This window comes from Podarcis erhardii (assembly GCF_964252035.2).
Source record: "Podarcis erhardii genome assembly, chromosome: 5".
In the NCBI taxonomy this organism is placed as follows: domain Eukaryota; kingdom Metazoa; phylum Chordata; class Lepidosauria; order Squamata; family Lacertidae; genus Podarcis; species Podarcis erhardii.
Genome location: NC_138509.1, coordinates 101596371 through 101838803, shown reverse-complemented (window position 1 = coordinate 101838803; position 242433 = coordinate 101596371). Strand labels below are relative to the sequence as shown.

The following is a 242433-nucleotide window of genomic DNA, read 5'->3' as shown; positions in this document are numbered from 1 at the left end:
CTTCTTTTAAAGGCATTTATTCTCTTGTTGCCCTGTGTCTTCCTTGAGCTATTTTAAGTCCCCTTCATAATATCTGCCTCCTATCTCCTGACAAGGTTCCAGCTGCTAGTTTGCTGTTTTTGTTGTTTAGTTGTGTCCGCCTCTTTGTGACCCCTTGGACCAGAGCATGCCAGGCACTCCTGTCTTCCACTGCCTCCCTCATGCTGGTAGCTTCCAGGACACTGTCCCACCATCTCGTCCTCTGGCGTCCCCTTCTCCTTGTGCCCTCCATCTTCCCCAACATCAGGGTCTTTTCCAGGGAGTCTTCTCTTCTCAGGAGGTGGCCAAAGTATTGGAGCCTCAACTTAACGATCTGTCCTTAGTCTTCCTAAAATAGTACTCATTATAAGCAGTTTTCCAAGACTTTTCTATATTTATAGATAATATTGGGGTACACAACAGCCTTCTGTTCAGAGAGACTCTCTACTCAGCTTTTAGGGTGTCCATGTAAATAGTACTCTTTGAGGACAGACAGTCTCTTATATGGATTTTGATCACCTTTTAAAATCAATAAACTGTACTGTTTTGCTTTCATAAAATTCCATTGTACGCATTCCCTGTACAGTACAATTTGCCCCTTGGGAGACCAGAGTTCGAATCCCCACTTGGCCATGGGGTGGGGGGTCAGTCAATGCCTGGCAGCCTGGTCTACCTCACAGGGCTGTTGTGGGGATTGAATGAGGAGGGAGAGAACCACCTTGAAGGAAATGGTGGGATAAAAATGCAATAAAAAATTAGCCCTGGAGCATTTTTGTTCATTACATTTATATCCCACCTTTGCTCTGACAAGCCCAAGATGGGGCACGTCATTAACTTCTCCCACATTTTGTCATCACAACGACCCTGCAGGCAGGTTAGGCTGGGAGGAAATAACTGGCTGCGGAGATTCTCAAGCCCGGAAGGAAGCTAGGCTGATAGCAGAGAGCCACTTTAGGAGGGAGTCCTACTGCAAGACGCCCCACTGCCCCCACAAAACAGGAAAGGGTTGCCAAGGGAAAACCAGAAGGAAAGGAGGTGGGGGAAGAATGCGTGCCAGAGAGAAACTGCGGCTCATTTGCATCAACTATTTCTTGTGACTTGCAAATTCATCTAATGTTAGCAAGAGCTAATGGAAAGTGTCAGGGAGCTAGCAGTGCCTTTTACCAGCTTTGTCAGGTTCGCTAGCTGCAGTAGGGCCATTCCTGGACGACGGATTGCCCCATTCCCCACTCCCTATAGGTCTTCAGCCCCTCTTATTTCTCTGAGTCCCCGTCATGGAATAGGGCAGGACTACTGTTCCTTGAACCATACAGTTGTGCTGGCTGAGACTGATGGGCTTTGGACGGATAGTCTAAAACATCTGGAGGGCACCAGGTTGACAAAGGCTGTTCTCTATCATGGCCTGTGATGAAGTCTTCCTGAAGCAAGCTATGCCTGGTTTTCATCTTTCCCCATTATTATTATTATCTTCATCCACAAATCTCAGGGCGGTTTACCACCTAAAACTGCAATATAAAAAGCACAAAATGCATAATAAAAATAAGAAGAAAAACAAGCATCCCCCCACGCAACACATTTAGAAAGCTGTCAGATGTCAATCAGCCAAAGGCTGGGTTGAAGAGGAACATTTTCGCCTGACGCCTACAGATAGGTCGCAAAGGTGCCAGGCGAGCCTCCCTGGAGAGAGCCTTCCACAAACAGGGAGCCACTGCAGAAAAGGCCTGTTCTTGTGTAGCCACCCTCCTCTTGGGGAGGAGGCACCCGAAGAAGGGCCTCAGAGGATGAATTTCCCTTGGAAACGCCTTTATCCTTTGTAGAAAGCACCGAGGCCCACTTCGTCATCCCTAGGCCCCCTTGAAAGGTGGTGTGGTCTGTTCTTCTCATCCTGCGGTCTCTCTTCTCTCTTCCAGTTGTCACCCCGCATTCTGAGATCTGGTTTCTGGACCGAGCTCTCTACTGGCATTTCCTCACCACAACCTTCACCGCTTACTGCCGGCTCCTGATCACCCACCTGGGGCTGCTGCATTGCCAGTATGCCTTCACCAGCTACGGCATCAGCCCCCGGGCTAAAGTGAGAGAACTACAGACGGCCCGTCCCTTTTCCTAGGCTCTGCCACTCCTGCTCATTCTGTCTTCACAAAAGCCCTGTGAGGGAGGTCAGGCTGAGAGTGAGTGACTGGCCTGAGGTCACCCAGTGAGCTTCATGGCCAGACAGGAATTTGAACCCCGGCCTCCTGGGCCCTAGACCGACATTCTGATCCACTGTTTCTTCCCAGCTGTTGTCTGGACCCAAGTTTGAGAAACACTGCTCTTACCACTATGCCACACCACCTCTACACTGACTGGCTGCTGCTCTCCAGGGCTTCAGGTGGCATGGTGGCGGTCTCTCCCAGCCTTCCTTTGCAGATACCAGTGAGGATTTGCCTGCAACATAAATGCTCTTGCCTCTGAACTTGAACACTGACTCTCCAGGATTTGGGCCCTGGATCTGCACACTAGACTTCTGTGGAGGCAGCCGAGAAGAGCATTCGCCTTTTTTGCTGCTGCTGCTGCTGCTGCATCACAGCGTTCAGCTTCTGGTCTCCGCTCGCCCCCCTCCCCAGCCTAGCCCATTCCCTGCTAGGTTGCATCTGTCCATGGAGGTCCCCCTGCAAGAGCTATGCTTCTCAGCCATACTGGCATCCTGTCCTGCATTTACTCAAGTGAGAATCCTACGTTGCCCCCTGCCCCCCCCCCCATGCTCACTGCCAAGGATTTTGCTGCGCTTGCCTGTGCTTTTGCTGGTTTTGTAAACTGCTTTGAGGTTTTTTGTTCTACAATCAAGCAACACATACTTTTCATGAAATAGTGAAATGGAAACATGGCCACCTGCCCAACCTGAGGAGGTGTGTGAAGATCTCCAAAAACAGATTGGGTTTTCGTTGGAAGGGGACAACACCTGCTTCTGGTGCTCATGAGCAACAGTGAGTGAGTGTCAGTTGCAATCAAAGTGTACTTCCTGCATTGCAGGGGGTGGGCTGGAATGACCCTTGGGGATCTCTGAAGCCTACAATTCTCTAGAATCTGAGGCAAACTGACAGAGTGTTTAGCTTGGGTGTTGGTGCCAAATGAAGGCCTTTCTGTGGCAAATAGCCTGGATTGGCATAGATTTTTTCTTTGGGCCTTTCCCTGAACCCATAAATTTGGGACTTGCTTCCAGAAAAATGTGCAGGACAGACCTGCAGCCATTCCATGTAAAGACAAAAGACAAAAGACAAAAAAAAGACCTCTATGCTGACTTGCCCGTATCAGGGTAGTTTCACCCAGGTTCCAAAATGTCACATTGATCTCAACAAAATTCATTTCAAGTTAGTGTGCATATAGCCATAGCCTTGTATTATTGTTAAGTTTGCTTTAGATGATTCAATTGGTTTCACTTCTGCCCTGTGTGTTTGCCAAAGGACTGGCAGTGGACTTTTTTGCCTGTTCTTAAAGACCACAAAGACCACAGAGAGAGCGACCTGCGTAGGGGAAACTTCTGCACCAAATGCATCAGCGAACCCAATGCACCCAGGTATCTCTCCTCGTGTGAGATAGAGAGTGGTTGCCAGTCAGTGCAGAGCAGCCTTTCTCCACCTTGGGTCACCCAATGTTGTGGGAATACAAGGCCCATCATCCCTGACCACTGGTCCTGCTAATGAGGTCCTGACCACTGGTGGTTTGGGCATGCTGCAGGCCTCGTGGTGAGTGCCACCCAGCATTTTGTCACCCTCCTCAGTGGTGACGCCCAGGGTGACACCCACCCACAGCACCTCCTTCCTCCGCCCTTGCCTGCAGAGACAATGGAATGCATCCCTCCTGTCATAGCCCTGTTTTTATCAAGGGACAGAGTTAAGAGCTTTCAGCAGCAGTAGCAACCTCCAAGGATGCTGTGTTTTGATAATCAGTTGGTGTTTGTTTCAGGCTGCTTTGGGCACCATTCAGTGCAGTGACAGACTTCCAGGTTGGCGCCTCCGGCAATGGCGGAATTCCTCTGATCGGAAGGAATTTGCTCCGTGGAAATCAGGGTCTGGCCACCACGGCGAAGGCGGAGACCCACTAAAAATCACAGGCGGGAGAAGCCTGTGAACGTGGGATTCGGCTGGCACCTTTTGCACCTCCCCTACTCGTGGGGAGACCCAGTTTCGGGGATCCAGAGCAACATGAGGTGAGCGGCGCGGTGCTTCGAATTGACTGCTTCTTTCACGGAGTGATGCCGCACTGCTGTTGCCGGAGAGTGCTGACTTTTTCCTGTGGACAATTTGATCCTAAACAACTACCCATGAGTAGAACAGAAAATTGGATTTTTAAACATCTTAATTTGGCACCGAAATGGGGAGGTTTCAAACAGGAAGTCCGCCTTCCCCTTTTGTAAATAGATTGAAGCAAAGAGCTTTCAAGCTAAAATCTTGGAAAGTCCTCTGTAAAGGATTAGACTTCCATCGGCTAAAATCATCAAACCCCCCTTGGAAGCAGGAGAAGAGGGGGGAAATTTTGGATCGCGTAAGCCTGCAGGAGAGAGTGAAGAAAGTTAAATTACCACCGCTCTGAACCTGGAAACGGGCTGCTAGTAAGACTGACTGTGAATAAAACGTTTGTTGACAGCTAGTTAAATAAGAGAAATACATTGTTTCCATTGTCTCCTGCGTTTAAAAAGGAGTAAAAGTAACTGAAAATTGAAACTAATTTTATTGCTTGAACTGTGCTTAAAAGGACTGATACAAATAGAAATTGTTTCCCTCTAGAGGGAGCCTTTGAAACTGTTACAAGAGTTGAGCTGGTGGAATCTCCAGCTACAAGATAAAAAACCATGAGAACCAGGGATAGACCTTGGATTGGTTAAGAATGTCGACAGAAGAAGCCTTAGTGATTGCATTATGTAAGATAAGTGATTCATTGGAACAGCTCCACAAGAAGATGGATCTGATGACTATCAAAATTGATAACTTGGGAGAAAAAGTGACTAATTTGGGACAAAAAGTGAACATCTATACAGAAACTATTCAGGAATCGATACAGGAATCTACTTTGCCACGGCAAACTGGGGAGAAGACGAGGGAGAAAGTTGTTGTTGTTGAAGCTAAAGTAATACAAGTGGAGAGGGAGAGAGCCCCAGCCTTACAGAGGCAATCTGATGACTATAAGTTGTTGCCTTCTATGATTGAATTCAGAGAAAGTCAGATTCTGAGGATTGTAGCCCTGCTTGGACTGGAGAAGGAAAGTTGGATAGATCACCTCATGCAGGCATTTACTGACCTTTGGGACCTGGACCTGGGTCAGGAGGAGATTGGAGCTGTGGGGACTTTCAGATTTGGAGGGATTTTGAAACACGTCCTGAAATATCTTTTGGATTTTAGTTTTAACTACGGAGATTTGGCTGACCTGTCGAGAAGGAATAAAAACATTGCTAGGTCGGAGCTTCCCCGAGATCTACTCTTCAGTATCAAAGGAAGGAAATTAAGAACAAGATCAGCAGAAGACAAAGTAAAGTGCATGTATAAATATGAAGAAGACCTGCAGAAGGGACTTGGAAAAGAGTTAAGAGCCTCAGACAGAAGATCACCAGGTTGATGGACTATATGGAATTGATGGAAATGACTGGCAGAATCCGAGACCAGGGAGAAGAGACGGTGGAAGAAGAAAAAGTTTTGGAAAAAGTTTAAAGTCTATTTATAGAAATACTGTAAAATTAATGAGTGTCAGAAAAATGTTGGAATGAAATTATATGGCTTTAGTAGAAATGTTATAAGGAGTTAAACATAAATAAGTATTATAGTATTAATGGAAAATAAGGTTAAAATAAGTTAAGATAATTATATGACAGAAAACAGAGAAAGATGGAAAGGAATTGCTGAAACAATTAATAGAAGTGGAATACAAAAAGGGAGGTGAGAGGAGGTCGATGAAACAAGGGAATGGAAGATAAGGCTTTGAAATGGTATGATGTATGTTTTTAAATTGTTTTTGCTCTGTTTTGTTTTGTTTAGTCTAATGTGTTAATGTTGCATTGTGCATTGTTTATATATTGTATTGTATTGTGTTTTCTTTCTTTTGCTTCTTCTTTCTTTCTTTTCTTTTTCTTCTTTTTTGTAAGGTTTAAAAGTAATAAATATTATTTTAAAAAAAACATTCAGTGCAATGACATAGCGTATGAGCACAGTCAACTAAACTTGCCATTTGTGGGCACTCTCAGTTGGCATCTCTGTGGTTGGCAATGATGGGGAAACAGAACTGAGATCTCTGTAAGAAGCTGGTGAGGTGGGCAAGGGGGTTTGGCTTAGCTCAGGCAAGGGACTGTTGGGTGGCCTCCTTAAGTACAACTGATAGCCAGTTTGGATGAAGAGCAAAGAACTGAAGAGGTTGTGCCTCTACCTACCAGGCACTTTCTTGGCAGAAACAGTAAAGTCGCAGAGGGGTGTGTGAGATGGGTACCTTAGGGGTTATGGAAATCAGCAGCTCTGCAACTTACATCCGTTGGAGGGGTCGGGCCTCTGAGCACCCCAAGTGCCTCACTTCACAAACAAGCAGACTTCAGAGCCAGCTCTAGGTGGGTGCTGGTGTGGTAGGTTCTTTCATGGAGCTTTGACTGTGTTAGGCCATGGAAGGCTGGGATGCTAACGAAACTGCTCTATAGAGTGAATATTGTGGGAGTTTAGAAATCAAATCTAAAAATGCATATTCTTACTCGTAAGCATGTGTGGGGATTAAAAATCACAGAGCAGTATTGCTGTTAGATGGACTCAGACCAATGCAATTTGTAGAGAAGGCTCTGTGTTATTTCATTTCCCCTCCTCTCTTGGGAGGGAAGAAGCAAAGAAGTATTTTCTGTTCCTTCTCTCTCTCTCTCTCTTCAACCAGCCACTGGGAGAAGACTTGTATCTGCTTGCTCCAGCATCAGGCTCATGCCTGAGGCTGCTTTCACTGTAAATACAAGTATTTTACCTGCATTTATTTTTACTGCTGTTGTTGGTAAGGACAGGTGCTTGACTGTGAGTAAACTATATGTTTTAGCCATACTTTTCAGTCGGTAGCCTGTTTCTATAATAAACAGGGTAACAGAAGGGGGAGATCAGCCTAAAGGCTTTTGTTTTTACTGTTTAAGATGCTCAGCACTGTGCTTCTAAACACAAGCGATAAGCTGATGTTTTGTCTGTTGGCCAGGTTTGTGGAGGAATAAAATATAGTTAATATATTCCCTCACCTACATGCTAAAACCTAACCAACATCTACCATAATGTGAAATCAAGCCATTCCAGGAGGTGTGCCGGAAGCTGAGGAGTGAGGGAGCAAATCATTCGATTCTGCTCCCTTGCCTCAGCCATGACCCCTCTGGTGGTGGGCAGACTGGGGGGTGGACTTCCTAGAAGCCTTCTCTTCCACAGTAACCAGGCCTGTATAGTCATTGCATTGCTGGTGGTGCCAGATCACAGGGTCTTTCTCAGAGCAGCGAGATACCAGGTCAGAGCTCAATCTGGCTTTATTGCTCTTCAGTTGTTGGCAATTGTGTAGTGGATCCAGTCTTCAAAGATGCAGACCTTGGTGTACAGCCCCAGCCGGTTCTCTTCACTGCAGCTTTTCTTCCAGGACAGCAGTCCTTGGAGGGCTTCTTCACACACAAGGGGGCTGCCCACATCTCCCTAAGACACAGACAACAGCTTTGGGACTCTCCAGGGGACAGGATCAAATCATGGCAATTTCTCACTGTCGTTATTTGAACTCTCAGGCCCTGGAGCACTGCCTGCAGCAGGAGAGAGGGAGCTGTGTGAGGCTTTCCCCAGCCACAAGTACCTCCCAAGAGGTTGGCTCTTGCAGCTGGAGAATTTCCCTTCCCCTGTTGGGGTGGGTGTGCGCTTGCGCTTACAGCCCCTCTGGCCCTCTCAAGAATGTAGGAATGACATAAATGCTATTTAACTTTGATATGGGGAGGATTTGGCACGGTGCCTTTTCATTGTACTTTTCAAATATATTATGCTTTGTTGTTTAGTTGTGGTTAATGTTCGGCCAGTAGCTACTAGCCTGCCTACGGAGCGTGCTTGTGCTTGTGAGTGAATTGGTTGGAGACAGCTCTAGTCTGAAGGGAAGCATTCATCTATATGGTGTGTGTGGATGCACATAATTAGACCATGTTACTGAACTCAAAGTCAGGGACACCTATACAACCTTACCTCCCACCAAAAAGTGCAGGCTCAGGGGGCCACCAAAACCGCACCTCTCACCCATGTCTTGGAGTGGCTAGGAGCACACATGCCCATCTGGGAGGCCAGGCAAGGCATGAAGGCTCCTCTAGGCACCCATCTCATCAGCCCTGCAGGACCATCTCCCAGGTTGGCCAGTGGTGCTATTGGAACTGTGAGTGGAGTGCCAAGCGGCGCTTGGATAGAAGAAAGATAGAGACAGCAGGTGAGAGTTGCAGGAAGAGAGGGAGGGAGAGAGGAAGAAGAGCAGTCCTGATGGTCATAGAGAAAATCACAGGCAGAGCATGAAAGGTGACAAAAAGCAAACTTTTGGAGTTTCTGGTCCATGGTCTCTCCCAGCTTCACATGTACTGATACAGCTTCTGGCCAAGATCGCAAGGGAGTCAAGGTATGCCTCTGCTTGTCTGCTCCCCACCCCCACCCCCAATCACTGGACTTGCCAGTAAAAAGAGAAGAGCCTCACCTTGCAGGCATCTTGGCTGCTGCCCAGCTGTCCAGCACAAAGCATCCTGTCAGTGAACCGTCCTGGGTAGACATTGTTGCACGTGGCATCAGATGTGACTGGAAGGTAGGAGCACTGCAGAAGGTTGTCTGTTCCATCAGCTGTAAGCCCAAAATATGTTGATCCTGAGCAGCTGCCTGGGGCAAGGCAGGAGGGAGACTCTTATGCTCAGGCCTCACCCCTCTCTCCTTGAGCTCTTTCTGCTTCAAGGGGGCACTGCCACCTGCCATGAATCTATCATAGAACAATGAATTGTTGGTGCCTCCCTCCCACCATTTGCCGTTCATCTACCCTTCCCTTTTTTGCACGGTGTCATTTATCCCATGCACCACTAAGGAACTTCAGTGCCCCCTTGCGTGTCCCCACCACAATCCCCCAAGACCACAAAGAGGGGCATCTTCCAGCAGCCCCCTGCTCCAGTCTGTCACAGTTGTTGCTGGTCCTGGTTAGTCTCTCAGCACCACCCTCTCTGTACTCACAGTTGCTGCTGATCCATTCTGAAGCCAGGCACTGGGTCCCAGCTATGGCACATTGGCTGGGCAAACTGATGGGCTGCACTAGCTCACCCAGGACAGCTGGTTGTGCAAGCTTGATGAGCATGATGTCATAGTCCAGTGTGTAGTTGTTGAACTGCTTATGAGGGACCAGCTTGGCAGCAGCAATGACCTGTTGCTTCTCCTTAGGAAGAGTCTCAGGGACTTGTAGGCCAAGCCAGACCTCCATGTGGTCTGGGCTGCTGGAAGAAGAGCAGGAGGGTCAATAGTGTTCTCCCTAGAGTTTTTCTGCCTCAGCCTGGGTTGAAAGATTCCTTGCTCACCCTCAAGGATTCTTGTGGGCAGGCAGTCAAATGCACAAGTTGCCCTCCTATTTCAAATGAGAACAGAGCAGCCAACAGCAGAGAATGGACTTTATTCCCTGTGGGAGACAGATTGTGTGCAAAGGGTGTGAAGCAGGCTTATACCCACCTCCTGCTGCACTGAGCTGAGGACAACACCCATTCTTGGCTGATGAGGGCCCCACTGCAGACATGGTGCACTGACTGGAGGGAGACTTGCCACGGCACAGAATCTTGTTGGCACTTGGCACTACCAACCAACTTCTCAGCAGCTGCAACAGCTCAATATATAATTGGTAGAGAGAAAAATCAAGACCTTTTCACTGGTTAGGAACATGCTAAAATGCAATGTGGCCTCGTGAACTCAGGAAATGGCATCCAGCCTATCCCATGGCATCTGTCAGCCAGACTACGGTAGCTAGATGAGGGCGCTGCATGCAATCTCTTCCTGCTAGTAAACAAAGGCTCAACTTTTTGCCACCATATCCTGCTTTCCACCTCCATCTCCCTGCATAGGAATCCTTTGAATTATTGGTCTTATATTGCAAGTAAGTGTGGCTGGCAACTGTTCCTGATTAATTTCTGCCAGAGTTCTACATACTCATACTGCTAAAATAAAAGCCACGATATTAAATCACAGGAAAGATAATAATGTATTATTGTAGACTATTCCAAAACAGTAACTATAGTACACTGCTGGTTTGCCCCATATAATAGTGACATTTCCTCTTTGTACAATCAACCCAAATAATTGACTGCTTTTAATTATTCTGATATGAGCTGTTAATTTATTTTCTTACAACCTGCACATATATATGTACTGTATATGTGTATTATTATATATGAGAATAAAATCAGCATGAAAACATCATTAAAATGCCAATAAATACTAATTAGTTAACAGAGTTGAGATTCCTGCATTGCAGGGGATTGAACTAGATGACCCTAGGGGTCCCTTCCAACTCTGCAATACTATGAAATAAGATTCATGTTACAAAGGCTTCTCTAAACATTAAAGTTTTCAAAAGATGTCTGAAGGGAGGGATGGCTTTTGGTGGCAGGGACTTCCACAGGGCAGTGGCTGCCACACCAAAGGCTCAATCCCTAATGACGTCCAGCTATACCTCAGGGTTCATTGGGGTGAGGAGACCAGCAGAAGTGCCCCATCAACAGATCTTGGTGGTCACGTTGGAAAGTAAGTACTTTGGGGTCTCATGGTACTTTGGGACCAAGTTGCTTAGGGATATGTCAGTTTCACACACTGTTACAGAACAAATTCAGTGATGGACAGCACAGATTGACCAAATGCTGCTATGGTAAGTCTAACACCACTGAGCTTTTTTAATAAAGTGGGACTGGGTGAATAGTCTGAATGGTCAGTGTAGAGAGTGGGTTTTTGGGTTGTATCCAACTAAGTAATACTCGGAGTAGTCCCACTGAAATCAGTGGACTTAAGTTAGGCATGCCCATTAATATCAGTGGGTTAAATCTGAGTATGACTGACAACGGTGATAGCCCTCCTGCATTTCTGTTTCCTGGCTTAACTGCCTGGTTCTCCTTCCCCTCCTCTGTTGGCAGGACACCTCTACTTGCACACTGAAATCTTAGCCCTCTTCTGGATTGATGGCCGTGGATTTGCATTCCAGCTTCTGTACTGCAGTTTTGTTCATCCTCACCCAACATTTCATGTCTATTCTTGGGCAGATAAACTGTCCAGATTTGGGGGGGGGGGATTGTACCTGCAAGAGCCGCCAGCAGTAAACTGCAACCCAGCCACAGCATGTTCTCTTCTCTCAAGCTGGCCTCACTGAGAATGCGGAGTCCTGTGTGCACCTGGAAGTCATCTAATCTCCCAGAATGGAGAGAAGAGAAGAAAGAATGTTTGCACAGCTTTCACATTGACTCTTGTCCATGCAGTTAGGCTATTTTTAGTAACATTTCTGAAGGAGATAAGATTGCTGCTCCTTTGGGTTTGTAGGAGGTCTGGGCTGCAGGTTCCCCAAGTTTTCAGAGTGTTTTGTATTCAGACCCAGCACTGGGGCATTGAGCAGCTCTTTCAGCCTAACAAATCATCAGTAAAAACAATTACAGCCTAGAAAACACAACAGTGGTACCTGAGGCGTGCTTTCCGTTCTCAGCCTGGGGCTAAGTTCTCAACCCAAGGTACTACTTCCAGGTTAGTGGAGTTTGTAACCCAAAGTGTTTGTAACCTGAGGTACCAGTGTATTAACAAAGTGGCAACAAAAATATGCTAAACATTACAATTACAGCAAAAATCATATTATATGATTAACAAAGCATTTATAATCTATAAAACAGTATTAGCAACTAAAAAAATAAACCAAGCGCTGTTAATACACGCACTCTCCATGCCCCCATGACTCATAATCTTTCATTCTATTCAGTTCATTGAAATAAACATAATGTCCATTGCTTAGCCAGCCTAGCCAGATGCTGCAGCAGCTGGTATCCTTAGGTGGCGGGCCAGGGCGGAGACGGTGGGACATAGACCAACATCTACCTTTGGGTAGCTCTTCCAGATGTTGTTGATGAGGAACATGTTCATGTCACCCTCAGGAGGTCAATTCCCACTCAAGGAAGCCCAAGATGAGCCTGTCCCTCAAGAGCAGCAATCCTGCTGACATGTGCTTGAACAAATTCTTCTAGCGGCAATATAGGTGTTCTATGAATTTGGGAGGGGAACCCCCCCAACCCCAAGAAAATAATAAATGATAGGGTTTTGATTCATAGGGTTATTGTCCAACCCCTTGCAATGCAGGAATCTCAAATAAAGCATCCATTTGGAATATGAAGGGAAAATACAAGCTGCAGACGAATTATGGGCAAGCTTATGCAAAACAACCTGGCTACGCTAGGGCTACTAAGAAGTGATGCAGGGTCACTGAGGGCCATTGGTAATGCAAGAGAACTGTCCTTCCCCCCTGCCCAGATGTACAAACAGAGACAGGAGATTTGGAAGGTTACTGGGGTAGCAGAGCATGATGTCATATGTAGAGTTGGGGGCTGAGAACAAAGGAGAGAACCATTTTGGCAGGATGGCTGAAGGGAGGCTGGGAGAGATGCCTTGGACTCCACTGCTGCACTGCTGTGGGGAACAAACCCCTCTTGGATGACCACTTTGTTAGATCTGGACTCCTTCCATCCAAATTCAGGTGTAGATATGTCAATATATCATATTTCTTAAAGCTACAACAGCCTCCTCCATGCCTTCATTCTCAAGGGAACACAGACCCTGGGTAAGTGCCTGGGACTCCCCTGGAATCTTGCCAAACCTCAGCAGAGATTGTGGGTGGCGTCCAACCAACAGGTGATATATAGATGTATTTATTTTGTGGAAAGATAACAAAGCAGTTCTGGTATGTTTCAGGGACTTTCCTCTCTCAGTTATTAAGCTGACATTTGGAAATGCTACAGGCAAGGTTTTCCAGGCCCCCATATGCATCAGGCATCTTCCATATAAAAAACTGAGAGCCAGTGTGGTGTAGTGGTTAAGAGCGGTGGACTCGTAATCTGGGGAACCGGGTTCGCATCTCCGCTCCTCCACATGCAGCTGCTGGGTGACCTTGGGCTAGTCACACTTCTTGAGTGAGTCTCTCACCCTCACTCACCTCACAGAAAATTTGCTGTGGGGGGGGGAGGGAAAGGAGATTGTACGCCACTTTGAGGCTCCTTACGTAAAGGTAAAGGAACCCCTGGCCATTAGGTCCAGTTGTGACCGACTCTGGGGTTGCAGCACTAATCTCACTTTATTGGCCAAGGGAGCCGGCGTACAGCTTCTGGGTCATGTGGCCAGCATGACTAAGGCGCTTCTGGTGAACCAAAGCAGCACACGGAAATGCTGTTACCTTCCTGCCGGAGTGGTACCCTACCTAGGAGGAACTGCGGTACCCTACCTAGGAGGAACTGCATTTCCATGACAAGGAGATTTTAGTTCCTTTAAATTTTAAAGGGCGGGGGCATTTAAATTTTAAAAGGCTGCTATTAGCCGCTATCACTTTTGGAGCTATGTTTGTGCATTGTGAGAAGGCACATATCTACATGGATTGTATCTCTAACACCAAGAAGCGTTTATTTATTAATATTTATTTATTTATTAGATTTATATTCCGCCCTTCATCACAAGACCTCAGGCACTTCACAAGTTTAGAAATCGGGTGAGAAATCCAGGATTGTACAATAAGTGCATCTGGGCACCAGTGGATCCCCACCACCACCACACCGACGGGCTCAGAGGAGGCCAGTCTTCCGAACTCACATGGCATTACATGGTGGGGCAAACACACACACACACACACATATCATATATGCAATATATATATAGGTGATATATATCTCACCTTTTCCCCATCCCAACACAACTTGTTACCAGAGCCTGGGCTGGAAGGGAGCAGCTTACAGCAGCCCAGCAATGCAGCTCACTCCGACTTTGAGAGACGGATTCCCGCCGCCACAAACCAGGCCAGCCTTATGAGACCCCATTGCAGCTGGAGGTTGGGCTGTGGAGAGGAATGCACACAACAACCTCTGCCGTGGCTGCTGCTGCTGCGAGAGAAAGCACTGAGGTGACCTTAGCTGTTTTGTTTTTAATAGGGTTTTTTTAATTAAGAAAAAAATATTTCATACAGCAACTTCATAATAAAGTCCAAAAGCTTTTTACAACTATTATAAATGTAGTTTTTTTAAGTCTATTTTTATTAAATATTTATTGATTTACAAAAGTATGTACAATGTCTCTTTTTTCATGTTACATTTTCTACAGATCAGTTTCATTTTTTGAGACAGTAGTGTTACGTTAGAAAGAAAAGGGGGAAAGAGGTGGAGGGGGCCATGGTGGGTGGGGTTAGGGTCAGGTGGCGATGTTTCTGTTTTACATTTGTGGGGTTTTGCATCAGCATCGTTTGAGCAGGTTCTCTTTACTATTCACTTGTGTTCCTTTGGTGGTGAGACAGGTTGGGGTTGGCCATGGGTGGGGTTAGCTGTGGTGAGCTTTCTTTTTGTGTGTGAGTGGGGGCTGGGGCTGTTTTTGAATCAGGTTAGCCAGAGGGATTCCTTTGCTGTTGGTGGATTCTTGTCATTGTCTTCTTGGGCTGTGAATGTGATAGAAGGGAGCCAACAACAGGCGTCTTCTTCTATTTGTCCCCATATCAGTTCCAGTTTGTCGGTTAGTTTTCCAAGAAGGTGGTTTCCCATACTACCGGGTACCATTGGCCCATGCTTACTCCTGACAGCTCTCTCTCCAGTGACCTCAGCTGTCTTGGCTTCTTTGTTGTTGTTGTTGAGTCGTTTAGTGGTGTCCGCCTCTTCGTGACCCCCTGGATCAGAGCACGCCAGGCCCTCCTGTCTTCCACTGCCTCCCGCAATTTGGTCAGACTCATGCTGGTCTCTTCCAGAACACTGTCCCACCATCTCATCCTCCATTGTCCCCTTCTCCTTGTGCCCTCCAGCTTTCCAGGGAGTCTTCTCTTCTCCTGAGGTGGCCAAAGTCTTGGAGCCTCAGCTTCAGGATCTGTCCTTCCAGTGAGCACTCAGGGCTGGTTTCCTTCAGAATGGAGAGGTTGGATCTTCTTGCAGTCCATGGGACTCTCGAGTCTCCTCCAGCACCAGAATTCAAAAGCATCCATTCTTCGGCGATCAGCCTTCTTGATGGTCCAGCTCGCACTTCCATACATCACTACTGGGAATACCATGGCTTTTACTAGACGGACCTTTGTTGGCAAGGGGATGTCTCTGCTTTTTAAGATGGTGTCCAGGTTTGTCTTGACTTCTAGCTGCCCTTCAGCCAAAGGCCCGGAAGCTGCGTTCACTTCCGCCCACAGGACCCGCTACTCTATGGTCAGGCGGACCAACTCCCGCCAGTCGCGGCGCATGCGCGGCCTTCCGCTCCCGCGGCCAATCCCGACGCCAGGCCAGCACGTGACCTGCCCGGCGCCCGCTCCGCCCACTCGCGACGCGGCTCCTTCTCCCGCCTGGAGTTTTCGGTCGGCGGCGAGGATGGTCCTGCGCCGGCTGCTGCTCGCCCTGCTGAACGACCACCGGCTCCTGGAGCGGCTGGCGGAGGCGAGGCCTATCCGGGCGGCGGCGCGCCTCACGGCCTCGGCCCTGACGCGCGGACTGCGCCTGCGCGACAATTTCCTGCGCGAGCTGAAGGAGGAGGCCAAGGCCAGCGGCTGGTCCAATGAGGGTCGCGGAAAGGACAAGGGGCGGGATCCCTGAGGAGGGCCATTCAGGAAGGACGGAGCCCAAGACGGACGCTGAGGGCGGCCAGTAGCGGACTCGGGCCCGCCGGCCAATGGGCGAGGCTGCGAGCGCCCCCTGGAGGAGCAAGCGGCGAATAAAAGGGGCGGCCCGCTTTGCCCCGCCCGCTCCGCCTTCCTTCGTCCGCCTTTGTCTTGCGTGCGGTCGCCATGGCAGCGGCCGGGTGGAGGCTTGGCCCCGACCCCATTTTAGGGCTGTGGAAACTGAGGCGGGGAGGTCGCTGAGCTGGAGTCCCAGGCCGAGCCCTCCAGAGACGCAGTACCCTCCGCCCCGGACAGCCTCCGCGGCCGCCCTCCCCGCGCCCACTGCAAAACTTGGGGGGGGGGGGCAGGAGCAGTTGATTCCCCCCGAGATTCTCTTGGGGCTCTGCTTGGAAGCAGAAGCAGGCCCCGCCCTCTGGTCCCGCTCCTGTTCCAGCAGCCGCTTCGCCTTCCTGTAGCAGGGAGTTCCACAGGACTGGGCCAGTGACACCAAAGGCGCGACTCCTTCTTGTCAGACGAGCCTCACCAACTCAGGGAATGACCAACGATGGTTCTGCAGATGACCTCTGTGATTGAACTGGGGTATGATGGGGTATGCTGGACCCAAGTTGTTTGGGGCTTTGTCAAGCAATGCAAGGACCTTGAACCTGACTCAGTAGCAAGTGGACAGCCAGTGCAGCTGTTTGAACAATGGCCAGATGCCCACCGCCACCACTGCAGTCCGGTCGCTGCGTTCTCCCATCAGCTGGTGCTTCTGAACCAAACCCAGAGGCGGCTCCACACAACAGTGTTGTGTTTCCTTAGAAAAGTTTGAGATGGCTCACAACTTAAAAAACATAAAATACAATAAAACAATTGCAAAACTAAACAGAATTGCAGAGCAAGAAATAAAAGCAGTTAAGACAGCGGCAATGCGGTGTTTAAAAACACCCGTAAAAAAGAAATGTAGGTCATTGCTAAAGTCTGATCTTTAATGTAAAATGCAGCATCTTGAATTGGGCTCAAAGAATGAGGAAGTCAGTGCAGTTGCTTTTGCTCTGGAGTAACATGTTCCCTCCCAATGCCTGGTTTTTGTCAACATCTTAAGCTGTAAATTTTGGGCAAACTGCATCTGCTGTCCCAATGTAATAGCCAGCTCTGCATCCCCCAGTTTGTGGCACAGTTGGCACACCAGCCCCTGTGTGGTGCCACTTTGGCATCCAAGTCCAGAAACAGCTCTGAGGCTATGGACCTATCCGGGAGAGGCCAAACCTGTTTCTAGATGGGTTGTTTTCTTCTTGTGATTTGGAAGTTGTACTGTTTGGAACTGTCTTTGCCTGTTTAGCCCTGCGAGGAAAACCTCCCTGCATAATCGAAGGAGCAGAGAGACCAGGAGGACTTTGACTTGTGCCTGGAAATGGAATAAGAGCTAGTGGAGCTCCCAGTATGCGCATCCATCCAGACTTTTAATGATCAGGCCAAAGTCACCATGTTTTGCAGTAGAACTGTGGGATAGGGGGCCTTGAAACAAAATGCTGCAATTGCCACCAGGGATGCTTTTGTTATGGGCTGCTCCAGCCAGCCTGGAACAAGGAAAAGAAAAGGCAGTTTTCTTAAAACAACAAAAACCCTTACCTTCTTGAAATCTTCACAAGCTTGGCTATATATGTAGCCTAAAAGGCTTCAGTTGAGGGCTGACTGCCAGTTCCAACCTGAAGTACTTTGAACATAATAGAAAGCTACTTTGTACCAGGTCAGGCAAGACCATTACCTATTCTGACTGACACCAGTTCTCTAAGGTGGAGATTTTATCCTGGAAGTTTCTTTGTTTACAACATACAAACCATGTGCTCTACCAATAAACTGTGATTCCTCCACCTATTATTATGGTTGTTATTATTAATGTTATTTATATTTATCATTATAGTTCAGTTTTAAAAACCAGTCCAATCCAATATACTTTATTGAAGATTTTGGATTTGATATCCCGCCTTTCTTTTTTTAAAAAATAATTTTTATTAATTTTACAACATAAACAAAAAACAAACAAACATAACACGACTTCCCCAAACCTCCCCTTCACTGCATCCTTATTTTAAATTTTTTTTAGCAATCCTTCATCCCTTTTTATATTTAATTCTCTTTAAAACTTTTTTTTTTCTAAATTTCAATTTTTACAGCTGTAATTCTTTATATCCAATCCCTTGACATCTTAACATTCCGAAATTTTGCAACAATTTTTAAGATAGATTTTGAATTTTTTCCAGTCTTCTTCCACTGTCTCTCTCTTCTGGTCACGGATTCTGCCGGTCATCTCTGCCAGTCCCATGAATTCAGTCACCTTGGTCTGCCATTCTTCCAGAGTAGGTACTTCTTTAGTCTTCCAATACTTCGCCAAAAGAATTCTTGCTGCTGTTGTTGCGTACATAAAGAATGTTCTATCTTTCTTTGGAACCGTTTGGCCCACCATGCCCAAGAGAAAAGCCTCTGGTTTCTTTATAAATGTCCACTTAAGGATTTTCTTAATTTCATTATAGATCATTTCCCAGTAGGCCTTAATCTTCGGGCAGGTCCACCAAAGATGATAAAAAGTTCCTTCGCATTCATTACACTTCCAGCAATTGTTATTGGGCAAATGATATATCTTTGCAAGCTTGACTGGGGTCATGTACCACCTATAGATCATTTTCATTATATTCTCTTTCAAGGCACTACATGCCGTAAATTTAATACCTGTGGTCCATAACTGCTCCCAGTCAGCAAACATAATATCATGACCAACATCTTGTGCCCACTGATATCCCGCCTTTCACCTCCCCTTCAGGAGTCTCAAAGCGGCTAACATTCTCCTTTCCCTTCCTCCCCCACAACAAACACTCTGTGAGGTGAGTGAGGCTGAGAGACCTCAGAGAAGTGGGACTGGCCCAAGGTCACCCAGCAGCTGCATGTGGAGGAGCAGAGATGCGAACCCGGTTCCCCAGATTACGAGTCCACCGCTCTTAACCACTACACCACACTGGCTCTCTATTGCTCTGAGGAAGGGAAGGATATGTTCTTTGCCCCACTTCTTCCCTCCTGAAGCCTTGCATACAGCAGCAGCCTGGGGGGGGGCAGCGCTGCCCTCCAAACACCAGTGTCACTCCTACTACCTGGATAGGACCGGCATGAACCTGTGGGGGCAGGCTTCGGGGCATTGATTTTATTATATATATACATATGTGTGTGTGTGTATCATAAAAAAGTATCACAGCGCTTTACAACATAAACACACAAAACCCAACAATAAAATAGCAACAAGTTAAAAGCAAAAAGAAATGTAAAACACTTTCACAGGTCCAGCCGCACTACTGCCCTTCCCCATGCCAGCCCATCCAGGGAAGCTGCAGCAACAATGGTCAGGAGGACAGCTCCACATGGGCTACTGCTGGGGCAACAACAGGGTTTTTCTGGGGCCAGTACACTAGACGGATTGGGCCCTCTAACCCACTTGCAATAGAGGACACTGATTTGCATAATAATTGCAAATGCTTTGAGTCATGCAAAATTATGTGATTTCTTGCAGGTGGTGCGGAGGACCCAAAAATAAATTGGTGGTGACACAAGTAATAAAACAGACAGAATGTGAATAGATGAAGCTTTCCCCATAATTGTATTTCTATTCTGCAAAAGGCTGACCTGTTGAATTTCTACACAGCTACACAGCTGGTAAAGGCAGTAGAGCCAGCGGCATGCTTTGTGAAGATATTATTTATTATTATTAATTTTATTACCCATCCTTCACCAGTGGGCTACAGCACTCTAAACCTCAAAACTGAGAACAGTTACAATCACAGGAATAGGGTGGGCTCTGAAAATGCAGGTGACAAAGGCTATGGTAAATGTATGTAGAGCTTGTTTTTAGGAAGAATAGACTAAGTACTTGTTCATTTATTGTATTCCACCACGTGTCCTAAAACACCTTCAGGGTAGTTTACAAAACAAAAAAACAGCAATTACATTTTTTTAAAAACCAGCATTTAAAATTACCGGTATTATTAAACCAAAACTATCCTAAATCACAACAACGGGCAACAGTATCATAACAGCAGAATCACAGAATCGTAGGCTTGGAAAGGACCCACAAGGATTATCTAGTCCAACCCCTTGCAATACACAGATATACACAGCTATCAAAATTCCCAGTACAGATTCCACAATAGGGGAACAACCACTTGTATCTAATCTAACCTCAGAGGACCGCTTACTTATGCAGGGCTTAGGACCAGGGGAGGCTTACACCAGGGTGCTCAAACCTTTGCGATCGTCAGACCCAGCATTTAAAATTATGCCCAGAAACCAAGGGAAAGCCACTGCCAGGGCTGGCCCAATACATTTTGTCACCTGAGGCAAACCGTAAAATTCCCCCACACCTGAGAAGAAGGCGGTGGCAGAGTTTTATGTCAGGGATAAGGGTGGAAGGAGACCAGAAGCGCTTTCTGTTCCACAAGAGGCTGCCAGGGGGCGGGGGGCAGATCTAAAGCACTCTGCAGCTGTCACTGCCAGCACAGCAGCGGGCAATGCATTCTTTGGAGGCTGGATTTGCTGCTCTTGTGGCTTCTGCCAGCCGAGGCAGCCAATTTCTGTATCTTCTAGTGGAGAATTCACATTGCCATTTGGGTTATGGGTAGAAAGGATGCCAGAAGTGTTTGCACATTGTTGCAGGGGGAGTGGCGGAGTTGCTCCAGAAGGAAGCCACGAGGGTTGCTGTGGCAGAGACTGACCCAAGGCATTTCATCTGGAGGATTTGAGGGTGCTAAATAGCAGCTCCCCACCTCAGTACAGTCTTAGGCAAATCTTGATTTTGGACACTTTCATTTTCTAGCAGATAATGTTCCATGCCATCAATACTGATGCAATCATGTGCCCTTTGGTCCCTTACTAACAAAGGAGGAGTTTGGCAGTGGCAACTGCGGTGCATAAAGCAAACTTTTTGCAAGGGCCTCTTTCTGGCTTCCAAGTGCAAAGAGCACCTTTCAAAGGCAGTTGCCACAAGTGCCCTGGTCAAAGTTTTCTTAAACCGAGCTTAATTTATATTATTGTTTATAATTATTATCCGGTCTTTGCACAAAGTTTTCTCAAGGCAGCTTAGAATCAATTTTAGAACACATTTTTATAAACAACACTATAAAACAATTTCTTCAAAAGAAACAAGCAAACAACAATAATGACAGATTGAGGTGCTTTTGAAAATGATGGTGCTCATGAAACTCAAGTCAGAAGAACAGGTGTCAGGCAAATATTCAGTCTGGTTTCTCTCCAGGAAAGGCCTTGTCCCTGGGTGCCACCCACTCAATTGGCTCTGGTAGAGGTATCGGGTTCAAGTGGCAACAGAGTTTCTGAAGGTGATCTCAATGAACTGGCAGCTTCCTAGAGGGGTAGGCAGGCAGCCCTTCAAGATCCTCTGATACACCTCAGACTTTTAAAGCCCCAAACAAAATCAGTTTCTTGACTCGCGCCCAGAAACAGAGTGTGTGTTGGTGGATGCTGCTGCTCATCTTGGTAGCAGTTTTTGTCTCCATGCCAATTCTAGAGCGGTCCACCAGGTCTAGCTGGTTCTCGCCATTACACCAGGCTGTTTCCACCAGGGTGTCTGTAAACATGTCAGCTGGCCCATCTTGGCTTGGAGGTTTCTCACATTAGCATATAAACACATATTTCCACGTCCGTCTCCAAATGTCTTGGGCGCGAGCATTTTAGCCCAAGGAGCTTTGGCCTCTCTGAATTGCTATCAGTGTCCCTGCACTCTAAATGCCTCATTCTACCCCTCCCCTATTTAAATCATCATGGATCCTTTCTCGCCTTCATCCTTATTACAGGAGAGGGGGAGATATGTTCTGAACCAGATCCTCCTTAGTTTCTTTTGGCTTTCCCTGCAAAAAATTGCTCTGCCACCTTTTAAGTGCCAGCAGTCTGGTTCCACACTGGTTCAAGTGAAGCCCATCCTGCTTGTTCCAAAATGTTCCCTGGTGCCTAGAGTTAATCCAGACCTTTCCTCTCCACACCCATGTCTCATCCACGCATTGAAGCTCCACAGATGTGTCTTTCTAGCTGGCCTTGTACATGGACCTGGTAGCATTTCAGAGAAAAGTCACACATAAAGCCAAAGTGCCTGTGGTCAGTGGCGTATTGGGGTCCCTAGAAGGCAGAGGCAGACAGAGGCCCTAGGACACACAGCTATGAGACAAGATGGCTCTATTTTTGGCTGGAACAGAACAGAAGATGCTGGAAACTGAGAAGCGGAAACTGGGATGGATGGCATTTGGGGCACTTGGAAGATGAAGAAAGTAAATGGGTTGCTTGGGGGGACACAGGACTGTGACACAGTGTTTAGTGGGCAAGGTGTATTGTGAGATTTCTACCAGCAAATGGGAGCTACAAAATGCACCTGGTATATATAGGGCTGAGAATAACTAGGGCTGTTGTGGACTGCATGTTTGTGCGCCAAATGTTCTTTAGTTCTTTGCTTAGCTCACCTTGATGCTAGATGCTCTTTTTATTTCTCTCCAGATACAGGATATACAGTCCTAACTGGCTTCTCCACTTTTCACTAAGGAGAAAGGACATTTGTGGTGGGTCTTCCATCGTCAGATGTGGAAATATTACTGTCTCCTTCTTGACCAGTAACGGACATTGCTCTATTATGGTTCTGACGGTGCCTGGGATGATAACCAGCACCTGGCAAGTCATTTCCTTGCCCAGCTCTCTATTGACACAGGCCGGACCATTCACTATGGATCCCAGGATCTGGCAAAGGAAGCTTTTCTCGGCCCCAGCCATGTCGACAAGCTCCACCAGCGTGTTGCTCTTGTTAACGTTAAGGAGAAACCTGGGAGGCATGTAAGTCCGAGCAAAGAGTAGTGTGTAGTGTGTGCGATGGCTCAGGGACTCTGGGGAATGGGTGAGCTGCTCCAAGTGGAAGAGGCAAGGGACTATGCCTCCCTGGTGGAAGCAGCCAAAGAAAAGGGCACCACAGAGATTGAACACAAGGTTGATGGATTTCCACTGCTGGGCCTGTCTATGCTGCGTGACCAAAAGGACCAGAGGCAAGATGAGAGGGATGAGGAAGCGAGGTTCTTGATGGCTGAATAAAGAAAGAAGTGCCAGAGGGATAAAATAGAAAGCCAGCAGTGCCAGTCTGCCTTCTGGGCATGTGATAGCTGAATGTGAGCTCCTCTTCAAGGCCTTCAACCACATAAATTGGCTGATGTGCACTTTCAGGAGCTTGATGCCATTGCTAACAGCTTCTACATGAAGGATCCCAAAAAGCAGGACCCCGTTAACTGCAAAATGTGTAAGATGTGGGTGAGTCCCGTGTTGTGCAAGGTTATCAGGGTTGAGGTTATAGGTGAGGAAGTTCAAGGGGGTCACAACGACACTCTGGCGCAGCCTGGCAAGGATGCTCAGTGGGCTGGCCTCATAAAAGCTATGCAGGCTAAGTCCTGACAGGGGAGAAGTGAAATACCAGGTGTCAGCAGCTATGAAGAAAACAGCAGTGAAGGCGGCACTTGGGGCAAGACAGAGAACATGGTATATTGTTCTTCTAACGCTCTGCTGGCAGGTAGCACCTGCACATACCCAATGCAACAGCGGCACCAAAGCAAATGCCAGAAACGTTGGCCTGTTGAAAAATCCAGCAACTATGATCATCCCAATAAGTCTGTGATTTAGAGGATTCTGCCACCGATAGGCTGAGGCCGAGGTTTTGCTGGCTGCTTTGGAAGACACTAGTAGAAGCAGCAGGGCAAAGAGAAGTCCTTCGACAGTGTTAGCAAAAGTCCTTGTGTAAAACACAAGTGTGACGTAGGAGCCAGCAAGCAGAGCCAGAGAGTTCCACGGATCCGCTCCCCACAGAGGGGCCAGCTGGTAAACACTGTAGTCAAGGATGAATGAAAAGATGGTGAGGAGGAGGCGGGGTGAGACGAGGAGGGTGTAGCTGGTGATGCAGCTGGTCGAGAGGCCCAGGTGCTGAAGGGCTTTGATGGCCCAGAAAGCAACTCCAGATGTGATCAAGGGAAACACTACTGTCCTGCAAGGAGACTTGGGGAGGAATTCCCAGGGGTGGTAAACCTTTAAGTCCAATATGCTGCCTGAGGAGGAGTGGGGAAAGGTTAACACAGTTAGCAGCTGGAGCCCTGTCAGCTAGAAACCTGCCCCCCACCCCAGTGACTTGCAACGTAAGATTAGAAAAGTTAAAAATAACTGAAGTCTTTGACTCACTAAAATAAAAACAAAGAAAGAATCTAATTAAAAGCAGAACCAACTGCAGAAGATCAATAATTCAGCAGCCTCAGAATTGCTCTTGTTGCTCTTTATAAACCAGGCTGCCTATATGTGGCCTGTTTGGAACAATGGAGGAAATGGAAAGCAGCTCACCTGCCATATGGTGGGGGCCCTAGAATTTAACTCGTCACCGACCCCGCACCCCCCCAAGACCTTTTTGAAACCACGTACAAAGCACTGTCCACACTGGAGCTATCACAAAGACTAGGTTTTGTAAAAACACAAAACCTTTTCATACCACATACATAAGATGTCAACGTTACCTGCCATGACCTCTGGAGACTGGAAAAACTCATCTGGGTGCAGGTAGCCAGTCTGAGGAAGAAGACACCAGCCAACTCTAAGCATGCAAAGAACTCTCCAAAAGGTTTTGGGTGAAGCCATCACAGTTTCACCAGACCTGCCTGGATTGGAAGGTTGTCCACTGGAAACAGCAGCAGCAGTCCTAGTTGTCAGAAGCCAGCCCTGAAAAGGACAAAATACTTAAAGCACAAAACCCGATTGAGCATTGTTGGTGACAGAAATAATGCCTAGTTAGACAGACATTGACACCTTTTTCAAGCCTCACCCCTTAAGTTAAAAAGTAAAGGTCCAACAATAATTTACAGTCTTTCCTTTTCCCTCCCCTCTCAAGAGCAAAGAAGAAAAAAGCGAGTTATAACTGTGTATCCTTTAAAATATAGAAGAAGTGGCTACAGAAAGTAAATCACCGGGGGGGGGGGCGCATCTTAAAGATCAGTCACTTAAGCTTCTCAGTTTGACACCCCTATCCCCTTCCTTTATTTCTATGGCAGACTTTTTATTTGTTACCTTTATTTTTTCCAACAGCTTATTCCCATGCAAGGCAGCAACCATTCCAGAGTAGACTCCCTTTTCATTTTCCAGTCAATACAACAAATAGTTCCAATAGGTTAAATAATTCACAATTAATCCTTTTGTTCCTTTGGTTAAAATTTTGGAAACTGACCACTCCTGAGACGGGGCAGCCTGCTGCTGGACTGTGTCAGAGCCCAGCGACCACGGCTCCACCACCGGGACGACCTGGCTCCTCGTGGAAGCAAGCAGGCCCATTGGGAGCTTGTTTGGTCACCACAGGGCCCCTCAATGCCCTGGTCTTCCCTGGACCTTCTTCAGGGTTCTTGTTGCCTCCGGGCTACTCCAAAACTCCAAAAAAGCAGCAGCTTCTTTAAAAGAGGCCTTACCATCTGAAATAACTCTGCTGGTTGGCTCCTAGAGGATGCCACGCAAGCTGCAAACTGAGCCTTCTTCACAGGCCACACCTGCTTATGTGCTTTGTTCAGTTGGCTTCAGAGCACGACTTGAATCATTTGCACACTAATCTTTGTCCAGCTTGCTTCACAGGCCAGAGTTCCCCAGGATGCCAAGGGGCCACATGAGTTTTACTAAGCTGGACAGGATACTTGGGGGTAATTGTGTCACCGCATTGCATAGTGAGACCGGGGCTTTGACATGATCACAGCTTTATCCACTAGAAAATCCCCAGAGCTTTCAAAAACATATCAGTTCCATTAGCCTCTGAGGGCAGGCCATCTAAACAGGCCCACCAACCTTTCAGCAGGAAGTTGCCACTGCCATTCCAAGCTTTATTGGGCAATGATCCAACCATGAAAAGGGAGTGCATTTCACCCCAGCCTATCCTTTATCCATTCCACATATCACTTTGGGCAAAGACTACATCTCCTTGATGTAGACCAATGGCCACTTGAGAGTCGCATGAGCTGGCCTAGTGAGAGCCAGCATAAGAATATTGAAGTCACCCAGAACTATCATCCTAGAGTCATCCATCAGTACCTCAGATATTACCTTGGCCAGCTCCATCAGAGAAGCTGCTGGGCAACAAGGTGGTCAACAGACCATCAGCATTCCCAGTCTGTCAATGCCAGGCGGAGATTCTCTGAACCTGTCCAAAATCACGAGTGGCTTTTTGGTAAAGGAGATGGTGCTTTATGCACAATAGCTACACACCCACCCCTCAACCCTCCCCCATTGAGCCTTGTGCTGTACCAAGTACCCATACGGTCACAGCTGGGTATGGTCAAGCCCTCCCAGCTCACTCACCTAAGTCTCAGTAATGCAAGCCATGCCAGTCTCTTCATCCATGATAAAGTTGTAGATGATCATGGCCTTACTTTGCACCACTCTGAACAAGAAGAAGAAACACGTTGGCTAATAATATACCAACAATATATTTATGACACTATACTGTTTCAAAGTCTACCCATGGTGACAATTCCCCCTCCTTTATCAGCTGGTTTTATGATAATGTTAGTATCATTTGATAAGTCATTAAGGCAGGCATGTTGGGACTTGGCTAAATTGTCCTGGGTCCTAGGGCTCCTCTTTTCAAGTTTATCCAAATCACAGATCACCAATTGATGAAACAAAGTGATGGAAGGATTAAAACTGGGCAGGATAAAATATGATCTGGGTCTAAATTGCTGTGGCTGTTGATCTCTGATACCAAACATGTCACATAACTTAATATTACACACAAATTTATGTAAATCTACCCTGGTGCGAAAAGCATTATAGTGAGGCTTAGGAACAAAATCGAGTCCCAATTATAGGACCTGCTTTTCTTCTGTTGTTAAGGAATGTGAAGAATTGCTTACTATTAGTATTTTGTTTCATCAATTGGTGATCCAACCTCCAATGACAATGGGTAGATCACTGCCAGGTGTTTTTTTTTTTTTACTGTGAGTAGATTGCAGTCTCTTGGAAGTTGGACGTGCCTGACATATCCCATATATATTTCATGCATTCACCTGTGGAGCCAAGTTGAGGAGCTTCATAGTCACATACATAGTAGAATTATATAGCTGATAAATCTCTTACTGATAAATTGTAGGGAAAACTAAGGGCACTCAAAATTAAAATCATTGAATCGTAGAGTTGGAAGGGTTCCCAAGGATCATTCAAGGATCATCCCAGGAAATTCAACTAAAGCATCCATGACAGATGGTTAAAAACTTCCAAGAAAGGAAAGTCCACCACCTCCCATTTCACTGTTGATCAGCTCTCACTATCAGAAAATTCTTCCCCTTGTTTAGTTGGAATCTCCTTTCCTGTAACTTGAAGTCACTGGTACCACTATTCCCCTCTGGAGTAGGAGAAATCAAGCTTGCTCCATCTTCCATGTGACAGCCCATTAGATATTATCATATCTCCTCTCATTCCCATCTTTTCCAGGCCAAACATACCCTGTTAACATATTCAACCATTTCTCATACGGCTTGGTTTCCAGACTCTTGACCATCTTGGTTGTCCTCATCTGCACACATTCCAGCTTGTCAATATCCTCCTTAAACTGTGGAGCCCAGATCCAGACATAAGATTCCAGGTTTGGTCTGAACAAGGCAGACCACTTACTTCCTCACTCTGGATACTACTGTTGATACAGGAATATGGGTGGTGCTGTGGTCTAAACCACTGAGCCTCTTGGGCTTGCCAATCAGAAGATTGGTGGTTCAAATCCGTGCAACAGGGTGAGCTCCCGTTGCTCTGTCCTAGCTCCTGCCAACCTAGCAGTTCGAAAGCACACCAGTGCAAGTAGATGAATAGGTACTGCTGCAGTGGAAAGGTAAACGGCATTTCCATGCGCTCTGGCTTCCATCACAGTGTCCTGTTGTGCCAGAAGCAGTTTAGTCATGCTCGCCACATGACTTGGAAAGCTGTCTGTGGACAAATACTGGCTCTCTCGGCCTCAAGCAAGATGAGCGCCGCAGCCCCATAGTCGTCTTTGACTGAACTTAATCATCCCAAGATCTTTTACCTTTACCTTTTTTTACTTCTGTTGATGCAGCCTAGAATAGTAGTACCTTTTCTTGCTGCTGCATCACACTGTTGACTTATCATCATCATCATAATTTATTTCTATCCCGCCCGTCTGGCGGCTCCCAAGATAATATTATTATTATTATTATTATTATTATTATTATTAATAATAATAATAATAATAATAATAATAATAAAGCGACAAAACATCAAACGTGAAAAACTTCCCTAAACAGGGCTGCCTTCAGATGTCTTCTAAAAGTCAGATAGTGGTTTATTTCTTGACATCTGGTGGGAGGGCGTTCCACAGGGTGGGCGCCACTACCGAGAAAGCTCTCTGACTGGTTCCCTATTAAGCTAGTGGTCTACTAATATCCCTAGATCCTATTCACATGCATTACTGGTAAGCCCGGTGTCCCCCATTTTATATTTGTGCAGCTGGTTCTTCCTGCCTAAATGCGGAACCATACATTTGTCCCTATTGAAATTCACTTTGTTAGCTTGGACCCAGCTCTCAAATCTGTTAAAGTCATTAATGAACACTCTTGGTGTTGTCAGTCAACTAGATACAATCTACCTAAACGTTACGTCATCCAGCCCCCACTTTACCAGCTTCTCCTCAAGAATACCATGGTGGCCTTTGTCAAAAACCTTACTGAAATCAAGATACACTATATCCACAGCTTTCCCCTGATCCACCAAGCTTGTAACTCATTTTTTTTTTAAATGAGATTTATCTGGCACCACTTTTTTTAAAAAAAAACCATGCTGGGTCTTAGTATTCACAGCATCCTTTCCTAATTGCTCACAGACCGACTGTTGAATTATCTGTTCTACAAGCTTTTCTGGTATCGATGTCAACCTCACTGGGCGGTAGTTACCTGGCTCTTCTTTTTTCCTCTTTTTGAAGATGGGGACAACATTTGCCCTCCTCCAGCCTGCAGGGACCTCACCTATTCCCCAAGAATTCTCAAAGATTTTAGACAGAGATTGCATCCGCAAGCTCCTTTAGTACCCTTTAGTACCAAGCTTGTTTCATGCTGCTCCTTATCATAAGACTCAAACCAATGGAAGAGTCCCACTAAACATGTGAAGAACTTTCTAACAGTGAGAACAGTGGAATGGACTCCCTTGGAAGGTGCTGGTCTCTCCTTCCTTGAGGATTTTTCAACAGAGGTTGGGTGGCCATCTATCAGGGATTCTTCAGCTGTGATTCCAGCATTGCAGGGAGTTGAATTACATTGGTGGGTCTTTTCCAACTCTTCTATTTTAAGAGTTTGTTGGTCTATGATGAAGGCTTTATACATCCAGCATCTTTAAGTGGGTATGATGCATCCCACACATGCATGTCTTCCGCCTTGGTGGTACCTGCATCCAACTGTCATTTAATCGAGATTTCCCTGATCCACAGATACCGCAGTAAGGTGGGGGAAATCTAACATGAAACCAAATGTTACCAAATGGTGAGTATACTGAAGTGCATTGTGTGGGCATGTATTTTTACCCCTGTGATGTGATGGTTTGCTAGGTGCCATTTGTCCCCACACCCCCTCTTTCTGTGGGTGAGATGCTTTAGGTGAGTTGCTGGCGGCAGCAGTCATGACACACACTTAAAAAAACCCAGTCTACTGTTTTGTGCATATTGGAAAACTATGTATTTCCAAAATAAAGTTTTTAAAATGGCTGCCAGCACAGGTAGTCAAATGCCCTCTCAGCAAAGCTCAGGGAGGGTGGGCTGGAACCCACACTTTTTACAGAAAATATGTTCAACACACTGTTCTGTCAGAAAACTCACATCTATTTTTTAAAAGAAATTGGCCACGTACAAAGGCAAACAAATACCTCCATGTGTGCCCACAATAGACCTCAGATTTCTGGCACTCAGGGAGTGTGGGAAGTCCTAAGTGAGGGGACAATAGCCTCCAGGCAAGCACAACCTACTAGTGTGCTGGGAAACATTGAGGAGTTCAAGTGAAAGTGCTCATGTCAACAAATGTGAACAAAAGCCCACATGGAAAACATGGGATCTGTGTGACCCATGTGCATGTTATCACTCTGGTGTATCCACAGCCTAACCCAAACTCCTGGATAGAGTTCTTCTGGGGCAGAGCAGGAGGGAATGAAGCAAGACCCACAGAGATGTCTGGGAGAGGGTTTTACACAGGAAGCCGATGGATGCAGGGATTTTCATAAGGACAGTTCTCAATGAAGAATCTCGGGGTGCAAGATGTGATACTGCATCAAAAGATTAGATTTCCTTATCTGGTCTGGAACAGCAAGGCAAGGAACTGGGTGAGTCACCACTGGGAAGCAGAGCCAGGACCCAATCACAAAAACACACCCTATGTTGGAAGAAGAGAGGGGGGAAGGCAAAGGTGGAGCAGAAAGGAAGAGAAGCTGGAGGAAGGAGTTGTGGAAGTACAGGAGTGTGTGGTGGAACAGCGTGGGATAACCAAGGGAGCATAGAAGAGGTGCAAGAGATCACTCCATCCATCTGCTGTGACAGGACCATCTCATCAGACCTCTTCTTCCTCCATTGTCCATTGTCACTTGGGGGCAGCCATTCCAGCAAACAGTCTTCATGGGAGACATGGGAAACACAAGGCTCCTTGAATCCACTTGGCTGGTGGTCCAGTGCCATTAGGCACTTACTGCCTCTGAGCTGTGCCACTGGCCAATAGAAATTGGTGCCCCAGTTCTGATTTTCCTCTTTCCTCCTTGTCCCTTTGTGTGTTGTTTTTCTTCAATTGTAAGCCTGAGTGGGGAGCATCTTCTGTGATTTTATGTAAGCTGCTCTGAGATAATTTATAATCTGTTCTTCAATTCTCTAAATAAATAAATAAATACATTAATAAAGCACCTGGGTTTAGACACAGGAGACACTCCGAATGCTTTATTCTTTTGTGTTTGTTACTCTATTAATCCTGTTACACCTACAGCTGAATAAAACTTTTAAACTATTGGACTTGGACTGATCTATCACCACTGCCTGTTCAGATGGTGGGGAGGCATCAATGGACTCCAGGTTCAACCTTCAAGCAGGGCAGCCAACCGTTGGAGGGGGTTGGGGTCACATTATAATATATCTCACTGGAAGTTCTACTCTTCTGGAGGCTGCCTAAGGGGATCCAAACATCCATGTTACTTTGGTCACTGGGACACATGTAAGGTTTTACACTTAGGCAGAAATAACCAGCTGCACAAATATAAAATGGGGGACACCTGGGTGGTCAGTAGTACATGTGAAGAGGATCTAGAGATCTTAGCAGACCACAAGTTTAGCATGAGTCAACAATGTGATGCAGCTGCAGCAGCAAAAAGAGGGGGGGGGATAATGCTATTCTAGGCTGCATCAACAGTAGTATCCAGATTGAGGGAAGTACTGCTCTATTCTGCCTTGCTCAGACTACACCTGAAGTCTTGTGTCTGGTTCTGGGTGCCACAATTTAAGGAGGATACTGACAAGCTGGAATGTGTGCAGATGAGGGCAACCAAGATGGTCAAGGGTCTGGAAACCAAGCCATATGAGAAATGGTTAAGGGACTTGGATATATTTAGCCTGGAGAAAAGGAGACTAAGAGAAATGCTAGCCACCTTCAAACATCTAAAGGGTGTCACATGGAAGATGGAACAAGTTTGTTTTCTCCTGGTCCAGAGGGTAGGGATCAAACCAATGGCTTCAAGTTACAAGAAAGGAGATTCCGACTCAATATCAGGAAGAACTTTCTGACAGTAAGAGCTGTTTGACAGTGGAACAAACTCCTTTGAAAGGTGGTGGACTCTCCTTCCTTGGAGGTTTGAAAGCAGAGATTGAGCGGTCATCTGTCCTGGCTGCTTTAATTGAGATTCCTGCATTGCAGGGGGTGGGATTAAATGATCCTTGGCATTCCTTCCAACTCTAGACATTTCTTCCAACCTCTGGGCATTTTTTTTACCTGAGAACCTGGGCACCAATTGTGAACCCCCCTGGAAAGAGGAAAGAAGGTGACCAGATGAGAGCTGAGCAGTGGACTATCCCCTGGTGGAGACAGTGTTGGGGCCAGAGGACTGACAGTTGAGGTGAGGATCCCTGCAAGCGGGAGGATGAGGCAGCACAGCGCCGTCACTTTCTTTCGCTCTAACCCAGTGCTTGCTGCTCTGCAGTCCTGTCTGTGTTATATTGCTCCATTATAGCAGATACAATATAGCCATTAGGCATATTTAATATTAGAAGGGATAATCAGGGAAGGGAAGAGGGTACTCCAATTGCCAGCCCTGGCCATGATGATTTGGTGGGCAGGCCAAGAAAGTTCGCAGACCTGTAATACAGTCCCCCCCCCCCCTTTTAGCTTCTCTCCATTTTAAAGACCTCATTGCCACATGAACGTACCCGTGAGCATTGAAGCACTGCTGTTAAATGCCAGTCCTGTGCGGCTGCTGAGGACGTGGAGGAGGTCGCTGACTTGTCTTGCACTGACAAGATCTGGCTGGACCAGGCAAGCTGGATTCTTGGGACAGCATCTTCCACCTAGACTCCCTGACCAGGAAGCCATTTTTCCTGGAAGAGGCTATTGTAATGCCAATCTCCTTTGCATCTCTGCCAATGTATTGCCCATGCCGCTGCCAAGTTAGGAGTCTGCCTGAATTGGCAGAGGTGGCTTCAGATTTGGTGTTTCAGGCTGTCGGGCATTTGGCTCTTGGGGGCCTTCAGCAACACCAAGCAGCCCCACACCCCCGGCATTGCTCTAACAACCACGAGGCGATCCCAAAGCATTGTGATCCCTATGCGTGTGGCAGATCCCATTGGACTTGGGGTTCTCTGCTGGGCAAAATGATGGCAATCCGAGAATGGGTGAAGCAGCTGTCTGTGACTGGGCGAGGTCTGGGCATCCCGAGATTCCGAGGAGCCCCGCCTGCAGGTCCAGCTGCTTGGCTTGGCGAGGCTGTCCGATCCTGGCTCTCCAGGGCACCGGTGGTCTTTGGCTTTCCTGCCGGCACGAAGCTCTGCTCCGGCTCTGGAACACAGAGGTTTCCCGGGCAGTCGGGGGCTGGGACTAGTCCGAGACCCCCACCCTCCCTGCCAAGCGGCGCATGGAGCCTCCCAGCTTAGGAACAGACTTGGGGCCCGGCAGCAGCAGCAGCAGCAGCAGCAGCAGATCCCGGAGGGTCCTTCGGGTCGGGCCTCCTGCTCGCACAGGGGCCAACCGGGCGCCCCCAGGGGAAGCCCCCCAGCAGCACAGCAGCTCTCCCCGCTCGCCGCTCATTCGGCCGGAGCGAGCGCGACCCCCTCCCGAGGCCCGGCCCTCCCCGCCCCCGCTTCCCAGGCCGCGCTTTCTCTCCCGGCCCCGGCCCCCATTCCCACGTGCTGGAGAGGGACGCGCATCTCCCGGGAGACGAGCCCAGCCTCCGGCCGGCCGCGCAGCCTCCCTCCCTCCCTCTCTCTCTCCCGGGGCCCGGGCGAGGGGCGGGGCCGGGCAGGGGGCGGGGCGGAGGCTTACCTGGGCGCCAATGGGCGGGCGCCATGCAAATAGCCTGCTCTCCGGGACGCCCGCCGGAGCGCGCCCAGCCGGGAGGTCCCCCAGGGCAGGCGAGAAGGGCGCGCTAGAGCGGCGGCAGAGCTCCGGAAAGCCTAGAGGGGACCGCTCGCTGCTCTGGCCGGGCCACTTCCGGAGGGTCGGGAGAGACGGCGCGGCCTCGGGCGGCAGGGGCGGGCCGGGGAGCCCGGGCGCGGGAGGGGCCAGGCGGAGCCGGACTTCCTCTGTCATTCCCTGTGCTTCGCGCCCCGGCGGTCCCCAACCCAGAATTACCAAGAGCCTGAAGCCTTGCCAGTCCCAGCAAGAGGGCACTGCTCCCAGCGCGCCAGGGCCAGAGGGGGCCGGGGAGGGGTCGAGGCCTCCAGGCAAGCGGGGCTTTCTCTGCTGCCCATCGCTCTTGGCCCAGAATTCACCAGCTCAGAGGAAAAGGCCGCTGCAGAATGCCACCTGCTCCGGTGGTGCTTCAGTACTTACACCGTGTTGGGCAGATTACACAATTCGCAAAGCAGCCAAGACCCCCCTCTGCCAAGATGGAAAAGTTCCCGCAGAGCAGCTCAGGGAATTGCATGAATGCTGGGGGAAAGTCAGCCATTCCTCAACTGTAAGGTGCTGAGATACTGACCTGCACTGGTCTCCTCTCTCAGTAACCCCTAGACACTTGATGTGACATCAGATGATGCCATCCATTTCCTTTGCACTGAATGATGTGTCCAGTGAGGAGGCCAAGCCTTCCATTTCCACCCCTCAAAACATGCAATGGAGGCCTGTGCTGATCAGTAGAGAGAAGAAATTGCGATAGAGGTGCCTATTCCCATCACACGGAGATGTTGGGTTGTGCAATTAGAGTCTGTGGCAGAAGGACAACCCTCTTTGATCCAGATTATCTGCACCTGCCCCAGACTGGAGATTATGCTTTATTTCGACCTTTTCAGAGCTGGCTTTTGACAACTAGGGATTGTCGTCGTTTCCAGTGGACAGCTGCCCAATCGAGGCAGGTCTGGTGAAGCTGAGATGGCTTCATCCAAAGCATTGGGGAGGGTTCTCTGCATGCTTAGTGTTGGCTGGTATATTCTTTCTCAGACTGTTCATCTGCACCCAGGTGAGTTTTTCCAGCCCCAGAAACCATGGCAGGTATGGCTGACATCTCATGTTACTAAGGTTTGCTGTTATTGTTGTGGCAAAATCCTGGAAACTGCAGTTACTTAACTTTGTCTCCCTTCCCAATAGCTACTGCAGGCATTTACAGTGGTACCTCGCAAGACGAATGCCTCAAAAGACGAAAAACTCGCAAAACGAAAAAGTTTTTCGTTTTTTGAGTTGCTTCACAAGACGGATTTCCCTATGGGCTTGCTTCGCAAGAAGGAAACGTCTTGCAAGTTTGTTTCCTTTGTCTTGCAAGTTTCCTTTTTCTTAAAACCGTGCATTCACTTTGAGGAGCAACTCATAGCACGCGGTGTGGTAGCCTTTTTTGAGGTTTTTGAAGACTTTGGTGATTTTTGAAGCTTTTCCAAAGTCCGTGCTTCGCAAGACGAAAAAATCGCAGGACGAAAAAACTCGCGGAACGAATTAATTTAGTCTTGCGAGGCACCACTGTACTAAGAGGTTTTGCCCTTTTGTTGCTTATGGGAGGGCTCTTTGGCGTTGGATTTCTAGGTGCTGCAACATATAGCCAAGATAGGCAGGGCTGGAAAATGCCTTCCTTGCCATCACCTCTGTCTCCTGTTTATTCTGTTTATAGCCTGCTTTTTTATTCATAGCGGGACTCTCAAGGGAGTTAATAAATACAGTAATTGTGTTAGTCTAGTTAGTATAAAAAGATGGACACAGTGACGCTCTTCAAGCAATCACCAGGCAGACATGCAGCTCCTTGCCTCCTCCCAGCATCACTTCGAGCCCAGGGCCATAACTGCAGGCAGACAAGGGGAGGGGAGCCATTTCTCGATCTCTGGATGCAGAGCCAAGTCTCCCAAAAGGGGCTGCAGTCAGACATCACAAGGAAGCCTGGCTAGTCTTGGAGGGGAGGAGACAAGTCCCCCCCCCCAGCTCACCTACTCCAAGCTTGTGAGGAGCAAACTGGAAGCTTTTGCTCCTTTTACTTAAGCACAGTTAAGGATGTGGCTATTTTAAAATTTGCTTTGTTGAAACAAGTCTGCTTCATAAGCCATCACTTGGAGTTAACTTGTTTCAAACAAATCTCGGTTATGAATAACCAGTTTGTCAGTTCTGAACGACATGATAATTAACCAAAATGGTAAACAAAAGCTTCTGAGCCCCCCTCCCCCCCCCCCTCAGGACTGTGCCAGAGAAGCAGAAAGGAAGGCTAGTGCAGGAGCCCTGGAGAGGCCAGGCTTGTTCCCACCACAATGGAAATGCTTTAGCAACCATCGTTTGTGGTCTGAGGAAAAAGGAAGGCCCAGCATGCTCCACTTCTTCCAGGTGGATCAGGCCAGCTGATTTGATTGGCGTGTTGACTTTGTGGTGGTGGTCCATGTTGCAGCTGCCTTTTGCCTCATGGCATGTTGGCATTCAGCCAATGGATCACGGACAGCAGAATCCAGCAAGACCAAGACTTGTCAGCAGCAGGAGGAAGACATTCACTGACAAAGCTGGAATGTAACATATGGACATAAGGATATTAGAAGGGCCTGCAGGACCAACAACCTGCTCTCACACTGGCCAACTGGAAGCTGGTAGGAAGCCCAGAAGCAGGACCTGCATGTAACAGCACTAGTCGCATTTGGGATTCCCGACAGCTGAGATTCAGAGGCAAACTGCTTCCCACAGTGGAGGTAGAGCAGAGCCATCAGGGCAAGGAGCCACTGACCCTCCAGGAATTCATCGAATCCTCTTTTAAAGCCATCCAGGTTGGTGGCCATCACTGCCTCCAGTGGGAGGGAGTTCCAGAGTTTAACTAAGCTGTGTGAAGAAGGATTTTCTTTTCTTTGTCCTGAATCTTCCAACACTCACTTCCAACACTCAGTGGGAGGGAGTTCCAGAGTTTAACTAAGCTGTGTGAAGAAGGATTTTCTTTTCTTTGTCCTGAATCTTCCAACACTCAGTTTCATTAGATGTCCACAAGTTTCAGTGTTGGGAGAGAGGGGAAAAAGCTTCATGGATCATAAAATGGACTTCATGGATCATAAAATTGTGATGATGGGATATATGAATGGAGTTGTCTCCACAAATATGGATAAAGCACAAAGACTTGTAATATCCAAGGATGGGAGACTACCAAAGACCTTTTTTGAAATGACTGACACCATGGACCTTATAGACATTTGGAGAACAAGGAACCCTCTAGAAAGAGAGGGAACCTTTTTCTCCGAAGCAAAAATGACATGGACTAGAATTGACCAAATTTGGATTTCTAGCAATTTGGCACCAAGAGTTAAAAAAACAGAAATCTGCCCAAAAACCTGCTCCGACCATAATGCTGTAAAGATGGAGATGAAACTAACAACAGCTGGAACCTTCAGGTGGAGAATGAATGACACCCTCTTAAGAGATAAAGAAATTTATAAGAAGGCCCAAAAAGTACTAAAAGACTATTTTGAAATCAACATAAGAACAGAAGTTGAGAAAAGAATAATATGGGACGCAAGCAAGGCCGTGATGCGTGGTTTCCTAATTCAGCAGAATTCTATAAAGAGGAAAGGACAAAAGGAGAGGGAAGAAAATTTTTTGGAAAAAATGAAGGAGAGAAGAAATTGAGATCTAAACCAAAGTCTCAAGAGATATTGAGAGAAATAAAATATTATCAGATGCAATATATGGAACTGATGAACCAAGAAATAGAATGGAAAATAAAGCAAATGAGACAAAAGACATTTGATTCGGCAGACAAATGTGGGAAACTGCTATCATGGCAACTGAAAAAAAGACAAAAACTGAACACTGTAACATCTCTTGAAGTAGATGGGAGAATTATTACTAGACCGAATGAAATAAGTAACTGTTTTCAAAGCTTCTTCAAGAAACTATATGCACAAGGGCCAGTAAACGAACAAGAAATAAAAGAATTTGTTGGAAAATATGGATTACCAAAGATTTCTGAACAGAACAGAATGATCTTAAATGAGAAAATTACAGAACAAGAAATAGAGGGTGCCATTCAGAATATGCAATTGGGGAAATCACCAGGACCAGATGGTTTGACTGCAAGATACTACAAAGAACTGAAGGAATGGTTAATACAACCACTGAAGGAAGTCTGCAACCAAATTTTAGAGGGGAAAAAAGCTCCCGAATTGTGGAAAGAGGCATTCATCTCACTTATACCAAAGACAGAGACGGGGGAAAAACCAGGTTAAGAACTACCGCCCTATATCATTATTGAATGTGGATTACAAAATTTTTGCAGACATTTTAGCAAAAAGATTTAAGAGAGTGTTATCAGGGGAGATTCATAAGGACCAAACAGGCTTTCTCCCAGGGAGACACATGTCAAGTAATGTGAGGAACATTATAGATATTTTGGAATTATTGGAGGTGGACATTAATAGGAAAGCAGTACTGATCTTTGTGGATGCGGAGAAAGCCTTTGACAACATCTGTTGGAGTTTTATGAAGAAGAATCTCCAAGGGATGGGGGTAGGCCAAGGTTTTGAAAATGGTATAAGTGCGATATACTCTGAACAGAAAGCTAAATTAATTGTAAACAGTGTTGTGATGGATGAAATCCCCATAGAAAAAGGTACACGACAGGGATGCCCAATATCCCCTCTACTTTTTATATCTGTCCTGGAGGTTTTATTAAACATGATTAGAAGGGACCAGCTGGTTAAAGGAATACAGGTCGGAGCAAAACATTACAAATTAAGGGCATTTGCAGATGACTTAGTGTTAACATTGCAACAGCCAGAGGCTAGCACCAAAAGAGTGTTAGAGTTAATTGAGATATTTGGTCAAGTGGCAGGATTTAAATTGAATAAACAAAAAACAAAAGTGCTGGAAAAAAATTTAACAGTGGAAGAAAAAGATAGATTTCAGAGTGAAACTGGTCTGGAAATAACGAAAAAAGTGAAATACCTGGGGGTGAATCTAACATCTAAGAATGTTAATCTATTTAAAGATAACTATGAAAAATGTTGGACAGAAGTGAAGAAAGATCTAGATATATGGTCTAGGCTGAGACTTTCCTTGTTAGGCCGAATTGCTGTTATCAAGATGAACGTATTGCCGAGGATGTTGTTTTTATTTCAGACACTACAGATTTTGGACAAGATGGAGTGTTTCAAGAGGTGGCAGAAAGATATCTCCAAATTTGTCTGGCAGGGCAAAAAGCCCAGAATAAAGTTTAAGATTTTAACAGATGCGAAAGATAGAGGGGGGTTTGCCCTGCCAGACTTAAAACTTTATTATGAAGCAGCAGCTTTCTGCTGGCTGAAGCAATGGCTACTTCTTGAGGACACAGACATTTTGGATCTGGAAGGGTATGACAATAACTTTGGTTGGCATGCGTATTTATGGTATGACAAGGTAAAGGTTCATAAGGGTTTCAAAAATCATATTGTCAGGAAGGCATTGTATAATGTTTGGATTCGATATAAAGATTTGTTGGAAAGTAAAACCCCCAGGTGGTTGTCACCAATGGAAGCCAAGGCAGTGAAAAAGCTTAATATGGACACCAATTGGCCAAAATATTGTGAAATTTTAGAACAAGATGGTGAAAAGTTTAAACTTAAGAGTTATGATAAGCTGAAGCATAAAGTTCGAGATTGGTTACATTACCATCAGATAAATGAAGTATTTAAGCTAGACAGGAAGGTAGGATTCCAGAAGGAGAGGTCGAAGCTAGAAACAGAACTGTTAGAACCCAATACTAAGAATTTGTCTAGAATGTATAACTTGTTGCTGAAATGGAACACTCAGGATGAAACGGTGAAATCAGCTATGATTAAATGGGCACAAGATATTGGTCATGATATTATGTTTGCTGACTGGGAACAGTTTTGGACCACCGGTATTAAATTTACGGCATGTAGTGCCTTGAAAGAAAACATAATGAAAATGATCTATAGGTGGTACATGACCCCAGTCAAGCTTGCAAAGATCTACCATCTGCCCAATAACAATTGTTGGAAATGTAATGAGTCTGAAGGAACCTTCTATCACCTTTGGTGGACCTGCCCAAAGATCAAGGCCTACTGGGAAATGATCTATAATGAAATTAAGAAAATCCTTAAGTTGACATTTGTAAAGAAACTGGAGGCTTTCCTCCTGGGCATGGTCGGCCAATTGGTACCAAAGAAGGATAGAATATTCTTTATGTATGCAACTACAGCAGCAAGAATTCTTTTGGCAAAGTATTGGAAGATGCAAGAACTACCCACTCTGGAAGAATGGCAGATGAAGGTGACCGAATTTATGGGACTGGCAGAGATGACCGGCAGAATCCGAGACCAGAGGAAGGAGGCAGTGGAGGAGGATTGGAAAAAGTTTAAAGTATATCTTAAGAACTGTTGTAAAATTTCGGACTGTTAAGATGTCAAGGGGTAAGAAACAGAGAATTACAGCTGTAATCGTTTAAGTTGAGAAAACCCAAAAAAGTTAAATGAAAAAATTGACTGAAGGGTTGCTAAAAAATTGCAAAACAAGGATGCAGTGAAGGGGAGGTATGGGGAAGTCACATTTTATTTATTTCTCTGTGTTTTTTTTTTTTTCTTTTCTTGTTTTCTGTTTTCTGTTTTGGAAATTAATAAAAATTATCTAAAAAAAAAGAAAAAGCTTTCCTCTATCTACCTTCCCCATGCCATGCATAAGTTTATAAACTTCCAAGTCAATTGATAAAGTAAGTTATGGTTTATGGTAAAATTTGTAAAGTTTTTTTTCTTTGTGAAAAATTAATTAAAAATATTTTAAAAGCAAACCAACTTCTATGCTACACGGAAGGCGTGAGGATCACTGTTTTCCACAGAACCTTTGAGGCCCAGATATATGCAGGGACAAGGATGCCTATCCTCCCCTCACTCCTTCCCCAGATTGGTGAGGGGGGGGGAGCAGTCTCTTTCCTCTCAGCTCAGTGCTAGGACTGGGATATGGATTGCTCCCTCTCCCCTCACAGCCCAGGATCAGGGATCCCTCCCCTCCAGGGACCCTCAGGAGTAGCCAGACACATTCATTAACAAAAAATCACATAGGCTTTTAAAAGGACATTGTTTCAATGGTGTTTTTGCACCCCAGGCTCCTTTGGGAGAAAGGGTGGGATACAAGTTGAATGAAAGTAATGATACTATACTTAGAAATGGCAGAAATGGACAAATCAACTGAACTGATTCAGTGGAGAGCAGGGAGGCTGTGACATATTCACGGTGTTGAGAGAGACAGGCCTGTTTTGTCAATTATTGGGATGACAGAAATGGAACTGCCATATAATAAACTAGTATGCTGATGTCGGGGGGACCCACACAAAGACACTGGGCATGCTGGATATACTCCATGGGTCACTTCTCTGCTGCAGGGACAGGAGAGGGGGGGGGAGTCCATGGGGCTTCTCAGACTCACCTGCACCAGAGCACTGGGAAGCCCTCAGGCCCTGCAGGGCCTCCACAAATGGCTCCCCCAGCCAGGAGATGGCCGTCCTCCTCGCCCCAACTGGCACAATGGCAACGGTGGAGTCCCTGAAGATCAAATCTTTCCCTTTGAAGGCTGTAGAGTTGAACATTTGGAATCCATTTTCATTGTGGTCGCCAAAGAAGTCCTGAAAGCCAAGCAGAGGTCCCTGGTTACACCCAGGAGCACCTCTTCTTTTGGAGCGGGGGGGGGGGGGCTGAGGAGCTGCTGCCTGCCAGAGTTTGCAGAGAGCAGGCAGGGGGGTTCCCAGCACCTTGTGATTCCCCAGCATCAGAGCGGGGAGAAGCAAGAAGTTCGCTACACTGGGTTGCCTTGTTTGGCTCACTATTAACTTAATTCCAAAAGGTGAATATGCTTAGAAATTATGCTTCACAACTAGATGGACTAGAAGAAATTGGGGGAGCTCTGACCTTAAGCAAACACTGGCTGATTGCTCTGTCACTGCCATTGTAGTGCTAGGCTTACACCATTTTAAAATGATACTGTTCTAAAAAATACTATGCTGCATTCCTTTAAGTTGTTTTGTTTTCCTCTAACTTCAAAATACCATTATCTTCTGAGAAGATAACATGCTTTCAGTGAAGCTTTGTACACCAATAAATCACTTTCTATTATCATCTTGAGTGTGGTTTTTATCACTGGCCGTTTAGGGAACTTTTTAATGTTTGATTTTTTTTCTGTTTTTAATCTGTTTGGAGCCACCCAGAGTGGCTGGGGAAACCCAGCTGGGTGGGCGGGGCATAAATTCTTCTTCTTCTTCTTCTTCTTCTTCTTCTTCTTCTTCTTCTTCTTCTTGGGCGGGGCATAAATTCTTCTTCTTCTTCTTCTTCTTCTTCTTCTTCTTCTTCTTCCTCCTCCTCCTCCTCCTCCTCCTCCTCCTTCTCCTCCTCCTGAACCTCTACTGGAGGACCCAGTGAAAATTTGTGCACCAACAGGAACTGCTCAGGTAAGCAACTAACACTTTTAGTGGGTTACAGATAGGTAGCCGTGTTGGTCTGCCATAGTCAAAACAAAATAAAAAAAATTTCCTTCCAGTAGCACCTTAGAGACCAACTAAGTGTTATTGGTATGGCTTTCATGTGCATGCGAAGTGTATCTGAAGAAGTGTGCATGCATACGAAAGCCATACCAATAACAAACTAGTTGGTCTCTAAGGTGCTACTGGAAGGAAATTTTATTTTGTTTCGACTTTTAGTGGGATTCCTTTTTGTGATCTTATCAAGTGTTGTGTTCATTCCTTTTTGTTGTCTGCATTTTAAACTCTTTTGAAATTAATTTCATGTAAAAACCCAGAGAGATTCAGATCATATTCTTGGGATCATATTTTTGAATGAGACAATTTATACTTTTCAAACATTCCATAAATGCTAGAAATATAAATGGATAGTTTTGCTAGCGTTTTGCTTTGTAGCATCACAGATGAACCTAATCTGTACTCCTGAATCACAGATTATTCCTCACTCGCCTGGAGGCTCCTGGGCCACCTCCAGACCAAGAATCCTTCCCACTCACAGCCTGCAATGCTGCTATAAATATTTACCCAAGGAGGGGGCTGAGTCTGCTGGGCTGCCAGGGATGGGTGACGCTGCAGTGCTCTGATTCCTTGGATTTTTCCATGAAAGTTTAAACATAACCAGCAACTCCGCTCTACACCTTTCTGTAACAAACTTTGCATTGTTCATCCCCCCCCCCCAGTCATTCATCTGCCCCTTCTCCATTACTGAAACCTTTTCCTGATTTTATTTTATTTTCATTTCATGCTGACGGCACCTAGATGCCCATTTACTATTTCCACGCTTGAAGCTTATAAAAAAAATCTTAGCAAAAGCCAAGCCTGGCTACTGAGAAATGCTGCTGCTCGGCTGTTCCACAATCCTGCTGTGACCATGTTGATCCTATTCTAATTTCTTGTTCACTTGCATCCAGAAGTTAAGCACAGCCTGGGATGGCCTACCTAGCAGGGATGATGTGGTCTTGGATTTCCTGCACTGCCAGGTGGTTGGACTAGATAACCCTTGAGGTCCCTTTCAACTCTATGGTGCCAAGTGGGGTGGGAGGGGTGGAGAGTTTCCTATGAGGGTACATTGTTGGAAACGGTTGAGAAAGTGCATCAAAACCAAGCCCACAAATCTCAGGAGCAGGAAGTGTGGATGGTAGAAGAGGGCTTCATTTACACCCTGCCTTTTTGTTTGATCCAGACCCACAAGGGGAGTGAGCAGAAACAAAGCAGCTCAACACAGCGACAACAGTAAGGGCTTTAACACTCTGTGTTGGAGCATTTATTTTGCCTCAGAACTTTCCCCATGAAAACCCACTCTTTAGTGCTCAGTCAGAGCAAATGTCAGTTGGGGTTTCCTTTGGATTGCCATTTGCTCCAATTGAGCTTTAAAGAGTGCGGTTGGAGGGGGGAGGCTGTACAGCAAAAAGGGTGGGTGTGTTTGGACACAGAGCATTAAATTGTGGGCCATGCCTGCAAAGAGCGGAGGAAAGGGAAGTGTGGATAAGCCCCAAGTTCAAATAAACCAGCAGCAGAATAAACTACCTAAACCATGTGAAAACCAAGCAGGGATCTTGCATCCCCACCAGGGGTCAGAGTGCCAAGGGGTGTCAGGGCCCCTCCTGAGAGCACCAGCCTGACCTCTGAGGGCAGAATCACCAGAGCACATGCAGACAGAAGGAGTGCCCGGCAGTGCTGGATCAGGCCAAGGGGGCCCACCTCCCACTGGCCACCCTGGTGCCCAACAGGAAGCAGTGAGAGAAAAGAGCACCCTCAGGAGGATGAAGATGGCGATGGTGCCCTCTTGTGTTGTCTCTCTTCTAAGCCATAAACCGGTACCTGTGCAATGTTCAGAAGTCCAAAAACAGCCAAAGCATTTGTGTCTGGGTGGACCATGATGGCGTGGGCGGGCACCTGTCCCCAATGACAGTGGGCAAACTGGCTAACTTCTGCACGGGCACCATTTGGGCACAAGAGCTGGAAATCCCCCGAGCGCAGCTGGGAGGCCCAGGAGCCCATGTTGTTCCCTGGAAGGACAAAAGTGCTCAGAGAGTGGTTTCAAGGAGAGGGAGGGAGGGATCATAAAAGACAGGAGTGGGCAACATACCATCTGTGTTTTCAAAGACTGTGGAGTGCTTGACAAAGGCCACATCGCCTTTACCCTCAGCTAAACACCTGCAAAGAACACCAAGAGTTTGACGGCAAGTGGGAAGCAGGTGGCAGAAGGACCTCCAGCAGCAGCAAAGCAAGGCATGGGGACCCCCCCCCCCCCGGTGGAATGGCCAGTGGCAGCCAGGAGCTTTGGCTGATGTGAACAACATCCATGGTTGGTTTTGTGGTTGTGGGCTGAGAGGAACCAAGTACATCCCCCCTTTTTCTGTTCTGAAAACACCCTTCCCTGCTGCAATCAGTGCCATCTGATTTGGACAACACATGTGTCAGGGGTTCAGGAGCAGAGACACAGGAGAAGGAGCAAATGGAGAGTGAGGAGGAGGAATACGAGGGGGGGGGACAATGACAGTGGTCAGAGAGAGTCTCTCCAGCGAATCTTCACAGAGAGGAGCGCCGATGGCCAGGGCAAGGGGGAAACCCCAGAAGGAAGGGGCCAGCGGGGACTCCCTGAGCAGCAGTTGGAAATCAGGACCAGCGTCCCCACCAGAGCGTAGTGGGGGGGAGGAATCCCAGGCATCGGGACCAGTCTTCCCACCACCAGAGGGAGGAGATGAGTCAGGATTGGCCACACCTCCATCGGAGAGCGGGGAAACAGTCAGGAGGAAAGTCACCGGCTGGGCGCGCGCGCCAAGTTCAAATGTACAGGCGAGCGGCACAGCAGGTAGCCCGGATAGGGAGCCAGGTCCTAAAGCCCGCCGGAAGGAAGGGCAAGACCCAGGGGGGTCAGCGTCAGAAGAGTCCAGGAGGGAGGAAACCCCAGGGGGCAGAAGGACCCAGAGGAGGAAGGAACAGCGCAGGAGGTGGAGCCGGGCTAGGATCTTAAACTGGTGCGGAAGGGGGAGTGACTCAGAGGGGACTTCGCCTGTCTAGAGTCTAGACGTAGGGTTGCACGCTCTGGCTTTAAAATGGAAATTATACTTCAATAAAGACTTTTGTACATAATATCAGCCTGGCGTTGGTCCTCTGTGAGCTGGGACCTAGAGGGAGCCCTGACAACATGTCTCAGGGAATGCCCCATGCTCACACCCCAAGAGTCTCTCCCCAGAGCCTTCTGGGTGGCAAGCAAGAGGAAAGACCCCCTCCTCTCTCACTTGAGGCTCAGGCCAGCTGGCACCCCCCTGCCAGTCCCTGTTACCTGAAAGCTCCAGCGTGGCCATAGTAACGTTCTTGGCTGCTGGCATTGCACTTGTATTTGCCACTGAGGTCCCCAATGCAGAGCTCACACAGGCCGTCTCCCGGGGCCCCAGGAACGCAGCTGCCAGAGAAGAAGGTGCTCACCGCTGGAACGAGAGGAAGAGGGCGAAGCCGGGCATGAGCCCATGAGGGGGTGGTTCAGCAAGGCCAGGAGGAGCCCCAAGAACAGCTCGGAACAAGGGACTTGGAAGGGGCCCGGCCCTGCCTGGATGCATGAGGCTTCTTCAGGTCCCGGATGAACCAGGATGAGGGTAGAGCTTTGGGCCAAACTCTGACTCACCAGAGAGGCTGGTGGGCCACGGCTCAAGGGCGGAGTCCCTGCTAGGCATGCAGAAGGTCCCCGGCGCAACCCCAGCAGCGCCAGAGAAGACTCCCTGCCTGAGACCAGGAGTGGACTAGATGACCCCAGGGCTCCCTTCCAACTCTACAATTCTACGATGCTGTGAGACTCCAGAGGGCGAGTTCTGTTCAGCACAGGCAAGACTGAGGGGGTGGAGATCACTGGCCGGCTTCAGTATCAGGCGGCTTCCTCTGTTGGGCCAGAGGGTGCCTCAGCACCTGCCTTACCTGGCCTGGTGGTGGTGATCCCATGACCCCCTGGGGGGGCAGCCACATGCAGGAGCTGGGAGAAAGGCAGGGGGAGAAGGGGGGTCAAGGGCCCCTCCACCCATTGCTCCCCCTTCTCTCTCTCTCTCCAGCAGAGGTCTGTGTATGCCCTCCATGTCTCCTTTGGCCCCAAAGGGTCAACCCAGAGTCCCAAACAGCAGCCCCCTCTTGCCCCCTACCTTTGGGGATGTTGCAGTCCTGAGGACGGATGAACCCCTTCTTCAGCAAGAGGCCAATGGGCATCTTCCACCCAGCCATTGTCCCATAACCTGCGTGGCAGGACTTCCTTCCTTGCAGCTCGTAGATGGTGAAGGCGTCATCAGCCACCCGCCTCACAAGGGCCACTGCGTAGTAGGTGCTGGTGGTGTCCTCATCTGGGGGGGGGGGGCAGGAAGCACAAAAGAAACCCTGAGCCCCCTCTGCCCCCTCCTTTAGCTGTTTAAAGGGGGATCTCTAAAAAAGAGCAGCATTTTGGACAAGAGCTTGAAATGAAGGGGTCAGGAAAGACAAGGGGCACCATAGAGGCACAGGGATCATTTCTGTTTACACAGTGGAGGGTCGCCCCCCCCCCCGAGACACACATGCTTCCCTCCTTGGGTCCTCCTTGTTCAGTGACTGTTGTCTTAGAGGAAAGAGGAAGAGCTGGGCAAAGACTGGCAGCCAAAGTGCCCCTCCAAGGCACAGTACAAGACTGGCAAGGCAAGCCCCTGCCCCAGTCGGGGTTACAGTTGGGCAACGTGTGCCCCCCCCCCAGCTCTTGAAGGACTCCTTTCTTGTCCTCCCTGGCCAAACCTTCTGGGGCCAGCGTGACCCAGGAACCTGACAGGTTGCCCACAACTGTCCTCGGGAGCCCAGCCTCAGCACGAAGGCCAGAAGGAAGCCCTCGGCTTGTGAGCCCCACGGGGCAAGAGAGCAAGGGGGAAAGGAGTGCGGTGGGTCTCCTGTCTCCTTGAAGATCAGCACCTGAGCGCAGTCTGAGCCAGAAATCTGAGGTCTCCAGGTTCTTTGCATCTTTGCTGCCAATTACCAATTGCCCCACGGACCTTTGCGCTTGGGGGCTCCTCCTGGAGGCCTGGAAAGGTCCTTAGAGAATCCCTTGGTTCAGCTCTGTGGTGCCCAGCTGGGCGGTGTCCACGTTTGTGGGCACTGAGTCGCCAGCCGGCCGGCCACAAAGCAGCTTGCACACAAGAGGCCTTCAGTCCTGCCAGCCTCCTCACCTGCGTAATGCTCGCCAGCAGCTGGCACCAGGCCATATGTCTCCCCGGCCGTGTAAATATCCTCTCCGGCCAGAGACACAACGTCAATGTCTCTGTTCTGAAAGGAAATCAAAACATCCTTTTAAGACCCGGCTGAGTCACATGGGGGGGGGGCGAGTGGAGGTGCCTGCCTGCCCCAATGCCTGTCCCCAAATGGCCCCCTTCTGCACTGTCCTGTCTTGCTCACAGGTCACAGAAGGAAATGGATGCAGAGGGGCAGGCTGAGACCCAAAGGGAATGGCCAGCAGGAGGTGGCAAGGAGAAGCCAGTGCAGCCAGCCCTCCTGTGGCCTGGTGGTCGGTTCCCCACCAGATCCGTAACACCCATCCTGCCCTCTAAGCCATCTGGGCATGGCTGCCTGATAGCTTTGCTTCGGCTTAGTCCATGCCCAGATGCTCACATCCCTCTGCTTCACTCCATCTCCACTGCCCTTGGGCTAAGGAGGGCTCCCTGAGCGCAAGCCATGAATTCCAGAGTCCCAGTCTGACATCACATGGCACATGCTGGGAAGAGCTTCAGGAGGGTAAAGAGCCATTCAACGGTGGACAGTGGACTTCCTCAGAAGGTGGTGTTTGGAGCAGAGGTTGGAAGGCCATCACTTGTGGATGCTTTGAGCTGAGATTCCTGCACTGAAGCGGGGGGGACTAGAGGTCCCTCAGGGGTCCCTACAATTCTAGGATTCTCAGTGCCCAAAGGACCACCTCAGTGCCCATGCAACTCTGCCAGGCTGTGAAGGCAAGACTAGCCAAAGGCTCTTCTCTGGACACCAATGACCCCCCCCCCCAGACCTCCACCCTGGGATTCATTGATGGTGATGCTCTGGGCTTCACCTGCTGTTTTGACCCAGCGTCTTTTATTGGTTCTGACAGGTGCAGGTTTGGTGATTTTTTTTAACGTTGTTATTTGGCTGCTTCTCATTATTTTGAATGAATAAGGCAAAGGGCCAGCATGGCTTCCTTTAGTAGCTCTGGTGCTCCTGGTGAGGTGAGAGGCATTTGCACCTGGAGGGATGTGCTTGGGAGGCTGTGCATCCAAATGGTGCCAAACCCCCAATGGAAGAGGAGTGGGGAGAAGAAGAAAGGCCCCCACTGCCCCAACGGGCGCCCGGTGCTTCAGGGCCGCTGCACTGATTCTGCTGTGTCCAGGCGCCAATTTGGATGTGGAGAACAGGAAGGAGCAGCTGCCAGGAGCTGGCTCCCCCTGCCTGCCCCCCACGGCCAGAACAAACCCTTGGGCTCCCATGGCCAGTTGCCCCAGTCCTGGGGGGGGGGAGTTAAGCCCCATCCATCACCAAGGGCAGGAAGAGGGGGCCGTTGCAGCTCCCCTGCCCAGCCAGGGCCACAGGGAGGGAAGATGAGAAGGATCCTGGCAGAGGATCCTGGGCAGCTGCCTCCCGTTCCCAGCACTGTCTGCCCTGAGACACGGCTCTCCCGGGATTTGGGGCGAGGCCCTCCCACAGCCCCACCTGGAGTTGCCCTCCGGGATGGAAGCTGCATGCAGAGCCCTGAGCTGCTCCCCTTCCGACCATTTCCCAGCCCCCTGCACCCCCACTTCTCCCTCCTGCCTTTTCTCTCCTTGGGGCAGTGCCTCTCTCTTTTATTCCATCTGTCTGTCTCTCCACCCCACTTTCAGTTGCCCTGAGCTGCTTTGGGAGACAATATTTGCCTGGAAAGCAGAATGAAAATAGAAAAAAGAGATACAATAGAAGACTACCACCCCATGCCAGGTATTCTCATGCAGCCTAGTCAAACAGCCTGCTGCCTGCCTGGCAAGGACCCTGGGATGAGACCCCTCCCCATCTTCCTGATGGCCACCTGAGGTCTGCCCAGGAGAGGGCAGCAGCAGCAGCAGCCCCCAGGCTAACCCATCACGCTGGGCACCACACCTGGATGCGCTCCATGCACTGCTCGGGACTCTCTGCCGAAACACACTGCAGCTCCGGCTTCAGCTGCTTGTCCTTGAAGGCCGTGGCCATCTGGCTGCATTTCCAGGTCTCCTCTGTAGACAAGACACACCAGCGCAGGAAGGGAGGCAGCCCTGCAGCCCCAGAAAAAAGCGCAGCTGAGAACATGGCAGGCCCACAGCAGGCCCAGCTCCCAGGCAAGCAAGCAATGGGTCAGCAAATCCCACGCTGAGGGTGGCATGACTGAGATCCTGGGGGTCCTTGTGCAAAGACACTGAGAAGAAACTCGGTGCCTGCCATGAGGGGGAAAAGAACACCAAGCTGCAAGTGCACTCTTCTCAGAAAGGCTGCCATCAGGCAGGTGAGATGTTGTGGGACTAACACTCATCAGAAACACCTGGAGGGCCACAGGTTAAGGAGAGCAGTATGTGGGGGGTGAGAGCATCTGGAAACAGATCAAGGCCCTGGAGCACATGGACCTTGGGCGGGAAGGTTCAGGAGAGCACCCCCAAAACGGTCAGAGGGGTGTCGCCGCTCCCTTACGAGGGAAGATTGCGGTGCTGGGGACTTCTCTTTAAACTAAAAAGTCCCAGAGGCAAGGAAGAGGCAGCATGATAGAAGTTTATAAAATTCTGCCTGGCATTGAGCAAGTGGAGAGAGAGAAAGTTTCCTCCCTCTCTTCTAACTCTACAACTGGTGGACCCCGCCTGAAGCTGAGCATTGGAAGGCTCCAGACAGATAAGAGGAAGCCCTTCTTCACGCAGCACAGAATTCCCCTGTGGAACTCCCTCCCACAGGAGGCAGCTCTCACCACGAAGCCTCCTTGACCAGGCTAGTTTGCCTGCCCCACCCCATTGCTGACCCTCTGCCCAGCCCTCGTGGCTCTTTCTCTCCCCCCCAACTCCCAGGGCCTCGCCTCCACCCAGGGGCTGATTCTGAGATCAGAAGAGCCACCACTCTTCCCCAGAGAGACAACCCCCAGATGCCCCATACTTGTAGGGTCACAGTCCAGTCCCCGCACGACATGCATGTACTCTTCCCCCAGCCAGGCCTGGTAGGACTGGCCCACAATAGGAACCAGCTCCATGGTGGAGTCTTTGAAGAGAAGATTCTTTCCATCATAGGCTGAAGAGTCAAACATCTGGAAATCAGCACCTTCGGTGTTAAACCTTTGCTGCAACAATGACAGAAAAGGAAGTTCCGGTTAGGAAACTTTGCTCTTCTTAACACCACAATCCCCCCAAGTCTGCAATTGAGGGAGAAGGGCCCAGAGAAGCTCAGCACCCCACCCTCCTTTCCATCTCTGCAGAGCAGGTGACATTGGGGAGATGCAGCAGGCCGTGGGGGTGGGGTGGGCACCCCTCATCTCCAGTCAGGCCAGCAGCTGAAGCAGAGGCCGGGGAGGGGGCCGGGGAGCCAGAGGGACCCACCTGCCCCTGGTTGAGCAGCTGGAAGATGAGGCTGGCATTCGCGTCCTCCCTGGCCACCACGGCGTGTGCAGGGACACGGGCCAAGTGGCAGGACCTCCACTCCGTCACGGCCGCTCTGCTGCCATCCCGGCAAAGGAGCTGGAAGTCCATGGCCTGAAGCCCCGTCGGGATCCACGAGGGGGGAGCTTGGCCTGGAAGGCAGAGCAGAGCACAGGCAGTGACCCACGTAGGCCGGGGACAGCTCCCCTTCCTGCAAACCAGGACTCCCATGGGCACCACTGAAAAGGAGACCACAGGGAACTGTGCCAAGCTGAGCAGTTTTGTCACTGTTCTTGCTTCATGCCTCTGCGTTCCATTTATTTCAAAAACTGCCCCAGGAGAACCATTAGCAGACAGGCCCTTGTGCCTTCCCCAGGTGAGGTTTCCCTTCTCACCTAGAGAAGCAGAGGGAATAACTCCCTCCTGACCCATAAATCCAATGTTGTTGCATGAAGAATTCAACTCCTGGAAAAGGAGTTAGTGCCCCCTCTTCAGTCCCTCTCCCAGCACCTGCACATGCCTAAATCTTCACCCAAGAGGCCACCGGCTCCCCCTGGCAGAAACTGACTCACCCTCGGTGGCTTCGGCGACTGTGCTGTGCTTCACAAAGGCCACCTCCCCTGCTCCGTCCACCAGGCACCTGAGGGGAAACCAAGGCACAGTCAAGGCCCCACAATGACTGCAGAAGCACAGCGTGGTGAGAAGCTTTTGGCCGCTGCTCCCAGAGAAGGCTCCCACTACCAAGAAGGCCCTCTGCCTGGTCCCCGGTAACTTGGCTTCTCGCAATGAGGGAACCGCCAGAAGGCCCTCAGAGCTGGACCTCAGTGTCCGGGCAGGATGGGGGTGGAGACGCTCCTTAGGGTTCAAATTTCCTCTTTCAACCTACAGTGGTACCTGGGGTTACATACGCTTCAGGTTACAGACTCCGCTAACCTAGAAATAGTGCTTCAGGTTAAGAACTTTGCTTCAGGATGAGAACAGAAATTGTGCTCTGGAGGCGCAGCAGCAGGAGGAGGCCCTATAAGCTAAAGTGGTGCTTCAGGTTAAGAACAGTTTCAGGTTAAGTACGGACCTCCGGAATGAATTAAGCACTTAACCCGAAGTATCACTGTATTGCGCTATAAACTTTGGTCTACAGCTATTTGCTCTGGTTGGTGGCTGGAATCCTTCCTTTATCCCACAGGGACCTGCGAGCTCTGCCCGACCAGCTGGGGGACTGAGCAGCCTCACATCTAGATTTTTCCGTAACAACCTGAATGATTGCCACTTTAGCACAGGGTGTTGTAGGGTTTGCTGCCTGCTTCAATTGTAGTGTTGCTGCCTGAAGAAGCAGCATTGATATATTCTGTTACTTTCATGTCATATAATAAGCCAAGCTTTCTTTATATCTCAGCATTCATAGATTTCCAGGGGAATGGGCCCCACTCTCTTGTCCCCCAAAGGTACCTGAAGGCGCCCATATAGTCGTAATATTCCTCGTTGGGGCTCAGCTCACATTTCCCCCGGCCGGCCCCGTCTCCTCTGCAGAGCTCACAGAGGTTAGCTGGGTAGCCATTTCCACTGGCTCCAGGGACACAGCTGGCACTGAAATAGTTGCCCACGGCTGGAAGAGAAGGAGGAGTGAGGGGCTGGACCCACAAGCCAGGCCAGAGCAGCCCCCGCTGCCACCCCTGGCCTCAGGGGAGAAAGCAGTTGAAGAAGCAGCCTTGCTGGGCTCCGGTCAAGGCTGGAAGGAGATCTGAACACAAGGAGGGACAGCCCTCCCTCTGGCCAAGAGAGCCCCCCTGGCCCAGCTCAAGGGACACACCTGTGCAGCTCACAGCCAGCCAAGGAGCCACAAAGCCCCACATGCACACACAACCCCCGTTTCCCTCTGTGCTGAGCACAAACCAATGCTGGGGAGTGAGAGTCTTCTTCTGTGTGTGCAACTGAGTACATCAGGACCCAGCATGTTCAGGGTTCTGCAGGTGATGCTGTGCGCCTTCCCCAACCCCAACACACACACACACACACACACACACACACACACACACACACACAAACTCTCTCTGGGACTTTTGCAAAGCAAAGCAAGGCTCTGGACTTGGCAATTGCAGAGAACATGGTCAAATTCTGCACACAAAAACCTCCTTTGGCAGGACATGGGGGTGTTTCTATGCCAGCTGCAGCCCAACCACAATCCCAGTCCAGAATATTACATAAATGTATGGACATCTGTGCAACTGATCAGAGGAGCAGTTTGACTCTCTGCAACTCAGAAGCTGGTGGCACGTCCTCAACCAGCCCTTTGCAGGCAGGCCTCACCTGCAGCTACCTCGCAGCCCATCACTGGCATCCGGCCGCTGTCACGAAGAAAGCCAATGGGGACGTTCCAACCGGCTGTCCTGTTGATGCCCGTGTGGCACGACTTGGTCCTCAGCAAGCTGTCGATAGTCAAGCTGGAGTTTGCTCTCACAACAGCCACTGCGTAGTAGGACGTGCCAACATCTGCACAGGGATAGTGGGAAGGGAGCCTGTCAGTCTGAGGAAGACCTTGCGCCTCCAGGGCCTCAGCAGGATGGCACCGTGGATGCCACTGGAGCCCTGTCCAGTCAGCATGGGTTTTCATGCACACAGTCACTTGGCTGTTCTGCACATTTGAACCGTGCTCAGTGCTTGACTTGGCCTGCTGGAATCAATTGCTGCTGCAACTGGGAAGAGCCGTTGCGCAGGTGGGCAGTGAGTGAACTGGATTTGGCTCAGAGAGATTCTGCCTCCCAGTGCTGGCCTTGCTGGACTGAACTGTCCAAGTCACTTTCTCCACTGAGTTCCTCCACACAAAATGAAAACACCAGTGCTTCTCTTTCCACGTGGGCGTTGTGAGGCTGGATGCAAGGAAGATGGCTGTGCATACAGATTATGTGGCACTGATCTTCCCCCCAGCACCCATGTGTTATCAGCAGAAAAGGCATTCGTGGCACACAAGTGGAGCAGCTGCTGGGTCCTGCCTGAACAGAGGGACGGATGCTGGCAACAACTCACTTACCTTGGCCATAGGCTTCTCCCACCACTGGCTTCAGGTTGTATTCCTTCCCAGCCTGATAAATGGTGCCGCCATCCACGGCTGCCACATCTGCCACACTTGCCTGTCAAGGAAACGGGAGGGCATTTTAGGTACCTGCTTGGCAGCCCCTTAGGAGGGAAGGGAGTTGCAGGCTCATGCCAAGAGACCCCTCTGCCCAGCCCAGCCTCCCTCCTTCAAGATTTTGGTAAGCGGGTCGCCATTTCCACCAGGCTTCCTCAAAGCCCCCAGCCCCCAAGTTTCCCTGGGGTCTCACTGAAGCCTCTGAAGGTAATGTGAAGGTAGAGAGAGTGTTAGAAATAAGCTGAGACCACACAGTGGTCATGAAACAAGGAAAGAGTTTACTAAAGTGGAAAAAATATGGATTTTTAAGAAAAAGAGGTGCAGCGTGTTTCCCTTTGGAGACAAATAGCAAAAGAGAACCAATGAAAATGCCCCCCCCCACACTTTCCCGGGGCTAAACATTCCCTCAACTCAGCAGGCTCTCTGGGGAATCCTGTTCTCGAGTAGCAACACTTGGTTTGCCAATCCTGCAGCTCACTAAGGTTTTCCTTCTCTCTCATGGGGCGTTCCACCTTGAACTGCCCAACTGCCAGGATGACGACATCTGGATGCAACCCCCCACCCCCGTAATAATGCTGTCAGTCACAGGCTCAGCCCAGTGGGATACAGAAAGCTATAGAGCCTCTCAAACAGGAGACTGACCTTTCCCACATCCACAATGGGGTTTCACCGCCTTGACCTATAATCCCCAAGGAACCACCAAGGAAGGTACGTCACAGGCAGCAAGATATGTCTGCCCATATCTCACCCATCTGCACAACAGCCCTGGCTAGCGAAGTTCAGTTCCTGGCCAGAAGGAGCTGCCTTCCTCCTGGTGGCTGATCCCAGATCCTGCCCACCTCATAGCCATTTAACAACAGGGTGAATAGCACAGGCAAAGTTGCAGCACAGCCAAGCCACCAGCCTGGCCTGGCCTTGCTGATGTGCCTGAGGGAGGGAAGGAGGTGACCAAGGGGGAGCAGAAGAAACAAGGATTCAAAACATGAGACTGGAGGAAGCAACAGAGGCAAAGGCATCACCCTGTGCTCTGCACACCTGCCTGCCTGGCAATTAAGGGAAGCAGCAGGGAGGAAGAAGCCTGCCGCTTGCCACTTTCTCTTTCACAACGGCTGGGCAAGCCGATCTCCCAACCTCCCTGTCTCTCTGACAGCATCAGCAAAGTGCAGCCCAGCTGGCATCAGGTTGTCGGAAGGGGAAGCAGGGGCAGCCGCTGAGTGCTCAGGACACAAGCCCAGCAACACCTCTTGCTGTGGTCCCCAGCAATTCCTAACACATCCATAGGATGGTACTGCCTGAGACGCGGGTGGCGCTATGGTCTAAACCACTGAGCCTCTTGGGCTTGCCGATCGGAAGGTCGGCAGTTTGAATCCCCGTGATGGGGTGAGCTCCCGTTGCTCTGTCCCACCTCCTGCCAACCTAGCAGTTCGAAAGCACGCCAGTGCAAGTAGATAAATAGGTACTGCTGTGGTGGGAAGGTAAATGGCATTTCTGTGTGCTCTGGTTTCCATCATGGTGTCCCGTTGTGCCAGAAGTGGTATAGTTCGGCTGGCCACATGACCTGGAAAGCTGTCTGTGGACAAACACCGGCTCCCTTGGCCTGAAAGTAAGATGAGTGCCACAACCCCAGTCACCTTTGACTGGACTTAACCGTCCAGGGGTCCTTTACCTTTTTACTGCCTGAGAAAGAAGACTCTACACCCAAGGAGACAGGCAGGGCCAGAACTTCCATCCAGTCATAGCCAGAAATGTTGCCTCCCCTCCCCAAACCCAGACCCAAGCAAGTTAGACTTACATTGATCATCGATATGCAGTCGCTGGCTGAGACACCTCTCACACAAGTCAGCAGGGGTCGAATGTTGGCCCTGAAGAAGGCTTTGCTCATGTCGCTGCACTTGGCAAGCTCTTTGTCAGAGACTGTGCACCAATTCAGCTGGTCCAAGGCAAAGACTGAAAAGCACACACGTGCCAAGTGAGACAGGGAGGAACTGCTGGGGATGAGCATCTGATCAGGGCCTGTTTGTTTCCCTGGGGAGGGTCCCAAAGTCCTGTAGGACCTGAGCGAAAGGGCAGTGCTCCAATAAATAATAATAATAATAATAATAATAATAATAATAATAATAATAATAATAATAATAATAATTTACTCCGCCCGTCTTGCTGGGTTTCCCCAGCCACTCTGGGTGGCTTCCAACAGAATATTAAAACAGGATAAAACATCAAACGTTAAAAACTTCCCTAAACAGGGCTGCCCTCCCCTTGCTGTCTTCAGCAGCTGACATCCCATGGCACAAGGCCTCCCACAGGGAAGAGAGAACACAGCCATGGGGGTCAGAAGCCACGGACAGCCTTCTCCTCCAGGAATGCGCTTCTCTGTCTCAAAAGGTGTCATTTCCACTTGTCCATCTAGCCACGAGGGGCTGTGCTGGGCCTCCCCAGAAGGGATCTTTTATCCCAGACACAGGGACCCCGTGAGACAGGAGCCAAGCAGGGCCTATTGTTCAGCTTGGCCTGTGTCACCTGGGGGCAGAGGGGTGGAGCAGGACCCTTGGGGCTGTATCCTCTGGAGGGCTTTGCTGCTGCCGCCCAGGGGCACAGACCCACTCCCACCCTTTGCTTCTGAAATGGCTTCCTCAGTCAATTTCATGTGGTGAATATGGGTGGCAATTTACCACCCAAGGTCACTTGTTAAGCCTCCAACTTTCCTCCTGATTTGGCAAATCCCAGGTGCCATCATGTGAGGTCGTATTCAGTTGTCCATCAAGAGAAAATGACCAGCAACATTTCTTCAGGTTCTCTTGATTATGGTAAAAATGATGATAGGAACTCGGCCAAAGTGGTGTTTGCAGGTCACTCTGTTTCTGTATCTTTCTGTCCCATCTTTGCAGAGAAGACAAAAGCTGAGGCCACCAGGTCCTTGCACAAATGGACCAAAGCTGAGCAAAGCCAAATCATTTAGTTTCTACATACATAATATCTCCTGGCTTTTTCCCTAGCAAGATTCAAAGTGGCTCATTTCTCCCAACTCAGCATTGTGTGGAACTACAGCTCAGACTGCCACCATATTTCCACAAACAACATTCCCATCAGCAGTATTAAAACTGGGGCCCCAGAGTTGCTGGAGAAGAGCTGGGTGGCCTGGGCCTTTCTGCCCTGGATGGGCAAAGAGGGGACAGACCTGCTTGCCTTTTCCCCTCCTGAAATATCAGTTTTTGCTGCTGCCTTCAGCAGGATGGCTGAACCCATGGCACCTCCTGGTCTCTGTCTATGGCCCAACAGCCTCAAGTGCTTCTGAAACTCAAAGCATGTAGCAGAATCTTGTAGTTCAGTACAATTCCCCAAACCTACAATTTGCTCTTGTAAGACTCTGCTGAATGAGGGGATGGTCAATACGGGTGGCTTTATGGAGGACTGGAACAGAGAACTGCACACAAGGCAATAGCAATCCACCCTCCTTGGACCTCAGCCTGCGTCTTACCCTCCCTAAGCTTGTTTTCCAGGCATCCTGGACACCAGCTGCCTCTGTCCAAAGTGCATGGCAGCTGCCCAGAGCGATCAGTAGGATCAGCACTAAACGCCCTGCCTTGCCCCGCAGGCGCCCTGCCCCATATTAGCCTGATCCTAGAAACATTTCTGAAGTCTTCAGGGGTCCACGCTGTGCCCATTGTACGCCACTGTCCTGCTAGAGGGACAGCGGAGCCGCACCTGCGTGGCTGGTTGGAGGTCAAGTGGCTGCCCCAATCACTCTTCTTGGCCAGAGGGCCTCTCTTCCCTGAACACCTAGGGAAGGGCTCCTTTTGTCCAGCAGCATACAAAAAACAAAATGTCTCAGATCTGGGACTCCTCTTTGGGACGGTTTGCGTGAACCGTCCATGTGGGCTCTGCCAGAATCCACATCCCCTTTGGACGCCTTCTCTCTTCTTCTTCACTCCTTTTTCACTCTTTCCTTTGATTACATGTCTGATCTCCTTAATGGTATTATGAATTCAGCTGCTGCTATTTTGTTTCTTAGCTCTTAGTGTTTGGGTTCATTATATGTATTGTTACAAAAATTATTTAAAGATCAACCAACTGTGCATAAAGCAACAAGAACAGGTTCCTGTCAGCGGCTTTGCAACTGTAGGACTGGCTGGAACTGCAAAGGGCCTGGGGGGGGGGGTTCTGGCCATCTCTGCCCCCCCCCCGGCCTGCCAAGAAAACGGGTGATGTGGGACGACCATTTCCTCATTTCCTGAGAGAGCTGGTTTTAAACGGACAAGCTCCTGGAAGCCAAAGTCTACCCCAAAGCAGGAAGAACAGCAGCCACTGCCCTAGCGGGTCCTTTGCTCTTTGGACAGGCTCCGCTCCGAGACTCCCACGGCTGAGCCAGAAGGGGAAAGTAAGGCTCTTGACCCTGACAGGGTGCTCTGCCAAGGAAGAGTGGGATCGGGCCCTTGCTCACAACAGAGTGCATGAGTTGGTATTCCTATTGGTATCCCTGCCAAATGAACACTTGGGTCATCCTGTTTGGATCTGTGCTTCAGCCAGAAGGGCCTGTTCCCTCGCTGGGGTCTGATCCTGCTGGGCCAGAATCTCTGGGGCTGCTCCCTCCCAACTGCCCTGTCGTGGCTAGGAATTGGGCCATGCTTAAGCTAGAGAGAGGCTGTAGAAACCCCAGGAGTGGCAACTAGCCTTAAAAAGCCACGGGGTGCCTAAACCCACCATGAAAGGGGGGGGGGTCTTCTGGCCCAGGCCCTACCCCCCACCTCCAGAATTCCCAAGAAGAAACTTTCTTCTCCATGGAATCTGACCCTCATCAGAGAAGAGAGTTTCAGCCTACCAGCTTGAAAGCAGAGCAGAAGGGCAGAAGGACGGGCGACGCTCTTCATGGTGGAGGGAGGGGGCTCTCTGGAAGCTGCTGCTCAGCCTTCTCTCTTGGATTCCTCCTCTGGAAAAGGAGGCAGGCGATGCCACCCTGCATGTCCCCACCTCCAGGGGGAGGGGGGGAAGACTTTGGATCTGGCAAGGTGAATGACTGCCTTCAAGGAACGCTGCCCCCCCCCCCCCCGGCAGTCAGGGGACAACAGAGCTTACCACTGCTTCACTACCACCTAGTGGCTTAGCCGATTAACAGCCCGTGCAAAGGCATATCCTGGAAGCTGCTGCAGCCTAATGGACCAGCAAGGGCAGGAGGGGCTCCTGGGACCCCAGGGCAGATGCAGACAGAAAAGCAGCCGGCGGAAGAGGCAGCAGCAGCAGCTACCACCCACCAGATGAGCACTGGGGGTCCCAGATGGAAAGCCAGCCTCTGCTGGGAGGAAATTAAGGCAGGTACAGCAGGCGGGAAAGTGCGCAGAACAAGAGAAGAGGAAGGAAGTTCAACAGATGGTAGCAGGGATCTCCTCTACCACAAGATCCCAGATAGGTGGGGGATCCCCCTCCCACCCCGCCTCTGCTGCTTAAAAGCCTCCAGTGAAGAAGTCCATCACCTTCTGAGACAGAGTCTGCCTCACCGCTGGCACCAGCATGAAGGTCTTTGTGATGCCTATTCTGTTCCTTGTGGTGTGTACCTGATGGCCCATATCCTGCCCTCGGCAAAAGGAAACAAGCCCTTTGGGTGGCTCTCCTGGTGCTCTTAACCATCTGCCCCCCCCCCAATTCATCATAGGACATTCTTCAGAGGACACTTCTTGCCACACCTTCCAGACTGTTGATACTCTTCTTAAACTTCTGTGTTCAGAATTAGACAATCTAGGTGAGGTCTAATCAAAATGAACAAATGGCACCGTATGCCTTCTTACAGTCAGGAGACTACACATCCATTAATGCAACCTGGAACTGCATCAGACTTTTTTGCTGCTGCATCGCACTTCTGGCTCTACTCCTGGGTTGCTCATGCTGGGTTTGTGAATCTCACTCTTCCCACCTAAAAAGTAGAACTTTGACTTTCATCCTTGCTTTTAGTATTTTACTCTGAATTTGAACTGCTTTTAATTTTGGGTGGTTGGCAACCTTGGGGGTTATTCTGAAAACTGGAATGTGTATGGGATATTCTTAAAAGGTAAATACAATAGCAGCAGTCAGGGTGGCAGGGACAGGATGTGTCCTGGCGAGCGACACATTCTTCAACAGGTTTCGGGTGGGGATGAGACAAGGGGGTTGAGCCAAAAGAGTGTGTGTGTGTTACAGAAGGGGGTGCAGATGGAGCTCCTGGGGGGAGCACTAGGCATGAAGGCAACAGGCAGAGGGAGGGGGGTCAGAGGGCACACACTGGCTATGCTGGGATACAGGGGCAGGGAGATAAAAGAGTAAGTAGCTCAAAAGTCCTCTGGGCAAGATGTAACTTCTGGACTTTCAGAATCCTGCCTGAGGGAGCAGTTGCTGAAGGCCAGCAGGGACCCTGGTCTACACTCTGGCACTGGGACCAAGTCGCATGGGCCTTTGTTTTTGGGGAAAAGTTGTGTGGGCCACTGTGCCCTGTTGAAGGGAGCAACAGAAGCAGGAGAGGACTGTTGTCCTCATGCGCTGCTTTGGGGCTTCCAGAAAGTGCGATGGTGGCCTGGAGGGGCCCCTTTGGGCGGATCAGGCTACAGAGATCTTCTCTTCACACAAATTTGCAAGTGCAATCTTGAGGCTGGAAGGGATGGCGTCTCCAAATCACCCAAGGGGAAAAGAGCGACTGAAAGGTTCACTTACTCCTTCTTTTTCAAAACCAAGCAGGTGCTGTGCCCAATCTCCAGTTAAAGGCATGGTTTTGACATCACGGAAGCAATTTGCCCGATGGGTTTGGAGATCCAATTGGGACATTCTGCAGATGCGATGGGTGAGGAAACAGGAGGGGAGCTTCTTCCTCTTGACTGCACTGCACTGATGAAGTCCTGCTCTAACAGGAACTCCCGTGACTTAAAATTAATTTCAATAGGGACAAGTGTAAGGCACTGCACTTAGGCAGGAAGAACCAGGTGCACAAATATAAGATGGTGGCCCCTGGCTTACTTGCAGTACATGCGAAAAGGATCTAGGGGTCTTGGTGGACCCCAAGCTTCACGTGAGTTAACAATCTGATGCAGCAGCAAAAAAGTGATGCTATTCTAGGCTGCATCCACAGAAGTCTAGTGTCCCGGCCAAGGGAACTCATAGTCCCGTTCTCTATTCTGCCTTGGTCAGACCACACCTGGAAGACTGTGTCCACTTCTGGGCACCACAATTTAAGAAGGGTACTGACAAGCTGAAAATGTGCAGAGGAGGGAGACGATGATGATCAAGAGTCAAGAAGCCAAGCCTTATGAAGAGTGGTTGAAGGAGCTGGGTATGTTTAGCCTGGAAAAAAGGAGACTGAGAGGAGATATGATAGCCATCTTCAAATATCTCAAGAACTGTCACTTGGAAGAGGGAACTAGCTTGCTTCCTCCTGCTCTGGAGTGGAGGACTCAAACCAACGGCTTCAAGTTACAAGAAAGGAGATTCCGATTAAACACGAGGAAAAACTTTCTGACAGTAAGAGGTGTTTTGACAGTGGAACAGTCTCCCTCGGAAGGTGGTGGATTCTCCTTCCTTGGAGGTTTTTAAGCAGAGGTTGGGTGGCCAAATGTCAGGGATGATCTAGTTGGGATTCCTTCATTGCCGGGGGTTGGACTAGATGACCCTTGGTGTCCCTTCCAACTCTATGATTCTATGACTCGGGCAACTTATGCTGACCTTTGGAATATGCATGTCTCCTGCTGCCTTTTTAAAGGTTTATTAAGAAAATTTATGTTCTGCTTTAGTGTTCAATCGGTCAACAGAGAAAATTTAAAACCAAACTGAGAGATTACAGAATCACAGAACTGTAGCACTGGGAGCGACTCCATAGGTCAGTATCATTCAGTATCATTCCTAGTTTGTTGCTATCTCCAACCATCCACTAAAAAGCTCAGCTCCCTCATTCTCTCTCTCTTGGAGGATTTGAGCAGCAGCAGCAGATGGAAGCTCTTTACGAAGGACTCAGACTGCCGGCTGGGGCAACGGAAGGAAGGGTGCCAGAGCTGTGCCTGGCAAGGGGGAGAGGAAAGCTCCTCTTGCTCCCACTTCCACTGAGGAGCGGAGGGCCAGTACAGGGGAACTGCCAGCTCTTCCGGGGCGCAAAGAGGAAACTTGAGAGTCGGGAGCTCCTGGTCCACAAGTGGGGAGGGGAGGGAGCTGGGCAGCTCACAGGGCCGCCATCACGTTGGGCACTGCAAACCCCCTCAAATGCGACGATAAAGCAGTTCTCTCAGGGATCCTGCAACCAGCTGCAAGCAAAGGAGTTCTGTGTACAGCAACATAAAGAAATTCCCACAGTACAACTTTAGTTAAAGAAAGTTTAATATATATATATATATATTTGTATGTATATAATATGTTTTATTATAACAAAATAGGCAGTTATTGTGGGTAAAATATTCATTAAAATCTGACTTCTAAGAACATATTTATATTTCAGACTCTGAATCGTCTCTTATGATAATCTTTCAGAATATTTTCAGAACAAAATTAATCATTCCTATATGAAGTACAAGCTTTTAAAGCACCTAAACTGTATTTGGATTCAAAAATGTAATGACCGTTACCCATTGATGATATCGGTAAGACACTCCAAATAGTCTTGTGTGTGCTAGTTATAAAACAGGAGATATTCTTGCCCCCAACAACGGCATCAGCAAAAAATGAAAAAATAGACTATAAAGAATATTCTTATGAAATTATGAAAATGGGTTTTCCCTTGTGAAATAATGGCAACTCCATTTACATTATCTTGGACATTTGAACAAAAATCTCCTATTTAACTGCCTGTAAAATAAATGTGTTGCCAACAACAGAAAACTACAGAACTACGGCCTGCAGCCACCCGTGAATCAAATCATGCAGGTCAAGTCACGCGTGCAAAACTGCTCACCATTTACATCATTAAGACCACTTTTCTTTTGTTAGGAAATATTTAAAAGGGTGTATATAAAGATTTGTTTTCTCAAAATCTCTGAAGGATACTTTCCCTTAAACATTAAGGAGTTTTACCACAAAATTCTCCGTTTCGTATCCACACAAGCGGATCGAGCCACTGCCCTTTGACCCTTGAGAAAATGGCCGCCCGCCAGCAGCTTGTGAGAATCCACACCATTGGAACAAAAGGGGGCACTGGGAAAATGCTACGGGAGCCACGGGGGCCCATGCAGGACAAGGGCTGCCCCCAGGTGGGAAGCACGGGAGGGGGGAGGCACAGCGGCCCCCACTGGGCGGCCTTCAAAGCTTCTCCTTGGCGGGGACCCAGATGTAGGGGCTGGAGTGCTCTTCAATGACTTGCTTGACTTGGTTGTAGATTTCTTCCAATGTGTCTCCTTGCACAATAGCTGTAGAGGAGAGAAGGAGGAGGAGGAGGAGGAGGCGGCTCTTGAGGGCCTGGAATGGCACAGCTCTTGCACCACTCCCCCCAGCACTGAAACCCCCCCAGCCGCTGTCTCGAAAGGAACACAGCTGAGCAACCAACCTGTGAAATGTTCGGTGAATTCTTGCTCCAGCTTCATGGCTCTCTCAAAGGTCTTCCGAGCTTGCTCATCCGTCAGCCGCTTATTCATTTCCCTGAAATTGCAGCACAAATCAAACCAAGATACTGATGACGAGGCTCAGCCATTCGGATGTGATGTTTAAAATGAAGCACCTTCCTGCAGCCCCTGGAGGGCACCACGTTGGCGACTCCTGAGCTACCCTCAAGCAGCAGAGTCGCTCTGCTCTTCTCCAGAAGGCAGAGCTAAAAACCAGAAGAAGGAAGGACAGACATTTTGCTTTTAAAGTTTGGCCCTGACTTCTTCCTGCAGAGGACTGAACCTTTGCTGGCTGCTTTTATCCTCCTGCTGAAAACAGCGGGATATTATGGGTTGTGGAATACACCCAGCCCCCAGGGAAAGCTCCCTTCCCGGAGACTGTGATTGATGACCTTCCTGGAAGAGGAGGCCACATGCCGCAAGGAGGGTCACCAGAACATGCGCAGAGAGGAAAAGGTCGGAGTGGGTAGGACAAGGCCAGCTTTCACTCACATGATGTTCTCCACTGATTTGGGTTTGATGAAAACGGAGATTGGGTGCAACTGGGCGATTTGGAGCCTCTTGATTGCGTTTCCGGAGACATCGAGAATGCAGTGCTTCCCCTGAGACACGGAGGGAAGAGGCATCTTAGAGCAGAACATCCAAGGCATCGCTGCTGGCAGACAGCTCAGCCAAGCCTGGCTGCATTTTAAAGCCTGGCGGCTGAGACTGAGCACCCTTCCCCCTTAGTTTAGCTATTTGCAGACATTCCCTGGAAAGCCATTTTCTTGGGGTTGAGAGGAGGCCTGTTTGGCATACCTATGGGGACCTGGCATTGTCTTAGGCAGCAACTCTAGGCCCACTTCCTCTACAGTGTAGCAGCAAATTCAGAAACGAAGGGTCCCATCCTGGCAGCCACACCCCTTCCAGATGAGCCAATAAAAAAGAGCTCTCCCTGGCCTTGCCCCCAAGCTCCTCCCCGTCAGAATCACCCAGGCGCACACAGAGCGGGAGACCCTGGCCAGCTTTCTCTTTGGTTCCCTTTGGTGGAATGCAGCAAAGCTGCCTTGCTTGCGCTGCAGGGCCCCTTGGGACCCCCAAACCTTTCTTTGCTGAGCTTCCCTTTGTGACTGCCATCCTAAGACTCACAGTAACTGCATCTGGGCAGAGTTGAGTTGGAGGAGGAAACCTAAGCAGGGGAACTCCTGATCCAACCTCTGGTATTGTCCCCGTCCCGTCCCCCCCGCATATCTCGGCCAACATGCTTCAAAGGGAAATGCAAAAGCAACACAGATCTCTTTTGCATGTGCCGACCTGCCTCTTTCTCAGAGGGACCTACAAGGCAATCCTCAGTGGCCAGTTCTGCTCCTTTCACTTGGAGGGACTCCAGGCAGCACAAAGGGCATGGAAACATTTTCCCAGGGGCTTAAAAGCTCTGCTTCGAGGCTGACGGGAGGCTGGGGCCAGGAGGGACTTTGGACCAACTTCTTCTGAGTTATGGTGTGATGGGAGCAGACTCAAAAACCATACATATCCCTTTTAAAAATCACAATATTTTGGGATTTCTAAAAATACCCAGGCAGTGCTGGGCACTAGCTTTGCTGTATAAGATCTTCAGATATTTTCCATGGCACAACTGAGGCAATGGACTGAGGGCACTGACTTCATGACTTTTAGTTAATAGAGATCTCTGGGCTCAGGAGGCTCCTGAGGCGCTGAAGGCTTAGCGGGGGTCCCACAGCAAGAAGCCCTTTCCTCCTTGTGAGGCTGCGTCCTGACTGATTGGGGAAGGAGACCCTGGGGAAGGAGACCGGGACCACCCCTCATCTCTCCCAAGCAGACTCTGGAAAGAGAAAGGGCTCCTTTACCTTCTCTGCCACCTCCCGCACGGACTGGACACTCGTTCCATACAGATGGTTGTTGTACTGGCCGGCTTCAATGAACCTGTGATCCTGGATATCTTTCTCCATTTGTTCTCTGGACGTAACAAAGTGGTAATCCCGACCGTCCACCTCGTAGTCTCGCTTTGGCCGGGTCGTATCTTTGCGGAAAGAGACAGGCAGCTTTCAGGCAGGCAGGCACAACACACAGAAACCTCAACATTGACGCCAAATATTGGCACCAAGCACCTTCCACTTACTGCGCACAACAGTGGGAGGAAGCAGATCCAAGGTGGGATCCTGGCACCCTACAAGTGCGTTGACCTTCAAGTGCTAGACCAGAGTCTGACCTTCACATCTAGGGCTGACTGAAGCTTCCAGACGGCCTTCAAAGGCAGCCCCATGTGGAACACAGGGCAGCAGTCCTGTCTGGATACAGGAATGAACCCGGCCTGCCTTCTCTAGATTGGCCAAGGTGGAGAGAGGGCACTGCGTCAGCTGCCTCCAGAACAGGCTGAGCCCCCCTCACCCAGCAGCCAACTACCTGCCTTGTGTGGACCAAGCCCTAGCTTGCAAAGCCCTATCTCCTCCTGCACCGAGTCCATTCCATTGCCTTCCTGGATTGACAGGAGCGAGAAGCAATGCTGGGTGTCGTCTGCACACTGGTGATGCTCCAGCAGGTTTGGAAAGGAAGAACCCGGGAATGCCAGCAGGCAGGGGGAATGAGGGGACAAACGGGGCCAGGGCTAAACGGGGCCAGGGCTGGGGAATCTCATGGCCTCCATGGGCCAGATCCTTATCAAGATGGGCCACATGGGCCAGATCTGACAGGCAGGCAGTGGGGTGTGTGGGTGTGCACAGCTAGCAGTCAAACGCCTTTGAGGCAGCCTCTCCCTTCCATTCACACGGCACTTGGCACCAAGAGCCTGAAGCCCATCTCCATGACTGAAGAGGCAAAGTGCCCTTTGAGCCAGCTCCCAACCCCCACCCCAATTAAAGGACAGCCCTTTGCTCTGTTGCACCCTTAAAAGGGAAGGGAAAGGGCTACAATCTTTGCTTATCAGCTGGTGAGCAGATTAAATCCTGTTGCCGAGGCTGCATGATCCCGTTCCCTGTGCAGAATCAAAATCCTGCCCTCAGAAGGTGCCAGGCTGGTGTGGTTTGGGCAAGGGTCTAAGGCAGTGGCTTTCAACCCTGGGGAGCCTCTGTTCCTCTTTCTTTCCCCCCTTCCTCAGATGCCCTCTTGTGTCTCTGCTTCCCAAAGGCTGGTGCAGCTGTTTATTGCAGCAGCCCTGGCTCTAAGCTCCCCGGGCAAATGGTGCCTCTGGGTGGGGCAGCCCAGAGACCAGGGGCCCAAGGAGAGGGGAGAGGAGGCTGAGGGTGTTCGAAAAAGGGTGAGAGGCTGCCAGCTCTGCAGGCAAGGGGGGACCTAATTGAGCCCCTGAGCCCCCAGGGGAGCTGCAGAAAGAAGAGAGTTGGTCAAGGGAGCCGTGGACTCAAAAAGGTTGAAAGTCTCTGGTCTAAGGAGCCAAAGTGGGACAGGGGCCAGAGGTGCCCCCCCCTCCCCACAATGAACGTGTGCTTGGACAGGTTGGCCAGCCCATGAGGCCAAGGGGAAAGCATGTCCAATGCCAAAGATAATAATAATAATAATAATAATATTTTTTTATTTATATCCCGCCCTCCCCAGCCGAAGCCGGGCTCAGAGCGGCTAACAACAGTAAAAGATAATACAACATTCTAAAATCATTTCATTATAAAATGAGTTCTAATCAAATTAATGGCAAGCTGCTAGGAGGATGCTGTGCCCAGGAGCTCCTCATGGCTCCTGACTGAGAAAGGGTCTTCTCTCCCGGCTTGTGCTTGGCTGGGGACTGCATGAAAGGGCTCTTGAGGGCAAGAGGCACCTCTGCTTGCAGCCAGGCAATGCCCAGAGCTGCCCAAGGGAGGCCCTGGGTGTCTCCATGCCAAGCAGGAGGACTCTGGCCCCCGCAAGGGCTCTGCACTCACTGCGGGCTCCAAGCCCAACCACATGCAACTGCAGCTCCTCGCACCCATGCACTGCTCTTTCCCAAGCTGACAACACACTTCCCTGGTAGGCCCTTGCCATACATACGTGGAACGCAGGATCCGAACTCGTCAGGGAATTCGGAGATGAGGTCGTCATTGATCCGGTCTTTCATCGGTCCCAGAACAATCACAGGCCGCGTGTAGTTGACTGAAGGGGGAACAGAGCCAGGAGTCAGAGAGGAAGGAAAACAACCAACAACCTCCTGTCCCTTCCCCAAGTTCCTGGGGGTCAAAGGCTCACCTAAGCCAGCCCCCCCCCCCGTCCACCTGCCAGCAGGAGCCCCTGTTGGGCATGCTGATCATTCCAGAGCTTTGCTCGGCAAGAACGCAGGTGAAGGCCTTTCCTGTGGCCATGGCCAAGTTACGGGAGACATTGATCTGATGGCTTCCCTTCCGACGGCAGGGGCGAGGAACCTCCAGCCCACAGCCCTCGTTGGGACAGCACGTGCCCCCATTTCCAAAGGAAGCAACTCCAGAGCAACAACTGGGAGCTTGAAGGGAGCCCTCGGTACTTCCTTGGCAGAAGGTCCTAGTGCAGCCAAGGGCACTGGGTGCTGAAAGCGAGCCCTTGGGAGGTGTGCTTGCAAAGGAGAGCCAAAGGCCTCTGTGGCCTTCAGGGCTTTTTGTTTTATATGCAACACGCTACAAACCTTCCTGCTGAGTCACAGGCTCGTAAGACAGGACGTATTCCTCTTGGCCACCTGCAAATTCAGATACACCAGTTTAGAGCTGGAATGTAGTGTCTGCGTAAAATAATACAGATGTACACACGTATCTCTCTCATATATATAAGACTTTTCAGGATAAAAAAACTGGTATAGAAGCCAGTTAGGAAATTAATAAGCACCACTCTCTGTAATATACGTGGTGAGCCACAATCTACTCTTAATTATATTTCGATTAAGGTGAGTTTATTGTGGTGATCTTAATAGGTATGCCTCAGTTTTAGGTAACATATAGCTAAAGAAGAAACTGGGGGACGCTGCTTGTCACGCACTCAACATTTCACATGTGGCCACAGGCCCAGAAATTATGAGTGACCCCTCCTGCCACATTTCTAGAATCTTATTGAGGCTAGAAGACACAGGACTCTATGGTCAGGTGGCTTGAGAGTGCTCAGGGAGTGGAAGATTTTGGATATGATGCCTTAAGCCAAAAACTACATAAGAGAAAAATAAAAAAACAAAAGAACAAGGGATACATTAACAGACTGTCACTGAAATTAAACAACAAACAACAGAGTAAATTAAACACAAGTTTAGGCCAACAGTGCGGCAATACGGCTAAAAGAGAACCGGTCTCTTGCCTGGAGTGGAGCTTCCTGAGAGCCGAGGGGTCTGTGAGGATCAGCTGCTGATCCGACACTCTCACACTCCCAGCAATCTATCCAGCGGAGAGGAGGCACCACGGAAGGAGGGGGTCCATTGCTCAGGTGCCCTGCCCAGGTAAGCTGGACTGGGGAAGAGCCCCATCGCAAGAGCCAAAGCTTGACCCCCCAGCAGAGTTCAGGTACGCTCTGCTGCTGAATGGGCGCCTTGAGAGATGCTTCTAGCTGCAAACACAGGGGAAGCCAAGCAAGCCTTCCTAGCCTGCCCCAAAGGGAGATGTGGGGAAGGGCCCCAAGACACTCACGGTAGCTGCTTTCGCTGTCGCTGGCGTTGGACGTCACGTGCTCTGAAACGGGAACAGGAAGGAGAAAATGAGGAGCTGCACCAGACCAGAAAGAATTCCCAAAGAAAAGCAAGACAAGGACAAGTGCCAGACGGGGCTGCCATGACTTGCACTCTGCAGGGAAGAAGGCTCTCTCTCCACATTCAGTGAATGTGACAGGGCTGGGGCTGGGCTGAGTGCACTCTACCCAAAGGCAAGAGGACGTCTGGATGCAGACACAGAACAAGGTGGCCCAAACCCCAGAGGAGTTTCTGCGACTTCCCAACTCCGCCTGGAGCTCAGAGGCAGTGGGAGAAGCACAGGGCACAGAGGGAGCCTCTGTTCACATCCAGGCCATTGGTGCCTCCTTGGGGATCTGCCAAACCTGCAGCATGTGTCATGGCCAGAGGGGTTGCCACCACGAGGGCCAGATGGAGCCGGGAAAACTGGTGGAGCTCAGTGGGTCAAGCCAGAAAGGCCACTGGGAGGCTGAAAGCGCTGCTCTGCCTCTCCCCACTGATGGTCTAAACTGCTCACACACCACCTGCAGCCATGCACCAGATCACCTGGCGAAGGCACACAGCAGGAGCTGGGAGGGGGCAAGAGGGGTTAGAAAGGGGTTCAGCGGTCTATAGCTGCGGAAGAACCTGCTGAAGCCCAGGTCTTCTGAATGCAGCTTTGGCGAAGGCACAAGCATTTAACTTGTCAGGAACTATAAACGTATTTGAAGAAGACCTGGTCTAGCAAATCTCCATCTTGGAAGCATCCCTAGGGAAGGCTGCCAAGTCACTGGGCAGGAGGCAGGTGACTCTTCGCTTCATGGGCTAGAAAGCTGTGAGCTGCCAGCAATTACAAGCATGCAAACATCTTTTTGAGCTTTCAGAGCACTCCTGCCACACCAAGAGGTATTCCAAAGAAGGATAGATAAGGATACTCTGGAGGCACAAGGACCCACCAGGAACCCTCTTGTGTGGAGACGAGGCCAAATGGCAACAGTCAGAACTGGAAGTGGTTTCGGCTGTAGGGGAACCTCAGGACCTCTCTGTGCTGAAGGTGATTCGGTATGTGGAGGTAAGCCTCTTCTAGGTCTACTGAGGCATGAAAATTCAGACTGCAGAGCGCCCTGCCAATAAAAAGTGACTCTATCCTTGATGGTGGATGAATTGTTTGAGGAATTTCAGGTATAAGACCATTAAAAAAGATAAAGTCAGTCCCCAAGAAACAGTCTTTGGGTGTCACTACCTCAACAACCTGAACTCTGAGAAGATGAAGAATGGTCTCCTGCATTCTTTGTTGCTTCAAGGGAGACTTGGACATGGGGCGGAAGCACTTCTGTCCTGTAGCCAAACCCTAATGACTTGTGTGTTGCAGGTCATGGAGAACTGCAGGAGGAGTCCCACCCCCACCCCCGGGGCATAAGAGGATCTGAAAAAAGAGCTGCTGAACTTGTCACCAGGACGAGCCCATGACAGACCCTGGAAACAGGGCTTCCTCCAGTTCTGGCAGCTGAGCAAAAATATTGCCCCTGCCCCCTAGGGCTTTCTCCATCTGAAAGGCCGATAAGAGGAATATGGCCCTTGAGAGGAAAAATATCTGTGAAAGGAGCACCCATCATCCCACGACGGGAACCCTGACAGGTTTATGGTTTTATGCCTATGCTCTGGGAACCGCTAGGTTAGATTACTGCAACACGTTATCAATAGGGCTTTCTCTGAAGGCAGTTCGGAAACTTCAGCTGGTGCAGAATTTGGTGGCCAAGCTGCTCAAAGGGACAAGACCCATCTGTGCATATTGCACCTATCCTGGCCTGACTGCACTGGTGGAGCGCCTTCTGTCAGCTTCAGTTGGGGCTCAGGACCTCAACACCTTAAGAACCGCCTCTCCCCAGATCCACACTTGTCATCTGAGGCCCTTCCCTATGTCCCCATTACCTGAGAGGTTTGGAGGGTGACAGCATGAGAACAGGACTTTTCTGTGGTGACTCCCGGAACGCTCTCACCAGAGAAGCTCGCCTGGTACCATCATTACATGGCTTTAGTCGCCAGGCCAAAACATTCCTTTTTACCCAAGCCTCTGGCCATTAAATAATGTATGGTCTGTTAAAGGGGGGAAGTTATTATGCTTATTTTATCATTATGATTTTTATTATGTGTTCTTAGCGTTGTACATCACCCTGGAATCTTTTGATAAAGGGCAGCAAAATAATAATAATAATAATAATAATAATAATAATAATAATAATAATAATAAAAAAAAAATTAGGCACCTTGTGAAAACATTTCTCTATAACCAGGCTGATTAACATTCTATAGCCTTTTAAATTGTGGGGGGATGGTTATTGGTCTATTTTTGTTTGATCATGTATTTTGTGTTCTCATTTTGCATTTTTATGTTGTGAACTTCCATGTGATCTTTGGATGAAGAATAGCATACAAATTTATTAAATAATAGTAAAATAATGATGATGATGATGATGATGATGTTTTCTTCAGGATCAGTAAGCACTTCTTTTAAAACATCCCCACCAAAAAGCTCAAGTCCCTCATAAAGACTTGTTGAAAGGGTCCCTCTGGCCATTGTATCTGCTGAGCCAACACCAAACACCAGGGGACCCGTGGAGAATGGGAGAGGCTCTAGCCAGAGAGGACACAGATCACGCCGGCTGTTTGACAGAGGCATAGACTCCCTCGGAAGGTGGTGGCCTCTCCTTCCTTGGAGGTTTCCAAGCAGAGGTTGGCAGGCCAAGTGTCTAGTTGGGATTCCTGCACTGCAGGGGGTTGGACGAGATGACCCTTGGGGTCCCTTCCGACTCTACGATTCCATGACTTTCATGCTTGCAAAACAGGGAAAGGTTTCCCAGCCTCCCAACCAAAAAGTAAATGGAAGTGGCGTGACTTGGAGGAGGAGATGGCAAACAAGGGTGGAGGAAAGAGCCTGGGCCCCTGGAGGCGGCGGCCTTTCTTTCTGTCTTGGTGAGAGGAGGGGCTCGGGGGCCTCTGGGAAGAGGGTCACTTACTCAGGCCTTTTGATCCCATGTCTTCAGGGATCTCCTGCAGAGAAGTTCCCAGAGGGCAAGCAATAAAGAGACAATCACAAAGAAAATAACCGTCAGTAGCATATCAATGAGGGGCTACGGCAAGGTGGTCCCAAGAGCGTCCACGGGGGTCCAGGGAGTTGCCCAAAGCTCAGCCAGAAACCCATTTAAGGGCAGCACTTAAACCTCCTGTCCCTCAAACCCACCTCTGAAAGCCAGAGGCCGCCTGGCTTTTACCAGCAGCCAACAGAACTCGCTGCCCCCGCCCAATCAGCTGCGGAAGGAGAACTGGGCCGCTCGCCAGCCCCTTCCTGAGGATGGCGGCATCTCTGCCCCTGTGGCAGCTCTTGGGACCCCTTCAAGGCAAGGCCACGTCTGGCACGCAAGGCAGGCCCCCCGGCACATCCACAGCTGGCGCTTGCCCTGCCCCCACCCACATACTTACGGTCCACATCACTCGTTTCTTGCTCACTCTGGTCCTTGTTCTTGTAGAAGGGAAATTTTCGGGAAAAGAGGTTCTTTTTACGCTTGTCATTGAATGACTGCTGAAGAAGAGAAGGAAGGAGGGGCAAAACAAAGGAGGTCGAATGTCCAGTGTGTCACAGAGGCCCAGTCCAGCAGCTTGGCAGAGGCCGACTTCTAGGACCACAACATGCAGCAGTTTGAGGCTGGCTGGATCCACAGCCCTTCCTTAGTAGGGGAGGCGGCAGCTCCCAGGTGGCGGCTGGAGCCAGGGCTGGGGCACGGAGGGAGAAGGGCCTGGGGAGCACTGGCTGCGGGGAGGGGCTCTGCCTCTGCAGGCTCCCCACACTAGCCCAGGCACTGGCTGCGGGGAGGGGCTCTGCCTCTGCAGGCTCCCCACACTAGCCCAGGCACCAGCCCAGGCAGGTTGCCAGGCAGGTTGCCAGATGCTGCTGGCAGGAGTGGGAAACAGCCCCCCTTCAACTGCTCCTTGGGAAGAAGCAGGAAGCAGCTACAGGGACCTCTTGCAACACAGACTTTCTCAGAGCAAGTTGTAGGGTGGCCCTCCTCTCCGCGGTAGAGCATCTGCTCTGAATGCAGAAGGGCCCAGGTGCTCCCCCAGGATTTCCAGGTAGGGCAGGAAAAGGATCCCTGCCTAGTACCCTGGAGATCCTCTGTCAGTCAGTGCAGACAATACTGAGCTGGGTGGACCGCTGGTCTGACTGGGCATAAGGCCGTCTGGTGTGCTCTTCTCCCTGTACTCTCTGAAACTCTGGCTGAAAGGCAGTCTATGCAACGGAGACAAACAAAAGGGAGCCAATGCAGCCTTCTTCATCTTCTCCGGAAGGATTCCTGGGCATTTTCAAGGTCAGATGAAGCCACAGCCAGGGGCACAAAGCAGCCTGAGTCGTGATATCTGAGCCGGAGAGAAGTGCCTGGAGGGAACATCCACGGGGCTCATAATCCAAGCACCACAAGCACAAGGGGGCACTGAGTCCCCCCTCAGCCACCTGACCCCACACAATGCATGAATGTCCAGAGGGACCAGGGACCCTCAGGGGCCACAGCACAAAGAGGATGTCAGAAGCAGGCCGGCCATCTGGATCCCAACCGCTGGCAGCTCACGCCAGCATGGTCTCTTAGCTGCCACTGAAGTCCACAGACCCAAATGCCGTGGGACCTGCCTGGCCGCGTCTGATCTCCTCTTCCTGCTGCAGCCACCTGCTGCGTGTCCGAGGTGGCAGCAGAGGAATGGGCAGGGGCAGGGCAGAAGAGCCACAGCTGAAACTCGGGGTTCTTCCACTGCAGCCCCCCTTGGGAAGAAGCTGCTCAGCCTCAAAGCGAGCCAAGCCCTCTCCCCAACACCTAGAGAATCATGGAACTGTCAAGTTGGAAGGGACCCGAGGGTCATCTAGTCCAACCCCCGGCAATGACAGCAAACTGCTGCAGGAGCTCAGTTTAGTCAAGCAGAGCACACCATGAACAACGTGCGCCTTTGCCTGCTCTGTTTTTAAACCATTTGGACTGGAAGGCCCAGGGCGCAGCTCCCCACGCAAATTCACCTCCCTGGTAGGAGCTGCCCAAGCCTCAACCTCTGGGAGATCACGGTGCTGCAAGGCTCCTTCTGGCTAAGAGGGACACATTGGAGCTCTCCTGTCTCCCAGACAACAGCCATTTCCTGTTGTGCAGAGTCTGGAGAGCAACAGCCTCACCTACTGCATGCTGAGTGGTTAGAAGTCGGCTCCAATAGCAAAAAAACAAAACATGGTTAGAAGTAATTATGTTTTGATTTGCAGAAAATATCAGCCATGTGTTTTTAAGGCTCTTACAGGCAGGAGAGTCTTGTTTTTAGTACTAAGAGTGTATTAACTTTATTAAGCTCTCACAGCCTCTTTGCAGAATTGCATCATTAGTACAAATGGGTTAGAAAAGGAAGCAGAAAAAAACCCACAGGGTAGCGGCCACTCGACATTCTCCTCTTACGCCGGGTGCTCAACGCGGCATAAGCTGATTTTGCCCAGGCAAAAGGACAAGCAGGTCAGTGGCTGATGCCTGGCATAAAAGGGGGGGTGGTCCTTGGCAGGACTGTTTGAAAGAAGAAGAGATGGAGGGGGGAACAAGCACAGCAGCTTTAGTTTTCAACACCATCAATTTTGCCTCCTTCCGCTTTGCCATGTTAGGTGTTAGAATTAAGACCAGGCTGCCACATTCCCAAGGCAAAGTACCCCTGCCAACAGCAAGCATGCACAGAGTTCCCAGGAAGGTACCAACAACGAGGAGGGGAGGGGAGGGGAGAGACAGAAAAAGAGAAAGAGACCTGGCAGGACAAGAGGAAGGCCACCCTCTCAAGAGGGCCAAAGACAGACAAAACGGGCAGTTCTCTCTCAATGGCAAGCGTAGTTTGGTTTCCACTCAGGGGCTCATGCATGGGTCTGGTGCAGTGTTAGGACATGGGAGCCGTGTGCAAACTTGGCAACAGTCAACATACAAGGCTGTGACTCCAACACAACCAGTTTTCAAAACGGCACGGGACCAGGGCTGTGTGTGCAGGCTGCACGGAAACAAATGCAACACCCAAACTCTGTGAGCTGCCCCAAAGGCCCATTTGCACAAAGCGGTATTTGGCTGCACCAGGTGACTAAATGTGTTCTGCTCTTTCTTGCCAGAGGGTTAGGGCATCCCCCCCCCCCCAGGGCCTGAGGCTTCCCCAGGCACAAGGGCTGAAATGTGGCTCTGGAAAGGAGACCAGGGAGACCCCTCGGCTCCAGCCCCACATCCTGCAGCTTCCCTGCCCTCCTGCACACACAGCCCAGCCTGGGACCAGCCCCGTTCCAGCACCAGTCTGCTTAAACCCATCCCAGTGCATTCCCAACAGTTCCTTTTCACACAAAGTGTTCAGTGCATACATTTCATGGGGGCGTCTGTAACAGATGTCTGTTAGCACAAGTCACGGAAATATTTTTTTAAAAATAAGATTGCTGGTGTGTTAATTTGGAGTCTACTGTAACAATCTGTTCTACTCTTAAGATTATGGTATTTCACACAGCTTTGTGAAAAGATAAACATGACTGATGGTCCACCGAGTCTCCTCCCCTCAGCTGCTCTTCCTCTCTGGTCGGCTGGCCTGCTCCACCCTCTCCTGACTCTGCTCTCCCCTTCCCTGCTGCCTCCCAGCTGCCCACAAGCATGTGGTTACGTACCTTCAGGGCTGTCTCTGGGCCCCCAGGGGCGACAAGGAGGGAGCCAGGAAGCCACAGCCCTCACCTTTCCTCATGATACCCCTTCAAGGGACAGAAGCCAGGTGGTCCCACAAAGGAAACAAAACAGCCAAGGGCACAACATTCCATGGACCATCCACCCACCCACCCATCCATCTCATGCGCTTTCACTCCTAAAGTCTTTTGACTTGAGTTTTCTTGGGTGGCCCCTGGGTGACCAGACTCTCCTGCTTCTAAATCTGTTTTTAAAGGAGGATTTTCCAGAGAGGAACAGACCAGGAATCCTGACCAAGTCCCTTATTCTCTTGTTCCCCAGCAGCCAGTCCTGTACCCTGACAGGAGGCCTGCAAGCGGGGGCTGAACGCAACAGCCCCACCTGCAGAAGCAGGTCCTAGTGGTTCCCTTGTTCCCACTGCCAGCCACCGAGAGGCCTCTCCTGCTCTACCCTGGATTTCTCTAGTCCTGTCTCCACCTAAGAGATGCCAGACTCACAGGGCGCTGAATCGCTTTCCTGGCCAGTCACCCCACCAGCCTGTAGGTGCAGGGAGCATGAAGGCTTTCATTATGACAGAGTTTACAGTAGCAACAGCGTAAAGAGTCCAAACTCACCCCTTTGTCACCTCTTGCTTTAGAGTTGAATTTCACTGTCTTTAAACGAGCTCGTTCCTTCTTCTCAACCCTGCCAGAAAAGCACAAAAAGATTAGTGCATCTGCAGCACCTGTGCTCAATCCCGCTGAACCCCGTGGCAGAAGCTGGAGTGGGGGCAATCTGGAAAACACATGGGCCTTGGAAGGAGGCCACGGGAGGCATTGGCCAGCTTTAGCCTGAGTGTCGGGGCAAAGGGGCCTAGAGTCGATGGCCTTCTTTGGATAGCAGAACTGAATGGCTGCTGGAGGGGTCAAGCCACCTGTTGGGGGGAGAGCCCTAGCCCTCCTGCAAAAGGCGGCTGCAGCAGGGAAGCAGCAGCAGGGAATCGTTTCTGCAACCTTTGTTGTCTTCTCCAAGTCTCATCAGGGACGGGAAGGCCTTGGTGGCAAGCGCCAAGAGTGGCAGCCTCAGACACCAGGCCAATATAGGCTGGCTGCTGGAGTCAAGGAACACGGCCAGTTCCAACCAAGCAGCGGTGCTCCTGGTGACCTCTGCTCTTCCTGCCAGGGGGCGGTGGGGGTTTCTTCCCAGCGCACACTGCAGCTTTAGAGGAGAGGCTTTGCTCAGGACAGTGAGAGGGGAGGAAAATGCTGGTTTGGTTTTGTTTTAAACCTACATGTTAAAGGCTAAGACCCACTTGGCCCTAATGCACGCTAACCTAGAGTGAGTATTTTGGCTGCTGGAGGCCCATGTGAGTTACCGTGGTGGTCCCTGGAGCAAACCAAACATGCCCTCTTGCTGGCAAATACACTGCAAGTTATCAGGGGCACAAGCCCAACTGCCGAATTATGCAGCCGCCAGAATGTGGAGCTGGGAGGGGGTGCACCTCTGTGCTACACCTGGGAAGCATTTTAAAACACTTAAACATGCCTGCAATAGGGAATTTGGTTTGGATACATAGGACAGAAATTAAGAGTCTTCAAGGCCAGAATCACAGGAAATGGTTTCTTGACATCTTATGTCATATTTGTCAACTGTAGGTAGAACTGTTTGATTATAGGGGCCTGACAAGGTAGCTATGGGAGTTGCAGTGAAGAACAATTCCTGCTACTCCCCAGAGGAGGAAGAGGAGTGTGGTGGTGACACAGGACTCCTTACGAGGGGGGGGGGGCAGAGGCAACAGGTTGCCCAGGGAGGTGTGCTGTCTTCCAAGATTCACAACAGAGAAGTTGCCGTGTCTCAAAAGGCCCGCTGACCACAACCCCTTCCTTCTGATTCAGTGAGGTACAAAAAATACTGCCAGATACCGCCTTCGACATCTAGCAAGGCTCTATGAGACTGTGGGCAGGAAGGGGGAGGGTCTTGGGGCACAGGTGGTCTTCTCAACACTCCCTCTTGTTGAAGGTTGTGGCCCAGGAAGAGAGGAAAACCCCAGCAGGAAAGAGAGAGCTACCTGCGCTTGCTGGGGATGACGCCAACCTCGTCCCTCTCGCCATCTGGCATCACCGGCCGTGCCTGCCACCACTCATCATCAGAAGCGTTGATGACATGGAGGATGTCGCCAAATCGGAAATTCAGTCCCTGGCTTGGGAGGCCACTGTCTTTTGTCTTGTCGTAGTCAAAGAGGGCTCTGGAGGGACAAGGGGAGCGCATTTGATGAGTAAGAAAACAAAGGCCCCACTGGCAAGCTGTCATCACTTGCCTCCCTTGGAACTGCCTTGCAGTCAAACTGGGCGGTGGCAGAAGAGGAGCCCAGTCCTTCTCCTCCAGCAGCTCCGCCTTGATGCCGGCTGCGTGTGAGCAAGCAGCACCCTCTCCCCAGGCACAAGGTCTCTGGTGCTGAGCCCCCTTGTGCTCCTGGCTCTCTCTCTGCTCTGTCGGAAGGGGTCTATGAGTCGCCCAGGAAATAACTTACAATTCTCCTCCTAATGCACTCAAGTGTTTAACAAGCCTCGTGGCTCCTCCTAGACCAACACACTCACTGCAGCATCAGTGCTCATAGACTGGACTGATACATTTGCTCAGGACCCTTTGTTATTGCTGCAAAGGACAAACCTGGCTATTCCACCTTAGTCATGAGACCTTGTTGTGGTTTGACATTGCTACTTTTAAGTCTATTAACAGCTGAAAAGATGGAAAACCCAAGAGAGAAGAAACCCGTTTATTCAAAAGCCCAAGGAGTTTCAGAGAAATTTCTCAAGGCATCATTATGAATTAACATGGTCTAGTCCTCCTCTTGCTGATCAAAACCTCAGTCTTATGGACATGAAGCACAGGGTTTAATTTGCACCCTACCAGCACCAGCAGGACAAATAGGCCTGTCCACAAAGATTTGACTTGGGCCTCCTGTCCTTGCCTGGAGACTTTCACCCCGTCACCCATGGAGGGAAGGACACTCAAGACCCAGCAGACCAAACAAAGGAAGGAACCAGCAGTCAAGGCAACTGTTCAGCCACTCTGAGAACCAGGGTGCTGGACTAGATGGGCCAGATTCAGCAGGCTCTTCTGGTGTTCCGGGTGTCAGCATTTTCATTCTCCCGTTGCTGGATATGTGATTGTTACATCACATGTCTGTGTTTATTTTCCAGGCTTGGAAAGTGTACTTTTGTACTTACTTACTTACTTACTTTCTCTCTCTCTCTTGGAGAAGATGTGTGAGGACACCATGGTTGCTTTGTTCTGTATATACTGCTTAACAAATTACTTAGAATGCCACACCTAAGCTCCACGTTGTTTCTGCTCTACTCTGATCTTTGGATATGTGTCGCTGGTGCACACTGGGACTGAAGATTTATAGACGTCCTGGGCTGCGCTTCATCAGAAAGACGCCTGGAGAGGTTTGTCTTGGTCCGTGGGCTGCGAGTGCCCCCCAGGCGTGTTCCGAACCCAAGTCCCCAGGCAATGAGAGAATGGAGCTGTTGAGCTTACAGAGGTTTCTGGCAGGCAGGTGGCCTCCCGCATCTGCAGCTACTCTGACTGTTCAACAACACCAGCTGCCGACCACCGCCTCTCCTTCTCCCCAAGAGAAAGGCAGACCGACCCCCCTCACCCTCTTGCAGTCAGCTGCCCTTTTGACAAGCCTCCCGACTTCAGCAATGGAGGCACAGGCTGCCTGCCAGTGGCCCCTCCTCAGCAAGCGCTCTGCCCCGGAACCGCTAAGCTGCAAGGCAACTAAGCAGCAAGCCCTCCAGTCGGTCAGCTCACCCTCCTCCACCTCCGTCCATCATGGTATCCCTTTGGCCACTGCTAGCTCTCCATAAGCCAGCTTGCCATTCTGGGTGACAGACAAAGGTGCAACCCTGGTCAGCAATTCTGCCCCTTGGGGAGGTCACAGTGGAACACATGCCTGCAGAACCAGAATTCTGGGAGACACCTGCTGCCCTTCTAGGTGCATGCCAGCAAACCATGGCAACTCCCTCTGGGATATTCTTGATCTTGAAAAGTGCATTCAAGCAAGGAAGCCAATTTTCCCAAGACCATTTGATTGCTCCAAGGTGACTGAGCCAACCACAAAGAAAGCGCCAGCAAAGCTGCATCCTGTGCAGCCGCCACAGTCTCCGCATCCTCTGAGGAACAAGCCCAGTCACCAAAGAGCAGCTCCTGGGCAAGTCCCACCAGGCACTGGGTGGTCCTCCTCCTCCTGCTGCACCTCCTGCAAATCCAAGCCAACTGGCTCAGAAGGGAACTTACCTGACATAGAGAGACCGTTTCTGGCTTGTCCGCAGGGACCCCGACCCTGAACTGATGCTGCTGCTCATCATCTGCTCTCGCAAGTCGTGTATTTTAGCTTCAAAACGGCTGTATTCTGACAAACAGAAATGAAAAGGGAGAATGCTGCTAGCTCAAAACAAGACAGCATCTTGGAACCCCACAACAACAACAACAACAACAGCTGCTGCTGCTGCTGCTGCAAAGTGTGCTCCCTCCAAAGGCTTCAAGCTCTGCTGTGTTTTCCACAGTCTAGATTTTGTGACAAACGGTGAAGTGTCTCCAGCACTCTTTCTCTCCCTGACATAAAACCAGAATTTTAACTCTCTGAAAATGTGCACACCACATTTCAATTGAAGTGGCTCAAAACAAAATGGTTTAAACCCACAAACAAAATATTAAAAATAAGCACACACCCAAGTCCCCAGAGCCATGCAGAATTACAATATGGAATTCCAAGACAGGACCCAGCACTGCCCAGAACGGGCAGACTTCAGGCTTGCTGGATCTACTCTGCCCTTTGCCAGAAGAGCCGTCTGCACAAGGCAGGACAACTAGAGCACAAAAGGGCATTTTGAGCCTAGGACAGAACTGAGCACATCACCACAGTCCGTTCTGGGTTGGCTTTATTCATTTCAGTAGCTTAACGTAGCTTGAGAAAGTTGTTTGTTGTTGCTACTGGTTAACCAGCTGGGAGTCAGAAACCCTCCTTGCCGATCAGAGATCTACTGGCAGATCCCAATTACCTTCTGCCGACCACCAGCTCAACAAGCCATCCCTACCCCCCAGGTATGCCTGCAGGGAACATGCCTGGCAAACGTCCGGGGGAGAAAATTCCCCTCTCTGGATACCAACTGCCAGACCACTGTCTGTGGCAACAAGACAACACCAGAAGCACCATGGCTGCTTCTAAGCAAGGAGAATCCTTTGCAAGCGTAGCACCAGGGGTTCTGTGAACACTTCCTGGCCAGCCAGCCAGAGCAAAGAGCCGGCAAAGGGCCCTTGCAGGGGCAATTCTGGTGGAGATTTTTTGCAACGACTTGGTTGCCACCTGCAAGAAAACACTCCAGCTGCATCTCCCTCCTTCTTCCCACTCTAATCTGCACTAACTGGATTGCCTTCTCCAGCAAGACCAAGCCCCGACCAGGGGCCCCTGCTAACCCTGGCAGAGCTGCGTTTGCTCATCTGATCTCATGGCGCTCTCTACTCACATGCCTCTCTCCAGCTGACGGGTCCAGCCAAAGAAGCCAAGCACCTTTCACTAAAGCAGCCAGGAAGCAACAGAACTCACGGCAGCTCTGCTTCTCAGTCCTCCTGGGCAGAAGCCACACCTCCGCCGTCTCTGCCTGCTGCCCACGTGACTCGGATTAAAGCCATGCAGAGCAAGGGAAGGGGAGCCCATCAGGACCATCACCTGCTCCGGAAGGTGCAGAGAGGGTTGTGCCAATGGCAGCCTTGGCTATCCTGACTTCCTCCCCCACCCTCCACACAATTGGCTGCAGAGTCCAGATCACGATCCCATCAAAGAGAAACTGGACATCTCTTGAAAGGACACAGTGGTCTCTTTCATACCACGGCCAGAAGGAAAAATCAGCAGTGAAGGTCGTAGGCTTGGATGAAGAAACACAAAGCACCTCTGGGAAAAAGGCAGCCTGGTGCCGGGAGGGGCGTCCATGCCCAACGCACCCAGCCGCCTGCCTGCTGCTTCTGCCCTGTCACTCCACGGCCATTATGGAAATGGCACGCATCCAACTTGGGCGCATGGCGACAAGCAGCTCCTTCCTTCGCCAGCAGCGCCACCTGCTCTGCTGACAGCGGCTGGACTCCCAGCAGCGCCAGACCAAGGGGCCAGGGGCTTGGCAGCCTCCTGCAGGGCGGAGCTTTGGAGATCAGCAAGTGGTGGGAACCTGGCTGGCTCAGACGCTCCTTTCTATTTCTCAGGCTCCTGCCGGAAGTGCTATTTGAAAGCAACACTATAAGTAACTTAACTTAGTGCACAGAAAGTTGAATTTTACCTGGGAACTAAAGCTTCCCACCTCCAACTGGCACAGATAACCAGAGCAGACGATTGTGATCGGAGAGCTGGTGCTGTGATGTTTTCACTGTAATTATCAGTATGTTCTTAATAGACCTTTTATATTTGTATCAATATATAGTTTTAATTCTATGTTTGTTTTCCAATGATAGTTTCATTCTCTCTATGTGTTTTTAGCCGCTCCTATTTTATCTGTAAGCTGCCTTGAGCCCATCAGGGAAAAAAGGCAGGGTATAAATAAATTAATCATTGTCATCATCTAAGCCAGCACAGGGAGGGAAAGGGGAGGGGGGAGATCCCAGCTCCCCTCACCCACAGGCTTTTTGCTTTTGTTTTGAACAGGCTTTATTATTGTTATTGTTGTTGTTGTTGTTTAAAAAGTTCTTTATTACCAAACAATTTACATAAAAGAGAAACAAAACAGAAAACACCATAAACAAGCCATAGACACTAACAACATATCATCTAACATTACACATATAGTGGTACCTCGGGTTAAGAACTTAATTCGTTCTGGAGGTCCGTTCTTAACCTGAAACTGTTCTTAACCTGAGGTACCACTTTAGCTAATGAGGCCTCCAGCCGCCACCACACAATTTCTGTTCTCCTCCTGAAGCAAAATTCTTAACCTGAGGTACTATTTCTGGGTTAGCGGAGTCTGTAACCTGAAGCCTCTGTAACCCAAGGTACCACTGTACCTTAACTTCTGATTCACCTCATTGTACCTCTTACACCTTATTAATCTATATGCACTTTCTTATTTTTTCTGTTACTTATCAAGAGTAATTTTTACTTTTATGGTTTCCTTGTAATTCAAGATTCAATCTAAATCTGTCAGGAGATTTGCATTATCACAGTACTTTTTGAGATATTCTTGGAATATTGTCCAATCTTTACTTGTTTTGAACAGTCAACTTTCTGTCCCGGAAGAGAAGATGTTGGGAGCAAAGGTGTTTCTGTCCCTCTTCAAACGTAGCTCAGTGCAGATTCTGGGAGCTCGTGACCAGAGCCTGCAAACTGGCCTTGCAAAGAGGGGGAAGGATTGCTGGAGGAGACTGAAGAGAGTGAAGCCTGTGTCTTTGGGAGGTGTGGCTGATTGCTCTGCTGGAGCACAAGATCAGATGGGGAGGAGTGACAGCTGAGAGGAAGCCAGCCTGAGGGAGCAGCTAGCAGCCAGCAGCAGGCAGCCTTAACGCAGTGCAGATGCTGGGAGCTTGCCAACAGGGATGTTTGCAAGGGTGTTTAATGGGAGAGTTCAAGGGGGAGGCCCAGAGCGCTGTCTCTCGGTGTGCATAGGACCAAGAGACATGGAGGGTGAGGGAGCTGCTGCAGTGACCTGCAACACCTGTGCTATGTTTGTCTTTAAACCAGATCTTGAGCCGGAGGGAGAAAACACAAGACAAACGTCAAAAGGACACCTGACACTGGGATAAGAGCTTCACTGATGCACAGGAGACTGAGGTGGTGCTCTAGAAACCTGCTAAAGGGCAGGAAGGAAACAGCTGCAGGGAATGTCTCATGGTTTCAGTTGTCTCTACACAAATGCACAGAATATGGGAAACAAGCAAGATGAACGGGAGCTTTTAATACAGGATGGCAAATATGACCTGGTAGGCATTACTGAAACCTGGTGGGATGAGACTCATGACTAGAATGTAGGAATTGAGGGGTATAACCTGTTCAAAAGGAAGACTGAACAGGAAGGGAGGAGGAGGAGCATTATATATAAAGGATGCGTACATTTGAAGAAATCCATGACCTGGAGCATGAAAAACAGAGTGAGAGTATATGGGTAAAAATTGTAGAAGAAACAGTGACCTTACTGTCGGTGTCTGCTATAGACCGCTAAGCCAGACTGAAGACTTGGATGGTGCCGTATTAGAGCAGATTAGTATATCTCTTCTTTTTGAATGTTTGGTAATCCTGGGGGACTTCAACATCCCCAATAACTGTTGGGACTCACAACTCTGCCAAGAATGACAAATTCCTCTGTTGCCTCACGGACAATTTTATTTCCCAGTAGGTGGAAGAAGCAACAAGAGGATTATCTATCTTGGTCCTCACCAATGGGGAGGAACTGATCAACAAAGTGGAAGTACTTGGAAACTTGGGAGAAAGTGATCATGTTCTCCTGGGTTTCAGGATACAGAGGTAAGGGGGGAAAACTGAGTGCACTATAGTCAGACACACACTCTGGACTTTAAGAATTTCAAAAAGCTGAAGGAGCTCCTGGATGAGATCCCAGGGTCAGAAATACTCAAAGAGAAGGGAGTCCAAGAAGGATGCGAGTTTCTAAAAGGAGAAATATTGAAGGCCCAAATGCAGAAAATACCAACAAGAAAGAAAAGTGGGGGGCATCTAAGGAAACCAATGTGGTTGCATAAGGAGCTTACAGATGAGCTGTGAGTTAAAAAGGGCATGTATAAGAAGTGGAAGAAAGGGAGTATACATGAGGAGGAGTGTACATGAGTAGCCAACAGCTGCAGGGGGGAAGTCAGGCTGGCGAAACTCTTTAGGCTAGTCATTGGCACAGGAACAGGATTCCGCTGCCGATTCCAGGAGCAGGACACATCCCTTGGCCACTTGCAATGTCGACCTCACCTGCCCTGAGCAACTGGCATTGTTCCAGCACGTGGGGGGGGGGTGTTGCAGTGTCCTTCTCTGAAACACTAACCCATGGTGGGAAACCAACCAACTCGGGGCTTCATGTGGGCACATTCTGCTCACGTTCAGAGATGTTCTTTCTGCCTGCTGTTGCCAGTACCCTAACCCCCTTCCCCTCCCCCCACGCCTTAATCAACGCAGCTTTCCCCTGCAGGACAGGTGGATTAACTCAGTAATTCACTTGCCTTCTGGACGGTATTGAGCCACTATGGTGACAGCTTGGCCTGCATTTTTCAAGGCAGCAGCTGCTTCTTCGTGAGTTGCAGCTTTGAGGTCTACACCATTTACCTGCAAAACAAATGTAAAGACAGAGTATTTAGGAAAGCAAGGAGGGACACTGCGCAGAACGACGTGAAGGCTGGGATCTTTGAGCAGGGGCAGGATGCTGCAGACTCCGGCACCTTCTGCTGACCTACCCTAGACCCTCAAAATTATGTAAACTGCACAGAGAACTTGGTTGGTGGGTGGTTTATAAATATCACAGATAAATACATAAGTAATAAAAAGGCAGTGTGGTGTAGATTGTAGAGTCCTGGATTCTAGGACTTGGGAGACCAGGCTCAAATCCCCACCTGGCCATGAAGCTCATTGGGTGACCTTTGGCCCATCACTGCCTCTCAGGCTAACCTACCTCACAGGGTTGTTGTGGGGAATAAATGAGCTCCTTGGATACAATGCAATGAATAAATAAAGCAAGACCTTCCAAGGGACAACCTGTGGACTGAGATGCTGGTGAGACCCAGAACTGTCCCCCTGGTTGTTCCAAGAAGCACACTGCCCCACACTCAGTGCCCCACATGGGCTGGCTACATGCTGCCCACCTTCCTCAAGGGTCAAAAAAACAAGCAGAGTCAGAAAAAGGGAGAGTCCTGCTCTTCCCCTTTCAGTCATCTTACTGAAATTATACGGTCTCCTTTCCTGAGCTCGCCACTTAGATCTGCAGGTCCCCCTGCAAGGATGAAGGAGACAAAGATGCCTTCGCCGTCTTCTCCTCCCACGATGTTGAAGCCAAGCCCTGTGGATCCTCGATGGAGCACCAGCTTCCGTGGCTCCCTGAAAGATGGAGAGAATTCCCGCCATTAACTCAAAACACCTTTTTGTCAATTAGATTTCAGTCAGTTAACAACAACAACAACAATAATGGTAATACAGTAGTAGTAATAATTGTTGTTTTATTTGTACCCCGTCCATCAGACTGGGTTGCCTCAGCCACTCTGGGCGGCTTCCAACATATATAAAAACATAATAAAGACAAGAATAAAGAATAAAGAAACTGCCAGTCATGAAACTGCGAGGCTGGTCAGAGTCAGAAGCCAAGGCTGTCTTGGCCAGACAGGGCCTATGAGCAATACGGTTACCCTTCCTTCTTCCACCTGCCTGATCCGCCTCCACCAGGTGGACTAGGTCCCTGAGCGGTTCTGCCTGGTGAAGCCTTGTAAGCAAAGAGTAGGGTGTTGAATGGTCACTTTAAACTGTGAAGGTTCATTATTGTTTCACAAGTTGTGTATGTCTTTAAGAGCCAGGGCAAATAACGAGACCCAGTCTTACAGCTGTGAAACATAGCAGGTGCTGCTGAGTTGTGTTAATCAAGCTGTGTCAGCAATTGGGTGTAGTATATAAGGAGCAGCACCTAGCTGTCCCATTACCCTGGGGAATGGGTTGGTAGTTAGGTCATGTTTGCTGTTATCTTTAGTGTAAAAGGAGTTTTTGTTTTTGTTATTAAAACCTTGTTTAAGTACTTTTTGAGTCCCTTTTTAATGCATGGTCTCCCCAGCAAGCTCTCTGAAGCTACTAAACTGCAAATAGCCAACATAGGGTTCCCACAACTTCCACCATAGAGGTTCAATATGCTGATAACAACATAGTGTGTGTGCACTTTGGTTTTTGGTATACTGAGCAATAGGCCAAGTTTCCTGTAAGCTGCTGTGAATACATTTAGGATGGCCTACCGCTCAATATCCCAAAAACCAAAGTGAAACACCAACAAGCACAAAACAACCCTTCCACAGTGCCACAAATCCAACTTAATGGTGTAACGTTTCTTCTCCTGCCTGTGCAGTTATATTTCCACACATTGATGCCGAAATCCAGCATCGCCTGAGCTCTGCAAGTGCAGCTTTCTCCCAATTGAAGCACAGAGTGTTTGAGGACCAGGACATTTGCAGGGAAACCTAAATGCTCGTTTACAAAGCTATTCTACTACCAACTTTACTACATGCTTGTGAAACATGGACCACTTATAACATGGACCACCATCTCCAACTCCTCAAAAGATTCGATCAATGGTGTCTCTGAAAAATTTTACATATCACTTGGGAAGACAGGTGAACTAATGTCAGTGTAGTGGAAGGAGCAAAGATCACCCATGTCAAAGCAATTGGACTGGTTGTGTTGAACCATCGGTGAGTTGTTCCAGGAGCTCTGCTAGAACCAGCTGAATACTCAAAATAAACTCACAATTGGTGGCAGCTGTAACACTAAGCTTTCATGCAACACACTTGGGAAGCAGGTCAATTGACCAGCTCAAGCAAGGGAGTTGTTGTCATCCATGGGAATGGGATACTAGGCTCCAGGCCTAATTAGAGCAATATCAGCCACCTGTGGGGAACCTTGGCTGTGGTGAAGATCATGGCCACCTGTGGGCTGCTCTACTGTATCAAGTACATTTGCTCCAGTGCCTGGGGGCAGACAAGCCATCTTCTTGCTGGGGAGTCTGCCCCACAGAGTCCTGGAAACAGGGGCAAGGAGGGAGCCTTCAGAGCTTTCCTGGTGATTTTGTTTTTTCCTTTAAATAATAATAATAATAATAATAATAATAATAATAATAATAATAATATTTATACCCCGCCCATCTGGCTGGGTTTCCCCAGCCACTCTGGCCAGCTTCCAACAAAATGTTAAAATACAATAGTCCTACAGATATTAAAAGCTTCCCTAAACAGGGCTGCCTTCAGATGTCTCCTAAAAGTCTGGTAGTTGTTTTTTTCCTTTGACATCTGGTGGGAGGGTGTTCCACAGGGCGGGCGCCACTACCAAGAAGGCCCTGATCTGTAATAAACCACCAATCAACCTGGTAGTGTGGGAAGCCTTCTTTGGGAATCAGAGTTTCTGGATTCCTGTGAGCCCACCTATGGCTCTGCGGGATAGAACAACTGGTCATGTTTTTCGGATGCCTGATTATCATCTTCCAAAGCAACTACTCCATTCGCCACTTAAGAATGGAAAATTAAATACCAGTGGACAACAAAAGATGTTTAAAGACGCTCTCAAGGCAAATCTAAAAAAAAGTAGTATAAACACTGACAACTGGGAATCATTGGCCTGCAAGTGCTCCAACTGGAGAACAGCCTTTACCAAAGGTGTCATAAAGGCGTCATGGACTTTGAAGAAGCACAAACTCAGGATGAAAGGGAGATACAGTGGTGCCTCGCAAGACGAAATTAATTCGTTCCGCAAGTCTCTTCGTCTTGCGAGTTTTTCGTCTTGCGATGCACGGTTTTCCATAGGAATGCATTGAAAATCAATTAATGCGTTCCTATGGAAACCGCCTTCCCCCGACTTCTTCTGGCGGGCGGCATTTTAAAATCGCCCGGGACAGCGGAGGACTTCTCCGCTGTCCGGGCGATTTAAAAGCCCCTGGGAAGGCAAGCAGGGGGGACAAAGACTTTTCCCCCCGCCTGCCTTCAGAAGAGGTCCAGGACAGGCTTCGCGGACCTCTCCGCAAGCAGCGGGAGCGCTCCTTGCGGAGAGTTGCCAGCGCGCCCAGGCTTCGCGGCCCGCCGCCCGGCTTCGGGACATCGTTCCGATGCCAGGCGGCGGGGGGAGGCTTTCTCGCCCCGCCGCCCGGCATCGGGACGATGCCCCGAAGCCGGGCGGCGGGGGGAGGCTTTCCCGCCCCGCCGCCCGGCATCGGGACGATGCCCCGAAGCCGGGCGGCGGGGGGAGGCGTTCCCGCCCCGCCGCCCGGCATCGGGACGATGCCCCGAAGCCGGGCGGCGGGGGGAGGCGTTCCCGCCCCGCCGCCCGGCTTCGGGACATTGTTCCGATGCCAGGCGGCGGGGGGAGACTTTCCCGCCCCGCCGCTCGGCTTCGGGACATCGTTCCGATGCCGGGCGGCGGGGGGAGGCGTTCCCGCCCCGAAGCCGGGCGGCGGGGGGAGGCTTTCCCGCCCCGAAGCCGGGCGGCGGGGGGAGGCGTTCCCGCCCCGCCACTCGGCTTCGGGACATCGTTCCGATGCCGGGCGGCGGGGGGAGACTTTCCCGCCCCGCCGCCCGGCTTCGGGACATCGTTCCGATGCAGGGCGGCGGGGGGAGACTTTCCCGCCCCGCCGCTCGGCTTCGGGACATCGTTCCGATGCCGGGCGGCGGGGGGAGACTTTCCCGCCCCGCCGCCCGGCTTCGGGACATCGTTCCGATGCCGGGCGGCGGGGGGAGACTTTCCCGCCTCGCCGCCCGGCATCGGGGCATCCTTCCGAAGCCCGGCGGCGGGAGGAGGTGTCCCCGCCCCGCCGCCAGGCTTCGGAGGAGGTCCGAGGACAGCGGGGAAGACGAGCTGCGCTTCCCCACTGTCCCGGAGATTTCCCTATGGGCTGTCGTCTTGCGAAGCAAGCCCATAGGGAAATTCGTCTTGCGAAGCGCCTCCAAAACGGAAAACCCTTTCGTCTAGCGGGTTTTCCGTCTTGCGAGGCGTTCGTCTTGCGGGGCACCACTGTACGTGCTAAGAGGAAGGCATATTTGGCAAATCCACACCGTGATCAACTCCTGCCTGGAAACCTATGTCCCCACTGTGGCAGGACGTGTGGGTCCAGAAGAGGAAGAGGAGGCGCAGGAGCCTTGAGGGACATTCTGCAAGGGACGACCCAGCAGCTCCCTACCTGGTGATCTCATCGTCTCCGAGCATCCCTTTGGGGATAGGGGAGTATCTCCCTGGCGACGCTGGCGGAAGGGTCTGCCCCAAGTAGGTTGATGGGCTGATGTGGTTGTCGGCAGGCTGAGAATAAGCTGGGAAGGAGAGAAATGTTGATGGTGAACTCTGTGCAAGTCTCATATGTGGGAACTTAACTTATTGGCACATCAGAAAAAACTGTGCAAACCATTTGCGCTGAAGCCAAATCTTTTGCTTTCAACTCTGCCAGTGCCTCCTTCCCCCACAAGCTGCTTCCTAATGTCTGGGCCAAGCCGCCTCCTGCGGAGAGAGGGAAACTGACCTCCCAACAGCTGGCCGGGGGGAGGGCTTCTTTGGATGGCTAAAGTTGTGCACAGGATCCAGCATTCCTTCAGCTTCCTTGGAAATGCCTGCTGAGTTTTAAGTTATAGCATGCCTCAGTGTGTGCCTCCAGATGCATCTGTCTTAACTTCAAGGAGACGGCAGCCTGGGATGCTGCCACTGGGTGGGGCCTGGGATTCTCCTGCATGCGAAGCTACAGCCCTCCTGGCCCCATCCTAAGAAAAACAACTCTCTGCACAGATACAAGGAACTTGGGAGTTGTATCCTATTAAGTCCTTCCTACCCAGAGTAGGCCCATTGAAAATAATAGCCCTAAGTTAGTCATAGCCACTGTTTCAGCAGACTGAAGCCTTGTTTTCTCTTAAAAACTAATGAGATGAACACATTTTCCCATATACAGGCCACCTTGAGATTTTGTAATAATTAAGTTACTATTTCTTGAAAATTATTGCTTACATCATCTTTTACATAACCGAAAAAAAGGAAACGGACCAACAGGCATAGAATCTGAAAATCTCCTTTTACAAGCACACCGTACAAGGTATGAATGGCTCCATCATAGGAAGGAGCCAAAGTGCAGTAATCGCTGGTTGCCAGAGAACAACTCACCGTTGGTGATGTCTGGCGGGGCGTAGCTGTCGTTCATGAACATGCTGGTGGGTTTTGCCACTTTCAGGTAAACAAAGTCGGAGGTGTTTTTTAAGGCAGTCACTGCTTCTTCATGTGTCACTTCCTCTAAGCAAACGCTGTTGACCTAGGGGGGGGGGAGAGAGATGAACTCATCCCTAAGAAGTCTCTGGCCCCACACGTACAACAGTAAGGAAGGAGCCTGCACTTTGCTCAGAATTCAACCTCCTTGTGTCTAGAAGGGCCTCAGCTGTCCACTCCGACTGGAAACAGCTTTCACTGGCCTCAACTGACATGGTCTTAAAAAAAAAAGCCAATTTGGGACGTCCAGGAGCAGTGCGTTCTAGGCTGGTCCTCTGTTCCAACAAGCTCCCACTCTGGATGACTGTCGGATGAGGGACCCTTCCTCCTCCAAAGGTCTCTCAGAGGAAGACAGGGCATTTATTTTGCAGGACCTTGTGCAGGTGGAGTCCCGTGGGGTGCCCCCTCACAAAATCCTCCTGAAATGGTTACCCACTAACAGTTTCTCAGACTTCCTTCCTGTGGAAGTGAGTTCTGGCACTGGGATCCGCCCTGTTTCTTCTGCTGTGAAGACAGGCACAAGAGGTTCGCTCCTTATCCTCCTCTGACTTGCTTGCCATTCAACTTTAATAATTATACTACAATCTATGGCCTTTTAAACTATGGTGGGGTATTGTTTTCTTTTGTTATTATGATGCTATTTTTCTGTTATTATATTGCACAGTGCCCTGTGATCTTCAGATAAAAGGTGGTATAGAAATTTAATACCAACCATCCTAATCTGAGGGTCCAACTGCCGCCCCAACAGTATCCTGCTACTAACACCTTTAAAGGGCTTCTTGTTGGTCTTAATGCTTTTAGCAATGTGCTCCTTAAATTCTTTTTTTTTTAAGCACCTTACTGTCCACTTGCACTTTTTTGGCAAAAGCTTGTGTTCCTTCTTGTTGCAGGATGTGCCTACAAAGTCCAGCAGGGAGCTCAACGTGAGTCCCCAATTCTATTCTCTGCCCACTACCTGCAGGAAACCACCATTGGGTGGAATCCTGCTTCTAAGCTGCCTGGCTGACCACAGCAGGATGCTGGCCCAGATGGCTCTCCTTTGGCCTGATCCAGCACAGAGCAGCTCTGCTCTTGTTCTCACTGTACTTTTTCATAAAGGCATTTCAATGGGGGCAGCTTTATTTTATTGGCTGAAGGGCTTCCTTTGGGGTTTGGCTTCATTTTCATGATTCCTTATCAAGAGCTGTCTTCTTAGCTGTCTTTAACTATGCTGCTATATTATGTAATCCTAATCTCTTAAATCTCCTGTCATTTAATTATCAGGACTGCTTCCATTTCCACATTTCCTCTCAGTTATGATGCTCAAAACCATAATCCAAAACAAAGTCCCTTGTTTACAAGCCCAGTTCCAGGCCAGGCCCTGGACAGCCTGATTAAATGGCACTGGCTGGATTCTCCCAGGAATGGCTGAGAGCAGCACAAGGGGCCAGCACATGAGCCCTAGTGCACAGACCTCGGGGTTTTCTATCGTCAAGCATATCTTGTTTTCAGTTCTCTACTGCTGTCTTTGTACATTAGAGCCTCTTCTGTGGACGGACAGTGGCCTCTTAAGGACTGTCCAGCCCTCCCATGTTTGACTTCCCATATTACAGAGCCATTTAGAGGATTTTCTTAGCTGTGCAAGGTGTTCTGAGTCCAGGGCTCGTTTCCCAGCAAAGAAAACTGGATACATCTGGCGCTGATAAGCCAGAGGCAGTCAAGTGAGCTTTGCAGTCTTCTCCATGATAAACCACTGACCTGCCAAGATGCAGCTGGCAACACTGCAGAGACTCAGGGAGACCCCCAAGGCGGCTTTGTAGCTTAGAAATGACTCATTGGCTCCCAACAAAGAGTCCTGCATGAAAGGAGGGCAACCCCTGGCTTTGAGAACAGCCTCTGTGGAGCTGTGCCAAAAACAGAGGGATCCTGCAACTTCAACTCACAGCCATCAGTTTGTCTCCAATCTGGAGCTTGCCATCCTTGTGTGCTGCACCTCCTTCAATGATCTTGGTGACATAGATGCTGTTGTCTCCAGGAATGTGCTGGTTTCCAACACCCCCAGCGATGCTAAACCCAAGACCTGCTTCAAGAGAGCAAAGACTGTCGTCAGCACAACGTCCGCAGACTGTCTGCAACTCTACAACCAGCTTGCATGTCAAAGTATCTGACCACAGTCCAGAGGAATGGTAGAATGGTAGAGCTGGAAGGGACCCCGTGGGTCATCTAGTCCAACCCCCTGCAATGCAGGAATCTTGGCTAAAGCACTCATGACAGGGGGCCATTCAACTTCTGCTTAGAAACCTCCAAGGAAGGAGAATCCCCAGCCTCCTGAGGGAGACCGTTCCACTGTTGAGCCGGGGACTCTGGAGCAGGGAATGGTCTGGTGAGAATCAGGCAAGGGCAGGGACACCCCCACCCCCCCCAGTCCATGTGCTGGAAGGCTCACAGTCGTCCACCAGTGGTAACTTGGGGGGGAAGGCTGCCCACAGGAAGGCATGGGCTCTCTTCCAGCTTCCACAGGAGCGGCTGGAATTTCCAACCAAAACCACGGACTGCTGTGTGCAGTCCAAATGCTCAGGCCTTTGAGAACTGCAGGCAGGCTAACCACCACAAAGAGGAGCTGCAGCCACCCCCATCCCACCCCTAAACTAAGCATGGCTTGCTCCCTTCCGCCACAAACCTTTGGGGCCTTTCACAAGCTTGATCTCCATGATTTTTTCCGTTACTTGCTTTCTTCTCTTGACATGCAGCCGGACTACGGAGCCTGCCTCCTTCAAGGCTTCTACGGCTTTGCTATGCGTCACATCACGGACGTCCACCTCGTTGACACGCAAAATGCAGTCGTTCACCCTGAAGGTGGAGAGCAAAGATGGCCCTGAATGGCATCCAGGTGTACACACACACACACACACACACACACACGTGCTTTTGTCCTCTCAGAATGCTAAATCCATTCCAAAGAGGCACGAAACAAGGATGCCCATTGTCTCCCTTCTTATTTATCCTGGCTCTGGAACCCTTAGCAATCCGCATCCGAGCAGCCACAGACATCAAGGGAGTGGAAATAAAAGGCAGAACCTATAAATTAGGGCTCTTTGCAGATGACCTAATGGTCACAACACCAGACCCCATAAGCACAGCAACCTCCCTAATCAGAGAACTCAACACATTTGCAATGGTGTCGGGCCTACAGGTAAACTTCACAAAGTCAGAAGCTATGTGCTTCAACACCCCTCCTCACACCCAAAAAGAACTCACGAAGAATGCTAAATCCATGGGCTCATTGAATGGAACTCAATGATGGTAGATGGAAGGTAGGACGAAAGTACTTCTTACACAGCACACACACACACACACACAAACTAAGATTCAGTGCCATAGGATGGTCACCAACATGGATGGCTTCAAAAGAGGAAGAGACAAATTCATGAAGGAGAGGGTTATCAATGGTTATCCTCTTTCTCCACCGTCAGAGGCATTAATGCTTCCAAAAACCAGTTCCTGGAAACCACAAGCAGAGAGGAGCTGTTGCTGCACTCAGGTCTTGCTTTTGGGCTGCCCATAATGGGCACCTGGATGGCCACTGGTAACAAGATGCTGGGCTAGAAGGGCGCCCTTTGGTCTCGGAAGGCCTCCAGTGCCACTGGCCTAGAGCCCCCCCCCCCTTGGGGCCTGCTGTCTGCAGCTGATGGGAACACCTGGAGGGGCACAGGTTCCCCAGTTCTGCCTTATGGCCAACCCTGGAGAGACGGCTAATGCTGAAGGCTGCAGGCTGCTGCAAGCATCCTCCTAAGAGCCAGGAATCAGGACTGGATGAATCCCACACCAGCTCAGCTTGCTCTCTGCAGGAACAGCAGCCATGCTGTCTCTTTTCCCGGACTGTTGAGAAGATGGACATTAGATGGAGCCAAAGGCTGGAACACAGAAGGAACTGACGTACCGCAATCTTCCATCTTGCGCAGCAGCTCCTCCCGGGATGATCTTTGTAATGAAGATACTCGAGTCGTCCCCAATGTGGGGGTTGTCCGTACCTCCTGCAATGCTGAAGCCAAGTCCTGAATTGCCCTGGGGGAAGACAACCAAAGCACCTGTGATCGGCCAAGAGGGACACCGACTTCAAAGTATACTTTGGGATGAGCTAAGAGGGGTTGTCAGCGTGTGGAAGGAAGCAGGAAATGCTGCATGGTGCCAACATTTCCATTTGACGGGGGAAACTGTCAGCTCCACAGGAAAATTAACAGTAAAAGGAATGAATTTAAACTTATTTCATTATGATTGTTGAAACCGCACATGAAGGTCTTGGCACTAGCCAACTCTCCCCCCATCACCTTCCTGATGCTAGATGATAGCCCAGGAATCTGGCTGGCAGAAAAGCTTGCAGCTGGAACTTTCCATCTCGTACATTTGCCACAAGGATCAGTACCTGGCTTATAGCCCCCACCCAGAGCAAGAATTTGAGCTGTGGCCCTTCCAACAGGCTCTACTCCAGGAGCCACGTGTGTGAGGAACGGCAGCTCCAAAAAGCCACGGCAGCAGCAGGATGGGTGCCATGAGGCCAGGCAGACCTGCCTCTCCTGCCTGCTTTGGCCAGAGCATCATGAACCACGCCAGGCAACAGAGCTCCTCTGGCAAATGGGCATTAAGAAGCCATAAGAGCAGGGCAGCAGCCAAGAGAGGGAAGCAGAAGCAACCCTCCCAAATAGAGAGAAAAAACAAAGCCCTTGGGAAATCAAAGGTTGTAGGAGCTCCTCCTTACCCTTTCCAGTGTAATTTCTTCATATTCAAAATCTGCATCTGTGCCATTGACCTACATGAAGACAAAAGCATGGAATGTTTGTGGATTCTTCAGAGGAAGCGTGTGCAGCATGGCCCCGGCTGATGGCTGCTGACACCATGTTTGATGGTTCACTCTGCTTGGTGCAACTGCCGCGGGGACCATGCAAGGGGAGGAGAGATTGCAAAAATATTAAGAACTCCCATTTCCTGCTGGTGTGTGCATGCACACTAGAGACAGAAATAAATACAAGAAGCCCCCTCCCCCCATTCCAGAAAGAGAACATTTTGTTGCTCAAGGAACAGAAAAACACAGCAGAGCAACAGGTGCTGACAGACCCAGGGACTGACTGGCTAACTTGGAAAACACCAAATAGTTTGCCATCTGACTTGACCACCTTCTTCAGAGACTGACTCTTCCTAACACTCCCTTTGGGTAGATGAGGAAAGGAAGCAGTCACCTGCTTAAGACTAGTGGTGTGGGTTTTCTGGGGAAATGTGATTGGATAAACTGTGAAGAAAACTTTCTGCTGCCTAAATTGGACTTATTTAATAAACAAAACTTGAAAAGTTTGCCATGCTAGTTCTATGTGCTACCGAAATATCTGGATAGTTTGTTTTAACAATAGCTGCAAAGTAGCTGAGGACTTCAATAAAAGTGCTGTTCAAATGGAATTCAAACAAATCCAAAGTTTTACACAATTGGGTTCCTTCATTACAAATCTTTAGGCACCAGGCAAAAACTTCCCTCTTCTCCCAGGCCTTGGGTTGATTCAATACTCTATGGCCTTATAAACTGGGGGGGGGGGGGTTTGCTTGCTATTATGGTGTGTAGTTTTGTGTTTTTATACTGTAAACTGCCCTGTGATCCTCTGATGGCTTATCAATCTCCTTGTTCTGGAGGGAAAACCAATGCAAAAGAGATCCATCTGAAGACGCAATCCTGAGCTCCTTGGAGAAAGGGAGGCATGACTAGATTCAATCAAAGTCTTCACACAGCCCTCAGCAGCCAGTCCTGGGCATCCCTGCAGCTTGCTCAAAATGCAGCTGCTCAGACCTTTAGGTGCCTGAACAGCTGCTTGTAGGACCACTCCTGTTCAAGCCACCAGTCAAGCAAAATGCCACGTTTTGCTCCTTCCCGCTGGAAGCAGACTCTGCGTTCAACATGTGATCCTGCTTCCAGGGCAAGAGGCTGCCAGCCCAAAGTCATTAACATGTGGAACCTGATCTCCTCCAGGCTGGCTCCAGACAAAGCAAAGGCTCTCAAAGGAGTCCTTGGTGTTGCATTACTCCGCTGGCGAGGGCGACAGGTCGGGAACAAACAGCCCTCCGCCGAAGGGGCTGCTGCTGTGCTTCTGCACTATCTGAACACAGGAAGCAGAAAGAGCTGGCCAGAAAATGGGTCAGGTGACTGAGGGGTGGGGAGGCCACTTTTAAGCGCACCTGAGGCTTCTGGAGTGTGGCAGCTGCAAAGACCGCTGTGCATTGCACTGGGGTCTGGCCCTGCCGGCAAAGGAGGGCTGGAAATGGCCCTGTACCAAAACAGAGAACACCTCCGTCATGTGAGAAGCCACCCTGGGACTTGTGAGGAACGATTCTCCTCCACTGTCTCAAGGTGAGCGTAAGAATGGAAGAGAGTGGGGTCCTCCAGGGATTTGGAATGTGCCGTTATCAACGTGCAGATGGCACGTAACTCTGCTTCTCATTCACACAGGCATCAACAGGCCCCACATTCATCACCTGAGGCCCTTCTTTGTGTGCCTCCTTTGAGTGGTGGATGGCAGCATGGGATCAGGCCTTCTCAGTGGTGGCTACCCAACTGTGGGATGCTTTCCCTAGACAGATGCGCCTTTAGGCACAGTGAAGATGTGCTTCTTTACCCCAGGCTCATCTTTCAGATGAGTGGAATGGGAGCTGTGCTATGTTATTGCAGGATGGGCACTTTATTAAAAAAATATTAATTCTTTGAAATCATTTGGTGTGTTTTACATTTGGTATGCTTTTTTTAAAAAAAAACTGTAAGTCACTTTGAGACATTTTTTCCTGTGGTAAGCAATTAATTTTATTTTATTTTTAAATAGTTATTAGCCAGCATGTCTTGCTTGTGAGTTTCCAAAGACATCTGTCCAGCTACTGTTGCCAACAGAATGTTGGTCTAGGGCAGGTGTGGGGAACTGTCCTCTCCCGGTGTTGCTAAACTACAACTCCCATCATGCCTGGCAATTGGCTATGCTTGCTAAGCCAATGGTAGTTGTAAGTTCAGCAACCTCTCAAAAGCTCCCCAGTTCTAATCTAGTGTAAACTTTGGGTTGAACCAGCAAGACACTTTGTATGCTGCCTTTGAGCCTGGAGTTCCATTTGGCTTCCACCCACAAAACTCCGTTGCAGAGCCCCCTTCCCCTTACACCCCGGTCTGGGCATCTATCTCAGCTGAGCTAGGAGCTGATGGCAGATGCCACCCCATCATGGGGCAACCAATGCCCAGTGCTAGCTCTGCATTGCAGATGCCTCAAACCTATCAAGTGTAACTGGTTCACCCCCAACTTCTAACATGGCAAGAGATTTTCTCTCTTTCCCCACCAGAAAGAGCTTTCTTATTTCCCTGCAGATAGATAGATAGATAGCCCAGGTGATATGGGAAGCTAAAGCATAACTGCCTAAATGTGGATTCACCACTTTTTTAAATAAAAAAAATTAGAAACAGCACAGAGCATATGTTTTCACTGAGCTTCATTGGAAAGACATACAAGGCAATTAAATATCAATAGACACTTACGTAGGTTGGGGTCTCCGAAGTTTCGGTGTTCACCACCACTGGAGGAGGATTTGCCTTAGGATTAAAAAGATAACAGCCGTGCATGAGAAGGAATGCCCAAAGGGAAGCCACAGAGCCTTGTTTCTTTCTGGGCAGATGACTGCCGCTCCCTTGGGTTGCCCACTCTGCAGTGCAACAGGGTCAAGCTGCTTGCTCCTGACAGCAAATACCAGGGAACACCCAGAGGAAGAGGCCAGTTGCAGCTGAAAGAGCAAAACGGATCCCTACCAAAGCGGTTAATAAACTGCAGCCCATTTTGAAGCCAGAGTGCAACAGGCATGCTTTGCTGACGCAATCCCATAAACCTCCCCAACCCATATATTTCTCTGCTCTTGTGAGAAGACAAATGTTATGTGCTAGAGCAAGAGCTGGGCGTCCCTTACTGCCTGCTTGCACTCCCCAACCCACCTTTTAGTTCTCTTCATTTGGACATGATTTCTTCTTTGACTCTCCTCAAAAACTACTAATGTTAGACTGTAAGCTCCTTGGGACAGGGACCTGTCATCTTATTCACTATAAAGCACCAGGACACTGGTGGTGCCATACAATAAACATTAACAATTATTTTTCCAAGCTGTTCACCTTCACATTCCAGAACAGGAAGCAGTTCCTTATGCAACTGCTCCAGACCAGCAACTTAGAGAGTGCTTTGCTGAGCCAAATATAAGGAGGCATCTTTTATGTATGTGGAGAATGACTCAGCTGAGAAAAGAATTAGCCTGGATTAGCCAGCCTACCCATCTGCCTTTTACAGCAAGGCGCGCCGTGAGTGCCAAGGCCCGCTTCCCCTCCTCTCAGTCGGACCATGAAGTCAGCGGGCATCTTCCTAGAAGAGCCTGGCCTCTGAGCAGATTCAGCAGTGGGAGCAGGTCCCCCAGCACCGCTGTGCAGCAGGAGTCCTGAGAGGTCAACAGGCCAGCGTCTTCATGGCAGGGGCCACAGCAGTTGAGCCAGGCTCCTGGGCAGCGGCTCTCCTGCCTGGCCTGGGGCCTTCTGCAGGAAAAGCCTTCCCCTGCCACTGAGATGCACATGCAGCCAACCCAAGGAGGCAATGCAACCACTCCATTCTGCAGCATGCCCAAAGGGGAAGAAAAAGCTACGCTGAGTTCCAAGGACCCCCAGGACCAAACGGGCATGCAATCACAGAGACAGCCATAGCAAGACAGGCCCTGGCATGCCAGGGGGTGGGGTGAGGAATAAAAACCTGTGAGATGGAAGATGGGATGAGTGTGGTCTCAGCAGGGACTGGCAGGACAGAGACAACGGGAAGAGAAAGAGGAACAGCTTCTGGTATCTAAAAGCATGAATGGAGAGAAGTCAGGAGATGAATCTAAAGGCTGCGGGTGGAAGAGGCACTCCCCCCCCCCCCGGCTTTCGCGGATGGAACTGGCTGCAGCGCAGACATTCCCCAAATGCTGAAGGATCGCCTAAGACCCCAGCGCATGTGGCTGACATTTGGGGCCGTTGTAGGCAAAGGTCCAGCAGGGGCTGCTCCGAAGACAAACTTGCAACCCCAGCATCTTTTGGAAAACACAAACATACACACACATTCCCCTTTTCTTCTCACCAGCAAGGCACAACACAACGACTCATCAAGTGATTCTGAGGGTCAAGGCTTCCTCATAAAAGGGGCTGGACTAGCTGACCCCTGGGGTCCCTCCCAACTCTACAATTCTAAGTTGGCTCAAGCTCCACAAAACACAAAGCTCCAGGAAACTGGAAGCGAAGGCTGATGCTGTGACATTTGTGCCCCTTTACCAATGAAGATGCTGTGCAGTGTTGAAAGTCACAACGGCTTGTCAGTTACTTTCCATGTGCCCCTTCCTTGGGCTTTCAGACCCCAATCCATAGGAGGAGGCTGGAGTACCTTTTCCTGTGTGGAGTCCTCCTGGGAGAGGGCCCAGGCCAGTATGCAGACTGCGCTAGACCGTGGGGCAGAGGGAGGTCTCCCTCGGAGAGGCACTGCTGCAAAGGACCCCAGGAGTCGGATCTGCAGCTGTGTTTCAGAGACCCAGGACAACATGGAGCATTTTTGCCAGTCCCAGGCTCTCCTGGATTTGGCACTGGAAGGCGTTAGCAAGCACAACTTGTGGCACATCTGTTCTAGTCTCCTTGGCTTCCAATCAGCTGGATTTGTAGAGCTGAGGCCAAGATGAGGTAGACTTAACTGTGGCCTTAAACCAGCAGGCCTTTCCCCCTCCCCCTCTGCACAGTCCCCAGCCCCCTTGGCACTGGGGGGGAGCTGGAGTCCAGCAACCATTGGAGAGTCACAGGTTCCCAATCCCTGTGCACCCCCAGTATTTTTTTTTACTTTTGGGGGGTTTTTTGTTAAAAGGAAAAGAAAAAATACAGATACAATCAGTGATTTTCCTATCAGATAATATCTTATAACCTAGCTCATATGTTAACATATATATATGTGTGTGTCCATGGCTGTACAGAGGCTATATGAACTGACATCTTTTTTATCACTGAATTTTTCTGGTTTTGAAAAGGGAAATTGTCATTACAATGCTAGCAACTGCCGCTGCCGGATCCCTGGCAGGTGGCCATCCAGCTGCTACTTCAAAACTTCCACGGAAGGAAAGGCCACCCCCTGGAGAGGCTGTCCGTTCTGCTGCTGAACAGCTCTCGCTGTCAGAAAGCTCTTCACCTGCTTAGTGGGACTCTGCCACTGGTTCGAGTCCTACCTTCAGGAGCACAGGAGGCAAGCTGGCTCTTACTGTGTGCTTGCCTGGAAAAGCCTCACGGGGCCAAAGGTGGGCCAGGCAGACATCACTATCCTGCTTGCTCAGAAGAGCTCAGCACTCACCACTCTAAATTCTGACTTTCCTGGAAACCTTCTGGTGCCAACGGGTCCAGGCCTAGTTTAAAATGTCAAGTAGCCTGTCATTCTAATGAATGCTTCATGCTGCTTTTAAATGTTTTTATGGTGTTATGCTATGCACTGCCCTGAGGATTTGCAATAGGGTGGTATATAAACCCTTGAATAAATATAAAATAAATGCCCCCCTCCAAAAAATGGGAGGGGGAGTTATCAGGATGCTCCCTCACCCCTGAGTCTTCACATCCTTAATTCCACCCCTTGACAGGATCACTGGCCACTAAAAGTAATTTTTGCACAGTCAGCCGTCTGTAAAGCCTGGCTGCACAGGCATCTATCAGCAGCAACAAAGCAGCACTTGAAGAAGCATTCGAGTATCTCTTCTTCCTGCTCCCCACACCCCTAATCACCAGAGCCCATAAGCTGCTCACGCGGCACACTCTAAACCGGGAAGACAACAGATACCAAGCAGGCTGACAAAAGCGGAGCAGGAGGTCATATTTTTGCATCCGCAAAGTCAAACCCTCAGACGTTGGGGGCGCCCTGGGCTTGCTGGGAGCCAGAGCAGAACTGCAGCTGAGTGCCCCTTCCTCCCCTTGCGTCCCCCTGCCAGGGGGGGAATCAGGGGGTGGGGGGGGGGACCACAATGCTATTAAGACATCTCCACCTACCCAGAGGCATCCAGCACACACAAGGCTGAATCCACAATCACTCAAAAGAATAATGCTCCTGCCATTTTTACTTCACTGGTCCTATTAGGCACTTCCACCGAGCAAGGAAGATTGAGCAGCAAGTACTGTAACAGAAGGAGGGGAGACCTTTGGGTGCCTTCCTCCCACAATGGGCAGTCCAGGTAGGCCTCTCAAGGGGCTGCCACCCCCTGAGGTCCCCTCTAGCCACAGGCAGGGGAGGCTCTGTCTGGGAATACAAGGCAAACCTTTAGGAGGAGGAAAGCAGAGAGACCACCCAACTTACCTAGCTTTCCACTGCCCAAGCCCTCTCACACTCTCCTTTTGAGTCTTGCAGAAATGCACCCAACCCCAACATCAATTTCAGGGAGTTTATTAAGACTAAAGACCAAAGGAGAAAGGAGCAGGACAGACAGCCGTCACAGAACGTTGAAGGCCGAGTCCATCTATCCTATCCATCCAGGGAGACTCACCTGGAGCCTTCATTATACACCTTTGGGTGCCAGGAGAAAATGTTCCTCTATAACCAGGCCTTTTGCTGATTACACACTCAAATGGCCTTGGAAATGTGTTTGTGGGACGGAGATTATTAGTTTACTTTTGTTTTTCCCTATGTTCTTTGTGTTCTTCTTTCGTAAGCTTATGTTGTGAACTGCCCTGTGATCTTCAGATGAAGAGCAGTATAAAAAAGTTAATAAATAAATGGTTGTTGCTGGCATCCATCTGCCTCGAGAGACAATGGAGTGTCCCTCTGGGAGTCAAGTCAAACCGCTGCCAAAGTGACTCCCCAGGGCACAAGCGTGGCCAGGGTGCGAAGCAGAAACAGCTCCCTTGGGCATTATGTAAATGTTCAGCACATGCAAATTAATACTACTAAAGATGCAAGCAAGTGCCCTAAAGACCTCTCAGGCCCAGCCACCCTTTAGAAGCAAAGGACAAGCAAGCCAGCCTCTAAATTGGGGCCACAGGCAAATTATTTGGCCTATTTTTACGGAGCCCTCAACCAAATGCCAATGGCCCCCTAGTGAGGCAGAGTGACCTGGGCCAAAAGGGAGAGAAGAGGGGGTCAGAGAAAGAGGGGCAGGATCCTGGCCAGCACCCACTCTGTTCCTTCTCCCGGTCAGCAGATAAGCGTGAGAGAAAAGGCCGCCAAGCCCTGGTCCAACTGAATCCTCTACAAGCACACAGCATGTGACCTGCTTTATAAATAGGTTATTGGAATTGGACAGAATCAATATGGTCAGTGGAGAGCCCTGCTCATCATGTGCTGCCCCCACAAACACGCAGCCACCAAAGAATCAGGCACCCCCCTCAGAGCCCCCCACTCATCCAAATACCTTTTAAAGTGTTTAAAAAACCACTCCTGCTGCTGAAGCCCCCCCCCTCCAAAGGGTGGGCTCTGGGGGTTGCACAATTTTACAGTTCCATTCACAGAAAACCAAATCCTCACAAAACCAACCTGAGGTTTCCCGCACACTCACTCACTCACAACCAACATGTGGGGAAACCGCCTTCCTTGGCCTGACATCGTGGCAACTCAAGGGAGCAGGAAAGCACTTCAAGAGCACGCCAGCCCCCTTCCAGCTGACGCCTTGCGCTGGAGTCCTGCACGGAGGAAGAAGGAGCTGGGGCGGAGCCGGGGGGGGGGCCTTACCTTCTCTGAGGAGCAATTGGACCACGAGCTGTCGGAGCCCCACCCGCTGGCGGCCCTCACCTTGGCGGTGCTCTTGGTGGGGCTCTTCTTCACACTGTCGCGCAGGTTGGTGAACCTGCCCCTGTGTTTGGATGCCACAGGCAACGTGGCTGAAGCACAAGGCGGCTGCCCGGCTGCATCCTGGGGCTGGAGCCCCGGAGGTGCGTCTGCCCAGGCCTTGGCGGCAGAGCCAGCATGCCTCAGAGGCCCCACTTCACAGCCGTCAGGAGCCCCACAGCAGCACTTGCGTGGGGGGGGACAGGCGGCCATCTGGGAGCCCAGTTAAGCTGCTCGGCCAGCTAAAAGGGAGCCCAGGCAGAAGCGGAGAGGCAGTGGCACATTTCCTTCGGACAGCCGAGCAAAATGCTCTCCTGGCCAGTCCAGCAGAAGCCCGGCTTTGCACGCCCTCTCCAGAGACAGAAGGCGTCCCATTGGGCAACACGCTGTCGGCCCCTTTGCCAGGCAAACAGAATCAATGCTCTGCAGAGGGAAGAGAAGCTGCGCCAAAGGTCACCTGGCACGTCCACAGTGCCTTTATGCTGCAAACTCCAACACGGCAAGGAAGCCTGAGACCCTGCGCCACGACTGAGCATGAGGGCAAATGCTCAGCAGTACATCGCATGGCTGCAGGTGTGCTGGGGAGGGCCAGGTCTGCTTGCCAAGGCCAGGCCAGCCCTTCTGCACTCAAATGGAATGCTGCCTCCAGGCCCTGCAAAGGAGGCAACCAAGATACCCAAAAGCTGTAACCCCCCCCCCCCAGGACTGCTGGAAACACACTGCCTCTCTCCAAAGCAAAGGAAAAGCCCCCCTCAGAGAGGGTGAAGGAGGCGGAGGAGGAAGCGTCCCCGCTGGAGGAGCTACCAAGTGAGGGAGTGTGTGGTGTGGTAGGCTCCAGTTGCTAGGTGAGGAGGACTCCAGAGACCTCCCAAACCATCCTGCCCCCAAGCTAATCTTGTGGATTGCAGCTGCTGAAGACAAAGAGTGGTAGAGTACGAGAAGGCCACAACTCTGATCCCCTACCTCCAAAGGCTGCTGTGCTTCTGTCTTGGAGGTGCAAGGGGCTGCCGGGTGGGAACTAGTCCTTAGAGATGGGCTCTGTGGATTAACCAGAGGGTCTGCATCCACCTCACTCGACAGCTCAGAATTCAGGGGGCAGTGGATGCAGCAGAGAGGCGCAGGGGCCCACCGTTGAGACACTCTGGGGCCTCTTTCCCTGGGTTTACCAGCTCTTGGACTCCCTGGGGAGGAGACCATTTCTTCAGCCCCTTCCTGGGAAGCAGGGGTCATGTGTGACTTCCAAGACCTCCTCGGAGGCAAGCCAGAGCCACCACTGTGAGGGAACAGGAGAAAGAAAACTGGACACCAACGTCTGCGGAACAGCTCAATCCAAGGTGGCTCCTGACCTGAAGACTTTCCTTCCCCAAAGTTTTTAGGTCGCTGTTTCCTCCTGGCATTCTTAGGACACAGAATTCTTTTGGTCTGACCATTCTGGTGAATCTTAATGGAACTTTCCTCATCATGGTACAGCCTGTTCAACTTCTGAAAACGTTTGACAACCAAGGCACACCCAATTCCTGCACCCAATTGGAAGCCGCGTCGAACGTTCGGGATCCAAAAAACATTTGCAAACCAGAACACTCACTTCCGGGTTTGCTGCATTCGGGAGCTGAAATGTTTGAGTTGCAAGGCGTTTGGGATCCAAGGTACGACTGTATATGATCTTGTAAGGGCTATGCCCTAAAAGGGGACATATAAATCCTTGAGATACATGAATAAAAAGCTGGCAAAGCTCAGGTGCATCAAACACCTGGGCAGAACACAGCAAGGAGCACACGATTAGCTGCCTCTGGATTCATCACATGGCCCCAGGACAAGGGACCTGTCCCAAGTATCCCCTGCATGGGCCAAGCTGCTCACAGACATAACATGCGCCTTACAGTGGAGGGAAGACAGAGCAGGACATGATTTCACTCTGCCTCTTACTAGGGAGAAGAGGAAGGTCATCAACTGGCCCCAAATAAGGCACTTTCCCCCTTGCTGAAACCTTAACTTAAGAGACAAGAGGAAAGTGAGCGCAGGAGGGTCTGATTCCAGCTGGTTTCACGTCAGCAGGAGCTAAAAGGAATTACTGGAGGTGGGGACCTAGGTGGGATATCACACAGTTGCTAGGTAACCAAGGAAGCATCTCCTATTGCTTCTTTTAAAACTGGAAGTAAAATATGATGCACCATCTCACCTAAAAACATGAAGTGGCAACCTATATTATTATTATTCATCCAACATTACGGGGGAAGAAAAAAAAGAAGAAGAAGTCGTCTGGAGAAAGGGAAAGGGGCAATTTGGTGGCTCAGGATGACATCTGTGATATACCGTAAAAATGTGAAGGGAAACATCTGCTGGTGCTTCTGCATTTGGTTGTGTGTCTGTATGACAACGAATCCATCACTGGAGAATCCCCAAGCCATTTCCGTACACAACTGCACACAAGAGGGCAGGATGCGACCCTCTCCAGACTCCTTGGCCTAAGTGTGGGGAGCAGAGGGCTGTCCTTTTGGCCTCACCTGGCACCGTAGAGCTGCCTCCACATACACACCACCAAGAACTACATGCTGCACACAGCTGTGTGAGAAAGGAGCCCCGTTTGCCAGTGCCTGCTCGTGAGTAGGGGCTCCACATGGCGGAGGCCTCAACTGTGCAGGTGTCCCAGCAGCATGGAGCCTTTCCACACACAGGCAGGCGCTCGCTCGCCCACAGGGCTTTCTCTTCACACAACCATCCTGCTTGGCAGGGGCTTGGACTCGATGGCCCTTGGGGTCTCTTCCAACTCTTCTAGGATTCTAGGATTCTATGATCTGCAAGAAGCACTGGCTTGGGGAAAGCACATGACCTCAGAGAGAGGGATAGAACTGCAGCCCCACTCCTGGCCCTGGGAAATGGCCGGCGAATTGAGGCACAATCTGGGCTCTTCAAATCTACTGACAGCTCACACCATCCCTGCCAAACAGACACCACTGGCAAGAAGCACTGCTCTAGTTCCCAGCAGCGAGTGGGAAGGCAGAAAAAATCTGAGAGATGCATAATAAAAACAACAGCCGTGTCTTTAAATACATCAGAAGCAAGAGACCAGCCGGGGAGAGGATGGAGCATTACACAAGGGAGCAAACAGAGTACTTGGGAAGGAGAGAAGCGGAATTTAATCTCTCTCTCTCTCTCTCTCTCTGTGTGTGTGTGTGTGAGAGAGAGAGAGAGAGAGAGACCCAAAAAATTGAGCCACATGCCAACAAGGGCTTATTGACATTAAAAGTTAACCAGTCACCAGGTCCCCACAGCATCCACCTGTGAGTTAACGAATGTAAATGGGAATGCTGGTCTTCTAAGGAAATTACATAACTTGTCCCTAAAATCAGCCTACATTCTAGAGAACTGGAAAGTAGCCAAAGTAAGACTTGAGACTGAAGAAATTATAGGCAGGTCAGCTTCAGGCCTGGCAATATATTGATATATCGCCCAGGACCGGTATGAGGGGCTCACCACAATGGGGGTTTCATTCAGCGCTATATCACGGGTGAAACCTCTGCCGCTCCTCAGTCCCCCCCCCCAGCACTCAGCATGCCTAGGGAGAAACAAGCTGCAGCCGGGGGCTGGAGGCAGAGGGACTCAGAAGCCACGGTGGTTTTACTAGCAATATACCACTGAGTGAAGACGCCATCGTGGTCAGTCCGTCCCCCGTCCCCCCCGACCAGTGCAGGAGTGCCACCAGCTCACACAAGTCATCGGGGGGGGGCGTAAATCTGCTTCTGCTCCCAAACTGAGGAAGCCCCCAATAATTTTCCTGCTTGCACAAGAGCACTCAGCTGGGGGGAGAGAGCCAGTGGCCTCTTTCTCCCAGGAGAAGGGATTTCTAAGCCACTGAGCATGTTCAATCCTCAGTAGGATGTGATGACACAGGTGACACCAGCCCTCAGTTTGTGCTCCCCCCCCCCCACTTTGGCAAACCTTTGTTTGCGGGGAGGAGGGATGCTGCACAGTCCAATACACCCCCCTCTTGTTTCTCCGTCATCTTGTTTGGGCTACACAGCTGCCAGAACTCGGCACCTAATGTGATATGATAGCAGAGTAGCTCTCACAATGAAGACAGATAAGAACGGGCGCTTTTCAAAGTTTTCACAAACAATATGGAGTTATGGGTGAGCTGAGAGGTGACCAAATTTGCAGGTGATACCAAATTATTCACAATACAGTATTGAAAATCCAAGTGGCTTTCAGCGTTCTAAATAGATCTCTGCTTACTAAGAAAATGTGATGCACACAGGAATAATCTCAATCCCTCTCCTCCTCCAGCCACCCCTTCTAGGGACGTTCAGGGTTGGCGAGTTGAAATTAAACACACAGCAAGCCTTCCTGATTGCAATTTAGAAGCATTTAAGCTCAAGCAACACCTTGGAGAAAAATGCCAGACCAAATTGAGATTTAACTGCTCCACGTGCATAGATAAAGAGTTACCTAAGCTTTTTGCAATAGCATGTTTGTTTGTCATTCACCAAAATTTTGCATCTCTGCCTGTGGGACAGCAAGACACCTGCTGGCTCCTAACCATCCACCCCAGCTAACTCTGCCCCACCCAGCTAATCCTCCCCATTCATCCCTGGCTCAGCCTTTCCGTGGTGGGTCATTGCCAAAAACCTTCTCCTGAAAGCCACTGGAGTGCTTAAAGGCTTTCATACTCTGCAGTGGCAACCGCAGCTACTGGGCTGCAACTGCCCACAATGGATGCTGCAGGATCCCTGCCACAAATAATGGCATCAAGCTGCTGGGGGGCGTTTTTGTCCCTCGGTGTTTGGGCGCCTCTGAGACGGGCGCTACTGGCGCCAGCAGGGTGACTCCAGAGCAGCACCTGGCAGAACTCCTCAGCAGCAGCCACCAGTGCCCAGAGTACAGGGATTCCCGTGATCCCTGAACAGTGGCCGAGCGGCTAGGGGCGATGCAAGTTCTTGCCCACAGTATCTGGAGGGCACCGGGGGGGGGGCTGCCCCCTGCACTGAAGCATCCAGACAGGCCTGTTCTTTCCATGTTTCATACACTAACCACCTTGTTTTACTAATTCAGACCTGGCTGCCAATTCATTTGCAAGCCCAGCCCCACAGGCTGGTTTCAACCTACACCTCTTGGAAACCTCCTGCATCACCTCTCCCCCCACAAGCCCCCCTGGGAACCTCAGACCTTTGTCTGAGCACTCAGCCACCCCCGCCCCCAGAAGAGGACCAAATGCCAACCCCAAGACCTCTTCCACAGGAGAGGGGCAGCTTTATCTCCCCTGGCATTTGGGCATGGTTCTGAGGCTTTGGGGTTGCGTCTGGTCATACTTAATTATTCTGGAGGAACACATTTAACGAGTCCCATTGTTTTAGCTGATAAACTTTTGATGAATTACATTATTATATATTTTATTGCTGGGAGCCAAACAAATAGAATCAATAACAAAAATTCACCACCCGACCCCACCTCCACTCACCTTTCCCCCCTCCACCTCTTCCCCCCTTTTCTTCCTAATGTCTCAACAAATGAAACTGATCTGTAAAAAATGTTACTTGAAACAAAAAGAGACATTGCACATACTTTTGTAAACCAAGAAAATCTTTAGTAAAAATAAATAAATAACAAAAAAATCCATTTCTATGGGTTTGTGGGTGTGGGTCTATGCTGTGGGAGCTGTGTACTTGCTAACAATGTAAAATAAATGGATTTTTAAAAATAAATAGGTGACTCCATTTATGCAATCCATTGGTACTAAAAAGTTGAACAGACAAGTCTGGGGGGGGGGGAGAGCAGAAAGGAGCGCATGAGCCTTCGGTCCAGGATAAAGCCTCCCTCAGGGATAGGAGTGAAAATGGTGTGCCTTGGGATGCCAGGGCAGGTTACAACAAACAAGCAAGCAAGCCATCACAATTGACTTGGAAGGAGGACTCAAATGAGGGGACTGGGAAAAAGGAAGGTGAAAAGTTGTCAAGAGGGTCAAATCTCTCCACAATGCCTGGGGGTTATTCAAAGCCCCCATCATAGGAGCTCAGCCAGGACCATCTGAGGGAGGTCCACAGGGTGGCCATAAGAAGAGAGGCCTTGACACTGGTGGTTCCCCAACTCTGCAACGCTCCTGTCACCCAAGCGTCGGATCGCAAGTATGACCATATCCAAGTCTTCATAGGTGTTCAAGAAGCATCTGTTCTTTTTACGTTTTTGCAAGATTTTGACTAATTAATGTTCCTGTATACATATACATGTGTGTGTGTGTCTGTGTGTATGTGTGTCTTACATTTTATATTAGGAATGCCTTTATAATTAGACGTTGTTTTGAGCCAATTTTGTAGCAAGTGACAAATCAATGTAAAAAACAGTAATGATGATTATGTATACTATAGATGAGGGAAAGTGTCACCAAGGTCAAGAGGATACCTGTGGGGTCAGCAAGCAGTCAGGGAAGCTGTGAGGAGGCCAGGAGGCTCCCTTTAAAAACCAGAAGGGCTGCTCACATGAGGGGAACAAAAAGGAACACAAACTTTGGCAAAAGGAAGACAAGCAGACAGTAAGGGGTACAAAAAAGGAATTCAAGCAGCAGATAGCCAGGACCATTAGAATCCACAATAAAAAATATTTCAATGAATCAGGGGAAGCAACTGGACCATTTGAGAACAAGGGAGTTAGTTAAAGGTGTGCTAAAGAGGTTGGAGCAATTCCCCTATGAGAAAAGGCTGTGAGGGGCTTTTTAGTTTTGAAAAAAACACTATAAACTATTTTTAAAAACTAGGTGTGGCATGATAGAAGTCTATGAAATCATGCCGGGTGTGGTAGAAATAAAGACAACTGTGTCTTCCTCTTACATAATACTAGAAGAATCCAGAGGTATCCAACAAAGCTAAATATTGGAGCATTAAGGATGGGCAAGTATTTCCTCACACAGCACAGACTTACAACTATAGAATTTACTCCCAGGGGTTGCAGCGATGGCCACCATCTTGAATGGATAGCTTTGAAAGGGTTTAGCCAAATTAGTGGAGGATAAAGCTCAACAGCTTCCAGCTATGAGGTCTCGGAATAACAGCTGTTGGGGAACAACAGTGGGGAGAGCACTGATGTCCTGCTTGCAGGCTCCCCATAGGAGCATTGGGTTGGCCACTGTGAGAACAGGAACGTGGACAGACAGGCACCAGCTGCCATCTGGACCCACCTAAAGGCCAGCCCCACGTAGAGCCGACTGCAGTAATCCAAGCTTGAGGACAACTGTGGTTGAGGGATCCGAACTCAGGAGCAGCTATATTTGTCTTACCAGAGTAGATGAAAGCACCAAAAGATACCAAACCTACTGAATAATATGCCAAGATCAAACTAAAGCAGATCGGCATCAGATGGAGAAGAGAAATTCAGCTGGTTCAAGGATTGGCAGCATCTTTGGAACAGTTTGGCAGGAAGTCTAAGTCCACACTCTTGCAGGAGCATCAGAATGGGATGCTTGGGCAGCAAAGAGCAATAGAACGCTAGCCAAAAAGTGGTATGGACATCAAGGGCCTGAACACGTGCAAAGAAGGATGAGGCCAGAGAGCTCATGAGGTGCTGCTGCAGCAGCACTAAGATTTAGCTGGCAACTAGAGGCCTGGAGGACACTGGGCCTCCACTGGGCTGCAGAGAAAAGAGAGACAGAGGGAGAGCTGGAAGCCAGGAAGCACCCAGGCTCAGCCCCAAAGTCACTAGGACATTGCAACCCACCTGCCCCCTTCCCTCTCTGCCTATATCTGCAATGCAGGCCTGCCTTGTGGGATTGTGGCTGGTATAAACCATGGAGGTGGGAGAACTCAAGTCGAAAAGGCAAGTCCTAAGTAAAGGCTGAGAAAAGGCCACAAGGGAGCATGTGGGTGTCAGATATTGACAAAGGTGCCAAAAAGGAGGAGAAAACTTGCCCTATCTATATCCACCCAGGAAGGAACATGAAAGTAACGTGCTTGAGTTACAGGAAGGAAGCAGCCCAACATTTTTTCATAGCTCTCAGAGCAGCCCAGCAGGAGCCAAGGCCGCCTTGCAAAGCTGTGGAAATTCACCCCTTGGAAACTTTTCAAACAAAGTTGGGCAAGTTACAATCCCCGGGATGCTCTGGGAATAAGAGTGCTCTCCTTTCCTGCACTCAGGGTGGGAAACTGAACTCACTGCCCTCCCGGCCTGGTTGTTTCTTGGGGCTCTGCAGAGACAAGCCTCCCGGTCTCGGCTGCCAGCTCCTGTCAAGAGGCACTTCCAACTCTGTTCTCTTCCTTTATCTCACCAGGCCTACCAAGACCTCTCAGCCATGGCGACCCAGAGCCCTCGGAACAGAGTCAGGACTCTTCACTCCAGGACAGCACTTGCCCACCCAACCAAACAAGGCCATGCAGCCTGCTCCTTGTGCCCTAGGTTGCCCTCTAGGTTGCCCTCCTAGCCTCTCCCTGGAATCCAGCTGTTTGACTAAGTCTAATTTTGCAGCCTCAATCGTGTCAGACATTTGTGCCAAAATCCCTATTTATGTGGCAGGTCAGAAGAAATGTTAAGCCACCAAGCTGGTGTTCATGCAAGTTTTTAATATGCTCAAAGCCAAACCCAGGCACCTATGAGCCTGACTGCAATATTCCTTCCTCTTCTAACCCTGCCCTAATCCTGGCAGCTGTGGAAGGAGATCTCATTGCCAGATCCAGCCCTTCTATCAATGGCTGCCCTCCCTCCCTCCCCCCCCCCCCCCGATTTCAACAAGTGACGCTTTACCTGGCTGGAGCTGGCAGCCACAGAGATGCAGTCAAAGAAGAAGAAGCGATGCCTGCGAGTGAAGAAGGCAGCAATCTGCTGCCAGCGCGAAGTCTCGGCCTCCTCGGAAGGCAGGGCATCCCCAGAGCCCTTCTTTGTCCACAGCTTCTGCTTGGGCCCTCCCGAGCTATGGCCGGATCCAGTGTTGCCGCCCCGACTGGTGCGCGAGTAGAGCAGAGTGTTGTTTCCAAAAATGTAATTCATCTCTGCAGCCCAGCAGGTGGCTGGCTGGCTGGCAGGCAGGCAGGCAGGCAGGCAGGCAGGCAGGCAGGCAGGCAGGCAGGCAGGCGTGGGTCCCCGTCAGCTGCTGAGCCACAGTGAGTGATCAGCCAAACGGCAGGCAGGATTAGAGCTGCATCACTCAGGGAAGGAGAGCAGCCAGCCTCACTCACTCAGGCTCCTCTCCAGGCCAGCTCCCATCCCTCGCGCCTGTGGCCAGGCTCTTGCCGCACCTGTTACTCCCCCGGAGGGCACTTCCATGGGTGGAAGGCAAAGGGGCAATCCTGCCACCTTCCAGGCTAGTATCTGCTTCTGTGGTCTGCCAAGATCAAAAACCTCCTCCTTTTGTCAGCAGTGAGGCAGGCGGAGTGGAACTCGGGGAGCGAGACCCATTAGCAGGTAGAGAGGGATGCTGCCGGCATCAGACAACAGATGCTCTCTGGGGACGCCTGACAAAGCACAGTGCTGGGCGGGTGGGAGGAACACCCGGAGCCAATCGCCACCAGCGCCTGTGCGAAAAAGCCAGAGGTGCCTTGCGGCTGCTTGCAGCCACTCCAGAAAAGGGGGAGCAGCACTGCCCACCCACCTCATGGCCAAACAGTTCTTAGTAGTATGGAAGCATCTTTAAACACACACAGACCAGAAGCCCCTTTTAAGCCTCAGAACAAACCTCTGAAACTACACAAGTGGTAGTTTCGGCAAGCCCACCAAGCAGGTTCCATTTCTCACCTATTAGAAACTAGCAGCAACAGTAATTGCTCATACTATTTCCTCCATCCCATAATAAACCAACAAGCAGCTGCTATATTGTGTATCGTTAGGTGTTCACAATCCCTGCCTGCAGGCTAACAAGGCAAGACTGAGACACCCGCAAAACAGGATGCATCTCACACAAAGGGGAGGAGGAAAACTGGAACCAGAGATGGAGATTGATGTCACTGGGGGAAAACACCACGTCCAAATAATTCTCTTGAAGCAAAAGCCCCTACGCAGAAGTGCTCCTGCATCCCCACCAGGCCACATCCCCTCTTTTTAAGGTGATGCAACAGCCCCGTGAATATCCAAAAATAAGGTGCCACAGCAGAAAATTAGAAAGACTGGGGTTCACAAACTGTACTTAATACAAAATACAGCTTCTAGGCTGCTCAGTGGGGTACCCAGCTTTGCACACACCAAGCTCTCTACTAACGGCCTCTCAGCTACTGAGCCAAGTTCAGGGTCCAAGCCCTAAGCAACTTGGAACCAGGGTACCCGGACACTGGTCACTTTGTGACCCAGAAGAGGGCTCTTGCTGTGGCAGCAGCACCCTTGTCTTGAGAGACGGAGACAACAAGCAACGTTAAATGCCTCTTATAGACGTTTGTGTTTACCCAAACTTCCCTGGACTCCGATTCCTGGTTCTTAAGCTTTCTTTTAGTGTTCTACTAAGTTTTATCTATGGTATATAGTTTTATTCTCTTCTTGAGCTTCCTAAAGGAAAATGTATTGTTTTTCTTTTGCTCCTGATCATATTTTAACTGCTTAAGAGATTTATGCTTATCTTAAGCAGCACATAAATTTCATACATAAATTAATGAATACAACCACCTAATGGAAAATCTGTATCTCCTTGAGCTGCTGACTCGCAAATAACAGAGGTTCTCCAGAGAGTCATTTTGCTTTGGCTGCTGCCCATCACTCCGAGTCCTAGCACTTTCCATTCTGTTGCAAGCTTCCCTCTCCAGAGAAGGGGCCCAGCTCAGTGATGGAGCACACGCAGCGGGTGCAAAAATCTCCAGGTAGGCAACTCCAGCCTGACATCACAACAGCCACTGCCAGTTGGTACAGAGACAGGACCAGGCCAGGTGGCCTAAAGGTCTGGCTAGGTAATAAGGCTGCTCATTGTGCTCCTCCTCCTCTTCGCTTATCTGATACTGCAAGCTGCCCCACAGACTGACTGCATAACAATACAGTCATACCTCATGTTACGGCCACTTCAGGTTATGTGTTTTCGGGTTGCGGACCGCAGGAAACCTGGAAGTACCGGAACAGGTTACTTCCGTGTTTTGCTGCTCGCACAGAAGCGCTAAATCATGCTTCACACATGTGCAGAAGCGCCAAATTGCACCAGCGCAGACGCGGCACTTCAGGATGCAAACTCTGCGGGTTGTGGACGTGCCTCCGTCATGGATTATGTCCGCAACCCAAGGTTCCACTGTATATACATGAATATTCAACAATGCTAGGTGAGTGGTTTCTGGAAGGAATTATTCAGATAATTTAGAATTATGGTACTGTATTCTGTAAGGCACTTGAAAAAGTTCTAGATGGACTTTTGATCACCTCCCCTAAGTCATTAATGAGATAAAAATGCAAAGAGCTCCTTGGGACACCAGAAGAGTCATCTGGATGAGGCCAGGGGCCCATTCGGCCCAACATTCGCTGCTCACCCTGGCCAACCAGATGCCACTATGGGAAAGTCCCCAAGCAGCTCCTCTCTTCTCCTGCAGTTCCTGGAACTGGTTTTCAGAAGCATGTGAGAGTGGGAGCCTTCGAGGACTCATGCTCAGTTCAGAGGTTACTCAACAGACAAGTAAACATGGAAAAACCTTCAATAGTAGGAAGCTGGAAAATTATCAGCTCAGAGCAGCAGCAAACCTCTAAAACCTCTTACTGACTAACAGCAACATACAGTGATTTAATATCCTCCCAACGTCTCAACAATATGCAATCAAAATTAATTTTAACTCTTAAAGTTTCTCCTTTAGCGACTGTCAGGAGAGAAAGGTGGAGCCCTGGGCATGTTTGTGTCTTCCTTACTTGAGACTGCGGCTGAGTCAGCATCAAAGATAAGAACCTCTGCTCTAATTTGGGCCTGGCTTAATGTGCAAGATTTAATTTATTTTAGTTTAAAATGACATCCAGTCTTCACAGAAGCCAATGACATGTGAGGCTCCTACAAGGAGCCTTGAGAGGGAATTTAAATAAATGACTTTTGCTGCAATCTGAGAGGTGGGGGATTTTGCTTTCTTTTTATAGAATTTATTTACATGCAAAAGCTATACGTAATAGGGACAATGTAATTAACAGATGATTAACATTACTACGTGAGCAATAATATCATGTTCCTCTTTGCAAAAGTATCAAGTTATTTCTCTCACGTATCACATGGGGACATCCCAAAGGAAACCAAGCTAAGATTACTTTAATCAACATTGTCAAAACAGAAACAGAAGCTATCACAGATAAAAGCTGTGGGGATTTTTTACTGGAATCCAAACCGGGGGCCGGGGGGGGGGAGAGACTTAGCCTACTTAGAGCAATCCTAAGAGGGATGGCTGAGGGGCCTGAGGGTGCTGTGGGCCTTCTCCACTGTGGTGGGGGGGGGGTCCCTGCAGGTGGAGCGGGGGGGGGCGCTGCCTTTGGAGGCCACAATACAGCAGTTGCAGGAGAAGCAAGTTTGGCTTTTGCCAGTGAGGTTACAGTGACAGAGCAAACAGATTCAAAGCTTTACTTGGAAACTATTTTTATTGGAATACTTACATGACAGCTTTGGGGGTTCGACTAGACGGCTCTTGGGGTCCCTTCCAGCCCTATGATTCAATGTCATACCCTTACCTTATTTTAAAGAAAATATATAGGCACTGAATACGGTCAACACACTAACTGTAGCATGCTGGACAGCTGGCATTATGTTCATTTATTTATGTTCCTAATTTATTTCAGGAAACAGTGCATTTCTAAAAATTCAAAAATTTCCACCCCACATAACTGATGTTCTCCAAATACTACTGAAATGGATGTGCGTTAAGCAAAGATGCTTTTGTTGGGCTAAACCAGTCAGGGAGCACAAGCACTTCAATGGGACTGGCAAGCAGCGTGACCCACCAGCCACTGAAGCCACACGCAAACTGGGATGATGCAGGGCTCACTCTTAACAGGGCTTTTAAATGGCCGGCACCTTATTCATAGCTGCAATGGGCACCATGGGTAGAAGGACAAAGACTTGAGACCAAGGAGGGGATGCAGTCCTGGGTGTGGTCTTTTCCAGTGCAACGTGAAGACCTTATTTCCCCAGGGCTTCTAGTTTTCAAAACAGTTGTTGACATTTTTAAGCCATTTTGGCAGTGCTGTTTTTTTCTGCTGTGGGTTTCACTTTGGATTTATCTCTTTGGAGTTGTCTTCTACATCTTGTCTGGAAGGGCTGGTTTTCTTTTTCTTTTTCTTTTTCTCCTGATCACAGCAAGGAGAATGTGGGAGGGAGAAAGAGAGTTGGAGACAAGGAAGCAGGCCCTTGGACGGAAGCACCACAACAGCAGGGAACTCACGGGGAGGGGAGGGGAGATCCCATTGCATATCCTGCGAGTTTTGTGTTGTGCTCAGATCAAGCAAGTTGCCTGCCAGTTGGCTTTGTCGGATGACCCCAATTCCTAGTAAAAGCTTCTATCTATCCCCTTGCCTGGGTCCACACTCAAATAAAGAGTGGAGGCATCAGGTATATGTACTCAAGAGGGGAGAGGATACAAAGGCTAATAAATCTTCCAATCCTTGAATGGCAGAGATGTGGAACATTAAGCATCATTCCTTCTTTTTCTTAAAAAAAACCACACACATTCAAAGCAAAAAAACAGCACCTCTGGGGGAAGATGTGGCTTGGTCCGAGGAACAAACAGATTGAGCTCTGGTAGATTTGGCCCCCCCACCAGAGAAGCCCAGCATCAGTCAAGCTCTGGATCCAGCTGCATCACCAAGCAATGAAGGGCACAAACATTACTGTACAAAAGCAAAGGACCATCTGAAGATGCCCGAAATCTTCCTGAATCTGACTCCAGGGATCTCCCCACCTCTGGTCTTGAAAACACCCCTATAATAAGCGTGGTTTAAATATTTGTAAATTGCAGAATGCCAAAGGAAGATGCATGTTTTCTATGTATCAGAAGTAAGAACCGGACCATCATTAGGCTATGTTAGTTCACCTACCAAAATATGAAGATTGAAGTGCCTGGACTCCCGGACACTCTTTAGGATCCTCCTGCTCATCTTCTGAGCATGCCACATTGAAATGAACATGATGGCCTTATTACAAATTGCTCCAAAAACGTCTTGCAGTGGAGAAGCAAACAGCCCAGCTCAAAGCAGAATCACAAGCAGAAGCTGTGATGGACAGACGGACGGGCACTGCCTCCCCCCTCCCAACTGCCTTAGTGCCTCTTGATTAATCCAACTTCCGTCTGTTACACGTTCTGCCCACGTCAGATCTTCAGATTATGCTGCTCCCAAGTGAAGAGTCTTTCTTGCCCAGTTATCCAGGTCCAGGAGCCGCCCACTGAGCACCCTTCTGCTCCCACCTAAAGAGGAAAGATGCCTCACCTCCAGCCAACAAAAACACCTGGAACCTGTTCTTCATCAGTGCTTTGCAAACAGATCCCAAGCTGACCCTGGGCTTACATTGGGGAACATTTGCTACCCAAAACAATGCTTGTAGCGCACACCCTTCATACCAGGGGGGCTCATCATCATAGACATGACAGATCACCATAGATCAGCTGGTTCCCAATTAGCTAAGTATTGTAGACTCTCTGTTTTTCAAAAGTCAAGCCATGGACCCCCTACTTTTCAAAATTGTGGTCTCTCTATGGTAGTTTTCGTTATGTGTATGGTACCACCACCCCCCCCCCTGGGTGGGTTACGCGGACCCCTTGGGGTCCACGGACCAACAATTGGGAAGCACTGCCATAGATCATAGTCTGCTTCTGGATCAGTTGTCTGTGTGGCTTGGGAGGCGCAGGGCAGCTGGAGCTCCCACCTTCCTGCAGACCTGGTCTCAGAGAGTGGCGCTGGGGGACATGTCTCCACAGTCTCTGCCTCGCCGGGACGGCCTGACGTGCGCTAGACCTCCTCTGCCTACCCATTCATCTGTTACTAGCTCCAGGCATAGGAATGGCTGCAACCAAGCCTCCAGCCGCGACAGCTCTGGAAGCAGCCCCAGGGCACATGGGTGCCCCTTCCGGGTGGAGCACCCCCCTCCTCAACAGGCAGTCTCTCTCATTCCCAGAACCGCCCACCCACCCACAAGATCACCTCTGGCCTTGTCAAAATTCCACTTCAGTTTGCTGGCCCTCATCCAGCCCACCAGAGAGTCCAGGCGCGTCTCCCTGGCCACACCACAGATGTCACAGATACTGTGCTGACTATTATCAGCATACGGATGACACCACTGCTGACTGATGTTTATTATGTATCACATCCTGGGACGGTGTAGATGAAAGGTAGGAATGAAACTGAACAAACAAACAGGGCTGCATTCACCTGCCAGTTTACTTTGTTTTCATGACTTTTCCTTAACTGTTAAGTCCACATTATATTTCAGTTTTCACACAACGTAAAAACCACTTCTCAAACTATCGTAGTGCAGTGCAAGCTTAGTGCTCATATTTGCTTCCAGAAAAAAATTGTTTACAAATAATAGAGCAAGTTTAGCATTTGTTTCCATACGTTCCACTATATTCCACTATAGTTCTGGAAGTGGCTGTTACGTTGTGTGAAAACTCAAACATAACACGGAAATCAACAGTTGGGGAAGGCCATGAGAATGGAATCAATGGTCATGTGAATGCAGCCAAAACAGTATTTGGATAACCTGAGAGGCCTGTGGCCAAGGTCTTCCTTTGCAACATCTCCACCTAGAGGCCATTACAAAAGCAAATGCACGGCCAAAGATTTTTGTTCAGAGGGACAACCACCACAGAGCAGAGTTCGAATTCCTCAGCCAGCCAGCCAGCCAGCCAGTCTCTGCAGGCCCAGTCTACATTCCATTGCATTAAGCCGCTTCCAGGGTCGCTGAGGATTCTGCTCCTAGCAGAGGAAGGCAGACAGGCAGATGAGGCAGCTGCCCCCACCCTCCAAATCCCGGAGCAGGCTGCTTCTTCTTCCTGTCTTCCTGGAGCTGGGAGACCTGCTCTGCCAATTCCCATCCTCCCCTGGGCTGGTTCAGGTAAGAAGAGGCTGGCAGGAGGGTGTGTTTCGAGGCAGGGCTGGGGAGAAGGAAAGGCCAAGAGGCATCTGCCATGGACTGCTGTGGGCTACTTCCAAGTTCTGACACCAGCTTCCCATATTCCCTGCCTGACACTGCGATCTGCCTCAGTTCTTCAAGCCCCCTTCCTGTCAAAGTGAGTCCAGGCCCACCTATCTGCCCTACATTTCTGACTGTGAGGATGGCAGAGGCAAATAATTCATTCAGCCTCTCCTTTAGCACACCTCAGGCCCCAATGTGTGCAGGGTTAGAAACAGAGATAGGAAAGCCAGGAGCTAAAGGGCGCCTTTACAGGGCGCAGCAACGGAATGTCTAGACGCGCTTTTTTATAACAAGAATACAAAGCTGAAAATGAATGAACTGCAACTAAAATATTATGTTCATTTTTCACATGGTCTAGTCCTTCGCGTGCCCCCCTCCCTAATATCCTTAAGAGGGTCTCTTCTCCAGTCTTCAGAAAGTAGCTGGAAGTGGGGAGGCAGAAAAAGGTCCTCCTTTACTTCCACACTGCAGTTTTAATCTGAAATCTTAGGCACAGTATTTGCACCCAGAGCTCAGAAACTGCTCACGCTAATGAAATTCCCTGTCACAAAATGCGCCTAGAACAACGGGAGTTTCAAACACTGGGTGTGTCCAAAACCCAAGAAGAATTTTGCATGATGCATCATTCAACATACTTCATAAGCATTCTTATGAAGCAGCTTGACAGAAGCAACCCTATTCTGCAGGTGGTGGCAACAGGGAGGGGGCCGAGGGTACAGCTGCTTTCCTAAGGCGGCCTTCCCCAACCTGGTGCCCCCCGGTTGGTGAACTACAACTCCCACCAGTCCCACCCACCACGGTCAATGTTCAGGGATGATGGAAGTTGCAGACCAGTTGCAGCTGGAGGGCAGCATGTTGGGGGAGGATGACCTGAGGAGTCCATGCCCAGCCTCCCAGCTGGACTGTGCCAGCTGCACCACAACCTCCCATGGCAGCCTCCCCTCTCCTGAACTGCTTTTACACCATCCACCTTTCTGTAGTTTAAACAGGGACTCTTCTTGTCTGGTTCATCATGGTCCTTCCATCCCAGCCCATGAGCCATTCCGCTTTTCAAAAACAGCCCACCAGCTGCTGCTCCCTAGTACTGAAAGAACTGCTTCAGGGTCCCGCCCTTCTCACAGCTGTCCTCCAGCCCCACTGGCAGCTTCTCCACAGCCCTCATGAACCCACTGCCCAGAACTCGCCACCCAAGGCAACCTTGCTAGTGCTGAGCAAGGAACTCCTGAATCTCAGAAACCCACGCCACTCCCACTGCTGCCACCATGATGCAAAAGGTCAATGCCTGGTCAATGCCAGGTCAGTGCAGACTCAAAATTTGCCAGCAGTCCAGTTCCTATGTGTGTTGTTCTGAGCGCCCCTCTTTTAAGGTCACATATTATTATTATTATCAGAGAAACTGTGGGGTGGGATAAGTGAAGGCAAGTGACAACAATAAGATGTAAGCCATTCACTGTTCCTGCTCAGGCTGCACAGAAAAAGCATTTTGCTTTCATTCTGATTGTGCAGATAAAAGATAACAACTGGATTTCTACAGGATGGGGTATTAGTATGTGAAAACAGTCCAGATCCACTGATCCCCAGGCATGCACCTCCAGATAGTGGAAATGTCAGGCGCCATCCTGGTACCCAGGCATCTTCACTTACTCGTAAGTAGCTGATAGCCAATTATAAAATGCCCCTGACACCTGGCTAATTTCGGACATTATTGGGAAACCCTGCTCTCAACCCTAAACTCAACTGAATAAAAAAATCTCACAACAGAGGAATACTCGGGTTTTCATGCCATAACCTAGAAATAGACTAAGAATTTGCAGACAAAATCCTACACAGCCATCAAAACAATGATTTGTGAGAGATTGAAACCTTAGATTCCTCAAACAGGAAGAACCGGTTACCTTGCTTCAGAGATGCAGTAGGAAATGAATGAATAACACGTCAGAACTTCATGTTATGATGAGAACCCACAAATTAGAAAGACATAAGGGTAGGACTTGGAATGAGCATGAAATCTTTACAGCAAGAAGAAGGCATGCAACTTTTCACTGGACACCTGACACATCATACCCAAAGAGGCTCTGAAATATGTGCACGCCTCCTACCTTGACTGGCGAAATGTGAGAGTGGGACACAAATCCATGGACGCTCTCAACTTGAGAGAGACTCTTCTCAGAAACATGCACAAGCTCTGGAGCTGCTGCCTCACTGGGAGTTTCCCGGGGGGAGCCGTGCTCTAGCGAAGGAGTGTCATCGTCATCTTGAGAACGGTATTTCTGGGGGAGGAAAAAGGTTCAAAAGGAGACCAGTTTTACAAGGCAAACCTCAACAACACAACTTGCTTCCCCAACTTAAGAGGGGAAGAAGGCGGCAACAAGAGAGCTCTGGCTTCTCTGCAATGATCCCAGCACAGGCTGCCCAAGTTGCGCATCAAGGTTGCGCCCCTCGGCTTATGCAGCGGAGTCCCTGCCAGACTCCACCCCCCCCCATGTAGAACCACCCACTTTTACTTATTTATGACATTTAAATTCCATCTTTCTGCAGACCAGAATTCAAGACACCTTAAGTCAAAATGACACACGTACTCATCCCAGAAAATGCCATAAATAATAATTATTATTATTATTATTATTATTATTATTATTATTATTAATTTCATTTCTATGCCACTTTATGCTTTTAAGAAAGAAATCTCCAAGTGGCTTGCAACCTACATTAAAACATCAAATAAAACAATCCAGAATAAAGCATCAATGAATAAAGTCAAATAAAAAGTATACATTCAAGCAAAATACAAAACAAAACAAAATAGCAAAATAAAGAAATAAATCCTGGCAGACACCAAAAGCCGCCAATAAACATTTTAGCCATTAGAAAACCAGTTCTATAACCTAAACTAAAGAGCTTGGAGAAAAACAAACCATTAGCACATGAACAACCAAAAGCCAAGAGAAACACAGATTTTACCTAGTGCCCACAGGCTAGTGAACAAGATGCCAGGAGAACTCCCCTGCCAGGGTGGGGTAGGGAGAGGGGAGAGACAAAGGAAGAAGTTTTCTCCAGAAAAAGGCCACCCACAAGCGAAGGTCCCTCAAGACGCTGGGCAGGTTCACAGGCCAAGAGGAAGTCCTCTGGAAAACCCATCTGAGACCATTTCTAAACCACCATTTAGAACTGTGCCCAGAAATGAGCCAGGAGCCAACAAAGTCCCCTGGGAAGAGCAAAGCCAACAGGCTCATAACCACAAGCCCCTGGTCAATAGCCTGGATGCTCTGCTTGACCCAGCACAAGCACTGAGGAAAGTGAGTCAGGATGTGACTCACGTGGGGACACCTGGCACGAGGCCATCCTGGAACCAAAGGGACTGATGCACCAAATGCACCAAATGATGCTGGGAAAAGGCATCCCGGTGGACCAGTCGCCAAGGCCATCTAGGCATAGCCAGCAGGCCCGGGCTTTCCATTGAATCTTTGAGGAGGGGCTAGACTTGAAATTATATTATGAAGCATCGTGCCTCTGTTGGTTGAAAGAATGAATGAAATTAGAAAACACAGAAATGTTAGATTTGGAAGGTTTTGACAACAGATTTGGTTGCCACGCATATTTGTGGTTGGATAAGAAGCGAGTACATAAGGGTTTTGAAAATCATATAATTCGAAGATCTCTCATTGAAGTTTGGGATAGATATAAAAAATTATTGGAGCCAAAAACCCCATATTGGTTATCTCCATTGGAGGTGTTGAGCGTGAAGAAGATTAACATGAGGGGGAATTGGGTGACATATGAGAGTTTAATAATGAAGGTGGGAAGTAAATGGAAATTGAAACCATATGAGGAAGTGAAAGAATATGTTAATGATTGGCTGCATTATTTTCAGATTAATGAAATGTTTAAAAATGGTATAGTACAAAGAGGTTTTGCTGATAAGGAATCAAGGTTTCAACAGGAAATATTAAAAAATGAAGTTAAAAACTTATCTAAAATGTATAAATTATTATTGGAATGGTATACAAAAGGATGAAGAGGTGAAATCGGTTATGATAGATTGGGCCAAAGATTTTGGATATAATATACAACTGAATGATTGGATAAAATTGTGGAAGGAAGGAATGAAATTCACTGTGTGTACCACAATAAAAGAAAATGTGATGAAGATGATGTACAGATGGTATGTTACACCAGTGAAGTTAGCAAAGATGTATAAAGTAAGTAATAAATGTTGGAAATGTAAGGAAAAAGAAGGAACATTTTACCATATGTGGTGGGAATGTAAAAAAGTAAAAAGCTTTTGGGAAATGATATATAATGAGATGAAAAAAATGTTGAAATATACATTCATTAAGAAACCAGAAGCATTTTTACTAGGAATAATAGGAAATGAAATTAATAAGAAAGAATGGAAGTTGTTTTTATATGCAGTAACAGCAGCAAGAATATTGTTGGCCCAAAAAATGGAAACAAGAAGAATTACCGTATTTTTCGCACCATAGGACACACCAGACAATAGGACGCACCTTGTTTTAGAGGGGGGAGAACAAGAAAAAAAAATTCTCTCCCTCTCTGCCCAGTGCCCCTTCAGCGAAGCGGTAGGAGGCGCTGCACAGAGAGGGGGAGAATTTCCCCCCTCTTGTTTTCCCCCTCTAAAACAAGGTGCCGTTTAAGGTGCGTTCAGACGCCTTCAGGCGGCTACCTTGGAAGCCTGGAGAGCGAGAGGGGTCGGCGTGCACTGACCCCTATCACTCTCCAGGCTTCAGGTTCCTTTCGACCAGCCCCAAAGAGCAGATTGGGGAGCAGCGCAAAGGTGCGCGGCTAAGGAGGCTCCTGCCATAGCCGCATGTCACCTCTCCAGCTGGGAGAGGGTCCCGGGGGGCTTCTTTAGCCCCGTGTGCGCTCTCCCGGCTGGAGAGATGGCGCGCGGCTAAGGAGGCTGCTGCAATAGCTGTGTGTCACCTCTCCAGTCGGGAGAGAGTCGCGGGGGGCTTCTTTAGCCCCGTGTGCGCTCTCCCGGCTGGAGAGATGGTGCGTGGCTAAAGAGGCTGCTGCAATAGCTGTGTGTCACCTCTCCAGCTGGGAGAGGGTAAGCGGGGCTTCTTTAGCCCCGAGCGCGCTCTCCTGGCTGGAGAGATGGCGCGCGCGGCTATAGAGGCTCCTGCCATAGCCGCGCGTCACCTCTCCAGCTGGCAGAGAGGTCGCGGGGATATGCTGTCTTCGCTCCATAGGATGCACACACATTCCCCCTTCATTTTTGAAGGGGGAAAAGTGCATCCTATGGTGCGATTGAAGAATGGAGAATGAAACTGACAGATTACGCGGAACTTGATAAATTAACAGGAAGGATCCAGAATCGACGTGACCAGAGATTCACTGAGGACTGGATTAAATTTACAGAATATATGCAAACATTATGTGACAATCAAATAACATTTGTAGGTTTTCAGGAAGTTCTGTGAAAATGTAAGGTAGAAATATTGTTAAAAAAATAAGGGATAAATAAGATATTAAGGTTGGGCAATATTAAGTGAGAAATGTGGAAGAAGTAAATAGAATGGAGAATCATCAGAAAGGCTGAGGGAAGTCATAAGGAGGAAGTTGCTGGAGGTTTTGCTAAATATGATTAGAAAGGAACAATTAGTTAAAGGTATACAAGTGGGAGCTAAACATTATAAATTGAGGGCATTTGCTGATGACCTAGTATTGACTTTACAGGAGCCAGAATCTAGTACTAAAAGGGTACTGGAACTGATTCAAGAATTTGGACAGGTAGCAGGTTTTAAGTTAAACAAAATGAAAACTAAGGTTTTAGAGAAAAATTTAACTCTGAACGAGAGAGAGAAGTTCCAGGAAGAGACAGGATTAACACTGGTCAAGAAAGTGAAATATTTAGGGGTTAATATGACTGCCAAGAATGTGAATCTGTTTAAGGATAATTATGAAAAATGTTGGATTGAAGTGAAAAAGGACTTAGAAATATGGTCAAATTTGAAGCTATCATTGTTAGGCAGAATTGCTGTGATAAAAATGAATGTATTGCCAAGGATGTTGTTCTTGTTTCAAACATTGCAAATCATAGACAAGACGGATTGTTTCAAGAAGTGGCAGAGAGACATTTCTATATTTGTCTGGCAGGGCAAGAAGCCTAGAATAAAATTTAAGATTTTAACTGATGCTAAAGAAAGTGGTGGATTTGCCCTGCCAGACCTTAAACTTTACTATGAATCAGCTGCTTTTTGCTGGCTGAAAGAATGGCTGCTTCTTGAAAACACGGATGTGCTGGATTTAGAAGGTTTTAACAATGTATTTGATTGGCATGCATATTTGTGGTATGATAAGGTAAAAGCACATAAAGCATTCAAAAAACATATTGTTAGAAAAGCATTGTTTAATGTTTGGATAAGATATAAGGATTTGTTAGAAAATAAAACCCCAAGATGGTTGTCACCAATGGAAGCGAAGGCACAGAAAAAAGTCATTATGGAGGCCAAATGGCCGAAATATTGGGAAATTTTGGAACAAGATGGAGACAGGGTAAAATTGCAGAGTTTTGAAAAATTAAAAAACAAAGTGCGAGATTGGCCTCATTATTACCAAATAATGGAGGCATATAATTTGGAATAAAAAATTTGGCTTCCAGGTGGAAAAATCAAAATTGGAAACAGAATTGTTAGATCCCAAAACTAAGAATTTGTCAAGAATGTATAATTTGCTGTTGAAATGGAACACTCAGAATGAAACGGTGAAATCTGCTATGATTAAATGGGCACAAGATGTTGGACATAACATTATGATGGCTGACTGGGAACAGTTATGGACCACAGGTATGAAAGTTACGGCATGTAATGCCCTGAGAGAATTTAATGAAAATGATTTACAGGTGGTACATGACACCAGTCAAGCTTGCAAAAATTTACCATTTGCCCGAAAATAAATGTTGGAAATGTAATGAGACTGAAGGTACAATTCTTTCACCTTTGGTGGACATGCCCAAGGATTAAGACATTCTGGGAGATGATTTACAATGAAATGAAAAAGGTATTTAAATATACCTTTCTGAAGAAACCAGAGGCCTTTCTCCTGGGCATGGTCGGCCAATTGGTGCCAAAGAAGGACAGAACTTTCTTTATGTATGCAACAGCAGCAGCAAGAATACTCATCGCGAAGTATTGGAAGACACAAGATTTACCCACCCGGGAAGAATGGCAGATGAAGTTGATGGACTATATGGAATTGGCGGAAATGACTGGCAGAATCCGAGACCAGGGAGAAGAGTCGGTGGAAGAAGATTGGAAAAAAATTAAAGATTATTTACAGAAATATTGTAAAATTAATGAGCTATAGAAAAATGGTGGAATGAAGTTATATGGCTTTGGCAGAAATGTTATAAGGAACTAGGTACAGATAGATTGTTAATGTATTAAAGGGAAAAAACAAGGTTAGAATATGTTAAGATTAATTACAGGACAGAAAATAGATGAAGATGGAAAGGAATTGCTGAAACAGTTAATTGAAGTGGAATACAAAAAGGGAGGCGTGAGGAAGTCAATGAAACAAGTGAATGAAAGTTAAGACTGAAAATATTGGAAGTGTTTTTAATTGTTTTTGTTTTCTTAATTCAATGTTTTATGTAGTGTTTTTGTTTCTGTTTTTGCATTTTATTATGTTGATTTGTTTAATTCTTTTTCTTTCTTTTTGTAATCTTTAAACTCTTAATAAATATTATTTTTTTAAAAAACCAGAAAGAGGAAGTTGGTGATAAATAAGATGTTTGTTTTGTATGTTTGTTTTTATAATGGAAAATTAATAAAAATATTTTTTAAAAAAATATTTGAGGAGGGGCAGGGTACTTGTGTGTGTGTTGAGAGGCCAACCCATCCCACCTTACCCAGGGGGGCACTGGCTGAATGGGGTGCCAGTGGATATTTATTTATTTCATAAAATTTCATTAAAAATTATATACTGCTTGGGTGTAGAAAAACTTCACAGCTTATCCCTACTGTGTGTTTCAGGTTGGAGACTGCCTGAGCACTCAAGCAAAAAGGCCATGCTCTGCCTTTTGTTCAGAGCCAGGCGCTGGGAATTCAAGTGCTCTCTCTCTCTGCCCTGCGGCTCCCAGTTCTCCCTCTGCAGACAGAGTGCTGCCAACTCCAGCATTCACCCACCCGTTTCAGTGCAGTGGGCAAATGGCAGTTTGCAGCCCTCCCGCCTCTTCTGCCCAGCAGTCTGAATCATTCTGAGAACAAAAGATGGCCAGGAGGAGGAAATCAGCTGTCACAGGGAAGAATCAGACCATGGAGCCAAGGGATTATTTAAAGAAGACGACCAAGAGGAGGAGGAAGAAGAGGAAGAAGAAGAGACCTTTCTCCTCCTTGATGGAATAAATATCTGAAGTTCTGCACAAGAACTGTGAAAGGCACACAACCATTGGCACTCAAGAAACAGCAGCTGGAGCTAGGAGCCATGTGTCGGTCACTGTTTCATTAGGCCAGTAACAGAAGCCAAAGATATGGTTCTTCCTTTCTGCCAAGACAGAGGATACTGCAAATGTGAGTAACACTGAAGTTGGGCTGGCGTTGGTACAGGTCAGGCTATAATACTGCTCACATGTCCTAGGCATGTTATTTCTTAGCCCGCTTGTGCAAAAAGCATACCAGAAATAAGCACTTGTTTGGCTTGCCTGGTCCTTCAACCACCACCGTTAGCACCGTTAACAGAGCATTTTAATCATTTCCCATGGACTGGATATGCTTCAGGAGTAACAGCAATAAACAACTGGGGAGGGCACCAACAAACATACCTGCAAGCACCACTGGGACTCCCCAGGCTTCACTGGCCTCCGGGACCAATAAGTTTAAAATGGTACTTTGAAAAAAGACAGCTGCACACAGAGTGCTTGGGAGCATATGCAGAGACAAACCTTGGCAGCCTTGTGGAAACCACAGAGGAATGTGGAGATGCGCTGCACCTCACCCCAGGCCAATGCTGAGGAAGGGGAAACATCATGAAACCTCAACTTGTGCCCCCCCCCGCAAAGTTATTGTTCCATCACTGGTGGGGAAGAGAAGGAAACACGAATCTGAAGTTGCAGGCAGCATCTATAACCTCTCCAGGGCAAGTTTTCTCCTCCTCTGCTCACAAGCAGCATGCAAAACACAGCCTGAGTGGCAGAGAAAGTCTTAGCTGCCATCCAGACACTCAGACACACTATTTATTTGTTTAAATTTCCACAAGGTCTCAGGGCAGGTTACAACTATTTTAAAACACATTAAAATCTGTTACAACAAATCATGGTCAAAAACACAGGGTGGGTCCAAATATGTCTCAGGTGTCAAAAGCCAGGGAAAAGAGGTGCCTCTTCAGCATATAACAAAAGCTACACAACAAAGGTGCCAGACACACCTCTCTGTGAAGGGACTGGCTATTCAGCCACTAAATTAAAGGGTCCGCCTAGCACTGGGTACTTGCAGGCCACACTGGAAGTTGGAAGTGCTAATATACAAACTGCTGAGATTTCACATGAAACATGCAGCCAACAGGAAGATTTTTTAAAAAGAATGGAGCTGAACATTTTTGCCATTCCCCAAGAGGGGCAGCTGTGAGGCTGAAAACTCTTTATTGCCTTCATGCAACCCTCTTCCCCATTCCCCCCCCCCCAGTGCCAACCCCAAAGCTGCCTTCCAATCATTGCACTTTCCCTGCAACATTTCAGTTGCCAGTCAGTCCTCAAAAGCCCTGGCTAGGTCAACTGAACTTGCCTGAAGATCCTCTCAGAGGCAAAATGGATGCTTCAGCTGCTCTCTCTCTCAAGTATCTGGAAACCAATCGCCGCCTGGGGTATCTCAACCCACATTCTTATGAGGAAACCCCCAAATACTGGGTAATAACATGCATTTCACTTTTTTAAAAAGGAGGGAAGAAAAAAAAGCCATCAAGTCAATCCAAGTGGATGCTTTGCATTAAAGGTCACTATGCCCCCTTCATTGCTCCATCACAGTCAACACAGCCCCCCAAGCCCTCAGGTGTTCCCCCAGGAGGCTTCCATTCCGACAGACAGAACCCTTGATAGCCACAGAATAAAGCAGGAGCAAAACATTTAAGATGGCAATTAATAGAGCTACTTCCTGCTGTAGATACCTTTTTATTACTGTAAGCCACCCCAGGAGCTCAATAAACAAAAGAACAGGGTATGAATATTACAAAGTCAAAACGGTAACTACAAAAACATGCCGTGCTTTGCCAGGGCAGTGCTTCAGCCTTCCCCGGAGGTTTGTCTACTCTGCCTTTCAATTGTTCTCCTGCAGAGGGTGCGTGTGCAATATCCCTCTTCCACAAGGCACACAGAGATCGCCACTGACTGCCTGCCTGCCTGCCCCCAGCACGTCACCAAAAGCATATGACTTAATCCCATCCCATGGCATAATTCCATTGCTACAGATCCCATTAACAAGGAGATGCTGCTAATTTATTTAGATGTGCCAGAGGTTCGCCAGAAGCCCCGTTCGGACCCACCTTGCATCCAAACATTAAAGAGACAGGGTTGCTGCTGCATGTTACTTTGCAGTGGCACAGCACTGGAGAAAAGCAATCCACGTTTGTTGTGCTAGGAGACATCTTTTCAGACCCAGGACACCTCCATCATTCAGCAACCGAGATTCACGAAGAATGCTTTTGGAAAGAAGGGCTTGCTGCCTGCCTGGGACGTGTGGGTCCATGATCCTCTCAACAGAAAGCTGAGACAGAAAAACAGCACGGAATTATTTCTCGTGGCAGAAGTCCCCACCGCCTGCGGGATCGAGCCGAAGAGGTCCATGTGTCCCTTTCCAAGAGGGTGGCTCCCTCTTCAGTTAGAGAAAAGGCATCAGCATGGAGAGAACTCTGCAAGGGCTCCCTTTTGGAATCCTCTTGGCCAGAAATCTCCAGGGGGGGGGGGAGAAGGGGATGAGGGAGTTCCACCTGCTGCAGGCAAAGGAAGCTCCGCTACCTCCTCCATAAGGATAAAAGCGGCTCATCTGGCCGCAGCCACTGCTCCCTTGATGCCAGATGCTGAGGGGGAGGGGCAAAACGCTGCAGCAACCGACCCATCGTCATCGCAGGGGGCACACACAAGCACACGCCAGAGAGAGAGAAGCTCCAGCAAGCACATTTCCGACTGCAGCAGGAACTTGGAAATCCAAGTAAAGGCAGCCAACTTCAAAATATCCAGCCACTCGCTGCACATTTCCTGGTCCAGGCAGGGAGGGCTGGCACCTGGAAGAGCCAACCAATATATGGGGCATCCTGAAGCTGTCTCTCCTGGAGCCCGTTTCCATGGGTGAACGGAGACATCGGGTATCAGCAGAGGTTTCATTGCAATGGCAGGAAAACGGAGGGGCAGCCGTGTTAGTGGGTAGCAAAGAACGATGTTAATTATTGCAGCCTAAGTATGTGGAATGCTTCACAGTGAATCAGCACCAGGAATGAAAAGCTGACATCAATGTGGGCAGCCATGAATCACCCAGACATTCCCATCAGAATAAAAGGGGCTTCCCTTCTCACCACTGTGCATTCATTTCCAACCCACAGACTGCAATAAGAGTTATTAGCACTGTAGGGTCCTGTTAAATCTATCCTGCCTTACAGCCAGTTTCGCAGGGCTGGACAATGGCTTTGGGGCAGCAGGATTTATTGCTGAGACTAGATAAGGATTTGAAATAAAGGGGCAATCCAATAGCAATATTCACTGCTGCCTTAAAGAAATTGCAGGAGAGAGGATTTGTTGTTTCATCTGTCACCTCAAACAACAAGCTCTTGCACTTAGACCTGGAACTGGCAGAGCAGACAGTTCATCTGACCGTTATGCTGCCGCCTAAGGGGGGACCATCTATCAGCACATGGCACTTTTGATGCAGGGTCCCTGCTTGCACTGCTTTGGAACAAAAACACAGGGAAGCAGCCAGTGCAAGGCAATGTGGTGCCCCCCCTGCCCCTCCAATACCAAGTCTAGAAAACAGACACAACCCTCCCAAGGACAGTGTGGCCATGGAAAGGGTAAAAACAGGTGGAATTTCAATCCCACTACACTGCTAACTTCTCAGAATAGTTTGGACCCGCTTTGAGGGGCTAGTTTAGTTCTTTTGCGCTCCTCCCCCTAGGAGGAGGGGGGCTTTTTTAGCCTAAACCGCACTGGCAGCACTTACTTGGTCCAAGCATGGCTGTTTTATTCCAGGACCAGTTATTTTACTTGGGCTCACCAGCCCTCCTAGCCAGGTACACACACAGAAGAGGGGGGAGAGGACCACACCTGAACTGCGTGTGATTCCTTCTCTCTCCGACAGGGAACCTCTTCAGCTTCAGGAACACCTTGGAAGCCAAGTGATGGACTGGAGGGCCACATCCAGTACACAACAACTGGCAGTTAATGTGTGTATCATTTTCACAAACATCGCAGGCGGATCATTCCATGTGGTTTTAGAATAAATGATTTAGACTAATTGCCCTCAAAATAGGAACACTGCAGATCTTTTTTTCAAATGCCTGGTGTGTTTCCATTTGAGTTCATCCATACCTATTCTGCGAAGGCCTGCTTTCTAAAATAACATAACAGTCAGACAGGCTCTCCAAGATTTAGCCAACCTGGGCAAGCAGCATAAAAGGGGCAGGATGCGGTCCTTGGGTCCATACAGTGTTGGGGGTAGGGAATCACAACAAGACCCACCCCGCCAGGCACACCCAGAGAATGCATTTGTGGCACATTAAGAGGTTGTCTTGCCTAACAATACGATGGACAAAGACTCCCACTTCAGCAAGGCAAGGCAATGGCTGCCTTGCAAACATCCGCTTGTCCAAAGGACTTGCTCACAATCATCCCAACCAGTAGAATACCAATGCATAGATGGTTTGGCCATCTTTTCTCATTGAAATCAAAGCAGCCAATACAGCGGTACCTCGGGTTAAGAACTTAATTCGTTCCGGAGGTCTGTTCTTAACCTCAGGTACCACTTTAACTAATGGGGCCTCCCACTGCCACCGCGCGATTTCTGTTCTCATCCTGAAGCAAAATTCTTAACCCGAGGTACTATTTCTGGCTTAACGGGGTCTGTAACCTGAAGTGTCTGTAACCTGAAGTGTCTGTAACCCAAGGTACCACTGTCCATGGAACTCTACCGGACTGACATTGCCTATACTAGAAACATATATGGTTCACAGGAAACCATGGTCCACAATACATCTCTAAAGCCAGCTTTAGAAACAGAAAATGCATATACAAGGAGAATTTGTCTCACGGGAAAAAAGGCCCGTTTAATTCATGGAAAGTGAATAATAATCAACAGTGACAATATGCTAAAGCCCTGAAGTACACGTCTGATTCTGTGACATCTGGTTATAAGGAACTGGGGGCCGGATGGTTTAAGGTTGCCGGCTCCCTCCAGCAGGATCAGCCTCTGAGGGGCTGCTGCTCCAAGGGGGGGGGGAGATGCAGCAGCAGCAGCAGCTGCAGCTGCAGCAAGAGAGGCTTGGGGGGAGTGCCCCATTTTTGGAATTCCCTTCTTAAAAGAGGTTCAGTGGCACCCTCTTCATTTTCTTCTCAGCATCAGCTGAAATCCAGGCCTTTTCATTCTATTTGGTTTTAATACTGATTGTTCCATCTGCTGTAATTAGCTATTTGCTGTGTTTTTAATATTATACTTTGTGAACAGCTGAGAGCTACAGCTGAAGAGTGGCTAATATAGGTTTGAAATCAATAAAGCTGGAATAGGCTTACAAAAGATTATGGAAGCAATTCTGGGGCCAGCATTACACTTTAGGTCTCTCTAGGTACATATAAGAGACCCAAGATGAGACTTTGGTGAAAAAAGTTGCAAAGTCACAACAAAGGGCTGCAAAGTTTTCAACATTAGGAATACAAAAGTTTGGCATAAATAGAAGATGTTTATAAATCTCTGAAAGTTTTCGTCCTTATTTATTATATCTAGATGCTTTCCTGCCCTGATATTTCTGAGCACACATGAGAGAAAGTGATCATATTCCTGCAATAATCTCATCCAGACACAGTGAGGATACGCAGAGCTCCTCTTCTGTCTTCCACAGAGACTCAGCCACCTGCAAACTGCTATTGCAAAGGGCCCACAATTCCTTTCTTCCCATTGCTCAAAATGGATGCAACACATCCAACCCTTTCATTTTCCTCACAGTGGTTGTCAGAATAAGACATGGCTTTTGCCAGCAGCAGAGGGCAGCATGTCTTCTCTATTCCTGAACACACTCCAGAACCATGGAATCACAGAATCAGGACTGGTCTCTTCCCTGACACACAGAATGGCAGAGGTGGGAGGAACGCCCCCCCCCCCCCCGGTCACATCGAGTCCACCTTTCTGCAATGCAGGAAACAGAACCATCTTAACCAAAGGTAGGCACTTTTCAGCTTATTTACACAATAAATACACACTGTCCTTTGTTAGGGTGCCTTATAAATGAATAAAAACTTACGTTGCAAAGTAAATAGAACAAAACTACAATAGTGGAAGAATGCAGACATTTTATCACAAATTTATGCCCTAAAACTCCTGAATTGGTGGGCTTGGCCTTTAAGCCAGTGGTGGATGGTGGCCATTGGACCAGGTGGATCCTCAGGAGGCCACAGACAGTGCAGTGGTTGACTTGCTCTGGGTTTCTCCAAAGCTCCTTCCATTGCAAATATACTGTGCACACGTAAGCACTGCAATTGTACAAATGTGTAACCATGTAAAAGGAAAGGATATCTATAAAAAATAAGAATTCATTTCCACTGAATTTGGGGATCAAACCTGGGACTGTACCTGCAAAGCACATTCTCTTTCCCCAAAGGTCTAACAGATGGAACATGGGAGTTTAACTTAAGCATTAGTTATGCGGTTGGTATCCTACAGTCCCCAAGAAACCACCTCCCTTCTGTATTTGAGTTGTTTGAAATATTATTTATATTAAACAATGGTGGCCAGGATCTAGTTATAAACTTTAGCTTCAAGATGTGTAAATGTTAACAAAGGTATAAGATGTCATACTTCAGAAGCAGAGGTGTTGAAAATAATTATAAAATACTGACGGTATAGTAGGGGAGGGAGAGATGCCAAGGTGGGGTGCTGTTTCTTTGATCATCAAGATTTTGAAAGACGCTTCTGTTTTGGAGACTACCAGTCTTTATACCAGCTACAGTCATCACAGCAAAAATGCAAGTTGATATTATATGGCAAAGAAACTGCCACAACTCACAATAAAAGGTATGTCTGACACCTACATTATTTAGCTTCTGAAGAATGCTGAAGACACACCTCTCTACCCTGGCATTCGACAAATGAAATGTCTATTACCCATCTTATTACTGTGATTGTTAAGTTGTGTAAAACTGTTTTAAATACTGTGTTTTAATGTTATAACCTGCCCTGCGACCTTACGGTGAAGGACAGGTAATAAGCAGTTATAATACTAATGATAACGGCAGCACCCAGTTGTTACATTAGGCCCATTGTAATCAATAGGCAAGTTACTTTCCAGCGGGTTTTCTCTGTCTCAGGCTCCCTATCGCTAAGGCATCAGGAAGCGCTACAAGAATGCAAGGCTGCCCTATTACTAACCAAGGCTTTTCATTTGCTTCAGGTGTTTATAACAGAATGTGATAAAACATAGGGATATTGATAAGGGAAGGCAATCTGAACATTAGATTCCTTCAACATAATTATATTGGTATTATAATAGTGAGGTATCACCGACAGCTTAAAAAAATCTGCTCCTCACCAATATTAAAAATATCTAAATGGAAGATTCATGTTCCAAGAACAGTGTGCAATATGCTGAAAACCACAACACACACACATGCAAGACAAAATAAGTTAAAGAAATGTAACTTTAAAACATACAGAATCCTTTTGTAGCATATTGAACAACTGATTACTTTGAGTAATACAGAGATGGAACTGATGTGATTAAACCACTTATTTGTAATCTTCTTTGAACAGATGGTATTTTTAGTGCCCCAGATGTTAACTTTATGGTTAATATTATGATTACCTGTGAAGTTTTGTTGTTTCAAAAGTGTGAAAATTAAAAAAGGAACAGCATAATCTATTTTCAGTATATTTTATATGCTTTTCTTTTACATGTTTTTAATTTTCTTGGCTGTTTTGAAATGTTGCAATTTTATTAAACGATGGGTTATACATTTCTTAAAATAAATAATACATGACCTGAACACTTCATTCTGCGCAGCACCAGCTCACACTGCTTGAGGCAAGTTTCTAAACCCCAGAACAGCACCCTGCTATACAGAATGAAGCCAAAACCTCTTGGAAGGTTCACTATAATAATAATAATAATATAATATAATAATTTATTATTTATACCCCGCCCATCTGGCTGGGTTTCCCCAGCCACTCTGGGCGGCTTCCAACAGAGATAAAAAATACACTAAAATGTCACATATTAAAAACTTCCCTGAACAGGGCTGCCTTCAGATGTCTTCTGAATGTCAGGTAGTTGTCCATCGCCTTGACATCCGATGGGAGGGCATTCCACAGGGCGGGCGCCACCACCGAGAAGGCCCTCTGCCTGGTTCCCTGCAACTTGGCCTCTCGCAGTGAGGGAACCGCCAGAAGGCCCTCGGAGCTGGACCTCAGTGTCCGGGCAGAACGATGGGGGAGGAGACGCTCCTTCAGATATACTGGACCGAGGCCATTTAGGGCTTTAAAGGTCAGCACCAACACTTTGAATTGTGCTCGGAAACGTACTGGGAGCCAATGTAGGTCTTTCAAGACCGGTGTTATATGGTCTCGGCGGCCGCTCCCAGTCACCAGTCTAGCTGCCGCATTCTGTATTAGTTGTAGTTTCAGAGCTTGGAAGGTCCAGAGAAGTTTTCCTACTCAGGGACTGACACTCTAAATGGACTCTAAATGTGCAATGCCAGTTATCTTAAGGACATCGACCCTGGATCCAACACAAATGCAACACTCACTTAAACATTCCCTGAGCTCAAAACAGAACTCTAAGATAAAGCTGTCAGGCAAAAGACGAGACTTCATCTGTTTCAGCCATCAAGGCAAAACCCTTTGAAGATGACATTTGCGCAAACAGAGAGTAGGTATGAAAGGATGCATTCATTTTCCTACCATAAGAAAAAGTCACAGGCTTTCACATCTATTGCTCTAAAAAGCCATCACCTGTAAACTGCCAAGATACTCTCATTAAAAGTTGTCAGATTCTATTCTCACATGCAGACTTGATGAAGCAGTTTTCGTTTCATTCCAATGACTGTGCTTGCTGAAGGCAGAATTACGGGGGTGGGGGTGGGCTTTTAAGCGTCTCACAGGAAGAAAAAGGTCTTCAATAGTACAGAGCACGCCAGTCCTCTCTCAGCCCACCTTTTGCGGGACCCCCATTCCGCTTCCCCAAGTCAGGACGCTTGGCCGTTTGCAAGCAATGAGGAAGACTGTCCACTGTAAAGCACTGGCCAGCATCAACACAGCCAAGATGCCCCTGAACAACATGGAACCTTTGTGTCATAGGACATTTAAAAATGGAATCCCAATAAAGCTTCCTCAGATTAAGATAACCATTAAAAAGGGAAGATTAAAGGTTATGTAAAACTAGCATATGAGTTCTATTCTGAGAGTTCAAGCAAAACAGCAAGAAGATGCTCTAGCATTTGTATGCATTCAATACCATAAAGTATTAAGTTGAAGAGAAAATACATCCATTTACATGCACTCGTTTTGTGTCCTGCTAAGCAAGCTAAGATATCCCAGAGGAGGCTGAGTGACTGGCTTGAAATGAAATTCTCCCTACAAAAAGTTGCAAAGCATGGAAGTTAACATACGGCTTCCCACAAACATAGCCACCAGCCCTGCTGAAACTCTGTCTCTTACCTTGGTGGTTACAATGCAAAGGCAGTCCATTGCTCCACACAGCCAGTTAGTTTACTTTAAGTCCATTATTTGGCCTGTGGTTGTTTACTGAAAACTGGGGGGGGGGGGAGAGAATAAGGGGGGAAGAGGGGGAAAGAAAGAAAGGGGGGGTCAAAGCATCAAGACCTGTCGCAGGATGCAGCCAAGGAAGAAAGAACCCAATAGGCAGAAACACGTTGGGAAATGAGAAAAGCTCCCTAGAAACAAACAACTGTAGAGGAAGGGGGCTTTTCCAAAGTGCTCCAAATTATTCCTGAGGTTTAACCTGCTTCTTCATGCAGTTTGCTCCAGCGTTCCCAGTTCTAAAGATGGCTTGATGGATGAGATTCAAAGCTGTATCTAATTAAACATATTTTGAATAAACCGCTGAATAAAAAAAATTCTCTCCCTCCCCAACGAAGCATTCCAGCGAATGAAAGCTACAGTTACATGCAAAGGTTTCCCCCATTAAACAATTTCAGCATCTGGAGTCAATAAGATAACAGATGGAATATTCCATGTAGAATTTCTGAAGGGGTGGGAAGTGAAAACAGAGCTTAGGAAGACAAACAACAAAGCTTGATTTTAACTATTTTTAGCACTTGCCCGTCTTGAATGTACCAGATTTCACAGGGTGTGGCTCAAAGGCAGCACCTGCTGGCACACGGAAGACCCCGATTTCTTCCCAATCCAAAGGGCTCAGGCAGCAGGGCTAAGAATCAGTATTGAGCAAGACCAACTAGCGGTTTGCCTCTGCCTAAGACAACTTCTGCATATGTCCAAATGATTCCAGAATTATTATTATTATTATTAAGTAAACACTAAAAAGACTCAGGAGCTGCTACAACCAGACCAACAGCGCTCCTGCAAGTTTTGCTGAGTACAGTGCAGGACAAAGTCACAGTTTACATAAATTGTGTGCCCTATCTGGTAGACCCAGTGAGATTCATGGCCATGGCTAATTGAGGTCCATTAATTTAAAGGGGTCTACTGGGAGTGCAACTTTGTTGGTAGATGAGGAACCCAGTGACTCTGACCCTCTGGGCTACCGAGGCTGAGCTCTCCTCCTCCCTCACCTTGCATAGACCAGACCCGCGTGACCCTGGACGATGGAGAGAGCCGGACTTCACTGTGCAGGAACCGAGTCCATGTGGGTGCCTGCGCTAAGACGACAAAGTTGCTCCGCAGGTGTGACTGGGAGCCCCTCTTAGCACCACTGACAAAGTGTTAAGTTACCAAACTTAAAAGGAACAAGACACAGCCTTGAAGGAGGAGGGATACTCAGGAGAGCCTCCCCTCCCCCTTCCCTGTCTAACTGCTGCCTGTTGAATCTTACCCTTTCGAGGTCACCAACCAGTCCAAGAAACAAGGGGCACAACTGAATATATGATCAATAGTTAAATCCCAGGATCTTGGACCAGCGCACCTTGCACCTCCAGAAAATCCCTTGCAATTTACAGAACATCAAGCCAGCTCTCCAGATCTCTGCTTCTCCCTGAGAACAAGGCAAGTTCCCGGCTTTACTAACTCTGGTCTTCCAACAAGGTGGAACCCAAAGGCATCTAGATGCATAGGAATTCCTCAGACCTGAGACTGGCAAACACACACAAACCTCACTGGTCCAATTATGAAACTTTATTAAGAGTATACAGTGGTACCTCAGTTTTGAAACAGCTTGGTTTCCAAACAACTTGGAAATTCAACACCGCAAACTCGGAAGTCAGTGGTCCGGTTTGCAAACTTTGCTTCGGAAGCCAAAGGTGCTCCTGAGCTTCCGTTTGTACTGATGCACTGCTAATTTGCGGGCCCCCCCCCCCCGCATTATAATTGAAGCCTTCTGTTTCCGTTCTGAGGTGATATTTGGTGCTTTCGTTTTTGCTATTTTTTTTCATTTTTTGTTTTTGTGACTGTGGCTTGCTCTTCGTTTTATGGGACTCTGACTTGTGACTTTTTTTTGTGACTAGAACCCAGTTCAGCTACTGATACTAGTTCAGAGTGACTAGTGGGGTGCCACAGGGTTCTGTCTTGGGCCCCGTCTTATTCAACATCTTTATCAACGACTTGGATGATGGACTCAAGGGCATCCTGATCAAATTTGCAGATGACACCAAACTGGGAGGGGTGGCTAACACCCCAGAGGACAGGATCACACTTCAAAACGACCTTGACAGATTAGAGAACTGGGCCAAAACAAACAAGATGAATTTTAACAGGGAGAAATATAAAGTATTGCACTTGGGCAAAAAAAATGAGAGGCACAAGATGAGAGGATGAGAGGATACAAGATGGGTGACACCTGGCTTGAGAGCAGTACATGTGAAAAGGATCTAGGAGTCTTGGTTGACCACAAACTTGACATGAGCCAACAGTGTGACGCGGCAGCTAAAAAAGCCAATGCAATTCTGGGCTGCATCAATAGGAGTATAGCATCTAGATCAAGGGAAGTAATAGTGCCACTGTATTCTGCTCTGGTCAGACCTCACCTGGAGTACTGTGTCCAGTTCTGGGCACCACAGTTCAAGAAGGACATTGACAAACTGGAACGTGTCCAGAGGAGGGCAACCAAAATGGTCAAAGGCCTGGAAACGATGCCTTATGAGGAACGGCTAAGGGAGCTGGGCATGTTTAGCCTGGAGAAGAGGAGGTTAAGGGGTGATATGATAGCCATGTTCAAATATATAAAAGGATGTCACATAGAGGAGGGAGAAAGGTTGTTTTCTGCTGCTCCAGAGAAGCGGACACGGAGCAATGGATCCAAACTACAAGAAAGAAGATTCCACCTAAACATTAGGAAGAACTTCCTGACAGTAAGAGCTGTTCGACAGTGGAATTTGCTGCCAAGGAGTGTGGTGGAGTCTCCTTCTTTGGAGGTCTTTAAGCAGAGGCTTGACAACCATATGTCAGGAGTGCTCTGATGGTGTTTCCTGCTTGGCAGGGGGTTGGACTCGATGGCCCTTGTGGTCTCTTCCAACTCTATGATTCTATGATTCTATGATTGTGTGACTGTGTGACTGTGGAAATGGATAAAAGCCCACCATCCAAACAATGACTATCATCAGTGCAGGTAAGAAAAAAAAATTAATTTTAATTTTTATCATCTACAATACTGTTTTATTTATTAATGTTAAATTGCTGTTTTAGGGGCTGTTTTTAAAAGCCTGGAATGGATTAATCCATTTTGCATTACTTTCTATGGGAAATCATGCCTTGGTTTTGGAACGCTTTGGTTTTAGAACGGACTTCTGGAACAGATTAAGTTTGGGAACCAAGGTACCACTGTATTAGAAAGAGTACACAAGGAATTTTGGGACTGGCCTAACTGGCCAGCGGTTTATCCCCGGGTGGGTGGGGCACGGGGAAATGTCTTGCAGCCGGCAGCGTCTAGGATGTGGCTTGTTTTAATAACGTGTAGCCTAAGGCTGGATTTGAAAGAAGGTCCTGCTGCTCCTTGCACTTTTTTGGAAACAGTCCTTCAGGCTTTTGTGTTCCAAAATCCTGCCACGTCTGTCTAAGGAGAGGACTATATGTGGGGTGGGTGAGAAATTCGCCTTGGATTTCTAATTTGAACTTCCCGAAACAATATGTGAACTGAAATGCATCCTTCTTTCAGAATCCACACTTCCCCAAATTTTGTGGTGCGTTTCCCCAACCAACTATTAAGGGAGTGTAAGACAAATGCTGAGATTAGTGAAAATGACACACAAAAACACATTATGCGTCTTGCATGACAGAGCGTGGCATGCATGCCAGCTGAACAGAAGTCATGGGCGTGTGCCAAGTGCAATGAGCTCTTGGTCCTCCAGGTACCAGTTTCTTCAGCTGGAGAAATTGAGAAGGGCTGGACAGATTGGAGGATGAGGCCCCCAAGGACGTGGTAGCAACATGCCACTCCCAGGATGACAGCTCCTCTGCCGTCACAGAGATGGAGGTTCTCAGGAAAGGAAGGGAATGATTCCTCAGAAGGAACTCTTGGAGGATGAAGCACAGCATGCTCACATGCCGAGAATATGCCTCTGGATTTGTGACAGGCCAGCACCCAGGCCTGCAGCCACCGTACATTAGGGATAGGTAAGTCACGGTGTGGTCCTGGAAGCAAAATTTAGGTTGCTAGGTAGAACGTTGGAATATGGTACCTCCAAGGTATTTTGCATGTACAGCCAGAAGGACAAGCAGAGTTAAGGGATATCCATGTACCTTGGTTCTCAAACGCCTTGGTACCCAAACAACTTGGAACCCAAACACTGCAAACCCGGAAGTAAGTGTTCCAGGGTGCGAACTTTTATCGGAAGCCAAACATGCTCAGTTTTGAGTGTTACGCTTCTGTTTTGAGTGTTACACTGAGGTCTGTCTGTTTTTGCAGCTCTTTTTGTTTTGTTTTTGTGACTGTGTGGAACCTAGTTCAGCTGATTGATTGATTGATTGATTGATTGATTGACTGAAGTACATTGTTTATTGCTTTCATTTTATGGATCAGTGGTCTTGTTAGATAGCAAAATTCATGTTAAATTGCAGTTTTAGGGGTTGTTTTTAAAAGTCTGGAACGGATTAATCCATTTTGCATTACTTTCTATGGGAAAACGCGCCTTGGTTTTGGAACGGACTTCCGGAACGGATTAAGTTTGAGAACCAAGGTACCACTGTATGGATGATGCAGTGGAGGAGGGAGGAGGTATCCTGGGTTCCTCTGTGCTGAGAAACATTTGGGGGCAAACCAGGATGTACAAAAGGGGATGATTTTACTTCAAATTGAAGTTAAAATCAAACTGGAAGTTAGTATCAAAAACGTGGAAGAGCAGCTTTTAAGCTGACCCCTAGAAGAAAGTCACCAGGGAGGAAGTGGTGGAGGAGGAATCCTACATCCTAAAGGCAAAGCACACTGGACCGTCCAAGCAGGGATAGGGTAGGACCAGGCGCAATGAATGTGCAGCAGGAACCAGCTGCCTCTCTAAGAAGGTCTTGAAAGATCACGGGGGCTGTCACTTCCTACATCAAAGAGGACACAGAATCAAACAAACTAGACATCTCAGAAGGGGTAGACTCCCCCTTGGATCATTCTGAGGGGCAAAACAGAATGCTAAGCTGGAGAGACCCTCAGTTTGATCAATTTCATCACATATAACGTCAGGTGAATATCTCAACTTGAAGGTGTTAAACATTCTTAAGCATCATCTGAGAGTCAATCCTACTCCAATGTGAAACAGAAGCAGGCTGAATAATGAAGACACGCTGTTGTCCAAGAACAAAACTGAGAGAGACCGGATGGCACTGTAAGCCTTCACTGCAAACAATAAAATCCAAAAATGTATGTGGCTTTGTTTTACAACTTCTTTCCAGATTGCTCACTTCCACCTTTGGCAACACACAGAACATTCCACATCCCTCCATAACCTCAGTGGGGCAACAGATGACAAGGTATTCTTGTGGACATTTCCACTGAGACAGACAACTATTACATACTGTTATCTCTTGATGCCACAAAAACTCAGAGAGTTTTGTAGGTTGATTAAACTGAAGGACAGCAACATTCCTCAAATTCCAGCAACTAGCAAGCTTCATAAGCCTGGGTTCCCCACATATTTCTAGTCACTGAGACACAAGTGTTCACTCTTCAATGACTTCTATATAGAGAAACAGGAAGACTGTACAACTTGGAAGAAGTGAGGGGTGGTGGGCACACCCTACCTGACCCCCATTTCCAATTCTGGTGTTTCCAGCTCATTGTCCAAACAGAAAAATACTGCAGATTCCCTGCCACACAAGGATACAAGCTTGGCAACCATCACTCTTTGATTTACTGTCAAAATGACCACATGTCTGTACAGGAGATCTAGATCTAAGAATGGCCATCCCATTGGCTCAAGAGCCAGAGCAAACATTTTAAAGTCATACCTCTGTGGTTGGGCTAAGGCTGCTTGGCAGTGTTTCAGAAGTCACTGTTGTGCTTGGAAGGCTGGAGAAGTCCCATGTATTCACAGGCTGCACAAATTCAATCTGCTTTGAGCGATCAACACTTTTGGGATTGTCAAGTAAAGTCACTTCATAAAATTCTTGAATATCTGGAGAGTGAGAAAATATGGTTCAGCACTTGATTTTCAGAAGAGATACTGTATGCAGTTGTTGCTTTCTACTTGATCTTCCTTCCACCTTCAATTTATAATCAGATCTCCATCAGAATAAGGGAGCATCTTGTGAGCAAAAACACCAGTGCCACATGGCACGCACACAAAGAGACATGCTAACTGTCAGTGGCAGAACTTACAAAGTCTGTAAAGAAAGCACAACTTTAGGATCTACAGCCAATTATAGAAGATGCCGGGGGGGGGCAGTAAACTCTTAGAATGAGAAAACCATTCCAGGCTTTCTAGCATCTACCTGAGAGTTCCCATGGAAAAGAAATGTGAAATTGCTAAGCTTCTAACAGAAAAAATTAACTGAGAACAGCCTCCACACCTGAGGACTGTAAAGCAGCCAGTGTAACACGGATGACTGAAAACATAAGATGGGGGACACCTGGCTTATCAGTTGTGCATGTGAAAAGGATCTAGGGGTAGACCACAAGCGTAAGGTGAGTCCACCGTGTGATGCAACAGCCAAAAATGTTAATGCTCTTCTAGGCTGCATCAAGAGAAGTTGAGTGTCCAGACCAAGAGAAGTAATAGTCCCACTCTGTTCCACCTGGATCAGACCCCACCTGGAGTCCAGTGTCCAGTTCTGGGCACCACAATTTAAGCAGGATGCTGACAAGCTGGAATGTGTGCAGAGGAGGGCGACCAAGATGATCAAGGGCCTGGAAACCAAGCTTTATAGGGAGCAGTTGAAGTAGCTGGGTATGTTTAGCCTGGAAAAGAGGAGACTGAGAGGAAATATTTCAAGGGCTGTCATATGGAGGAGGGAACAAGATGGTTTTCTCTTGCTCTTGAGTGCAGGACTCAAACCAATGGCTTCAAGTCACAAGAAAGGAGATTCCAACTAAACATCAGGAAGAGCTTTCTGACAGTTAACATTAATATTAATAATTATTTTATTATTATTTGTATGCCGCGCATCTGACTTGGTTGCCCCGGCCACTCTGAGCAGCTCCCAATGGAATATTAAAAACATGATAAAACATCAAACATTAAATCTTCCCTAAACAGGGTCAGATAGTCGTTTATTTCCTTGACATCTGACGGGAGGGCGTTCCACAGGGCGGGGGCTCTTTGACAATGGAAAGGGGTGGTGGACTCCCCTTCCTTGGAGGTTTTAAAGCGGAGGTTGGGTGGCCCCCTGTCATGGATGTTTTAGTTGAGATTCCTGCATTGCAGGGGGTGGGTCTAGATGACTCTGGGGGTCCCTTCCAACTCTACCATTCTATGATTCTATTCTATGAAGCGGAAGCAACAGGCTTCTGCAAGGAAACAGTCTGTCTCACCAACTGTGCTCTCCAAGAGCATCAACAGGGAGGCAGACGGAGGTGATCTGACTGACATTGTGTACTTTGGCTTTTAATTTTTTTTGACAAGATACTTCTTCAAAGACCTTTGAGTAAACTTAGCAATCATGGATTAAGAGGAGAGGCCCTTTGTGGCTTAGGAGTTGGCTCAATGGTAGTGAAGGTTTTCCAAGTGGAGATCCAGAAAGTGGAAAGGGGGCCTTTTCAGCTTGCTCACAAATGATCTGGAGTTAGGGCCAAGCCGAGAGGGAGCCAAGTCTGTCTCGGACGCAGGACCTTGCCCGACGGAGTGGGAGAGCACATGCACCGAGCGGCGAGTGCCGCCTGGCGGGGTCCCGGCGGGTCCCGGAGCCGCCTGCCCGCCCCCCCCCCCCCCCGCCGCCCCGCTACTCGCCTAGGAGGGCCTGGAAGAGGCTGCTCTGGAAGATGCCGATGACTCTCTCCACCGAGCTCCGCAGCTGCCTCTCCTCCGCCCGGCTCAGCTTGGCGCGGTAGTCCTCCAGGAGGCGCAGGGCGCGCTGCGTGTCTGCAAAAGGGGGCAGGAAGGCTGCTCAGGGCGGGGGGGGGCCGGGCAGGCCGCCGCCGCCGCCTCCGCCTCCCCCCCCCGCGCCCCCCCCGGCCCCCCCGGCCCGCCCGCCCCGCGCTCTGCACGCGCTCAGAGGCTCCCGAGCGCCGCCGCCGCCGCCTCCCCCCTCTCCTCCTCGCCCGCCCGCCCTCCCGCCCGCCTCCCGCCCGCCCTCCCTCCCGCCGCCGGCGGGGCCAACTTTCCCGGAGGGGCTGCCGGCCCCGCTCTTCCCTCCGGCGCCTCCCTCACCTTGTTTGCGGACGGGCATGGCGGGGCAGACCCGCCTCGCTCGCCCTCCACGCCGGCGGGCCGGCCGGCCGGGCGCTCAGGGGGCTCCTCCTCCTCCTCCTCCCTCCTCCTCCTCCCGCTCGCCCCGCTCCGCCGCCTGGCCCGCCGCCTGGCCCGCCGCCTCCTCCTCCTCCTCCGCCTCCTCCTCCTCCGCCGCCGCGCTCCCTCCGGGGGGCCCGCTCCGAAATTCCAAACTTTCCAGGCAAGATGGCGTCGCGGGCCGGGCCGGCGGAGGCGGAGGCGGAGGGCGGGCCAGACACGCCCCCTCCCGCGCCCGCCCGCCAATCCGCGCCGCCGCCAGACACCGGCGGGGCGGGGCGGGACAGGTGAGAGGCGGCCGGACGGAGCCCCGCCCCGGGAGGGCTTGCCAAGGCGCTAGTCCTCAGCGGACGGAGGCGGAACCCGCGCCCCCGCCGGGCCCAGGCAGCCAGCCCTGCGGGGCTCCCGGGCTTGTCGGAAGAGCCTGGGGGAACCCTCTTCGCCGCCGCCCTCCCCTTTCCACTCCGCCTGCAGCTGGAGGGCCCTTGTCCCGCCAGAGAGGCCGAGAGGGAAGAGGCCCTCCCTGCCTTGCCACAGTCCCATCTCGTCCTCTCCGCCTGACGACTCGCAAAGGCCCGTCTCCGCTCCTGGTCAGCTCAGCCATGGGCCTCCCTCCGCAATATGGGGCTGCTGCTGCTGCTGCCCCTGCCCCTGCCCCTGCCCCTCCCACTCTCAAGCCGCCCTGGGGCCCTGCTGTGCACTAGGACGACCCCCCCCCTTGGACCAGGTGGGAACGGCCATGAGATGGGACTGAGGGGGCTGCTGTCAGGCTGGGTCATCTCTGCCCAAAGGGAGAGGCGGCCAGCAGTCCTGGTCAGGTGGTGGTGGGTCTGCAGATGGCCAGAAAGCGGCCAGAAGTCCAGCACTGGTGCAGCTGTCCGGGGGTGGGGAGGGGCATTTGGACCCCAAAGCACAAAAATCTTGCAGCCTACAAAATGCATACTCTGCATTCCGGAATCTGGATCCTGCGGCTGCATTTCAGGAGAGAGAGAGAGAGCGCCTCTCCTTCAGGGGAGATACCATCTCTTGGCACAGCCTTCTTCCTCACTTCAGGGCAAGGGCCATTCTTTGCTCTCTCCACAGATGGCTTAATGTGCCTTGGGAGAGATGCCCTTGATGGCTGGTGCATCGGGAGGCTGGCCAGACCGTTGGATGGGCTGCCATGAAGGCACCCACAAGGCTTGGGCTGCTGGGCAGGGAGCCAGGCCACAACAGTGTCAAGGTGATACTGGGGTTAGTTGACAAAAATAAAAAACGTTGTTGTTGTTTAGTCATTTAGTCGTGTCCGCCTCTTCGTGACCCCCTGGACCAGAGCACGCCAGGCACTCCTGTCTTCCACTGCCTCCCGCAGTTTGGTCAGACTCATGCTGGCAGCTTCCAGGACACTGTCCCACCATCTCGTCCTCTGGCGTCCCCTTCTCCTTGTGCCCTCCATCTTTCCCAACATCAGGGTCTTTTCCAGGGAGTCTTCTCTTCTCATGAGGTGGCCAAAGTCTTGGAGCCTCAGCTTCACAAAATAAATAATATAATACAAAATAAAAAAATAATACGTTAATAGAAGCACAGTGCACTGAGCAAATGCAGTTGGGGGGGGGGGCTTGAATTAAATTTAACAGGTGTTGGATCAGCCAGTGTCAACCCCAGGACTGGAGGGAAGGAGGAAGGATGGCGGAGGTCTTGGGGGAACCAGAAACAGGAATGGCCTCTTGCTTCTTTTTCCTGAGCCAGCCCAATTTTGCCAGAGGGTTGGTGGACCACTGGATATGGTCTGCTGCCCCCCCCCCGCCTCCTCCCTGCTGCCCCCCCGCCTCCTCCCAATGCAAAGGGGGAAATCCAGCTTGGCCTGTAAGGGCTCACAGCGGAGAGGTTTCTGTGAGAGTGAGTGCGTGGAATAGCTGCTCCTGGAGTCGGCTGGTGGGGATGGAAGGGCTCCGGCTTGGGGTGGGGCACCTGCTTGGCGTGCAGAAGATCCCTGGCCCAGTCCCTGTGGCATCCCAGGTGGGGCACGGAGAAGCTCCTGCCCTGGGTTGCTGGAGAGCTGCTTCCAGCCCGGGCAGGTGATGCTGAGCTCCAAGGCTCAGTGACCTGGAGCTTCCAGGTTCCCAGGGAAGGAGGCAGCCCTGCCTGGGCCAACTGCCATGCGGCAGCGTCCAAAGGAAGATCTTGCTCTCGTTCTTCTGCTTGGAGGCCAACGCTGAGCTGCCTCTGGAATGAGGCTGAAGTTGGGTCTGGCCAGGGAGGTGGCTGAGCTGATCATGAGCAAACCTTTCCACAGCCACATTTGGGCAAGGACGTTTGAGATGTTTATTTCTCATGACTGCAAAGGAAAATTCTTCTGAACAGCCAAGCTTATTCTGTGGCTAAGAAGCTTTGGCGTTTGTGGAGCCAGCCCCACTGGAAAGTGTCGTGGGGCAGAGAGATCACATAGCCAAGTTCCCAGGCTCCAGGCCGGAGGACTTGGGCTCAGACTGGCTAAGCCTGGTACTGGCCCTTTGCAGGTGGAGTTTTGCCAGCAAAATGGACCCAGTAAAAATGTGCAAAGGGATATCCCTCAGTGTTGCCCGCAAATCAGTTCTGTGGGATGGACCAGCCACTCTCTGTCCCTTTTTACTGATGGGGAGGGAGGGCCACACAGAGGAGCCTGCTCCTCCAGAATCAGGCCCCCTGGAAGGGTGCAAAACGTCTGAGCCACAGGGGCAGCCTGGCTGAGGGGAGGGAAAGAGGGAGCAAAAACCAGAGATTGGCTATCCTTGCACTTAGCAGGAGACTTTCCAGGAAAATGTTCAGGGCCGTTATTAAGGAAAAAATAGACATGGAAAAGCAGCACGCACCAGGAAGCACCGAAATCGGTGAGATGCTCCTCCAATGCCAGGACAAGGATGCCTGCTTGGATTCCTGCATTGCAGCGGGATGGACTAGATGACCCGTGAGGTCCCTAGATGACCCAGGCGGTCAAGTCAAGTAAAAGCACCCAATATTTGATTTTCAGTGGGAATAACAAACACTCTTCACTTTCCAACAGAGATGTTACACCTGCTTTTTCTTCAGAATAGAAGAGCATTATAGAAGCACAAATAACCTGATGTGTAGTTTCCTGCAGAATTCTTTCTCAACAGCGGCTCATTCCCTTCCGGTGTGGCTGTTGGACTCTATCCCTTCAGCCCTGCCAGCTGCACCTCAGTTTTGGGCTGGGCAGAAGGCACCCTTTGTGGCCGGCCAGAGGAGTTGAGAGAGCCTGAAGCCCTCACCCTTCTCCCTAACCACTACTCATGCTGGCTGCCTGGGCTGATGATGGGAGCTGCCATCCCATAATACCAAGATTTCTGGCCCCTTCTATTTGTGCTGGGTGAGGGAATGGTGGTTGCTCAGAGGCCATGCTGCACAGTGACCAGAAATTGGTCCTGGCTATCAATGCTGTGCATTGGGGTTTGTTGCTGATCTTCATCTAATTGCATCCAGGTAGACTTTGAAGCCCCCAAGGCCCCCTTTTGGGCCACTTCAGCATGCATTTTCTTCCCAAATTTGCTGAAGGTGCAATCCTTCCTGCCCCCCCCCCCCCGCCATCACAACTGCTTCCTGCCATCCTGCAACACTCTCTTTTGCATGAAGCACGTTTGCTGCTGTTCAAAGATTTATGGCGCATCTTTGAAGATTCAGAAGCTGCTCTGCACCCCTCTCAGATACAGGTCTCCCTGGGTAAAGGATCCCTCCTGTTCTTGTCCTAGCTCCTAGCGCCACATCCACAGGCCTCCTTTCCGGCTTCTGCACCCTCAGCGCAGACCGGCTCCTCCAAGAAGCCTGCACAGGACAGAGGCACCGACCCTCCAAGTGCCCCTATTTTCCAGGCACAGCCCCACATTTACAGAAGCCATCCTGGCTTCTGATTTGATCCCAGAATGTCCTGCTTTTCCTTAGGCTGCCCCTATTTTCATTGGTGAAATGCTGCAATTTATGGAGACGCAGCCTGTTCTGGAATGTCATGGTGGACAATGGCACCGTCTGCGTGGAGCAAAGGGAAAGGGGCTTCTAGATCCGGGTGTTCACAGCCCCGTCTGCCAAAGCTGAAAGGTTGGTTCCAAAACACCACCAAGTGGGTCTGTGTGCCAACAGCAGCCAGTGCATGTGGTAATAAGGGAGGAACTGGTCCTGTACTCCCACAACAAGCCTTGAGCCTTCCAGTTCATGCTCCCACTTTGCCAGGAGAGCAGCCACATGTCACTCAAGGCAGAAGGTTTTGAGGGGGGGCCAAACTCCATTTTTCAGGTTCACCCCCACATGTTTTTTACATGCTAGGGAAGGGGCACACTCAGCAGGATGGGGCGCAAATGCTTTAAACGAATAATAACTGAAGGCTAGTCGGTATCTTCAGCCTCATTCTGCCACTCAGGCACTGTTTAGGATCTTTCTTGCTGTGACGATGCCAGCCAGGATCAGCCGGCAGCACTCAAAGTATTTGAAGGAAACCCCAAATCTCCACTTCCCAGTGCCTCAAGAGCAGCAAACCCTGAAAAGGCCAACCAGAGCCCAATGGGCAGCTTCACGTCGATCTAAGTAGAGAGCAAATTAATGTGGACTTGGCCAGAGGATTAATGGCAAGACTTGGCTGCCGCAGATTCAAACAACCTCTTTGGTGCCCTTTGAGTTGTGCTTCCAGCAGAGCCAGCAGGGCAGAAGCTCCTTCACACCCCACCCTATCAACAGTCTCTGCTGCGCCTGAAGACCTGCCCTCTTGAAATCAGGGGACACGGGATGCAAAGCTGTTGTGTTCTCTTCCCCTTCACTGGAGAGGAGTGGAGGGAGGAAAGGGCACGGAGGCCGGAGCCTGGCATGGCACCCCTCCCTCCCTTGGCCTCCCTTGTCCTTAAGGAGCTGGGCTGGGGAAGGGCAGCGTATGCAGAGGCCTCTGCCACCACCAGGCAGGAGGCTGCTGGCTGGCCTTGGAGCTCTCAAGAAGGGCTGTCACTCAGAGGAAGCAGAAGTGGTCATTTAGAAAGGGGCACCTGCCTTGCAGGAGCAACAAATGCCCTCATGTGCTGAGGAGATTCATCCAGGACAGAGAAGGACCCTCAGTCATAAGGAACATAAATACTTGGGTACATGGAGGGCATGCAAATCTCAGGGTCTGCCTGGGGTGAAGGCTGCAAATGTTGTCTAGATAGCTTAATAGTTGTCAGTCTGGATAGTTCAGCTGGTTAGAGCACGGTGCAGATTCCTGCCTTGCAGGGGGTTAGACTAGATGGTTCTCGGGGTCCCTCCCACCTCTACAATTCTATGATTTTTATGATCACACTAGGCACAAGATGATGGCCAGAAATGAGAAACTGGAAGCCGGATGTAGATTGCTAGGTAGGATTCTGAAAGTCAGAATCTCTATGGCAGCTTTCTGGTGAAGTGCTGCTGGTTCCACACACAGGGCTGGCCAGCCAGCCAGGCTCCCCTTTGCGGTCTCAGTGAATGGGAGAGACAATGGTCTCGGGAGGAAGGCTTGGATCTGTTAGGCACTAGGGAACGTGCTGGGACAAGCCTGGTTTGAACAAAAGGGTTGGGCTCTACTTGAAGAAGGGTGGAACCAGATTGTTAGTATTTACAATAAAACAGGTGGCAGAGCAGCTTTTAAACTGATTAGGGGAGAAAGCAGAAAAGAGCTGAGGAGGTTCAAATGAATCTCCTCCCAGGGGTGAAGATGATAACATGGATGACAATTTATATGGAGGCTGAGAGGAACTAGACATTATGAGTGCAAGGGCACAAGAAAGCAATTCAGAGAGGCCAAAGCACCACACATAGTGTGCAAGTGTTATGCATCAGTGCTAGAAGTCTCCAAGCCAAGATGGGCAAACCAGTGTTTGGTCTTACAGGACGGACAGCACTGATATAGAGAGCATAATGGAAACCTGGTGGAATGGAGAGGAGAGAACCAGTGGGACATGCTTATCTGGATATTCTTTGTCTTCTCTTTGGCAATCACTCCTAGGCGAGTAAGTTTGTCTTCCATGAACACAGTCTTAACAGTGAGTCCGTAAGTGACTGTGGAGGCCAATTCTGGATCCGCACGTCCTTCCACAGTGGGGACATAGGTTTTCATGTGGGAGTTGATCATGGTGAGGGTTTGCCAAGCGTGCCTTCCTCTTAGCTCGTTTCTCCCTTTCGTCTGAAGTTCGTGCTTCTTCAAAGTCCACAACACTTTTGTTAAAGGCTGTTCTCCAATTGGAGCGCTCACAGGCCAGTGTTTCCCAGTTATTAGTATCAGTGCTTATACTACATTTTTAAAGATTTGCCTTGAGAGCATCTTTAAACCTCTTTTGTTGTCCACCGGTATTACACTTTCCATTCTTGAGTTGGGAATAGAGTAGTTGCTTTAGAAGACGATAATCAGGCATCTGAACAACATGATCAGTCCAACGAAGTTGATGTTGAAGAATCTTTGCTTTGACACTGGTGATCTTTGCTTCTTCCAGTACACTGGCATTAGTTCACCTGTCTTCCCAAATGATGTGTAAAAATTTTCAGGGACACCGTTGATGGAATATTTCTAGGAGTTGGAGATGGTGTTTATAAGTGGTCCATGTTTCACAAGCATACAGTAAAGTTGGTAGTATGATAGCTTTGTAAACAAGCATTTTGGTTTCTCTGCAAATGTACCTTTATCTGGTTATAAGCTCTATAGGAAGGACAGAAAAGGACATACCAGAGATGAAACAAAACAAATTCCTTCCAGTAGCACCTTAAAGACCAACTAAGTCAGTTCTTGGTATGAGCTTTCGTGTGCATGCACACTCCTTCAGATACACTGAAACAGAAGTTTCCAGACCCTTCTATATAGTGAGAAGGTGGGGAGGGGTATTACTCAGAAGGGTGGTGGGAATGGGTGATTGGCAGATAGCTGTGATGAGCCTGTTGACGACTCTTAACGACTGCAATAGGTCTTACAGGAAAAAGCAAGGGGTGAAAAGGTGAAAAATGGCTTTGTCATGTATAATGAGATAAGAATCCAAGGTCTTGGTTCAGACCAGGTTTCTCCGTGGTTTTAAGTTTGGTGATAAGTTGTAATTCAGCAGCTTCTCTTTCCAGTCTATTTCTGAAATTCCTTTGTAGTAAAACAGCTACTTTGAGATCTTGTATAGAATGTCCTGGGAGATTGAAGTGTTCTCCTACTGGTTTCTCTGTCTTGTGATTCCTGATGTCCGATTTATGTCCGTTTATTCTTTGGCGTAAGGTCTGGCCTGTTTGTCCAATATAGAGAGCTGAAGGACACTGTTGGCATTTTATGGCATACACAATGTTAGACGATGAGCAATTAAATAGTCCCGAGATGGTATGTGTGATGTTGTTGGGGCCAGTAATGGTGTTGTCCGGGTGTATGTGGCAGCAAAGTTGGCATCTGGGTTTATTGCAGGCTCTGGTGCCAGTGTCCGTGTTAGGTCTGGTTGTAGTATTATTGTGGGTTAGGAGTTGTTTAAGACTGGGTGGCTGTCTGTAGGCAATGACAGCCAGAGATGGTGTCACCAGAGATGGTGTCACTCTGTATGTCAAAGAAGGCATCAAGTCGAACAAACAAGAAATCCCCCAAAGGGCAGGGTCATTGTGGGTGTAAATACTGGCCCCCAATAGTAGTTTGGTACTGGGATGTGTTTTTATCTGCCTGATCAAAATGCTCAAGGAGATCTTGAGATGAAGAAGAAAATCAAGGAAGCAACTAACAGGAGAGACCGTGTAGTAATGGGCAACTTCAACTCACACTGAATGGCCACATATGTGCTCCCATCATGACAGATGGGATTTCTAGATAGCCTAAATGACTGTAGCTCAGAGCAGTTGATGTTGGAATTGACCAGAGGGGAGGTGGGGCCCTGGACCTGGGGCAGATTGTATCTATCCAAGAGTCCTCAAAGAACTCAAATGTGAGGATTGGAAAATAGCCAATGTTACACCAATTATTAAAAATGGATCCAGGGAGAATCCTGGAAATTACAGGCTGCTTAGCTTAAGTCTGTCCCTGGAAAACTGGTGGAAAGTACTGTTAACAATAAAATAACCCAACATATAGAAGCATATAGAAGAACAAGACTTACTGAAGCAGAGGCAACATGGTTTCTGTGACGGAAAGCCCTGTCCTATTAGATTGATTGATTGATTGATTTCATTTGTATCCCCTTTCCCCCCCCCCCAAGGAGCTTAAAGTGGCATACATGGTTCTTCCCCTGCTTGTTTAAACAGGGACTAATTGAGCATCTCTCCAAGGTGTACGTACACACCTTTCTTTCAGGTGAAACACAGAATCAGAAGCAGCAATTACTGGGCACATGCAAGTCACAATATGCTAGTTCTCAGTTTCCCTGCTAGAAAGAAACCACAGCACTCTTGAGAGTGTCAACAAGCAGATAATAATTCTGATCCAGTTGATCAGCTTTAATTAAATAAATGAATAAATAAATTGGTGTTGCTGACACTGTCTGCTTAACCCTTCATCCACCGGGGCTCCCTCCAACTTGAGGAGCTGGACCAAATGGACCACTGCTTTGATCCAGCAAGTTCTTCTTATGTCCTTGGGTTTGGGTGACCTCTGGCCTCTGTAGGGTGGTGGGTTCATTAAGGTGGTCTGATCCCAGGAAAATTATGGGTCCAGGTGGTTTCCTGGTAGCTTAAGGGATCTTTCATTGATCTGGCCAGCTGCCCTGTAGAAATCCTAGCTGAATCCCTGAAAGCGGAGCTATTTTAGGCAGTTGACAGGAGACCTCTGGGGTGTCCTCTCCTGACTGGAGCTGGGGGGTGGGGATGAGATCTGTATTGGCAGAGAATGTGTGCCAGTCACGTCCTTGCTGGGGAAAGAGACCCCAGGTGACCCTGCTAGGAGGCATGCCCTGCTGACCTCTTGACTGTGGTCTTGCGCTGCATGAGAGCTGCCAACACAGGAAAGTCCTTCAGCCCGCCGGTTGGCCACCGGAGCCTCTTACTCCTGTCCTGGAGAGTTTCTGCTTGCTAATTTAATGAGTTTCATGGAAAACAAGGAGGTCCCAACTAAAGAAGAATGGCAACTTTAGTTGACAGAATATGCACAACTTGCAGACTTAACACATAGAATAAGAGAACAAGAAGAACATACGTTTAAAGAAGATTGAAAAACATTTATTGAATATATGTAAAATAATTGTGTACAGCTAAAAATGCTGGAAGCATTAAGATCAATTCAACAGTGTAAAGAAGTTTTGATGGATGCAATAATGGAAAACTGATTGGTATAGTTTTAGTAAAATATGCAGGGATTTAAGATATGTAAAAAGAACCATGGAAAGAGAAGAAGGGAAGTCACTGATATCTTAATGTGTATTTGAAATTGTAAAACAAAAAATTTAATAAAAATTATTTATTATTATTATTATTATTATTATTAATTATTATTATTATTAATTATTATTATTATTATTATTATTATTTCACAGGTCCTAGTTTCCTGAAGAGCCTCAATCCAGGATGCTCTAGAGAGCCAGCAATGAGCTAGCTTTGGCACTGGCTGCTTCCCTTCCTTCTGCCCTCCTCTTGTGCAAATGGGCAGAGCAGGGAAGCACTGGCAAAATGGCCTGTTGGAAGTGTCTCAGAAGCCTCTCCATGCCCCTCTTCACACCAGCAGCCCCACCCAAAGGTCCTGAAGCATGGCAGCTCCCGCTCTGGCAGGCGCACCCAGCCTGGGCTGAGAAGGGGAAATGTCCTCTTCCAGGCCCTCCCCGTTTCTAGGTGAGCCAGCACTGAGGCAAAGGGCTCTCCCCGGGGTCTGCTTCCTTCCCTGCCTGTGCTGACCCCCTGAAGGGGCTCAGGAGGAGGAACACAGCCCCCCCCCGGGCAGCAGCACCTTCCTACCCCAGAAACCTCCTTTCTGCCTGCCCTCCTGGTACCCTTTTCCCTCCCGCCAGAGCTCCTCTTTCAGGGGCTTTTCCCAAATCACGGCTTGACAGCGGCATCTCACCTCTGCTGGTCTCTGCCCTGACTGTGTCCACGTGGGCAGGGAGCAGCATCACTGAGATCCGGGGCAGATTCCCTCCTGGGCTGCCCATCCTCCTTTCCTCCGGGGGCTCTTGGCAGTCATCCCCCCCCCTCCGCCTGTGCCTGTGTCTTCATTGCTGCTGGAGAATGGCTGGATGCCAGAATGTGGCCCTTTCAGTGGGGCTCCTAAGCAAGACGTTCCCCTCCAAGTGGAATAGGCTTTGGGGCTGCATTCACATTACTCGCCCTGCGGTGAAAGTAATGCTGCTGATTTATTTATTTCATAAAAGTTTCTTTAAAAATGACTGTATTTTCTCCTCAGAGGTTTGAATGCATTTTGTCTGTCTTCACTTTGAAAGTTTGCTTCAGTTGAAAAGCAGGTAACTAGCCTGGCCTGGAGTGATGGCCTGAGCCATGCCAGGGACGGGGAGCATGAGGGCTGTGCCTGACAGCGGAGCAGGTGCCGCCTCTCAGCTGGGCACAGCTCGCTTTCCGCACAAAGCCCGATTCAGCCACTTTGGGAGGGCCAAAGTCCCATGGCGGTGCCAGCCTGCGCCAAGCAGGGAGACAGGGTGCCTTGGTACGCAACGCCTCTCTTGCAAACGCCCCGCCTGGCCCCCTCCAGGAGCGCAGAAGGGAGCCAGCCTGGTATCTTGTGCACAGACGGACCCTGCCCCCCCCACCCCCACGAAGAGTTTCCAGGAGCGCCAGCAGGGGCAGGGTCTGCCCCAGCCCCCACCCCCCTGGGTCTTCATCATGCCCCCTGGAGCACAAAGGCAGTTCACCCCAGATGGGCCACTTGCTCAGATCTGGGCATGCACACAAGACAGAGGCCATGTGCGCGCGTGTGCGCCGTATCTGGAGGAGGGTGAAGGCCTGGAGAAGGTCTCTCTCTCCTCCTCCTCCTCCCCTTTCCGTGCCAGCGTTTGCCCAGGCCAGACTCCTGGCTCTGCTGGGCTCCTGTCAGCCATGAATCCCGAAGGAGGAGGAGGAGGAGGACAATCAGGGTCTTGTCCTCTCCTGCCGCCCTGTGCCAGGCACAGCCTTTAGCTAAGCAGAGTCCAGAATGAGGGAGGGCTGCAGCTCAATGGCAGAGTATAGAATTGTAGAGTTGGAAGGGACCCCAAGGGTCATCTAGTCCAACCCCATCAGTCCGGAATCTCAGCTAAAGCATCCCGGACAGGTGGCCACACAACCTCTGCTTAAAAACCTCCAAGGAAGGCATCTGCCTCGCCTGCTCAAGGCCCCAATCCTGTTTGCTGCCAGTTAGCACAGAGGCCAGCACTGCACTCAAAGGGTCGTTTGGGGATCCCTCTGTGCTGTTGTCTGCCGTTCTGTTCGCTGACCAGATCCAGGTGCTCTTGGAGCAGACTGGTTTTTTTGATCCATATATGATGACCTCTGTTGAGAGAGACGGGCAATGTTAATCTTCCTCTCGCAGGTTTCAATATCACCCCAGAATCCTCCTGGAGAGGCCGGCTGAGTTGGGGGGGGGGCAAGTGGTAGGGCTCTGCAGTAGATGGGCCAGAATGCTGTCTTTCCTCAGTAACAGACTGGATGAGAGCCCACCAACGGAAGCTCAATCGAGACAAGGCTCGGGACCTCAATGCCTTCGGAGCCGCCTCTCCCCATGCAAACCGCCCTGGGCTCTGCCTTTGTCACCTGAGGCCCTTCTCTCTGTTCCCCCTCCTTGAGAGGTTTGGAGGGTGACACCACCAGAAGGGCCTTTTCTGTGGCGACTCCCCAGTTGTGGAGTCACCACAGGAGAGAAGCTCACCTGGCGCCGTCCTTATATGGTCTTTATGTGCCAGGCAAAAACATTTCTCTTTACCCAAGCCTCTGGCCATTAAATTATGGCCTTTTAAAAGTGAAGAGACTATTATGATTTTTTTCCAGATTCAGGTAGGTGGCTGTGTTGGTCTGACAGAGTAGAAATATATAAAAAAATTGTCTAGTAGCACCTTAGAGACCAACTAAGTTTGTTCTTGGTATGAGCTTTCATGCATACATCTTCAGATACACATGATTTTTTCTCCGATTGTTTTTTTTTTTTCTTCATTCTTATTCTTATGCTATATAAATTATGTTTTTGTGCTGTACACTGCTCTGGGATTTTTGGATAAAGAGCAGTATATAAGCTGAATACATAATAAATCAATAATAAATACCATAGGTGCCCAGTGGCTGCTGCCGCTCTCCCAAGCAAGGCTGAGACTTCCCGTAAGGCTGGTCTTAGGGAGCAGAGGGGGCTCAGCTCCTCCAAGGCTGCTATCAGGTCTGAGGCACAGGGCAAGGCTTCTCTGCCGGCCGGTCCTGGCTGAGGAAATATTTTTGGCCTCCTGGTGATGGGAGGCTGCTCTGGCAAAGTTGCCCTGTTTCATGTCTAGCTTTTCTCACCGATTTGGACAGGAATTGCGGGTTGTTGTGTGGCACAAAGCAGCTGTTTCCTGCGCATCCCTTTTCCCCACCAGGAAGGAACGTTCCACCAGGAAAATTTCCAAGAGCATTTTCCTGGCAAGCCATCTAGCAAGGCTGGGGGGGTGGGCAGCGGTAAGGATGAACTGGGGAGGCTTTTGCCTTTCACCTCGGGCTCTAGGGCTGCTGGCACCTCCTTGCCTTGCCCCCCCCGGGCCATTTCCCCCCTAGAAAGCTGCCCTTGGCCTGCAATGAAGGGGCAGCTTCTCTCATGGGCTCTTCTTGCACTCCTGGCCCAGCCAGGAGGATGGAGGCCTTTGGCACCTGGCACAGCAAGCAGATGCCACAGCACAGAGACCCTCCAGGGTCACCATGCCCAGGGGAATGCTGGGGAAAGGGAGGTGGGGAGCAGCTGCAGGCCAGCCCTGCCAGGCCTCACAAGAAAACTCTTTCTTGAAAGGGGGTCCCTATCTCTGCTTCATACATTGGGAGGAGCCCCCCCCCAAGCACTAACCCTATCCTCCACCCCCCAAACCGGCTCCCCACAATGCCCTGTGGCAGCTCTGGCGAGGCATGGCCAAGAGACACCCCCGGTGGCCCCCATTGCAGAAGAGACTGGCTGCCTAACTTGGGGGGGGGGGGCTCAGCAGCACAGAGGGCGGTGATATAATAGCACAATGCGAAGTTACAGAAAAATATCTCACCACGGACAAGGGCTCCGCGATAAGGAGGACAGACAAGCAGACAAATCTAGACGTTGTCCTTTTCTTTACAATCTCCACTTCTCTTTCCCAAGGGAAGAACAGAGAGAGGCTTCCTTCTACTTGTTAGCCTTCCTTCAAGGGAAATATTAATACAGGCACAGATTTGTCCTGTTTTCTAAGCGATTGCTTCTTTACTACTTCATTGTGCAGCTCGATGATTAAGTTCGTCTGTGGGAAGAAACGCCGAGTTTACCAGAACAAAGTTGATGTTACTTCTATCAAATACACGAGGGATTGTAAAGAAGACGACGTCTATATTTGCCTGCCTGCCAGAAAGAGAGAGAGGAAGGAAGGAGTCTGGCAGCGTCTTCCTTGTCACTGTTGTTTAATGTTAGTCAAGGCAGAGGATATTTGATCACAGACTCCCCCTCCCCAGTTACAGAAGTGCAGGCCCCCCCGTGCCCCCCACTTTCACAAACACTTTCATCAGCTTCCAGTGACAGTTTTGTTCGCCTCTGAAGCATCACAAAAATATCTCCACGTGGCTTTTTTGTACAAAAGTGTGTTCCTAAAACTGCAGTGGAGCAGAGACTCTGCCATCCTGCTTTGCAGGGCTTGTTCCCTTTCCCAGAGGGCCCCCCCCAGTCCTCGCTCAGTGGCTGGGGGGGGGGGCATGGCTAGCCTGCGGTTCCTTGGTGCGCGCTACTGACAGCGAGAGCCACTTACTGCTGCGGTGCCCTGTGAGCGCAGTTGGCCCTGGGGAGCAAAGGGGGCAGGCATTCCCCCCCCCCCCAGCATGCCAGAAAGAGCTTGAACTTCTAAAAAGTCCTCTAAAAAATTCCCTGCCCAGCCCAAGGGACCCTCCTTGCCCTTTAGGAGCATCTGGCTGCCCAAACTGAGGGGACGGGGGCTCCCCCAGAAGCCCCCCCCCCCTGCCTCCGCAGCCCCTGTTCAAAGTGCCCGGCTCAGGAGAACATCGCTCGCTTGCTCGCAGGAGTGCATGGGAATGAGCCTGCCTAGTGGGGGGGGGAGTGTTTGTGTTTCTGGTCCACAGAGTCGCCCCCCGGAAGGAGTGTGCAAAAGGCAGGCAAGGCCGGAGGAGCCCCAATGGCTCCTTTGGAGCCCCAGCTCCAGCCCAGAGGGAGGGGCTCTAGGACTTCTGGGCGCTGGGTGGAAGGAGCCAGGGGCACAGGGTCCACCCCCCCCCCGCCTGCCACTCAAGTGGGGGGGCTCCCAAGGGAGGGCAGCTGTCGATGCAGCAGGGACTCTGACCAAAGCAGCTGAGATGGGCAGGGGGAAAATGGGACTATTGGAAATAAATAGCACTGGTTGGAGACACACCATGCAAGGAATAAGGGAGCCTCAAACGCTTAAATTAACAACAGCTTAGCCCTAAAAATACAGTACTTGGACCTCAACTAGACAAGCGACTACGGAGAAATTTGTACAGGGTAACCCTTAGCATTACTTTCCCTTCCTGGAGGTGGACACGGTGGCGGGGGTGGTGGCGCAGGGGTCCCCCCCCCCCCGCTCAGTAGATGTAGAGTCGGTCCGAGATGGCGGCCGGCATGTGGGTCATGACCTGCATGCGCAGCCACCAGTAGTAGTCCATGGGGTGATAGCGGGTGTAGGGGGTGGAGGAGGTCAGGGCGTGGGCGATGCTGTCGATGACAGGCGAGGTGTCCGAGGAGCCGCTGTTGCAGTACGACTCCATCTTGGCAATCTGCTCGTCAAAGTACTTGCGCCCGTAGTCGCGGCGCACGATCTCAGGCAGCTCGTCCCACATCTTGTCGGCGATGGCCTGGATGCGCTCGGGGCTGTAGAGGCTGGTGCCCGCGATGAAGTTGCCCGGCTCCACGATGCAGACCTTGACGTCGTGCGGGCGCATCTCGTAGCGCAGGCAGTCGGAGAAGGCCTCCACCCCAAACTTGGTGATGCAGTAGGGGGAGCGCGCCGGGTTGGCCATGCGCCCCATCATGCTGCTGATGTTCACCACGCGGCCTGGCGGGGGAAGCGGGGGACCCTGAAGGGGCTGAAGAGCAAGGGGCAGGGGCCCCCCAACAAGCCCCTCCTCTGGCCACAGGCCCCTTCCCCAGGTGCTTGTGGGGTGGAAGCCCCCGACTCACGGTGGCTGCTGGGCAAAGCTCCCTGACCCAGCCCTCCTCCTCTCCCAAAGACCCACCAACCCCAAAGGCCTCCCTTCACGTAGCCCCCCCCCCCCGGATGCTGCAGGGTTCCTGACACACCCTGCCCAGCTGCCAGCATGGCCAGTGGTTAGGGATGGTGGAGGCAGAGCCTGCAACAGGTCCGGACCCCTGACCTACGGCTATGGGGAGCCCCACCGTCTCACTCACCTTTGGCCCTGCGGATGAGAGGCAAGAAGGCCTTGGTGGTGCGGATCGTTCCCCATAGGTTCACCTCCGCCACCTCCTTGTAGGTGTCCATGCTGGTGAACTCCACCTCCCCAAAGGTCGAGATCCCAGCATTGTTGACCAGGCCCCACAGCCCTGAAGGGAGAGGACCCACGGAGACGTCAGTCATCGCATAACCCCGTCTGTAATTGCATTTGTGTGCCCCGAGGGGGAGCAATGAACGGGGCTTCAAGCCACAAGCACAGCCAAGCGGGGCTTCCTCCCGACTGCCTCACAAGCCACCTGCACCAGGTGAGCCCTCAGGCCAGGAGGGGGCTGGAAGGGTTCTGAGGGTGTTTTCCTGCCTCTGGCGTCTTTGCCAGGCCCAGCCAATGCCGCAGACCTGCACAGCCCCACAAGTCCCCCCAGAGGAGGAGGCTGGGGAGATGGGGGGCCACATGCGGAGCCAAGGGCTGCCGGACCCCCTTCCTTGGCTGATCTCATGCCAGACCCCCACCTACCCTTTTCTGGCATCTTCAGAGTGGAGGTCATGTAGTCCACGGCCCGGCTAACGTCCTCACTGTCGCAGACGTTGAGCTGGACGGTCCTCATCCGGTCACTCTTCATGGCGTCCAGATCCTTGGAGCCGCCCCTTCCCTGCTCCTGAGGAAGGGGGGGGGGCATTTGTTTGCTTACTGATTTCTTTTGACATCCTTTCAGCATGCAACAATGTCACACAGCTAAATATTGAAATATCCCACCCTGAACCCAGAAGCTGGTGTTTAGGCAATGTGTGCAGAACAACGGCCAAATAACACGAGGGAATCTTCTCCCTGGCAGTTTGCATGGAGCGAAGGAGACAAAACAGTTTGTGTTAACCAAAAAGTTTTGTACAGTGAGGGGAGTTCTCTCTCTTCATTTTTAGCCATGAGCACAAGGAAACTGTGCCATTCCATTGCAAAGGTGACTTTGTGCCAATTTTATGGTTTTATTTCACCCAAAGTGCCGTTTGCCAGACTTTCACCACACCAATTTGGCAGAGGAGGCATTTTGTCTTGCCACCAGGGGGCAGGCAAGAGCTGCAGCCGGCTGCCTTGGGTCTCCCAGCCAGGGGAAGGGCTGCCAGAACCAGCAGGTGGGGGCCAGGCACTCAGGAAAAGGCTTTGTCCCCCCACCCAACTATTTTGGGCCCTTGAAAATGGTAAGGATGACTGGGATTCTCCTGCAAGGGAAGAGCATCTCTGGCTGCCGTTTGACAGTGTGGCCAGCAGGGGGAGCCCCACATCCCTGCTGGGCCAGGCAGGGGGGTTTGGAGAGGGGTCCCCAAGGGGGACCAGCTGCCTTTAACTAACCTTCCCCCAGGCCGCCTGCTGCCCCACACCTTCTCCTGCCCACATCCACAGGCTCCCTCTGTTTGGGTTTTGGAGAGACAGGGACCCTCCAGGGCCCACTGGAAGAGCACAGCTGGCAGCTTGGAGGCACAGCTGGAGGGTGGGGTCTGCCCAGGAGGGGCTTGGTGGCTTCGGCTTCCCCTTCCTCCCCCCCCAGCTCCCCCCCCCAGCTCCCCCCCTTACCTTGAGCAGGCAGCCGGCATAGATGATGAATCCTCGCTCGTGCAGGTGTTTGGCCAGGGCGAAGCCAAAGCCAGAATCGCAGCCAGTGATGAGGACGGGCCTCTCGCCAATCTGAAGCACAAAAGGGGACGTTGGAGACCCCCCAGGGAGGAGCAGACCCACCTCCACCCACCTCTCATGAAAAGGGGGGGCACCCAGAACCCTCGGGGGGCACCCAGAACCCTCCAGGTCAGGACTCCTGCTAGCAAACCTTTGGGGTCTTCAGACACCCCCAGAAATGCCAGCAGCCCCATCAAGGAAACAGTGCTGGGGGGGGGGAATGTCCCCAAGTGAACCAGGAAGCCCAGGCTGGCCCCATGGAGGAGTTTTCTGATGGTGAGAACCGTTTGACAGGGGAACAGATTTCCACAAGAGGACAGCGGTGGACTCTCCTTCCCTGGAGGTCTGTCATGGATGCTTCAGCTGAGATTCCTGCATTGCGGGGGGGGGGGGACTAGATGACCCTGGGGTCCCCTCCAACTCTGCAATTCTATGATCTCAGGATGGACAGCTCAGGTTCCTCTAGGAAACAGCCCAGAAAGATCAGTGTTGCTGCTGGCCACAAGGGGGCACCCCGGGAGGAAGCCCCTCACCCCACAAGAGCCCCCGCCCCCACCAGAAAAGGCCACTGAGCTGCCTCCCAGTCCCCACCCCAGCCCCCACCCTTCCCTGCTGCCTCCCCACCTCAGGCAGGAAGCTGGAGGAAGACCCTCTAGAAGCCAAGAGCGGCCCAGGATCCCCCCCATCTCTGTGCCCCTCCCTGCATGGGCCTCATCCCCTCTTGTGGCAGTGAATTCCACAGGCTCTCACCTCATCCACTTCCGTTGCGTAGGAACGCCGGGCCTGCAGGCGGGACACCGAGGAACAGATCTCAGGCAGGGGCCTGCAAGGGAGAAGGCAGCGGGCCAGCGGCTGGGTCAGCAGAAGCTCCCATCCGGGAAAACTGATCCCCAACATCATGTCCCTCCCTCCCTCCCTCCCTCTCCAGGGGCTCCAGCACCTCCTGGCTGTGACCCCCCCCAAACCCTCAGGCTTGTCTCCCTGCGGAGAGCAGTCCAGCTGGGGAGCCTGGCCGCCTGCCAGGGACGCCTAGTTTGGACTGCTGCCTTGCAGGGGGTGGGACTAGATGGCCCCGGGGGGTCCCTTCCAGGATTCTACAATTCCCTAAAAAGACCTGTCCTCTTGTGGCCCCCATAACCCCCAGGCATTTTGGAAAGATCTGACCCTCCTGAATTAACCCTTCAACTTCCTTTTGACCCGGCCCCTTCACGGATCACTGCCTTGCCGTGGCGAAGGGGCTTGAATAACTCAGGGAAGCTATGAGCTATGCCGTGCAGGCCCACCCACGATGAACAGGTCATAGTGGAGAGTTTTGACCAAACGTGATCCACCTGGAGCAGGAACCGGCAAGCCACTCCAGTATCCCTGCCAAGAAAACTCCATGGACAAAGACAACAGGCATATAAAGTTATGACGCTGGAAGATGAGCCCCTCAGGTTGGAAGGCGTCCAACATGCTACTGAGGAAGAGCGGAGGACAAGTACAAGTAGATTCAGAGCTGATGAAGCGGCTGGGCCCAAGCCGAAAGGACACTCAGTTGCGGATATGCCTGGAAGCGAAAGGAAAGTCCATTGCTGTAAAGAAAAATATTGCATAGGAACCTGGAATGTACGAACCATGAACCTTGGTAAGTTGGATGTGGTCAAAAATGAGATGGCAAGAATAAATATTGACATCCTGGGCATCAGTGAGCTAAAATGGACGGAAATGGGTGAATTCAGTTCGGATGACCATCATATCTACTACTGTGGGCAAAAATCCTGTAAAATAAATGGAGTGGCCCTCATAGTCAACAAAAGAGTGGCAAAAGCTGTACTGGGATACAATCTAAAAAATGATAGAATGATCCCGATACGAATCCAAGGCAGACCTTTTAACATCACAGTAATCCAAGTTTATGCACCAACTACTGGTGCTGAAGAAACTGAAATTGACCAGTTCTATGAAGTCTTACAACACCTTACAGAAATGACACCAAAGAAGGATGTTCCTTTCATTATAGAGGATTGGAATGCTAAAGCAGGGAATCAAGAGATAAAAGGAACAACTGGCAAGTTTGGCCTTGGAGTACAAAACGAAACAGGGCAAAGGCTAATAGAGTTCTGCCAAGAGAACAAGCTGGTCATCACAAACACTCTTTTCCAACAACACAAGAGACGACTCTACACATGGACATCACCAGATGGGCAGCATCGAAATCAGATTGGTTATATTCTCTGCAGCCAGAGATGGAGAAGCTCTATACAGTCAGCAAAAACAAGACCTGGAGCTGACTGTGGCTCAGATCATCAGCTTCTTATAGCAAAATTCAAGCTTAAACTGAAGAAAGTAGGAAAAACCACTGGGCCGGTAAGATACAATCTAAGTCAAATCCCTTATGAATACACAGTGGAAGTGAGGAACAGGTTTAAGGATTTAGATTTGGTGGACAGAGTGCCTGAAGAACTATGGATGGAGGCTCGTAACATTATACAGGAGGCAGCAACAAAAACCATCCCAATGAAAAGGAAATGCAAGAAAGCAAAGTGGCTGTCCAACGAGGCCTTACAAATAGCAGGAGAGAGAAGGCAAGCAAAGTGCGAGGGAGATAGTGAAAGATACAGGAAATTTAATACAGATTTCCAAAAAATAGCAAGGAGAGACAAGAAGGCCTTCTTAAACGAGCAATGCAAAGAAATAGAGGAAAACAATAGAATGGGGAAAACCAGAGATCTGTTCAAGAAAATTGGAAATATGAAAAGAACATTTTGTACAAAGATCTCTATAATAAAAGACAAAAGGGGAAAGGACCTAACAGAAGCAGAAGACATCAAGAAGAGGTGGCAAGAATACACAGAGGAACTATACCAGAAAGATATGGATGTCTCGCACACCCCAGGTAGTGGGGTTGCTGACCTTGAGCCAGACATCCTGGAGAGTGAAGTCAAATGGGCCTTAGAAAGCACTGCAAATAACAAGGCCAGTGGAAGTGATGATATTCCAGCTGAACTATTTAAAATTTTAAAAGATGATGCTGTTAAGGGGCTACACTCAATATGCCAGCAAATTTGGAAAACGCGGCAGTGGCCAGAGGATTGGAGAAGATCAGTCTACATCCCAATCCCAAAGAAGGGCAGTGCCAAAGAATGCTCCAACTACCGCACAATTGCATTCATTTCACACGCTAGCAAGGTTATGCTTAAAATTCTACAAGGCAGGCTTAAGCAGTATGTGGACCAAGAACTCCTGGAAGTGCAAGCTGGATTTAGAAGAGGCAGAGGAACCAGAGACCAAATTGCAAACATGCGCTGGATTATGGAGAAAGCTAGAGAGTTCCAGAAAGACATCTACTTCTGCTTCATTGACTATGCAAAAGCCTTTGACTGTGCTGACCACAGCAAACCATGGCAAGTTCTTAAAGAAATGGGAGTGCCTGATCACCTCATATGTCTCCTGAGAAATCTCTATGTGGGACAAGAAGCTACAGTTAGAACTGGATATGGAACAACTGACTGGTTCAAAATTGGGAAAGGAGTACGGCAAGGCTGTATATTGTCCCCCTGCTTATTTAACTTATATGCAGAATTCATCATACGAAAGGCTGGGCTGGATCAAAACAAAAAATTCCTTCCAGTAGCACCTTAAAGACCAACTAAGTTAGTTCTAGGTATGAGCTTTCGTGTGCATGCACACTTCTTCAGATACACTGAAACAGAAGTCACCAGACCCTTCTATATAGTGAGAAGGTGGGGAGGGGTATTACTCAGAAGGGTGGTGGGAATGGGTGATTGGCAGATAGCTGTGATGAGCCTGTTGATGACTCTTAACGACTGCAATAGGTCTTACAGGAAAAAGCAAGGGGTGAGAAGGTGAAAAATGGCTTTGTCATGTATAATGAGATAAGAATCCAAGGTCTTTGTTCAGACCAGGTCTCTCCATGGTTTTAAGTTTGGTAATAAGTTGCAATTCAGCAGCTTCTCTTTCCAGTCTATTTCTGAAATTCCTTTGTAATAGAACAGCCAACAGCCAATGCCAACAGTGTCCTTCAGCTCTCTATATTGGACAAACAGGCCAAACCTTACGCCAAAGGATAAACGGACATAAATCTGACATCAGGAATCACAAGACAGAGAAACCAGTAGGAGAACACTTCAATCTCCCAGGACATTCTATACAAGATCTCAAAGTAGCTGTTCTATTACAAAGGAATTTCAGAAATTCCTTTCAAAGGAAGGCTATTGCAGTCGTTAAGAGTCGTTAAGAGTCGTCAACAGGCTCATCACAGCTATTGCAGTCGTTAAGAGTCGTCAACAGGCTCATCACAGCTATCTGCCAATCACCCATTCCCATTCCCTGCCAATCACCCACCCTTCTGAGTAATACCCCTCCCCACCTTCTCACTATATAGAAGGTTCTGGTGACTTCTGTTTCAGTGTATCTGAAGAAGTGTGCATGCACACGAAAGCTCATACCTAGAACTAACTTAGTTGGTCTTTAAGGTGCTACTGGAAGGAATTTTTTGTTTTGACTATGGCAGACCAACACGAAGATCATGGCCACTGGTCCCATCACCTCCTGGCAAATAGAAGGGGAAGAAATGGAGGCAGTGAGAGATTTTACTTTCTTGGGCTCCATGATCACTGCAGATGGCGACAGCAGTCACAAAATTAAAAGACGCCTGCTCCTTGGGAGAAAGGCGATGGCAAACCTAGACACCATCTTAAAAAGCAGAGACATCACCTTGCCAACAAAGCTCCGTATTGTTAAAGCTATGGTTTTCCCAGTAGTGATGTATGGAAGTGAGAGGTGGACCATCAAGAAGGCTGATCGCTGAAGAATTGATGCTTTTGAATTCTGGTGCTGGAGGAGACTCTTGAGAGTCCCATGGACTGCAAGAAGATCAAACGTATCCATTCTGAAGGAAATCAGCCCTGAGTGCTCACTGGAAGGACAGATCATGAAGCTGAGGCTCCAAGACTTTGGCCACCTCATGAGAAGAGAAGACTCCCTGGAAAAGACCCTGATGTTGGGAAAGGAGAAGGGGATGACGGAGGACGAGATGGTGGGACAGTGTTCTCGAAGCTACGAACATGAGTCTGACCAAACTGCGGGAGGCAGTGGAAGACAGGAGTGCCTGGCGTGCTCTGGTCCAGGGGGTCACGAAGAGTCGGACACGACTAAACGACTACAGTCCTCTTCCAGAGCCCATGGGAGCTGCTGGACTTTCTGGGCACTTGTCCATTTCCCTGTGCCCTGGACTTGATGGTGCTGCGCCCACCTCTCCCAATGGGGCCCAGCCCCTTTCATTTTGCCCCAGACTAAGTCCCAGGCTGCCTCCCAGGAAACTGAGGTCTTCTAGCTCTTTCTTTGGGGAGGGGGACACACAAGAGCCCAGTCCGTGAGAAGTCACCCAGCGCCCCTCCTTACCTGGGTTTGCTGCTCCCAGGAGGCGTCATGGCAAGAGGCGGTTATTTTCATCGGATGACACCACCCCTCCCTCCCTCCCTCCACCCCCCCCCCGGCTGGCCAGGGTCAAGGACTTTTTGCTGCGGGTCCCACTCCCCAAGGGGCTGCGCAGAAGCTCTCTTGTTCTCTCCTGACCACTCTCAGGAGTAGCTCCTCTGCCCCTGATGCTGCCAACCCGAACAGGGCCACAGGTCTGGCTCCGGCTGCCCGAGGGATCCAGCATGGTGCCGTGCTGAGAGTGTCAGGCGAGGACCTGGGAGGGACCAGCATTCAAAGCCCCACCTGGCTCATTGAGCCAGTCGCTGCGCCTCTCTGCCTAACCTACCTTGCAGGGTTGGGGGGGGGATTAAACAAGGAGGGTGAGAACTATCTGTGCTCCCTTGAGCTCCTGGGACGAAAGGGTGGCATAGAAACAAACAAACAAACAAACAAACAAGCCCCCAGTTTCAAGTCAGCTGGAAAAGGCTCCCCCCTGCCAGACAGAGGGAAGAGAGAGCTGGGCAGGCGGAAGAAGGGACCTCCTGCCCCCTCCATTTCTCTCCCCACCTGCAATCCCCATCTCTCTTCCTCTTCCTCCCTGACTCCAACTGCTGCTCCTGCCAAGTCCAGGCCGGGCCCCTTGCCCCTTCTGGCTGCTGTTCAGGAGAGGCAGGATCCACCCTCGCAGCTATTCCCAGCAGGGTAATCTCATTACGATTACGGCCCCTTCAGGCCTGCCTGTGTGTGTGTGTGTGTTAATTCAGAGAGGCTGGGCGGCTGCAGGAGGCCCTTGTGCCCTCTGGGCAAGGAAGCCCCCCCCCCCCCCGCATCTCCAGGCCCCAGAGAGTGCTTGTCCTAAGGGGCAGACCCAAATGCAGGACCCCCCCCCCAATCTCTCTGGGCTGGAAGCTCCCCCGCCGAGGGACTGTGGCCGAGGGTGACCCTTTGCCCCCACGTCATCTTGCTGATCCTTCCCAAAGGTCAGCCTAGCGGCCGGAGGGAGGGGAGGGGGCCAGGCGGCAGCCTTGGGGGGCTACGTGTCAGGGGGACTTTGGAAAGCGGACAGCCCTTCTGGACTCTTCTGAAACTTGTTTGCTCAACTTGGGGCAGTCCAAGGAGGCCACGCAGAGGCTCCCAGAGGAGGCAATTCTGCTCTGCCAGAAAGGGGCTGCTGAGCTCTGCCAGAGGTGCCAAATGAAGAGGATAAATCCTGGCACCTCCTTCCCCAAGTCTGCAGAAAATGGGGAAGTCAGGGAAGAAGCCATTCTTGGGGAGGTCTCTCAACTGGCTGGTCCTGCCTACTGGCTGGAAAGAGGCCCCTAAAAATCCCTGTGCCTTTGAGTCCCTTAAAAATGGACCCTGCACTGACCCACTTCCCCTCAGTGGGGGTCTCTCTCCCCCCCCACCCCCTTGCCAACTCTGCCAGGTCCTTTTGCCACACCAAGCAGCAGTGCCTTGCCTACCCTCCGAACAACCTGAGCCCACCTGGCCTTCCGGGGGGCCCAGCTAGTCCAGCCAGATGCCCCCGGGAAGCTCCAAGGAAGGAGGAGGGAAGAGGAGGATTCTCCTAGCAGCACCTTGGCTCCTGAATGGGGCAGTCAGGAGCGTCTTGCTCCATGGGAAATGGACCCCCACCTTAGGACCCAGAGTCCTGGCCAATCTAGGGAGCCCTGCCAGGCGGGCAGGTGAGGCAGCTTCTGAGCTCTGCCCTGGCATCATGCCCTGATCAGGACGTCTCCAGGAGCCTTTCAAGGGATGGGGCCACAGAGGGCTCAGCGACAGCAGCAGGGGAGGCCAGGGGGCACCCCTGGGAGGCAGCTTTCCATTTCCCAATTGCTAAACCCTCAGGGTGGCAAAGCTGCAATGCCTGGAGGAAATTTGGGGATTGGAGGGGGAAGGAAACGGTCCCCTAATCGGGCGACTCTGCTGGAGGGCCCCTCATGGCCAGAGACAGAGGGGAAGCCCCTCTCCCTGCTACTGAAGGGGCAATTCCCCAGGGACTCCCCTGCAGACCCCTCCCCACAAGGCCACTTACCGAAGGCTGGCGGAGACATCCTTCAGGTGGGAGGTCTTGGTGGCCAGCTGGGCGAGGGGCCGGGAGATGCGGGTGGCCGCGAGGATGGTTGCCATGGGTGTCTTCACAGCCGGAGTCTTCCTCTGGGCTCTGCAAGAGAGGGCAGGAACACCTCACCTTTGTTTGCTCCAAACCTTTATGGCCCCACTGGCCTCTTAGCCATAAAACAGGGTCCAAAAGGAGGGAGCCTCCTCCCCCCGCCCCACACATCAAGATAACAGCAGGCTCCTCACGCAACGTCCAGCCCTTCTGCCTAAAAACACAGAAGGCACTCTGTGTGGGCAACATGCTTTCGGGTGGCATCACAAACCCCGGGCCCCTGGTTGGCCACTGCGAGAACAGGGTGCTGGACTCAGCTGGCACTTGGTCTCATCCAGATATGGGGCTCTTCTCAGGTCCAGGACCAGATTTCTCTTTGCGGAAGGCAACGTGGCGGTTGGGGCAAGCAACTGCCTCGGGGGGGAGGGGTCCCTCTCGTAGCTGCAGCCCCTCCTATGGGCACCATCCCTGTTCAGGATCTCTGTTGCCCATCTGGTGGCCCTGGTGGTCTGGTCTCTGTGCAGGAGCCCCCTGCTGTACTAGCCCCCCATCCACCCCCAGGCACGTCCAAGGAAAGGGCGATGGGGCCTGGGAGGCAGCTGTTGCCCATCTGGTGGCCCTGGTGGTCTGGTCTCTGTGCAGGAGCCCCCTGCTGTACTAGCCCCCCATCCACGTCCAAGGAAAGGGCGATGGGGCCTGGGAGGCAGCAGGCCCAAGAGGGGCTCCTCCGCCTCCTGGGAAATGCTGCTCTTGGGGCTGTATAACTGGAGATTGTTTTATGGCAGGACTCATAAAGCCACGCAGGAGGAAGCGATGGAGCCTGGCTCTCTGGGAGAGGAAGGTGGCCAAAGGGCCTCCGCAAAGGAGAGGGCTAGCAATGGCCACTAGCCGGGATGGAGTGGGAGGCAGCCGGGCTTCTGAGTGCCAGCGGCTGGAAGCCACCGGAGGGGGGGGGGCGAGTGGCTCTTGTGTGCGGATCCTCCTTGAGCTTCCCTTGGAGGCACCTGCTCAGCCCCCAGGAGAAGGGGATGCTAGACAAGACGGGTCCTTGGACCACAGAGCTCAGCTGGGACTTGGGCGACCATCCCTCTCGGGGCGAAGAGGAGTGGAAAATGTGCGGGCACAGCTTCCCGTGGCAGCCTTGGAAAGGGCAGCCCCCAGCTGCTTCCCCCGGGGTGACCTTCCCCATGTCCCGCTTCAACTAACCCCCACCTTTGCCACAGGTCTGCCAAGGGGGCAATGGATGCCTCCTGCCCGCATCTGTCCCTGAGCAAGGCCACCTGCCCTGCCCTCCGCCCTTTACCTGCGTGGGGCTCCATGCTAACGGGGAGGGGGGTGCACGGGAGCTGCCTGCCCCAGAGCTGGGAGGGCAGGAGCCCTTTAGGAGAGGAGCAGCAGCAGGAGCAGGAAGGAGAGGAGCAGGAATGTCATTCCCGGTGGTCTCTGGAGAACCCGTAGGTCAGTTCCAAGAGTGAGGGGCTGGGGGAGGCCCTGCAGGTGGCAGCGTGTGGGGAGGGGGCAGAAAGGAGAGCGGGTGCTGGCCGGGAGAAGAAGGGCACAGCCAGGCCAGGCCCACAGGACTCTCTCCACTCACCAGAACTCGAGGGACAAAGCACCTCATGCAAATGGGCAGCAGGTATGCAAATGCCCTTATGTGGCATCACCAGAACCAGGCGGGAGGGGCCACTCCGAGGGGCTTGACGGACCCACTTGAGAGGCTGCCAGCCTGATCCCTTGAGCAGCTGCCGCTCTTGCCTCTTGCCATCTCTTGCGGCCGCGGGTCCTGCAGGCCCTTTGCTTGCCCAGCTGCCCTTGGCAGAATGCGGCTCTTCCTGGCGCAGAACTGCGGGCGGAAGATGCGGCGCAGCTGCCCGGAGCCCAGCAAGGTCTTCCCCAGGGTCAAGGGCGGGCGGGCGGGGGGGCGGGGGGGCAGGGGAAGCACACGGGGGGGGGTTCACACGCCGGGGGGGGCAGGGGAAGCCCACCCCCCTCCTCCCAAGCACACGCCAGAGAGCAGGAGGGCTGGACTGGGTGAGCCTTGGGGTGCCCTCCAGCCCGGAAAGCCGCCTCTTCTGGGCCCCCCCCCGGCCCCCAGGCCTGCTCCCGGCGGGGGGGGCGAGGCGCCGCGAGGCCCCTTTCCCGCCCAGCCGCGCGGCCTGGCCGGCGGGGCCTGGAGCCGGAGGGCCTCGCCGGCGGGCGCACCTGCCGCTCGCTCGCTGGCTCGCTCCGGAAGGGCGGCCGGGAGGCGGCGGGCGCTGAGAGGCTGAGCCGGGAGGCGGGTCGGGGGAGGGAGGCCCGGCGCCGCCCCCGCCCCGCCCGGCTCCCCTGGCCAGCAGGCTGGCTCCCTCCCCGGGCCCGGCCCCGGCCCCGGCCTTCGCCTTCGCCTTCGCCTTCGCCCTCCCGGGCCCGGCCGGGGCGCCTCACCTGCGCGCTCTCGCTCGCTCTCTCGCTGGCTGCCGGCGCGTCCTCCCCGCGACTGGCCCGGCCTCCGGCGCCTCCCGCCCGCCCGCCCGGCGAGGAAGTGAGATCACGCGCCCTCCGCCCTCCGCCCTCCGCCCGCCCGCCCCGGGAGGAGATGCCGATGCCGCCGCCGCCGCCGCCGCCTCCGCCGCCTCCGCCCCCGGGGGTCCCCGCCCGCCTCGCGCCCGGGCCGGCAGCGCCGCCGCCGCCGCTGCTGCTGCTGCTTCTGGTGCTGCTGGTGCTGGTGGTGGTGGTGGCGGTGGTGGTGGCGGTGGCGGTGGTGGCGCCGCCCTGGCTGGGGGTGGGGGGCGTGGGGGGCGCGCTGGGCGCCGCGCTGCTGCCTCTGCTGGGCCGCCGGCTGCCCCGTGGGGGCGGCGCCCTCGCCGTGAGTAGCGCCGCGAGAGGGGGGCGCGGAAAGGGAGCGGGGCGGGAGGGGCCTCTCTCCGGGGCCAAAGCAGCCCCCGTTGCCCGGCCCCCGCCCGGACTCAGAAAAGGCCCCTCTGCCCTTTGCCCCCGGGGCGAGGAGGAGCGCGGCTGGAGCCGGGCAACGGGGGGGGGGGCAGCACCCACCCACCCCCCCCCCCGACACAAGATACTTGGTAACTTCCCGCGCCGGGAGCCCCGTGGCTCATCGCGAGAGCTGCCGCCCTCTTGGGCCCGGCTTGGCTTCCTTGCCCTGGGCAGGGCTCCCCCCCCCAAAAAAAAAGAGCCCCAAGGAAGCCCCTCGCCGTCCTCCTCCCTCTCTCTTGGGAAGGACGGGGCTCCCCAAAGGGGGGGGGATCTGGGGGCGCCAGAGCAAGGCCTGAGGAGGGCGGCCTGGGAGACAGCTGGGCTGGGGAGTGGTGCCTCCGAAGAGGCTGCTGGATCAGGCCCCAGGGGGTCCCTCTCGTCCAGCCTCCTGTTCCCACAGTGGCCAACCAGGTGCCCTTGGTGGGAAGCCCAAAAGCAACACTCTGCGCCTGCCCTTTCCCAGAACTAGGATTCAGGAGCCGGGCTGGGAAGGGGAGAGTCTGGCCAACATGGCTGGTAGCCCTCAGGAGCCCATCAGTAGCCCTCTCTTCCTCCTCCTCCTCCAGGCCATGGATTCCTCCTCTTCTAAAGCCATCCAAGTCGGTGGCTGTCACTGTCTCCTGTGGGAGGGAGTTCCACAGTGTAACTGTGCTCTGCATGAAGAAGGACTTCCCTTTCTGTGCCCTGAATCCTTTGACATTCATTGGAGATCCGTGAGTTCCAGTGTTGCCAAAGGGAGAGAGAAACTTTGCTCTGCCCACTTTCTCCATGGCAGGCGTAACTTTACAGACTTCCCTCAACATCACCTCTTACCTTTTTCTAAGCTAAAAAGTCCCAAATGCTGCAATCCACACAGCCAATTACTTAAAGCTGCCTTTCATCATGTCAGATTCCAGGGCAATTTACAGCTTAAAACACATCCAATTGCAAGAAGCTTTACAGCAGACTAAAACTTGCAAACTGAAGCAATGAAGCCATTCCGCTGCCTGCCTGCCTGGCCTGGCGGGGCGTTGTTGGGGTTTTGTAATATTTCCTGTTTCGTGTTTGCTGCCTTGAGAATCATTGCTTGAAAGGCAAGGTGCAAATCTTCAAAGTAGCAACCATTGTGGAGCCACCTCCAAGGAAGCTCCGCTGCCTTGTAGGCTAGGAAGAAAGCCGCCCCCCTCCCCTGCATCCCCTTTGTGGGGGTCAGCAAGGCGCCCTGTGTGCCCCAGAGAGGGTGGGATGGCGTGGAGCCCAGAGGCCCAGCATCTCTGCATCCCCAAAGCTGAAGAGCCCAGCTCTGGAGCCCCTTCCTCTCTGGCAGGGGGGCTGCTGCACTGGCTTGAAGGGAAAATCAAGGAAGCGGATTTTTAATTCTGTTGCGTGATTGATACCATAAAGCACATTTGCCAAACCAATTAAAAACCTTTCAATCCCATTTGCTTGCTTGCCTTGTAATTGCTTAACCAATGAAAACAAATATTGCCAATCTTGGGCTCGGGGGGGAGGGGGGAGGTTGCTTCCACCTCTCAATTCAAATCCAATGATTATGACAACATAACTGCACATTTTTATTTCTTTATTTTTTTAATAAATGAAAAATTTTCAGTGCATTTCTTAATACCAAATTTTCTATCACGTTTACTCTGCAATCAATCACAGGAGGCTGTTCTAGATGGTTCACAATGGGGTCATGGTCATTGTGCTTAAATTCTGAAAAACCAAATTTTGTGATTGTACTTGATTAGCTGCCTAGAGCAAGCTGGGAAGGCAGGAGAAAGGGGGACACAGAAGACCCTAGCTAACATCTCCGTGTGCCAGGAGCCTTGCAGTGCTGTGAGACCCAGCCCCAAAACTGGACTCTGGGCTGCATGAAAAGCAGTGCCTGTGCTTAAGTGCCCACTCCCTTTGGGCAGCCCTAGCCAGTCTCCCAGTTCACAATGAATGAAAGGAGACGGTGGGTGGGGGGTGTCAGGATTTGCAGGAGTGCTCAGCAGGCCGCTCTGCCTGCCAGTGGGAGAAAGGCCAGCTCAGCAATGCCAGGAATGGAATCTGAGACCACCTTCCTGCAAAGCAGATACTCTCCGACTGAGTCACAGCCCCCCTCCAACAAATGGTCTTGCTTACTGTCATTGCAAGAGAGAGACAAAGTCACTCATTGCAGCCCCCCCACCTCCTTTTTGGCTTCTGTGCAAAAGTCACATTGACAACATGAAGATTTGGGGTTCCTGCGCAGCACAAAGGACTCTATTTAGCTGCAAGTAAACATGGCTCCATGGTGACAGCGAGCTCACTGCTATTAGGAAAGAGCCAGGTTACAAAACGTGAAACTTGATTTAAACCAGTAACTTTGCAGGATTTTGTTTTTTCCCCTTGGAGACTTAAGCTGCACTGATCTAAATCCACCCCCCTCTTTGTGGACTAGGCAGCCCTTCTCAGCCCAAGCGGCCAGGAGGAAAACCGAGTCGAAGGGTCCACAAGGCTTCCTGGGAGCAAACAAGACAGGAGAGTGAGAAGAGCAGGGGAGAGATGATGGGAGGTCAGGTCAAGGAGTCTCCTGTGTCCGTGGGAGCCAAGCTAGAGCCAGGCAATGCCGGGATCCCCACCACAGAGGGGCTCCTGTTCACCCTTGACAGAGGGCAAACCCCTCCTGTGCCTGAGAGAGGAATGTGGGGCTCAGAGTCTGACCCAGAGGCAGGCAAAGGTCACCTTGGAAAAATAGTCCCAGCTGGAATAGATCACCTGGAGGGGGCAAGGAGGAGGGGAAGACCAAGCCAGTGTGCCTTAGCTCAGCCCCTGCCCCATAGCTCTAGGAGAAGGGAGTTGGGGCTGAGCCAGCTGGGAAGTGGGCCTGTGCAGGTTCCCTTCCTCGCCCCGCCTGTCCCAGGGAGCGGAGCGCCTTCTGCCCCCCCCCCAGCTGCAGAGAGTGGGGTGCCCTTTGGCTACAGCCACAGTGCTTGTCCACGGAGCACCCCAGAGGTCATGTGAGTTGGCCGTGGTCCTTTGCCAGGCAGGGGTCTGCAGGGAGATGCACACCAGTGGGGCCAGGCTGCCGCCCCATGGTTGGTGGTGGGGCTGTGGGGCCTTGTCTGGAGCAAGCTGAGGAATGCAGAGAGCTGCCTCCTGCCCAATGGGACCTTGGCCGTCTGGCTCCGGACTGGCTGCACTGACCACCAGCAGCAGATCTCTGGGGTCTCAGGCAGGGGGTCGCCTCAGCCTGGAGGTTCTGCCGGTGGGGAGGGGAGCTGGGACGGTGTGCCCCACGGAGCTACAGCCCTTTCTGGAGAGTCATAGGGCTGTAGAGTTGGAAGGCTTCTGGCCCTTGGGGTCTCTTGCAACTCTACCATTCTACAATTCTAGACATATTCGAAACGTGAAAATGCTCTTTTTAAAAAATGCATTGAATGCATTGAATTGCTATCGCTCACGGTCGCCATCTAGCGTCACAATTGTATATTGCACTTTACAACACATCCAGAACGTTTTATTTGCCGCTGTCTAGCTGAGTCCTCCTCTGGGCCAGCAGGGCCTCCTTTGCTGTGGCTTCGTTTTGGATCCAGGCTGCTGGAGTTTCTCTTCCTTGCGGCTGATCTGCTGGACCACAGCTGGCCTTGGGCACCTTTGCCTCACCTCTAGAGAACAGCATTTGCTTAGCCATTTGCTTAGCCAGGACACCAAGGGCTTTTGGGGGTGGTAGAGTTGCAAAATAGTTCGACAGCTATTTTTTTAGAAAATTTGGGGCGGGGGGGCGGGAATATATATTTCCAGCATGGGTTGCCATATGCCCGGGTTTCCCCAAACATTTCTACCAATCCTCAAATATTCCATTTGGACATTATTTTTGGGAGGACAAATCCTGGATACTGTATGTCCTGGAAATTCCGGACGTATGGCAGCCCTAGGAGTTGAGCAATTTGTGCTTAAAATGTGGTTCCAAACAATCTTAGGTCCCAGCGCTCTGCCGTAACTAGTCTGGAGGTTTCCCAGTTTATTGGGCTCCCAAAGGCAGCAGCTGTTGAATCACCTTCAGGTGTGGCTCCGTCCATTGGTCCCCCCCCCCCCCGTTAAGCTGGCCTGTCGACATTTGTGGATGGGGGGGGGGCTGGCAAGGGAGGAGTGGAGGCTGACAAGGACTGTAAACACCACAGGTCTCCTTGTTCCTTTGTGGGCTTCAAAATAGCTCCTGCCCTTGCTGCCTTGGCCTGCTTCCAGAGCCGAGTTCTCTCCTTGGTCTGGGCGGGCAGCCCGTGTCCCGAGAGGACTTTCCAGGCCGGGTCACTCTTTCCCTCACCCAGGGTGACGCAGGGCAGATGCCACCGCACATGCCAGGCCAGCAGCCCAGTCACCCGCCCTTGGCAAGCGGGCTCTCCCTTGCTTCGCACTTCCCGTTCGCTTGTCCTTCAGAGCAGTCGGGTCAGGTGAGGCTCAGCAGCCTCCCAGCCCTGAAAAACCGGCTCTGGAACTTGCTTGGCAGCTGAGACCTGATCCTTAGCTGCCGCCACAACTTGTTGCGGCTGAAGCCGCCTCCAGACAGCTCATTGCACAAGGTGCCCAGGAAGCCCAGGAAAGAGGGGCAGGAGAACGGGCAGGAAGGAGGACCCCCGGCCTGACCCTCCTGGTGCAGGAAGGAGGAAGGGGCCCTGCCCATTGGGTGTCTCTGCAGCCCCCTGCCTCTGCGCCTGGTGCCCACAGGGGAGCAGCTCTTAACCCTTGCTGTGCCACCGGACATCCTTCTTTGCAGTGGGCCACCATGCGGGAGGCTTCTGAATCAAACGTTGCTTCCTAGGAGTCGGGAGGAGACGCAGCACCTCTGAGCTTGCCAGGAGAGAGCAACAAGTGTGGCAAGCCACAAAATGGGGTGGGTTCAGAGGGAGGGTGACCCCCATTGTGACTTCAGGGGGTGCAGATCAGGCGAGGCAAACTCTGCTCTCGGGGGGGGGGGGGGGCTTGGCCGGCCGTGCTTCCTCCCAGCCCCTCTGGGCTTGCTCTTGCCTGCCTCTTCCCATCAGCTGGAAGAGGAAGGCAGGAATGTTCCTGCTTCTTTAAAGCCACCAATCTGCCTTTGTTGAGCCTCTTAGGACCCGGATGGCTGAGAGAGGTGTGGGAGCAGGAGAGCTGGATTGGGACCCTCCAGTTGGGAGGGTGGTTGGGTGAAGCCGTCTCTCAGGGTGGGTCATTGGGGGAAGAGAGGCCGACATTTGACACACCCACGCCCCGCTTGGCCCTCCTGCCGCCTTCCCCAAACCGGCTAAGCAAGGCGGAGGGCTTTGCCATGAAGACACGAGGCTTCTCCCTGGTGCCTTCACATCTCCTTCGCAAAGCTGGGCACGTCCTAACTAGGGAAGCAGGAGGGCGGGAGCCACCCAAAGGGCCTTGAGGGCCGCACGTGGACCCCTCTGGTCTAGAGCGTAGAGATGCTCTCTCCCTGGCGGCTGAGCCTTGCCTGCTCCTCCTCTGAGGGGGCCCCTTCCTGTCTCCCCCCTGCAGGCCGACGGGAAGGCCGTGCTCATCACCGGCTGCGACAAAGGCTTCGGCCAGGCCTTGGCCAGGCGCCTCCACGCCGAGGGCTTCACCGTCTTTGCCGCCTGCCTGCTCAAGGTGAGGGGGGGCTGCTGCTGCTGCCCACCCAGCTGGACGAGAGACAGGCTCAGAAGAGAAGCAGCTGCTGTGCCCACCCTGCAGAGCAACCTTTCCCAACCGGGTGCCCTCCAGAGGTTGCTGAACTACGACTCCCACCCTCTTCCTCCCCCCTGACCATCGGCTGCGCTGGGAGGAGTCCCACAACCTCTGGAGAACTTCACTTGGGAAAGAGGAGACCAGGGAGTGTAAACCGGGGACTGCTATTTTGTGCCCCAAGGGGGGTAGCTTCACCCAGGGGAGGCATCCCAGCTGTGGGGGATGCCATTGCTGTAAGCTACCAAGTTTTTATTGGCATAAACTCATACAACACCCTGAGTGGGTGGGGTGCCAGCCCCCCTTCTCCCCCCCAACCCCAGCAGGGCGCCTGCTTCATTGTGTTCCCTTTTTGCTGCGGCCACCAAACTTGGTTGGATTTTGTGGGGGCAGATTGACTTGGGGGTGGGCGCAGATTAGGCCCCTGGCTGTGCCCAAGGACAGAGGCCCTGAGGCCGGTGTGGGAGGCTGTGTGGACAGGTCCTTCTGGGGGCCTGCCATTGCCCCTTCCCCACCTCCTGTCCCACAGACAGGCCTTGTCTGCTGGGTGAGGAGAGCTCCCTTGGCTGGGGGGGAGGGTGGAGTGAGATCTCTGTGCCTGAGACAACGGCCATTCTTTCTCTTCTTCCTCCTCCTCCTCCTCCTGCCAGAGAGGGCCTTTGGGTGGCCTCCTCCCCACCTTCTCCCCCCCCCCGCAGCCGCCTTCCTGCCCAGGGTCACCCAGCCGTCTCCTTTGTGGTTCAGGCCGGCCAAGGTGACCTCCCTCCCTGCCTGCCTGCCTGGGAGACCTTGCAGGGCCAGCGAGCCCCCGCTGGGAGGCGGCCAAGCCTGGAAGTTTCCATCCCAAGTGAGGTTGTGCCTGGCCCTGTTGCCGTGGAGACGGTGATGGCTCACTTTCACTTTCCCCGCCCTGCAGGAGCAGCAGGTGCAGGTTTTTCATCACAGCTCCAAGCCACGTGCCCTCAGCCGCCTCGCCTGGGTCCCTTGTAAACATCCGGGGCAGCAGGGGACATCCGTGCGCAGGCAGAGAGGCCCCAGGACTATTCCTCTGGGCTCCCGATTCCCGTGGGACGGCGTCCCTTCAGCCCCTGAACCCGTTTGCAAAGCGAGGACCTTCCCCTGCCAGATTTTGTGTCTCCTGTTCCCAGAAAATAGTGACATTCCTGGCCACCCCCATGCCAACTGCCAGGCTTCCTGCCTCAGAATCGCCTCTGGGGATCCTCTGCTCTCCGTGAGAAGGGTTCGTGTCTTCCCTGTGGTTTCAAATGAAGTTGGGCAACCACTAATCCCATAATATGCCCTTGTTCCCAAAGGCTTTCCCTGAAATGCCCATCAGCCTCTGGATTTGCACAATTGCAGGAATGGCCTTACTGGTTTCAGCTGAGTCTGCAACCCTGTTCCTCTGACTGTACACGCCCTTGGGCAGCCTTTGGCTGGGGGGCAGTTTATGAATCTGGAAATCCCTCCTGACACAGCTGGTCCACATCCTCCGTCCGTGGAGAGGAGAGCCAGACAGGGCCTCTCCTCTGGGCTGCCTGGGCCTTTGGAGCAGAGAAGGGGGGAGCAGACCGCTGAGCTGGGGGGGGGGGCAAAGTCCCCGTCCCCTGGCCTGCCTGGTGGAGGGGAGTGGGAACCCCCACCAAGGACCCCCACCCACCAGATGGATGGATGTCTAGGAAGCAATATAATAACAACAACAACTCCTTCCAACCACCTGCGAGGCCACCCCTTTGCCATCTCACACAGAGCCCCTTTCCTTTGTTCTCTAAATGGCCCATCACCCAAGCGATCTCCTCCTTGGGAAGCTAGCCTGGCTTCTCTTTTAACACTTGCTGGATCCAGGGCTTGGGTATGTCTTGGCATTCAGCCTGATTCCCCAAACTCATTGCACTATCCTGGTTTTCCATTCCCAGACACACGAAGCAGGTTTTAAAACACGGTTGCCAATACTGCCCTCTTTCCTGCAGACAAGGAAGCAGCAGTTGGGGGTCAGGGCGCTAAGTGCCAGCCCCCAGCAGCCCCCAGCCTGATCCAGGGGGCCCTGGGAGTGGATTGGAGGGGGGCCACTCCTGGCAGGCTATTGTGGGCAAAGGATTTCTTCCCTGTGTCTGTTGAGCAGGACCAAGGAGGAGACGGTGCCCGGGAGCTGGAGCGCCTGGGACCCTCGGGGCGGATGCACGTCCTGCAGATGAACGTCTGCAGCGAGGAGGAGGTGGCCAGGGCTCTGCAACTCGTGACCGGGAGCCTGAAGGGGCCTGAGCAAGGTAAGGGCCCTCTGGCCAGGGACTGGCTCTATGGGGCCACGTGGGAGCTGGGGTGTCTCTGCTCCCCTGGAGCTGGCATCCCTGGGGCAGCTGCGTGGCCAGAGGGACCTGCTTGGTGTCTGTGGGGCGGGTGGCACAGAGGGGAGGCTGATCCTGGTTGATCCTGAGCAGGCAGTGGGGAGGGCTGAGGTCGGGGGGGGGGGGCTCAAAGAGAGGTGGCTCAGTTCCTGGAAAAGAGGCAACGGATGGAGCTGGGATCACGAGATAAGGCCCTCAGAAGAGCGTGGCTGCTGGATGAGGCCAAGGACCCATCTAGTCCAGCATCTTCTTCTCAGAATGGCCAACCAGAGGCCCCCACAGGAAGAAGCCCACAAGCAGGACCCCAGGGCAAGAGCAGCTCTCCCCTCCTGCGGCCCCCAAAGCCCCCTCCTCCTCCTCCTTATGAATTGGCACAGTCCTTTGGGAAAGCCTCGTAGGTTGATGGCCATCGCTGCCTCCTGTGGAAGGGAGTTCCGCAGTTTATCTATGTGCCGCATGAAGAAGTCTTTCCTTTCTCTGTCCTGAATCTTCCAACATTCAGCTTCATTGGATGCCCAGGAGTTCTGGAGTTAGGAGACAGGGAGGGAAACTTATCTCTGTCTGCTTCTCCTGCCAGGCCCAACTGTATAAACTTCCACCATGGTGCATCTTCTTGTTGTTGTTTAGTCGTTTAGTCGTGTCCGCCTCTTTGTGACCCCCTGGACCAGAGCACGCCAGGCACTCCTGTCTTCCACTGCCTCCCGCAGTTTGGTCAAACTCATGCTGGTAGCTTCGAGAACACTGTCCAGCCATCTCGTCCTCTGTCGTCCCCTTCTCCTTGTGCCCTCCATCTCCCCCAACATCAGGGTCTTCTTCTCTTCTCATGAGGTGGCCAAAGTCTTGGAGCCTCAGCTTCAGGATCTGTCCTTCCAGTGAGTACTCAGGGCTGATTTCCTTCAGAATGGAGAGGTGTGATCTTCTTGCAGTCCACGGGACTCTCCAGAGTCTCCTCCAGCACCATAATTCAAAAGCATCAATTCTTCGGAGATCAGCCTTCTTGATGGTCCAGCTCTCACTTCCATACATCACTACTGGGAAAAATGGTGCCTCTTACTCTAAACTAAAAAGCCCCCCCCCCCCGCATGAGCCAGGCCAGGGCTCTTCCTTGTGCTACAGAGCTGCCTTTGTCCTGTCATCTTGCAGGCACGGGGGGGGGGGGGCTGCCTGCCTGGGGGCCTGATCCAGGATGAGGTGTGGACCTCTGAGCCAACAGCTGGCAGGTGACCCCGTCTCAGGTCAGCTCAGGTCATCTGCAGGACGTGCAGGCTTTAGGAAGCCCCCCCCCCCCCCCCGCGCAGCATCAGAAGCAGCAGCACCCCCTGGCCCAGCCTTTCTGGCTGCTGAGCCCCACATTCCCTGGGGTGGGATGAGGTGGAGGAGGATTGCAAGGAGCAAAGGAGGGCAAAGGCAAGGCAGGGAGGACTGTGCAAAGGGCCGCCTCTACCCAAGGGAGTCAGCAGGAGGAGCAGAGCAGGGATCAGGGCCAGAAGGGAGGAGGAGGAGGAGGAGGCTGGGCCAGAGCAGGGATGGGTGGGAGGAATGAAACAGGAGAGGGTTGGCACATGGGCATGGAGCCAGGCAAGCAAGAGGCTTTGGGGGGGTCTGCGTAAGGAGCCCCAAAGATGCCCTCAGCTGAGCCAGCCTCAGAGGACCCCTTCTCTGTGCAAGAAGCAGGAAAGGAGAAGCCCCCCACCCCTGCAGAGACCTCTGGCCCCCACCCCAAACACAGAAATGGTCCCCCAAGTTTCGTGGAGGTGGTGCTCCTGATTCTCTGTACAGGATCCTTCTGATTTAGAGACTGGGAGGTCAGGAAGAGGGGGCTGTGAGGAGGGGGGAGAGCGAGCTGCCCTGTCTCTTCCAGACCCCTTGGAGGAGAGAGGGGGCAGCAGAGAGAGGGTCTTGGCAGCCCCTGGGAGACTCACAGAGTCAGAGCATGGTCAAGTTGGCGGACTCATCTAGTCCAACCTCTTGCACTGCAGGACTTGCCAGAAGGTCCTTGAGTGGATCTCTCTGGGTGGAATTGACCGGGGAGACATTCCTGGGAAACTCCTCCAGCCTCTTTTCCAGAGCCTCTTTGGGGGCTGTTGGGGCAGCAATGGGAGAGAGGAGGGGCAGCAGAACCCCCTCTGCGCTGTTGCACCTCCTGGGGCTCAGAATTCAAGGACAGAAGACACTGGAAAAGAGGGAAGGGGGTAGATCCGTGGAGAGGAGGAAATGGCCTGGGATGGAGACCCCATGGCTCCCCCATGGATGTGCTCCCCCCACCAGCCCTACTCATTTCAGCACAGAGTGTGGGATGGGTTTCATGGGTAGGAGAGGAGAGGTTAATTGCAATTTATCCCTCCAGGCTCCCACAAGCGAGGATTGAGTTTCAAGATCCCATTCTTGGCAGCAAAATTAAAAGCGTAGGAATTCGGCTGCTTTTGAGCATGTCCAACTTCATGAAGCAAGCTGGCTCCCCTTTCTTACTCCACTTAACAAACAATCAGGCAACAACTTGTAAATAAGTTTAAAATATAACTTATAATCTTGCAATGGTTCACAGCAATGGCAGCAGTAAAAACTATGCAGGCAAAAGAATTACATTTACAGTATAAGTAGCTTCAGGCATGAACCCAAAACTGGAGCAAGCAGAGGCAACTCTGCCTCCAACACTGGCCAAAGGAAGAGAGGAGGGGACAGGAAGTACTATATGGAGGGGAAAACAAAACAAATTCCTTCCAGTAGCACCTTAAAGACCAACTAAGTCAGTTCTTGGTATGAGCTTTCGTGTGCATGCACACTTCTTCAGATACACTGAAACAGAAGTTTCCAGACCCTTCTATATAGTGAGAAGGTGGGGAGGGGTATTACTCAGAAGGGTGGTGGGAATGGGTGATTGGCAGATAGCTGTGATGAGCCTGTGGACGACTCTTAACGACTGCAATAGGTCTTACAGGAAAAAGCAAGGGGTGAAAAGGTGAAAAATGGCTTTGTCATGTATAATGAGATAAGAATCCAAGGTCTTTGTTCAGACCAGGTTTCTCCATGGTTTTAAGTTTGGTGATAAGTTGTAATTCAGCATGTCCGATTTACATCAGGAATCACAAGACAGAGAAACCAGTAGGAGAACACTTCAATCTCCCAGGACATTCTATACAAGATCTCAAAGTAGCTGTTTTACTACAAAGGAATTTCAGAAATAGACTGGAAAGAGAAGCTGCTGAATTACAACTTATCACCAAACTTAAAACCATGGAGAAACCTGGTCTGAACAAAGACCTTGGATTCTTATCTCATTATACATGACAAAGCCATTTTTCACCTTCTCACCCCTTGCTTTTTCCTGTAAGACCTATTGCAGTCGTAAGAGTCGTCAACAGGCTCATCACAGCTATCTGCCAATCACCCATTCCCACCACCCTTCTGAGTAATACCCCTCCCCACCTTCTCACTATATAGAAGGGTCTGGAAACTTCTGTTTCAGTGTATCTGAAGAAGTGTGCATGCACACGAAAGCTCATACCAAGAACTGACTTAGTTGGTCTTTAAGGTGCTACTGGAAGGAATTTGTTTTGTTTTGACTATGGCAGACCAACACGGCTACCTATCTGTAACTGGGTATATGGAGGGGAAATGACATCACACAGAACCCTGTCTACCAATTGTGTTTCTATGGTCTGAGTATGTGCCAGTCAGCAATACGGCTCTGTGGTGTTAACCCCTTCTCATGCTAACTAGCAAGAATATGCACTTGTTACATTTGGCTGCCGATTTCACCCTTCTGTTGGATTGGGGCCACTTCCATCCTAGAAGTAGGCTTTGAGGCCACCTGACAGCGATGGCGCCTCTTGTGTTCCCCCCCCAGGCTGATTCTGGAGGTTCCACTGGCGTCCTCATTCAGAGGATCCCACTCTGGGCCCTGGGAGGGGGCAGGGAGAGAGGGGGCCGGGTGTCCCCGGGGGCAGAGGACCCTGTTCCTGCGGCAGAACCACCAGGACGCATCTCCTGCTTTGCCTGACAGGTCTGTGGGGCTTGGTGAACAACGCCGGAGTCGCCTCCTTTGGGGACGTGGAATTCACCAGCGTGGAGAAGTACCAGAGGGTGGCCGAGGTCAACCTGTGGGGGGCCATCCGAGTCACCAAGGCTTTTCTGCCCCTGATCTGCAGGGCCCAAGGTACGGCACTGTCCGCCTCCTGAGGGACATCCTCCTTGTCACCCCTCCCCCCGCTGCGCTCGGTCCCTTTGCCAGGGTTTCCTGGTGCAGAGTTGAGCCAGCAGTGGCCTGGGAGGGGCAGCAAGCCCCTGGGGGGGCTGTCACAAGCCCTGGCAAGAGCAGCTGAGGAGCCCCTGCAGAAGGTGGGGCAGCTGGGACACGATCCTCCGGCTGCAGGATCCCTCCCTCCAGATCCTGCTGCAGATGGGTCAGCTCTGGAGCTCAGGCTCAAGTGGGCAGCCTCAGCCCGCATGGATTTGCTCAGCCCATGGGACAGTGGGACTTGGGGCCTCCACCACGGCTGACCTCCAAAGCTGGTGTGCAGTGAAACGGAAAATAATTTTGGTGAGGTGTGCTTCTGAGCACACACAGAGTTCCTTCCCCCCCTCTCTCAGTCACCATAGGGGGGTGGTGCTGGGAAGCTCCCCGATGAGTCGCTGACCTTTCCCGGCAGCCTCTGCCCCCCTCTGAGAAGTCCTTCCCCAGAGAGACTCCCTCTGGCCCAGCGCCTGCCTCTCTGCTCCTCTCCAGGCCGCGTGGTCAACGTGAGCAGCATGCTGGGCCGCATGTCCAGTCCTCTGCGCTCTTCCTACTGCGTCTCCAAGGCCGGCCTGGAGGCCTTCACCAGCTGCCTCCGCCAGGAGATGTACCCCTGGGGGGTGGGGGTGGTCGCGGTGGAGCCCAGCAACTTCATCGCGGCCACCGGCATCCTGACCCGGGACGGAGTCCAGGCCGAGGCCCAGCAGATGTGGAGTGGGGCCAGCGCAGCTGTCCGCGCGGATTACGGGGAGGCCTACTTCGCGGAGCAGGTCCGCCGGATGGAGGGCTTTGTGCGCAGCGGCCTGAGAGACGTCTCCCTTGTGCTGGACGACATCACCGAGGCACTGACCGCGCGGCACCCCTACGCCCGCTACAACCCCATGGAGGCCCGCTGGTGGGTCCGGCTGCAGGCCTTCACCCACTTGCCCACGGCTCTGGCCGACTGGCTCTACGTCCGCTAGTCCCTCGCTGCCCATTGGCCTGGTGCCCAGTTTGGAAACAAACAATTCCTGCCTTGCGTGGGGTTGGACTAGATGACTCTTGGGGTTTTAGGATCCTACGCCCACATCTTGGCAGCCTGCATGAGAGTCATCCATGGCAAGCCCAAGTGGCTCCTGAGGCTGGGGAGGGTGTCTCTAGGCAGCCCTGGCAAAGAAATAACCCCACCAGCCTTTAGGTTCCTCTGGAGTGAAGCTGCTGGGTTGGGGGGGTTGGTGTCTTCCACTTCTGGCACCTTCTGAATGTGCCCACAGCAAGCAATGAGGTTGCCAGGAGACCCTGCATTGGGTGGGGTGGGGGAGCCATTCAGATTCCGGGAGTGTAAATGGGCCACTGACTACTTGCAAGGATGCCAGCTGGCACCCCTCCTTCCCCCCTCCCCCCATGCCAAGGAAGCAAATGGCTGCCTCTGCTCTGGAGGCCTCACAAAGAGCCTGCCCCGCAGTTGCCTGGGCAGGATCTGTCTCTCACAGGGGGAGGCTCTGAGCTGGGGGGCTGGGGGATTTTGCTCAAGGAATTCCAGCACCCACAGAAAGACGGGGAGGGGGCCCCCAGTGCAGAGCATCCCATGCCAGCTGCAGCAGAAACTTCCCCTTGCGCTCAGCTGGGGCTCCCAGGAAGGGCTGCATCAGGGCCTGGGACACGAGGACCCTCAAGCCCACCCCCCCCAGGAGTCCTTCCTAGCCAGGCAGCTTCCACCCAGTCAGCCCTTTGACCCATCGAGCCCCCTCACGTTCTCTCCTGAGCAAGAGGAAGGGTCTTGGCCAGTTGGGCTGCCTGCCTGCCGGATCAGGCCAAAGGGGGCCCATCTGGTCCAGCCCCCTCTCCTCTCAGTGGCCAACCAGATGCCTCAGTGGGAAACCCACAAGCAGGATCCGAGCACAAGAGCAACCATCTCTCCTCCTGCACTTTCCCTGGAGGTGCGCCTGGAGATTGAACTGAAGACCTTCTGCATACAAAGCAACTCTCTATGTCCCCGTTTCCCAGGGACAGTCCCTGGATTCACAAATCGGTCCCCGGATTTCATTTAATGTCCCCGGATTTATATTTTAAGTGTTGTAGATTTATTAGTAGGGAATGAATGTTGCGTGATTGGTTCAACCGCACAAGACACATCATATGGGGACTTCCGGCAAGGCAAAATGGTGGGTGCCAAGGCAGTGAGCAGCTCCTGAAGCCAGCCAGAGCCAACTGCGCTACCAGCCTGGCTCTGGGCTGCTGAGACTGCCACTGCCCCCGCCACTGCCCAGGGGGAACCGGGGATGCCCATTGTGTCAACCGGGGGAACTGCTGACACACACACACACACACACACATCCCACGACCCAAATCAAGCTGGGAGTGAGAGCCAGGAAAACCCTGGAGCTGATGCAGGGAGAAAGGGGAGAGGAGAAGGAGAAGGAAGAGAGAGAAAGAGGAAGGAGAAAAAAGAGGGGAGCCCCAACCTTGTTGCACCGCTGCTGCCGCTGCTGAGGAAAAGAGGTAGGAGAGCACTGGGAGAGCAGGGACACGTGGCCGAGCCCAGGCCCGACCCGAGACTACTCCAAGGTGGCTAGCGCTCCAAGAGAGCAGGCCAGGACCCAGAGGAGACCACAGAAGAGAAGATATTACTACTTCTTTTTAAAAAACTTTTAAAAAAATTACTTCCCCCCCTCTTTTTTTAAAAAAAGTGTCCCCAGATTCTTTGGAAAAAAAACTGGTAACCTTACTCTATCCCCCCCCCCCCCCCGCCACTGAGGAACATGGGCCTCCCCTGCAACAGTGGATGGAGAACATGCAGATTGTGGGATGGCAGGAGGCCCTCCTCCCCGTGTGATCTCCCCTTTGCCACTGCTCTAAGCCAGCCAGGGGGCTGCGCTGGGATTAGGCTGAATGTCCCGAGAGCCAAAAGGTGGGGTTTGTGGGTTCCCTTAAAGATCTCTCATAATCCAAGCAAATGTGGCCAAGGTGTCTCTGGGCATACACAGAGTGCGTTAGGCACACGCACATGCAGGCAGCACTTCTGCGTCAGAAGCAGCCACAGTGACCTCCTGGCTCTTCCCTTTGCAAAGGAGCACCTGCCCAGCCATGTCCCTCATGCCAGCTGGACCCCTTGGCAGGCTGCCCCCTAAGCAGGGCAAGGCCATGGCGGGCCCGGGAGCCGCTCACACAGTGGGCCTCTGGCCAGCTCAGGCATGCGCCAGCTGCTCTTGGGCCGTGCGTGTGATGCTGGGAACAAGCGCATGTAATTGGAACCGGCAGTCGCAGGAGGACTGGGCATAGTTTCCCACTGCAGATTCGCTCTCCCAAGACCCCTTGTGACAACTTACAGAATTGCAGAGTTGAAGGGGACCCCAGGAGTCATCTAGTCCAACCCCCCGCAATCCAGGAATTGTAGCGCACAGAGCAGTATCCCTTCACTTTTCTGTGAGGGAAGCCACACTGACCTGAGCACCGTAGGCATGCAAGTGATGCGAGGGGGGTATGCGTGTAACTTCATCCCCCCCCCCACCCCCAGCACTGCCATTTGTCTGCACTATGAAATCATTGGAACACAATGGGCACCTGATCATCTGCACACTGAGAAAGAAATAAAGTGAACAATTTCAGCCCACCTGTGTCTCCCTGTCTCTCTGTGGGTCTGATCCTGCCGCCCTCTGGCAGAATCCACCCTTGTCAGAGGAAGAAAGCCTTATCCCAGAGGAAGGTGAAACGGGGGGGGGGGGTGGATTTCTGGGTTTTGACACACAATGTTGGTTCTCCTCTGGTCAAGGGTGGATGCGCTGAGCTGCAAGGGGAGTCGTGCCCTGGATGGAGAGGGGCTGCCATCTTTCCTGGCAAGGCTCCTGTGCTTGCAACAGGGGGGGCACAAGCAGAAAGGCAGCAGGGGCCAGTCCTGACCCCCCCCCCCAGACACACCAGGAAAAGGCAGGAGAACCCAGAGGAAGAACTCCAGCAGAACCAAGCCAAGGGAAAAAATGTGAAAAAAAGAAAGCCTTGCTCAAAGCATCACTACTGCTAGGTGGTGGTGGTGCTTTTATCTACAGTGACATAATTCTCACTCTTCAAGAAGCCGCTGCTCAGCTGGAAATGGCCCCCTCTTGGGTCGGGTGGATTACCTAGATTTCAAATGAGGTTCCTACTAGCGGAAATTATTAATCTCAGCCAGTTTTATGAATGGAGACTCAGGGAAAACATGAATGAATGCTAGAATGAACACTAGAAATCGTATGAAAGTAGTTTAATTACAAAAAAAAGCAAACCAAGGATCACACACATTAATCAAAGAGGTACCAGGTTGCAGTGCCTGGACAAGCTGCGAACTGCCATCATCTCCAAGTACCTCTCAGTGTATCTGAAGAAGTGTGCATGCACACGAAAGCTCATACCAAGAACTGACTTAGTTGGTCTTTAAGGTGCTACTGGAAGGAATTTGTTTTGTTTTGACTATGGCAGACCAACACGGCTACCTATCTGTAACTGAATCATCTCCAAGGCACAGGGTCACGGGGGCAGAATCCGGTCTTGGGAAATTACAGATAGCTATCAGAAGTGGAAATGGGACAAAAGGACAGCTATCAATGCACAAAGGAGGAAATGTTTAACACAGATAACGTAAAGGGCAATTACTGTGATTGGATGTGAAAGGAAAACGTTAGTGATTGCAAAAGGTGAAAGATGAGCAGAGACTTGTCTTTCTTGCTTGGTAGGTGGCCAGTCAAGCACACAAATTTCTGCGAAACACCACATCTTTCTGTGACATGGTGATGTTTGTATTACACTTGTGGGAGTGGATCTTTGGGGTGGGGTGGGGGACTGAACTTTTAAAAGAAGCTGCACCTTTTCTCTTGGGTCTTTTTTGCTATTTCAGATTTGGAAACAAAATAAAGACCAGGCTTTTCATATACCTTGGAGGCAGCTAATTGCTTTGTTCTGACCGACAAGCAGGCCTCGCAGAATCAGGAGTCCCTGGAGTGAGGGGTGGGCTGCAGCAGCCCTCCCTGTTTTCCTGGGCTCAGGCATGGGCTCAGGACCAAATCAGCCTTGGTCGCCCCAATGGGTGGCCTGGATGGAGAGGCTGGGCCAGAGGGAGGCCAGACTCTGCTTCTGTTTCTCTCTCTCTTGGCAGCCTTTGATGCCTCTGATTGTGCTGTCCTCATGGTCCGCCTCTGGGGGACGAGTGTTGGGACCGGGGCTCCAACGCGGTTCTGTTCCTGCCTACAGGGACTTTTCCAGAGCCACAATTTTGCCATGGCTTGTGTTCCTCTCTGTTCTCCTCCTTTGGCCAAGACTTCCGCCTTCTGGAAGAAGAAGCCTGCTTGACGGTCCCTGGTTTGTTGTAGGTGCTCTTCTTGCAGAGAGCTGACCACCTTGACCCCTGCTTCCCTTTTTACAGCCCTCCCCCCATTTGGGAAGCTTCGTCTGTTGCACTTGGATCAGCTGGTGTTAGACCCTCGTGGCAATTGCCTTTGACTAGTCCTACATTCAGTCTGATAGCCCTGTGGCTCCCAGTCAGCTCAACAGCACTTGGCACTTCACACCAGCTCCTAGCTGACTCTCACAAAAAAAGGCATGGAAGAGGGAAGAGGGGAACACATGACAAAGGGGCATAAGGTTATACCTGGCGTGGAGAAGGGGGACACAGAGAAGTTTTTCTCCCTCATAATACTAGAACTGAAGTGAATGGGAATTTAGGACAGACAGAAGGCAAGACTTCTTCATGCAATGCAAAAACTCTGGAACTCCCTCCCGCCGGACGCAGGGATGGCCATCAACTTGGATGTCTTTAAAAGACAATTGGACAAGGCTATCAGTGGCCACGATCCACAAGGGCCATCTTCCACCTCCACTGCCAGAGGCAGTATAGGAATGCTTGTTGTTGGGGGTGATGACGATGATGATGATAATAATAATAATAATAATAATAATAATAATAATAATAATAATAAAAACAACTATTATTAATTTCTACCCCAGCCACTCTGGGTGGCTTCCAACAAAATATTAGAAATACATTAAAACATAAGCCATTAAAAACTTCCCTAAACAGGGCTGCCTTCAGATGTCTTCTAAATGTCAGATAGTTGTTTATTTCTTTGACATCTGATGGGAGGGCGTTCCACAGGGCGGCCGCCACTACTGAGGAGGCCCTCTGCCTGGTTCCCTGTAGTCTCACTTCTCGCAGGGAGAGAACCACCAGAAGGCCCTCGGATCTGGACCTCAGTGCCCGGGCTGAACGATGGGGGTGGAGACGCTCCTTCAGGGATACTGGGCTGAGGCCGTTTAAGGCTTTCAGGGTCAGCACCAACACTTTGAATTATGCTCAAAAACGTCTTGGGAGCCAATGTAGGTCTTTCAAGAATGGTGTTATGTGGCTCCAGCGGCCACTCCCAGTCACCAGTCTATCTGCCGCATTCTGAATTAGTTGCAGTTTCTGGGTCACCTTCAAAGGTAGCTCCACATAGAGCGCATTGCAGTAATCCAAGCGGGAGATAACCAGAGCATGCACCACTCTGGTGAGACAGTCTGCGGTCCGGGAGGGTCTCATCCTGTGTACCAGATGGAGCTGGGAGACAGCTGCCATGGACACAGAATTGGCCTGTGCCTCCATGGACAGCTGTGAGTCCAAAATGACTCCCAGGCTGCACACCTGGCCCTTCAGGGACACAGTTAGCCCATTCAGGACCAGGGAGTCCTCCACACCTGCCCGCCTCCTGTCCCCCCAAAACAGTACTTCTGTCTTGTCAGGATTCAACCTCAATCTGTTAGCCACCATCCATCCTCCAACCGCCTCCAGGCACTCACACAGGACCTTCACCACCTTCACTGGTTCTGATTTGAAAGAGAGGTAGAGCTGGGTGTCATCTGCATACTGATGAACGTCCAGCCCAAACCCCGTGATGATCTCTCCCAGCAGCTGCATGTAGATGTTGAAAAGCATTGGGGAAAGGATGGAGCCCTGAGGCACCCCACACGTGAGAGCCCAGGGGTCTGAACATTCATCCCCCCCCACCACTTACTGGACACGGCCCAGGAGGAAGGAGCGGAACCACTGTATGACAGTGCCCCCAGCTCCCAGCCCCTCAAGACGGTCCAGAAGGATGTTATGGTCGATTGTATCAAAGGCCGCTGAGAGATCCAGCAGAACTAGGAAACAGCTCATGGGGAGGTCATGGGGAGAGTTGCTGTTGTTGTGCTCCGGTCCTGCTCACAGACCTCCCCCTGAAGCATCATGCTGGCCACTGGGAGAACAGGGTGCTGGCCCAGATGGGCTGCTGGCTTCACCGAGCTGCAGGGAATTTTCTGCACCAGCTGAATTTCTGCCTTGCATGAAGCCATTTGAAAAGCACTGGCGGCTCAGCCAGTGGCGGCTCAGCCTGCGCAATCCTGCTGCTTTCTTTGAGGCATCCCAGGAGGCCCTGCAGCAGCCATGGCAGAGCCCTGCCCCCAGCCAGCTCCCTCCTGACGGGGCTGGGGAGACCAGCCCCTCCCAGGGATCCCTCTCAACCAGCTGCCACCCAGCTCAGCCCAGCGCAAGACTTGAAGACCTCTGCCCCCTGCCGGCCTCCTCACAGCACGCCTGGCCAAAACAGGCCGCCTGCCGTCCTGGTGGGTGCGGAGTGGGGAGCCCCAGCGGGTGGGGGTGGGGCAGAGGGCATCCCACTCTCCTCTTTGGCAGCAAGATGCTCCGCCCCCAGCAGCATCCAACACGTCAAAATAATCATTTGGAGATTTTCACTATTAAAGTCATAATGAAGTCACCCAGCCCTACTAAGAAAGCCTCTGAGCATGTGCAAAGCCCGCCCCGCCCCACCGTAAGTGGAAGCAGCCCTTGATAACCGAGGGAAAGAGCATGTACACCGTGTCTAAGTGGGGGGGGGGTGCATCTGTGGCCGGGGGCAAGAGAGTGGCTTTCTCAAAGGCTCCGCTGAGATTGTAGCAGAGACCCAAGTCCACCTGGGAGCCTCCTGGTGGCAGGGTAGGGTGCCTTGACCATGACCCTCTGTGCCTCTGGGTGCAGCTCCTGGGACACTTCATGGAGTCACAGAATCACTGGGTCTGTAGAGTTGGAAGGGACCCCCAAGGATCATCTAGTCCACCCCCATGCTGGTTTGCAGGGAATATTTCCTCTTAGGAATTGGCAGGCCCCAGTGCCAAAAGGGTGGGTGGGGCCTTAACAGGACAAGAGGGCCTTCTTGGTGGTGGTGCCCACCCTGTGGAACGCCCTCCCATCAGATGTCAAGGAAATAAGCAGCTATCCTATTTTTAAAGGACATCTGAAGGCAGATGTTTAGGGAAGTTTTTAATGTCTGGTGTTTTATTGTGCTTTTACTTCTGTTGGGAGCCACCCAGTGTGGCTGGGGAAACTCAGCCAGATGGGCAGAGTATAAATAATAAATTATTATTATTATTATTATTATTATTATTATTATTATTATTATTATTATTATTATTATTGAGATGACATCACAGAGCTCTGTGACATTACCCTGGAAACGGTGGTGTCACACAGTAGGAGCACAGCATGGCTCCCCAGTTAGGGCTTTCCTCCTCCTCCTCCTCCTGCTGCTGCTGCTGCTGCATTTTGTAGGTAAGTTGGGCTACTTGCTTCTTGCTCAACTTGCCTCTTCCTGGAGGAAACTTCTGTCCTGAGCTGTTACCCACCACAGCTAGACTGAGCGGCTCCCCATGGGGAAGAGGCCAGGCCCCCCAGGGGTGGGTGCTGGGTGGCAAGCATCAAGGCAGGGCCACCCCTCCCTCCATGTCCAGCCTAGTGGGTGCCAGAGACCAAACCCAGCAAGGAAATAATAACCTCCCCCTTGCCTGGCAGGGGGTGAGAGGGGCTGCACAGAAGGGGGCAGGAGTCGGGGCCAGCCATATATGTGCCCCCCTTCTGCTTTCCCCAGGGGCACAGGAAACTACCAGTGCAGACCACTGGGTCCAGCTAGCTCCATGTTGTCTTCACTGACTGGCAGCAATGGTGCCCCAAGATTTTAGGCAGGGGACTTTCCCAGCCGCCCCTGGAGATGCTGCCAGGGACTGAGCACAGAACCTTCTGCATACCAAGCAGGTGCTCTGCGCCACTGACCTCAGACCACCTCCCCAAGCAGAGAGGATGTTGCGCCTGATCCAGCGAGGAATGGGGCTCAAGTGGTGGAGACAGCTGTGGGCCAAATCCAGCCTCAGGTATGCCTGGCACAGCAGAAACAAAGGCAGGGGGGCAGAAGTCACTGCAGGATGGTGGAGGTGGAGGGGGGCTCTGGGCCATGTGCTGTGGGGGAGGGACCTGGCACAGGAGCTGCTGGTCTTGGCAGGGCACCACAGAGTGTATTATGGGATGACCAGCCTCCTATAACCATCATGCTTGAGTCTGATGAATGCATGAAGGGGTTAATGCCATAGAGTCCGCTGTCCTGCCAGGCTTAGCTAGCTCACTCTCCTCACCTTGGCAGGAGCTACTCAAGTCTATTGTTGTGCCTCAGTCTACCTGAGAGGTTCAGTGGGTCAAGAGGTCTGAGCTGGCTGCTGCATCTCATTGGCTTCATGGGGGGCAGGGGCTGCCTACCACACAGGCTTGCGGGGGGGGTGTCCTCAGTGATTTCCTGCCCCCCATGTTTCCTGCCCTTCCTCTTCCAGGCTGCTGCCTCCCTCCTATGTTGTGCCTGACCAGAAACTGAGCTATTCCAGCCATGCCAACAAGGTGAATGGGGGCTGTTGTCACTCAGCCCTGCTTTGCGTTGCCCCCGCCCTGCGTGAGGCTGCCTGGGACTCCTTTTGGCTGCCCCCACCCTGAGAGAAGGCACGCTGGGCAAACAGCGGGGGCAGGTGCTTTGGCAGGAGGTGGGAAGCGGGTTCAAGGCGGCCTTGAAGCTCAGAAGGGGACCACTGAGATGAAAAAGCATCCCCTCCGCAAGATGGAGGGAGAGGGGAGGGGTCCTGCACCCACTGGAAGCTGCCTGGGCATGAGCTGTGTTGTGCCACCGCCAGCCCCCCCCCCCAACAGGAAGCATCGCCTTTTCTTTCAGGAATCAACATCCTTTGTCACAAACATATTCAACGGGCACCTGGCCCCCGAGAATGTCTTCCCCTTCCCTTCAGGTAGGCAGCGGGAGCCCCTCAGCCAGCGGGGGTCTCTGAGGGGTGGGGTGAGGGGTTTGATCCTCCTGCTGACCCACCAGCCTTTCTGACCCTCCAGTTCTCTCCCCGGAGCAAGCGCAGTCCCTGCAGGCCATGGTGGATCCCTGCACCCGCTTCTTTGAGGTGAGTGAGGGTGAGGAGGCCGGAGGTTCCATTTTGCCAAGTTAAGCCAGCGTCCGTCTTTGGGTGCCCTGGGCAGCTGTGCGTAGCAAGATTGGGTGGGCATCTGAGAGGGCACATCTGGGCACCTGCCCTGGAACCCTGGAGGGAAGCGTATAAAGCTGGAAAAACATTGCTCAGACATGCAAAATCTGGCAAAAGTATCATTTCTCACCTTTTCAGATTTCACTTTTGAAATTCTTTTAAAAACAATACCTAATTCGTCCGTCTTGGGTGTTGAGTGATTTGCCCCTTAGATCCTTGACTCCAAATGTATCCACAGCTATTAAGTTGGAAAGACCCTTCGGATCAGAAGACAACTCTCTCTCTTCCCCTTTTTCTTTTTGGCAAACCAGTCCTAGAAGGAGGCCTCTTGCTTTAGGCCAAATCTTCCCTGGAACTCCCTGCCACAGGAAAGTGGCCTTAGGGGAGGGTCTATGTCCTTTGCTGTGTTCTTTCCAAACTGTGGGCAGGAAGTGAACGACCCAGCTGCCAACGAGGAACTGGAGAGCATCCAGGAGGAGACCCTGGCTGGCCTCAAGGACATGGGCTGCTTTGGCCTCCAGGTGCCCGAGGAGCTGGGGGGCATCGGGCTCACCAACACGCAGGTGAGAGGGACTGATGGGGGGGGTCCAGTGGGACTCTGGGGAGGAGGAGGAGGCAGAGAAGGGGCCAGAATTCCCCATTTGTGCAGCCCCTGCCCATGCAGAGATGTGGGAGCATGTGTGGGTGGCACTGATGCTCCAGGTGTGATGGGCCAAGGGGAACTCATCTCCCTGGGGAGACCCCTCCTCCATCTTTGCCTTGTGGGGCTGGGTGAATCAATGGCTGCCTGCCCCGCGTGATGCCAACCTCAGAGCAATTCACCCCCCAGTATGCCCGCATGGTGGAGGTGGTCGGGATGCATGACCTCGGGGTGGGCATCGCCCTGGGTGCCCACCAGTCCATCGGCTTCAAGGGGATCCTGCTCTTTGGCACAAAAAGCCAGAAGGAGAAATACCTGCCCAAGTTGGCAACTGGTAAGACAACCCCCCTCCCCGAAATGAGACCTGCCGGGACGGCGAGGGCAGCAGCGCCGTCGGAAGCCCAAACCAGGCAGGGGACGCGGGCGGGTCTCCTTCCAAGCAGCCGCAGGGGTGAGAGGCCAGCCTAGCCGTCGTCCAGAGGCCCGGGGACGGCGGCGCCCAACCTCGGAGGGGCGCTGGCTGCCTCTGAGAGTCCCGGGAGCCCGCCGGCCGGGGCGCCCCGTCGAATGAGCGGCTCGTCTCTCCCTGCGCCAGGCGAGGTTCACGCGGCCTTCTGCCTGACGGAGCCGTCGAGCGGGTCGGACGCCGCCTCCATCCAGACGACGGCGGAGCTCAGTCCCTGCGAGCGCTATTACACCCTCAATGGGGGCAAGATCTGGATCAGGTGAGGGACAGATCCGGATCAGGACGACCCCCCCCCCGTGGCCCGGCGGGCTTCCCCGCGCCCTCGCTGACTCCTCCCGGTTCCAGCAACGGCGGCACCGCCGAGATCTTCACGGTCTTCGCCAAGACGCGCGTCAAGGACGTGACGACGGGCGAGGAGAAGGACAAGATCTCGGCCTTCATCGTCGAGAGGGCCTTCAAGGGCGTCACCAGGTGAGCCCCGCGGGGGGAGAGGAGCACAGGGAGATGCCTGGACCACGAGGAGGGAACAGCCTCGGGACGCGGGCAGAGTGCGCCTCCCTCGCCCCTGGGTCGTGTTGGAGCCTAAAGGGACGCGGCTGGTTGCGCCGTCGGCTGCGCGGGGACGGGGGGGGGGGGGAGCCGAACGCGCCGCGCCGCCCTGCGCCTCCGAGTCCTGAGCCCCGCTCTCCCTCTCAGCGGCCCCCCGGAGCAGAAGATGGGCATCAAGTGCTCCAACACGGCCGAGGTGCACTTCGAGGGCGTGCAGGTGCCGGCGGAGAACCTGCTGGGCGGCCTGGGGCGCGGCTTCCAGGTGGCCATGCACATCCTCAACAACGGCCGCTTCGGGATGGCGTCGGCGCTGGCCGGCACCATGCGCGGCGTCCTCCGCAAGGCGGTGAGCGGGGCTGCCGTCGGGGGGCCGGAGCGAGGGAGGGAGCCGCCCGCGCCCGCGCTGAGGCCCGGCCCTGACCCGCCCGCAGGTGGAGCACGCGGCCAACCGGCGCCAGTTCGGGAGCGCCCTGAGCCACTTTGGCACCATCCAGGAGAAGCTGGCGCGCATGGCGATGCTGCTCTACGTGACGGAGGTGAGCCGGGAGGCGTCGGGGCCGGCGCCTGAGGACAGGCTCTGGGGGGCGGGAAGAGGCGGCTGCGCCTTGGGGGGATTCCTGGGAGCCCTTGCACCGCCGCGTGCCCAGCGGTGCCTTTGCCCGCCCCTTCCAGGCCATGGCTTACGTGCTGAGTGCCAACATGGACATGAAGGTGCCCGACTACCGCCTGGAGGCCGCCATCAGCAAGATCTTCGCCTCAGTGAGTGGATGGGGGGGGGGTCCACTGGTGGAGGAATGGGAGTGCGGAGGGAGAGGACCACCCCCGGGGGCACCACTATTCCAGTAGGGTGCCCTCATGGTGCCCCCCCCGGGATGCGCACCACGCCCCTGCCTGCTCTCCACCCCGTAGCGGAGGATGCAGCTTCGCCACTGGGGGGGGGGGGTTGGTGGGTGACATGTCTCCCCAAGGAAGCCAGGCCGGCTCTCCCAAATCTCCATCCCTCAGCCCACCCCGTCTGCTAGGCAGAAACAGATTGGCCTCGTAGGGGGTGGGGCACGAGGGGGGGGGCTGGGGGACCCTCTTGAGCGCTTGAGGAGGCACTCCTTGACTCTCAATTCCTGGCCTGTCGCCTTTGCTTGCCCCTTCCCTGGCCTGTTGGAAGGGCTGCATCCTCCTGACCCGTTCCCTGCTGGCCTCCTGCTTCCGGCCCCAGAGGGGGCACCAGTCTGGCCAGCAAGGCCTTTGGGGTGGTGGCCCCAGATCAGCTGAGGCTGCCCTTGCTGCCTTGGGCTGTTTCTGTCCCCAGGAGGCAGCCTGGACAGTGACCGATGAAGCCATCCAGATCCTGGGCGGGATGGGCTACATGAAGGTCAGTGCTCCTGCCTGGGTTGCAGAGGGCGGGGTGGGGGGCTTGTGGGGCGGCTCCTGTTGGCCCCAACTGGGCAAGAGCCTCAGGCCAGTGGAGGTGACATTGCTTCCTTTGGCCAGGAGACAGGAGTGGAGAAAGTCCTGCGAGACGTGAGGATCTTCCGCATCTTTGAGGGCACCAACGACATCCTCCGTCTGTTTGTGGCGCTGGGGGGCATGAAGGTGAGCCCCCCCCGGCCTTTGACCAGGGCTGCCCTCCCACTGGCTCTGCGCAGGAAGGCTGCCCTGCCTTCTGGCCCACCTGCCTTGACATCTCCTTGGCCTTCTCAGAATTCACTCAGCCTCTCCTTGGCTGCCACAAACATCAATCAAAGCCCTCAAGACCCACCACTAGATGGCACTTGGAGCACAAGAAGCTGCCTTCCTGGGGTCCATCTAGATTAGCACTTCCTACACTGACTGGCAGGGACGCGGGTGGTGCTGTGGGTTAAACCACTGAGCCTAGGACTTGCCAATCAGAAGGTCGGCGTTTGAATCCCCGCGACGGGGTGAGCTCCCGTTGCTCGGTCCCTGCTCCTGCCAACCTAGCAGTTTGAAAGCACGTCAAAATGCAAGTAGATCAATAGGTACTGCTCCGGTGGGAAGGTAAACGGCGTTTCTGTGCGCGGCTCTGGTTCGCCAGCAGCAGCTTAGTCATGCTGGCCACATGACCCGGAAGCTGTACACCGGCTCCCTCGGCCAGTAAAGCGAGATGAGCGCCGCAACCCCAGAGTCGGTCATGACTGGACCTAATGGGCAGGGGTCCCTTTACCTTACACTGACTGGCAGCAGTGGCTCGCCAGGATCCGAGGCAGGGGACACTCCCAACCATACCTGGAAATGCTGCCATGGCGGATGGAACCCGGGACTTTCAGAGCAAAGGGGGTGCTCTGCCCCCTGAGCCAGGGTCTTCTGCCTGCCTGCTGCTGGTGGCTCCCACCCTGTGGAGACTGGGAGAAAGCAGTCAGAGGCCCCCCAGGAGTGAACCAGGAGCCCAGGCAGATGTCCTGGACAGTTGTCCTTTTGCCAGCACCATATTCAGCCTGTTAGATGGCACACCAACCCCATGAGGTCGGCTGCCATTAGTTTTGTTTTCTAGTGGAGGCTGAGAAGCCCAAAGGAGTTCATGGCAGAGCTTTCTCCCTGAGTCAGGCCAGAATCTCTCTGGCAACCCTCCCTTGCTGGGCTGCCCCTTCTTCCATGGCTTGTCCGTGGGTCCTTTGCGGGCAGGAACCTTAGAGGAAGTTCCCCAGTTCATGGGCTGGAGCTGCCCTCTGCTCTGCTCCAGGTTGACCCAAGACTCTGGGGGAAACCGGAGGGATGGGGTGGGGTGCCCCACTCCCATCTCTTTTGCAGAAACAGCCTTGGGGCTGAACCTCCTTTGAGCAGGGCGACTCTTTCTCCCCATAGCATGCTGGAGAGGAGCTGCAGCGCCTGCAGAAGTCCCTCTCCAATCCGGTGGGGAAGGTGGAAGCCCTCTGCAAGGAGATCGTCATGAGAGCCAAGCGGTGAGGAGCATGTCTGGGGCTATTTGGGGGGCTGTGAGCCTGGGGTGTTCCTCTGGTCTGAGGGGGAGTGGGTGGAACTGTGGTCTAAACCACAGAGCCTCTTGGGCTTGCCAATTGGAAGGTCGGTGGTTTGAATCCACACAACGGCATGAGCTCCTGTTGCTTAGTCCCAGCTCCTGCCAACCTAGCAGTTCAAAAGCATGAAGTGCAAGTAGATAAACAGACTGGAGCTTTTACCGTTTTTTACCCTCTGGTCTGATGCAACAGCCAGGAGTGACAGCCCACAGACTCCCTGGTTTGCTCTCCATCATCCTTCTGATTTCTATCTTGACTGTCCAACTGACAGTTCTGTTCCAAGTTCTGCACATCTCCTTTCCTGTCTCCTTCCACTGCAGGAAAGTTGGGCTTCCCAGTGGCCTCTCTCTGCAGGGCGATGTTCACCCAGACCTGGAGGACTGCGCGACTCTGGTGAGACATCATGGTGGGATAAAAAGGGGTTTGGAGCACAGCTGTGATTGGAGCCATGTGCTGGCAAGGAAGCAAACCTTGGAGAGGTACAGAGCTATGTACACAAATAATCTTTGTGTGTAGACACTTGTTACATTGCCAGCAAAAACTGCTCCCCTCAAAAGCATCAAGCATTTGAGCCTATCCTGAGATGCTGTTGCAACTTTAGCTCCTCTTTCCATTGTGCCAGTGAAGAGGACACCCCAAGGCGGGTAAGCTTTTTGGCTCAATGGCCCACAGGATCTGGATCAGCCTCAAGGGCCAGATTTGACATGTGGTTGGGGCTGCCTTAAAGCTCTTTGCAAAAGCACTCTTTGGAACAGCTTTGGGCACTTCCTCTAAGTGGACAGGGATGTGATGGTGATGGTGGGGGTCTATGTGGCAGATAGCAGAACGAAGCCTGTAAGATACAGGCTGCTCTTCCTGCTTCTGCCCCTGATTGTTTAAGAAGGACAGCGCTGCTTCAGAGAGTGCTTTTGCAAAGGGTTTTAACTCCTGCCTATCAGCTGATAGGGACGCGGGTGGCGCTGTGGGTTAAACCACAGAGCCTAGGACTTGCCAATCAGAAGGTCGGCAGTTCAAATTCCCGCAATGGGGTGAGCTCCCGTTGCTCGGTCCCTGCTCCTGCCAACCTAGTAGTTCGAAAGCACGTCAAAGTGCAAGTAGATAAATAGGTACCGCTCCGGCAGGAAGGTAAACGGCGTTTCTGTGCGCTGCTCTGGTTCGCCAGAAGCGGCTTACTCATGCTGGCCACATGACCCAGAAGCTGTATGCCGGCTCCCTCGGTCAATAAAGTGAGATGAGCGCCGCAACCCCAGAGTTGGTCACAACTGGACCTAACGGTCAGGGGTCCCTTTACCTTTACCTTATCAGCTGATGAGCAGGAATTGAATCCTGTTGCCTTGGCTGCGTGATCCAGTTTCCTGTCCTCACAACACAGCTGATGTTCCCGGTGACATCAGCTGATGGGCAGGTAGGCCTGGCTTGAGAGAAATGTGGGTCAAATGAGACCCCTTGGCAGGATGAAGTGGGCCCATGGATTGAAGATTCCCCACCCCTGTCCTACGTTGGTGTCTGCATGGGGTGTTCTTCCAGAGCAGGGTGCCAGAGCCCCCTCGACACTTGTTCCCAGGTGGTGCCTGGAAGGGCCAGCTCCTCTCACTCCAGAGGGTCCTGAAGTGCCGGCTGCCTGAGAGGTGGATGTTGTCCCCCGGGGGGGGGGGGGGGCTGAGGCTCCTGACCCTCAGGAGCATCACTTTCCATCTGGTTCTTCCGCCTGGTCTTTCCGAGATGCCATCTCTGCGCCTGTAGGTACTGTAAATATGCAAAGAGCGGCTGATGGAGAAACAGGCTGTGGGAGGGGCCTGTAAAGGAAGAGCTGCTGGCCCCATCACAACTATTTTCATGCTGGGGGGCGGAGGGGTGTGGGCATGCCAGGCTAGCCCTGCCCTTTGCCCTTCCTCCGTCCAGGTCACCAAGGCCATTGATCTGTTTGGTGAAGCGGTTGAGAGTCTGCTGCTGAAATACGGAGCTGCAGTGGCAGGTACCCCCCCTGCCCCCCAACAAAAAGCAGGCCCTGCTTTGCACCTCGAGCCCCTCCCTGGATCAGGAGCCATGGGGAGCAGGGCCTGACCAGGCAGGGGAGAGACCCCAGCCTGACTTTCTGAGGTGGGGCATGGAGGCCTCTTGTCAGGCCCCACAACTTTCTGTGGGTGTTCTTGGGAAGGGCTCTTGGGGGGCCACACAGTGGGGCAGGTCCAGTGTCTGCTGTGTTATGGGGTCGAGGGAGGGGGATAATCCAAGTCTGCCTGCAAAAGCAAACTCATCTCCTTAGCAATTTCTGGAGTGAGAAGCAGAAGCCAGGCCAGCTGCCCCAAATCTTGCCTGACGCCTCCTCTCCCCCAATTCCTCCATCAGACCAGCAGTTCCACCTGAAGCGTGTGGCAGACTCTGCCATCGACATCTACGCCATGGCTGTGGCTCTCTCCAGGTAGGGAGTCTGCCTTTGCAGGGCGAGAGCAAAGGGGCCCACGGTTTGCCCCCTGGCTCTGCAAGCTTAGGGGCCTGACCCCTGGGGGGGGGGGCCTGTGTCGGGCTCTGGGCTCCCCTCCTGTGGGCTCTGGCCTTCCCTCGCTCCCTCTTTCTTCCTGCAGGGCCAGCCGCTCTCTTTTGCTGAAGCAGCCGGCAGCGCAGCACGAGGAGCTCTTGTGTCGGACGTGGTGCCATGAGGCAAGGGGTGGGGTGGGAGGAGGACCCCCGTAGCCCCTTCCTCGGCTTGGGCTCAGCCATGTCCTCCCTCTGGGCCCCTCTCTCCCCTTGGCTCTGCCTTGGCCCCACGGAGCTTCTCCCCCTGGCAGCCCCTCCCCCAGCCCCCGTTTCCTGCCGGGTGATCCATTCTTCCTCCTCCTCCTCCTCCCAGTCCTCAGGCGGGAGCTGAGCCTTGCAGGATGTAACCAGGTGTGAAATGCTTCTCTCCTCAATTAGCCATAATTGCAGGGAGTTATGTGGGCCTCTGGCCAGAGCACCTGGCTGTGGCTCTTTGAAGCTTACGCCGGCCTGGAGGAAGCCTCACTGGTGATGGGTCTCCCCCGGGGCCAAGAACAAGGTGGCTCACAGGGTGCCAGCCCCGTGCCAGCTCTTGCCCAGGCTGGGCAGCTGTGCCCTGGAAGGACCCCGAGCTTCCCTCCCTTGCCAGCTTTTCCCTGTGGGCCTGGCAATGCCCTGGGAGCCTGTAGCTGCTGCTGCTCTGTGTCGGGTGGCCGTGACGGGTCTCCCGCGTGGGTGGGTGACGCTCCTCCTGTGTCCCGCAGGCCTTCCAGCGCGTCCGCCAGGCTCTGCGGGAAGCCAATTCACTGGCCTGGGAGGAGTCCTTTGCCAGCATGAAGCTGATCTCTGATGCCCTGGTGAAGAATGGAGGTGTTGTAGCTGCTCACCCGCTCGGCTTCTGAGATCCTGGGGGGCTTTCCGTCAGGGACTGGAAGGAGCTTGGCCTCTATTAAAGCTGATTTAAAGCCAGCTGCCTCCGTTTCCCTGCTGCTCTGGTGGTCTGCCCTGGTCTGGCACAGGCAGCTTCTGGTGCACCTAGCTCTGGGGTCTGGCTGGCTCCCCTCCTCTCCCGCTTTGGACAAGCACTCCTGACATCTTCAGCAGAGGCTGGATGGCCACCCGCCTGGGATGCTTCAGTTGAAATCCCTACATTGCCGGGGGTTGGGCTGGATGACCCTTGGGGTCCCTTCAAACTCTACAGTTCTAGGATTCTAAGACGGCCATTCAGCCTCTGCTTAAAACCTCCAACAAAGGGCAGCCCAGAACTTTAAGTCTGGAGCATTCTCCGCAGGGCGGCCTCATTGGCCCACCTTGCTTCAGTCGGCCTTTCTGGTGTTTATTGGCTGCGTCCGTTTTCATGCATCTGCTGTAAATCTTCTTTGCTGCCCTGAGAAGTGATGGAGACCCCTCTTGCCTGCCCCAGTTCCTCGCTCTAGGGCAGGGGGTGACTTATTGGGAGTCAAGTGAGGCTGCACAGTGATCTTACTCTAGGGCTGCCATATTCTGGGGATCAAAAATGCAGACCCCCCCACAACTCCCTCGCTCGCCCCCTCCCTCGCCCGCCTGCTCCCCCCTTCTTCCCTCCCCTTCTTCCCTTTGCTGTCCTTGGCCTCCTGCTCACAATGGGAGGCTGAGCGGCCCTGAGAAGGTCAGGCAAGGCCAGGCGACTGGGGAGACCGGCAAGGGGCCTGGCATGGCCCCTGCCAGGCCGCTCCAGGCCACTCGATGCCTGCTCCCTGTTCTGGGACACAGTGCATTAAAAAATAGTGAAAGAAGCAAAAAGAAAAAGAAAAACCTCCAAAACCTGGACATTTAATCCAAAATGCAAAAATCTTCCCAGATGGAGGTGCTGGCCCCCCAAAACTGGACTTGTCCGGGAAATCCCTGATGTATGCCCCCCCCTCCGTCTTACTCAAGGGGATCCTCTTCAGCCCCTGAGGTCTCCAAATGTCACATTCCTCCTAAAGGGTCTGTGGAACTGGAGGCCTCATCCTGCCTGGTGCTCTTGCTGAGTGTCCTGGACCCCAAGGGGCGAGGAGCAGATTTGCTTGTTGAACCACAAGCCAGTAGGGATCTTCAGGCAGCGGGGGGGGGGGGGCTTTGATGCCACGAGGCGTTTGGCATCAGCGCAAATGACCTGTGGCTCCTCTGTCCTTTGCCTGCCCCTTGGACAGTTGCACAGGCCTGTCCTGGAATGTGCAGCCGGAAGGAGATTCCCCCTCGGCAGCCGAGCGGAAGGAAGACAGCTGCCCGGGGCGGGGGGAGGGGGCGTTTGCCACACACAGTCAAGGGAAATTCCACTGCAAGACAAGAAGGTAAAGCATCTTGGGTCTGGTACTTGCCAGCACCACAAAAGCCTTCATCCAAGGCAGAGAACAATATTGGTCACCTTGGCTTTTATGTAGGATGACAAAGGCCCACAAACCACAAAGGACGTCCGGTCCCATCTCACCTGAGGTTGAGCCACCGGCTCCCTTGCAAGCATTTTGAAGGGACCTGATGGGCTTGAGGAGCAGCATGAAAAGTCCCCCCCCCAAAGGACACATTTATCTACAATTTACACATTCTACAGCATTATTACTCTTTTTTTGTTTAGTAAGTTTCTATACTGCCTTCACCCGAGGATCACAGGGCAATTTACAGTATATCTGTAATTTGATGTCTTAATGTATTATATATTTTGATGTTAGCCAGCCTGAGCCTGGTTCTGGCCAGAGAGGGTGGGATAATAATAATAATAATAATAATAATAATAATAATAATAATAATAATAATAATATCTACATTGTACATGTATAGATGCAAAGGTAGTATAGCTCTCTCCTCTCTCCTCTTCCTCTTCCTTGCCTTTCCACCGGACCAGGACAGGCCTTCCAAGTGAGGACTGTCCTCCATAAAGTAGGACACCTAGGAGTTGATCATTCAGCCAAGTGTGCCATGAGCCACCATTCATCTTCTGCAGCTGAGGAGTTGGGGCTGATTCTGATTCCAGAAATGCATTTGTCACTTCCTGTCCCTGGGACTCCGGTGGCTCTGATGTGCTCCTTGGAATGTCATGAATGGTTGTCACAACGGATGGCCATTAATTTTCCCAACACTTTTATCTGCCTGTTTCCACGTTGTTGCGAATTAAAATAAACTTCCATTAAGACATTAAAATGGGACGTTGTGTTTTCTATTTTTGTCCTGCATCGAGTTTTGACCAAATACGACGTACTCCCCTTGAAACATGCCTTCTAGTTATTGGATGTATTTACTTATACAATAAAATTATCACCCAGCAATTCCACGGAAGCATTCTTCCCTTCCTCTCCAGGGGGCAGAGAAAGAGCCTCTGCCTTGAGAGGGAGATCTCATTTTCATAGAATCCTAGATGGTTGAGTTAGAAGGGATTCCAAGAGTCGTCTAGTTTAACCCCCCTCAATGCAGGAATTTCAAGTAAAGCATCCATGCCAAATGACCTCCCAACCACTGCTTAAAATCCTCCCAAGAAGGAGAGAGTACAATGGAGTCCTGTTCCACAGTCGACAGCTCTTGCCACCAGAAAGTTCTTCCCATTGAGTCGGATTCTCCTTTCTTGTAAACTGAAGCCATTGGTTTGAGTCCTGCACTCCGGAGCAGGAGAAAACAAGCTTGCTCCTGGACATGCAAAAAGATACTATATATAACAAGCTGCAAAAAAGTTTTTAGAAATTATTTGTTAAAAGAAAAGCTTTCTTTTAGGCATAATAGATGTAAGTGTATTAAAGGATCAGAAATATCTCTTATGTATGCAACTACAGCAGCCCAAATGGTATATATGCTCAGAATTGGAAAGGAGGCACAATACCAACAAAGGAAGAATGGAAAAATATTTAAAAGATGGAAAAATCTTTCAAGAAGATTGAAAATGCTTTGTAGTTTATCTGCAAAATTACTGTAAGCATATTAAAAAGTTAACAGTAATAGAGTAAATTCAGCAGTAACAATTATTAGGCTATAAAACAAAGTGGAAATATTGGGAACAATTAGAATATGTAGTGGAAATGAAAATAAGGGGTGGAGGGAAGTCAAAACTAAATGTGTGTTTTGTATTTGGTTTATTGTTTTAATTGTATAATTATGAAAATGAAATTTAGAAAAAAGAAAACAAGCTTGCTCCCTCTTCCCTGTGACAGCCCTTGAGATATTTGAAGATGGCTCTCATATCTCCTCTCAGTCTCCTCTTTTCCAGGCTAAACATGCCCAGCTCCTTCAACCATTCTTCGTACGGCTTCATAAGACCCTTGATCATCTTGGTCGCCCTCCTCTGCACACGTTCCAGCTTATCAACATCCTTCTTAAATTGTGTGCCCAGAATTGGACACCGTATTCCAGGTGTGGTCTGACCAAGACAGAAGAGAGAGGGACTCTGACTTCACCCTGATCTGGACACTTGACTTCTGTTGATGCAGCTCTGTGAAGCTTGTGGTCCACCAAGACCCCTGGATCCTTTTCACATGCACTACTGGTAAGCCTGGTATCCCCCACTTCTTTTGAACCCCTGCCCTGCTTCCCTGATGTCTTCCACGACTCTTGTCCTGCTGATATTAGAACTCTGACATTAGAAGGACGGCAAAAGTGGGTGGGCCAGGGAAATGACCCCACACCTTTCCTTCCCTTCCTTCCCAATGGGAGGAAAATGATTTAAGGAATAAAAACAGGGAAAGTGTGGAGGAAGGAGAAAGCCCCCCCCTCACCGGGGTGGGGAGAGCCTAAGCTGGTCATTGGATGAGACGGATGAAAGGCCTTGGGGTTCCCCCACCCACTTGAGGATTGCATCCTGAACCTCCTTCCTGCCCCAAAGCCATCCAAGACGACGTGTATCTTCACGAAAAGCAGAAAAGGGGAAGGAAGAGCCAAACTTGTGCACAGCTGCAAGGGAGAGAAGGACCGGAAGGCATCTGGGCTGGAGGTGGGGATGGAGACACCTGTCCAGCTAGCTGACTCCTGCCAGGTGATGGGATCAGGTGACGATCTGAGCCTGCGAAGAATGAGGGTTGGAGGAAGAGGACTCACCTGTTCCTCTTCCCACTCCTGCGGCCTCTTACTCAAGGACACCGCAGCGGATTATATGGATGTTATTCAACTCTTGGGGCTGGTTGCTGCTGCAATATATAAATATATAAAAACAAAGAATGTGCTCTGCTCAAAATGCTAATGACTCTGAGCTAATTGGCAGGTGACACATTGCCTTGACTGTGTCAGGTGCCTGTCCGGACCTTGCAAGAGGAAAGACCTGGCCTGGGCTGGCCGGCAGCCCCCCTCCCAGTCCTGGGAAGGGGTATGAAGCCACAGCGGGGGGGGGGGGTGCCAATGTGAATAAAATATTGGGGTGGCCCAGCTAAGCCCCACCCCACATAATCAGTCACAAGATGTGGCACGCACACAGCATATGAAGGACAATGCCCACCAACTTTGTGGGCCCCAGCCCCTCAGATATTTTTTTTGGGGGGGGCTGAAGTTGGCTCCTATGGCTGGGTGGGAGCTGCCTGGCCACTGTGGGGAAAGGATGCTGGTCCAAATGGGCCCACTTGGGTCAGATCCCACAGCAGGAGCCCCAGGCTCTCCTTGTGCTCTGGCTGAATTGTGCAAGGGGTGAACATCCAGGTCAATGGAAGCAAGGACATCCCTTTTGCTTTGGACTTGTGCTGCTCTCAGGAAGGCAACAGGAGTCACACCCACAACAGACATTTAATGCGCATTGACAGCACTTCCCCAAAGAATCCTGGAACCCTCCTTTACCCCCCACAGAGGGCTGCAATGCCCAGTACCCTTAACAAACTACGGAGCCCAGGATTCTTAGGGGGAGGTCATGGGCTTTAACTGTGTGGCATGGATGTGATCTGGATTGTGTGTGTGTGTGTGTGTGTGTGTGTGTGTATGAGAGAGAAAGAGAGAGAGAGAGAGAGAGAGAGAGAGAGAGAGAGATATCAGGGTGGATGGACTCCAAAGCCACAGGGAGCCCTCTGTGCCCGCAATGCAGACTCTGCCCTTCAGAGGCTCAGGTTGCTGTTCTGGGGCAAGGCTGCCTTGGAGAGGTATTAATCCGCCCCCGGTTGGGAAGGGCTCCTTCACTCAACACCTAGTTAGACTAGGGAAGTCACTCCCACATGAGGCAGTGGTGGCCACCCAACTTGGACAGGAGGAGATGGCTCTCCATAGCTGCTGGCCAGCCTGGCTCTGCTCAGCCTCCACCGTCAGAGTCAGCAGCGCTTCTGAATCCCAGTTGCTGGAAGCTGCAGGAGGAGAAAGGGCTCTTGGGCTTGCAGGTTTCCCTTTGGGGCATCTGTTCATCCACTGTGCAAACAAGATGCTGGACGAGATGGGCCATTGGCCTGATCCAGGAAGCTCTTTTTAGGGCACTGGCATTGCCGGGGGGTGCAGGGGGGCAGCTGCCCCCCTAAATCACGTAAATAAATAAAAATACTTAACTAACTGACCAATAGCATTGCCGATAACTCGGTTCTTCCCTGCTAACAAAGCCTGCCTCCCCAAATAGGTTCTGGCTACGGCCATGTCTTAGGGCAACTTGCTTCCTGTCTGGTTGGAGCAGGTAGAGCTCAGGGGCCGTTCCCGAGCCAGGGCAAGCAGAGAGTAAAACAGGCTGGCTCGTGGGCCATGCTCCAGTACAAAAATACAAAAACCCTTAAACTCTTATCCAGCAATACCCTTATCCATTCTCTCTAGACCTACACTTACACATTCAACAGTCAAAACATATGACTTAACATAACCTCTCCACTGAGAATACTGAGCAGTTGGTACTGTATAAGGAGGTCTTGATTTTGATAAATACCATGGTCCAAGAAAGGGGTCCATGTTTCTTGGAAGGTGTCTCTATTTGTTATGCCTTTAATTGCCCTCCTGTCTCTGATGAGATGCTCAGACATTGCTGTATCCCAGATATATTTTATTTTCCCGTATGTTCAGGGATATTTCAGCCTGGTTCTTCCATTGCTGAGCTATCGCTAATCGAGCTGCGGTCAGTAAGAAGCTTATTAGTTCACTGTGGCACAGAGTGGAGCCTGAGTTTTTGTCCAATGTTAGGAGGGTTAAGGCAGGATTTGGAGAGAGGGGTTGGTCTGTAATTGTGGGTATAATGGAGAATACTCTATTCCAAAAGCTTTAAACATAAGGGCATTCCCACCAAACATGAATAAATGAACCAAGCTTTGCACAGCCCTTCTAACATAGAGGAGAAAGGGTGTGTGTGTTAATTTTAGCCAGCCTGACTGGCATCCAGTGCCACTGGCCTTGAATGAGGCCTCCTGTGAAGTGAGCAGAGATGGTTTTGAATGGGGAGTGGTCCAGAAACCCTTCCATTTGTGATCTTCAATTGGGTGGCCTAAATCTGCTTCCCATACAATTCAAAGCCCTCTAGCGTCCCCCGCTTCCTGATCTAACAGATTGCTGTATATTTGGGAAGCGTCACCCTTCAGGGCATAGGCTGGCCTTCTGCATAAGGATTCAAAGAAGGGAAGTGTGTCTCGGTCCTCTCCCTCGCACTCCAAACGCTGTGCAAAAGAATGAGCCTGAGCTACCTGAAACAGGTCGCGTGAGTGCCTTTTAATTTACCTCGCAGTTCCCCTTGCGAAATTGCTTTCCCTCTGGGAAGCAGGTCACAGATTGTGTAAATGCCGAGGAAGCTGGATGATCCAGGAACGGGACCAGCGGTGAAGGGTTTTTCTCCCTGTTCTCCACACCATCAGAACTGATCTAGTAAACGCATTGTCTGTCTTCCTTATCTCCTTCAAGGACCAAGGTAAGAAATGGTGGCCTCTCATTGAAGGTGTGGGAGGGGCGATCATGAGTTGGACCCCAGGGTTCTTCCCTTGGACAATGGGATCAAGGGTTTGATTTGAAAAGCAGCCTAGAATAACATTAAGTTAAGATGCATTCCCATCCCTCCTTTTGTTCTATGTCGGTAGAGAGTTTTGTTGCTTCTCCTAGTTTTTTTTGCTTTCTGACAGAAATGCATTGAATCTTTAGCTGAAAAGGGGGGATGGGAATAAGCAAACTTTTTAAAAATACAAGGACTTAGATTGGGGTCCATTTTCTGAAGCAACCACTGCCTGGTACTGAGAAGACCGCTGGTGGTGGTGGGGAGGAGCGGCAAGGGCATTGATGCCAAAGAGCCTGCCCTCTGGATGGCACCAGTTGCCGCCCTCCTTCCAGCAACAAAGGGATGAGTGAAAGGGGAGGAAGGTGTGGCTTGCCAGGGCAGGATCCTCAGCCCCAGAGAGGCTCATAAAAGGAGCTGCCCTTGCAGGGATCCTTTCCAGAGAGGCTGGAGAGCATCGGCTGCTGGTCTGCAGGAGGAGAGCTTTCAACAGGCAGGAGACACCACCTGAGCTCAGGTAGGCCAAGACCACGTCTCTTTGGGGTCTTCTTCGAAGGCTTGTGGAAGGCAGGCTCTCCATTCTGAGGGGGCTTCCTTCCCCCAGGCAAGGGGCAGGAGCCTGGAGGGGCTTGGAGTTGGGCTCCATTTTCATGCAAGCGTTGGCTCAAAGGGCTCAAAATCAAGCGTTGACCCTCCAGAATTACCAACAGGGATAAATGCTTGACCAGCAGCTGACCTTGCACCCCATCAATGGCCAAAGTTTGCTTGTTTATTACTATAATCTTTAGAATTTTTGTAAAATTATGGACAGAATTTCAACATTGCTCGCCTGAGGATTTGGTTACAATAAGAGGCTAAGCCTAAGTGATACTGAGTTTTTTAACAAAAAGGAAAGAGAAAACAAAAACCCAAAAGTACAAATGTAAGGAGCCACATTATGGAGTGGTTACAATACCATCAGTTACTTGAAATGTTTAGATTAAATAGCAAAAATTGTTTTTCCAACTAAAGCACACAATTCGAAAAAGAACTCCTACAAAACAAAGAGAAACTTTAGTCAAAAATGTATAATTTGTTATTAGACAGGGAACAAAAGACGAGCTTGTTAAAGCCTCACTGACACACCGGGCAATAGATATAGGACACAATATAGATTTTAACCTCTGGGAAATCCTCTGTTATTCTTTGAAGGAGAACTACCTGAAAATGATTCACAGATGGTATTTAACTCCAAGTAGGCTTGCTAAGATTTACAAGACAGAATCAGATTAGTGCTCGAAGTGTGAAGAGGTGGAGGAAATGTTTTTTCATATGTGGTAGACTTGTAAAAGGGTAAAAGAGTATTGGGAAATGATGCATAATGAATTGAAAAGAATGTTTTAAAAACCCCAGAATCCTTTCTGCTGGGGATAATTCAGACTGAAATTCCTAGGTGTCAAAAAAAGGTTATTTAGGGATGCTACTACTGCGGCCCGTGTTTTGTTAGTCCCCAAATGGAAAACGAGCAAGGTCCCAACCAAAGAAGAAAGGCAACTTAAGTGGACAGAATATGCACAATTCCCAGGCTTAACATATAGAATAAGAGAACGGGAAGAACATACATTTAAAGAAGACTGGAAAATGTTTATTGAATACATGGGAAATAATTGTATACCGCTGAAAATGCTGGCAGCAGTGTAAACAAGTTTTGATGGGTGCAATAATGGAATAACTGAATGGCATAGTTTTTGTAAAATATGCAGGGATTTAAGATATGTAAAATGAACCATGGAAAGAGAAGAAGGGAAGTCACTGATATCTAAGGATATTTTAAATTGCAAAACAGAAGATTTAATAGAAAATCTTATATGACAAGTACATCTCTAATAGACTGAAGACATAATAAAATTGTCACAACTTTACTTCTTTCATAAAATTTATACAATGCTTGACTATAAAAAGACAAACCTCTAAGTGGTTTACAAAAAGGACAAAACAGTAACAGTAGCAGTAAGAAAAATTAACAACAATAATTTCAGACTCCCCCCAAGTTAAAATAGAATAGGCAAAAACAGATTCCATCTTGCCTCAACATTCTAAGGTTGCCTCCCCCCCCCCCCGCCCAGTTCTGCCAACCCATCTTCTGCCTGAAGGGACTCGCAAGAGAGCCACTGTCTTCAGGGGAGACATCTCTGAACCCCCTTCCTGCCGCCATCCAGCAGAGACTCCCCAGAGGCAGAGGAGGCAGCTGGGCATGGCCTGCCCGGGGGGGGGGGGTGCCCACCCATGCCTCTGCCCCGGAACTGGCGTGTTCTTGAGATGGGCTGGCTGCTCCTGGGGAGGTAATGAGAGAGCCCAGAGCGGCTGCAGACCCATTTCCTCTGCCTGGAATCCACAAGAGGCTGCAAGTCTGTCCAACAAGGAGCACTTTGGGAAGGGATCCCCAAAGGCCATCTAGTCCAATGCCTGCAGTGCAGGAATCACAATGCTTTTCTCCCCCCCCCTTAATGTGGATGGGTGGGAGATAAACTTTCTCAAATGAAATAAAAAGTACATCTTTGGTGTAAGATTCTTTTCCAAAAAGTGATTCTTCCTGCCCTATTGGTGATGTTATTTCTGAGTGTGAGGGATGCCTTTCATTGCATGGCGCTGCTGGTCTCCCTCCATCCAGCAATATTTGCAGTTGCCCTGGGGGGTCTCGCTGGGTTTCCTGGCTGAGCTGGAGCTGTGAGCCAATCCATTGCCTTCTGGGCTTCTTGGGCTCCCCCCCCCCGCCTTCTCTCCTCGACAGGCAACTGGGGATGAAGTTTCACCCAAGGCCCCCTTGGCCATTTCTGAGCCTTGCTCAGTGATTGCCAGACTCATAGAATTGCAGAGTTGGAGGGGACCCCAGGGCCATCTAACCCCTCCCTGACCCTCGTGCTGTTTTTCCCTGCCAGGAAGGGAGCCTATTTCTGCTCCCGCCCATCGCCATGGCAGTCCACTGGGTGCTGCTCCCCTTCATCCTGGGACTCCTCGGCGGGACCCAGGGGCAAACCTTCCACATGGGGAGCTGCCCAGATCCTCCAGTCCAGGAGGGCTTTGACGTCAACAAGGTAGGAGCAAACCCGCCCTGACTCTGCCTTATTGCAGCCAAACTCAGCAGTCAGCTGGACCACCAGGTGGCGGGGGCAGCGGGGTGGGGTGGGGTTGAAGGTGGGGAGGGCATTGCCAAGGCTGGGCAGGGAAAGGCAGGGCAGAATGAGATTTCTTCAAGGCTACTCTGCGAGGAAGCCTGTTCCAGAGCGGTGCTTCAATCGCAGCCCCGCAGAAGAGGATGGGAAGAATATGAGTGACTCTCTTGTGTGTTCCCTCCCCTCTCTCAGTATCAGGGGATATGGTACGAGATCGAGAAGCTGCCATCCAGTTTTGAGAAAGGGAAATGTATCCAGGCACACTATGAGCTCAAGGAAAACGGGAAAGTGAGAGTGGTGAACAAAGAACTCCTGTAAGTATCTTTCTCCTCCTGCCTGGCAGGAGCTGGGGGTGAAACGTGGGTTCTTCTTCATGGTTTGGGGAGGGGGTGGCTGGGCAAGAGCTGGGGGGCTCCTGCTGGGCTCCTGGGTGGCCCTCCTGCCCCAAGACCTCCCTCTGGCTGCCCCGGCTGAGGGGTTTGCAGGCTTGCCTTTATCTAGGTGTTTTGGTGCCCCCTTCCAGGCCCAAAGACCCCCCCTGCAAGGACAGCTCACAAAGGGAGGCACAGAAGGTTTAAAACCTGCAAGATCAGGCCACCCAACAGCGGCAGTTTCAAATTATACATTTAGTTAAAACGAGAACAGGAATAGCTGCATCTCAGAGGCCTATTTTAAAAACACAGAGAGAGGGAACCAGGCACACAAAGCGCAGGAGGGAATTGCACAGGGAAGGAGCCACCGCCAAAAAGGCCCCGCCTGCCTCCCACCAAGCAGGCAGATCTGAAGGGGAGGCCTGTGAATGCCACTGGGGCACAAGGGGACTGCAGCCATGGTCCACTTTCTCCAGACACAGTGCAGATGTGTCCATGCTGTTCCGTGTTTTGCAAACGGTTTCTTGTCCTCCTCGAGCTGCTCTTTCACCTGCTGCACGTCTTGCTCTCCCTCCAGCTCTGACGGCTCCATCAACCAGATTGAGGGGGAAGCCTTCCAAAGAGACCACCATGAACCGGCGAAGCTGCAGGTCAAGTTTAGCTCGTGTAAGTAAGTGGGAGGCTCCTCTTCTTCCTCTGGAATAGCTGGTCCACCCTAGTCATGGAGGATGGAGCTTGCAAGGCCAACCGTGGAGGCAGAATGGAATCTGCCCCATTTCGGGGGTTTCTGCTGGCTACATTGTGGTTAGTAGTCATTGGCAATCCTCTTACTGCCCACTCCTCTTGGTGGACCATCCAAGTTGGTGGCCATCCCTGCCTCCTGCAGCAGCGAGTTCCATAGTTTAACCATGCACTGTGTGAAGAAATAGCTTCTTTTACCCGTTCTGGATCTTCCAACACACAGCTTCACTGGAGCACCTCTCTGCATTGACTTTCTCCACAATATTCCAAATTTGCCCCAAAGTTGTAACCATTCCTCACCAGGGGAGTTGCTTCAGCCCCTTGACAATTGCAGTGGCCCCTTCAGCTCCGCAGCGCCCTTTGTGTTGCAGTGCACAGTGTCTTCCAGCTGTGAGCATGCCATAGATTTGGACAAAGGCCTCACACTTACTGGCCATTTTCAGTCCCTTTATCAATGATCTGCTTCTTTGGCACAATGTGGCTTCTTTCTACCTGCCCTCTACCTGGCAAGGAAGCAGATGGAGGCCTCATTCATTAGAAACACACAAAGAGCCATTTCCTTGATTGCCGGCTGTGAGTTTTGCCACTTCATTCCCTGCTGCAAGGATACATCAATTTTAAAGGCTGCCTTTTGCATCGTGATACAATTCGGTGAAGTCTCTGCCCTCTGAGTCACCGGTGAATAGGCTCCTTATTCCTTTTGCATCGTGGGCTTCGTTCTTGCCCCGGACAAAAGGGAGGCCTTGTTGGGAAACGAAGGGATGCTGCCAGGCCACTCCTGCCCCTCCGTTTTCCTGCCGGCCAAGCCAGCCCCAGCTCTTCCAGCAGCTCTTTTGCTGATGGCAATTCCTGCTCCTTTCCCCTCCAGTCATGCCGGCAGCCCCCTACTGGGTCCTCTCCACAGACTACGAGAACTACACGCTGATCTACTCCTGCACGAATTTCCTCTGGCTCTTCCATGTGGATTACGCCTGGATCATGTCCAGAACCCGCCAGCTGCCCCCGGAGACTGTGGAGCACCTCAAGAGCACCCTGCATTCCTACAAGATCGACACGGCTCGCATGATGCCCACTGACCAGGAGAACTGCCCTTCGGACATGTAGGCTGCAGAGGCGCCAACCAGCCCTGGACTCTGCCTGCTCCTCCTCGCTAGCTACTGCTTTGTCTCGACCAGCACAGCCTTTGGGCTTGTGTAGTCTGCCAGGCCTCAGGCCACCGGGACGGGTGGGAAGGCCCTGCGCCTGCTGCCTTGTAGCACCCACCTGTCCTGGGGAGGACCTTGTTGTAGCGTCCTGCTGCCCCCTTCCGCACTGCTGTTTCCGGGGTTAAAATCTGTCTCAAGAGTAAAGTGGAGATCTCTGAGGAGGCTGCCACCTGACTGAGGCTGCCAGTTGCTTCCTGGAGGGTTGGGAACCTGGGACGACCACATTCCAAATTCTCTTGTGAGGAAACTTCAGTTTTTCTGCTTAGAATAAACTTGCCTAATCAAGCAACTTGCATCTGTACAGCTCCTGATTTTCCTTCATTTATTGTGTCTTGCTATGGTGCTGAAATTGCGGGGGGGGGGGGGCTTGGAGTGAGAACCCCTCACTCCTTTGGAACTTGCACCTCATAATTTCCAGAACCCCAAATGGTGTGTTTGTTTCCGACCTCCTTGCAGCCTCTTTGCCGGGGCTGTCAGAGGCTGAGCCAAAGGTGGGTGGTTGAGATGGGTGCTGAGGGTTGTTGTCAGTCCTGCTGAAAAGCCGTGTCTAGACCTCCTCACTGCCGTTTAGAGGCAAACCATCTGGGCCTCTGCTGAGATGTGCATTATCTGGCAGCCTGCCTGGTAAACTGACAGGCTGGGGGACCAAGAGGAGTAAATGTCGCAGAGACGGGGGCCCACTGAGTCCGCCAATTGCAGCCAGCTTCCCAAGTGGCCCTTCCACCTGCCCCTCCAGCTTTGCAAACATAGTCCCTGGTGCTGTGTTTTCTTGGCCAGGGCCTCTCTGGAGCTCCAGTGATAAACACAAGGCATACAAAATATGTAAAAACACCTCAACAATTGAAGCCTTACCTATTTGCAATTTATTTGCAGCTTAGGAGGGACCAGTTATGGTTGAGGTAGTTACAGGTGAGAAATAACGGCTGCCCTGAGGCCATCCAGTGAGAATCAGGCCTGAGTGGAGATGCGTCCCCCACCCCCGTCATAAGCCTCAGTCACATGCCAGAGTTCATGGCTAACGGCTGAATGTGAAGCCAGTGCAAGCAGCAAACCACAAGCCTCTGCTTGGCGTGGGGGCCACCCAGGAGACTGTGGTTTGCTTCACTCCAGACAAACCACCGTCTGAAACCTGAATCTCTGGGCCTGGCTTGCTTGAGAGCAGCCAGCTGGGGACCCCTCTCCCTCCCTCCTTCATTGCGCATTCCTAGAGATTGGTGCTCCCCATGGTTTCAGGGACGCAATACATGATCCTGCTCTCAATGCTCTTTACGCCTGCAAGAGTTTCTGGGCAGAGACGCTGCTTCGTTTCCTCCCAGCGGAGTGTCCTGCTCAATTCCTGTAACTTTTCATACTACAACTAAACAACTAAACTAAACTACTGTGCCACACAAACCTGCCTGTAGTTCCAGCACTCACGTCTGCCACACCAGCAATGGCTGCCGGTGCGGAAGCTGAGCTGAGCTTGAGGAAGAAGAGCTCATGGAACATTCACTGCCCCAAGAGTTTGTAAGTGGGACACTGGCCGCTTCCTCACCGCCCGGCTTCTCTAGGCAGCTGCTGGGTCTTTGAGCAAGAAAGCTGATCCACCGAGTGGGCCTGGAGCGCCACCCAGTGGCTTGCCAGGAGCCAAGCACCTGGTGCTCCAGAGCCCTTCAAGAGAGTCGGAGCAGGGTCCGCAGGGCTGTGTGGAATCAGGACTCCTGCCTCTGGCCTCCTCTGGGTTGCTTATTCTCTAAATAATAGCTGGCTGAGCTCTGACACCACTCAGGGCCAAAGCCCTTCCATGCTGGCTCACATAGAAAGTCAAAATGCAAAATGCTAATAAAATTAACTTATTAAGACTATAAAAATAAAGCAGGAAGCTGTAAACATTCTGGCACATCTCCCCATGAGCTTTTTCTCATCTGCATATATTTGCCTCAGCTAACTTATGCCACAAGCAGCAAATGAGGGCCCAAAACTAAGGAGAACAGCAATATTTTAGAAACCTGATGGTTCGATTTCCATATGGCCATACAGTATTTTTGAAGCAGGGAGCAAATGGCTTTTAGGTGAAGCACATGTGTGCCATAGCAGGAATAGTCGGAGGAGAGAGGGGGAGGGATTCCTTCCTGTGTGAGAGAGGAGAAATACTTCCTAAATGATATGCAGTTGCCACCTGCCATTTTTCTAAGGACCAGCATTCCAAGCAATGCACACACACACACACACACACACACACTTCTGGGTCCTACTCCAGATCCAGCCCTGAGCTCCCCGCAAACTCCCAGCTGCTCAGAGACAACCTTGGCTCAGATCTGGCCACCAGTTATGAAAGAATCCCGTTTTCCACAGACCACCAACAGCCATCTTGGTCCCTCTAAATATTTTGACCTTTCCGCAGCTGGTGTTCAGATGGATAACTACAGTGACATGCGCTTAGCTCAGCATCATGCAGGGACAAATGCCATGGCTTCCTCTGGGAGTCAGCGAGACTCACACTAACCTGCCTTTATCCCCCTTGGGTCTTCCTCAGTTGCGGGTGGGGGCGGCAGTCTGGTGCCACCCCTGGGGATTCTGTGTTAGCCCTCCTGGCTGCGTGTCTGCCAAGTGCCATCCCACAGCACTGTACCTTTCCCAATCCAACAGGAACACCTCGCCCTCACTCAACCGCAACACCTGCCTTGGGGAACCTGCTCCCACACACCCTGACTCTCTCCCAGGTGACGGAAGGGAAGCCACTGCCTGCTTGCCCACTCACCCTGATGCTGCGTGACGGATGTGCACAGGGCTGGCCCATCCATGAGGCAGACTGAGGCAGCCACCTCAGGTGGCAGAATCTATGGGGTGCCTCCATGGATGCCCTCTACCACCACCCTTGCGACTGGAAGGGTGGCTGGTTGCGGTGGCTTCCGGACTCGGGTGAGGCCTCTGCCCAATCTTGTGGGGCTCTCCTGAGATATCGCCAGAACACACAGCTGTGCACGCCGGCAAGAGAGGCTTTGGTGGGGCGGCAAGGGGGGAGGTGGGCTGAGCATCTGCAGGACAGCAGCTTCCCATCTCGCCTCAGGTGGTGAAACAGGATGCATGTGACCTTTATTTTTCCCCTTCTATTTATGAAAGTTCTATACCACTGGTTCACGGCATAAAAATACAAGCTGGGGCAGGGGAGCTGGCAACCCGGGAGCCTGGCCATGCGGCCACTGCATGGAACTCATCCGAACCGCTCAAGGGGAAGAGGCCTGTCTGGGCAATTTTGTGCTCGGGCGAGAGAGGCTGGCAGTCCTCCTGAGCTCCCAAATGATCTGATGAGCCAGCAGCGGCCCGGCTCAACCCGGCCATTATCTCAATCACTCCAGCAAGCCGGGCGATTGGTTTGGGCAGGGCTGACAGCTGGCAAGACGAGGCGGTTGTCACTCCTTGCAAGGGAACAGGCAGAGACACGGCCTCCTGATTAGCAGCCAAGCAGGGCGGGAGGCTCTCCTGCCTGGAGCTGCTCTGCCTGGACGCCGGCCCCTTGGATGCTGCGTCCCCTGAAGGGAGATGGCCCACTTGGGAAAGCTCTTCTGACAGCAGAGCGGCAAGCCCTAATCCCCGGGGGCCCCCCCGCCCCGCCCCGCCCCGTCTGCTTCTTGGCCCAGCGCCTGGCAGCCAGCAGTAAAGCCCTGGGGCGGAGCGGGGTGGGCCCCGGGGAGCGGGGGGGGGGCAGAGCGGGGGCAGAGCTGGCCAGGCCCACCCGGGAGCTCAAGGCCGGAGAGAAGGGCCCCCCCGCAGGCGGAGGAAGGGGTCCCTCCCCAGCCACGCCAGTGGTGCAGTGGGGAGAGGGGGTCGGAATGCCCGCCTAGCCAGGGGCCGGCCGGGCTGGCCTCCCTCACAGGGTTGTTGTGAGGACACAATCCAGGAACAGCCTTCCGAGTGGAGTGGCAGGGGGTGGGACTGGAGGCCCTCGGGGGTCCCTGAAGGGCCCCGGGAAGGCGGGACACCCGCCCTCCGCTGAGGGGAGCCTGGTGCGCCCCCTATCGGGCGGGGCCAGAGCCCGGGGCCCCCGCGGAAAGGCCTCCTCGCTCGCCCGCCTCCCGGCCTGGGCCCCTCCTGCCGCGCCTGCACTACAACTCCCGTCATCCTGCCGGGCTGGCGCGGGGGCCGACGGGAGCTGCCTTCCTGCCGCGTCCGGAGGGCGGAGGCCGCCCGGTTCTGAGGCGCTGGCCAAGGCCGATTCGCGTCCAATCGCAACGGTTGTTGTGGTTCGGGTAGCGCAGGCGCAGTTTGCGTTGAGCGGCGCGTTCTACATCCGGGCTTCCGGACGTCCCGCCTCTCGCGCGCTCAGCGCATGCTCAGAATGCTGGTCCTCGGAGGGAAGGGAGCCGGCCCCGCCCCCCCGCGCCCCGCTTATGACGCCTCGTCGCGCGTCGCCCGCCTGTTGCGCGTGCGCAGAGCGAGGTGGCTCCGTGCCTGCGAGCGGCCTCCCGTCGCGCCTCCGCCGCCTGAGGAGCAGCAGCAGCGGCAGCAGCAGCCGGAGAGGCGAGGGGAGCGGGGCGTTGGCGGCAGGAGCAGCGAGGCCACGGGCGGGCGAGCGAGTGGTCGGGCGGGGAGCGCCTGCCCCCCTCCCGGCGCCATGGAGGCCAAGTCCTCGTCCAGCAGCGGCCGCCCCCCGGTGAAGGGCATCCTCAAGAACCCCTCCGGAGGCAGCAGCGGCGGCGGCGGCGCGGGCCTGGTGGCGGCGGCCCTGGCAGAGGCCTCCACCGCCAAGGCCAAGCCGCCCGCCGCCAAGCCGCCCGCCGCCGCCGCCGCCGCGGAGGCCCCGCTCGGAGGCGCCTACGACGCCGACGCCCAAGGGTGCGGGGCCGGGCCGGGGCGGGACTCGGGCGCGGGAGGCGGGCGCAGCCGAGGGAAGGGCGCCGCTCCCGCCCTGGATCAGCTTCCCTTCGGGGCCCCCCAGGCCTCCTGGTCAGATCTCCTTGGTTGCTGCCTGGGGGTCCTGGTTTGGGGGCTGCCCTTCGTCAAGGAGGGGGGGGCGTGTGCGACCCCGTTTCATGATTGGAACAGGCGGATCAGAGCGGTCATCTGTTCTTATTCCAGATGGGCGGGGTATAAATAATTTACTAGTATTATGATCACCCACCTTTTCTCCAAAGAGCTCAAGGTGGTCTTTGCCCTTTCTCCCTCTTCATCTTGTCCTGACAACAGCCCTGTCGGGTTGGGGGGTTATAAGACCCACCCAGTGAGCTTTGTACCTGAGCAGGGGCTTTAAGGTGGGGTTGGATAGATCAAAAGGGTGAGTTGCCCTGCTCTCTAGGGAGAGGGAATAGGGTTTCTGGAAGAGAGAAGTGCTAATGGTTCTCTCCGTTCTAATTCCATTTCTTTCCTTTCTCATGTTCTTTTAGTAAGAAGTCCCAGAAGTGGGATGAAATGAACATCCTAGCTACCTACCATCCAGCGGGCAAAGACTACGGCTTAATGAAGATAGATGAGCCAAGCACTCCCTACCATAGGTAAGCCAGTCATGATGATTAAAAGATAGGTTGCCCTTGTGCGCTTCGCCAGATAAAGGCACTTTTGATCAGCTAAACAGCAGCCTAGAGTGAAAAGATTGCATGGCCTGGCAGGCTTTCTGTGTTGCAGGGCTTGCTTTTGATTAATTAGTGCACATTTGTGTGCATGATAGGCTTTTGGGAAGTGCAGGCTCCAATTATAAACTATATCTTTCAACAAATTTACATATCGAGGGAAAAGCCCTTCTACTCTGTTTAAAGAGACCAATTACAGCATTTAATAGGTCTCTGAATACGACATAGTTGGATATCGCCTTGATTTTTGTAGATACCTTTGGTATCTTCAGCACAGGAGTTGATTTACACAAAAATACTTGAAATAAGGAGAGGTGGCATTTAAAGGAATCTCTTTTGGCACGCAAGTAGCTTGGTGCTGCTTCTTCAAGTGAGGCTGTAGCAGCAAGTTCTCTTGATGTCCTGTCTGTGTCTCACTTACCTTTGCAGCATGGCAGGAGATGACGAAGATGCAGGCAGCGATACAGAATGCAACGAAGCCGTCACTGCAGATGTGTTGGCAAAAAAGTAAGTGCTCCTGGGTGCAGGAAGGATTCTTAGGTTTTATGCTACATTTTAAATTTATATTTTTACCTGAACTTGCTTATTTCTTTGGGTGTGTTATGTTACTACTGTAACCTGTCCTGTGATCTTGGGAAATAGAGTGGGCTAAAAGTATTATGAAATAAAATAAATAACCCAATAAATCTGTGTAGGTTAGCAGCTGCAGCGCATGGCAAGGGGCCGAAGATCCTCGCTCAGCAGGAAGAGAGCAGCGAGGAAGAGGATGAGTCGGAGTTAACTCCTGAAGAACGTGGTAGGTCTTGCTTTGCCAGTTAGAGCCAAATGGTGCCTGTGAAATAGCTGAAATGTGTGAAGGGCTAGATAGTTTTTATTTTTCATATTTGCACAGATGTTGTGGTTTAAGTGGTGCTTATCCCTATCTATGTGTCAGGACGCGGGTGGCGCTGTGGGTAAAACCTCAGTGCCTAGGGCTTGCCGATCGCATGGTCGGCGGTTCGAATCCCCGCAGTGGGGTGAGCTCCCGTCTTTCGGTCCCAGCTCCTGCCCACCTAGCCGTTTGAAAGCACCCATAAGTGCAAGTAGATAAATAGGTACCGCTTTATAGCGGGAAGGTAAACGGCGTTTCCGTGTGCTGCGCTGGTGCTGGCTCGCCAGAGCAGCTTCGTCACGCTGGCCACGTGACCCAGAAGTGTCTGCGGACAGCGCTGGCCCCCGGCCTCTTAAGTGAGATGGGCGCACAACCCTAGAGTCGGACACGACTGGCCCGTACGGGCAGGGGTACCTTAACCTTTACCATATCCCTATCTATAGATGGAAAGCTGAGGCAGAGGATGGTAATTTGCCTGTGACCATCCAGTGGAGCTGGGAGGTGGGATTGAAGCCCAAGGAACAGACTCTTGACTTTGGACCCCAATAATATAATAGTTCTAACCTGTGAAAGAAAGATGCTTGGATTTGAAGGCACTCCTGGGGGTTGGATTCCGTTGAAACCAGTGTTGTCAATTGACTTAAGCCCTTTGCAATGAGGGGCTCCTCTTTGAGTATGACTTAGCTGGAATAGAGCCCTTAAGTGTCAGGTAATGGCTGGGACCTTCTAACAAGTGGAGTTGGGTTGGGTTAACAGGTAAAAGTTCATCCTTCTTAGATCTCTACCTCCCCATGGCATGATAAAGATGCTTGGTGACAGTTATGATTTTGGATGTTTTCCTTCCCCCTGAACTTTCCAACTAAATTTCTAAATTTCAGGCTCTTGGTGAGACACGGAGCTTTTTCCAAGTCAGCAGTTCTTTTGACTGCATAACATCATAGAGGAGGGAGAGAGCTGTGGTGGTGAATGAGCTGCCTTTTCCTTTAAGGCTAATTGCAGGGGCCAGGGAACAAGTTGGAAAGAATGGTCGCTCTTTGACGGATCAGTTTGGGGATCATGTTCTTGCCTCTTTTTGCAATTACATGCTGCAGTTCTTGTGTGTTCATACCATGGCTTTCTGAAAACTGCCCTTGAGAATAGCTGGCATTTGTGCTGGGTATCTCTTTTTTTTGTACCCTTAAGCCTTATCAGTTACCTACCCTTATGCCGGACTCCAGAGTAAAATGGCTGAGCTTGGGAGCTGCTTAGGTTGGTCTGTCTCCTCCTTCCTTTCACTTTACTAAGCAGAAAAATAAGCCACTGATTTCTCAGTGCGAAGGCCCAACAAAATAGACATTGGTGTGGTTCTTGCACAGACTGTGCATACACACTTGTGCAGATGGATTTTGGCTGCTCAGGTGGAAATTCTGCTCCATTGCGGACCTGGAAAAATTCTAGTTGAGCACCCTGCAGAAGCTGGGAGGGGAAAATGTTCTGGAAGTTCTAGACTGACCAAAAACAAGTTCTGTTTCTGCTGCCTCCCTACCCACCCATAGCCTTTGGGATGAGGTCGGCTGTAACTCTCCTTAGGAAATGCACCCTAGGGAATGTGGTAAAAGGAATTCCAGTTGAGCACATTTATGTACATTGTCTCCTGGCCAAATGCAATGCCTCTGCAGGATTTTTTAAAAACCTTCCTGTTGAAATTTTGATTTATTTTTTTTTTTGGATGGACCCCAGTTCTTGTAGTTCAGGGTCTTCATGGCAGCAGCCAGTGGCGGCAAGGTCTGCTGCAGCTTTAGCAGTGTGTGTAAAATGTGAAGTTGCAGGAGGTATCGCAATCGAAAAACAATGGCTGATGAGTAGGTCTACTGAATCTGTTTGTTCTCCGTGTAGAGAAGAAGAGGCAGTTTGAGATGAAAAGGAAGATCCACTACAATGAAGGCAAGAACATCAAGCTGGCCAGGCAGCTGATTGCGAAGGAGCTGCATGGTGACGCAGCCAATGAAGAAGATGACGACGATGAATGTGATGATGAGGATGAAGACGATGAATGTGATGAAGAGATGCGGGACACAGTAGACCTTGGTGAGCCAGTTACTCCCAAAGTGCCTACAGTTGGTGCCGGTCAGAGAGCACTTCCCCATTAGCGTTGGCTCTACGAGGAGCCACAGAGTGGAGGGCGTTTTGCAGGGCTGAGAATAGGTTTCAGATTCTTAGGTGCCAGGATGAAATCCCCAGGCAGGCTCCTAGGCAGTTGCTCTAGGGGTTTGGCAGCCTTGGCCATCTTCAGCCAAGTGTTTGCTTTGCATCGCCTGACAACTCTGGTATTTTCTTCAAAATGATATACAGTACCAGCTTGAAGTCTATATCGTGCTCTCGGTTTCATGATTTTTGACCTGGCAATATGTGTTTGGTGAGACATTCATCAGGTAAACATCCTGATATACCAACAGATCACAATGTCTGAAATAAGGATGTAATTATGTAGAGGTGGACAGGGTAACGTCCTGGAAAGTGCTGCTTCTCAGCGGTCTAAAACTGACACAACTGATAGAACAGAACAACAGGGACAGAAGAAATTGTGAGAGAAGGCTTCACATTTTTTACATGTTGCAATTTTTTTCATAGTGCGTTCGTACGTGTACGCGCACACACACATTGTGATTCACTATATATTGCCATGCTGAATATTATGAAACTGTTGACATAATGTGGACTTCAAACTGATTTTTGATGATGTTTCAATACATTGCCTATCCCTAGTCTGTGTGTGAGTGAGTACATTTGGCGCACTATACAAAAATCACAATGTGGGAAAAACCATGAAGCCAGCCCACACTTCCTTGGAAGTTTTCAAGCAGAAGTTGGATAGCCGTCTGTCATGGATGCCTTAGCCAAGCTTCCTGCATTGCAGGGTGTTGAAGTAAATGACCCTTGCGGTTTCTCCCAATTCTGTGATTCTCGCAATTCCTGCAGCCCCTGTTAAACTCTGCCAGCTCAGCTCTCCCCTGCCAGGGGGCAGCAGATCACAAGAGCAGGTGCTGGCAAAAATCACAATGTGGGAAAACCCATGAAGCCAGCCAGTGGCTCTACATAGCTCCATCCTTATTTCATCAGTATATTGCAATGTTTAACTGGTGATATATCACGATGTCGAAAACCAGATACTGCCCAGCCTTAACAGCCAGCTCTGTTTCCATTGGAGGGACTTGTTCCTATTTGCCTGCAGGGGCCGTTCTCCTTGAGGTAGAAATGGGAACTGTGGAGAGACAAAAATGGGCAGTGTGTTGCCATTCTTGTTTTTCCACTCCTTTTCCAGGTGACTGGAAGGCAAGCCCTTCTAGGATTTGTGCAGCTGGGTGGAGCCCAAGCAGCCAGCACTGCCATGTCAGCAGACAGACTCAGTGTGTGTTTGCGTGAGAGAGAGCGAGAGAGAGAATTGGGCAGCAGCTGAGCTGGCCTGGAGGTTTGCATTTGCACTCCTCACACAGCGTTCTGCATGCAGAATGGCTTACTCAGCTGCTGCTGAGCTGGTTTGGCCTTCCCTCTTTGCATGCCTCATTTACCCATCCTTCTTTATCCTCACATGAATAAATTGAATGCTTCTCTCGGAGATTTCAAAGGCTGCTTAGTGGCACTGATTTATTTATTTTTAGTTGGCTTCTGCTGTTGCTGGCCAAGTGGCTTCATTCACAAAGACACTTTGGAAGCAGCAGTGTTAGTGATGCCTGAACAGTTGGGTTTTGAGATTCTCCTCCCAGATGCAACCCAGATATTCTTCTATCCCATGATACACATATGAACTTCAGTTTCCAAGTTCTTTAGTTCTAAGTCTCTCCTTTAGCAGAAATACACCTTTGACATCTAGGCTGGAAAAGGCATTGATAACAAAGGGAGCTTTGAAAAGTATAAGCCAGGCATAGGCAAACTGAGCCCTCCAGATGTTTTGGGACTACAGTTCCCATCACCCCGACCACTGGTCCTGTTAGCTGGGGATCATGGGAGTTGTAGTCTCGAGACATCTGGAGGGCCGAGTTTGCCTATGCCTGGAATAAGCACATGCAGAACAGCACTGTGGCAGAGACAGGCGATAGAGGAGGATCTGTGAGTTCTAGGAGAGAGTAGTGAGCCCAGGTGTGCTGTGGAATGGTTGAGGGAGCCCAGGGAAGAGAATCTCAAATAATTTTTAAAGATTTATTGGTCCAAAATTGGGTGCAGATGATTTTTTTTGAAAATTTGGTTTTTTGTGCGATTTAGGCTAATGTAATTTCTGTGTCAGTTTAAGAAAAACCTTTTTCGCTCATTTTTCAACCAATTGGGCTTATTTTGGTATCAAAATAAAGGTACTTATGGTCTCTTTCAAAATAAGGTATAAAAATGGTACTAAGTGCCACAGAAAAGGGTCACCGACCATTCAAAGTGAATTTTTGTCATTTTATTTCTGGTGGGTTTGATAAGCCATAGCGTGCAAACCACAACTAACATGTGTTTCATACTTTTGTTGTAGAATGGGCTAACCATGTACTTTTTATGTTTTAAAAATGAGGGGTTTTTGTGGTTATAAAATAAATTGATTTTTAAATAAATTGTTTGCACTTTTTTTATACAGGTTTAAGGTGGTCTTGAGCCTGAAATAACTCACACATTCATGAGAATAGTTAAAATTGTACCCCCTTATGTTACAGTGTCATCTGATATATTTGTAAAATTAAGTTTTATTGATTATTTAATAAAAACAAAATACGTCTCAGAGCCCTTGTTCATTTTATTGTTTAAAACACTTCTGCAATGATATGGTCAAATCTATTTTGTTTCTCATACATGTAATATGGTAATGAGGCTCTATGTGTGTGTGTGCGCGCATGTAAATGTATATGTGACGATAGATAGATTGGATTTTACAATTTAATATTCAACCAAATAACACAATATAACATTTGTCATATAAACAAAAGAAGGAAAAAACCCCCACCCCATGACTTCCCTGGTTCTTTAAATATTTATTACTTCTGCTTAATTTTTGGCTTATTTTTATGATCTTATACCTCAATGTACTTAACATTTTTATACCAAATTTTATTTCGTAATTACAATTCCACTACATTTGAAAAAACTTTCTCTTTACACTTCCAGCATTTATTGGAACTAGTTCTATACATTTTTGCAAGCTTAACTGGAGTTAAATACGATCAGTACATCATTTTCATATAATTCTCTTTCAGAGTTGTACAAGCAGTAAATTTTAAATCAACTTTCCATAATTTCCCCCAATCTTTCATTTGCATATTGTGTCCTAAATCTTGTGCCCATTTAATCATTACACATTTAACTTATTCATCTTTGGTTTCCCATTCTAACAATAAATTATACATTTTCTTCAGTATTTTAGTGTTATCTACAATTTCTCTTTAAAATCTAGATAGAGTATAGCTAAATCATTTCTTTTTATCTTATTTAAAAACCCCATTTACTTGAAAATATTGCAACCAATCATTAACATGATCTCGAATCTCTTCAAAGTCTTTCCATTTTAATTTCCCTTCTATTTCTATTAAAAGATCTCTATACGTAAGCCATTTTTCTCTCCTTTTTTTAAAATTGATGTTGCTTCCGTTGGTGACAACTACCACAGAGTCTTTTGTTCTAATAAATCTTTATATCTTTCCCATACTTTTAAAAGTGACCTCCTGATTATGTGATTATGGAATATGCGCTTTCCCTTTGTAATTCCACAGGTACGCATGGCATCCAAATCTGTTGTCATGTCCTTCAAGATCTAACAAATCTGTATTTTCCAATTTAAAACCTGCTGGCTGTTGCTGGGGAAGGAGAGGGAGAGGCTCAGAGTGAGCATTGTCACAGTGGTGTTTAGATGGAGCTGCTTGCCAGGCTCCGTATTTGCTGAATTAAAACCACAAAATAAGAATTTCTTGCTTTTTCTTTGATCCTTGAAGCTGCCGGGGGAGAAGAGAATCCCTCAAGTCTGAGACTTATTGCCTAAATCCTTTGGTTTCATTCACAAGAAACTTGTTGGATGTTTTTAAAGTACAAAAATAAATACATTTTTTCTTGCTGATTCAAAAAAGTCATATTGCATACAGTGGTTAAAACAGCATCATTGACCATACTACATTTATGGGAAACAAAATAGCTTTGACCATATCATTTCAGAAGTGTTTTACACAATAAAATGAACAAGGGCTCTGAGACATAGTTTGTTTTTATTAGATCCTGCAGGAAAAACAAAATCAATTGAACTCATTAATGACAACTACGGAAGTTCAAACAGCAATTAAACAGGGAAAGATTGGGAAGGCACCTGGACCAGACGGATTTACAGTAAAGTATTATAAAATATTAGGTGAACAACTGATATCCCTGTTAAGAGAAGTTATGAACAATATATTAACAAAAGGACTGATCCCAAAGACATGGAAAGAAGCCTATATTATTTTGATTCCAAAACAAGGCACAGATTTACTGAGTGTAAAGAATTATAGACCAATTTTGTTATTAAATAATGATTCACTTTGAATGGTCTCCTGCACCCAATTTTGGACCAAAAGATCTTTACAAAATAATTTGAGGTTATCTCATAGGTATCTACACATATATATATATATATTTTAAGAAAATCTGAGTCATGAGAGCATGGTCGAGTATTAAAATCAGGTGATTTGGCGTGGAATGACTCATGAGTAAGTGTAAAATGATGTTCACGGGGGCAAGAAATCTAAAGTTTGCATCAGTGCTCCTGGGATCGGCAGCAAATGACCAAGAAGGAGACCTTGGGTTCCAGTGGAGACCTTGATGAAGATGTTGAGAAAGGCTAGGGCAGGAATAGGCAAATTCCAGCCCTTCAGATGTTTGGGACTACAATTCCCATCATCCCTGACCACTGCTTCTGTTAGCTAGGGATGATGGGAATTGTGGTCCCAAACATCTAGAGGGCCGGAGTTTGCTTATGCCTGGGCTAGGGATTGTTAGGAAAGGGATTAAGAATAAAACTGCCAAAATTGTTACGTCGTTGCACAAATTTGTGGTGCAGTTTGGAATGTCGCCTCAAAAATAATATTGTAGAGCTGGAAGAAGATCAGAAAAGGACAAGGGCGTGAAACAAGGAACCAGTGAGGAAAGGTGACAATATTTTTAGTTCAGAGGAAAGACAAGCAACAGGAAACATGATAGAGGTATAAAATTGGGACTAAAGAACATCTTTCACACAGCACAGAGTCAGGTTATGGCAGAGATGGGCGCCAACTTGGGTGGCGTTAAAAGAGGATTAGAGAGAAGCTTGGCAGATCAGGCTCCCCAGTGACCGACCACTGTGGCTGTGCTTCTGCCGCCTCTTTCGGAGGCAGCAGGCCTCTCTGTACCAGCGGCTGGTGTTCCCTGGGGCGTTGCACTCATGTCCTGCTTGCGGGCATCCCTTAGGGGCAACTGGTTGGCCCCTTTGAGAACAGAGTTCTGCCCTAGACAGGCCATGGACTGGATCCTGCAGGGGGTTCTGCCATCACTTCAACCTCTGGAAGCAAATTTTATCTTTTTGCAATTGCACTGAAGCAGTGCCTGCCCATCGTATTCTGGCCAGTCTGAAACACGTTCTGTGCATTTCTTGACTGAGGTGAGGTTTTGTTTTTTTACTGTTGTCTTCTTTCTGACAGATTGGGACTGTTGAATAATATGTTAGCCATGACATTCAGAGTAGTAGGAATAAAGCAGATGAGAATCAAATCAAGGCCTAATGAATCTTCCCACCAGAACCCCGATGACGACGTGCTGGTTAGCTGCTGGCCGTAATTCTGCGGACGACCTTTCTTATGAAGCTGAAACACGTGCATTTCTGAACTTCCTGTCAGCCCGAGTCACTTAGAAATCCCTGTAGGATACTTCATCTCTCGTTTCAGCACAGTATTTGGACAAGAGCAGGCCTTGAATGTTGATTCAGTTGAGGGGTTGCAGTCCTTTCAGCTGGGTCGTTTCCTTCTGTGTTGGTCTCCTTCATGCTGGCATGCCGGAATGGGTGGCTAAGTGCAGGAGGGTCTGGCTGCCCAGGCTCCTGGTCCTCTCCCCCAGCAAGGCCCTGGGGTGCTTGTGAGTTGAGCTCCTCCCGCTAAGCTCCCTGTGGCTTCCACTTGCTCTCCTACGACCTCCAGTTGTATCACCAGGACTCCGTCTTTGCCCTTCCCACAACTGCAGAGCCCAGTGAAGGGCTTCCCTCTAACATGCAGGCCTGTAGACTCCTTGGCAGCTGTTCATCTTTTCTCCAAGCAGAGGGGCAAGCCTGGGTTGAGTTGCCTGCTCTCAGTTGCTCACTTGCTGCCTTTGAATGGAGGGCTGGTTGTGGGGCTGAAGCCACTGCGGGGTTTAAGCCACTAACTGTGTGGCTTTTTAAAGGACTCTTTCCTCAGAAATGGGGTCTGAGTTGGAGGCCTGCAGGTTTTTATTATTAAGAATGGGATTTCCTACCTCTCTATGAGGCGCCAGGAAAAAGGTGCATTTTCTCCCCTTGTCCCCCCTCTCTTTCCCCCAAGTCCTGTAGGAATGGTGTGGGGAGTGTTTGGGGAGTATCGGGCTAAGCTGTTAAGTGTAGTGTGGAGCTCCCTGCTCAGTTGTCTAAAGAGCTGTATGCGTCCCTCAACTTAAGACACCTGCTGTGTGACTAAGATGCCAGGAAGGAGGCCAGGAGAGACACTTGGGGTAGCAAATCCTCATCAGTTGGCTACAAAAACATTGGGACTGGGCAGGGAGGAGAAGGACACATGATGTCCCAGATCCCTGTGTCTTTCTCTTCATCTCCGGAGATCTTTGCTGAGGTTATTTTAGCCTTGAGAACCAGGTTAAACAAAAATGGCATCGCGTTGGCACAACTGGTTGATCTGTGAGTCGCTGATCTCTCCCCTTCCCGGTCACCTGGTGCACTGCTGCTCCCTTCCCTTTTGTCTCTTCAGCCACCTGCTTGACAGCTGTGGGTTATTTGTGTGTGTGTGTGTGTGTGTGTGTGTGTGTGTGTGTGTGTATGTATAGTTCTGCCTCTCCGTGTGCCTTCCTGCTTAGTCTTCTCTAGGGTAGATGTACCTCCTTGGCCAGCCTGTTAAAAAATGGTGCTAGACTTGGGGCTGGTCCAGTTCTTGCTGGGATTATGTGCGGCAGATGCAGAATCCTGACCATGAGGTGTGGATGCCTCGGTCCCTTGCGCTTGGTTGCCCAAGTTGGATTTATTTCCCAGGTGGCTTCAGGCCTGCAGTCCGGGAGGGCAGCTTTTGTGACCTGGAAAGTGGTTGAAGCACGTGGGTGGTTTAAAAGGCCCTCGTGGTGGACATTGTGGGTGGGACCCTGCAGCTAGTGGAGATGACCCATGTGTTTGGGCGTTGTGCACACGCTTTGATGGACTCAGGTTAACCATTTGGAGTTTCACCCTGTTCAGATGAAAAAGAATGATGCTGCCTGCAGGCATCTGACCGTCTGGGCTCTGCTCCTGTGAGGGTGAACGCTTGCCCCCCCCACGCACAATCTTTTCTGATGTAAACTTCAGCTGGTGAGAAATTCCCTGTTTCTTTTTTTCTCTTTCCTACAGCACCTGATCCTAGTGACCCACTTGAGAAAATTGCACACAGCCTAGAAGAAGTCTGCTCAGGACTGTAGCTGATCCTGAAGCCACACCTTTGTATTCACTGCATTGCACACCTGCAGTTGTGACTCAAGTAACTGAGGAGCAGGTCGGCTCCCACTTAGTGTTGCCAAGTGTGGTGGGAGCTGGCGAGACTTTTCTCTTAGGCAGACGGAAAACTCTGCTGAGCTGGCTTATTCTTGTGCCTGGCAGCCACAGAGAAGACGGCTTCATGCATAAACAGCAGGATCACATGACGTACAATGCAGGTGACTTTGGCACATCCGTGTTGCTCCTCTTTATGGTTTTGAAACAACCAGTCACTTTGCTTTCTCCTATTCTATTTGGCAGGACCTTCTAGGACTTAAAGTGGCCACATGCCTGGTAGAAGGGCTTTGGCATTGATGTGCCAAACTTTACGACTAGAATAGATGAACCCTTACACTGAACCGCTTGACAATTGACAAGGTATTTTGAAAAGAAAAAAAAGGGATTGATTGATTAATAGGTTTCTTTTTGTAGAATATTTATTCTTTGTTAATCTTGCTAGTCTGTATCTTGTTGCTGGAGGGGGAGAAAGAGGCAGAGAGGGAGGCGGCATTAATGCAGCCAGGAGCAAAAGGAAGGAGAAACGGGGCTCTGCATTCCCTCCAGGCTTCCCAGAGCTTCCCTGCTGTTACGTGGGGGCTGTTCTGAGCCTGGAAATGATGTTCCAACCCTGCCAGGCGGTGCAACATTCTCTGCTTCTGCTTGTGGGCTTGGCTGTGGAGTGTTGTCTTGTGGGCTCTTTCACCCTGAATCTCCATTGAGCTGTGTGCCACCTTGTCAGCTGAGGCAGCCCAGGGGCTTGCCACAATTTCCCAAAGTTGGAGGGAAGTCAGCTTTGCAAATCTGCGCTAAAAGCATCACTGGCATCCGCCTCCCTCCCTCTTCCTGTCCAGAGCGATAGGGTGGCCTGGTGAACTGTGCTGCCATGCCACCCGTAAGTGGTTGTGGATGGAAGACCAGCCTTTGTGCTGGAGGCCCCAAGTGGTGGGGTCCTGGCAGACGGATGAAGGCAGGGGAGAAAGAGTCGTGGGTCTGGCTTGTTTCTGCTCTCCAGACTGGAGTAGAGAGACAATCCTGCTTTGGCTTTTCATTTCCTAATTTTGATCTAAATTCCGTGTGTTGACCCAACTCCATATGACTCTGTGGATCTGTTTTAAGGTGGCTTGTTTACTGTGTGACATCTGAACAACACATTGAAAGTTATAGTATTGCATTTCAGGGCCGTCTTAAAACATTAGGCTCTTTGTACCCTCACAAGAAAGACGTGTGTGTAGATAAAATGGGGAGGGGGCCGTTGAAACAAGCTTAACCTTTCCACAAAAGTCCAGGCTGTGTGGAATTGCATGTAAGCCTTACCACATCAGAGTCACTGTCTGGCTTCCCGTTTGCAGTTTTATTTTGATGTTTTAAGTAAAAGTGTAGTTTCCTTTGACTGCATTTTCCCATGAGAAGAACTTGTAGGGAATGTTCTGCTCTTTAAAGCAGATCTCCAGGTGCTGGTTGCACTCCAGCTCCCAGCCCCACCCCTGCCGGCCCTATTTTGACAACATCATGGTGAAGTGACATTGACCTGTATCCCACTTGGTCCCAGTGAGCAGCATCTCCAGGGCACCCGCCCCCAGTCCCCTAGTTGGCTGGCTGAGATTGTGAGCCTCTGGGCAGGGATCTTGTCTGTTCTGTACAGCACTGACCCTAAATAAACAAGTCTAATACCACTGGCTTGCTTCCTCAAGCCATCCTGATTGCTTGCGAAGCTCCCCCTTGGCCCTGGGGGAGTTTAGCCTGTTCTCTGCTGGCCCACCATCTGTGGAAACCTCCTTTGGACTTCAGGCTCCTCTGCAAAGAGGGTGGGAAGAAATGCCTGCATTTGGAATCAGCACCTCTTGGTTGGCCTGGGAGAGGAGGAATTGGCTGCATGATGCTGAGGCCAGAGCTGCCTGCCCTGCACAGCCTCTCTGGGCCTTTGGGGCCCTTCGTCTTGCATGTATTGATGGCCCTTTTCCTGCCAAGCTGCAGCATTTTAAAATACCAAATCAAGGTGTATATAAGCATTGTGAGAAGCAGAAGAGCAGAGGGGTCTCTGGGAGCTGGTGGCCTCTGACTTCCCCTGGGAATGTGCTGGAGGGATTCTTCCAAGTGAGCTCTGCATGAGTGCCGGTTCTTCACCAGGACATGGCAAGAGGAGGTGTCCGGTGAAGAACCTCCTCTACTCGGGTGGGGGAGGGAGAGAAGCTGCTTTTCAGGCCCCACCCCCAGCAGCTGAATCTCTTGTGAACAGTCTCCTTTCTTTCCTTAGCATGCAGTCTTATAATCTGCCCAGACTACCATCCAAGTATAATTGATTAAGGTTAAGGCATTGATTCTATATGAATTTCTGAAGATTTTGTATCTTTCCCCCCCTTCAGCCAAGTTCAAAACATACAGTGTAACACTTCTAGGCAACTGAAACCAGAAGGATTACATTTTATGAACCTCCGTCCACTGTCTGCCCGGCAGGAGGGTGCTCAATCTAAAGGCTGAGCTGCCTTCCCTGCCTAAGCACTGCAGTGATGCCCTGCCGATTGCACACTCCACTGTTTGGCAAACGATTTTGATTGGTCAGTCGTTACCCATTCTTTGAAAATGCAGAGTTCATTCATCAAAGAATGGTATTTCAGTCATACCTTGGATCCCGAACACCGCAAACCTGGAAGTGAGTGTTCTAGTTTGCAAACATTCTTTGGAACCTGAACGTCCAACGGGGCTTCCATGGCTTCCAATTGGCTGCAGGAACTTCCTGCAGCCAATCAGAAGCCGTGCTTTGGTTTCTGAATGGACTTCCAGAACTGATTCCGTTCGACTTCCAAGGTACAACCATAGTTGATTTCTCAAAAGAGGGAGGATTGGGGTTTTAGGGCTCTGTCGCGTTTGTGCTTATGGTGTAAGGGAACGGTCAGGCTCGTCCTCCTGACTTTAGCTCAAGGCCGTGGTGGGGACTTGGTACTACTTCTGGGGTGTCACAATCCTCCCCCTCCAGCTTTAACAATAGGCACAGTGGTGCCCCGCAAGACGAATGCCTCGCAAGACGAAAAACCCGCTAGACGAAAGGGTTTTCCGTTTTTCGAGGCGCTTCGCAAGACGAATTTCCCTATGGGCTTGCTTCACAAGACGAAACGTCTTGCGAGTTTCTCCCCCCCCCTTTTTCTAAGCCGCTAATAGCCGCTAAGCCACTAATAGCGCTAATCCGCTAAGCTGCTAATAGGGATGCTTCGCAAGACGAAAAAACCACAAGACAGAGAGACTCGCGGAACGGATTATTTTCGTCTTGCGAGGCACCACTGTATTGGAAAACACCTGATGGGTGCTCTGATCTACCCTGCACAGCACGTCTGCAGCTGGCTGGCTTTTCTTTTTGGCTAGTTGTGTGGCATAGCAAAAGCAAGCTCCATCGACAAGCCTGCTTCTCCCTCCCCTGGCCTTGCAGGCTTTTCTTGGGAGAGGTGTGTGCTCACCCTGAGGGGAAAAGCAAGCTGACAAGCACCAGGAAAGCAGCCACACACCTCCCAACTTCCTCAGCCAAGCCAGGTACACATCAATTGTTGACTGCCCTTCCTGTGTTGAACCCACAAAGTCAAAAAGAGAACTCTCAGGGCAGCCTCTGGAGGGGCTGCTTCCTCCTTCCTTTTCTCTGCTGGAGGGACACCGCAAACGAAGGCGCAAAGAGTTGCCAGCAGTATGTTCAGCTGTGGATACCTTCACCTGGCTCTTCCTGCTTCATTTGCTCACTGTCACTGCCGTCACCAGGATGCAACCGCAGGAGCTCTATGCAATGTCAGAGTGTGTTTTGGGTTGTTTGGTATTTAGAATAAAGTTCTTAATTTAACTGTATGTATTTTTGCATTTGTTCAGCTGCTGAGGCTGCAGCCAAAGGGGATGTTTCCTGCTGTTCTCCTTTGTGGGGCGGGGGGGAGAAGTTGGATCCTGGTGGACTTTGAACCAAACTCTCCAAAAAGGTGGAAAGAGGTTTCCCAACAGAGTGCCTAGAGCATGGTTAAAAAACCATGTTTAATTTTATTTTTTAAGATGAGAGGTCATACTATTGCAAGGTAAATAATGGAGGAGCCAACTGTCTTTTCTGAAGTAGAATCATGTATGGTAAGCTCTCAACCTACATGGGGGTTACTTTAATAATAATAATAATAATAAATTTTATTTATATCCCGCCCTCCCCAGCCGAAGCCGGGCTCAGGGCGGCTAACAACACTAAAACAGTACAACATTATAAAAACATTATAAAAATTAATTAAAATCAAAATTGATGGCAACCATAAACTAAAGTTTTGTAAAGATTGCCAAAGGAGGGAGTCAGGCTGCGCCCTGACCAAAGGCCAGGTGGAACAGCTCTGTCTTGCAGGCCCTGCGGAAAGATGTCAAGTCCTGCAGGGCCCTTGTCTCTTGTGACAGAGCGTTCCACCAGGTTGGAGCCGCAGCCGAAAAAGCCCTGGCTCTAGTTGAGGCCAGCCTAACCTCTCTGTGGCCTGGGACCTTCAAGTTGTTTTTATTTGAAGACCGTAAGTTCCTCTGTGGGGCATACCAGGAGAGGCGGTCCCGTAGGTACGAGGGCCCTAGGCTGTATAGGGCTTTGAAGGTTAAAACCAGCACCTTAAACCTGATCCTGTACTCCACCGGGAGCCAGTGCAGCTGGTGTAGCACCGGATGAATGTGATCTCTAAGCGAAGACCCCGTAAGGAGTCTCGCTGCGGCATTCTGCACCCGCTGGAGTCTCTGGGTCAGTCTCAAGGGCAGCCCCACGTAGAGCGAGTTACAATAATCCAGTCTGGAGGTGACCGTCGCGTGAATCACAGTGGCTAGGTCAGGGCGAGAGAGGTAAGGAGCCAACTGCTTAGCTTGGCGGAGATGAAAAAATGCCGCCTTTGTTATAGCTGCAATCTACGCCTCCATGGAGAGGGAGGTATCGAGGATTACACCCAAACTCTTAACGGACGGTGCTGGCACTAATTGCACCCCCGCAAGAGATGGGAGTTGCCCCCTCAGTCCCATGTCGTCCCGTCCCAGCCAGAGGACCTCTGTCTTCGAAGGATTTAACTTCAACCGGCTCCCACGTAACCATCCAGCCACAGCTTCCAAGCATCTGATCAGTGTGTCTGGGGCCGAGTCAGGGTGGCCGTCCATCAACAGATAGAGTTGGGTGTCATCAGCATACTGATGGCAGCCCAGCCCAAAACTCCGGACAAGCTGGGCGAGGGGGCGCATAAAGATGTTAAAAAGCATCGGGGAGAGTATCGCACCCTGGGGCACACCACACACTAAGGAGTGGTGGGATGACAATTCTCCCCCAAGCGCCACCCTCTGTCCCCGACCAGAGAGAAACGAGCGCAGCCATTGAAGGGCTGTGCCCTGGATCCCCACGTCGGCAAGGCGGTGGTCCAGGAGTTCGTGATCAACCATGTCGAAGGCTGCTGACAGGTCTAGAAGAATCGGCAGCCCCGACCCGCCTCGATCCAGCTGCCTGCGGAGATCATCTGTTAGGGCGACCAGAGCCGTCTCAGTCCCATGACCAGCGCGGAAGCCGGACTGGAATGGATCCAGAGCCAATGTTTCATCCAGAAACCTACCAAGCTGCTCAGCAACCGCTCTCTCAATCACCTTACCCAGGAATGGAAGATTCGAAACCAGGTGGTAATTGGATAGATCTAAGGGATCTAATGATGTTTTCTTTAAAAGCGGGGGCACCACTGCCTTCTTCAGTTCCCCTGGGAATGTCCCGGTGCCAAGGGAAAGATTGATGATATCCCCCAGGGGGGCCCGCACCTCGTCTGGACACGCTCTAATCAGCCAGGACGGGCACGGGTCGAGAGGACAAGTGGTGGGCTTTCCAGCTCGGAGGAGTCTGTCCACATCGGCTGGGGATATCCGGTCAAAGTGGTCCAATACTGAACCCGAGGACAGTCGAGGGGCCTCCAGTTCCTTTATTGTATCCAAATTGGCAGGGAGGTCATGGCGGAGCAACAGGACCTTCTCCGCAAAAAAGCTCGCAAATGCCTCACAGCTGTGTGTCAGATTGTTATTTAAATTTGGCTGTCCTTCGAGGGACGTTAAAGACCGAATTATACTAAATAATTGTGCCGGGCGAGAGCTAGCGGATGCAATGGAGGCCGAGAAGTAGGACTTCTTAGCGGCCTTCACTGCCATCTCGTAGGTTTTCATAAAAACCCTATAAGATGTTCTTGAAGCTCCGTCACGGGCACCCCGCCATACTCGCTCTAGCCGTCTGAGGTCCCGCTTCATTTTCCGGAGCTCCTCGGTAAACCAGGGAGCCCGGTTTCTGCGGGGTCGCAGAGGGCGCTTAGGTGCGATCTCATTGATGGCTGCCAGGAGCTGGGTATTCCAGGCCTCAACAAGCTCAGTCAATGAGTTGCCAGGGGGAGAAAGGTCCCGCAAGGCTTGACGGAATCTATCAGGGTCCATCAGCCTCTGCGGGCGAGCCCAAATCGGCTCGCCACCTAAGCAGGGTGGGGGTGGAACATCAATCCTGGCTTTCAGAGCATAGTGATCAGACCATGGCACCTTCATCGAAGGAAACATGATCACATCTATACCGACGCCAAAGATCAGATCCAGCGTGTGACCTGCTTGATGTGTGGGGCCCGAAACAAACTGGGAGAGCCCTAGTGTCGCCATGGAAGACACCAGGTCCAGAGCCTGTGAGGAGGGAGTGGCATCAGCATGGATGTTGAAGTCCCCCAATACCAATAGGTTAGGGAACTCCAAGGCCCAGCCGGCCATCGCCTCCAGCAGGCCTGACAGGGTGGCTGCTGGTGCGCTAGGTGGCAGGTACACCAGCCAGACAGCCAAGCTCACCTCGGAGCCCCACACTAGGCCAACACATTCAATGCCGGGGATCGATGGCGATGGTAGAGCCCTGAAAGAACAATCTTCCCGGATTAATAACGCCACCCCTCCCCCCCCGGCCCACAGTCCGCGACTGGTAGAGGACAGAGAAACCCGGGGGTGCCATCTCTCATAAGGTAACAGTATCCCCTTCGCTCACCCAGGTCTCCGTCACACAAGCCAGGTCGACCCCCTGCGAGGTGAAGAAATCTCGCAGGGTGGCGGTTTTGTTGCCTACAGACCTGGCATTGCACAACACCAGTGACGGAGGTGAGTAATCCTTGCTCACCCCACCCTCGTCTCTCGGGATGGGGCGCAGATTGGAAGGGGTACTTTCCAGGGATCATGCCTGAAGCCAAAATTGCATATAGTCAAAACATTGGCAGTCCCACCATTGAAAACAAAGGCTTTTTTTCTGGACTCCTGCCCCCTTTCTTTCTTTCTTTCTATCAATTGCCAAGTGCGTAAAGCTGAATATGCACAAATAAAATGTGTGTAAGTTGCAGTTTAACTATACAGCGGTACCTTTGTTTAAGAACAGCTTAGTTTATGAACAACTTGGATTAAGAACGCTGCAAACCCAGAAGTAGGTGTTTTAGTTTGTGAACTTTGCCTTGGAAGCAGAACATGTTCCGCTTCCTATTGTGTTCCTTTTGTAAATTTCCCCGCTGCTATGGGAAAGCATGCCTTGGTTTAAGAACGCTTTGGTTTAAGAACTGACTTCCAGAACGGATTACATTCGTAAACCAAGGTACTACTGTATATAAATCCTGGTCTGAAACAAACAAAATGCTTTCCCCAAAGCTTATTGAGTCCGCTGGTGGTGAATATCTGGGTCTTTGATGGCAAGGAGGGTTGGGGGGGCTTGCTATATAACGTTACACTACAGCTCCCCAAATCCCTGACCATTAGTCTTGCTGTCTGGGGCAGTTGGGAGTTCAACCATGACTGGTGATTTGGTGTTGGAAAGGCAGGGGAAGGGATACATGAGAGCATGAGACTGCTGGCCAGTGGCCCATCAAGTCCAGCATCCTGTTCTCACAGCAGCCCTTAATAGGAAACCAGCCAGCAGGATCTGAGCACAAGAGGCCCTTGCTGTGCTTTCCAGAAACTGACATTCAGAAGCACTGCTGGCCTCAAACTGCAAAGGAAGAGCAGAGCCGCTGTGCCTAAGAGCCACCCACAGCCCTCTCGGTAAAATGGTCTAATCTTCATCTTTTCAAGCCATTGAGGTTGGTGGCCTTGGCAGCCTCCTGTGGGAGGGAGTTCCGCAGTTCAGTTGTGCTGTGTCTGGAAGGACTCCGTTTTGTAGCAGAGGAACGGGCTGGGTGAGCACAATTTGTTCAAGGCTGGCGAGGTGGGAAGCCAAACCCCACGTCCTGTTGTAATCTGGATTAATGAGTGGGGGGAAGGGGGGCTTGTCTTTAGACCTGATGTGTTTGGTGGTTTCATTTTGCATTTCTTGTGTTGCTCAGCCGCCCAGCAGAATGGCGGCATGATGGATTTAATGATGCTGATTCCCAGTGCTGGATTTACCGTATTTTTTGCCCCACAGGGCACACCTAGTTTGCGGGGGGGGGGAGGGGAATAAAGGAAAAAAAAATATTTCTCCCCCAGGCGCGGGGCTGGGGCTGCTCAGTGCGCCCCAGGCTTCAGGATGCTGGCTGCTATCCGCAAGCCTAGGGAGCCCGGCGGGAATTCGCGCCAGGCTCCCAAGGCTTGTGGAGAGCTGCCCGAAGCCCAGGGTGCGCTCCGCTGTGCTCCCCAGGTTTCGGGCTGCAGGCTGCTGTCCGCAAGCCTTGGGAGCCCAATGGGAACTCCCACGGGCTCCCAAGGCTTGCGGATAGCTTCCTGAAGCCTGGAGAGCGGGAGGGGTCGGTGCACACCGACCCCTCTCGCTCTCCAGGCTTCAGCGAAAGCCTGCATTCGCCCCATAGGACACATACACATTTCCCCTTCATTTTTGGAGCGGAAAAAGTGTGTCCTATAGGGCGAAAAATACAGTATGTATAAGCTAAACAAGCTATAGCTTAGGGCCCCACTTTTTTGCCCCCCCCCACATCCAGCAACAGTGTTTTGTGTTGTGTCGGCTCCTAGGATGTAAGTCATGGGCCCTGCCTGCTAGCCTGCTCCCAAAAATATGACTGCTTTGCTCCTTTCTATATATAGGGTGCCTACATTCTGCATGGACTGGTTGTCTGGCAACATGTGCAGATGGCTTTAGAGACCTATTACTGTAGGCCCATCAATTTGTTGTTGTTTAGTCGTTTAGTCGTGTCCGCCTCTTCGTGACCCCCTGGACCAGAGCACGCCAGGCCCTCCTGTCTTCCACTGCCTCCCGCAGTTTGGACAAACTCATGTTCATAGCTTCGAGAACACTGTCCCACCATCTCGTCCTCCGTCGTCCCCTTCTCCTTGTGCCCTCCATCTTTCCCAACATCAGGGTCTTTTTCCAGGGAGTCTTCTCTTCTCATGAGGTGGCCAAAGTCTTGGAGCCTCAGCTTCAGGATCTGTCCTTCCAGTGAGTACTCAGGGCTGATTTCCTTCAGAATGGAGAGGTTTGATCTTCTTGCAGTCCAGGGGACTCTCAAGAATCTCCTCCAGCACCATAATTCAAAAGCATCCATTCTTCGGCGATCAGCCTTCTTGATGGTCCAGCTCTCACTTCCATACATCACTACTGGGAAAACCAGAGCTTTAACAATACGGACCTTTGTTGGCAAGGTGACGTCTCTGCTTTTTAAGATGCTGTCTAGGTTTGCCATCTCCTTTCTCCCAAGAAGCAGGCGTCTCTTAATTTCGTGGCTGCTGTCACCATCTGCAGTGATCATGGAGCCCAAGAAAGTCAAATCTCTCCCTGCCTCCATTTCTTCCCCTTCTATTTGCCAGGAGGTGAGGGGCCCAGTGGCCAGGATCTTCGTGTTTTGATATTGAGCTTCAGACCATATTTTGCGCTCTCCTCTTTCACCCTCCTTCAAAGGTTCTTGGATACCTATGAGGTCCATCAATGACCATTTAGCATCTATCCTACACAAAAACAGCAGCCATTTGTTGTGGACACAGGACAGCTGGACCTCGAAGGGGCCGCCTCCGGCCTCCCTCCGGCCCTTCTCGGCAGCCCGTCCTGAAAGGGGGCGGGGCTCCTGCCTCTGCCTACGTCACTCTCCCGGAGAGGCGTTCCGCTCAAGTGCTAAGCAACGGGGCCCTCCCCCTCTCGACGCGGCTCTGCCTGCTCCCGATTGGCTACGCAGGACGCGACGGAGGCGCGCATTATGGACGAGCGCTATTGGCTCTCCGGGATGCCCCT

General features: G+C 50.9%; 9 protein-coding genes across 37 annotated transcripts; 4 read left to right on the top strand and 5 right to left on the bottom strand.

The window, feature by feature from the left end:
• Positions 1-7495: 7495 nt before the first annotated feature.
• Positions 7496-14184, bottom strand: LOC309343347 (trypsin-like). Of its 5 annotated transcripts, XM_081864689.1 has the most exons (6): positions 13927-14184; positions 11308-11412; positions 9699-9849; positions 9213-9469; positions 8695-8870; positions 7496-7774 (listed from the first exon to the last, which is right to left on the bottom strand). In XM_081864689.1, exons 2-6 carry the CDS (start codon positions 11348-11350, stop codon positions 7514-7516), a joined length of 888 nt encoding a protein of 295 aa, XP_081720815.1. In that variant the 5' UTR covers positions 11351-11412; positions 13927-14184; the 3' UTR covers positions 7496-7513. The 5 variants fall into 5 exon arrangements, with proteins under 5 accessions (XP_081720815.1, XP_081720818.1, XP_081720817.1 ...); XM_081864692.1 differs by lacking the exon at positions 13927-14184 and having other exon boundaries at positions 7496-7673; positions 11308-11692; XM_081864691.1 differs by lacking the exon at positions 13927-14184 and having other exon boundaries at positions 8695-8834; positions 11308-11692.
• A 4857-nt stretch (positions 14185-19041) lies between these two features.
• On the bottom strand, positions 19042-32871 carry PIGZ (phosphatidylinositol glycan anchor biosynthesis class Z). 2 transcript variants are annotated; one of them, XM_081864115.1, is made up of 4 exons: positions 32288-32871; positions 26203-26284; positions 24387-24588; positions 19043-23930 (listed from the first exon to the last, which is right to left on the bottom strand). In XM_081864115.1, exons 3-4 carry the CDS (start codon positions 24505-24507, stop codon positions 22324-22326), a joined length of 1728 nt encoding a protein of 575 aa, XP_081720241.1. In that variant the 5' UTR covers positions 24508-24588; positions 26203-26284; positions 32288-32871; the 3' UTR covers positions 19043-22323. The 2 variants fall into 2 exon arrangements, with proteins under 2 accessions (XP_081720240.1, XP_081720241.1); XM_081864114.1 differs by lacking the exons at positions 26203-26284; positions 32288-32871 and adding an exon at positions 25948-25977 and having other exon boundaries at positions 19042-23930.
• A 3035-nt stretch (positions 32872-35906) lies between these two features.
• MELTF (melanotransferrin) lies at positions 35907-58876 on the bottom strand. Of its 2 annotated transcripts, XM_081863931.1 has the most exons (16): positions 58541-58874; positions 55517-55671; positions 53626-53725; positions 52905-53087; positions 52047-52203; positions 51173-51240; positions 50562-50752; positions 50125-50305; positions 49114-49265; positions 47190-47286; positions 46152-46346; positions 45308-45452; positions 44108-44175; positions 43840-44027; positions 40935-41130; positions 35907-36037 (listed from the first exon to the last, which is right to left on the bottom strand). In XM_081863931.1, exons 1-16 carry the CDS (start codon positions 58587-58589, stop codon positions 35970-35972), a joined length of 2193 nt encoding a protein of 730 aa, XP_081720057.1. In that variant the 5' UTR covers positions 58590-58874; the 3' UTR covers positions 35907-35969. The 2 variants fall into 2 exon arrangements, with proteins under 2 accessions (XP_081720057.1, XP_081720056.1); XM_081863930.1 differs by lacking the exon at positions 35907-36037 and having other exon boundaries at positions 40157-41130; positions 58541-58876.
• A 3149-nt stretch (positions 58877-62025) lies between these two features.
• DLG1 (discs large MAGUK scaffold protein 1) lies at positions 62026-145542 on the bottom strand. 14 transcript variants are annotated; one of them, XM_081862291.1, is made up of 25 exons: positions 145469-145542; positions 145049-145180; positions 143112-143278; positions 121443-121613; positions 99252-99341; positions 98009-98062; positions 95216-95266; positions 94400-94524; positions 93140-93309; positions 92403-92542; positions 90382-90526; positions 89420-89546; positions 85443-85599; positions 84732-84834; positions 79830-79944; positions 77593-77769; positions 76160-76229; positions 72316-72415; positions 68819-68860; positions 67837-67887; positions 67233-67334; positions 65105-65277; positions 63750-63859; positions 63203-63294; positions 62026-63065 (listed from the first exon to the last, which is right to left on the bottom strand). In XM_081862291.1, exons 1-25 carry the CDS (start codon positions 145485-145487, stop codon positions 62959-62961), a joined length of 2790 nt encoding a protein of 929 aa, XP_081718417.1. In that variant the 5' UTR covers positions 145488-145542; the 3' UTR covers positions 62026-62958. The 14 variants fall into 14 exon arrangements, with proteins under 14 accessions (XP_081718417.1, XP_081718418.1, XP_081718419.1 ...); XM_081862292.1 differs by having other exon boundaries at positions 92403-92539; positions 145469-145541; XM_081862293.1 differs by lacking the exon at positions 99252-99341 and having other exon boundaries at positions 92403-92539; positions 145469-145540.
• Positions 145543-159986: 14444 nt separating this feature from the next.
• Positions 159987-172735, bottom strand: BDH1 (3-hydroxybutyrate dehydrogenase 1). Of its 2 annotated transcripts, none has more exons than XM_081862946.1 (7): positions 172629-172735; positions 170127-170255; positions 163418-163490; positions 162569-162679; positions 161516-161657; positions 160998-161150; positions 159987-160644 (listed from the first exon to the last, which is right to left on the bottom strand). In XM_081862946.1, exons 2-7 carry the CDS (start codon positions 170219-170221, stop codon positions 160175-160177), a joined length of 1044 nt encoding a protein of 347 aa, XP_081719072.1. In that variant the 5' UTR covers positions 170222-170255; positions 172629-172735; the 3' UTR covers positions 159987-160174. The 2 variants fall into 2 exon arrangements, with proteins under 2 accessions (XP_081719072.1, XP_081719071.1); XM_081862945.1 differs by lacking the exon at positions 172629-172735 and adding an exon at positions 171508-171863.
• Positions 172736-177277: 4542 nt separating this feature from the next.
• LOC309342291 (D-beta-hydroxybutyrate dehydrogenase, mitochondrial-like) lies at positions 177278-186447 on the top strand. Its single transcript, XM_081862789.1, has 5 exons — positions 177278-177574; positions 178644-178754; positions 180949-181093; positions 185175-185327; positions 185898-186447. The coding sequence occupies exons 1-5, from the start codon at positions 177467-177469 to the stop codon at positions 186365-186367; spliced, it is 987 nt and encodes a 328-aa protein (XP_081718915.1). The 5' UTR covers positions 177278-177466; the 3' UTR covers positions 186368-186447.
• A 7435-nt stretch (positions 186448-193882) lies between these two features.
• On the top strand, positions 193883-203817 carry LOC309342939 (very long-chain specific acyl-CoA dehydrogenase, mitochondrial-like). 8 transcript variants are annotated; one of them, XM_081863926.1, is made up of 20 exons: positions 193906-193974; positions 194495-194570; positions 195021-195084; positions 195410-195482; positions 195580-195644; positions 196154-196288; positions 196555-196699; positions 196961-197090; positions 197177-197302; positions 197528-197726; positions 197812-197916; positions 198053-198139; positions 198687-198749; positions 198869-198970; positions 200198-200295; positions 200691-200763; positions 202273-202345; positions 202720-202792; positions 202956-203031; positions 203613-203817. In XM_081863926.1, the coding sequence occupies exons 2-20, from the start codon at positions 194500-194502 to the stop codon at positions 203748-203750; spliced, it is 1896 nt and encodes a 631-aa protein (XP_081720052.1). In that variant the 5' UTR covers positions 193906-193974; positions 194495-194499; the 3' UTR covers positions 203751-203817. The 8 variants fall into 8 exon arrangements, 5 of the variants coding, with proteins under 5 accessions (XP_081720055.1, XP_081720052.1, XP_081720051.1 ...); XM_081863925.1 differs by having other exon boundaries at positions 193911-193974; positions 194492-194570; XR_014157037.1 differs by lacking the exon at positions 193906-193974 and having other exon boundaries at positions 194458-194570; positions 202956-203259.
• A 7302-nt stretch (positions 203818-211119) lies between these two features.
• APOD (apolipoprotein D) lies at positions 211120-216476 on the top strand. Its single transcript, XM_081862875.1, has 5 exons — positions 211120-211226; positions 213628-213783; positions 214054-214175; positions 214810-214898; positions 215842-216476. Exons 2-5 carry the CDS (start codon positions 213661-213663, stop codon positions 216075-216077), a joined length of 570 nt encoding a protein of 189 aa, XP_081719001.1. The 5' UTR covers positions 211120-211226; positions 213628-213660; the 3' UTR covers positions 216078-216476.
• Positions 216477-220475: 3999 nt separating this feature from the next.
• On the top strand, positions 220476-233950 carry PPP1R2 (protein phosphatase 1 regulatory inhibitor subunit 2). 2 transcript variants are annotated; one of them, XM_081862764.1, is made up of 6 exons: positions 220476-220993; positions 221542-221649; positions 222154-222231; positions 222420-222520; positions 224471-224662; positions 232155-233950. In XM_081862764.1, the coding sequence occupies exons 1-6, from the start codon at positions 220488-220490 to the stop codon at positions 232220-232222; spliced, it is 1053 nt and encodes a 350-aa protein (XP_081718890.1). In that variant the 5' UTR covers positions 220476-220487; the 3' UTR covers positions 232223-233950. The 2 variants fall into 2 exon arrangements, with proteins under 2 accessions (XP_081718890.1, XP_081718891.1); XM_081862765.1 differs by lacking the exon at positions 232155-233950 and adding an exon at positions 230242-230311.
• Positions 233951-242433: the final 8483 nt, after the last annotated feature.

Bases quoted from the DNA above. Each gene is read 5' to 3' on its own strand.
- LOC309343347 (XM_081864689.1), bottom strand. From the start codon at position 11,350: ATGCTGTGGCTGGGTTGCAGTTTACTGCTGGCGGCTCTTGCAG. The intron at 9,850-11,307 runs GTACAATCCCCC...TTATATATTGAG, and splicing joins ACTGCTGGCGGCTCTTGCAG to CTGTTGCAGCTGCTGAGAAG. The intron at 7,775-8,694 runs GTGAGGCTCTTC...CTCCTGCTGCAG, and splicing joins GCAGCCAAGATGCCTGCAAG to GCAGTGCTCCAGGGCCTGAG.
- PIGZ (XM_081864114.1), bottom strand. The intron at 23,931-24,386 runs GTAACGTTGACA...ACTCCTCCTCAG, and splicing joins GTCTCCAGAGGTCATGGCAG to GCAGCATATTGGACTTAAAG.
- MELTF (XM_081863930.1), bottom strand. From the start codon at position 58,589: ATGAAGAGCGTCGCCCGTCCTTCTGCCCTTCTGCTCTGCTTTCAAGCT. The intron at 45,453-46,151 runs GTAGGGGGCAAG...CTCTCGTTCCAG, and splicing joins GGACTGCAACATCCCCAAAG to CGGTGAGCACCTTCTTCTCT. The intron at 41,131-43,839 runs GTACCGGTTTAT...CTTGGCTTTCAG, and splicing joins GACTTCTGAACATTGCACAG to GACTTCTTTGGCGACCACAA.
- DLG1 (XM_081862291.1), bottom strand. The intron at 72,416-76,159 runs GTGAGTTTGGAC...TCTCTTCTTCAG, and splicing joins AAGCAAGAGGTGACAAAGGG to CAGTCATTCAATGACAAGCG. The intron at 65,278-67,232 runs GTATGTATGGCA...CTTTCCGCAAAG, and splicing joins GTTCGGATCCTGCGTTCCAC to ATACGACCCGGCCAAAGCGA.
- BDH1 (XM_081862946.1), bottom strand. From the start codon at position 170,221: ATGGCAACCATCCTCGCGGCCACCCGCATCTCCCGGCCCCTCGCCCAG. The intron at 161,658-162,568 runs GTAAGGGGGGGA...CCCCTTCCTCAG, and splicing joins ATGCCGGCTGCCTGCTCAAG to GAGCAGGGAAGGGGCGGCTC. The intron at 160,645-160,997 runs GTGAGTGAGACG...TTCCCCCGCCAG, and splicing joins TCTCATCCGCAGGGCCAAAG to GCCGCGTGGTGAACATCAGC.
- LOC309342291 (XM_081862789.1), top strand. From the start codon at position 177,467: ATGCCACCGCACATGCCAGGCCAGCAGCCCAGTCACCCGCCCTTGGCA. The intron at 177,575-178,643 runs GTGAGGCTCAGC...TCCCCCCTGCAG, and splicing joins CTTCAGAGCAGTCGGGTCAG to GCCGACGGGAAGGCCGTGCT. The intron at 181,094-185,174 runs GTAAGGGCCCTC...TTTGCCTGACAG, and splicing joins CCTGAAGGGGCCTGAGCAAG to GTCTGTGGGGCTTGGTGAAC.
- LOC309342939 (XM_081863926.1), top strand. From the start codon at position 194,500: ATGTTGCGCCTGATCCAGCGAGGAATGGGGCTCAAGTGGTGGAGACAG. The intron at 195,085-195,409 runs GTGAATGGGGGC...CTTTTCTTTCAG, and splicing joins ATTCCAGCCATGCCAACAAG to GAATCAACATCCTTTGTCAC. The intron at 195,483-195,579 runs GTAGGCAGCGGG...CTGACCCTCCAG, and splicing joins TGTCTTCCCCTTCCCTTCAG to TTCTCTCCCCGGAGCAAGCG.
- APOD (XM_081862875.1), top strand. From the start codon at position 213,661: ATGGCAGTCCACTGGGTGCTGCTCCCCTTCATCCTGGGACTCCTCGGC. The intron at 213,784-214,053 runs GTAGGAGCAAAC...CCCCTCTCTCAG, and splicing joins AGGGCTTTGACGTCAACAAG to TATCAGGGGATATGGTACGA. The intron at 214,176-214,809 runs GTAAGTATCTTT...CTCTCCCTCCAG, and splicing joins GTGGTGAACAAAGAACTCCT to CTCTGACGGCTCCATCAACC.
- PPP1R2 (XM_081862764.1), top strand. From the start codon at position 220,488: ATGCTCAGAATGCTGGTCCTCGGAGGGAAGGGAGCCGGCCCCGCCCCC. The intron at 220,994-221,541 runs GTGCGGGGCCGG...ATGTTCTTTTAG, and splicing joins TACGACGCCGACGCCCAAGG to TAAGAAGTCCCAGAAGTGGG. The intron at 224,663-232,154 runs GTGAGCCAGTTA...TCTTTCCTACAG, and splicing joins GCGGGACACAGTAGACCTTG to CACCTGATCCTAGTGACCCA.